At 37.1% G+C, this 223866-nt stretch overlaps 1 protein-coding gene across 6 annotated transcripts; it reads left to right on the forward strand.

Annotated features, from left to right (window-relative positions):
• The first annotated feature begins 293 nt into the window (after nucleotides 1–293).
• On the forward strand, nucleotides 294–139641 carry TTLL7 (tubulin tyrosine ligase like 7). Of its 6 annotated transcripts, none has more exons than XM_060624331.3 (21): nucleotides 294–690; nucleotides 47286–47481; nucleotides 47690–47821; nucleotides 52358–52479; nucleotides 53418–53485; nucleotides 57407–57565; nucleotides 61273–61489; nucleotides 66534–66698; nucleotides 72081–72239; nucleotides 77371–77465; nucleotides 79691–79838; nucleotides 79924–79997; nucleotides 81015–81150; nucleotides 87562–87648; nucleotides 92115–92313; nucleotides 96081–96286; nucleotides 97284–97418; nucleotides 99504–99584; nucleotides 112689–112849; nucleotides 126265–126438; nucleotides 126530–127094. In XM_060624331.3, exons 2-21 carry the CDS (start codon nucleotides 47457–47459, stop codon nucleotides 126531–126533), a joined length of 2547 nt encoding a protein of 848 aa, XP_060480314.1. In that variant the 5' UTR covers nucleotides 294–690; nucleotides 47286–47456; the 3' UTR covers nucleotides 126534–127094. The 6 variants fall into 6 exon arrangements, with proteins under 6 accessions (XP_060480314.1, XP_060480316.1, XP_060480308.1 ...); XM_060624325.3 differs by lacking the exon at nucleotides 126530–127094 and adding an exon at nucleotides 137412–139641 and having other exon boundaries at nucleotides 301–690; XM_060624330.3 differs by lacking the exon at nucleotides 126530–127094 and adding an exon at nucleotides 137412–139641 and having other exon boundaries at nucleotides 301–690; nucleotides 47698–47821.
• The last annotated feature ends 84225 nt before the right edge of the window (nucleotides 139642–223866 follow it).

The raw sequence follows: 223866 nt of genomic DNA on the forward strand, positions 1-223866 counted from the left end.
TTGTGGTAAGACGTCTGGAGTAAGATATGCACCAGGAACTGGCGCCACCGGGCCCCACCGCGGAGCAGAGGGCCGCACGAAGGCAGGGCTCAGGCCAGCGCCCTTTCGCATCCCCCCAGGAGGGGACACCGCCCAGGCGCACCCGTCGCTAGGTCCACTGTTTGCCGCGTTCGAAAGGAGCCCTGAGCGGGACCAAGGCAAACCGGGAGGGGGGGGTGGTGCCCGGAAAATCTAAAGGATTGTGTTAGTCCACAGCCGGGGAGAGCAGGGGCTCCTGGGTTGGTACCTTCTGCCCCCCACCCCCCAAGCCCTCCCGGCGCTGCTGGGCGGCGGCGGAGTCCCCCCGGCCTTGGTTTCTCCCAACCGTCGCCGGGCCTGGGCGCCCTCCGCGTCCGCCCCTCTCCGCACGTCGCGCACCCCCGGTCGCAGCCCACTAATGGTCTGGCCCGTCGGTAGCCGCCACCCCCTTCGGCAGCGACAGCTGCTCCAGCTGCTCCGGGTGGAGCGCCCCAGCCCCGAGCCGTGGCTGCCTAGGGTGGCGGGCCCGCGGAGGGGAGCAGCGGACCACCAGCTCTGGCTGCGGGGTCCGGGGGCGACCGCCCGCGGGGATCCGGGACGCGGGGGAGCCGCAGACGGGCCGCCTGCAGCGCGGAGGGAGGCGAGGACCGGGGCTGGGCTTTCCTCACCCGGGTGAGTACCTGCTGCTCCGATCCTCCCAGACCCCCTTTCACTGCCCCACCCCACCCCGAGGTGTCGGCCACCCACCGGGGACGGTCACAGCTCTAGGGACACTGGCTCCCGTGGGAGCAGCCGAGCCGGGAGCTCGTACTGTTAGGGCTAATGATTCAGCAGCATTCGTGCCCCGAGAGAGATTTGGGCAGAATGGGGGAGGGCAGGGGGACGGGGTCAGTTGCTGTGCTCTCACCTCAGTTTCTAGGCTTCAGAGGTGCCACTGGGCGGGCAGGGTCGGGTGGGGTGAACCAGAAAGCTCCCTGCTGGCTTGTTCTGTATTTTGTCCTTTTCCCACAGCATGGTACGAACCTCTGTGAGTGTGCGGTGCAGTCTTCAAAGTGTGTCAGATTAGTGTGTTTTTCGCACTTGCGAGTGAAGCAGGGGGCCCTTGTCAGTTCCTTTACTTCTTGCTCCATTAGACGCCTAATTCATGCCTTCGTCCACTCAGTTTTTCTTCGCCTAGCGTTTCCCCGCTAATGTATGAAATAGATGCTGTATGCAAGTTGTCTTGTGTTCAGAGTGGGTTTGATTGGTCTTGGTATAGGAGGAAAAGATTTAAGGGAGGCAGGAAATAATACTTGCAGAGCCTGGACACTTACTTTTAGATAATATTATTTCATTAAATCATCACAACAACCTAGAACCAAAGGTGGAAAGTGAGGAGCCTGGAAGTTAAATTACATCCTCAAGGTCACAGAACAGGAATTTGAATGCAAGTCTCCGTGACTCCAAAGCCCATGGATCTTTCACCGTAACAAGGAGTTGTGTGTCCCAGTGTAAGTGTACCTATATATGGTCTATTAGATGTTCAACATAAAATTAATTTTCATGTGAGTAATCTCAAACAATAGCAACAACCTGTAAACTAACTGTGTATGGAATTATTGTTCTTTTAGTATGAAAGAGCATTCTTTGAATTGCATGGAAAAAAACCTATTTTCTTAGAAACCATATGCCAAAAAATAATATCTGGACAACACTGCATAGAAGAGCTAGGTCATAGCAGGAGATGTTTAACACATTTTTGGCAGTGATAAATGGTGGTTGCTCAAATGTTGGAAAAACCAATTAGGAAAGTTAAAAAAAAAAACCGGGAAATATTTTTTTTCTTCTTAAACTTTAGAGAAAACATTTGCAATGAGAACAGGTATTTAGTTCATGGGATGTGTGACTGAACTATTTTTGTGGGGTGTGTCATCCCATGATAGGTTGACAGATAAACTCAGACTGATAATGTTATTTGATTCGTTACAGCTGTGATTGGGCATAGTAGGTGATAACTCCATTTTACAGACTAAGGAACTGAAATACAGAGAAGACTCAAGATCATATAGCTAGTGAGTGGTGGAATCTGGACAAGCATTGACTTAGCAAAATAAGTGCTGTAGCGAAATGTAGTTCTGTATAGTGGGAAACTGCATTGATTTATTTTTGCCCTGCCCTTCAGAGTCAACAGTTATAATTGACCTGTGTGCTCTTTCTGAAAAAAATAATGGATGCTGGGTTTTGCTTTGTCTATTGCTTGGCCATTTGGTTTGCTTTCACTTATGATTTATGTATTCTCTCTTAAGATATGAAACTCTTGTTGATGTCTCTGGGGGCAGGTTGCTATAGTGCAAATGCTCATTATTCTCTTAGTACTGGAATAATATTTGATGGCAGATAGGAACATAATCATCTTAGTCCATCATGTATAGAGTATTGAACTACTTACATTGGAGAATTATTAATGAGGATATTGATAGACTAAAGCCCACTGCCTAAATAAGGCCATAAAATGGAGACACAAATTTGTATTTGTTGTTCACCCAAGACCTTAAGAGAAGTAGGATCTTGTGATTAGTCTTAAATTTGATTCCTAGGAAGTCATTTCTTTTTGTTCTTTATATGGCTGTAGACTCTATCCTGAACCTTGGTGAGGCATCTTGCAGTCCAATCTGTTTAATTCCCAGGAGGACAGCAGACTTGGTAGGAATAAATAAGCAAAACTACGATCCCACTACTATCAAAAAAAAGCAAAAGAAAGTACGTGTCCTAGTGGTGAAGGGTCAGTGGGAACCTTTTAAAACCAAGGCAACACATTTTATTTAGATAACATCACCAAGTATGAGTATAATACCAACCTGGCTTTAGCACTTCATCTTTTCTCTCTCCTCTCTCTCTTCCTGTATGTCTGAATGTTTTGTCAAATGACTATGGTCTGCAAACCATTCAAATTCTTGACTTCAAGGACCTTAAAGTCTAACTGGGGAGATATTTACTTACACAGGAGTAATTAACAAAATAATTAGAACTGGTCTAGGACCAGAAAAAGGTGGTGCTATGAATGCTATATCAACACCTTAAGAAGGAGAAAGCATAGAGATGGGAGTTCATAAGAGGATCAGGAAACTCTTCATGGATGGAAGTGAATTCAGTCACTCTGCAAGATGGGAAGGGTTTGGATAGGTAAAGAGAAAGCCAGACAAGGAGGTTCAGCTAAGTGCTCATAGACTATTTGGCTACCCAGTGACAAACTGTGAAGAACCTTACATATCAGGCAGGGAAATCCACTCCTCATCTGGTAATCATAGGGAACTAATGTAGGTTACTAAGCTCGCTAGGTTTCTCTTTGGCTAGTCTTGCTCACATTCTCCATATTCCTTGCTCCAAGTGCTCTTCCAGAAAATACTGTATTTCCTGGGTTCTGATATTAAAAAGGTCAGTTGTCAACTCAACCCAGAACGAGTTTTCTATTCAAGTAACATTTTTCCTCTTTCAGAGAAGCTTGCCTTTCAAAAAGCTTTCCCTTTCCATTATAGATTTATGAACAATTTGGAAGCTATAAGAATATGAAAAGGCAAAAAATCACCATGCTTGTACTAACAAAGATAAGCAAAGTATTAATATTTTGATGTGATTCTGATGTTTCCTTCCCCTCTTTTTTCTGTGCATAGTTTTAATCATGATATATATATTCCTTTTTAAAATATTTTCACTTTACATTTTATAACATTAATTTTCACTTAATTACAACTAAACAGTCAGCTTCTAAAATATCTACATAACATTCCATTAGGTAGATGTACCATAATTTCTTAACCATTCCTCAATGTTGCTATATTATTGACGATAATAAGTAATGCTGTGATGAACATCTTTGTTCGTAAGTTCTTTTCTATATTTTAGAAATTGGTTTCTTAGGATAGAGTCTGAGAAATGAAATTCTAGGTTAAAAAGTATGAATTCTTAGTTTAAATTTTTTAAAAAAAATTGAGATATAATTGACATATAACATATTAGTTTCAAGTGTACACCATAATGATTTGATATCATTTGATATTTACATATATTACGATTGATCACCACACTAAGTCTAGTTAATATCTGTCACCACCCAGTCACAGCTTCTTTTCTTGTGATGTGTAGTTTGGCTACTTTATGCAAGTTTTGAAGCTCTATTGGATTCATCATGTTCTCTTTGGACATTACAAATTAAATATAAGATATTGGCATATTATTAATTAATAACAGTCACTCCTGTCTGTGGTTCCTCAGATTATACTTTTTCAGGCAACCTCTTCTTTTGATTGGAGAAACTACTTAAATTATTGGTACTGGGCAAAATAGGTGAAGAGGATAAGAGGTATAAGCTTCTAGTTATAAAATAAAGAAGTCATAGGGATGAGAAGAAACAACTGAATGTAGTCATAGAGAATATAGTCGATAATATTATAATAATATTGAATGGTGACAGATGATAACTACACTTATTTGGTGTAGTGGTGAGCATTGCCTAATGTATAGCGTTGTTGAATCACTGTGTTGTACACCTGAAGCTAATGTAATATTGTATATCAACTATACTTCAGTTAAAAAAAAAAAATCTTGGGTAGTGAGAAAGGCAGGCGTAGGGGGCCACTGTGGAGAGATGGCAATAGGTTGGAGAACATGTTTGGTGAGAGCCAGCCAGATGGAGTTGATAGTCAGAGAAGGGAATACATGACTTTCTGGTTTTAGCACTGTGTCTGTGGACCTTGACTCCCTCCCCTTTAGCCTCCCCTACGGCATCTACCCCACCCTTATCTCTTTGAAACTTCACCTTCTTCTGTCTGCCTGTATCAGGTTTCCAGGTCTCCAACTTCAGTATCCTGGTAATGTGAGGCATATGAACACACTCTTGTACTCTAATTTAGAGAATCCACATAGGTGAGGGAGGGAACTTCAGATCTCCTTCAGGTTCTCAGCAGAAGCCCTGGGTATAAGGTACAAGAGAGTGTAGTGAACATGGATGATTTCTGCCCCTTCCCCATGTACACTGCTAGAGATAGTCTTTGAGATCAGGGTCCATTTGGACACACAGAGAACATTCCCAGCATTTCCCTTTGGGATTCAGACACTTCCCTTCCCTTGTTGTAACTCTCCACCGAAGGAAATCTCCCTCAAGGAGAGAGACTAACCCCTAACCCCTAACCGCAGCAGTTGTAGGGATGGAGTGACATTACCTCCTCTGCTTTGGCCATCTCTTATTCCCCCAGTCTCTCACCTTTGCTTCCTCTGAGTCCCACCTCCACCTGCTTGGAATACCGGAAGCCATTGAGGTGGGGACGTCATTAAGTTTCTCTGAGGACCAATGGAAGGGGAGTCACTGGGATGTGAATATGCTTTGAGGGCACAAGTAGGGAACCTGCACAAGTATGTAATATGTCATCAGTTTTGGGAGATCTGAAAGGAAACAATGAAAACTGAACCATCAACTTTACAAATCCAAAATAGGCACCCTCTTCCCCTTTTTAGGACCTGACAGATGATTTCTGGTGGAAGCCGGGCATTGAGGTACACAGTATTTTGGGAAGAATTTGCCCTGTGCTTAGTTGAGAACTATTATTTAAAACAATTTCCTTAAACTTTCAGAAAGTGGTAAATTTATTTCCATTCCTCTCAGGCATTATCTGTCAAAGTTGAACTGGGCATAGCCAGCCGTTTCCCTAGGGTTAACTCAAAGTTAAAAAACTTAAATTTAAATAGGCTTGCCTATTTATTCTCCACTACCCTTATTTCTGTTAATTCCCATTTGACGTTTATTTGTTAACACACTCCTGCCCATAGTACACATAGTAGTTAACAAAGCCAAGGTGTTGAGATTGTTTAGGCTCTGAGAAGGTGAGTGATAAATCTGTTTTACTCTTTTTTCCTTCACTCTGTACTTGCAAGTGACTGGTTGGCCTATGTTCCTTTGACTCCTTTGAAAGTTTAGAGTTAGGTGGTCAGGTGATCACTGGGTCTTCTCTAAGGCTGACTGAAAGCTCTGTGAGAACTCCTTCCTTTGAAATTGATGATATTCTTGGTCGGCTGGGTGTGCTGAACTGTCCACAATGTGTGGTTTTTTAAAATTGTGTTGTGGCTCCTGAGCTTCCAAACTTCCATGTTATTTTTGTTCCTCTGCTTAGCCATGTGAAATGGAACATTATTTTTGACAAAGGATTCTTTTGAACATTTCCATCTCTTTTACTCACTACTTTGCAAAGCCTGACCTATGTCAGGTCTAATTCAGCCAGATGGAATTAGCTTATTTTTACATGAATTCTCCTTTTCCTCCATTAGTGTATTTCTGTGAAATTGACTTCTTAAAGTAAATTCAGCATTTGTAGATTTGGAAGATGGATTAGCAGTAATCCAGGCAGCAGGTTCAAGATTATTTTGAGATTTTTTTGTTGGATTAGAATTTTAGAGCTGCTTAGATATATCTCTCTTTTAAGGTAGCACTATCTTTCTTTTGTAAGAGGAGTGAACCCACTTAAAACTTATTTGTGTAAAATCTGCTTTAATTGATGTGGTCCTAGTACTAGGTTTGACTGATTTTGTGTTATGAATGGTTATATGTGTGGAGTATTGGTAGGAAAACGTGGATTTAATTTACATCATTGCATTTGATGGGAAAATTTTCATGTGTAATTTTGTCGTTATTATTTAAGCTAGTTTTTTCAAGGTACTTAATAAATAAAATCTGTAACCATGTGTGATTCTCATAGTGATTGCTAAAAAATCAGGACAATAATTTTAGCACACATCTCAGTTTATATTTAGAATCAGTCAGTCTGCAGTTACCCAACAAATATGTGCTAGCTACTCTGGAGAGGAACGATAGAAATTGGACACTTTCTATATTCATCTTAGTTTACATGAAACCAAATGGGGGCATTTTCATTTAGCTTTTAGATTTGATCACATGTAAGATGACAATATGGTATTTAGGTACTTAGCATGTCTCAATCTAGAATATTAAATATTCTTTCCTCCATTTCGACAATATAAAAAATCAAGTGAGAGAAAAAAAACGGGCATAATTTGCATGCACATTCATTAAAATTGGTCTACAGCTGCCCCTTTAGATACTGATTTTGACAATAGATGCTAGCATTTACTATTATATGTAAATAAAAGGATAATCTTTATTCATTTAATGGATAGTTTTAATGGTTTTACTTTTAGGGTATTTGAGGAAAAAAAATAGCTTGTCCAATTCATTGAATACTTTTTAAAATCTCTGACATCTACATTTACTCCATATCAGCATCCCCTTTGGTCAGCAAACACATTTCAACCCATTATTTTTGGTAAGTTGAAACAAGTTATTTCTGGAACCTGCTACAAAAGGATACTAGATGTCTTAAATATTAAGGAAAGCTTGATGTGCAGGCGAGGGGGATCAGTGCTTAAAATCAAATGAACTGTATGCATGTAGAAAAGCTTTTTCACTTGTCAAAACTCAGTGCCAAATGAGTATTTTGGGAAGAAAGAAAAGTTTACTGCTCCATATGTGAGGGGGCTGTCATTTCAGAATAGAAGGCATTTTGTCTTTTAAAAATTTATCTTGGGTATAGAATATGTGAGAGCTATTTTCTTCCTTAACTAAGGAATTAAAAGTTAAATGTTCTTCATTAGTTATAGTAGGGCATACTTACTTCAATAACATGCTTGAGAGTGTGTTTGTGAATTTTGTTTTTAGTATCCATAAGGAACCAGAATAACTATAAATATGAAGTAAGGTTCTTAAAGTTAGCTTCTACTGGGAATAAAATTAAGCAAATATACTTAGCAATATCTATGAATATATATATTTAGATGTCCAAATAAAATTACCTAATGGTCCAAGAGTTTTCCTCTCTTTAGTATGACTGTACATATTATGGTGGTATGAGAGCGATTATCATGCTTTCTAGAAGAAAAAAGTAATAACTTTTTCTTTCAGAGAAGTATGAAAATATTGGGATTTATATAATTTTTTGGGTTATTTCTAACATTTTGTAAGTATTCCACAAATGCAACTTTTCCTTCCACTTAATATTTGGTATTATTTTTATATAATTTTTTATTGTGATTAAAAATTTATGACAAAATTTACCATGTTAACCATTTTTAAGCATACAGTTGGTAGTGTTAAATATATTTACATTGTTGTGAAGCAGATCTTCAGAAATTTCTCATCTCACAAATCTGAAATTCTGAACTAATTAAATAACAATTCCCTTTCCCCATCTCCAAGCCCTTGGTAGCCACCATTTTATTTTATATTTCTATGAATTTTACTACTTTAGATACCTTAGATAAATGGAATCATATAGTATTTGTCTTTTTGTGATTTATTTCTTTCACTTAATGTCCTAAAGCTTCATTCATTTTGTAGCATATGTGAGGATCACCCTCCTTTTTAAAGCCTAATAATATTCCATTGTATATGTAAACCACATTTTGTTTATCCATTCACCTGTGAATGGACATTTGGGTTGCTTTCACTTCTTCACTACTGCAAATAACATAGCCGTGCAAATATCTCTCTGAGACCCTGCTTTCAATTATTTTAGATACGTACCCAGAAGTGGTATTGCTGGATCACATGGTAGTTCTATTTTTAATTTTGAGGGAAACTTTCATCCGTTTTCCATAGTAGTTGCACTATTTTACATTCCCAATAGTGTGTAAGGGTTCTAATTTCTCCACACCCTCACCGACACCAGTTATTGATTGATTGATTACTTGATCCATTGTAGCCATCCCAGTAGGTATGAAGTGATATCTCATTGTGGTTTTGATTTGCATTTCTCTGGTGGTTAGTGCTGTTGACGTCTTTTCATGTGCCTGTTGTCTGTCAGTACATCATCTTTGGAGAAATGTCTATTTAGGTCCTTGGCCCATTTTTTAATGGGTTATGTGATTTTTTTTGTTTTTGAGTTGTTGGAACTCTTTACATATTCTGGATATTAACCCCTTATTGGGTATATGATTTTCTCCTACTCCATAGGTTGTCTTCACCATATTAATTGTGTCCTTTGATTTACAGAAGATTTTTGTTTAATGTAGTCCCATTTGTCTATTTTTGCTTTTGTTTTTTATATAGCATTGATTACTTTGAGCAGTTTAAAAGTGCATTGACAGGGGCGCCTGGGTGGTTCAGTCAGTTAAATGACTTAATTTCGCCTCAGGTCATGATCTTACAGTTTGTGGGATCAAGCCCTGCGTAGGGCTCTATGGTTATAGTGCGGAGGCTGCTTGCGATTCTCTGCCCCCATGTGCGTGCCACACTCTCTGTCCCATTCTCTATCTCTCAAAATAAATACATGAACTTAAAATAAAGTATATTGACAGAATTATTTCAAGTTGCTGTTTATTAATTCTTTTCCACCTTATTCTTTAAAGTCCACATGATTATTTTTGAGACCTTATGTGATAATGACTAGTGTAATTATTTAACAAATTAAACCGAATTTTGATAGGAGTCCCTTTTAAAAATATCCAGTGTAGTATTTATTTGCTATAATTTACCATGTGTTAATAGGAATTGTCTTAAACTTATGTATCAATTTAGGGAGAATTAACATCTTTACCGTGTTGATTTTTCCAGTCTGTAAACATGGAATGTCTTCACAATTTAGGTTGTCATTGGTTTATTAGCAATTTATAATTTTCATTATATAGATATTACCAATGTTTTGTTAGACTTATACCTAATTACATCATTTTATTTGGAGTGTCTGTAAATGATATTCATTTAAAATGTGTTCTCATTACTTTGTTGTCAATACCTAGAAATGTAGTTGGTTTTTTGTGGGTTGATCTTGTATCCTGAAATTTTACTGAACTCACATTTTGGATCTAGGATTTTAGGTCCTTTGAGAGTTATTTATTTGTTTATTTTATCATCTGCAAACCACGACAGTTTTCTTTCTTTCTTTCCAATATGTTAAGGTTAAAATAAATCTTTAATTTTTTTTTTTTGCCTTATTTCAAGAGCTAGAACTTCTCGTATTGTGCCAAATAAGAATGTTGAGAGTAGACATTCTTGCCTTGTTCCCAATATTAAAGGAAAATTATTCAGTCTTGTACTATTAAGTATGATGCTAGCTATAGGTTTTTTGTAGATGTATTTTATTAGGTTGAGAAAGTTGCCCTTCTGTTTCCAGTGTGCTGAAACTTTTTATCCTGATATTGGATATTGAGTTACATCAAATGTTTTTTCTGCATTAATTGATATGCACATATGATTTTTTTCCTTAGCCTATTGGTATGGTAGATTACATTGATTAATTTTTAAATAGTGAATGAGCCTTGCATACATGGAAGAAATCCTGTTGGGTCATATATACACATGACACACACACATACACACACACATTGTTGCATACAATTTGCTAAAATTTTATTAAAGATTTTTGCATTTAACTTCATGAGAGATGTTGGTTTATAGTTTCCCTTTTGTTGTGCTTTCTTTATTTGGTTCTGGTTGTTAGAATACTACTAGCCTCATGTGGCACTAAGAAACTATAGTTTGTTGAGTTTGGATGTTGTATCAAATTCAAATATCCATAATTAACTGAGGAGACTATTAAAATACTTCTTTCTCGGGGCGCCTGGGTGGCTCAGTCGGTTAAGCCTCCAACTTCAGCTCAGGTCACGATCTCGCGGTCCGTGAGTTCGAGCCCCGCGTCGGGCTCTGGGCTGATGGCTCAGAGCCTGGAGCCTGCTTCCGATTCTGTGTCTCCCTCTCTCTCTGCCCCTCCCCCGTTCATGCTCTGTCTCTCTCTGTCTCAAAAATAAATAAATGTTAAAAAAAAAATTAAAAAAAAATACTTCTTTCTCCTACTACATATACTTCAACCAAAACAGACTCTCATAATGAATGCAGAAGCAGATATGAGAACTTCAGCTCTGTGAAGAGGATATTACAAAGATTTTAAAAAGTACAAAACACCACTCATTTCTTTTTTTGAAAAAATTATAGTTATTTTAAAGTAAGATCTGTTTTTGTTAACCCATAATGGTTTTAAACATCTATCAATTTTAGTTTCTTGTAGGGTCAATATTAACAGGTATAACCAAAATCAAAGTCAACAAAATTAAAAACTGTAAAGGGTTCCAACACCAAAAAAAATTGAGGATCAGTACTAAGGCAACCAAGGCAAGGAGAAAAGTGAAGTCAGAAGTGTGGGCGTGTGCGTCTCACACTCGGCTGGGGGTTAACCGACTTGTTCCATGTGCGCGTTTTCCTTTTTTCTCCACTAATACTTTCATTTCACAAAAGACGCTTTTTCCTCCACACCTTCTCATCAATATGTACTCCTCTCTCTTAGAATAAATATGGTAAAAAGGCCACGAGAAACCTACAATACAGTCTTTACAAAATGAAATCCCTTAAAATTATCCCCACTCTAACATTAATAAATCCACATATGTTTATGTAACTATATTTTAAGTTATAAGTTATAATAAAATAGAATAACAGTATTACTTCAGTGATTGCTTATGCAAGGATGAAGTAATTTAGAATGTTTTGTCAAGAACTGACTCAAAGATGTTATAAGAAACATTTCAACTGCTGTCCTTTGATTTTGATTATTATAAACGGCTTTTCTTTTGTACTTCACTACTTTTTAAAGTTTAATTTATATATAGTAAAATGTACAACTTGACAAATTTTTGCAAGATTTTGGTAAATGCCATTTGAAGGTACATAGTTTGTAATAGGCTGTAATGTAAGATGAGATGAAAAAGAACCTGAGAATATCGGTGAAGAAAAAAGTGAGATGAAATGAGCTAGGGGAAACATTAGCTCACAAAATCCTGAACTCTGGTATGTTTATTAGAACTGGGCACACATTTAATTCCAAAATTTCTAACTTCCAGGCAAAGAGGAAAACATGAAAGATTTAATGATTGAGAAGCTCATTTATGAGAGGAGCAGACCAATTGCCTAAGAGGAGCAAAGTTTTTCCTGTCTAGAATCCAGAATGAAGTTTCTGATATATATATATATATATATATATATATATATATATATATATATATTTTTTTTTTTTTTTTTTTTTTTTTTAAAGTGGATTCAGTATAGCATAATGCAAAATGTCCTCAACAGCCAGCCTTACACTGAAAGTCAGCAGGATTCTTTGGGCTATTGGGTCCTTCATCTAGGCCCATTGTGTGGCTCTGTGTCTCTGGGAGAAATAACCTTGCAAGACCTGATTATTTTCTTCTCTAATATGAGAATAACATCTACCTTGAGAGCATTGTGATGTAGGTAAAGATTGTATGTGCTCAATGAATAAGCGTTCTTCCTAAAGAAGCTCTGTTAGGGTGGCCGTGACCAGCAGTGTGGTGTGGCCAGGCACACAACTCTGACAATCTGGCTTAATCTAGGGAATGGCCATTACAGTGGCTCAAAGAATGAAGGTTCTTCATATCTTTTCAGAATTCCTTCATACATACCATTTTTCTTAGCTGAGATTTTGAGGGGTGATGCAATTGAGGTTTTATTCCCTCAAATTATTTGTTTTTGGCCAAAGAATGCCATGATTGGGGAGCCTGCTGGGCTGAGTGATGGGAGTTTACCTAATATATGGTACCTAAACAGAAGGCCATGCAGCCCTGCACTGAAGTAGATGAAAGGAATGACTCTAGACTAGTTTTAAAACTTCCTCCAAAGTTAATTTGACATTTGTTCCAACACACACAAGTGGGTGATGGAAGTCGCAAACTTGTGACACGGAATTTGGCTCCAAATGCCCGTCTAAGCACAGCCTTCTGTACACATAAAAGAGGTTCAGCTACCACTTCCACCTCTCTTACAGAGAAATGTTAATTTTTTTTTTTTCCTCAGACCAAAATATTTTGTCTAGAGTGTTTTTTAAACCACCAGTCAAATCTCTATTGAGGGAGGCTGAAACCAAATGGTTGGGGTTTGGTAAATTCTCAGTTAGTAGAAGTTGAATTAGGCCCTAGACTTTATGAACAGAGCAGTAGAATTAGTTTGTAGTAAGTGTGCAAGCATCCAGAAGGTTAGTTTGCTTCCTTAGTGGTCTTTTAAAGGCAACTCTCAGAACAAGATAATAGGTGTTTGATTTTTTAAAATCTGAATCTTTGCTAGAGTAGAATTTTCTGTCAGTAGTAATCCCCTGAGAATGCCTTAAGCCTACAATCTGTATATATTTTCCACATCATTAAAAGCCTTTTGGGGCTACCCACAGAGGACTAACTTAGATTCACTGCCATGTCTGCAGGCTGCTGAGGGTACAGCACGTTCTCCTCTCTGCTTCCTGGGGCTTACAAGATAATGAAGGGCCCAGATCTTTCTTGTCAAAACTAATTTAGTAGGAAAGTCATGGTCTTAAGTTCAGAGCCAATTAGGTACTTTTAATATGTGTTGAACTAACAAATGAATTTAGAATCAAGTTTATACCCTAGGCCCCATAACTGTTTTGAAATTATAAGCAACTAATTTGGTAATAACATAGCTAAATGTCTTTCATATTAGAAATTTCCATTTTCATCATTGCCAGATTAGAATTTCTGGGTTTAAATGAATAATCATTTATTTATAATATAAATAATATAATGTAGTCTTACTGATTATGTAATTATTAATTATTAACAACTAATTACTAATATATACTGTTATATATTATAATACAATAAATTTTAATTCTCACTTACTACTTCTGCAAATATGAAAACAGCTCTTGCTTTATTGGAATGCCTTCTGGTATACTCTTGATTTAAACTGATCCTTAAGGGGTGCCTGGGTGGCTCAGTTGATTAAACATCCGACTTCGGCTCAGGTCATGACCTCACGTTTCATGAGTTCGAGTTCCGCATCAGGCTCTGTGCTGACAGCTCAGAGCCTGGAGCCTGTTTCAGATTCTGTGTCTCCGTCTCTCTCTGCCTGTCCCATGCCCTGTCTCTCTCTGTCTCTCAAAAATAAATAAATGTTAAAAAAAAAATTTAAAGTCTTCAAAAAATGGGTTATAAAATGAATTACAAAAGTCAACTGCAAAGAAGTTTTGCAAGATTGAAAGATTAGATTTGTGCTAATTATTTATTAATCTTGCTTTCATCATCATATTTGTAGTGTCTCATAGGAAAGCTAGATGAGTGCTTGATTTTTGGCAAAGAGCATTTCTTCTTTATAATATGTAAAATCTCCAATATACCATTTTAGAGGGTGATTAAGAGGGACAACCAAGGGGGACACCTACCTTCCTTCCTTCTCTCCTTCCTTCCTTCCTTCCTTCCTTCCTTCCTTCCTTCCTTCCTCTCTCTCCCTTTCTTTCCCTCCCTCCCTCGCTCCCTCTGTCCCTTCCTTCCTTCCTCCCTCCCTTTCTTTGTGACTATAATTTATGTGTCTCATTTGAGTTTTGGATGTGGTTCTGGTTTAGGGTCCCTTTGTTAGGTTGCATCCTTTAATTTCTCTGAGGAGCCAGCTAAATGGACTGGGAAGCTGAGAAAGAAAGCTTCTTTGGTTCATATAGCACCCTCCACCCCCCCTCCCCACCAGCACATTTGTAACTCAATCTCCCTTTCTGACTAGTGTTCACATCATTTTTATCCTGATGGTCTGCTTATGCAGTTTGCCTCATATTCCATAATAGATGAAGGGTTATTATTTTAACCCTATGATATTTAAGTATATATTTGGTGGATGAGATAAATATTATATGAAATCTAATGCACTAAAATGAAGAAATAAGAAATTATTTTGTTATAGGCTTCCTAGAGGGAGTTATATTTAAAGTACAAACCTAGGGGCCCCTGGGTGGCCCAGTCGGTTAAACGTCTGACTTTGGCTGGGGTCATCATCTCTTGGTTCATGAGTTCAAGCCCCGCGTTGGGCTCTGTGCTGACAGTTCAGAGCCTGGAGCCTGCTTCAGATTCTGTGTCTCCCTCTCTCTCTTCCCCTCCCCTGCTCATGCTCTCTCTCTCTCTCTCTCTGTCTCTCTCTCTCTCAAAAATAAATAACATTAAAGAAAAATTTTTTAAAAAGTACCAACTTAAATATTTAGTGTAGAATAGGTGAAATAGTCACATAACTCTTGTTAGTGGAATTAAATGAATAAGGAAAACATCGTTGTATCCTAAAAACATACCTAAGCTGTCCAATCTTAGGGTCACAGTATGGCTTTGGAAATTATTACTCTGTAGCGCCCCCCACGCCTTTTTTTTTTTTTTTTTTTTTTTTTGGCCTCCAAAGCACCACATTTGAATTAAGATTCAAATGTAGCAAGCTGTAAGCTATGTCTACTTACAGTCCTTCTGTTTATGCTCCAAGAGGAAATTCTTGGCTTATGACCAATTCTTTACCCTCTTTGGACATCATCAGAACTGTGGATGCTGCAGCCTTTTCTTCCTGAGATGAATCAGCGATGCTGTCTGGCAGTCAGCTCCAGCCGTGGCTGGCTTTTGACTCTAATAGTTGGGCCCATAATGTTACATGAAGATGCATAATGTAGAAGATCGCTGAGCCACTTGATTTGGGCCAACAATTTGAAACAAAGAAATGGTATGTGGTTTTCTTTTTCACATTTTAAGATTGCATAAATTTATAACTACAAAAATTGAAGGCTAACTTTGCAGAAAGACTGGCAGAATTTTTTAAATGGATTCCTGAAATAGATTTTTATGGAGCATGCTCTCTGGCATTCTTCCAATTTTAATTTTCATTTCTATCTTATTATCATTTTAAATTATTTTTTTCTAATGGTAAATAAACTTTAGTTCTAGTTTATTTAAATTTATATGTTGTTTCCATACTACCTGGTACTTACTAGATCTAGCGAATGGTATCTGTTAAACGTCTTGATTATTCAGATTACTGTGATAATATTCGACTTTTGGCTGGTCAGGAATATAAAATATTAAAACCATATTTTTGTGTATTTGTATACATATATTTACATATTTTACATATTATATATATTTTCAAAATACTTTTTTGAATAATTACATGGTTCCAATATTTCAATAAAGAAATGGGAAAGACCTGAGAAAATGCCTTTATTTAGATGAACATAGGTGATAAAAAGACTACGATGGAGTTCAGAAGTTAAGATCAAGAGACAGTAAATGGTTTTTTGTTTCCTTTGGATTGGCATTTGAGTAAAAATGTTTTTTCCCTATTACCATTCATAAAATGGGAACGAACCACAACTTATTTAGGGTATTTTATTTGGTGAGTGTTCATAAATCTATTTTCATATCATTTCATTTTATTGCAAGTATAGAAACAGGAATTAGAGAAGGTGATTTAATATTAAAATAGGTAAGAGAGTAGACTGGTATAAACCATGTAAGCTAATCCATTAGAGTCAGTTTCAGAGTTTGTCCTCCTTCTTTTTTGATGTAGGCTTTGGCAGACAAGAATATCATCTAGACCAGGTGTGGATAAACCAGATATTAAAGTACCTCTGATGCTAATTTGTGATTATTCAGAAAGAAAATTAAGATTCATTCTTAGTTCTGTATCTCCAAAATTTCACAAGTAAAATAATAGATAGCTGCTGTCCCTAACTGTAAAAAGTACTAAGCTTCACTATGTATCAGGCTCTGTGTTCATATTTCTGAGAATGAGAGACACTGCCCTTTCCAACAAAGAACTTTAAATCAAATACTTTAAAAATATGATACAGTGTAGTAGATGTTGTAACAGTGGTGATGCGCCAAAGAACCATTAATTCCATTTAGGAGATAGAAGGCAAAGAGGGACAACTAAGCTGTATTTGAATGCTGGGTAGTGAAGGAAGATGTTCTAGGATTAAAGAACAACATAAGTAAATGGACGCAAATCAGAAAATGAATAACTATTTCAGGATTGTATTTTTATCCTGTAATTTTATCCCTACCTACAATAACTTTCAAACATATTTGGCTGCAACTCATGGTAAGAAATACCGTTTACTACTTGCCATAGCATACACACACGCACACACACACACACACGCACACACACACACACACACAGATAGAAATAAAAGTTTCTAGACTCAGTACTTACAGTTAATACTATTGCATGCAATGCAATCTGGCACTGTTATATTTTTATCTCTTCTGTTATTTCATTTAAAAATGTTTACTGAGGGGCACCTGTGTGGCTCAGTCGGTTTAGCATCTGACTTCAGCTCAGGTCATGATCTCACAGCTCATGAGTTCAAGTCCTGCGTTGGGCTCTGTGCTGACAGCTTGGAGTCTGGAGCCTGCTTCAGATTCTGTGTCTTCATCTCTCTCTGCCCCTCCCCTGCTCATGCTTTGTTTTCTCTCTCTCTCTCTCTCTCTCTCTCTCTCTCTCTCTCTCTCTCCCTGTAAAATAGATAAACATTAAAAAAAAATTTAAAAACTGCTTACTGAATGTCACTAAATTGATTTCATGAGCCTCTGTGGGTCTCAAGGTTCATTTTTGAAAGCAAAATAAAAACAAATACCAAAGCTCAGAATTCATGGGAGGCCCTTTCAAAACCAATATGCAGATTTGCAAAGGAACTATTTGACTTTTTTCTCAGCAGAGTTTGAAAATTGTAAGAAACATACTGATGGCTTTGGGATATTTGCAGTTCAGAAGGCAACATGGTATTGTGCAAAGAAAGGTTTTGAGAGTTGAACAGTTCTCTCCAAGTCTTTGGCAAGTTACTGACTGTATCTCTCTGAGTCTCAGTTTTCTGTTCTATAAAATGGAATTAGTAAAGTAATCCATAAGGACTAAATGAAATAACGTATCTCTTTAAACAGCAGTTGGAGTGCCTGGGTGGCTCAATCGGTTAAGTGTTTGACTTTGGCTCAGGTCATAATCTCGCGGTTTGTGAGTTCAAGCCCTGCGTTGGGCTCTGTGCTGACAGCTCGGAGCCTGGAGCCTGCTTCAGATTCTGTGTCTCCCTCTCTCTCTGCCCTTCCCCTGCTCATAGTCTGTGTCTCTCTCTCTCAAAAATAAATAAACAGTAATAACAGCAGTTGTCAAATTTGGCTGTACATTTAAATCACATGGGAGATTTAACAAATTTCTATGCCCAGGTTGCATCCTAAACCAATTAAATTGGAACGTTTGGGGCTGGGACCCAGGCATCAGTATTTGTTTTTCTCTTTTGAAACTTAATGCTCTTTGAATAGCAGCTTTCCAAATACCCTCCCTCCGGGTCTTGGCAGCTACCATTTTATTTTGTGTTTCTACTTGTCTGACTTTTTTAGATACTTCATAAAAATGGTACTGTGCAATATTTTTACTTCTGTGACTGGATTATTTCATGTAACATGATGTCCTCAAAGTTCATTCGTATTGACATATATGGCAGGATTTTTATCTTTTTTAAAGCTGAATAATATTCCATTGTATGTATGCACCACATTCTTTTTGTCTGCTCATCCACTGATGGACATATAGGTTGTTTCCACATCTTGGCTATTGTGAATCATGCTGCAATGAACATGGGAGTGCATGTATCTCTTTGTAACCTTGATTTATTTTAATTTTTAAAATTTTAATTCCAGTTAATTAACGTATAGTATAATGTTATATAACTCTGATTTAAATTATTTTAGATAAATACCCAGAAGTGGGATTGCTGGATCATGGGGTAGTTCTTTTTTTAACTTTTTGAGGAACCTGCCTACTGTTTTTCCCAGTGGCTATACCATTTTATATGCCCCTAACAGCATGCAAGAATTCCAGCTTCTCATCCTCATCAACATTGGCTATCCTTTGGTTTTTCTTTTTTTGATAGTAGCCATTCTGATGCGTGTGAGATGATATTTCTTTGTGGCTTTCATTTGCATTTCTCTGATAATTAGTGATGTTGAGCAACTTTTCATATACCTGTTGGCCATTTGCACATTCTTTGGAGAAATGCCTATTCAACTCCTTTGCTCATTTTTAAATCGTTTGTTTGTTTGTTGCTTTTGAGTTGAAGGAGTTTCTTATATATTTGGATAATAAACCCTTATTAGATACATGGTTTGCAAATATTTTCTCTCATCCAGTAGGTTGTCTTTTCACTTTTTTTTTTTTTTGATTGTTTCATTTGCTGTGCAAAAGCTTTTTACTTTGATGGAGTCCCACTTGTCTATCTTTGCTTTGGTTGCCTGTGCTGTTGGTGTCATATCCAAGAAATTATTGCCAAGACCGCTGTCATGAAGAATTTCCCCTCTGTTTTCTTTTAGGAATTTTACAGTTTCAGGTCTTACATTTAAGTCTTTAACCCATCTTGAGTTGATTTTTAATGTATTGTGTAAGATAAGCATCCAATTTCATTCTTTTACACGTGGCTAGTTTTCCCAACACTATTTGTTGAAGAGACTATCCCTTCCCATCGTTTATTCTTGGAATTCTTGTTGAAGATAAGTTTGCTGTATTTACATGGCTTTGTTTCTGGATTTTCTAATGTTCCATTGGTCTATATGTCCATCTTTATGCCAATATCATACTGTTTTAATTAGTATTAAGTTTGTAATGTCTTTTGAAGTCAGGAGGTATGGTGTCTTCAGGTTTCTTGTTCTTTCTCAAAATTGTTTTGGTTTTTTTGGGTCCTTTATAATTTCATATGCATTTTAGGATGGATTTTTCTATTTCTGAAAAAGAGGTGCCTTTGGGATTTTGATAGGGATTGCACTGAATCTGTAAATAATTTTGGGTTGTATGGACATTTTAACTGTATTAATTCTTCCAGTATATAAACATGGGATTCTTTCCATTTGTTTGTGTCTTCTTTAATTTCTTTCCTCAACGTTTTGTAGTTTTCGGTCTTTCACATCTCAGTTAAGTTTATTCCTGAGTATTTTACAGGCATTGATATTTTTTAAAACTCCTCTGGTGCAGCCTATGTTGAAATGCCTCACTGTGAAGGCTATATAATGCAATGTGTGGAACACAGAAAGCATTTGGATCATGTCTGGTTTCCTTGGTGAATAATACCAACAATTATGAATAGCTAACTTTTTTTGTGGTGCCTACTATGTTTTAGGCAATGTGCTAACAAACACATTTCGTATCATGTAGAAAACACTGCGTTTTGTTTTTGTTATTGTTCTGCCAAATAATAGATTACCATATGGCTGACACAAAAAGGGAGAGCACTGCTTATTAGACAGGAAATGGCTACTTTTATCAGGAGCTTAGTTACCCACATAATTATTTCAATGAGTTATGGAGTTAGCTTTCATTGAACAGCCTCAATAATATAGATTGAATACTTTAAAATCATTTTAGATTAAAGTTTAAACTTTACAGAGTGACTTACAGGGCAGATAGAACAAATTAATTTGTTACAGATAAATAATACCTCAAATATGTAACAATCCTAATTTTAGCAGAAGTATATTGACGTTACATAGTGTATTGTATCTGGTATATATTTTCTAGATTGTACAAAGAAGTGAGTATTAACCTACAAATGCTTCTGCCATGTTATTATACACTTGACACCCAAATCTGTTAGGCTTAATGTCATGATGACAAGAACATTTTTTTATGTGTTTATTAGCAAGAACTATATTTTCCATTGTATGTATTCTTTTTTTCATGGGTGTATGTGTTCTTTACATTTAGTATATTTTCAGATAACAACAAACCATTTCCTCTGTCCAGTAAATAGATTTGTAAATTGCTACATCAGCTTTGCTTAGATGAAATGCAGGCTTATTTTACCTTTTCCTTTGTGTATTTTCTTTCAACCTATTAATTATTAAATCATTTGTAGGATACCTATAGTTCTACATTTAAATGAGTTAATAGATGTTATGTTATTAGAATAGTATCTGGTGCTTATTAAGTATTTAGTACATGTTACTCATTGTCTAGTGCTAGTGACTTACAAAAATGCATAATGCAAAAATGTGCTATGGTAGAATCAGATATTTGCAAAGGAAGTTAAGGACCTAAGTTTTGGAGCGTCTGGGTGGCTCAGTTGATTGAGCCTGACTTTGGCTCAGGTCATGATCTCATAGCTCCTGAGTTTGAGCCCCTTGGGGTCTGTGCTGGCAGTGCAGAGCCTTGCTTGGGATTCTCTCTCTGTTCTCTCTCTCTGACCCTTTCCAACTTGTGCTTTCTCTCTCTCTCAAAATAAATAAAAACAAACAACCAAATGAGAACTTTAAGTTTTGTGACTGAGAATAAACATTTGTATTTCTGCTTGTTAGTGCACCTAAAAATGAGATGCTTAAAAAACCAACAGGCATCATATATTCAAAGTTGAAATTAGATATTTAAAGTTGAAGTGTCTGATTGTATGTAGAAGGAGAAATTAGGTTTTTGAGGTTTTACAGATAATTTAACTTAAGAAACTTTTCTATTAAGGATATTAAGAAAATTAAAGAATTTTAAGCCCTAAAGAAATGTTTAATCCTATGCTTTTGTTAGCCTTTGTAAGACACAAGATTAAATTCACTCAAAAGCAATAGAACAGTTTGGAGGTAAAATATTAGAGAATGGAGGAACATTTTCTGAGTGTAGGTTTTGAATGAAGGATTATTTTTTTCCAGAGCATTCCAATATGATAAGAACCAAGCTAGGGATAATTCCCTTGGATTGGATTCTAGAGTTTGTGAGAAGTATCTAAACCATGGAGTTGAATTTTATGAAGACTGGCATGTGTCGTCAATGTGATTATCCGCCTTGTCGTCTTATTCTGCTGTCATCACTCTCAAATTATCTCCTCTGACATTGTGGAACTATAAGAACCTCTTGTGATTGAAAATTGAAATATAGAATGTGTCACATGGATAGGTTTTATGTCAGAGGCCATGAGATTTACTTAGGATTAATGACTAAGCATGTTTTGTAGAGGGTAATGAAATCATATTTCCTATGTGGCTGAAAAAGCTGGCTTGATTTTGCTAGGAAGAAAAATTTAACTTTCCACCCTTCCCTCCCACCTTCTTCTTTCCTCTTTCCTTCCTTACTTTTTCTCTTTCTTTTTCCTTCCTTCATTTCCCTTTCGGAAAAATTAACTGCATCCATATTCCCCCGTTCCCTTTTATTACGAGCTTGAGATGTGTTAAAATGATGCTAATAAAAAATAAACCATGGCTTTGTTGGTCATTAGCATACAACTATGTGTTGTTTAAGGTGCTCTGCTGTGTCTGTTCTCAACTTTATTCATTTCTAAAATGAAGGTAGTGCTGATTGAGAGTTTACTGTGCAAGTCCATCTTGAAAGGAGAGATTTGGTGAATCTGAATGTGGATAGCAGTAGAGGGATAAATTTGGGGCCTGGTTGCAGGGAAGTAGAGGGATCAAGGTTTTAAAAAAGCAATGAGGGGTGCCTTGGTGGCTCAGTTGGGCGTCAGACTTTGGCTCAGGTCGTGATATCCAGGTTTGTGAGTTTGAGCCCCGTGTCTGGCTCTGTGCTCACAGCTTGGAGCCTGGAGACTGCTTCACATCCTGTGTCTCCCTCTCTGTGTGCTCTTCCCCCACTTGCACTATGTCTCTCTCTCTCTCTCTCTCTCTCTCTCTCACTCAAAAATAATTAAACATTAAAAAAAATGTTAAAAAAGCAATGAACTTGGTGCTGGATCTGTGTTCTAGTTGTAACTGGTATTTTGCATGGCCTTAAGCAAGTTAACTAACTTCTTAAATATCAGTTTCTTCATTTGTCAAATGAAAAAATAAACAATCCTATTAAACCGGTCTTATGGTGTTGTGAAGGGCAAAGGGATTAAGAGTGTGAATGCCTGAGTAAAACTGTTCTCTGCACATAAATGGAAGGACAGGAGTCTTACCACTTGTGGCAATGTAACTTCATCTATTCATATGCAAAATGGGAATGATAATAGTGTTTTTGTATCATGTAATTATACAAGGGTGACCTACATAATGTATTTAGCATAGTGCTTGGCACAGAGCTTCATTCACTTATTCAACAAATATTTACTGAGAGTTTACCTTGTCCCAGGTGCTTTTTTAGGTTCTTGGAATACACCTGTGAGCAGAGTCAAACAAAACCCCTGTTCTTTGCAAGTTTATAGCCTGATTAGATTAATTAAAAATAATGCATAATTGGGGTGCCTGGGTGGCTCAGTCGGGTAAGCGTCTGACTCTTGATGTCAGCTCAGGTCATGACCTCACGGCTTGTGAGTTCGAGCCCCGTGTTAAGCCCTGCGTTGGGCTCCGCGCTGACAGTGCAGAGCCTGTTTGGGATTCTCTCTCTCTCTCTGCCCCTTCCCCGCTTTCTCTGTCTCTCTCAAATAAATAAACTTGAAAAATAATGTATAATTACTACAATAAGTGCTATGAAGGAAAGGTACCTAATGCTGTGAGAATAACATCAGGGAAGTTGGGCTGTCACGAGGCAAAGGCCAGGAACAGATGGGGGTGGAGTCCAGTCAAAAAGAATAGCATGTATAAAGTCTATGTAGTGGGAATATGCAGCGGGTGGTTGCGACACTGAGAGTGGCTGAGAATCAGGCTGGAAAGATAGGCAGGCTGGTAGGCACTTGTATCTGTTAAGGGTTCCTCCCATCAGGGAAGCAGAATCACTAAAAGGGATATGGAATAAGACATTTATGATAGAGATAGGAAGTTTACAGAGGGCTTGTATCTTGTATCTGGTGGTAGGTCAGCAGAGCTGGCAATCAGAAAGAACAACTGGACGTGAACTAGAACCCACTAGAATAAATTGGAGCCCATAAGCACAAACTAGAGCCTGTTGCTGATTCCTGCCCCCTCCAGTCTTGACGGTGGGGGTGATCTCCAGGAAGAGCTGGTGTTCTTTGATATGGAGCCTCACATGTGCCTGGCACAGGAGGCTAGGTGTGCCAGGATTCAGGAAACTGAAGAAGATCCGGCAGGAGCTGGAGGAGCTGCAGGCTCAGATGCTTTCCGCCGTCCACAAGGGGAGCAAGCACGTCGGTGTCGACACGCACAAGCTCCGGCAGTGCGTGGTGCCTTACGCTGACTTTGAGAGCATAGTGGCTGTTGCTTTACTTCTGCCTTCAAAATTGCATGCAGATTGCTTTTTTGGTGAACTAACCTGAAACTCATGTCTAGGAAATTATTTTTAACTCACTGGCTCTCAAACATATTTGAGTTTTTTTCTGCCCACTAAAACAAAAACCAAAAACCAAGAAAACCCAAAACTTACCTGTAGACCTTCTTTCTGTTAAACTACACACCATCTTTTTTTCCCCGTTACTATTTTTTGAAGGTCATCTCCTCTTCCTGTCTAGTAAACCCATGGTAATCTGACTTTTTCTGTTGCTATCCTCAAAATAGTCATGACCTCCACTTTCCTAATAAATGACTACTTCTTGACCTTTTTCTTTTTGGATCTTTCCTTCTGTAGTACTCATATGATTGCCTATACTGTATCTTTTTGCAAGTCTTGTTCTCCTTTGAATTCTGTGACCCTGGAATCTCTTCATCCTCCGATTTCTGATGATTATGTATTGCTACCTTTCTAAAACTTGAGGTCACAGACACACAAAAATGTATGTAACATATATAAACTTCGCAGATCCTAAGGGTACAGCTTGATGGAATTTTAAGTATGTATACATTTAGTAAACATCACCCAGGTCAAGATATGGAACATTTCTAGCATCCCAGAATGTTCCCTCATGACTATTCTCAATCAATGATCCCGAATCCTGCCTAGACTTGGCCTTTGTTCTGACTTCTATCACTTTAGACTTAGTTTTTACTGTTCTTTTTTTCCTTTAATTCCAGTATGTTGACATACAGTGTTATATTAGTCTCAAGTGCATAATACAGTGATTTAACAATTCTGTACATCACCCAGTACTCATCATGACAGGTGCATTCCTTAATCCCCATTACCTATTTCACCCATCCTTCCAGCCCTCTGCCTTTTGGTAACCATCAGTTTGTCCTCTATAGTTGAGTCTGTTTCTTAGCTTATCTCTTTCTCTTTTTTCCCTTTGCTCATTTATTTTGTTTCTTATGTTCCATATATAGGTGAAATCATATGATATTTGTCTCTCTTTGGCTGGCTTATTCACATATTGTTATACTGTCTGGCTCCATCTGTGTTGCTGCAAATGGTAATATTTCATTCTTTTTTATGGCTGAATAACATTCCACCCATTATACACACACACACACACACACACACACACACACACACACCCCACATCTTTTTTATCCATTCATCTATTGATGGATACTTGGGCTGCTTCTATAACTTGGTTATTGTAAATAATGCTACAATAAACATAGGGGTGCATGTATCCCTTTGAATTATGTTTTTGTGTTTTTTTGGATAAATACCCAGTAGTGCAATTACTGGATTGTAGGGTAGTTCTATTTTTAACTTTTAAAAAATGTTTGAGAGAGAGAGCGAGAGAGCGTGAACATGAGTGGGGGAGGGGCAGAGAGAGAGAATCCCAAGCAAACTCCGCACTGTCAGCGCAGAGCTCAATGTGGGGCTTGATCCCACCAACCATGAGATCATGACCTGAGCTGAAATCAAGAGCCTGATGCTTAACCAGCTGAGCTGCCCAGGTGCCCCTATTTTTAACTTTTTGAGGAAACTTCATACTGTTTTCCCCAGTGGCTGCATCAGTTTGCATTCCCACCAACAGTTCAAAACAGTTCCTTTTTCTCCACATCCTCACTGACACTTATTGTTTCTTGTTTTGTTTTGTTTTGTTTTGTTTTTTCCATTCTGACAGGTATGAGGTGATATCTCATTGTAGTTTTAATTTGCATTTCCCTGATAATAAGTGATATTGAACATCTTTTCATGTATGTGTTGACCATCTGGATGTCTTCTGTGGAGAAATGTCTGTTCATGTCTTCTGCCCATTTTTAAATTGGATTATTTGATTTTGGGGTATTGATTTGTGTAAGTTCTTCATATACTTTGGATGCTAACCCTTTATCATTTGCAAATATCTTTTCCCATTCTGTAAGTGGCCTTTTAGTTTTGTTGATTGTTTCCTTTGCTGTGCAGAAGCTTTTTATTTTGATGTAGTCTCAATAGTTTATTTTTGCTTTTATTTCCCTTGGCTCAGGAGACATATCTAGAAAAGTATTGCTATGGCCAGTGTGAGAGAAATTACTGCCTGTGTTCTCTTCTAGGATTTTTTTTTTTGAAAATTTTTAAATGTTTTTATTTATTTTTGAGACAGAGCATGAGCAGGAGAGGGACAGAGAGAGAGGGAGACACAGAATCCGAAGCAGGCTCCAGGCCCTGAGCTGTCAGCCCAGAGCCCGATGTGGGGCTCAAACTCATGGACTGTGAGATCATGACCTGAGCTGAAGTCGGACACTCAACCGACTGAGCTACCCAGGCACCCCTCTTCTAGGATTTTTATGGTTTCAGGTCTCACATTTAGGTCTTTATTCCATTTTGAATTTATTTTTGTGTATGGTATAAGAAAGTGGTCCAGTTTTAGTTTTTCCCATTTTTGAACCTCATGTAAATGAAATCATACAGAATATATGGACACACTCTTTTGTACCTGGCTTTCTTCACTCATCATTATGCTGTGTTAAATTCATGTTGTGATTAGCTATGGTTAATTCTTTTGTATTGTGCAGTTCCATCATATAAATATACCACGATTTATGTATTCCTTTTACATTGATATTTGGCTTGTTTCTGGTATTAGGCTATTATTACTAAAGCTGCTGTGAACATTCTCGTTTAGGTCTTTTGGTAGACAAATGCCCTTGTTGGGATTGTTTTCATTTTGAGATAGAAAATGACAGTAAGTATGAAATGTCTGAGGGAAGAGCTTTGACAATAGGATCTGGAGTTCTATGGAGAGTTAGGAACTAGAGGTCTAACTGGTCTAAATCCATTCATCCCACCTCTTCTTTTGTCTTTCTCTTACCTTCTAATTTTAGGATGTCTAGGACTGTTGATGGGTTTTGCAGGGGACTAGAATGGGAAGTTTCTTACTGGAGGGGCAGAGGCATCAAAACCTTAGAACTAGAAGAGCTAGAAGATAGGACTGAGTGGGCTGTAAAACTGTAGGGTCCACAAGATGCATTCAGGGATGGGGTACAGAGCCAAGAGTGTGGCACCCTTCAGGGAATGCAGTAGAGTTGACAGTCAATTAAGGTTCCAGCTGTGGGCCACTGAGAGGTATCCTGTGGGTGTGAACCGCATGTGACCATTCCACATCAACTCCATCAAACACACGCACGCGCACGCACGCGCACACACACACATACACACACACACACACACACACACCACAGACACCCAATCTAAGTAAATGTAGAATACCTGCTATGCAAATAAACAATATAAACAATTAAAGTATACTTGCTGTGCACTACCAAATCTCCTAGTACCACCCACCAAAACCAGATTGTCATTCTCAAATCCTCCACATAAAACTGGATCCCAGACCTTGCTGAGAACCAGTGCTAATATTTTAACTTGTTTTTATATGATAGGTAGGCCATAGATGATCTATTGGTTGAATTTAAAGGGCATGTGTGGATCCATCCTCAAGTAAGTGATAATTGAAGTCTTGGGCACAAATAATGTAATTTAGGGATAGTTGTTTGAGTAGAAGCTCTCAGTGCCTTGCCCATATCCCTGGCACCTTACCACTTCATTATGCTCTTCCTACTTCCAGTTGTCTGCCAATATCTACATTTCTTTTCCTAGGGCGTTTGAGGACTTTTCTAGAAGCCATGGGACTAGGGGCCCCTTGCCTGTACAGGCTGCCTTCCCCCAACTCTCACTCTCACTCCCCCGGGAGGACTGGAAGTACCAAGAAATTAATACCCACCCTACCCCTATAGCAGCCCTCAACAAATGATTGGGTTAACTTTGAAATGGTTGTATTTTACCCTGCTTCTCAGAGTTCCCTAGGGGATTACACTCCAGCCACCCACAGTGTAGCTGGCTTTGTAACACAACCTTTATTGGCTGCCTTCCTTTCCCTGTCTCATTTCTCTGCTCCATCAGTATTTCCTTCACTTCTCTAAATAAACTACTTTTATGTAATCCTCATTCCAGAGTTTGTTTCCGGGGAACTCAAAACTGAAACAGATTTTTTGGATAATACCCACAGTAAAAGGCAGGAAAGGGAAGAACTACATGTCATTATCATTATTATTACTTTGATTAGCAATTATTTTAATTTCTGACTGTGTCCTGGAGTTTCTGTGTTGTGGACATGCTGTTGATGACCTCAAACCTGACGTGGCCAAACTGAAATCAGTACTTAAAAAACACAGTGCTCCTGCTTTGATTAGGAGAAGAGTCCTAGGATTTTACCTTCTTTTGATTTGTCTCTAAAAGGAAAAAAAAAATTAATGAATTCAGTATGTACTACGTGTTCCTAATTTTCTCTGATTTGGGGTGTGAATAGCACTTCAAACAAATATAACCTGTACTGTAACTTCACTGCTAGCTATTTTTACTTGACGATCTGAGTGTTGGCTTGAATTCCTGGGATCTGGGATCAGTTAGTTTACATTTTGATTTACTCCAGAGGTGTTAACTTCAGAGGTAGTTTAGCAAATATTCCAAGTACCAAAATAAATGTAAAATATTGTAAACCACGCTCACAATGCTTGTGTACTACTTAAGAATCAGTGTCTTTTGGAATTAGTCAATTTTATAGATTTCTTTTAAGAGGTTTTTATTACTGTTTAGAAAAATTCATCTTGGCATTGGATTCCTGATTGATAATTTCCATACCTTCGCTTTAAAATATACTGAACTTTCATAAAACAAATGCGATGTGATGTGACATGGAAGGTAGATAGATGGTGAATATAATATCCCAGTTGAGGTTTATTTGTTTAGGTTTAGTAAACTAAAGTGGATCTTCTACAATTGTATCATTCATGCATGATAAAGTAAATGACATTATTTAAGTTATTGTGAATCATCCATATTCTTTCTCAAATAATGTGCCTGCCACATGAGTAAAAGTTCATCATAGTCAATTTTAGTGACCATGTAATAACCCATTGTTGGCCAAATCATAATTTACTAAATTTCTCTGTTGGATACATTTAGGTTGATTTCAGTTACAGGTATACATAATGTCTTGATATACATCCCTGTTCACTAGTATTCCTCAACATATTAATTATGGATTCCTGAACAATCCATCAATATTTTGGGTGATTTTATTAGGTAGATTCCTAGACGTGGAATTAGTAAGAGCATAAATGCATTACATATTTCAGGTTTTTGCTGCGCTTTTTAGTTGCTTTCTAGAGTACTTTGTTTAGTGACTGAAAAAAATTATAGGCTATTTAAAATAAGCAAACTTACTGTTTTGAGTTTGATTTCAGTTGTTGGGATTTTAATTTATTTTGCTAAGTTTTCTAATGTTAACAGTACTAAAGTCAATTGGTTGTTCTTAACGTGATAATTTATGTCCACAAAAGTGATATGTTTAATTTTGTATTATCTGAGATATTACTTGTAAATAACACCTCAAATTTATTGATATAAAAATCAATAACATTGATTGGAGTCAGTATTACCTAGAGAGTAAATTGTGAAATTTAACTAGTGTCTGTCATGACTAGCTTGTTCTAGTGTATTTGCATCCTTGCTAGAAACCTAAATATTTTATATACCAGATTACTTTATTACTTCATGGTCATTTTACTGACAGTAAACCTGAGTAATGTAACCAGGAAAGTACTGACATGAAGTATGATTAAATGGATGTTTTTGATAAATTTCTAAGAATATCCATGTTTACTTTTAGGTCATAATTGTAAACAATAAAATTGAATAGAAATTTTTTGCAATAATTATTTAAAGTTATGAATTTAATTCAAGACGTATTTATGTATGGAGTGTCTACAATGCTCAGAAGGTGTTTCTGTATTCAAGGGAAAAGTACTCTTTTGTGTAAGTTTTTCTTATTTTGCATTATGATATGATGGATAAGAATATTCTTAGAGAATATAGATTTTTTAATTTTTTGCTGTTTTTTTTTTGAAAGAGAGAGCACACGTGTGCGCAAGTAGGGGAAGCATAGAGGGAGAGAGAGAGAATCTTAAGCAGGGTCCATGCCCAGCAAGGACCCCAATGCGGGGTGGGGGGGTTCAACCTCACCATTGTGAGATCATGACCTTAGCCGAAATCAAGAGTGGGACACTTAACTGACTGAGCAACCCAGGTGCTCTGAGAATATAGATTTCGTATTAAAATAAACATCTGCTTATCTTTAACTCATTCTTGTCAGTAAGAAGGATAAATTATATAAAAATAAAGTATAATTATTATAATTAACTATATAACTTTAAAGTTCATTATTAATATTTCTCACTACAGCTTACTGTCTCTTTGGGTGAAGGAAACTTCCATTTGACGGTGTTACAGATTGAGATTATGGAGTCAGTGTTTTGTTTTTCTTTGACAGCATCAGCTGGGACTTCTGGGGGGGTTGGGGGGTAATCATGAGGAAGCCTGAGTTGAGAAAAATACCTCTGTTCCCTAGCCTCAGTGTCACGAGGCCAAAGAAATGATAATTTTCTAGGCCAGTATCCTAGCTGACTTCTATTAGTGTTTGTAAACCTCTTCTTGGAACTCAGCTGCTTCACAGTCTCCCCTAACTAGAACCCCGTTGTTAGTTCTACTTCTTAGTAGATAAAATTGGCTTCCTCATAGCCAAAGTGAGTAATGTCTTCATGGAAAACATGAATTCAGATATAATCTGTTTGCCTTTGGATCTCATATTAAAATTCTTATCCTCTTAGTGGGTGGGTGAGATGAGTAAGGAGGGCAGAGAAGAAAGGGCAGGCAACTTTATTTGGGGATTAGGTGCGATGGAGGGTAGGTACTCATGATTCTAGTATTTTTCTGGCCCAGTAATGTTAGGCAGGGTAGCAACCATGACAGCTGTAATATTGGTCGTCTCTGATTATTTGCCATGGAGCTTGCCCTTCTTTTTGACAATACCTGTGGGCATGGTGCTTTCCCCCACTTTGCTCCAAATCAGGTCAGTTCCCTATGCATCAGAACTGGTGCCTTTCATGCTCTTCTCAGCCCTGGTGGAACTGCTGCACCGATGGGCGTGGAGGGTGGTGGTGTATGGGGACGGCTCCAGGCGCAAATGCCACTTCCACCGCTCTTACCCAGAGCTCAGTATCAGTAGTTTTTGTTGAATAAAACTTTCTTGTATGCCGTTGGACATTTTGCAGGGTCCTGAAGAGGTTTTCTGACAGTTCTGTGCAGTTTTATCATTGTTGTGGGAGAGGAGAATTGCTGAACTCCTCACCCCACCCCAAAATAGGAAGTTTTGCATTCAGGGTCCAATTTTAATGGGAATGTTGGAAGTTCTATTGGGAGCGAGGCCTGAGTAGTAAACCTATCCAGATCACAAATGCCCTAAATTATCCTTCTTTATTCTTTTTCTTTTCTTCTTTTCTTTTCTTTCATTTTTTTGAGGCCAAAGATTTTAGAATTTTAGAGCTAAGGGCTCTTAATTTCATTTTCTCTTTGTTCAGATTAATAACTGGAAATATCAGTGCCTTATGCAGTTACCACACAGGTTGTTGGTGTCAGAATTGGATTTGGACATGGATCACTTACTCATTACTTCCCCTTGCCCTGTGCAGGAGCAGGTACTGTTGTCCTTTCTTTGCAGGCTTAACTCTTTGCCCCTGAGGCAGTCGTGCCCAGTTCAGAGAGTACATGAAGATTCTCAGCCCTGCTGGAGAGTGAGGTCTTCTATGAGTTGGGCTGCCTTGAACCAGATTGGGGCCTAGCAATCTTATTCAGACTCTCCAGGAGATTCTGGTGCATATTTAATTTTGAGAACTGCTGGCATATAGTAAAGGCCTGAAACGTTGTTGCAGTTGTCATCAGTTCTATACAGTACAAAGTCTTTTGGCCAATATACCATTATTTTTCATCACAGTTAAATCCATGTTCGTTGTAAGACACGTTGTTTTATTTCCTTGGGAAAAAAACCCTCTGCAATTTCAATTATGGAACAATGCTTACTTAGTATAACTTTATGCATGTTGGAAGAGCCTTTGAAAGGTAATTTTAAAAATAGCATTCATTACTTTATGCGTACAAAAAAGGAAAATATAAGTAAAATAAATTGATCAAGGTATTCCTTAAACTTCATTTTCAAAGACAAACACTTGAACCTCTTCTTTATTCACTGTCCATGTTTTTCTGAACAACCTCATCCTCTGTGTCATGAAGAGTTGGTGATGCAACATTTCTTTTTTTTTCTTTTCCTTTTCCTTTTTTTTTTTTTTTTTCTTTTTAAGAGAGAGAGAGAGATGGAGGGAGAAGGAGTGGGGGGAGGGTCAGGTGGGGGGAGAGAGAATCACAAGCAGAATCACATGTCAGCATGGAGCCTGACATAGGGCTCAAACTCATGAACCGTGTGGGATCATGATGTGAGCTGAAAATCAAGAGTCGGATGCTTAACTGACTGAGTCACCCAGGCACCCCACCTTTTTTTAAAGGGCAATGCAACATTTCTTAAAAGAGTGTTCCATTATTATGTTTGGGGTTTTCTCTCCACTTCTGGCATGGATTCTGCAGATTTTGATGTGTATGTGCAGGCATATGATAATTGTGTCAGGATTGCCACCTTGTAAGATCATCACAATTTTAGATGTTGTTAAGTGTTAAAAAAAACAGTATGCTCTCTGTCTCAAAAATAAAATAAACGTTAAAAAAAAAATTAAAAAAAAAACCAGTATGGTTTAGAATCAGAAATATGGTTGTAATTATGGAGTACTCTGTGTTATCTACTCACTTCCTCACTTCTATTCTAGACATAGGTCCCATAGTTTGTTCTTTATACAGTGTCCCATTCATTCTCTGTATGATAATCTGCTATCTTTAAGTTGGTCTATATTTTCTTCCAGAAACTTCTTGTCTGAAGGTGTATCTTCAAATGGATTTTTAGTCTCATGAAATGTAGCTGACCCTATGGAATAATGAATGTAGTAGTCAGGGTTCTCTGGAGAAGCAGAACCAATAATATATATATGAAGAGAGGTTGAGAGGGATGGAAGTGGGGAGAGGGAAAGAAAGAATGAATGAGTATGAATTGGGTTATGTGACTGTGGAGGCTGACAAGTTCAAACTCTGCAGGGTAGTTTGGCAAGCTGTGGACCTAGGGAAGAGTTGACGTTGCAGCTCAAGTCCAAAGACAGTCCGAGGCTGACTTTCCCTTCTTGGGGGACTTCAGTCTGCTTACTCTGAAGGCCCTCCATTGATTGGACGAGGCCCACCCACATTTTGAAGATGTGAAGTGCTGTTGAGAGTGCAGAATATATACACTACACAAGAAGCTTATATTGTAGTTGTTCAAAGAAGACCTTCAAGTGAATCAAATAACAGCAGAGGAAAATAATGTAGGTAGAGATAGTATTTAAAATTGCATGTCAAGTGTATATTGCTATTGGAAATTCATCTTTTTTTTTATATTTTTAATGAAAAGAAAACTGTTTAATAGATTGGGAAAATATAAATGAAATTAAAAAAAATAATCTGTTGGTATAAGTTCCAACAATGTAACATAGTCATCAAAGCCAGTTCAAAACAGAAATAGATGATAATTCTGCAGTACAATGATTATAAAATTGCTGTAGAGAATGCACATTTTTTTCTAGACAGGCTTATATATGGATAATTTTGAATACTAGGTAAGATTAAAAAATAGTATACCCATGTGCCTATGAGGCACAACTGAAAATCAGCTTTGTTGATTTAGTATAATCCTTAACTTATAACACTGAGATGAATGTTTTGGATATATGGTTACATGCATAATTTTACAGATAGTTAGGGTCAACTTTCATTCTTGAGTGTATTTATGTTGATATTATTGTATGTCATATAGGTTTTCGATGACTTCTTGTCTTTTGATTGGTTTGGAATTTGCTAAGTAATTTCTCTAAAAGCAAATGTATGTATTGAAGGCCAGGCACGTTTTTTCTCACTAGAGCACCTACTAAAATGATGGTATTAAAAAATGTTTATTGCCTTAATTAGAAATGTAATGAAATAATGAAGGGAAAAGTAAACTTTTAAACAGATTGGTGATACACCTTTATAGTATTCACTTACTCCATGTAAGAAGGAGAAGTCGAGGCTAAGAAAGAACAATTAGACAAGTTTGTACTATTTGAGAGTATCACATCTGTGGATATTATGTCACTGTGTTCTGGTTAATTTCAGGCACCATTTCTGCATTCCATTAGTGTTTGCTAGAATAAAAGACCAAAATAGTTCTTTTCCTTTGAATTTCCATAAAAGGACTAGTTTCTCATCAAAGATCATGGTGCCAGATAGATACAGTGTTTTTAAATGCCTGGAATGACTTTTGGTAAAGAGTCTTACTTTTTTTTTTTAAGTTTTTTTTGTTTTGTTTTGTTTTGTTTTGTTTTTAGTATTCTCTACACCCAACTTGGGGCTCGAACTCACACCCCCGAGATCAATAGTCTCATGCTTTTTTGAGCCAGCCAGGTGTCCTGAAAGATTCTTACTTTAAAATAGGCCAAGTTTATTAAAATATAGTTAAATTTAATTATTTTTCTTCATAGTGGGCCTGTCATAAAGGCTACTAGTATTTTATTTCTTTCCAAAGATTGATTTTATAAATCAATTTGCACCTAGCTTAGTGATCTAGAAACAAAATAGCCTAGTTATTCTTTTCCTCCTTGGGTCTAACGGTTATACACATCTTATTTTAGCTGATGGAGGTATGCAGCGCATTATATGAACTCAGCCTGTACATTTTCCTTTTCCTGTATTGATTTTCTAAACTTTGACTGCATGAGTCTCAGACCATGGCATAATTTTACTGGGCTTTAATTTAATTTACAGGGGTCTGAAAACTATGACAAATATACATGATACCAGAAGTTAATAAAATTGAAAATTTCTTACTTAAAGTTCAAAACCTCCCAACAAATTGTATCCCTCTGATGTGGTAACTTCAGGCTCTGTGTCTGAGATTGAAGAATATGTAAATTCAAAGACATTTTTAAAGCTGCTGCCTGGGAGCCAATTGTCTCACAGAGGAAACATACAATGTAGCCTCCTCTTATTTCACTTGAATTGTGGCATTTTATGCAAGGATATTTTGAAGTAATTCTCTTTATTTAAAAAAAAAAATGGAACCTAAGTTCATTAATATTTGTATTGGTTAGGCACCTGGTTTAAGCAAAAAAGAAATTTGTTAGTTTATGTGACTGAAAAGTTCAGGAATGTGTTATCTATCTTTCTGCCTCCTTTATATAACTTCATCCTCAGGTTCTGTGTAGGGGTGAGATGGGGACCACCAGTGCAGGTACGTATGTTCTCAGATTCAAATCCAGCTCAAGAGAGAACCTATATTCTTTAAGAATCTGAAAATGAGTTCTTGGCTTGAGTCTTGCTGGTCTTAGTTGGATCCTGTGTTCATCTCTGAACCAATCCCATGATCAAGGAGATGGGATTCCTCAGTAATTTTAGATGTAAGTCATTTGCCCAGTGTTGGGGCTGAGATCAGCATCCACCCCATTCAAAGCACATGGATCAAGGCGGAGTCGTGCTTTATCAGAGGAAATTCAGATTACTGTTCACAGAAAATGGGTAAGTGTAGGCTGTGGCAAATGATAAATGATAAATGATAAATGATCGAGGCGGAGTAGTGCTTTATCAGAGGAAATTCAGATTACTGTTCACAGAAAATGGGTAAGTGTAGGCTGTGGCAAATGATAAATGTCCAAGGGCAGTGTGCTAGTGACTTTGCATTTAGGCTGCTATATCTTGTTCAGAAACCAAAATAATAATTCTATTGGAATAGCATGTCCAATACAAGGTTCATTTAGATGGTGGTAACAGAAACGTAAAATAACAATAGCTTAACAAGATGGAGGTTTATTTTCTCTGGACATAGTCAGTCCAAGACTGATAAAGCATTTCCATGACAAAACCAATTTTCTTTGAATTGCTGCAGCTCCTGCAATTGCATTTACATTCCAGGATGGAAGAAAAAAAAAAGCAAATAAAATGAGTGTCCACCAGTTGTCTACGTTCCTGTTTAATAACTCCCACTTATATCTCATTGGCTGGAACCTGGTCATATGGCCATGTACACTTGTAAGGAAGTCTGGGAAATGTGGTTATATAGATTGGTACAGTGCCACCTTAATAACCCAGTCAATATTTTGTTAGTAAGGAAGAACGAGTGAATGGCTATCAGGCAGGCAGCTGGTAGTCTTTCAACATGTGTTAACTTATTAACCAATATGGATGACATAGGAGGCTTGTTTAAAAACCCAATGAATTTTATATATTTAAGATTTAAAACTTGTTTTAGAAATAGATAAAAATATAAACAGTAAAAATAATCATACCCTAAAATTGGCAACAAGGTATGCATTGAATCAGTATCAAATAAGGTCAGAGGAAGAGTAAAACATGATTCTAATTTATCTGTCTCTGTTTGGCTATAGTGAGGTCCTCTGTCAAGATAAGGAACATAAGAGGAGTGCCAGGTTTTCAGTGGAAGTTAAAGAGTTAAGTTTTGGACATTTAAAACTATAAATGTTGGTATCAGATGACATTCGGGTGATGTCATTTGGTCACCAGCTAAGCAGCTGCACATTTTGATATCTATTGTGCATTTTCTGGCAGAGAACAGAGAACTGGATATTTTAGAAATTCTCCATTTCCCCCAGTCCCTCTGTTTCACCTTGTGATCTAGGTTACTGAAAGTTAGGGAGAGCTAGGTCCAAAGGACCACAGTTCCAACTCCGTAGCTTAGAACAAGAGAAGTCTTTGTGTCGTCAAGCATAGGTTGGGTGTTTTGAGGATATGAGGTTCAGCTGTCTTAGATTTGGTACTGTTCTTTGCAGGGTGAGGGAATGGGAGGAGGCAAATGGATTCACAAGAGGAGTGATATATGCAAAAACTAACTGATAACATCACATGTTATTCCTAAGGAGCAAATGAGACTTTTTTTAGGCTACTGGAGAATTTTATAGAACTGCAGTATTACATTCTAAAGGAAATGTACCCAAAGAGGATTTTGACTCTACTTAAGCCTTTGATGGTTACATTATCAAGTCACCTTGTCTTTTGCCACTTTGTTGACTGAATTATGGATGTTACTTCTTTGAACTTTATTTAGTTCTACATTTACTGAGTAAGCTTTTTGCCTTTTTTCATTATTCTAAGTACTGAAAATAAAACAACTATTAATAAGGGGAAAATGCCTTCAAGGTATGCTGTGTTATCATTTCCTATTTATCAGTTTCTATTGTTTTCATGTCATACTAGGCTAAATTTAAAGACAAGACATTCCACAGAGCCTAGTGGACATTTTGTTTGGATGCTGTAATTTAACCAAAAACATTGAACCAATACTAAGCAGGGTAAGGCGATTTGGAAAACAAATAAGCAGTACATTAGTGAGAGCTACTGTTGCTCAAAGTCAATATTAATTGTTACTAGAATGAATAAATAGTTCTTCTGTTTGTTTATTCTTATATAATGTCACACTTGGCTTTCTTTCAGGTTTTTAGAAGTGGTTGATCAAATGTTTTTTTCAAGTCTAAAACACTACAGAGCTAGCTTTTGGGAATATACCCAGTCTGAGAAACGGACACAGAAGTTTCTGTGTTCAGGAAGTAAGTAGCTTCTCTGAAAACCTTTCTAATTTATACACACAATGAGGGGTGCCAATGTACTATTGTTAGGATGGTTGTTTGGGTGATGTCATTTGTTCACCAGTCAGGCAGCTGGGCGTTTTGAAAATCTATTGTAATTTCTTGGCAGAGAGCACAGAAATGGGAGCAGTCAGCTTTGGAATGGACCTTTCTATGTTTAATTAAAATCATTTTATTTATGAAAGTAGAGGTTTTCCTTATCTACAATCACTCATTCTGTTGTGTTATTTTCTATTTTTTTTCTATCTGTCCTTTTCTGAAAATATAAAACTGAAATCACCTTACCCGACACAATGACTCTTCCTTCTGCAGGCATTCTCTTGATGACTGGTGCCCGCTTCTACCCAGATCCTCTAAACCAGAAATCTCCAAGTCATCTGATATCACCTTTCCTTTCTTGATCACCAACTGTAGTAGCAGTATCCCTTTGCCCTGTGTCTGTTGCTTTTATCTGTGATCAAGCTCGTACCATCTCTCTTCTGGAGAACGATGTCTTTGTAACATCCTCTCAGGACCGGGTCTCCATTCTTGCCCCGTCCTATCCAGCTCCCGTGATTACTGCCAGTACAATCGATTAAAAAGAAATTTAGGGGACGCCTGGGTGGCTCAGTCAGTTAAGCATCTGAGTCTTGATTTCAGTGCAGGTCATGATCTCATGGTTCATGAGTTTGAGCCTCACATTGGGCTCACTGCTGTCAGCACAGAGCCTGCTTGGGATCCTCTGTCCTCCCATCTCTCATGCGGTCTCTCTTTCTCAGAAATAAACATTAAAAGAATATTTAGATTGTGTTACTCCTCTTAAAGTCCTTCAGTGACTCCACATTTCTTATGAGTTAGGATCAGACCTAAATTTCCGACTTAGAACATAATTCTATTCTAAGGAGACATGTGATGGTTCAAATGAAAGTATCTTGGCCATTTTACTTTCCCTATTGTTTCAGAAGGCTAAACCATGATAAGGGTGCATTCATTCTTTATGTTAGGAATGACATATTCGATGCTCATCCTCTGTAGAACAGGACTGGCTGTTGCCTCCTCCTCCTCCTTTCTTATCTTCCCCATGTAGTTCTTGACACTTATTTCATTATATGTTCATTTCTAAGTTCTCTCTCTCCCTCTCTCTCTCAATATATACTATATGTTATTTATGTACTTTTAAACCTTGTATAAATAGTATACTACTATATGTATTCCTCAACTTTTTTTCATGTGCGTTATTTGTGTGATTCATCATGTAATTCTAGTTTGTTTATTTTTACTGACGCATAGTACTTTCGTTGCATGCGTGCAGCAATGTACCACAATGTTGATGTTCATCTGCAACCCCTCTCCCCCATTTCTCAGCTAATCATGACTGTTTCAGATCAAGTTACCATGCTCCTGGCCCGGTGCTTGAGAGCAGAGGGTATATTATTAATCTTTGTGGTTACTGTTAATCCTCATATGTGTAATGATTTTTAGTAGACTGCTTATCTTTAAAATGAATGTCTTGGTTGGTCACCATTGGTGGCTGATTTGGGCTCAAACAGGGGTATCAGTTGCCTTTGTAGATTAATAAAACCTCACCTCACTTAGCTGTCTCCAGTAGTAAATCCTTTGTAGTAAGGAGAGATCCTTTGTAGTAAGTGTCTTCCTTTCCAGCTGTTCAGAGTCCTGCTTGGCAAATGCTTTCTTTCTAAATCATGCACATGTTTCTGCTTAAAAAGACCAGTGGGGAAGGAGTAGACTCCAGCAGTGGTGTCCTCCACTTTCCTGGAGTTTGCCCCTGCCACCAGCTGTTGGCCCGTAGTCCAGTAGTTCTCAAACTTTAGCCTACATCAGAATCACCTGGAGAGCTTGTCAGTTGTTGAGCCTCACTCACCCTTGGAATGTGATTTGAAAATTCTGGGCTTGAACCCAAGAAAATGCTTTTCTAATAAGTGCAGGTGATGCTGATACTACTGTTCCTGGAGCCACACTTCGAGAATCCCTGCTCTAGGCCAACATTTCCTAATCTTTATTTTATTTTCTTGACTCGTGGAGCCCTTTAACATTAATATGGAATTTCATATCACTTACGTGAATTTTAAAGTCACTGTATAATTTTGTAATTTTTACATGTTATAAAGAAGGGCTTTAAGCTTAAAAAAAAAAAGTGTCAGCTTAGTATTAAACATTGTGGTCCCCTAGAGTCTTGCTACTCAAAGTGTGGTCTGTGGAGCAGCATACCTGGGAACTTGTTAGAAATGCAGACTCTGAGGCCCCACCCCAGAACTAATGGATCAGAATCTGGACTTCAACATCGTAGTTATATAGTATTCTCAGATGATTGGTATGCACATGAAAGTTTAAGAAGCCACTGGTCTAGAGCTCACATTAAATCCAATCCTGATAATATCAAAACAAATAAGAAACATTTCAAATTTTAATGTTTAAAAATTGGCGCATATTTCACTTACTTTCATTTTCTTACTGTCACTTAAGAAAAGCAGTATCTCAGGGCGCCTGGGTGGCTCGGTTGGTTAAGTGTCCGACTTCGGCTGGGGTCATTGCCTCTCAGTTCATGAGTTTGAGCCCCATGTCAGGCTGTGTGCTGACAGCTCAGAGACTGGAGCCTGCTTCGGATTCTGTGTCTCCCTCTCTCTCTGCCGCTCCCGCACTCACACTCTGTCTCTCTAAAATAAAATTAAAAAAATAAAATAAAAAAAGAAAAGCAGTATCTCTTTGCAAATAAAAATAATATATCAAATTTGGTTTGGGGACCAAGTGCTAAAATTTAGTGATGTGTTACAGCACAAAAATAGATGAATGTATTCATGACCTGATGTCTGGAAATATTTCTTTTTCCACACACAAAAATCAACTGCCTCAGTGTGCCTGTGTGGCCCAGTCGGTTAAACATCTGACTCTTGATTTTAGCTCAAGTTATGATCTCAGGGTTCATGGGTTTGAGCCCGCATCAGGCTCTGAGCTGACAGTGTGGAGCCTGCTTGGAATTCACTCTTTTTTCTCTGCTTCTTCCTCTCTCGTTTTCTCTCTCCCTCTCAAATAAACATTAAAAAAAAAAAATCAGCTGTCTCATTTGATAATTTTCATGAAGTAATAGATTTCTGACTGCTACTTGTAGTAACCTCTCTGCAATAATACATTATGTGTGTGTAGAGTGTTTTTTTCCCCTAAGTAAAAGCCTGATTGGATATGATTTTTGTAACATTATTTTTCAAATTATTTTGAAGTAGTACTAGAAACATCTTTCATGAGATAGTTACAGTTTAGAAATCCAGAGAGGATTATTTTGAGGCAAATTTGCAGAATTATCATTTAAAAATGTTCTTATACCTTGTGTTTCAATATCATTGTTCATCATACCTCTTTTCTTTTTTTTTTAAATTTTTTTTTTAAACGTTTATTTACTTTTGAGACAGAGAGAGACAGAGCATGAACGGGGGAGGGTTAGAGAGAGAGGGAGACACAGAATCTGAAACAGGCTCCAGGCTCTGAGCTGTCAGCACAGAGCCCGACGCGGGGCTCGAACTCACGAACCGTGAGATCATGACCTGAGCCGAAGTTGGACGCTTAGCTGACTGAGCCACCCAGACGCCCCAGTACCTCTTTTCTTCAAACAGCTGTCTATAGGGATAATAATAACGGCACCTTTTAGGGTGTGAAGATCAGAGTTTTAGATGTAAAAACCTAGACGAGTGCCTGGCACATAGTATGTTTAACATTTATTAAATGACTGAAATCACCCGATCCCTTCCCTTTTCTTTCTTGTGTTCTTCCTCTTCCTCATCAGTGTTGTTACAGTCCAGAGCACGTGAAGGATAGAGAAATTTAATTATCCATTGTATAAAATTAAGGGGTATACTGGGCCTAGTACAGGGTCTCGCTATCTTTTTTTTTCTTCTCCAGGCAGAGGAGAATACTATAAAGTGGAGCTATGGAGAACTAGAAAATAGTGCCCAGGGGGAGGTAGCAAGGTTCAAATAGGGAGTTTGTGATGGTTGTTAGTGTTACTGGTCATATGATAAGATTGTACTTCCTAACTCTTGTTGGCTGGGGTCATGTGACTTATTCAGGCCATTGACGTGTGAGTAGAAATTTTGTGTGTCATTAGTTGCCTATATAAGAGCCTCCAAAACTCTTTCCCTCTGGTACAGTGACTGGTTTTAGGATGATGGCTGCTCTAACAGCTTGGCTTCCTGTGTGACTGTGAAATGCAGAGCAGCCCTGCCAGTCTTTGGTTGATATGTAGCATGATTAAGAGATAGACCTTAGCTGTTTTAAGCTCCTGAGATATGGGGGATATTTATTATTGCAGCAAAATGTAGCCTCTCCTAATATAGATTGTTGTTTTGAGATCTGAAAAGTCATATCATTAGTAGGATAGCAAGTATGGAAGGGGGACAGGAGTAACTTAGATGCCAAAAACTATGATGCTAGGAGACAAGAACCCAAGAGAGTCATCAGCAGTATGTGCAAATCTAATGTCTGTCCTGGGGACACAAGGTGGAGAGAGGGGTTGGGATCTCCCTGCCCCTCTTCTCTCCTTCTCCGTCAGAAAATTGATACCCTATCAAAAGTACATAAAACTGGTTATATACACTGTGAAACATGTTTGTTCTCCTTGTCAGTGTGAAAACAGTAATTTTAAAACCAATGTAGAAAATAAATACATAGGAAAACCAGGATTTAGGAAGAAGAACCATATTGGAGGGCTTAGACATTGTTCAGTACCACAGAAATGGTATGTCTTCTCCATTCCTTCCCCTTCACACATGTTCATATCCTCATATGCTTACAGGCACATATGTGCACATACACATCAGATTTTTATCAACTCCATTTGTATTCAATCCATCTGGATTCAAATTTCAAATTGCAACTCTTGGGGTACCTGAGTGGCTCAGTTGGTTAAGCATCTGACTCTAGATTTCGGCTTGGGTCATGATCTCATGGTTTGTGGGTTTGAGCTCCGCATCAAGCTCTGCGCTGGCAGTACAGAGCCTGCTTAGGATTCTCTCTCTCCCTCTCACTCTGCCCCTCCTTTGTTTGTGCTCTCTCTCTCTAAATAAATCAACTTTAAAAAATAAAAAATAAAAATAAAAGGCTCTTCATTAAATAAAAATAAAATGAAATTGTAACTCTTCTCCTTACTTTCCCCCCACGTTCCTGGTCTCCTAATCAGTTGTGTTCCCCCCCCCCCCCCCCCCCCCCGGTACTTAGCATTTTCTGACGTTTACTTATTTAATATGTTTGCTGTTATTGTTAGTCTCTTCCCAACTAGAGTGTAAGCACCACAAAGAAAAAAATTTTTTTAACCTATTTTGTTCACTAAGAACAGTGGCTGCTACATAAGAGTATTTGTTGAATTGTAGTACCTTCATGAAGGAAAAAAAACAGGAAGACAGTCTGGATATGGATAGCTGCCTTGGGGTTCTAAGAAGACAGATTAAATCTGATGCAACTTTGTGATCTCAACTACATTTTAAACCACAGCTTGATTCTCTTGCTCTCATTCTCTAGCTTTTAAAACAGCTCCAGTCAAGCAGAATTAAGCTTCTTTGTGAAATCTTTAATGTGTCATGTTTAAAGACTGAATTTTGAAGGTAGCATACAAAGTGGGAAATGTCATGGGCTTTAAAGACAAGCCACTTCATTGTCACCTATTAGGTGTGACTTTGGGCAAGTTACTTAGCCATGAAATCTAAATTTTCCTATATATAAAATGGGAATAAAACATACCAGGGCATTTATTAGGTGGACTAAATACACATGAAGTTATGTGAGAAATGCTTAGTACACAGGAGGTACTGGTTTATATTCGTTTCTTTCTTCTTCCTTCTCATCATAAAAACAGCTTTTATTAAATTTTTATTTAATATAATTTTACGTATTTTCAACTTAACCCTAATTTTGGTTCCCACTGACCTTTGGTTAAGATTACTAAAATTTAGTAGTCTATGGTAATTAGAATTCTGCCAATATGTTTGAAGAACCCATTCTATATAGCATTCACTGGGCACAGATTCCTGGGATGTTGGGAACATCTGAGTTTCTCTCATAATTTCCACAAAAGGTGTTTGGTATTCATCTTATTATCAAAAATACCAACCAATGCTATCCTCATTGGTTGGTATTTTTGACTCTAAGGCTGGAGAAAGTCAATTTCTTCCTTTTGCACAGTAAGAAATTAAGTCATGTATCTGTTAAGTGGCAGAATAAAGGATAAGAATCGAAACTGACCTCTTGTTCAGTGCTCTTTCTGTCATATTATATTTTGATCTAAATGACATGCAAAGTTTGGTGGGTTTGTTATTAACATTGTAATGATGAAACAAACTTTTATCACATGTATCTTACTTTTTCAAAAGGTAATAGCGCGGGATACTAATGGCTGTACACGAAAGAGTGTCTCCTTTAGCTGTGCACCTGCCACAACAGGCTGCCACCACTCGATGCATATTTCCCCCATGCTCTTCTGTTATTTTACCCAGATGTAAACTTCTAGGTACTTGGCCTTTTTCACTTAAAAATGTGAAAGTAGTATATTGTAAATGATATGTGTTTGTTTCTCAGAGCCCCACGACCACCTCTGGTTACTGCCAGGTGGCATCATGAACAAGTACTTACTTGGCATTGTGTGAGGCAATGTTCTAGCCTCTGGAAGTGGAGGATTGAAGAAGATAGAAGAAAACCAGAACCACTTGTCTTCACAGAGCTTACCTTCTTAGTTTGTGGTTGGTGATATGATAGGGGTACAAATAATGGTCTCTGTGATAGACCAGAAGAGGGAGTAATGAATTTCTTCAAACATAATCAGAGGAAGCTCTAAGGAAAGAGTGGAAATTTGTGTCTGGACTTTAAGTGATGGGTTGTAATTCAACAGAAAGAACTGGGAAGAAAGAGCACTCCAACACAAATGTATTGGAATTACAGCTTTTTGTGTTTTAGTCTTATGTATCTATTGTTTTGCATGGTAGCCCTTGAACTTCTACATTCAAGGTGCCCATTTGCTTGACATTTCTGAGAATTGAGTCCTTCTGGAAATGGCTTATTTGCAGAACAAAATTGCTTATTTGTCTTAGAAATCAATTTCTGCTGATCTTCTAATTCTTTTTTTCCCCAATTTGTTTACTTCAACTAGAGATGAAGATTTTAATGGATGATTTTTTCTTTCTTTCTTTCTTTCTTTCTTTTTTTTTTTTTTTTTTACCTATTTGGCCTTTTTAAATACAGGTTCCAAAGTTTTCTTCTTTGTTTTACTTTTTTCTTGTCTGTGTATGTTATAACTAACTATTATTGGCTTCAGTGTCACTATGTGCTCGCAGCAGACGTCAAATTTGGCTGCATGACACAATTATATGGAGAGCTAAAAAATGCTGATGCCTGGGCCCCACTTGGGTCTGGGGTGTGGCCTTGGCACTAGGAGTTTCAAAAGTTTCTCAGGTGATTCTACTTTGCAGCCAAGCTTAAGAAACCCTTGGCTTGAAGTATTTCGGAGGTAACTGAAACATACTGTGTGCTTCTGGAAAGTAGGTAACCATGGCTCATTTAAGTGATGTGATCAATCTTGCCGTCTCACATCCTTCACTAGGGATACAATGAAATAATTAGAATTGAGATAGTAGGATGAAGTTCTTGAGTTTGTTAAAGCACTCTTACTGTTATTCACCAAAATATAAATGCAACTAAGTAAAGCATATAAAGATAGACTAAATTTAAGGTCTTTAAATTCCTGTGTGGTGAGTGAAGAGATAACAGTTCCTGTTTTGAGCTCTATACTAAAGCTGTTTGGCTCATTATTTAAGTCAGAAATTAACAAATCTGTTTTTAGAGCTGATAACAATTACTAACTTATTGTCAACGTAGTTTGGCAGATGTTGTCTCAAACTCTTCTTGACTTTGTCACCTACTTTCGATGTAATACGTACTCTGTTACCATAAGAGAATCTTTGTTTACTCCAGTAACAAGATGTTGGACAAGGACTTGTAAACCCAAATAGTTACCTCCCTGAGGTATCAAAGAGCTACCAGAAAGAAATCACACTGAACTTTAGACCACTCCTTTCTTTTATTCTGAAAAGTAATCTAGTCTATTTCCAGCTTGGAATTGGGAGCTCAGGTCAGGCTGGGGATGTTTACTGTGACTTCACTGTTTGATTTTGAAGTATTGTGATCTCCCACAATACACCCATATCTGGCAGTTTTGCACTGCAACTGGGTTACCAAGTTTTTGTGTTTTTTTTTAACATCTATATAGCATGTTAGCACGGGGTCTGAAAATAGTGGGGCTCTGTGAACAGTATGAACAATCAGTCAGAATTGGGTTCAAAGCCTAGGTTTCTATTTATAAACTGTGTTACCTTGATATATTTAACTTATTTAGCCTTGATTTCCATATCTAGAAAACTGCAGAAATGGTATCTCAATTCCAGGTGTGTTAATTAGGTAAGGTATTTTAGATTCTTAACAGTGCCTGTCCACAATTGTTCTGTAATAAGTAATAGTTAACTAGTTTTCATATTGAATTATTCTAGGTAATTATTCTAGTAAAAATGATACCCAAAAACTAAGTTCTAAATTTTCTTTAATAATGAATCCTATTATTAATAATGACTATTGAGGGTGATGTATTAAGAGTCACATTTTATATAGCTGAATTTCTGATAAACCTGATAACCTCCTGATAAAGGTATTGATACCATACCTTTGTTTATCATGATAGGCTTTATAGTTTTTCATTGTGTTTAGAGACATTTTACAAGAACTTAAAGATTCTTACAACATGAAGGGAGAAATTAGAAAGTTGACAGTATAGACTGGGCAATATAGTATAGTCAGGGCATAAATACCTAGGTTCATACATACACAGTGAAAATGAGTGGAGTGTAATATAGGCCTTGCTGAGGTGTAGCCGAATCAAATGAGCTCATTAAAAAATGTTTATTGCATTCCTCTGTGTGCCCAAATAAGATCAGCATAATGATGACTCCTCTCATTTTCTGCCTTTCAAAATTGTGTTCATTTTTTAAGGCACAATTCAAATGTGGTCTACTTTATGAAGTCATCAACTCCCTCCCTACCAACAAGCCCCCCTCACCCCCGCCACCCCTTCATGAGGAATCGCTTTTCTCTGTATTTCGTTGTATGTGATCTCTGCCTTGGCAGTCACTTCGCTGTGTCATGTTAAAAGTGATGCTGCACCTAACTTTCAGGTGTTGGGTTGAAGGTTGTGTGGGGTCCTAGTTAAGGCACTGACTTTGACACCAGAGAGTTGTTCACTTTAATCTCCACATTGTCACTTTTGTGTAAAGATTTGCCCTTTCTGAGATCAATTTACTTAACTGTAAGCTAGGGATAAAAGCTTCCACCTTATGGTTTTGCTGCAAGATTAAATGGCTTAAGTGGCCTACGATAGTCAGCGTTCAGTAGATGATAGCGAGTGTGGTTATCGTCATTATTTGTGTATGGCATGCTATTTATTGTGTGTAAATATGATATGTAACTTAAATAAAACCTCCTCCTCTAGACTACACTTTTTAGGACAGGGAACTATCACTTGGCATTTTGTGTAAGGTTTTATAAATTAACAAACATTTGTCGATTGAGTACAGTAACTTTCACCTTCACTTGACTTTTAAAGACAATAGAAAATTTTCATCAGAGTTGTTTTCTAAAATGACTTTGTTTTAAAATCCCTACAGGTACCTTCTCATCCCATAACTTCGGTGTCCTGAAATCTGAGGATTCCACCAAGATAATATGATAGGAACTTTCAGTGATTTGGAGCTGTATCCTACTTAGACTCATGCAGGCCTTCCAGATTTCCTGAGAGCTTGGTACAGCAACACACACTGGCACAGGCACAGACAATAATGCCATCTCTGCCTCAAGAAAGAGGTAAGCAGATTGACTTAATCACACTACAAAATGTGGATATATTATAGATCATCACTGAATTTTTTTTTTAAGAATTAAAAATTAATTGAGGACTTTTAAGTAGAATTTATAATTTTACTTTTTTTTTGGCGGGGGGGGCATTTGTGTTCTCTGCTATGGAATTTTTGTTATTTCAGTGATATTTGGCTGGTTTACATTTCTTTTAAAGTTATTCAGGGACCCTCTCCCCTGGATCTGAATACAGAATTGCCTTATCAAAGCACAATGAAAAGGAAAGTCAGAAAGAAGAAAAAGAAGGGAATCATTACAGCAAATGTTGCTGGGACAAAGTTTGAAATTGGTAGGTCTCCTCAGAATCATAATTGTTGGGGAAACTGGTTTGATGTTGAAAACAATGTAGAAATTCTGGAGATAATAATCTTTTGTGTAATTGATTTTTTTTATGTTTATTTATTTATTTTGAGAGAGAGAGGGCAAGCATGAGTGGGGGAGGGGCGGTGAGAGAGGGTGAGAGAGAATCCCAAGAAAGCTCTGTGCTGGCAGTGCAGAGCCTGATGCAGGGCTCAAACCCACCAACCATGATATCATGATGTGAGCCGAAATCAAGAGTCAGCTCAGCTTAACCAACTGAGCACCCAGGTGCCCCTGTAATTGATTTTTAAATGTATTCTATAAAATTTTCTATTTTATGAGACATTTAACATGTTAATAATCAGAAAGAACATCAATGTAAACATTGCTAAAAGCTTTAGCTATTAATGGGGTAGTATTCAATAGATGTGATTTTGATTAATACTTAGTTTTTAAATCAAGTATCAAATCAACATGAAACAGATTAAAATGTTAGATGCAAAATAAAAAAACACAAAATTTGAGATTTTTATTAAACAATGAGAACCTGGCTTAAGGAGTAAAAATATATTTCTCTCTGTGTTTTAAAAAATTCTTTTGATGATGCTGTTGCTTTTTATTAATGAAATTGCAGTTCTTATGTGTAAACAGTATCTGTAGTATAGAGAATAGATAAGAAGAATAATCATTTTAGATTAAGATACATTTGTCCAGCATTGCAAACAAAACTCTTAACAAATACCGTAAGTACTCAAATAATCTTCCTCTCAACCATTTTGCACTAAAAGTTAAGGAAAATCATGTGAACCTCAAGGATGTTAATTATTCTTACCCTTATTAATCTTTGGGAATCTCATTTCATTTACAGTAATTCACCAAAGTTCTTGAGCAATCAGTGGAATACTTCAATGGAATTGAGGTCCCCTGATACTCTGTTCCAACAAGTGGTCCTCAGAGGAAGGGACTTGAAGCAAGTTAGCATGGGAGGGTGAAATATGAAAGATTCAGGGTTTATCTGCAGCATGTTTTCTAGGAACAAGAGTAAGGCGACTGTTGTTAAAGTGATTGATGGGTGGTGTTAACTTACCCTCTTGCTTTTACGGTTCTGGTGGGGTTCATAAGGAGCCTTGATCTATAGGAGAGTGTTTCAGTGCACTTCCCTGTCACTTTCCCAGGAAGTCTTCCCAGGGCTGAAGTTGCCTTAGCATTCTTTATAATGATTCCTACCTCCTTGCTGAGCCTGCTCATTTGTGTTTAACAAAATTCCTGTAGGGCCTTGAATCGGGGACTGTTGAGAGAATACAGTGCTAACTAAGTATAGGGGAGGGAAAGAGAGAATGGACCATGTGTCTAGGAGAAAATGCTACCTTGCTTTTCCCTTATTTAAGCTAGTGAATGCAACAGTGTACTTCTTACAATTTAATTACTGCTTCCTTGACAGTTGACTTATATAATGGAAATACACTTAAGCCGTTAGTCAACACACCTGTGTTTTTGCCCTGGTGTTGCCTATTTCCTCAGGCAGAAAACCTTGCTATAGTTCTAATAGTAATTTTTTATAACCATTGGCCAAACATTTCCACGTGTATTATTTCACTTAATCTTCCAAATAACCCTGCATATAGGCTGCATTACTCCCTTGCTCCCTTTCCCCCTGTCTTCCCTCACTCTAATAGTGACTTTGAAGTGGCTAATAGCCATAAGAAAATATGCATGGAAAAATAAAAACAGGAAAATAGGATGAATCTTGTGGCTGATAAGAATACAAAATACATTCCTTGAGACCCTCTATAGTTAGAGATGGATTTGACTCGCAGCCTCAACCGAAGCAAATATTAAAACACAATCCACTCTAGAATGCACAGCAGGAGATAAAATCATACTGGTTATTCAAAGGATATAGGACTTCTGTGTTCCTGTGTCTTGAGAGAAGTTTTTCTTATAGTTCCTTATGAAGACACATTGTGGAAGAGTGAAGTGCATTTCCACAGTTCTATAATTAATACATTATGACATTTCACATGATTTTCTTAATATGTCCTTTATAGCAGAGTTGAAGAAACAAGCCCAGTGAGAGTTAGCAACTTACCCAAGTTCATACAGATGGCGAAAGTGGAACTTGAACCTGAATTCATTTCATTCCAGATTCAGTTTTCTTTTTACTATATCATGCTGCCTAAGTAAAGTAAGAATTGAAATTTAAAATGAGAAACAAATGTATCTTCTGTATCTAAAATTTAGATAGTTGCATGGATTCCTATTTGTAAAACTTCTGCTTAGCCTCTGAAAGCTCTATGGGTCTAGGGAAAAAAAATCATGGGACAAATTGTGAGGAATGTATTTTTGGTAATTTTTATTAAATGGGGACAAAAAAGATCCGAGAAGCGGGTATGTGATGTGCAAAGGGAAATGTGAGAAAGTGGTTCATATGGTTAATCTCTATTGTTCCAGTAGGGTGTTTGGCTTGGTAGAAGTTCAATGTGGAGGCAACTGTTTCACCTCCTTTTTAAAAGAGAGCTCCTAACACATCAGCCTTATAGGCATGGAGTTAGGCTTTAGGTGTCAACAACTTTCTATTTTGAAACGACACATTGAAGGGGTTTCTTTTCCATGTAGTGGAGGATGATATCCTTAAAAGATTCCAACTGATTTCTAAAATTTCAATTCAAACAAAAATTTGATTAAATAAATTAAACTTAACTGGAGAAAAAAGTGACATTTTAACTCCCGACATTGTATTTTGAAGTTCGACTTTGTCAGCTCTCCAAGCTTTGAACTTCATAATGAAAGAGACTTATATATGACTGACCTTACATATTTGATTTTGTGAATCTAAAGAAAGAGTAGATCTTTTCCACTATGGCTATGTAACCTGAATGTCCTCAGCCTCACTGGTTCATGTATACATTTATGACCACGTTTGAGTAGCTCATTATACCTCCTCCTTCTAATTGCCACCTGCTCCAATCCTCTCTTTAAGGTCTTCTCAGTGATTTCTGAGCAGCCCCAGACAGTGTCTCTCCTATACTCAGGAGCAGGTCTACTCTTGGGCTGATGCTCTGGCCTCATTATTTTTTTCTGCTTATGAGCCAGTTAAAGGAGTCTCCCAGACTGTGTGGCTATTGCCCTTGCCCTTCCTGGGAGCCCTACGTGGCACGGCAGGTCCTGAGGCCTCAGCTCACTAACGCTGCATGGTGGTCTGGGGCAGACCAGAGAAGAACAGCCCTTTTCCAAACTCTTGCTTTGTACATTTTTACCTGGGCCTTCAGAACAGCCCCAAAGGTTCCCAAGCCTCTCATGGAAAACTACTGCTCCAGCTCCACATTCCTCCGCCAGCCCCAACTTCACCCACCACCAATCACTGTTCCCTCCTTTTATGTCTGGGTTCTCAGAACCAGTGCATAAAAAGCCCTTTCCTTCTCCTCAGCCAAATAAGCAATCAGAGTCTCTAGGACTTGAGACCAACAGGTGTCTGTTCATCAGTTTTATGCCTGAGCCAGGTAGATTCAGACAACTGACCCCCAATTACCATTTTACGAAGGGTACCAGTATGTTTAAAAACATTTAAAAATAAAATGTTGAAGTGCATCTATACAGTTACACCATTCTATGAAGACTCAGAATTTTCGTTTAGTTTTTAAAAATATTTATTTATTTTTGAGACAGAGACAGCGCACGAGCGGGGGAAGGGCAGAGAGAGGGAGACACAGAATCTAAAGTAGGCTCCAGGCTCTGAGCTGTCAGCACAGAGCCTGAAGCAGGGCTCAAACCCACGAACCACGAGATCATGACCTGAGCCCGAGTCAGACTCCCAACCGACTGAGCCACCCAGGCACCTGTGCTTGTCTTTATTCTAAATTTGAAATTTGTTGGATATTAATTGTGATATTCAAGTCAGAGAGGGGCATATAAATAGTTTGTACTAAAAAACAAGCTTTCCTCTGAGCATAAATTCTTTCAATAGGATTAAAGGGTTAGGAGCAGATAGGAGGGCCAGTTTCTAGATCTCTGCTGTGAATTCTGCTTCATTATTTCATATCCTGGGTCAACACAGCTGACTTGGTTTTAACTGCTAAAAATAATTTGAACTGGGGAGGTGGAAAGTAAAGGATAGGTCTAATGATCAGGGACTATTATTACCTTTTCCCTTTTGTACCTAGCCCAAGGTCACAAAAAAGCCCTGAAGTACATTTTCCTTAGTAGAGGTGTTGTCTCAGCTGTGTGTATGTTTTCACTGTGCCATGAATAATCCCTGAACTCTTTAGCAGTGTTGTGTACCCGCTAAATCTCGGAGGGCTGAAACCAGGGATTTTGAGTGCAACCTAAAAACAGTTCTCAGTTACTGTGAGTATAATTTGGCCCTAGATAAATTGTTGTAACTAAAAACAAGGTTATGCTATAACTAATGGATATTTTGCAAGTGAAATACTGTGAGATAAAATTTGCGCATATCAGAAAATGTTTCCACAACGAATATACTTCAGAAGTATTTTAATTTTCATTTAACATAACCATTTACTTGCAGTTCGTTTAGTAATAGATGAAATGGGATTTATGAAAACTCCAGATGAGGATGAAACAAGCAACCTTATATGGTGTGATTCTGCAGTTCAGCAGGAGAAGATTGCCGAGCTGCAAAATTACCAGGTGGGGAATTAATCATGACCAATTATTGGTTATCAGGAAAGTTATATGAATTCCATTATAATTTTACTTAGATAGGGTTGGTTCTTAATGTGTTGACATATTAAATTTCAGTTCTAACTTACCCAAACAATCTGTTTTGTTGCTGTCCGGTTGTACTGACTCGTCACATAAGGCCTGAATTCTTTCAAATCGAACTTTTAACGTACCATGAGATCATGACCTGAGCCAAAGCCAAGAGTCAGATGCTTAACCGACTGAGCCACCCAGGTGCCTCATAACCTCTTTCCATCTTTAAGGAAGAATGAATAGGAGAAAAGTCTTCCTACACTGCTGCTTTGTGTTATGCTTAAAGATGGGTGATGTGGAGTAGCTTGCACAGACAGATCAGGAACTAGAAGTACCTTACCATGTCTGCTATGTGCAGTCTGGCTTCATTCTTTGATTTTTAGAATGTAATGCAAGCATATTAAAAAAATAGACATCAAACTAAAAAGCCAAATACACAGAACTTTAGAAAACTGACATTTTGTATAGTTCTTTGTTAGTGTGGTGGGAAATACAAAATTGACCATAGGGAACAAACAAGGCCATTTTCACCAATATTTATACAATGCTTATCTGTAGGAATATAGAAAATTGAGGATAATAGAAATAATTTGGACATAGAATTACTAGTTATTTGACACAGAAAATTGTAACTTTGATACCTGTGTAAATACCCTTTTCTGATTTCTGAAAAAATTTGCAATTTCATTCTTTGCTTATTGTAGATTCTTGAATTCTACAGATTCCTTGTAGGTCATTTAATTTTAAATGTTTTACGTTAATAGCTTTAAAAAAATATTTAACTCAGAAGATGGATGTAACTCTATTATAGTATAAATTAATATATTCATTAAGTCAATGAGAACATTAATGTTTACCTTTTTATTTTCCAGAGGATCAACCATTTTCCAGGAATGGGGGAGATCTGTAGAAAGGATTTCTTAGCAAGAAATATGACCAAGTAATCTTCATTTACTTATAATAGAGAATTTCTTATAATTTTTGAAATTTGCATTTTCAATATTATAGTGTATCTTTCACCAGGTTACATTGATTTGAAATGATACTTTGATGGAAGAGAGAACTGTAGAGTTAGCAGGGGTTAGAAGTTCCCTGGTTCTTCCTTCACTTTACAGAGGAGGTAACTGAGTGTCACAAAAATGACTATCTTGCACAAGTCAAACAAATAGTTAATAGCAAACCTGGAGCAGAATCCTAGTCTCCAGAATCTTAGGCTTCTTTTTACTGCAGTTTGGCAACATAATACACTGTGTGTGTGTGTGTGTGTGTGTGTGTGTGTGTGTGTGTAATCATATACTGGTTGTTGAGCATCTAACATGTGCAAGACACTGTAGTAGGTGAATTTGTATGCATTCATACATATAGACACATGTGTATGTGCCTACCCAGGGATATACATAAATTTGTCTGAGACCAGTGTTTGGAGTAACAGTCTTTTATAGGAAACACTGTTCACAAGTTCTCAAGTGCTATACCAAATGAACTGCAGAATTTTTAACGTGATGTATATTTATATTGATTACATTGTTTTTAGTTTAAGGAAGTTAAGTGATAATTTGAGAACATTTTTAGAAAGAAAACTCAGAAAGGTTAGTAACCTTGGTGTGTAATTAGATATTTATATGCATCATGTGACAGTTTATACATCCATTCCCTCAACAAATATTTTTTGCATATCTACTGTAGACTAGAGACTGCTAACTTTGAGGTAAAGAAGACAAATAAAGCCTAGTCCCTGCCTAGAACTCAAATTTTAATAAGGGAGAAAGAGTGATACATATAATACAGTTTGATGGTGCCACATTAGGGGCAGAGTCAGTGTATGGTGGTGACAAAGATGATGACAGAGGTCATTTCTAGGAGAGCAGGGAAGGCTTTCTGGAGAAATGAAAATCAAAATGGATATCGAAAAGTATATAAGAGTTTATTCTTTGAAAAGAAGTCAAGGAGTCTGTAGGCAAAAACAACAGTGGTAGAAACTTTACGGAGGCTTAAACCAACATGATATGTTTGGGGAACTTTTAAGCAGTTTCTGTGGTTTTATAGGGTGTCAGGAGGCTTAGCCTGAGATGATGCTGGAGATAAATGCAAAGGCCAGGCTGCGGATGCCATGTAACTATATTTTGTTCAATTATTTAATTATTGATTCTTTAATCTATTTAACTACTCAGCAAACATTTGTGTTTATCCTGAGAGAAGTGAGACTTTTTTTAATGGATTTAAGCAGAGAAATGATATGTTTTAGATAATCTTGGTGGGACTATAGATAATGGACTCAAAGAATGTAGAAAGGAGGAGAAAGCCCTGGAGTAGGTGATTGTCAACATCTAATACACTAAAGGAGAGCTAGTGGTAATGGGGAAGAGAAAATACATCTGGAAAATACGAAAGAGATAGAATTGACAGGACTGGAAAGCTGCTGTGATGTGAGAATCCAAGGGGAGTAGAGAAATGTTCAAGATGACTGGTAGGTAGCCTTCTGGTTTAGGAGATCATGAAGGTACAACACTTTAGTAACATAGGGATTATAGGAAGAACGGACATCAGAGGAATGGAAATTACCTCTGTAACGTTTGGGACGTGTTTCACTGAAGTCATTTACTTTCATCTAACACATACTTATTAAATATAATTTTTATATGTGAGTCACTGTGCTGGCCTCTGGGCTCATGAGGTGATCAAAAGCAGACTTGAGGCTTTTACAACATTGGGTTGCAACTGTGATAAGTGCTATGAAATAAAGGTACACAGTTGTAAGTCAGTGCATAGTGAAGGACTTCTGGCTTAGGGAGGCATTGGAGACTTTCCCCAAGGAAGTGATGTGGAAGCCTAAATCTGAATCCTGAGTAAGAGTTTATTGGTAAAATGGTATATAACAGCTTTCCGGGCAGGAAGAATAGTATGGGCTAAGGTCATGTTTGTGCAAGAAAGCAGGAATAGTCAGGATACTGAAATAAGGCCAAGTGTAGCTAGAGCACAGAGACATAGATGGGGACCAGGAGAGATTAGTTGAAGTGTGATGTTTAGGATTATAGTCCTTATCCCAAATTCCACAGGAGAGGAGGGGGAGATGAAATTGGTAATATGAGGAGATTTGCATTTCAAAAAGATCATTCTATCTGTTTTGTAGAGAACAGAAGTCTGTATGGTCAGGAGAGTCAAGAAAGTTGAATGTAGACCCATTAGTAGGCTATTAAAAATAGGCAATTTCTTATTTTTATAGAATCTTTGGAATTCTCCTTAAGGAAAAAATAATCTTCTATTAGATTGAGAGTTATGACCTATTTGAGAATTAACTAAATTACATGTTTAATATCATTTAGTAAATCCATGACAGCTATGAGCAGAAATTATTCCATATTTCCAAATTCCAAATTTCCAAAAGAGACTGCATGTCTCTTTTGAAGCTATCCATTTTTACATCAAATGATTTGTGCTAGATTGCTAAATGGAATAAAGTGTTTCTCTTCAATATATGTGTGCTTGGATTTTTTCCAAATATATGTGTGAAAGAATGGTATCACTCATAAATACTATATGATTAGTTTAAAATAGATTATTTTAATGAAAACTTTAAATTGATCTAATTTCATATCATTGGGAAAAATATAATAAATACACTTAAAGGTATTGGAAACAAAAACATGGACATTAGCACTGTTACTGTGCTTCCTTTAGATATATGTGTGTGTGTGTGTTTTCCAAACCAGTCAATGTTAGCCTATATTGTACTGAAATTAATTAGCTTGTTGGCTTATTCTGGATTTGATAGATGGAGTTGGTAATTACTTCCCTTATTATAATGGAAATATAAGTTTTTTACAGAGTTCTTTTGAAAGAGCACTTGAAATATAACCATAGGAGCCTACAGTTGTGGAGGCCAAGTGGCTCATGCATTCCACACCCTCCTTTTAGAATTTAGGCCCTACCTCTGTGCATACCATATATGGTGCTTCCATTTTAGTTTTGACTAATCTCATTTGAAGACAGTGTCATCTCATCTATAAAAGACTTATGTACATTTATTAAAAAGAACTTCCTTAAAACAATCAGATTTTCTTTGATTACATTTTAAAATATCTTCATTTTCAGTGGGAATCAATATGTACAAAACGGTTAACAATTGAGATTAATCAAAAGTAAACATTTTATACCTAGTTTTATCCTTATGTTTCAAATAGGCAGCCTGGTTTTTAGCAAATATAAAAATATCAGGACATACGTTGCAGCCATAAAACCACATGTATAGGCATATGTAGTTCATATAAACAAAGAAACACAAACTTCTAGTATACTTAGGCTTCACATGGTTTTCTCAGAAAGGTAGTTAAACTTCAAAAAACACTGGAGTAAAAGATGATCAAAGCCACTCCTTGAGGACTCAAAATCATCTTTAAAGAAGCAATATGAATGGCACACCATTTCCTGGTACCCGTCCTGTCATCCCAGATGCAGAGTTAATTACTATTTCCACATATTACCTTGCCATGTATGTCTTTATTGTATCTATCACATTGTATTTAATAGCCTATATGTGAATTCTTTAGAGTTAAGACCATATTAAATTATCCTAATATCCCCAGTGCCTAGCATAAAGTATATACTTAAATAATCTACCAATATATAAATTAGTACATAGGACAGAGGTTCTTGTCTATTTTTTTTCACTGATGTATCCTTCCAGTGTCTAGAATAATGCCTAGCACATAGTAGGTGCTTTACAGACATGTGTTGAATGAATCAATAAATGAAAAGAAATGGAGGGAATTTAAATCCTTGTAATAAATGTCAGTAGCACAGAGAAAGAAAATTTAGACAAGTTTGAATGGAAATTACTTTTCATATTATCTCTAATTTACAGAATGATCAAGTCCCGGCCTCTGGATTATACCTTTGTTCCTCGAACATGGATCTTCCCTGCTGAATATACACAATTCCAGAACTATATGAAAGAATTGAAGAAAAAGAGAAAGCAGAAAACTTTTATAGTAAAACCAGCTAATGGTGCAATGGGTCATGGGTAGGTATTTATCACCCAGAACATATAAAAGTTACAAATAAGTTTTTTTCTTTAGGTACCATGGTAATTGAATTGAAATTGAATAAAGCACATTTTAAGCTAAGACATGTTTAAGAACTAGACATGTTAGCTGAGCATAGATTTTACAACTTAATATTCCTGTTTCCTTTTGCTTTCTAATGTTAGTTTATTGCAATGTTTGTTTGTTTGTTTGTTTGTTTCAAAGAAAATGTGGCTGAGGTTGCTTTTAATAAAAACACATGAGTTATTTTAATTGTTTGATTAAAAAAAATTTTTTTTAATGTTTATTTTTGAGAGAGAGAGAGACAGAGAGACAGAGAGCAAGCTGGCTAGGGGCAGAGAGACAGGGAGACACAGAATCTGAAGCATGCTCCAGGCTCTGAGCTGCCAGCATAGAGCCCAACGTGGGGCTTGAACTCACAAACTTTGAGATCATGACCTGAGCCAAAGTCAGATGCTTAACGATTGAGCCACCCAAGTGCCCCAGTTGTTTGATTTTTAAAATGCTGTGGTGAAAAAAGATGTTTGGAAATGTAACTGCCAGGTAAATTATTGTTCAACAAATTTCCTTGTAATTTTTAATCATAATTTAATCAAATTATTTTAACCGTGGCTTATGTAGTATTAGTGGGAATTGTATATTAATTGTTTAAAGTTGGTTTGCTAAATGCTTGTATCAAAGGAAAATTTTTTGGGTGGGGCTTAGTAGATGTTCACATATTTCTAAATTTTAATGTTAATCATGTTTATATTTATATGTGCTAATATTTAATGTCAAAACATAAATAAGTAACAGTTTGGTTTGATGACAGTATAAAAATAGCTGAAAAAGCATACTGTATACATTCTGTGCTGCCAGAGTTTATCTCATGTAATGTAGCTGTACATAGTAAGGGACACCTCTCTCTGTGGTGTCCTTGCTGGTCTTCTGTTTAGTTGTTCTATCCATTATTGAAAGTAGAGTATTGAAGACTGTAACTGATATTGTTGAACTGTTTCTTTTTTCAATTCTATTGGTTTTTGCTATATATGTTTTGGAGCTCTGTTGTTAGGTGCATATATGTTTATAATTACTATGTCTTATTGATACATTGTATTTTTTATTATTATATATTGTCCTTCTTTGACTCTTGTAATAATTTTTGTCTTAAAGTCTATTTTGTTTGATACTAGTTTAACTACTCCAGCTCTCTTTTGGTTACTGTTGGCATAGGATATCTTTTCCATTTGTTCATTCTCTTTGAATCTAAAGTGAATCTCTTGTAGACAATGTGTGGTTGGACTATGTTTTTTTGTTTGTTTGTTTTTGTTTTTGTTTTCGTTTTTGTTTTTTTAAATACATTCTGCCAAGTCTTGGCTTTGCTTCTATATAGCGCTGTCCTTCTTTATGTTGTTTTTGTCATGAATTATATTTGCATATATTGTGTGCCCATCAACATAGATTTATAATTATAGTTTAATGCAATTGTATTTTAAATAATATAAGGAAAAAAATAGTTTCAAACCTAAACTACATTAATAGTGACTTTTATATTTACTTATGTAGTCACCTTTACCAGGTGTTTTTTATTTCTTTGTGTGGATTTGAGTCACTATTTTGTGTCCTTTTATTTCAGCCAGAAGGATTCACTTTAGCATTTCTTATAGGCCACATATACTAGTAGCAAACTCTTACCAGTTTTTATCTGGAAATGTCTTAATTTCTCCTTCAATTTTGAATATTTCTACAAGATAAAGAATTGTTGGTTCGCAGTTCCTCCAACCCCCCCCCAACCCCCCACTCCTTTCTGTCAACACTTTGAATAATAGGTCATCTCACTGCCTCTGGTCTCCATTGTTTCTGATGAAAAATCAACTGTTTATCTATTGAGGATCACTAGGGTTTGATAAGTAGCTTCGTCTTGCTACTTTCAAGGTTCTCTTTGTCTTGGCTTTGGACAGTTTTATTATAATATGTTCTAGTGTGGATGTCTTTGAGTTTTATCCTACTTGGAGATCATTGAGGTCTTTGGATGTATAAGTTAATATTTTTCATCAAATATTTTTCTCTCCTCTCCTTTTGGGATTCCCTTTTGAAGCTCTGTTCATTTTTTTCATTCTTTTTTTTTTTTTTTTCCTGTTTCTCAGACTAGTTAGTCTCAATTGACCTAAACTTTAAATTCACTGATTTTTTTTTTACTTCTTAAATCTTCTGTTTAATCTCTCTAATGAATTTTTTGTTCCATGAATTTTTTTTAACTCCAGAACTTCAGTTTGGATCCTGAAATAACTTCTTTCTCTATGGACATTCTCTATTTCATGAGATATCATTCTCATGATCTTCAGTTCTCTGTACATTGTTTCCTTTAACTATTTGATTTAAAACAGTTGATCTAAATAGTTGATGGTCTAGTAAGCCCAATGTCTGGCTTTCTATTAATTGGTAATTTTCATGCCTATGAGCCATACTTTCTTTTTTCTTTGCATGACTTGTAAATTTTTTTATTGAAAACTGGACATTTAGAATGTTAATAATGTAGCAACTCTGGAGATCAAATTCTTCCTCCTTTACAAGGCTTTTCTTGCTGCTTATTATGGTTGTTCTTTATTTGTTTAGTGATCTTTCTGAAATAATTTTGTGAAGTCTGTATATTTTGTTGTGTGTGGCATTGAAGTTCCTGTTCTTTTAGGTCAGTACTCACCTGGTAAGTGAACAGAGCTTTCCTCAAACACTTGCAGCCAAAAAACAAAGAAACAAAAACCCAAGAAAACCTCCCCCAAACCAAACACTCCCAATCTTTGCAGATGGTGTGTGTGTGTGTGTGTGTGTGTGTGTGTGTGTGTATGTATGTATATTGGGACATGTCTTCAACACTTAACTAGACAGTCTACAACTCTGCCTTATTCTCATTTCCTGCTCCTTCATTAACAACCAGAACCTGATGGACCTCTCAAGAGAGCTTTGGGTCTCTCAAGTCTTTCCTGAGCAAGCACTTAGCCCTGGGCACACACATGGTCTTCTAAATTCTCAGAAATGTCTGAGTTTTTCAAAGCTTTTATTCCCCCAAGATTCTCATACTTTACTCTTTCTTCCCAATCTTTTTAGTTAGTATATTGGTTTCCCCAACCTTTATTGGTTGCCATAGGCAGCAGGAACTATAATGCATTTGTCTTTAAAGGTTTTCAATAATGCATTCCCTCCCCCCACCTCCATGTAGCTGCCTCAACACTGGGAGAGTTCCCGTTTAGACAAAATATAATCAAGTTTGAGTTCCTTCAGGATATGACCACACAGGTGAAAAACAAACAAACAAGCAAAACAAACAAAAAACTACCACAAGAATAAAGTCTATTCTGCAGTCTAGAACCAGTACTTGTACTAGGAACATGAATTATTCTTCAAGGCCACTGCTGAGCCGAGGTTGAGAGATGGGACCAGAGTGAGTTAAAATGCCACAAAGCTGTTTTACATAGATTCAGCTGTTTTTTTGTTTAAGTGTTCCCTGGTTGTCACAAGCTTTTGGTCAGTTTCCAGAGTTCCAAAAAAAGTTGATTCTGACAATTTTTTGGCTGTTTTTGCTTTTGTAGGGGGACAGACTTTGGAATTCCCTACTCTACCATTTTTCTCTTTAGTATTATCTGTAGCTTTTTAAACATCTTGACACCATATCAAATTATCCTTTTAATTCTTTTTTTTTTTAACTTAGGATTTCTTTGATAAGAAATGGTGACAAACTTCCATCTCAGGATCATTTGATTGTTCAAGAATACATTGAAAAGCCTTTCCTAATGGAAGGTTACAAGTTTGATTTACGAATTTATATTCTGGTAACATCATGTGATCCACTGAAAATATTTCTCTACCATGATGGACTTGTGCGAATGGGGACAGAGAAATACATCCCACCTAATGAGTCTAATTTGGTAAGTGACACCAGCTAGAATCGATGATTTTATTCGTTTGTTCAACATGTACTTTTTAAAGTACCCATTGTTTATAATGATTATATGAATCCAAGTCCCTTTTCCCCAGTTTTTATAGTCAGGAATTGTGTGCATAAACAAGACTGCTTCTAATTTATAGACAGCTTTGTGAAAATTAGAAAGAATGATGTCTCCTCCAGCAGGCTAATTAGGAGAAGGCACTCCCTCTGGGTGCTGTGAGCATAAGGATGGATTTCAAAGCACACACGTGTATGTAAAGGGCTTGTGTAGAAATGACATATACACATGTGTATACAGTGACCCTATATAAAAATGGATTTCAAAGCACATATGTGTATACTTTGGATAGAAATGACTTATTTAGAGATATATGTAGAAATAATATCTCATTGAGAAGTACAGACAAAGTGTCATGGGGTTGAGTTTCGGGATAGTTTGTGTTTAGCTCCTTATGGAGAAAGCTTTGAGAAAGCTTTACATAAAAGGTACAGTTTAACATGTAGGATGTGGGAGAAAGTGTATGAAACAGAGGAAGCAAAAGTTATCAGAAAGTAGAGTTGTTAAGTTTTGTTTGCACAAATGAAAAGATGGTAAATTTACATTCACCAAATGTGAAGTAGAGACATAAATTGGCAGTTTCTGGGTGCATTTTAAAATCTATTAAATGGAACTTTCTGTAGTTATTTTTCCATTAAGATTTCCTTTGTGCCGTCATAACATATAACTGGTTTATAATTTATGAAGGTCAAGCTGTAATTCATTATGACAATTTTTCATGCAAATAACAAACTTTGATTTATAGTAAACTGTAATTTATTATCTATACTTAAAAGTTTAGTTAACCTCTACCCTGTTTTTGGATCTGCTAATTATAGTAAAAGTTACAAGTAATTAAGTATCGTTTCCCATTTTATCAAAGGCCTGGTTATTGTTCTCTTCCAATGTTATACACAGAATTAATTGCATTAAGAGTGGTCATATTTTAAAAATTATATAATGACTGATCATAAATGTTGCTATGTTCAATTAACTGAGAAATATAAACTTGGCAAAGGAAGAATAAGGGAACTGTCAAATAAGGGAACTGTTTCCACTGGAAAGGAAGATAAAAGAAAGAACCATGTCTTTAAAGGTCATAAGGTGTGAATATATCCAGTCACCAAGTAATATTTGAACTCTACTGCGTTCCAGGCATTGTGCTGGTTTTGGAAAAACAGTGACCAAGACAGATACAGTGCTTGACCTCTCAAAAGCAACAGTCTAGTGGGGAGGCAGAAAATAAAATAAGCAGTTATAATACCTAATGGTAAGTGTAATGGTCTAAGAAACTGAGGGTGCTATGGCAGTGCATAGCAAGAGCATCTAACCCAGTTGGAGATAAAGGTTAGAAAAGGAGTTCGTAAAGTGAAATACGAACAACGAAGGGTCAGCCAGGCGGGGGTGGGGGGGGGGTGGGGGGGGGGTGGGATGGAACTCCAGAGAGAAAAATGGCCCAGAGATACGGTATATCTGGAGAAAGCAGACATGTTCAGTACTGCTCTATACAGACTATGAAGGGGTGGGTGTTCAGAAATGAGTATGAAGATCCTAGAGCACAGATCTTTCAGAGCTTTTTAGGCCATGTCTAGGATTTGGGGATTTAACCTAAGAAGAAAGGGAACATTAAAAGATTTTAAAGAAGGAAAGGAGGAATGAGATTTTTGTCTTCAAAAGTTCACCTAGTCTGTAGTGTGGGGAATGTGAGATGGGGGTGTAGATGGATGGGGGAGGTGAGGGTAAGGAAAAAGCTGTTGTTTATACTAACCACACGTGAGAGAAAAGATGGCCTTATTTGAAGTAACAGTAGTAGGGCTAGCCAAAGAATAAGAACATAGATCTAAGATACATTTATGATAACATGGATAGCATTGATATAATAATATACTGTGAGGTTGGATTTGTAGAACAAAGGAAAGGGAGAGAGAAAGTAAGGATAAAAACTCAAGATTTTTGGCATGGGCAGTTGGGTAGATGGGGTGTTATTCACCATGATAGGTAATATAGGGCTATTAAAGGTCTTGCAAGCTGGTGTGTTTGGTTCAACATGCCTGCAAGGGCCTCCAAATGGATCTATGCTATAAGCATTTGGATGTATAGTATAGGTCTGGAGTTGAGACAAGAGAACTGAGCTATAGGCCTAATTTGAGACTTGTCAGCTCTTAGATTATAATTAAAATAATTGATGTGGGGAAGAATGGGTTATAATACATGTGAGGCAGGTAGTCATGTTTTAAGAGAAAAGAGTAAGGGAAGACATAGGAAAGGGTGAGATATGGAAGCTCATTTAGGTGACAAAGTGATTTATTCTAATACTTTAAATTATATGTATATGATTTACTTAAGTACGCTGAGTTAGGAAATCATAAGGAAAGACCATGAGTCAGCAAATGTATCTCACTTTGCCAAGTGCTTTTGAATCATGTACTCTGTGGCTCTGGGTCACATGTACGAAGAATGATCTCCTAGATAAATGTCAATGTTCCTTACATATCTTTAAAATTCAAAAGTTCACTTTTTTCGACTTCACGATCAAGTTCCTAGATTAAGATATGAAAAAGTAAAAAAAAAAAAAAAAAGAAGTACAAAATTTTATCTAAAGTGAGATCACAGTTATGTAAAAGGTAAGCTTAAGAAAAAATGCTGGAAAAAATAAACCAAAATGCTCTCATTGGTGGTTTTTGGATGGCATAATGCTGCATGTTTGTTTCTTTTTCCTATTTCCAATTTTTAAAATAGTGAGCATATATTTTATAAAGAGCTGTGTGTGTTTATAAGAATTAAATATGGGTAAACTACATATAAGGAGATCATAAGACAGAATTTCAAACATTGAAATATAGTAAACATTTATTTTTTGCTACCAGTAGCAGTTGGCAGGTTCTTGAAAAGTTTTGTGCATCCCAATTCATTGTATTGGGCCTATATGCTAAAAAATAGGGTGGAGAATATTTATATCCTATTCATACCTTGCAGGTTGCTATTTGATTTATAGCTGTTTTCACTGCTTATGGCTAATGTCCAACTGGCAATAAAATGCTTAGAAGGGGATTTTTGTCAAGGTAGATGTGAAATTGGAATTTCTAATCCTACTTACAAAGCGACTGTTTTAAGAAAAATGCACAGTTCCATTTCTTACTCACTTTTTTCATTAGGATAGCTAGAGTTTTTATTACTGCTAATATTATTTATCTTAAAAAAATTCTTGCCAAATAGAGAACCCCCTCAAAAATTATTTTCCAATTTTTTTAAGTTTAGAAGTGATTTCTATTTTGGAAACTAGGAAATGCTGTAGTTTGATTAATTTCCTTTTTCTTCAAATCAAGCAGTTAAAATTAGACAAGTGTAAGATTTATGCTCTTTCTTTCAAATATCACTTAGTTTAAAGCTTTTTCCAAGTTTCATTAGGGCAGAGACTGTGTCTGTCTTGTTCATCTTTGTATCCTCAGTGCCCAGTACAAGTTCTTGGAGATAGTAAGTAGGCACTCCTTAAATATTGTTTAATGATGAAAAAATAAATTCTTAATTAGCAATGGCGCATGGGTCAGTAAACAGCATGTAGCTGAGATGATAAGTTCTGCACATTTGCATCGAAGATGTGAATACTGTAGATGGAAGTAACTGCAATGGAAATAAAATATGATGCAAATATACTTTGCTATTAACAAGCCTAAATAATAGCCATGTACATGAAGTATTTGTTCATTGTGAAGCACCCTGCTATTTAAAGTAATTTCTGAGAATAGGATCATGAGGGCAGAATTTATAGATTTGATGAATGTCTATGATAGATTGGTAGGGAACCATTAGATGTGTCTTAGTTGACAGTTACAAGAGGTTTTAAATTTTGGATTACTTTTCCGGTTTATTTGAGGATAACAGTATCAACAAATGTAAGACTATAAAGAGACCAAGGCACGGCAGCTCCAATAAAGAGCACTATAAATTTATACTGTTAATCATTTGGACTCTGTACAGCATTGTGTGGTGCCTCTGTTTGCTGGCTGTAAGTGCACTCTGTCTTGCGAATGAGTTCAAGTGGCCTCCTGGTCAGCATGGGAGGGCAGAGGTTGTGTTTGGTAGTCCTGCCTTTTGGTTTATGCTACTTACTTGAACTTTTTTTTTTTTTTTTCTTTTAAAAGATATAGAATGCTCTGTCAGAAAATGCCCTTCCCCAAACAAATTTGGGTGAAAACTGTAAGTGACTAAAGATGTTAAAAATAAATATGAAAACTAGGGCGCCTGGGTGGCTCAGTTGGTTGAGTGGCTGACTTCGGCTCAGGTCATGATCTCGCAGTCCGTGAGTTCGAGCCCCGCGTCAGGCTGTGTGCTGACAGCTCAGAGCCTGGAGCCTGTTTCAGATTCTGTGTCTCCCTCTTTCTCACCCTCCCCCATTCATGCTCTGTCTCTCTCTGTCTCAAAAATAAATAAACGTTAAAAAAATTAAAAAAAAAAAATAAATATGAAAACAAATAGCATTTTTCCTGCTTAGCAATGTAGAATTTCATGCTTTCATGTAATTACTTTGTATATTCGTATTATTTTAATACTTTAAAAAATGCTTATTTATTTATTTTGAGAGAGAGAGAGAGTGTCCAAGTGGGGAAGGGGCAGACAGAGAGGGAGAGAGAGAATCCCAAGCAGGCTCTGCGCTGAGCAGAGCCCAATATGGGCTCAATCTGATGAACCATGAGATCATGACCTGAGCCGAGATCAAGAGTCAGACACATAGCCAACTAAGCCAATACTTTTTATGGTAGATACATTTTGAATAATATATAAAGTAACTTTGTAGATGACTATATTTGTAATCCTTTTATTGGAAATTTGCCGTTTCGCTTAATTTGAAACCTAAGTCATAGTGAAATTGTCAATTTGTATGTTTTAAATTTTAAAAATGTCTTTCATCTTTGGATGCTTTATGTTCTGTGAAACCTCACAGTTCTAGAGTCTCATAGGTGATAACTTTGGTTCTTACTTGTTACAGACGCAGTTATACATGCATCTAACAAACTACTCTGTGAACAAGCACAATGAGCGTTTTGAAAGGGATGAGACTGAAAACAAAGGCAGCAAACGTTCCATCAAGTGGTTTACAGAATTCCTACAAGCAAATCAACATGATGTTGCTAAGTTTTGGAGTGATATTTCAGTAAGATTATACCATTTCACAATTATAAGTGTCTTTCCTCAGATTAATTTAAAGGATCATCAGCATTTTAAATAAAGAACAGATTACATTAGGTTGGACAAATGAAGTATTGTCATGAAGGAGGTAGGAATTATGACAGACCTTGATGAGCAGTGTTTCTTCTGCTAGGGATGGGAGAAAGGGGTACTAGGTATAAGCAGAAGCATAGATGTAGGGGAATAGGGAAAAGTGGCCCAGGTCAGCACATATGGTATTTGTGGGAATTTTGTGGGGATTTATGGCTGAAAAGATATGTGGAGGCAAAATTTTAGGTCTGAAAATCAATGGTTAACTTGGTAGGCAGTAAGGATTCAATCTTTCCAGATTTTAAGGGAGAAGAGAAATAAGGCCAAAGACCCTGAATTTAAAAGATAAATCTGAAGATGGGTGTGGGACGGGTTAGAGTAAAGACTAAGAGTAGGTAAAGGAGGGCACCGGGGTGTAGTTTAAGTGAAAAGAGTGGCCTGAGGTGAACCAGCTCAGAGTAGAAGAGGTGACAACGAAGTAAACATTGAGGTTAACTGAATGTCCAAAATCGGGGAGAAGTATTCAGAGATTCCTCTGCAGTTTTAAGGAGGAGTTATAGGGAGCATGGTTTGGCTTTATCTGAAGTAGAGTAGAGAGGAATTAATTTTGAAAAGATGTAGAGCTTAGTTTTGCAAGTGAGGGAAAAGAGTTCTATTCATTTATTCATTCCATTCATTCTTTCAGTCACTCAGTAAACATTTATTGAACCCATAACCTTGTTTCTGACTGATAATTTGAAGATTTAGAAGATACAGCTCCAGTCCTCAAGAAATGTTAGAGTTTTGTAGGAAAGACCCACATACAAATTGTTAATAAAATATACCATAGCACGTACAACAGAGGCATGTGTTGGATTTTGTGGGAATGTAGAGGAAGACCACATATAGTAACTTTCCGTGGGAAGGGATAGGAGGAGGACTCCCAAGAGGCATTGGCACCCGAACTAAGTTTGTAAAAGTTCATGAGGCTATGATAATGAGGTCTAGAGATTTATTGTACTTGAAATGTTTTCTCAGGTAGAAAGATTAAGCAGGTAGTTAAAAGTGCATGTTTGAAGCGTAATTGATAATTAAAGCCATGGCAGTGGGTGACACTGCAAATAAGGGTAAAGAGGGAAAAGAAGCAGATCTGAGAAGATAACCTGGGTGAAACTGCCCCTTTATAAATCCTAGCAGAAGTATCACAATGGTATTCAAAGTTAGAAGAGTGTGTTTCTTGAAAGTACTTAATATGATAGGATTATGCAATATGATTTAGCTTTTCTTTGGGAGCGGATACTGTATAATTTAAATAAATCTATCACGGAAAATGCACATGAAAGTTTATAGTTGAATTTAGTTCTCTTGAGATAATTAGAAAAATCAGCGTCATTAGACTTATCCTTTTCTTGTTTTGTTGGTTGAATTTCTTATACCTTATTTTCTATACCACAGAATGTAAATCCAGAGGTCCTTTGGTGTCAGATAAGTAAAAGGAGTGAAATGGTCTGGATAGAAGTAAATAGAGTATGCGGGGAACTATGGTAACTTGAAGTGTATGAGAAGTCTGAAGGGGGTGGACACTACTCAGCACCAGCCTTTTGTTGCCACATGGTATTGTGGGCCCAGTGTGGTTCATTCTTCTAATTTGACAATAGAAGCTCTAAGTCTCCTGATTTGTTAAAATGTTGACACCACATTTAAAACTTTTTGAAAATGTAGGGGCTTCACCAAAAATGTGTATCAACTGGATTTTGTTGGAGGCCCACCAACTTGTTAACTTTCTATCCTATCTTCCTGGTGGCCTAAATGCATCCAAACAAGAAATTTGATGACAATTCATTCTGTGTTTATTTATCTACTTATTTATTCTATCAAGGCCAATTTTGCAGAAATTCAAAAAATATTTTAATAATGATGGTTTATTATGTCAAGATGCATCAGAGGTGTGAAATTTGTTATTGTACGAATAACAAATGGAAGATCATACATGTTGATACCTGGATGATTTAATGAATGGATCATTTGATGAATAGCTCAGCGAGACCAAGAAGGTTTTATATGCCCTGTGATACTCCTTTTTTGTTGTTGTTGTTTTTACCAAATTTGTCACTTCCATGTGGGTTTTACTTCTTTGGAGAAGGGGGTGTGAAAAGGTGGAACTTCTTGGACTGCCTTGGTGAGGAATGTGTAGAAAGAATCTGAGAGAAAAACGAGTGTCATTAGTTTTATATCCATTGGTTTTAAGTGGTACTTCCTGTACATAATTAATTAGGAGAAGGTATAGAAGTGAGACTAATATTAACAAGAGGGTATGGAAATGGACCTTTCTGGGAGAGCCTAAAATATAACATTCATATATAACTTGAACATGGCCAGTGTGTGCCTACTAAGCTCTGACACATTTGTGGTGTCTTCTATAAAGGGGTAAATTCTGCATCATTCTTGCTTACATTAGTTATAATGTGTAATAACAATCTACAAATAAGCAATTAGTTAATATTAGTAAATTACTAACTTTTCCAAGTATGTATCTTTAAAAAAATTTTTTTTAATCTTTATTTTTGAGAGAGAGAGAGAGACAGAGTGTGAGTGGGGGGGGGGGCAGAGAGAGAGGGAGACACAGAATCTGAAGCAGGCTCCAGGCTCTGAGCTGTCAGCACAGGCCTGTGAGCCCGACGTGGGGCTTGAACTCACAAACTGCGAGATCATGACCTGAGCTGAAGTCAGACGCTTAGCCTACTGAGCCACCCAGGCAACCTTCAAGTGTATATCTTTTAATTATGTTTACCTTTATTAAGAATTGTATATAAAGATATCTGTTTAAGATGAGTTAATGAAATAATAAATATATTATTAAAAAAAAGGAGATAGAGAAGGCAGTCAATCAGTAAGTTTGTATCTTTGTGTCGTAGTTTACAAATTTCATGAATTTAACTTTGGACTTTTTTTTCAATGACCTCTTTTTTGGGCAGCAATTTCTCTAAAAAGTAACTGTCTATATATGAAAACTGACGTTCAGTACCTCCTGTGTAGCACAGAGATGTGTGCTTTTGTGCTGGTCAAGAATGAGTGAGAAATCGGGGCTCCTGGGTGGCTCAGTTGGTTGAGCTTCCGACTCCGGCTCGGGTCATGGTCTCGTGGTCTGTGAGTTCGAGCCTGCATCGGGCTCTGTGCTGACAGCTCAGAGCCTGGAGCTGCTTCGGATTCTGTGTCTCCCTCTCTCTCTGCCCCTCCCCCATTCATGCTCGTCTCTCTCTGTCTCAAAAATAAATAAACATTAAAAAAATATTTTAAAAATAAAGGATGAGTGAGAAATCAATAGAAAATCAAGCCATGGAGGTTACTCATAAACCCCGTTCTCTCAATTCTTTTTATACACTGTAGATACAGACCTACAAATCATATTTCAGAGCAATGACAGTATGTTGGAAATTCTCAAAAAAACATTAGTGGAGTTTGATTTGTGTTTCGTTATATCACTCTTGATTTTCACATACACCTGTAGTCTTACCTTTGCATTCCTAAAAATGTGGTGTTTTATGCAGAAAAAGCACAGATTTGTAATTCTTCAGGGTCAATTAATATTCAGTCTCCCCCCCATCTGAGTTGTTTCATGCAGACATTGATTAGTCAAGGCTTTAACTTTTTTTTCCCCTATTTTCCAGTATCTTCACTAATACATCCAAAGATTTATATTAAGTGATTTTTTTTTGTCTTTTATCTTTATATACTTTAGTGTTTTTGGTGTTCAATTTTTTACTTTGAGTAAAATTTTTCCGAGAATAACCTCTCATAACATCTCTGATACTTACCCCAAGTATGATCTGGGTTGGGATTCTGGATAACAGCAAGATTAATCTGTCCCCATTTTTTCTCCAGTATAATGAATATTGCTCCCACCAGGTAATGGAATGTTTGTTTCTGACCTGAAATACGAAGTGGAGTGAGGAATGGCAGAATAATTATAACAATAGTAGTAGTTAACACTTACTGAAGGTTTGCTCTGTTCTAGGCACTATGCCAAGAGTTTTACATGGAGTCTCATTTTGCACTTACTTCAGTCTTTTGCAGTAGGTATTATTCCTATTTCCCCTTTGCCTTTGGGAAAGTGAGATTCAGAAAGCTTAAGCAACATAACTGAGTTTGTACACTAGCAAGGAGCAAAGCCAGGAATAAACCCAGAAAGTCTGATGTTAGAGCCAAGTTCTTAACTGCCATGTTATATTGCCTATGCCTGTAGAGAGGGACTTAAAAAGACAATATATTCTAAGGCAAAAAAACCCAGCAAAACCACTTTTCCACAATCCATAGTTTGTTCTTAAACTTCAGTAAACCAACCTTTTGTTTTATTAGCATTAGTAACTCATTCTAGTAGTATTGTGTGTCCTCTTATCTCCAGTAAACCTTATGAACTGCAAAAGCATCACCACACAAAGAAGCCCACCTCTCCTAGATTCTGTCCCATCCTTTCACCCATTGTCTCAGTGGAGGCTCTATAATGTTGTTTGTGAAGTAGTTGACCCTCGCTGTAACTTTTCTTCCCTGCCACTCCTAAACCCTCCCGTATGGTTTCTGAGAAGTCTAGCATGTGCTCCTACCCTTATTTATTTACCAGATAGAAACCACATTTGTCAACTTGATTTTTGTTTTTGTTTTTCTTGAGAGAGAGATAGACAGCATGAGTAGGGAAGGAGCAGAGGGAGAGAGGGAGAGAATCTTAAGCAGGCTCCATGCTCGGTGCAGAGCCCAATATGGGGCTCCAACTCAAGACCATGAGATCATGACCTGAGCTGAAATCAAGAGTTGGATGCTCAACTGAGCCACCCAGGCGGCCCATATCTTTTTATATTTTATTTTTATTTTACTTTTATTTTACTTAATTGTTCACAAATATTTTTGAGCATCTACTAAATGGCAGGCACTAGTGTAGGCACAAGGACATGGCTGTAATTAAAAAAGAAAAATATCAGCTGATTCTATGCTGTGTGAGATGGTACAGTAAGGGATAGCCATGACTACTTTTGACTCCAGGGTCAGGGAAGGCCTTTCTGAATATCAAGGAGCCAGACATGGGAATATTGGGAAGAGTGTTCCAGAAAGAGGGAACAGTTACTGTCAGAGAGCCTAAGCAGGCAAGCGTGGCTGGAGTGTAATGAGTAGAACAAGAGTTGCATGAAATGGAATCAGAGTAGCGGCAGGGGCCACATGTCATAGAGCTTTGTGAACTTGGCCAGTGTGCTGCTCTGCAAGTTTAGGCCTTATTTCCACATATGTAAATAAGATACAAAAAAGTAAGGCATTTTCACATTTTTTTTTTTAAACACTCTATTTGCAGGAATTGGTTGTAAAGACTTTGATTGTAGCAGAACCTCATGTCCTGCATGCATATCGAATGTGCAGACCCGGTCAGCCTCCAGGAAGTGAAAGCGTCTGTTTTGAAGTTCTGGGATTTGATATTTTGTTGGACAGAAAACTAAAGCCATGGCTTCTGGAGGTAAGGCATTTCTATAAGAAGAAAGAGAAGTTACTACTGTTCTTGTGCATTAAAACAAATGTTTTTTAAATGAGTAGTTGGCACAGTTGTCTCATTAACCGAGCAGAAAGAGGCCTGAATGGAACATGTGGGAGGAAGAGAACAAAAATTCAGAGAATAGAACAGTTCCAAGAACGGACCAATATGTGTTTGATATTACTTTTCCCAAGTTAATTTGAGTGCATTTCTGGGCCAGGAATTTTGAATGTATGTGTGGATCTGCTTCTACTGATTTATCTCCTTTCTCCACTATTTCCTCAGTCTCACATCCTTCATTACTTCATTACTCCATGACCTCTGGATGTTGTCTTTCCTCTGTGTGGGTGCCTGGGCTTGAGGACCATGGCCTCCTTGTCTTCATTGGTTTCCTATTCAAACTCTCCAAGAAGAGAGAGACTCTGATTGGTTCATTAATCAGTATTCAGTATCTCATACCCCAGCTGGCATGGCTTCTCCCTGAAGGCTATATTATATGCCTGGGACTCCCCCCATGTCCAGTCTGTTAACTGTGCGCCTTTGGGTTTGCTGCCAGTCCCTGGTATGGTCAGAGTCATCGTTATTCTTCTCTTGTTATAAAAGATCACTTAATATTAGGAAAATATGAAATGATATAAAAGAGAAATAAAAATAGTCTCTTCTTAAGATTTGTGTACCTTTCCTTCCAGTCATACTTATACTACATCCAGAAGAAAACTTAGAAGTTTTCTATCCCATTCAGCAGTTTCCTCTCAGACCCTTGATCTGGAGTCATAGAGTGCATGGGCACAGAACACTGTGTTTAGGAAACTTTATCAGGAAAATAGCACATATCTAAACAGTGTTTGCTAGATTAGTTACATTTTGGAACATATTGCTATAGAAGGTATAATCAACAAGTACCTTTCATTTTATGCTGATTATCTCTCTTTTTTTGTTAATGATTTCGAAGGTGGAAGTTCTGTCTGTAACGTGCAAAAGCAAATTGAATGAGTGATAGATAATCAAGACATTCAAAATATATTTTTAGGAAGGAGCACTTTTCCAATTAGAGGGCTAATGGGGGTGTGTGTGTGTGTGTGTTCAATCTGCTCTGCTCCAGCGTGTTGTATTTCCAATCAAATACAGATGTCAGATGTTCAAATTTTGTTCCTGCTTGGGTCCTGGAAAATAAGATTTTGCTATCTTTTTGTGTCCTTCATCACTTGAACATGAAAGCATTTGACTCTGCGCCTTACTAGGCCTGACATTTTCTTCCCTAGGTTTCATACTTTGTCTGCAATTATTCTTCCTTGTTCTTAACTGTATTTTCCCCATGCTCCTGCTACTTGTCTTTTATCCTTGACAGGGTGGAGAAAAAGTGAAGGCACATGCATGAAGTGGCACTCAAAGTATAGTAGGGAGTAATGACTATAGATAGTTTAGTTACCTGTTTTTAAAAGCATTTGTCTAACTGGAGCTTTGTATGAGCTTGGTAAAGCAGAATTGACTGAATGGTTGAATTCTATATTTTTTCAAAGGCTCAAAACACCATTGTTGGCATTAGTGTTTCTTCATACTTTGTTCTCTCCTTTATCATGTCCAGATGAATAACCATTAAAAAACTCCACAATACTCAACAGCTAACTAGCACTGTTTGCATGAGCATATTTTCATTTTCAATTCATTTCTTCATCATTTCCAGATCAGTCAGAACCATTACAAAGACTTTATAGTAATCAATCACTATGGATAATGAACATTTATTGTATTAAAACAGTTAAAGTAATCTTATTTAGATCTTGCTTCTTTGTGTTTTCTCCCAGCTGCAATTGTAGTGGTTCTAACATATGTTGTTAAAAACCTTTTGGCACCATCAAGTGGAATAAGATAGAAGGTGCATCTGAGGATATGATAACTTTTAGTTAACTGGAATAATTGCAGGTAATGATTCATAGTGACAAAATTGCAGAAATTTTCAAGCACAGAAACATTGTTAGGGAAAAGTATGAAAACTGGGCAGGGTATGAATATACTGCTAATACTTTAATTACCCTTGAATTATTTCAACGAGTCATTGTGTCAGGGGGTGGAGATAAAAGAAGACAGAATACTTGCCCTGGTTTAGTGGGGACTCAGATATGTGTCTTATGGTAATATTTACAGGTATAAGTAGGGAACAGGATACCAGCACAAACAATAGAGTGATTAATCTCTCTATGTACAAGTGTGTATTTGACAGTTAAAAAAAATCTTTGCAGAGGAGGAACTCCTGAGCAGAGTATTTAAGGCTGTAGAAAGTACGGTGGGGACTGGAAGTTGGGAGAGATGGGGGCGGGATGAGGAGAAGTTACTGGGCAGAGGGAATAGCATTAATCTGTGAGCACAAAATCTGTTACGTATACTTTGTTATGTGCATGAAATTATTGTGCTTGTTTTGATAGTAAAACTATCATTTGGTTGGTTAATAAATAGTATTTATCAATTTAGTCTGCTTTCTAATAGTTTTCATTTTTGTGTGCATTTACAAGCTGCTGAACGTTAAGACCCTAACATCTGCAGAGTTTTGTCTGTTCTAGAATTGGGGTAGGAATGAGAGCCAAAGAAGCTGTCAACATCACAGAGTAGAATTTTGACTGAATGAAACCCTAATTTTCAGAGTTTCATCTGTCTTTAGTTTTTACTTTACCTTTCTCATAAAACTTTTGAGAAATCCAAAATGTTAATTGCAAAAAGTTTTTCTACCTTTTCATGTATTACTTGATCTTGTGTGAGTACATTTGTCCGTAGACCAATTTCTTTTTTATGGTAGTAGAGGGAAGATTCTGACATAGGTAAGAGAGGACCTGAGGTCACAACCATCCTGGAGGAGGGGTATGTCTGCCAGAGTTCCAGATGGCAGTTTTGGAATGGAACACCCAAGGAATTCTATAAAGATAGATTACATTTCAGTGAACCACTTAATCATTGTTTCCTAAATGTCTGGTTTATTTTATAATCCTGTTACAGGTAGCAGCTGAACTATCATTAATTGTATTACAAATTCCAGAGATTTGAATCAGTATGGAATGGTTAACTTGTTTTTTTCACATAAAATACATTGCCCTTTCTTTGCACTTGTAAGAGGAAATACTTAAAGAGTTTTGAAGTCGTGGATTAATAAACTTCTTTTCTTTAAAAAATTTTTTTTTTTAAATATTTTATTTATTTTTGAGAGAGAGAGACCGAGCGCAAGTGGGGGAAGGGCAGAGAGAGCGGGAGACCTAGAATCCAAAGCAAACTCCAGGCTCCGAGCTGTCAGCACAGAGCCTGACATGGGGCACAAACCCACGAACTGAAAGATCATGACCTGAGCCGAAGTCGGACGCTTGACCGACTAAGCCACCCAGGTGCCCCAGTAGACTCCCTTTCTTAAATTTGCCTGGAATAAATGGAGGTTCTTGTAGTTACTAAGCTATTCCTTTCTCCTTGGGACCACATCGCATAGGCAGAAATATGTCCGTCACCTTCTAAATCAAAAATCAGCAAAGGCATAATGTAGTTAGGCATATCTCTATAAATGGAATACCATGCATCAAAATGATGGCATGAAAGATTTTCATGATATAGTGATAAGGGAAAAACTTGGACTATAAAATAGTATTGTTAGTATAGGCATGTATATAGAAAGTAAAGTGAAAATTATAAATATGCATGCATGGCAGATACTTACACTTTATCAAATGGTGAGCAATACACTATCAAATAGATGACAGTATGCTAGGTGGTGGGATTACAGGTGATTTTTCTGTTCTTTGTTTAGCTTCTCTTTATATACTTATAGTTATACTTCCTACAATTGCCAGAGTTGTGAAATGCATACTATCAAGTTTTTTGTCTCTTATGGAATGGATTTGTAAAAGACAATCCTCTTTCAGGACTAGTAGCATATTTTTTTAGATCGTCTGTGGTGTTAGGTGGTGGTCATGAAAGCTGAGCTGTAGTTTAGAACTCAGCGCATTCTAACCAACCGAGTTAATTAAGTAATTTTCTTAAACACTTGCTATTCCAGTTACATTTTCATAACAACAGCAACAACAAACCCAATAGCAGCAAAGACAAAGACAGGAGCTCCAGCTCTTGGGGTGGTAGCATATTGTATAATGGGTTTCAGGGTACATACAGTTACTGTTACTTCTTATTTTTCATCTTTTTTTTTTTTAGATGTTTATTTATTTTTGAGAGAGAGAAAGAGCATGAGCAGAAGAGGAGCAGAGAGAGACAGGGAGACAAAGAATCAGAAGCAGGCTCCAGGTTCTGAGCCGTCTGCACAGAACCCAACACGGAGCTTGAACTCATGAGCTGTGAGATCATGACCTGAGCCAAAGTCGGACGCTTGACTGACTGAGTCACCCCGGCCTCTCTTTATTTTTTATCTTAATGAAATCCTGGAAATGATGTTGGAAAGAACACTCACAAATAACTCACTTATGCCCAGAATCCTTATATAGTTAGAGAAACTCATAGAGATTAGTCTGCAACTACCTTTAATGGTATCTTCTGAGTTATGCAGTTTTTGGAAATGAAAAATGATAAATTATTGTTTGATCCAGGTAGAAAAAAAATAGTTTATTTTTTAGACAGCAATAGACGAATTCATCCAGAAGATCTGAAGTAGTGAAAAGAGGGTACTGATAGTTTCTGTATGCTAAATAAATGCATGAGTATTGCTATATTGGTAACATGCATATCTTTTTTGTTACATCATCATTATTATTGTTAATACTGGTCTTCTAATCTCATGTCAGAATGAGTCACTTTTAACTTCCCTGAACTTAAAACCTAGCGCATGGGGTGTTGGGCTGAAAAAGGGCGGGGAGGAGGGGGAGGGCACATAGGCTGACTGAAGATCCTGAGCTAAGGCAGCAGGGGGAAGAGGGCCATGAGAGCAGTCAGTTCCTTGCAACTCCTTGACTTAGGGTGGCGAGAAGGGAGGTGTGACAGTGGTAACTGGGCCATCTAGTATGTGGAGCTTTGAGATTTATTGTAGAGTTTTTCTACTGGTTGGAGATCTTACATTAATTTAAAAAATAGGAATTGAATATTTACCAACCTACCAACATTTGGCCATTCTCATTGTTTCCTTTGTAAATTTCAGATTAATCGAGCTCCAAGCTTTGGAACGGATCAGAAAATAGACTATGATGTAAAAAGGGGAGTGCTGCTAAATGCATTGAAACTGCTAAACATCAGGTAAAGTCTTTCCTTCATTGTTTGGAAGGTTTCCAGCACATTTGGCCTGGAACAATCACTTGTACATGGGCTTGGCTTGTAACTTTTTCATATTTTGTGTTTTAAATTTCTTGATTCATTCCTCAAACCCATTTAGTGTTTTCTTTTTAAATATCATTTCCTCTCCTCTACATACTGCTTTTCCTTCTCCCTGTATCATGCTCTGAGTCTATAGTAAATATGGTTAAATTACAGTGTTGGTATAATTATTCAGTATAGAGTATAAGGTTGAATTGGAGACTACCTGAGGAAAATCTCTAGATTATCTTCCTCACCTTGCAAGAAGAAACTAAAGCAGACGTCATTCAGCATTCAAGAAGTAAACAACAACAACAACCCTCAAACACATGGATTTCCTACCTTTCTGTTCAGAAGTCTTCCCACTATATCATGCTGCCTGGGTAAACAGAAATGAGATGTTTATTAAGACAGGGTTAACCTTGCCATTGAAAATCATAGGCAGGATTTCCTATTTATTTATTTATTTATTTGTTTATTTATCTATTTATTTATTTATTTATTTATTTAGGCCGGATAACATTCCATTGTATGTGTATACTACATCATCTTCATCATTCATCTGTTGATGGACATTTAGGTTGCTTCCGTGTCTTGGTTATCGTGAATCATGCTACAGTGAATGTGCGAGTGCAGACATCTCTTTGCATCCTGATTTCAACTCCTTTGGATATATACTCAGAAGTGGGATTGCTGCACTAATATTATGATTAGTGTTATTATTAGCTGGTTGCAGTGTACATGATCATGGATCTCAAATATTGGAATTGCTATTTTGTGGGAAAGCTTTTGGCTCATTATGCAACAAATTTGTTAGAAGTTTAGTTGAAGTGCTTAATGAAGTAGTGAGTCACGTCTGCTTTTATAAGTGTTCAAACAGTGTTTAGGGTGTTGGATTAAAGGACCTCTGAGGTTATTTGAGCCCAGGGATTTTATGAATTCAGTTGATTCCCACTGTCATTTAAAGAACTCTAAATGAGTTGTGGGATGCTTCCAAGCAATTTATTTATTTTAAGTGTTTTCAAGCAGTTAGCAGATGCCTGCATGAGAAGTAGCTTTATATGGAAAGTATTATTGAAAGAAGAGACTGATACATAAATTTGTTTAGAAATTTTCATATGGCCCCTTCTTTTGCTTGATAAAAAATGATTTGCCTAAATTTAACTGATATTTCAATTACCCTAAAAGAAATGAATAGAAGAGATGTAGAAGGTGAAATTTTTGTTTATTTAGCTTACACAAGTAGTATGCCCATACATGGTTTTAACATTTACTGTTATCGTATAAGTAGGCCTAATGGTTTTTGTTTTTGTTTTTTGTATGTCATTGTCAGTGATGTTACCAATTTAGGACATAACCTATGGGTGTTTTGGTCTTTTTAAAAGTGAGATATATACAGTTCAAACAGTGAGAAATTTCTAGACTTAAAAATAAAGGAGAGTTGGAATTAATTTTCCTTATTTTTCTTTGCCTTGTTCCACGAAGAGAATTTAGTATAATTCTTAGCATTTAGAGCATGTGCTACTGAAGCTTACGTTGCACATGTGCCTTTTCTTCCATCCAGATGGAGTGCTCCATGGACATATAAATGTGTTAGACTTGTATTTCAAATCTGTGCACTTCTTAATACAATGTTTTACTTACAGTATGGCTCCACATACACCCCAAAGTTCATTTTGTGAGACTATTCTTTTAATCTCAAGAAAATCCAGAAGAATGTAGATTGTTCAGAGTATTCTATCACAAACCCTGGGAGTACAGAACCTCAACTACAGGGAGACCATTATTCAATGGATGATTAGATGAATATGATGTATATGAATATATATATATATGTGTGTGTGTATATATAAAAAAAATATATATATTTTTTTAAATTTTGGAGAGACAGAGAATGCAAGCAGGGGAGAGGGACAGAGGGGTAGAGAAAGAGAATCTTAAGCAGGCTCCATGCTCAGCGTGGAACCTGATGCAGGGCTTGATCCCATGACCCTGGGATTATGACCTGAGCCAAAATCAAGAGTTGGATGCTCAAATGACTGAGCTACCCAGGTGCCCCTGAATATAATAAACATTGATTCATATTCCAACGTTGTCTCTTCTTTTGCTAATTCTCCTCATAGGAATAAGATCAGGGCTTATTTGAATTCCTATGTTTTATATTTTAGGACCAGTGATAAAAGGAGAAACTTGGCCAAACAAAAAGCTGAGGCTCAAAGAAGGCTTTATGGCCAAAATTCAATAAAAAGGCTCTTACCAGGTTCCTCAGACTGGGAACAGCAGAGACATCAGTTAGAGAGGCGGAAAGAAGAGTTGGTATGAAAATTTTAACAACATACCCACAATTTGAATTGCATAATTCATTGGTCAGATTTTATTTGTAAAATTTCTTCATTTTTAGAAAGAGAGACTCGCTCAAGTACGAAAACAGATCTTAAAAGAAGAACATGAAAATCGACATATGGGGAATTATAGGTAACTGTGTTTCCATTTTCTTATATAAAATGGAAGAAGTAAAGTGTCAAAACAACTGTTCTACATTTTTTAGCCTTTTAGACTTATTTTGAGCACTGTTTGTTTCATTCTTGCTAGCTAGCTTCCTGGATGGTTATATGAGGTCTTTTAAACCTGATACTATCCTGTGGCCTTATTTGCTTATAATGAAGTATTTTGAGAAAGTCAGGTTTCAGGTCTCCTAGTTTTCCTTCTGTCAGTTCAGAGTGATTGCTCTACTTTGGTTAAACTTAGATGTGTCAGGAACCAGGCAAATAGTGAAAATGTTTGAAGGAGGCAGGTGTGAGATGATCCAGAGGAGTGTGGACTGTGTTGAACTGGAACCCTTCCACAATACCCTTTGACAGGATAAAAGAGGATCCCCCCCTTTTTAAATTCCTTGTGTCCCTGGAAAGACTGCCCCACCTCCCAACCATTAACAGAATGAGGAGGATTTGGGGCCACAGAGCTTCTCACACTCTTAGCAAAACATTCTTTCCTGCCTTAACATCCTCAGCAGCAACAATGACAACACATTCCTCTCATTCTACCTTTTACTCTGTTCTCTCCGGCAGAGAGGCAAATTGCAGCACCCCAAAAGAGAACCTCAGGATTAATGCCGGCATTCTTGTATGTCAGTAGCCACACTATACCTGTACAACTTCCAGATCGTCGCTCATTACCTGCTCACCCTCATGAAGATCTGCATTCCTTCAATATGCCCAGTTGTAATTTTTATGCAACCACTTCCCCACAAAAACCCTTATGCTATGCCTTCGGGAGCTTCATTGTTTAAGGACCGTTCTCTAGATAAACTTTAATTTGCGTAGGTAAACAATGACAATTTGTGAATTTCTTATACCTGCGTTCATCGTTATTTCTAGCACCTAGTAAAATGACTGGCAGAGTAAGTGGTCAAAGAGTATCTATGTAATTGCCCTTAACTCTTGTACTACGATAGCTTCTTTGAAACAAGTTGGTTTGTCTGATTTATTGTAGACGAATTTATCCTCCTGAAGATAAAACTCTGCTTGAAAAGTATGAAAATTTGTTGGCTGTTGCCTTTCAGACCTTCCTGTCAGGAAGAGCAGCTTCATTCCAGCGAGAGCTGAATAATCCTTTGAAAAGGATGAAGGTAAAGGAATGAATGTTTATAAAGAGAAAAATGAATGAAGCCAAACAATATGTTTTTAAAAACAACCCACCTTAGTCCCACATATAAAAACATTTTAGTTTTAAGAAGCATTTCCCTTCTATTTTAACCATTGGTAGCATTTCATAACCAACCAAGTGATTTAATAAATTAGACATCTAACAGGACACATTATGTAGCAGAGAATGTTGATATTATATTGTAATATCAATCTATTGTAACATGCCTTCTCACAGAGGCGTGTATATATAACTGAATAAAAAAATCCATTGAATTAATCTAGTGGTTTGTGATGCTCTTGTTATTTGGATTGTAACTAACATTATACAGTATTTTTCCCTGATATACTGCATAGATCTGGCATATGGAAAGTAATTAAAACACACACACGCATACACACAGAGTAATCTGTTTACCAAAATGTCTATCGGTTTTCTTTTGTAGCATAATAAACCATTTATTTGCTCATATTCTGTACTCTTGGCTAGTGTCAGTTGAGTGGCTCTTTGTTTTGGCTTACTTGGAGTGAATCATATAGTTGCTTTTATCTGGAAGCTTACCTGGGCTGGAAATGCAGGAGGGTTTCACTCCTATGTCTGCTGCCTCAGTTAAGATAGGTGGAACATCTGGGGGGCTGGCTGGATGTTTCTTTCTCTCTACATGGTCTCTTAGCAGGGTACCCAGATCCCATAATATGGTAGCTTGGAGTTCTAAAAGGAAACATTTCAAGAGGATAAACCCAGTGTGCAAGTGCTAATCAAGCCACTGCTTGCACTGTGCTTGCTAATGTCCCATTGGATAAGTAAGTTTATGTGGAACTATTAAAACTGTTAGTACTTTATATTACTGTCATTTCATTACAGTGATAACCTCCATTGCTTGGATACACTGTTATATTGAGTGATTCAAAAGTCATGATAAAGTTTATTATAGATAGATTTTGCCATGGGCTTTTCACTCAAATTCTGCGACAGAAGGATATAAAGCCACTTTCAATCTGGCTACACCTAAAAGACAGAAGCATAAGGAATAATGTCTACTGCAATGTTCTTTTCCTCTAAAAGTGTTTCTTTTGACATACGCAGATGTTTCCACCATTAGAATTATATTCTGTGGCCCATTTGCTTTTCTTGATCAAGACATGGGAGACTTTGTTCATTTTCCTTCACCTGTTCTGCACTGTTATTTGTCTCTCCTGTGGACACAGGGTCTGTTTCATCTTGTCATTACTCTGTTCCACAGCCCCACTTTTTCTGCTAGAAAGCCTAGGGATTTTGGAGCCAGATAGACCTACATTCAAATTCTAGTTGCCCATGCATTAATTTTGTAACCTTAGACTAAACTATTTGATCAATAGTTTCCTCATCACTAATATAGTATTGTTAAAACTATACTTGACAGGTTAGTTGTTAAAATAAAATTGAAGTTAATTAAAGTAGTCTAAGTAAAGTACTTGGCACATAATAAATAGGCTTCAAATCTTAAATTCCTGTATTCTTTGGATTCTTCAAAATCTAGTTTAAATGTCACCACTTTGCCTGTCCTATTCCATTGATTTGTGAACCTCTTCTTATACAAATATCATACTATCTGTAGTACTGTTGCTTTTGACTTTTCTAGGTCCTTTATGCTTCCATATAAATTTTAGAATCCACTTGATTCTAGATTTTGATTAATTTTTATATTACAAAGTGGTTGCTGGGATTTTAATTGGGACTATGAGGAATCTATAAAATAATTACTGGGGAATTAACATCACTGAGTCTTCTGATCCATTAATATGGTATATTTCTCCATTTACTTGCGTCTTTAATTACTCATCTGTGCTTATAACTTTTGGTGTACAATTTTTGCACATGCTGAACTAAATTTTTTTTTAAATGTTTAGTTTGAGAGAGAAAGAGTGTGTGAACAAGGGAGGGGCAGAGAGAGAGGGAGAGAGAGAATCCAAAGCAGGCTCTATGCTGTCAGTGCAGAACCTGACATGGGGCTTGATGTCACAAACCTTGAGATCAAGACCGAGCTGAAATCAAGGGTCAGACGCTTAACCAACTGAGTCATCCAGTTGCCCCTAATTAAATTTATTCTTAAGTATTTGATGTTTTTGCTACTATTGTCAATAATACAGTTTTCAATTTTTTTCATTTTTAAATTTGCTTCCAAGATGTAAACATATGATTATTTTTGTATGTTGTCCTTATATCTAGTAACTTTTTAATATTGTATTTTTATTAACAGCCACCTCAAATTAATTTCTGGTTTTAATTTGGTTATTTATTTATATATTTATTTTTTATATATTTGGAATATATATTATATATTTGGAAGTTTGTTGCTTAATTTTCATACATTAAAAATTTCTAGTTTTATTTTTGTTAAAAATTTCTAGTTGATTTCATTAGTGTAAGAAAACATTCTGATTTCAATATTATAAAATGAATTGATACTTGCTTTAACTCATAGACTACTTATTTTAGTGAATGTTCCAAGTGTACTTGAAAATAATGTGCTGCTACAGGTATTGGCTATAGAGTTTTATACATGTCATTTAAGTAAATTTGGCTATTAGCATTGTTCAGATATTCTATATCTTTCCTAATTTTTTTGGCCTACTTGTTCTAGCAGTTACTGAGAGATTGTTAAAACTTCCAACCGTGATTGTGGATTTCGTGTTGTCAATTTTTGGTTCATATACTTTGAAGTTACGAAGGTGTTTCTCTAATTCATTTTTTAAAATTTCTTTGTTATAAAGTGCTCATCTTTCTCTTGCCATATTCTGTGTCTTAAAATTTACTTTCTGTGACTAATGTAGCTGCACTAGTTTCTTTCTTATGGTTACTGTTGGAATGACATATCTTTTCCATCTATTTATCAACCTATCTGTGTTCTTATATTTAAGATGTCTCTGGTAAATAGCATGTAGTTGGGTCATATTTGCTTTAAAATTCAGTCTGACACTATCTGTGTCTTGATCATTTCACACATTTACTGGAATAGTTGGGGTTGTTTTCTCTCTTACCTTTGTTCTGTATCCCATCTGTTCATTATTCCTTTGATGTTCCCTTTATTCTTTTGGAAAAATCAATTATTTTTTGTTATGTTATTTTGTCTTCTCTTTTGGCTTTTTGTTATATTTTTAGCATAATGTTTATAAAAGAAATTACAACATACATCCTTTCATTATAATAATCAACCTTGAATTAAGGACCATAACAATTTCATTTCATTTAGTGACTCCCTCTGACTTTGTGCTGTTAACATCTATTTTACTTTTACATATGTTATAAACCTCAAAATACGTTGTTGTTAGTGTTGTCTAAGCAATTAGTGGTCTTTAATAGTTTTCTAACTAGCTTTTCCTATTTATTCACATTTATACCCTTTCTTGTATTCTTCATTTCTTCATGCAGATCCATGCCTCTAACAAGGGTTATCTGTCTTCAGTTTGAAGAAACTTACTTTAGTACTTCATATTCCTTCATATTCCTTTTATTTTATTTTATTTTTTTAATAGAAGAAAATTTGGCATACAACATTGTGTAAAGACACATTTACATATTTAATATGAGCCTAGAGCCCAATTCAGACTCTGTCTCCCTCTCTCACTGCCCCTCCCCCACTTGCGGGTGTGCACGTGCTCTTTCTCTCTCCCCTTCAAAAATACACATTAAAAAAATATTTAAAAAAATTATAAGACATTAAAAATAACAGGAAAAAGTGACCCATAATAAAAAGGAAAAAACACTTTAAAAAGCAGGTCTATAAATGATCTCCATGTTAAAATTAACATACAAGGATTTTAAAATAAATACTACACACATATTAAAGAAAATATACATATAAATAAAATTGATTAAAAATGAATAAAATGGATGGAAGATGCAGAATTTCAACAGAGAAATGAAATTTCAAAAACAATTGAAAATATTTTTTCAAAATACAATCAAATACTGAGCTGAAAAATACAATAAAAAATTAAGAAACAACCAGATAGGCTTATGGCAGACTGGGCAGAGCAAAGATATATCAGTGGAAATTATCCAAACTGAAGCACACAAAAAGATAAAAAAAGGAAAAACAGAACAGAGTTTCAAAGATAGATGGAATGCTGTCCAATGATCTAATATATGTGTAATTAGAGTCCCGTAAAGAGACAAATACAAAATAATGAAGCAGAAATATCTGAAGAAATACTGGAGGAAAATTCTCCAAAACCAATAGGATACATTAATCCAGAGCTTCAGGAAATTGAGAAAATTACAAGGAGAATTCATATAAAGAAAACTACATGGACACATGTGTAGCATAAGTGTGGTGGTGATTAATTTTCTCCTTTTTTGTTTGGTCTGAAATTGTCTTTCATTTTGCCTTCTTTCTTAAATGGTTGTTTGGGTATAGAATTCTATCTTGGCAGGCTTTTTTTTCTTTCAGCACTTTTATAGATGTCTTCTGGTTTCTATTGTTTCTATTCAGAAATCAACCATCATTATTCTTGTTTTCCTTCTGGATGTAATACGTCTTTTTTCCCCAGCTGCTTTTTTTTTTTTTTTCTCACTCAACATTTTTACTTTGGTGTGTCCAAGTGTCACTTTTTCCTGTTATTTTTAATGTCTTATAATTTTTAAAAATTTTTTTTAGTGTTTATTTTTGAAGTGGAGAGGGAGGGAGAGAGTGCGCACGTGAGTTGGGGAGGGGCAGTGAGAGGGAGACACAGAGTGAATTGGGCTCTAGGCTCATATTAAATATGTAAATGTGTCTTTACACAATGTTGTATGCCAAATTTGTTTCTATAAAATGAAGTAAAGTAAAGTAAAGTAAAGTAAAGTAAAGTAAAGTAAAGTAAAGTAAAATAAATAAAATAAAAGTTGAACTAGGTCCAGGCTGGGTTGTAGTAGTTTTATTAGCTTCTTGTTTCAAATGTGCCAAGGATAGACGTTACTTATTGATTATTATAGACCTCATTCTGTATCAGTATCTAAAATCTGTAAGGTTGCAGAGGAGTAGCACTGACTTTTACATACCTCTATCCTCCTACTCCACTACATATTCACTAAAATTGCTGTGGGGCTCCTCTAGATGTTACACTAGCCCACATGACCATTGAAAACTCTGTTGGATTCTCTTTATCCCACTAGAATCTCTCTGTCTATTATAGACATGGTCTCTGCCTTTCTGTGTGCAGACTAGACAAATGGTCCCAAAGTAGAAAGTGGCTACTCATGTCTTCTTACCTACAAGAACTTTCCCCCCTCTGGTATTCAGTTTCTTTTACATTCCTTTTAAACCACAGCTTTCTGATGTCTTTAAAAAAATGTGATTGTTTAATTTATCTGTCTTTTTCTAGCTGCTATAATGAAAGTATTATCTATTATGACCTTTTTTCTCCTAAGCAGAAACAGAACTCTTTGAGTTTCTTTTTCATTATCTTGTGTTGCTGTCCTTGGAATTCATTGTAGGATTATTATTTAATCAAAACATTATAACAAAAGTATTTTGGTATTTTAATAGCTAAACTTTATTGGATTGAGATGAAGAGTAACTTATTTTACAAATTTCCATTGTACCATGAGATTTCTATATTTTCAAAAACCTTTTTTTAAGGGACACTGAAATATGTCATAATACATAAGTGAAGATATGATATATTTATAGGTTGAATAAATAAAGAAACCATAAATTATACCTCTTTCAGTGTAGGTATTATATCATATTTCTCTGGTTTGCTCAAACATCTACTTCAGTATATGGTTTTATAACTTTTCCCTTTGACTTTAAAATGACTCTAGAAGAGCGTAAGAGAAGATACTATGCCCATAGAATGAAAACTTTTGATAAAGATACTCTTTCATAAAGATACTCTTGAGCAATAGTTAAAATAGTTAAATAGTTAAAATAGTTAAAATTTTGAAAGAATTTTCGTTAAATTGTGCCCATTAACCAAATACTAACATTAGATTGTTCTAAATGAAATTATTAGGCCAATCATCAGTTTTCTGCCTGAAGTTGTAATATTATTTTGCACTAATTAAATAGAAATAATTGAAGAAATTGTGCTTTGGAAACTAGAGTGTACTTTTAGAAATTTTAAAATGTTCAATAGGCTAATTTATTGAACTATTGTACTCTAAGATTTAGTAGTGTACTAGAACCTAAGGATACATTTATTTATGATATTAACACATTATAGATTTCAGGTATGTATTTTTTATATTGCCAGGTTTTAGTGAAGTTTTCTTCAAGAGATTTTTCCATAACCCTTTATTTCTCCTTTGATCTGAGCAATCTTCATTAAATAGTTCTAGGACTTTTTGTTGTACACTATTTTATGGAGATTAATGAACTTGGAAAAATTCTAGAGTTCATTAGTGACCACAATTTTAATTTGTTTTTAAGGAGGAAGATATTTTAGATCTTCTGGAACAATGTGAAATTGACGATGAAAAACTGATGGGCAAAACTGTCAAGCCTCGAGGACCAAAGGTACAATACCTCTACATTCTTGTTAGTTTCCCTCATTTTTTTTAATAGTTTCCCTCATTTTTTTATTCTTTCCCTAATGCTAGTGAAAACCCTATAAGTTAGGGCCAAGAGGGACTTAGAACTAGTACCTTTATTCTATATTCTGTATTACATTTTTCTCATATCCTAGACTTACAATGATCAGAGATGTGTAGCATTATAGATAAGGCAAATCATGACTCTGGAGACCCTCATGGGAAGCCCCACTTATCGTTGACCCAGCAGCATTGAAATTGTGTTCATTAAAATAGGTATGGTTTCTAGGAATAAACAGGAAGCTGTCATGCAGGCAGAAATGAGCAGGCGGTTGCTTTACCTTCATCTGCTCTTTAGTGATGATAGCTACATGCTATTTTTTTTTTTTTTTCATATGTCAAAGTCCTTGCTAGTAGAGTAGGAAAATATTGAGTTTCTAAAATCTTGGAAACATTTTTTATTGTTTTTTTAAACTATGTTTTTTGTTTGTTTTTAGTTTATATTTCTGCAATACAAAGCTATCTTTATGTCCTTACACACATCAGCATGCTCTGTCATGCTTTTTTCATGCCTCTGGAATGCCTTCCTATTTAAAAAAATCATTCATTACTTGACTGATTAGAGATCCCCTTCTAATCTAGCTGACCCCTTGCTGCCTCTGTGTAATCTTCCCTCACTCCCCTAGTTAGACTTCCTTCTTCTGCTTCTTCTGCTGTGCCACAAGTAACACTTCGTAGAGCAGCTGTGACAGTTGTGTGCATATTTGCTTTAGTATGAATTTGTAAGTTCTTTGAGGGTAGGAAGCGTGTTGTCATTTGTATACCTCTAGCACCTAGTACAGTGTCTGGCACTTAGAAGGTTCTCAAAAACCATTAGTTAAATTTGTTGAATGTGTCCACCAAAACCTTATTGGCTGGTGGAAGAAAAAATAGGTGCACCAAAACCCAGGTATATTGTGGCAAGTGGTGTAATAAAGGAAGAGGAAAGGGTGACACTAACATAGAGAAGAAAAGGATTGGTAGACTATGAATGGCCTCGTAAAGGAAATGCCATTTAAACTTGGTCTTGAAAAATGAGTAATGCTTTAATCTTTTAAAAGCAGGAGAAGGAGGGGCACCTGGGTGGCTCACTCCGTCTGTTAACCATCTGACTGGCTCTGGCCATGATTTCACGGTTCGTGAGTTCAAGCCCCACGTCAGGCTCTGTGCTATGAGCACAGAGTCTGCTTTGGATCTTCTGTCTCCCTCTCTCTCTCTGCCCCTCCCCTGCTCGTGCTATCTCTCTCGCTCTCTCTCTCAAAAATAAAATAAAAATTAAAAAAAAAAAAGAGCAGGAGAAGGATGTTCAGGGTAGAGGAAATATTTAAGGCAAGGACATGGAGGTGTGACACTGCATAGAGTATTGGAAAGAAAAGAAAGAATTTGGAATGACTCAAATGGAAGATTCCTGAGGAGTAAAACAGTGCAAGATGAATCTGGTGAAAAATATGTATCTGGTGGACAGCAGAGACCTTGGATCTTAGGCACCATTCTTCTGAAATATGTACTTTATACTGAAGAATTGTGGAAGATGTTGTTGATAATGCCTTTGGAACAGATATATTTCAGACTATCTGTAAAAGTGAATAGTTTTTAAACTTTATGTATTAATTATTGCAATTCAGCAAACCAGTTATGAGACAACTCGGGGACACAATATTTATGTTAGAACGACAAATGCAAAGGCCCTGAGACAGCCTTCTACTGTCATATTTTTCTTTGCCTCATCAAATAAGGCTTCTCATTCAAATAAAAATATAAGCTCCTGGAGGGCAGAATTCATATGATGTATTTTTTTCAACCCCTCTTATTTCTAGGCAAGTGGTGGAAACTAACTGTATTTGTTGAAATGAAATGAATTGGTTGCTTTCTGTAGTTATTAATGTCAGTAATATTTCCAAGTGGTTGAAAGCTGCATAATTGGTCTGAAGTAAAAGCATTTTTATAACTTTTAACTTTATGAACACTGAAGGTCTGGGCTGAGCCAAACTTCAAAGCAGGCTTTCCTTCATAGAGGGATGACATCACAGGGGACGCCTGGGTGGCTCAGTCGGTTAAGCCTCCAACTTGGGCTCAGGTCATGATCTCGAGGTTTGTGAGTTTGAGCCCCACGTCGGGCTCTGTGCTGACAGCTCAGAGCCTGGAGCCTGCTTCGGATTCTGTGTCTCCCTCTGCCCCTCCCCTGCTCACACTCTGACTCTCTCTGTCTTTCAATAATAAAAAAATGTTAAAAAAATTTTTTTTAAAGGGATGATATCATATGCTACACATTAATTTCCAGTGTGTTTATAGTAGAAGAATAATTGAAGATAGTGCAGGTTAAATGAAATGCGTACTAGGAGAAATAATAATTTTCCCTTATTTGAGAAACTAAGAAATATTAATGAACGATATAAATAATAAATACCACATAAAGTATTAGCTATTAGCATTGTTGTTGTTTTTTTTTTCAGCTGAGTGGTAGGGACATAAATATTTGTTTTACTAATCTTTCTGCTATTTGTATATTTTTATGTCTGACCCAATTCATAATAAAATTGGACATAAAAATAAGTAGTATGGTTTGCGTCCTAAGTCAATGCCACTTTACAGATTCCATTTTGTAATTAGGCACTGTTCAAACTTTATGCTGCTATGACTTCTTATGAATTATTGCTTGAACAGTGTGTTGGTCAAAAAGTCCCAAGTGCACATATGACACAAAGGTTCAGCTGTCTGCTTTCCCTTGTGATTCTTTATAGGATCAAATAACTCATTACGTAGTCAGCTCTTTAAGAAACCTTAAAGCTGTTTGCCTACATGAAAGAGGGCATTACTAGCAAGCCCGGTCGTGCCAGTGTTTCTTCTGGTTCTGTGAGACTTCTGAAGAAACGTGTTTCCTGTAGAATCCATATTCCCCAGGACTGTCAGAATGTTTGATGATTGTGTACTAGTCAGTGTTTGCATATATATCTCTTTGAACATTGCCAGTGCTCAGTAAATATTAGACTATCAAAAGGAAAGCATACTTTGAAATACAGGTTGGTACCTTAGCGTATGAAATTACTTTCCTGCTTTTGTTATTTTTCATCCTGTGGAAAGGCAGTAACTTTAAGAGGATCATGCTTGGGCTCACTGTGTATTCCAGGCACTTCATGAAATGCTATTTCTCTCTTTATCTTTCATCCTACACTGATACACAAGAAGATATACCTTGATATTTCAGTGAAATCCCACGGTAACCAAGGATTTCATTATGGTGTATGCTAACATCAAAGCATTTTTGTTTAACAGAGAACAAGAATCTAGTATACAACTACAGGCACCTTTCCCAGCAGGAGTAAGAGGCATATGGTTTGTATAATAAATAGTCTCCTAAAATGACTAAGTCAGAAAAATGTCTTGTTCTTGGTTGTGCACATTCTTTCTGAAGTGAAGCTGTCCCACTTTCCTTTTATTCCTTCGGCTGGCATCATTGGAGACATATTGATTGGGAGGTTGGGAGACAAGTAATTCTAATGGAGATTTTGGAACATAATACCATTTTGAATCATTACAGATTTTCCCTTCTTCTTGGCACCTGTCCTCCAAAAATTCATGCCATATTGATTTTTACATTATATTAATTTTTTTTATGTAGCATGAGCAATGAAAAGCAGTGTTACTCCATTATGGCCAGACCTATATGTCATAGTTAGAAATGAGAAAAGACAGGAATTGTTCATGACCAATATGGAAAGTAGATAATTAACTAAAAATTTTTATTTGTGAAAATATCCACAGCAAATTAGACATGTGAGGAATACCTTGCTTCTTGTTATACGTTATCTGAGTGGATAGGCTCATAGACTCTGTTTTATGATGTGACCTTACTTGACTTACAGTGATTTATGTTACTTATAGTGGTTTAACTGGCAGCTGCTTTCTTACCCTTTTTTGCCTCTCTTCCCCTTGCCTCTCTCCTTCTCTCTTTCTCTTTCTCTCAGAAGCAACATACATTCACACACACAATTATTGAGTGACTCTGAACATCAGTGGTACAATAAAAGTACATCTTCGTGTTTTGATAAGTACAAGTAATCTCTTTGTATGGAATGAAGAAAAGTGGTTATGCAGAATGATTACGTTTCTGATTTTTATATTTTCGTATCAAATATTTTATTTTGTTATTCTGTGTGAATACTCTGGTCATTTATTCAAATCATGCAGAAACAGCATTCTCCTCGTTATGACTGAACTGTATCATTTAAGAAGGAAAATTTTGCAGAAACGAACAATTAGTGAATAGCACTGTAGCAGTCATACTTGGGGGATTATCAGGCTTTTGTGAAAAGCAGCAGGCATAAACAGGAAATTAAAAATAGTAGCTAATCATGCTAATAGTTTGTTAATTTTTTGAATTCTAACAGAATAACACATTTCCCTCTATTTTAGCCTCTGTCCTCCATGCCTGAGAGCTCTGAGGTAATGAGAAGACAGAAATACTATAGCAGTGACAGCAGTTATGACAGTAGCAGCAGCTCTTCGGAATCAGATGACAATGAAAAGGAAGAATACCAAAATAAGAAAAGAGAAAAACAAGTTACGTATGACCTTAAACAGTCCAACCACTACAAGTTAATTCAACAATCCAGTAAGTTAATTTCTTCTAATTTAGTTGTTATATGAAGAATTATGGAACTGAAATTACTGAACTCAATAAAAGACCTTGGGCCAAATGAACCCTTGTTGTGTGTGAGGAGACCTGGATTCTTTCCCGCTTCCTTCCCTAACCGGACCTGGGCACAACCCACAATCCCTTTCAGGCTCTGTAGATAGAAAACAAAAGGTTTGAGTCAAGGATCTCTTACAGTCCATTGTCTTATATTTCATAGTTTTTGTTAAGTGCTAGATTTTTGCATGGATTTTATAAAACGTGCCTCATGGCTGCTAATCTGGTAATTCATTCTCTTTTAAGAGAGAATTCTCTTTTAATTGATACTCTTTTAAGACAGTATGTTCTCTCATTCCATTCCCCATTTTCCCTTCCTCCTGGTTACCCATTTTAGTTTATATTCTCACCTATAAAAATGTGTATCTCTCTAGGCATTTGACTTGATCATCAATTCTGTGAGCCACAGAATTGTGAAATAGTTGAAGTTTTGTTCCCTCATTTCCATCAGGGCTAAACACTTATGTGAGGGCTTTTGGGATGCAGCAAGTATTCAGGAGAGTAGCCGACCAGCTGCTGTGTTGTCTTCTTTCTGGTTTCCTCTTTTCTCTTTCTTCTTTTATTTCTTTTCACATTTTCTCTCTCCTCCATTCTGTCGTTCATTCCTTCCTTGATTTCAGAGGTGTCCACAATTCTTCTTTCATCCCCAAATGTCCAGTGTGGTATTGCTCTTTTCCCAGGCTCATTGGATACTCCAGTGCAGGGCTTTTCTTAACTCCCATCTCTGCTGTCTCTCCCTTGTTCTCTGTTGTCCCAGGGCTCTACTAAAGAGACCAGTTCAATCATGCAGTAAACACAACTGTGAGCCTTTGTTGATCTCCAGCAATGGTTTGTTTAATATGTTATTTCCCTGGTATTGAGTGGATTTTAAACCTGGCCTTCCATACTTTGGCACATAACATAAGGAATACAGCACAAACATGAAAATGTTTAATTATTCTTTTACCAAATTACCATGAAGATTTTTAATGGTCTTTCTTTTCTTTTTCCTTTACTTTCTTTTACTGAATTATTCCATAAATATACATGCTAATATATGTCCTGTCTTTGAGAGTTTATGTGTTTGGAGGGAACATAATGCATTATGTTCCATTTCATTTATTTAATTACTCATTTAAGATGTTTATTGAGCACTTGTTCTAGAATTTGCAAGCTATTTTATCAATTACTTCCTTTTTTTCTTAAAGACACCTTAAGTACTTTCAATATGTCTATACGTAAGGAGGGCTCTGTTTCTCTTTTGGAAGCTGACATTGTCCTGCCTAGATTTCATCAGTTTTGTTTTTTTTTTTTTAATGTTTATTTACTTTTGAGACAGAGAGAGACAGAGCATGAACGGGGGAGGGGCAGAGAGAGAGGGAGACACAGAATCAGAAGCAGGCTCCAGGCTCTGAGCCATCAGCCCAGAGCCCGACGCGGGGCTCGAACTCACGAACCGTGAGATGGTGACCTGAGCTGAAGTCAGACGCTTAACCGACTGAGCCACCCAGGCGCCCCTCATCAGTTTTTTTTTTTTTAAGCCCTCTTCAGTTGCTTAAGGTGTGCATTCCTAAGAGCATGAGCCGACAGAGGATAGCATAGAGAATATGTTGCTAGGATTTCTATAGCTCTGAGAGTGTTCTTTGTTCTCAGACCAACAGGCTAATAAATTGAGATCAGAAAAATAGTGTATTAAAAATGTTTTTAAGTGTGAATTCACATTTTAAACATAGCTTAATTCAGTTACATATCTTTTTATTTATTAGTTATATTTTATTTTTATAGTCATTAGGAATTACCTCAAAGGTTTAAATTTGTTTTATATTCTGTCTTTAATATTGCACTAGGGAATAGCCACAAACGCTCTTTGAGGCTTCTCTCGAAAGTAATGCTAATGACGGAGGACAAAATCCAGATTATGTGTAACATTTGTTAACTTAGGAAATTCAAACTTGCTATAGTTTCAGAGGTATATTGTGGGTTGATATAAGATGTTCATAAATGAAAAACGATAGGAAATATTTTCTCACATAATTTGTGTATGCAAGTTATAACCATTTTTTGTTTATCTACTTATTGGCATGTCTAGTGATTTAATTATTCTGTCTGAATTTCCAGTGTGTGCAGGGGAAAAATGGGAATCTGTGGTGATTCAAGAGAAAGGAAATTTTTCCTTCTGCACCTGTGATCAGGTTATACAGGTCCAAACTGTCACCTTAAGCCCTCAAAGAGAGCAGGACCAAGGCGTAGGTAGCACAAGAGTAGCACACACTTTTGTGTGTTTTCTTGGTAGAAGGTTGAGCAGTGGTGTGTTTTCCACACAGCCCTTTTCTAGAAGCATAGTCCTTTCCAAAAAAAGATACGACTTTCAGGTTCAGAAGAAAGTTAATAGTTAGAAAAAATGGAAGTTTTTTTTTAAACACCTTTTGTAATAAGCTTTAATGAGTATACTTTTTTGTACTTTCCAGAACCACATGGTTTTAGGCTTATCGTGTACTCAAAATATCCATTAGAAATACATCCCTAAATATAAGGTTTATGTCCATTGCCTTTATAAAGGTTTAAATTTTTTTCAACAGCTAATGAAGAGAATTATTTGGGTATTCAACCTGCCTTCATGTGAGTTTTATTAAATTATTTAATTAGTGAAGACTGATATATTCCCCAAGCAGAGAGAAAATATAGAACAGAGGGTATAAAGAATATATGAACTAAAAAGGATATAAGTGTATACTATTGAGTGATATTCTATTTCCCTGTGCAAGGAATCAAAATTTACCTGGAACAGTTGGTTCTCTTTCATAAATGGTCTCAATATGCATTGGGGAAGATATTCTATGGTTTTCCCTAGTTTGTTCTGATAATCCTCTAGATCCAGACATTTTTTTTTTCTTGACTTAAATCTTTACTATGGGAATTTAAACCTATTTTTTTTCCTGTCCTGTGAATAAGAAGACTATCTGTCTAGTCCCACTCTTGTAATAACCAATTACATACTTAAACTCCATTAGGATAATCTTTATGTTTTTCTTCTGTTTTATTTATTTATTTTTTTCATGGTTTCTGAAATATAACATCCATTTATCCTGGCCACTCTCTAGACTCCTTTGCATCCCTCCCTATGAATCTTGCTATAAAGTATTCTTTTTTTAACCTGTACACAGATTATTCTAATAAACTGTCAGTCTAATCCAAAGATAGTAGATGACATAATGCTTTAGAAAGAGGGAGGACACTGATGTTATGTAGGTCAGGACTTAAACCTGAGCTTTGCCACTTTCTCATCATGTGGCCTTGAGAAAGTTCTTCCTCTGAACCTCCAGGGGATGGAGATTCCTACTTCAGAGGGTTTCTGTGAGGATTAAGATAAAAGTGTATCACCAGGCAAGATGCCTGGCTTATAGAAGATGCTCCATACATGTTAGTTTTCCTTCCTTCTGGTTCTTTTATGTCACATTTCAAGAACAGAACTGTTTAAGAATTGTTCTCATGGTTGCCATTCTTCATACATGACAGGGGTTCTGCACCAAATTTACTGTTTATATTGAAGAATTAACTTCAAACTCATATTCTCATGATGATGTCTATGTTTTTTACATTTATGGCCATCCTGCTACCATGTGGTCTAATTGTTAGTTTAAATAAACTCAATGAAGTGGGAAACTTCTAACTGGCTACTGTACTATCATCCCTCTTCTCCATCATAATAGGCTCTATTAGGCGTTCAGTCAGTTGCCCTCGGTCCATCTCTTCTCAATCACCTTCCAGTGCAGACAACCGGCCGTTTTCTGCTCAGCAAATGATATCAGCATCCCGGCCGGCTTCAGGGTCTCGGTCGCATTCCTTAAACCGTGCTTCCTCCTACATGAGGCATCTGCCTCACACTAATGAAGCCAGCTCTACTAACTCTCAGATGGTAAGTCATCTATTTCGCTCCGAGATTACAGGAAGCACTACACTCAGGATTTAGGTGGTAAAGGGATCAGTGGGGAGGAGGACAGGTTGAACCTCAGATCCTTTATATAATTCAACTCATGGTCTTCTGGAATTTGAGTTATTCATCCAACTTAGCCTATAACTTAGTATGAGTTCTTCAAAAGCAGACTCTACTATATCATAGAACTTGAGGATGGACACTGAGAATAACGTTTTATGTCCATTTGCTGATGGTCTAGGGTAATTTTGTTGAAAATCATCTGAGTAAATGTATCACCTTGCAGTGTATTGTGCAGTATATATGTAAATTTGGGGGAATTCGTTGGATAGTAAATTTTCCTTAATGGGATGATTGATTAATAGGTTAAAAAAAACAAACCATTGATAACTTATCCTTAGGCTACTGAAGTATAACATAGTTCATAATGTTTTCTTCATGTTAACATACAGCATATTCCCTCCTTAGCACAAATCCCAGAGATTCAGTGTTAAGGAGGTCAGTGAACTTATTTTGCAACCAGGCATAGTTGTAGGTGCTCAAATAGATATCTCAAGGCACCTACACATAGGCCAGGGATTTATTTGTTTATTTAATGTGGATTATGTTCCCAAAGAGAAAAGTCTAGAAAATATAAATGGATGAATTTCATTTGGTAACTATCAATAATTATTTTTTCTAATCAAGAATTGCATAAGGTATATGGAACAAATGGAACCGACCAGGAAGTCTTTTTTAAACACTTACATTTTATTTTAGTGTTTTGTGCTAAATAAACTACAACTGTGTGGAAGTGTGAAAGACATTCTTGGAAAATCATATCCATTTAATCCTAAGAATAAATGTAAAAAAAAAAATTTTCTTTTTGTTATTTTTTTTAATTAAAAGTGCATCATTTTTACCTAGAAATATCTTTCAGATTATAGTGGCACAATGAAATAAGACCCCCTCCAAATATCTGTATTCTTTCAAATTTAAGAGTGAGTCTTTGCGGCAACCGAGAACAAAGGAACAAGAAGACCATCTAACAAGTCAGACCTTATTTGTCCTCAAGGACATGAAGATCCGGTTTCCAGGAAAATCAGATGCAGAATCATTACTTCTGATAGAAGATGTGAGTATTTAACGTATGAAATTCCAAGGTGGTTGTACCTTTTTATTGTTCTTCTTAAAATATTAAAATTTATTTCCTGATAGCATCATTCTGAATGTCATCGTAAACTTAATGTTCTTTTCAACCTCCACAAGCTTTAGAAAATACAGGGGTTATTTTAATTTTTATGATTTATGAGCAGTGAGATCACCATATCAATAAAGCAGAATATCTTTTAGCGTATAGTCCTGTTTTAATATTAAAATGATGAAATTGCCTCATAAGTGAGAATAGTTAGTGTTAAATAATTACTGTTCGTAATGATGAAAAAAATACCAAGTTAAGCCTCCTTCTGTAAAGATTTAGAAGGATCTAACATGGAAGGAATTGTAATGAAAAAAGTAGGGCCCTCAGTATAAAATATCAAGAATATTTGAATGTGGCTCCTTGAATGGTTTTGGTTTTGGTCAGATTTTAAAATGGCTTATGTTGGGGGTTTTTCTTGTTATAAACACATTTGCACCACCCAGTGGAACATTCTAAAATGACACAGTCCTAAAATTCATATTAAAGTCAAGGACTTTTACTTACTTCTATTTTAGAAAGAATGTCCAACTTTTAGATATTTCTGGTGAAAGAGCATTTCTTCAGTCACAGATTAATTTCATTTAAACATCTATTTCAAATTGACATGCTTAGATAATCCCCCAGTAACAGAAGGTTGTTTTCTGGTTTCCCTGTTCTGTTTGGTTTGGTTTTGGTTTTGGTGGGTTTTTTTTTTTTTGGTTTTTTGTTGTTGTTGTTGCTGTTGTTGTTGTTCCAGAGAAGAAGACACCATCTAGTGGCCAATTGTAGGATAAGAACCACAACAATGCACTTGGCCTTTTTCATGTTTTAGCATTACTTTAGACCTATCTAAAGGAACTGTCTAGAAACAAACAAAATAATAATAAAAATTTAACTTTCTTAGCTAAAAAATTAATAGTGGCAATTTCTATTTTGTAATCATGACATAGTTATAAGCAAAACCCCCCAAGTATTATTCCTTGTATTGTTATATATATTTTTTAAAAAGTGAAAATGATATCTTGCTTACCAAGATATTTGTTACATTGAGGAAAAAGGAGGAAAAGTGAACATTAATTATAAAGCTTTATGTACATTTGTTTTTATTTACATATTAATCTTATTCAATCAAGTTCTGGGTAAAAACAAAGTTTTTGTACATAAATTTTACTTAGAGATATTAGCTACATACCACCCTTTTGAATTAGGTAGAAGAAAAATTAGATAGAGAGTAGAACTAATATTTGTGGCTGATGTGATTATTTTATAAAGAATATATATGGGCTTATAGGGACACCTGGGTGGCTCAGTTGTTTAAACATCCAACTCTTGATTTTGGCTCAGGTCATGATCTTGCAGCTGTGCGATCGAGCCCCACATCCAGCTCCATGCTGGGAATGGAGTCTGCTTAAGATTCTGTCTTTCCCTCTCCCTCTGCCCTTCCCCCGTGCACATGCACTATCAAAACAACGAACAAAAAACCAAGGAAACAAAAAATAGAGAGTATAAATAAAATGTAACGAATAATTCTATAAGACATTAGACCGTTTACTATATGTTCACCATACGCAGCAAATATTTTAATCTGTTTGCTATAGTATATATTACTGGAATATATATTTAGAAATTTTGAAGATTTGTGCCAACAAAAACCCAATAAACAAAACAAAGGGATAATAGAATATATATGGGCTATCTTTTAATGTGTTGTTCAATATTCTGTTACTATGGGTGCTGTGTAAATAGAGCTCTTAAAATTAAAATGGAAAATCTGTGTTTTGGACTTCTTCCCAAATCTTATGTACCTCAAGACATTTGACTTTCATTTATTAGAGACTGTGTACTTTTAACAGCAAAAAAGAGAAAACTTTGGATTCAGATGGCATGTCTTTATGAAAGTAAACATTCTTTGTTGCAAGTAATATTACAGTGCTTCCGTTTCACAAATTAATAATATTAGTTTCACCCCATTTATTTCTCTTTTGTTCCTTTTAAGGAAAATTTTAGATTAAGTTTCTTAATCTTTCTCTCCCAAAACAGATCATTGATAACTGGAGGTATCATAAAACAAAAGTGGCTTCATATTGGCTCATAAAATTGGACTCTGTAAAACAACGAAAAGTGAGTAATTCCAAAAATAGTTTTGCCCTTTGGGATTATGTATTAAGATCATTCATCCATATCCATAATCAAGCTATATACATCTTCATTTGTTTACTCATTTCTTCCACAAATATTTGTTGCACACCTACTGTGTTTCGGGCACTGTTCTAGGTTCTGAGGATAAAAGAAGTGAATTTAAAACAAGCCCCGTGATCTCATAGAGCTTATATTTTAGTTCAGGTGTTTGATAATAAACAATATATAATAGAATGAAGGGCAATTCTAATGGGTAAGTACCTGAAGAAAAATAAATCAGAGTGAAAAAAAGAAAGAAGGTAACATGGGAGCAGAGACCTTAAGGAAATGCTACTATGCAGATAACTGCAGTTACAATGTATCAATCAGGCAGAGGGAAGAGCAGATACAGAGGGCCTGAGGTGGATGTTAGCTTGAGGTGTCCCTGAAGCATAGAAGGACCATTTTATTCCCTTATTTATAGGATCATTGGCTTGTGTTGGTGAAGAGTGAGTGAGGGGTGGTGAACGCTAAAGTTGGGTATATGGGCAAGGGTCAGATCACAACTTCATGGGCTGTCTAAAGACTTTGGATTTTATTCCAAGTAAGGGAAAGCCACTGAAAATTTTGAGCAGAAGAGGTATACAGTCCATGTACTTTTTGTAATCTAGAAGATGGAAAACTGTAGGTAAGTTGATAATTAAAATGAAATAGGCCAGAAGCAGATTAAAGTATTTATAAGATACCTATAAATAAATACTTATTTATAAATACTTATAAAGTGTTTATACAATATACTTACAATACATGATAAATGTGACATTTTAAAGACTTGAAGAAATGATCATTTTCCCCCCAAAATGATACTGAAGCAATTGGCTACCTCTTTGTAAGAAAATTAAGTCAGAGTCTTATCTCTCACCATATGCAAAAATAAATTGCAGATAGACTGCAGTTTATATGTAAAAAAAGGAAAATATTAAAAGTTTTAAGGAAAAGGATATGTTTATAACCTTAGAATGAGGGAACCATTTCTTAAGAAAGACTTTAGACCCAGAAATCTTAAGGAAAATACTGACAGATTTGATTACATGAAAATTTAAACCAAATTAAAGGGCAGAAGCTGTGAGGGGCATGGGAGGAGGGGTGTGGAGGAAGACAGACATTTGTAACACATAAAACACAAAGTAATACCAATAAACCAAAACTTTCTACAAATCAACCATCAAAAGACAAACTATCCTATAAATATTAATAAATAAAATGGCAAAGTACATAAAAAGACCATGAAAAGACAATTTATGGATCTTCAAATAGCCAATTAACATGTAAATAGATCCTTGGCCTCACTAATGATGAAGGAAAAGCAAGTAAAAGCCATCATATTAGCAAAAATTAATCAGACAGATAATATCCAGTGATGGAAATAGTATGGATAAAGGGCCTTTGCTATATCATTAGAGGGAGGATACATTGATACAACTCCATAGACAGGTGATTTGCAGTCTCTATTAAAATTACAAATTTTCATAACCTTGATGCAGCAAAACCACTTACAACATTCTATCCAACAAAATAATTGTCTGTGTGTATGAAAGATTTACATGTGTGAGCATTCATTGCAGTGGTATGTGTGAAAGCAAAACATTTGAAGCAGCCTAAATATCTTATCAATAAATTTATGGTTAAATATAGTGCATCCACACTATTCAGTTTCATTAAATTGAATACTATTCTGGAATCATAGATCTTAACCTGAGAGATAGCATCAGATTATGGCTAGTAACATATGAAACAAACATACATTAGCAAAATCAGCCAGTGGTAGCTAATCATGAGTGAAAGGATACAATCAATAAGGTGTCACCCGAAGGCCATGAGTCCATCCGCTATCAGGCATCCCTTTTCACACGTCCAGAGGCATTCTGGCTTCAGAGTGATAAGTGCCAACTATGTGTGGTTCACCTGCGTACGGAGGGAGCCTTCCAAATATGGGTGGCCTTCATTTTTCTTCTCCATTAGTCACCCATGTAGTCTTTGTGACTAACTTCTGTTCTCCAGTCAGCTGAAATAAAAAGATTGATTTACTATGAATGTTGTCCGATAGAACTTTCTGCAAAGATGGTAATATATGCTATATTTGTGACGTCCAAAGGAGTGGTCACAGACACGTATGTCCATTGAGTGAGCACTTAGAATGTGGCTATTGTGACTGAGGAACTGAACTTTTAATTTAAATTTAAATTTAAATAGCCAAATGTGTCTAGTGGCTACTGTAGTTGACAGGGTGGATCTAGACAGATCAGGGGCAGCCTTCTAATATGTTCTTAGATAAGAACTTTCTCAGTTATCTTCCTGCTGAGAAATTCCATTAAAGGGTTTGCAAGAGTGTCCAGTAAGGTCATGATCGCCTTGGGCATCTCAAAGAAGGAGCACCTCTGTCAACTTGTTCCTTTCTATATGCCATCCAAAAGGATATCAGGATAGTAAATCAAACAAACGTGTCATGTCGTACAATAATATGTGTTGTCCCATTTTAAGTGACTAATGTGTATATACTATTTTAAATATATATATCTAGCATAAAAAATTTTTAAAAACTAGGTACCAAATTGTTGAGAGGATATATTTCTAGAGGGTAGACTTATTGAGCCACAGGAAGGAAAGAGGTGACATTTGCTGTCATTCTTACCTTTTTTGTAGATTTCTATACTTTTTTCAAGTTAAAATAATCTTTTCAAAAGTGGCAGAATGACAGGGAGACACAGGCATTCCTGTGAAGCCTGTCTGGATTCCCCTACAATCACGTGTTATGTTTCCCTATTCTAAATCTTCATGGCACTTTGTACTCAGTTGTATTTATGATCTGCCTTGAGAGATTTTTCTATTAATTTTTCCCCACTTCTCTAAAAGCCAGGTGCTTGTCTTACTTTGTAGTTACCTGTAGGAAGCTTTCTGTAACCACTTATTAAGTTGATTCAATTCTAGGTTCTTTTATGAACTCTATCAATGGCAAGCTCACTTCTCTCTGCCTCCTCCTTTCTTCACTAGTGATGTGTGTTTATTTGAAAAATTTTTTAACATTTATTTATTTTTGAGACAGAGAGAGACAGAGCATGAATGGGGGAGGGTCAGAGAGAGAGGGGGACACAGAATCCGAAACAGGCTCCAGGCTCTGAGCTGTCAGCACAGAGCCCGACGCGGGGCTTGAATCCACGGACCGCGAGATCATGACCTGAGCCGAAGTCGGACGCTCAACCGACTGAGCCACCCAGGCTCCCCGATGTGTGTTTATTTGAACAGCAGCTACAAACGAGGACGCCATTCTGTTTTTTCACGTGTGATTTGAGAAGGTCTGATAAACATTGTAGAGGATGATCAGAGGATGTGTGTGAATAGTAATGACTTTTGTGAACTGGAAGAAAACTATTTCACGTTTTAGGATTGTTATGTTCAATTTATAAATTGAGTTTATAAATTTTGAGTAAAATTAAACAATTGCTTGTAAATTTACTTGCAAGTAGTACATCTACTTCTCCTGTACTGATGTCCTCTAAGAATATTTGGAGTGAGTTGTGTTTGTGTAGCCCTTTCCTTCATTTCCCAGATGTGTAGCCACATGTCCATGCTTGTCATACACTGTCATGTTACAGGAGTGGAAGCGCCAGTGTGAGGGGGCAGAATTTTTTAATACAACTTACATACCTAGGTATCCTTTCTTTGAACCCTTTGGTGGCTTCTTCCATTCCGGCATAAACCAAAAGTACTCTGTGTCCTCTATGCTTGTAAAAAGTAGTAAGACATCGCATCTTCAATGCACAACGTGTTACAGTCCCATAGTTTACACTACCCAAGCAGTTAAGGAAGTTCTGCAGAAGGTAATTTAATACTTGTGTTTTTGGCAGAAGAATCTGTAGCTGAATATTGACTCTCAGAGAACAGAAAGTGCTGATCTTAGCTAGAGCAAGTTTATCCTGCCACGTTGCCTGCTTTCAAGGAAGCCCTGAAAGATGGCTCAGGAATAGTAGGCCTAGGCTATGATGGAAAGGAAAAGGCCAGAATTTACACATCTACAACTTGTTTGCAACAATTTTTCGTGGTAACGTCATGATCACTGCGTTTCTTTCTCTTCCCTCAACCCTTTTTTTTAAGACACTGTTTTTCCAAAACAAACTCTAATTTCTCAGATACATCATGAAAGGTGAAGTGCTCCTGGGAAAAGAAACAGAAGGCAGCTCTCAGCAGCATTTGTCATGTGATGACACTCTCCCCCTCACTGCCAGGGCCACTGAGGAGCTGTCACCCATGAGGAATTACTGGGATAATAAGGAAACAAATTTTTGTAAATTTCTCCTTTTTGTAAAATTTACCCTGCCAAATGTATGTGTTCTTTCACCCATGCCCACAAAATAAGCATAACAAATACACATACCATGAATGCAAATCATAAGGCCAGCCAACGGTGGAGGTCTTGAGCTCTAAGAGACATAAACACAGAGTTTTTAATTGGGATTTTTTTTGTTGTTGTTTTTATGTTTTGTTCATTTAATCAATAGCATTAGAATGAATGAAGTGAAGTACTTAAAATTTAGCCCAGATAGGATAAGTATAGAGATATATTATAAAATAATCATTGGGACAAACTTAAGTATGTTTGTCTGCTCTAGTTGTATATATGTATATGTATATGTATATATTATAATATATACATACTTTTTCGCTACCTCTTCCCAATCTTGTTTTGTTTCAAATGAAATCAAGAGGTAAAGTGAGATAAGAGAATGACTGAAATATTTTTTTCTTGCAACAAGAGAGCTAGTATAATAATGAGTTGAAAAGTACATTGAAAAAAAATTAAGCTTTATATGTTGATAAGGGGCAATATTAGATAGTAGAAAGAGGTACTGGACTTGTAGTCATGTGGATTTGAGTTAAATACTGCCTCTGTCCTTTACTTGGGGCAGGTAACTTTTCAGAATTTCTGAGATTTTTAACCTTAAGATTTGGAGGGTTTTTGTAAAGAAATGAGACATCATATGAGAGGGTGTTCTGCCTTAGGAGGTATAAAATGCAGGCTGATTTTGTTTTCCTACTAAGGATCATCATACCAGGCTGTTTCTCCAATGTGTTTTATTTAACAGTGCTTCCCCCTTATTCGCGGGGGATTCCGAGTCCCCTAGTGGATGCCTGAAAATGGGGATAGTACTGCATCCTGTAGATATTCTGTTGTTTCTCATACATATATACATACCACTGGTAAAGTTGAATTTATAAACTAGGCACAGTAGGGGATTAACAGCAATAACTAATAATGAAATAGAATAATTATAACAATATGTTATAATAAAAGTTGTATAAATATGGTTTCTCTCTCTCTCAAAATATCATATTATACTGTACTCACCCTTCTTCTTGTGATGACGTGAGATGATAAAATGCCAACATGATGAGATAAAGTGAGGTGAATGCCGTAGTTATTGTGACGCAACGTTAGGCTACCATTGACCTTCTGAGACTACGTCCGAAGGAGTATCCATTTGCTTCCGGACAGTGGTTGGCCTCGGGTAACTGAAACTGTGGAAGGTGGAACTGCAGATACAGCGAGATTACTAAGAGTTCAGTTCTTCAGATGTAGAATTATTTTATGTAGAGTATGTGGAAATGAGGTATAAAAAAATTGTCTGTTGGGTTGTAATATATTAACCATTTATTTGGCCATCTGTTTGAAACCTGTGCTATTGCTTTTTAAAGCCAAAAATTGCATCCCAGAAAACAAAAAGAAACCTAGAATGTGGGTCAGCTGTTGAACGTAGACTTAGATATTATAAAACGTTACTTATTCATAAGGTCGTGCACTTAACTAATTTACATCTAGATGTGGATTAATCAGCTCTGTGCTTCTTTGGGCTGGGATGATAGTGATCATTGGAAGGCTGTGTCCTTTCAGTCTCCTGGGGAGCAGACATAAGACAGATTTAGAAGTGAAAGAGATTTATAAGAGAAAACTCACAAGAAAGATAAAAGGGTAAGAGAGTTCAAGTAGATAGAACGGGCCTTCAGACTGCAGTATAGGTCTGACAGCTGTGAATGGAAGGCAAGAGGGTTGGGAGGAAGAACCTGAGACTAGTGAAGTTCTCAGAAAGCCTTGTAGCGCTGGTGGGGAGGCAGAACAAGCATTGCCTGCTAGGCAGAAATGACGCCTCTCAGGTGTCCCAGCCATGCCCAACCATTTGGTTGGGGACAGTCAGAGGAGAGCATAAGCTCGAATGATGCAGTGGATCCTGAATGGGGAGGCTAACTCACTCTTGGAAGCAACTTGACCCAAATGGCACGTCTTCATGGCTGCCACAGAGGCTGCATGTCATGCAATTTAGTTTGACAAACATTTATTGGTTGCCATTTTGTACGATTACTGTGCTAGGCACTACTGGGGATTTTGAGGGTTGTTCATTCATTCATTTAGTTACTTGCTCATTCTAACATGCATTCAACAATATTAATTGAGGGACTATCATGTCCCAAGCACTATATTCGGTGTGGAATGCATAATTTAAAGCTCTTAATTCTATTTATAGACCGTTGTTGAAATGTGTATCTCACTTTTTCTGTTCCAGGATCAAAGCATTTGCTGGTTGCTCATTAAAATGTTATAAAACTGTAAGATTAGAATCCTCATACACAAACTCTTTCACGTGCCTTATTTCAAATTTTCCTTATTGGATGTAAGCGTTAAAGGTCAAGAATGAGGGAATTAAATACTGAACAGAATCCTCACCAGGTGAAAATGGAAACAGCTAATCTTATTTAATATCATGTTGTGGTAACTCCACACTTGCATAATACAGCTTTCTGCCAAGAATGCAGCTGCTTTCTATAATTTGTAAGGAATATATGAGAAGTATGAAAATACTGCAGTGCTGGCGGGCTGTGAAGAATGCCAGATCTGCTGAGAAGCTTATTCTCTGACGTGATACCTAGGCCTAAACCTAAGATTGGAGGATGAAGAGAAATAAGTAGTGATATTAAGGTTAGACCATATTTGCATTTATTTGGGGGTTCTGAGATCCTTGTTTATCAAGTATTCCTTCTCTACATGGCAATTTCTTTTTAATACCTACTGTAGCTGCTTCTTTGTGCATTTTGATGTTATTATTTCCCATCTCTTTTTCATTTGAGCCGACATAGATGCTGCACAGAGCTGTTCGTGTTGCATCAGCAAAAGTGCCTTTCCCCCATAGCCATGGCTGCTGCATGCATCATTAGTACAGCATGTAGTGATTTTAATGTTATTTCTAAACCTCCCTCACCTCATGCCATTATTTTAATTTAGAACCAACTGTTCAGCCATATGGAGCAGTTTGTCACTCAACATCTGTATGTTCTTGCAAAATATGAATTTGTGTGCTCTATGCCTTCAATGTGCTATATTTCATATGGAAAAGACAAATCTTTTCATTTTATTAATGTTTTCATTGACTGAATCTCCTATTTATTTTTTCCCTTGGAGAGTTTAATGTTAGATCGGGATGCTTTTAAAAGTCACAATGTCAGGAAATGCATACCTATATTCTATAACTTAGCCTCACTTGAGTCCACAGATAAACACAAAGGGCAACTTGCTGACCATTTGTTTTCGTGTTTCACAAATCATTCATCTACCATTTTGTTCTAACACCAAAGCACCCAGATATCCAAAATAGCATTGCAGATAGAACTGGCACTAATTTACTTCTTTCCAGTCTGATTTCTTGCCTGTCTGCCCTCTGCCTTCCTAAGATTATTCAGTGGATGTTTTGCTAAAGGTGCAGTCACTCTCTTGCCATCTGTGAGCCTCTTAAGCAGACTAGACCCTTCACCATGACCCTGATAGAGGGCGTGCCTGGGCAGCCTTCTTTATGTACAGTAACCCAACCCATTTTCCCAAGTATCACTTGATTAGAGGCAAATCTGAATCTAAGAAGTAACAATTTGATTCTCTTGTAGAGTTTGCTGTTCACACCTGGGCAGATCAAATTAGTTGTGAGGCAGTGTTGGGTAGTGCTTCCCCAGAAGTTCTGGCTACAGAACTGTCCATTTACTAGCTGTGTAATCTTGGCGAAGTTATTTACCTGCTCCATGCCAGAGTTTTCTCATCCATAAAATGAGATCCAGAAGTGTTCTCAGAACGAAAAAATGTCCAGGGTGCCTGGGTGGCTCAGTCAGTTAGGCTCCAACTTTTGATACTGGCTCAGGTCATGGTCTTGCAATCGTTGAGACTGAACCCCGCATCCGGCTCCACACTGAGAGGAACCCACTTGGGATTCTCTTTCTCCCTCTCTGTGCCCCTTCCCCACTGGCACCCCCTCTCAAAATAAATAAACAAAAAAATAAATGAAAAATTTTCATAACCGTTAGGCAGCAAAACCTAACCTACTTGAATTCATTTGATGACAATGACTTGACAGGAAGGTATGTGTTATTTTTGTCTCATGTCTTGGTTTGAATATTCATATTTTTCCTGTGGAAATAGAAATGTTTATGATTATGGAATCCAGCCTCGTGATTTTTTGGAAAAGGATTGTGGATCAATTTGTACCTACTTTATGTTTTTGTTCTGAGGATTAAGTGAATTGTTTTATGTAAAAGTGTTTAGAACAGTCCCTGGTTCACAGTGAGGTCTATAGGAAGCTCTCAAAAAGTGTGAGCTCTGATTTTTACCGTGTCTGCTTAGGTTTCACTTTGATGCAAGGAACAGTTTCACTAAGATAAACACCTATTGAGTGCTAGACCTATCTTCAGCCTTGAGGACATGATATGTTTTTTACCAAGATGGGCATAATGCCTCCCTTTATATGGATTAACAGTCTGTATTAATGAAACAGGAAATTAAAATAAAGCAAGGTAGTTATTAATAGAGGAGGAACCGGGGATTAAGGGATCATAGTTTAATGGCAGGTAAAGTTGTCCCTGAGTAGGTTCACCAGGTGAATAGATAAGGAAGACTGTTCCAAGCTGAGGAAAGAGTGCATATGAAGGCTCAGAGGGAAGATGAAGGGATTCAGGTACTTGTCCCCTTGGTTTACATGCCCTCGTGCCCTCCAAATTACAGGTCTCTCTAACCCCCTCCTTTCTCCAGGAGCAGAGAGCTTGCCTCCTTTAAAATTGAGGGCAGGGGCACCTGGGTGGCTCAGTCGATTCTTGATTTTAGCTCAGGTCATGATCCCACAGGTCGTGGGTTTGAGCCCCGCATCAGGCTCTGCACTGACATCGTAGAGCCTGTTTGGGATTCTCTGTTTCTCTCTCTCTCTCTGTCCCTCCCCCACTCGCCCTTTATCTCTCTCCCAAAATAAGTAAATAAACATTAAAATAAAATAAGATAAAATAAGATAAGATAAAATAAAATAAAATAAAATAAAATAAAATAAAATAAAATAAAATAAAAATAGGGCAAAGGGAAGCAAAGTAGAATGTATGTTCCCAGTGGGCTGCTCAGGAAAAGAAGGAGCAAGTTCCTGGGTTGCCTAGATCATGCTAGTCTCATGATTCTGGGAAATCATTCAGGCAGAGATACTTGATGTGGTGCAAGAGGCCTAGCAAATGTATTCATCTCTCCATTTTGGAGGAAACATTAGGAGTAGAGCACAAGCATTCACCACTCCTAATTCCCTAGCTGCTTTCTGAAGTTGCCTTCAGTCATGTGTGGGCTAGGATATTAGATGATCATGGTTTTAAAATTCCCTCTAAACTAAGACTAAAACATGTACAGAGCAGTGGCCAAGAGGGTCTCCACTAAATAATGCACCTAGTATAGTGCTTAGTATAGAGCAGGCAGGCTCTTCTCTTTGGTTCTTATGTGTTGTGTGCATTTTACCATAAAATGTATTCAAAAAGAAATAAACAAATAACTTATAATCTCAAATGCTTTAAAGTTGAATAGCTATTTATTAATAGAATATGAAATTAACGTTAGCATGGCTACTTTTTAAATTTGTCCTGTGTTATGACTTTTGGCCTGTTATTACTCACTAATACATAGAAAGTAGAAAGGAAAATTTACTGAAATTTATCATTTACTGCTAGTGTGGATTCTTCCATCACATCAGTCATGAGTACTGCTTTCTACATTAAAAAAATATAGAGTTTGGGGTGCCTGGGTGGCTCAGTTGGTTAAGTGTCCAACTTTAGCTCCGGTCGTGATCTCGTGTTCGTGAGTTTGAGCTCACAACGGTCTCTCTGCTGTCAGTGTGGAGTCCACTTCAGATTCTCTGTCTCCCTCTTTCTGCTCCTCCCCTGCTTGCTCTCTCAAAAATAAATAACATTAAAAAATATACATATGAGTTAAACTAATAGCTTAAATGAAAATTGTAAAAAATAAAAGGTATTAATCAATATACATATCAGTATTGTGAATAATTCATATTAAAAATTTTTTTAAATACTTCTTAATTATTAAGCATTTGTTATCTGTAATAACGAGCTTTTCCAGGACAATTTTTTCCCCAGGCGACTTTATTACAGATTGCATTCTCTCTCCTTATTCGCTGCCCCTTCATCTGACATACCCTTAACCTGCAGTGGGAGTTGCAAATACTGTTTCCACTTCATGGTGAACAGGAAGGGAAGGCATGAGGCTCACACAATTCATCGTGAGAAGTTGGAGTCGACCTTCTTCTCTAAATAAAGTGTTTTGAAAGCTTTTTACTAAATTGATTTTAAACAGATATTTATTCCACATTTGCCTTCTCAGAGAGAACTAGTATCACTTCTTTAAATATGGTTGTTTTAAAGACAGGCAAATTAAATTCTTCCTCTATCTGCCTCCAGTTCTCTCTACATTTGTGCCAATTGAGGGAAATCTGTCTTCCTTCAGCCTTGATGTTTGCAAGCTTCTTTCTCTTCTCACCACTCACTCACATACTTCCAGGCAGTTCCTTCAATTAGATAAATAAAATACAAAGTAAAAGTCTTGAATAACTGTTTGAATAACTGTATTTGTTGGTGCTTCCTATTTTTTTTTTTAAGGCTTTTCATTGGAAATACTTCATTGTATAATTATTAAATAGATGTGAACTGGGCAAAGTCAATTTTTGGGTTTACAAATTTTTTTAGAACCTCTAGGATTTCAGTTGTCCAGAATTAGATTAATCATAGTTCTTATTTCATGATACTCTCTCATTAATGGTCTGTATATGACCTGCTTTTATTTAGTGTTTGTAAGGTCACTGTCCCGTTTGTGACCCCCACATCTAAAACAAAACTTATGTTCCTGGCAGTGACCTGTTATTCAATCACATGACTCTACTCCATTCCCCTGGACATCCTCCCCATATCTCAGGGAGCCATTTTCTTGAATTCAGGATTTATTGGTTCTTTACTTTCTTTCTTTATAAATTCTTATTTGTCTATCTTTATTCCCCATAAGTATTTTTAATATTTAGTTGTTTTTACTTCTATTAAAGGGATTTCATACTGTATATTATAACTCAGGTTTGCATTTTTAAAAATGTACTATTATATTACTAGGATGCTTGTGTTTTGCGTGTTGTTGTATTTCATTCATTTTGATTATTGTATAATAGTTCACTGGAATGAGGGTATCAGTTTATTTGTTCAGTCTCCCATTGAAGGACAATTAGGATGTTCCCAGCTGTTTGCAATTGTGAACAGCTGTTAGAACATTCTTGTACATGCCTCTTGTTTTTAACCTCTGAGAGGATTTCTCTTAGGACCAACGTTGCTGGGTTATAGGGTATATGAATTTTTAACTTTAGGAGATAATGCCAAGCCATTTTTGAGTGACAGCACCAATTGCTACTCCCACCAAAAGTGTCTAAGACACCCTGCACGTCCCTGTCTCTCCAGCACTTGGTATTGTCAGACTTTGAATTTTTGTCAGTTAAATGGACATGAAGAGATATCTTACGGTTTTAATTTTTGTTTCTTATGTTTATTGGGCAAATTTATTCCCTCTTTTGTGAAATTCCAGTCCATGTATTTTTGTGCATTTTTTTCTAAGTTGGTGGTGTTTATGTTAACAATTTGTTAGGCATTCATTATGTATTTCTGATATTAATCTTTTGTTGGAGGTATATATTTTAAATCTATTTTCCCAGTTTGTAACTTGATCCTTTATTTTCTTGAATGTATTTTTTGATGGCCAGAAGTTCTTAATTTTAATATAATCAATCTATTATTCTTTTATGACCCACACTTTTTTGTGAGTTAAAGTAATCTTTTTTTAACCTAAGGACTAAAAGATATTCACCAATGCTTTTCACTAAGATATTTAGTGGTTTATTTTTATTTTATTTTTATTTTTTAAATTTATTTTATTTTTAATATAATTTATTGTCAAATTGGCTAACATACAGTGTGTAAAGTATGCTCTTGTTTTTTGGGATAGATTCCCTGGTTCATCGCTTACATACAACACCTAGTGCTCATCCCAAAAAGTGCCCTCCTCAATGCCCATCACCCATTTTCCCCCTCTCTCCTACCCCCTTCCACCCTCAGGTTGTTCTCTGTATTTAAGAGTTTATTATGGTTTGCCTCCCTCCCTCTCTGTTTGTAACTATATTTTCCCCTTCCCTTCCCCCATGGTCTTCTGTTAAGTTTCTCAAGATCCACAAATGAGTGAAAACATATGATATCTGTCCTTCTCTGACTGACTTATTTCACTCGGTATAATACCTTCCAGTTCCAGCCATGTTGCTACAGATGACATGATTTAATTCTTTCTTAATGGTTTATTTTTTAAACTTAAGACTCTAATCCCTCTAGAGCTGATTTTTTAAATCGAGTGAATGAGGATTCAGCTTTATTTTTTAAGTAAAGCTTACTATTTTTGAATCTCCATTTATTGATTTAATTTGCATTTAACTTAAATTTTAACCTCAAACTTAATCTCTTCTTACTCCAGTGGTCTGATTTGCCACCTGTGGCATACACCAAACTTACATAAATGCATGGGATTTTTACTCTGTGCTGTTGTTTAATGAATTAGTGTGTGTGTGTGTGTGTGTGTGTGTGTGTGTGTGTATTTATGCTTGAATTACATATATTCATCTTAGAATTTTAGACACACACTTACACACTTAGATTTTGAAATAACTTTGGTTTTTCCACTAGGTTTTGGACATAGTAAAAACAAGTATCCGTACAATTCTTCCACGCATCTGGAAGGTACCTGATGTCGAGGAAGTAAATTTATATCGGATTTTCAATAGGGTTTTTAATCGCTTACTCTGGAGTCATGGTCAAGGACTGTGGAACTGTTTCTGTGATTCAGGGTAAGTTCTAAATTATCTTTTATTATTGTTACTTTTAACATTTTATTATTTGGTTAGAGGAAGGCTAATAAAATGGTTGAATTTCCATAATGATCTCTTAAAATATGGATATTTTTTACTGCATATAATTTTTTTGTACTCAGCTGTAGTTTATAGCAGTTGAACTGATTTAGATGAGATAATGAATATGAACATAACACCTAACTAAATTGAATTCAATGGAGAGAAAGTAGTCTTAATGAAAAATCTCAACTACGAATCAATATTCTTAATGTTCTTCTGCTCTTTCCTTCATACAACAGACTTCCAAAATATGGCTACCGTCCCTCTCCAAAATTTCAGTCCTGCCAAAGCTATTGTGATTCATTGTTTCTTTAGCCTTAAGATAATTTAAAACCAAACATTCCCTACCTCTTTTTCAATTAGAAAGGGCTACCTTTCTGGCCTTCCCTTAATCCCTTTGTTATGCAGGTTTGATATTTTAGGAGCTTCTGCATCTTCAATTGTTTACTAAATCCTGTTAGTTTTTCTGTCACATTCCCATGGGGCTACTTTCTTTTTCATTGTTCTTAGCTATTGTTAAGTACTTATTACCGTGTTGAATACTTTTGGAGATATTGGAGAGTTGGAGATATTTGGAGATACTTTTGGAGAGTTGAATTCCCCACAGATCCCCGCAAGACTCTTAAAAATGATAATAGCTAAAGCTATACTACTTACTGTATGCCAGGCATTGTTCTAAACACTTTATGTATAATGAGTGATTTAATCCTCATAACAGGTTTTATGATTTATCACCATTTTATAGACAAGGAAACTGAGGCACAGATAGGTGCTAAGGACCTAGTGCAACTGGGATTTGGCTTCAAGGAACCTGGCCCAAGAATTTATGGTCTTAACCAATAAGCTTTGTTGCCTCTAGTAGACAAAAGAAGAGATATAAAAAAGTAATGATTATAAAAGAGACATAAAGTATTCTAGCCATTTATAGAAAGGCTAGGTAAGATTAGTAGATTTCTAGACATTTTTGCCTCCAGTTTTTTGTTTCCCATATCCATCCTACTGTCAGGGGTCATTTCCTAAAATCTGTAGTGAGTTCCCTCATTTATCATTAAAGTCTAGAGTTTTTATCTAGAGACACAACACTCTCTAACATGCTAATTCTTTCTTATTTCTCTAGTCCTCTTTCTCATTACTCTTCTACTTAAAGCTTGTGCCAGAAAAACAAGCTCGTTATTTTCAAATATCTTTAAAATGTTTTCTTTTCTTCATCGGAGCTTTGGTGTCCTTGAGTGTCTGACCGGGCTGCTTTCCACAACCCTATCCCTCCAAATTCCCTTTGCATTATTTAAATTCAGTGGAAAGACCCAGCCTGTACTTCCTTTTTGGTAAAATCATAACAGCCTATTGTAGTCTGAAATGATGTCTGAATGTCCTCCATTTAAATATTCTGGTCATCTAGTACTGATTCATTCATATCATTTGCAGACTTACTCTCACTAAAATCTCCTCAGTAGCCATTCACAACAGGAAGACTTTCTAAGGTGCTCTGGGTTTGGGTAAAACCTGAGAGTAATCTTGGCTGTAAATTATTTCCTCAGAGAGTTAAGTGGAATATTTGAACTATGCTCTATGGCCTGTTAGTTGTTGCCTCTTTGTAGAAGTTCTCTCAATCTAGACTCACAGTTGGAATGTTTTTTTTTTTTTTTCTCTGTTTGTTGATCCATTGGTTGGAATGCTACATATGAATCCCAGCTATTTTTCACCAGGGAAAAAGTCAGACAGTCTGCTACTGAAACTAGTGCTGGTAGCTTTGAGTTCATGAGATACTCTCCGACTCCAGACCCTAAAGATGCCCATCAAGTGGTTCTTCTTTGCCTCTAGGGCTCCTCTTCCCTGAACTAGTTTGGTAAAATATTAACTGATTCAGAATCTTTTTCTCTTGTGTTTTGCACAATACTCCCCTTAAATTTCTCTGGTGGTATCTATTATTATTGGTATTGATGATGAGAGTTAACAACATTTATTGAAGACTTACTAAAAGCCTGACGCTGTTTTACATATTAAATAGTCTTATAGTTGCCACTTTAGTGTTTTGAGTAAATTATTATTGTTATTCTCATTGTATAGATGAGGAAATTAACGCATAGAGAGAGCATGTAGTTTATCCAGGTTCTTATAGTAACTAGGTGAGCATGGATTTAAACCCAGGTTGTCTGAGACAAGAGCCCAAGCTCTTAGCTGTGTGTTTCACTGATTCCCTTCAAAGCAGCATTCCCAGTGGTTGCCAGACTTGCTTGATTGCAAGTCCCATAGCCTTAGTCAGATCCCCAGCCCCACCACATCTGGGCAAATAGAGCAGGAGTAGCTTTGAGCCCAATTTGACCTCCATACTCCATCCATTTCTTTAAAATTTTGGCGGTTTGTAGAGGTGAGTTTAACACTGGGATTTATTTTGCAGCCTTACGAATGGGTTTCTTAGGCTTCCTCAATTTCATGAAGTCACACAGCATTGTGTTTGATTCACAGGTTAGACCCAGAGTAGTGTTAGTAATCCTTTGAGTCATGTTTAGTCAATGCATACTCCTTTAACGTTTGGCCTAACAGCCCAATAGTCAAGGCAAAAATCTACTCTAAACTCAGTTCTAAGAGAATGATTTTAATAAAAGCACAACTGTCATTCACAGTTAGGTGTAAAATCTTGGAAAAATATAATTCAAATAAGTCTGGGCCACCTTGATTCTTTCCTCTGCCCATCAACACCCCAATAACAAAACAAAATAAATAAACCACTCCCTGTCCACATCCAGACACATCAAAGAATATCGTAGGAACCTTTGTGGCAGGTTTCCCTAGAGTTGGCCCAGAAGTTTTACTGATGCACCAAATAGAAAACACCCTTATCCCTCTTTCTTACTTTTCCAGGCTGCTAAAGCCCATGCTCAGTGACCCTTGTTACATGGAACCTTCTCTTGTTATCACATGATGCCCCACATTCTGAATGTGTTCTCTGTAGGGGAATAGCTCTTAGAATTTTCATGAATAAAATTATCTGCCATGTTTTGCTGGGATAGAGGAAGTCTTGGTGCTGTGGACTCAAACTCAGGTCTGAGAGCTCATGAAAGGTAACTAAAGGATGTAACATTTCAGCTGAGACTTGTAGGAAGAGGAAGAATAGTTTTCCAGGTAAAACAAAAAAAGAGGAGGCAGGGGGAGGTATGGGAGAAGAAATGTATTGTTTGGAAAAGCCTTTTCTCCACTCAAAACTATGATCTGTATACCCCAAAGAAAGAGAATCTGTTTGGACCTGTTAGCCAAAGGCATTTTCTAGTGGAAGTTTTTCATGGAAAAGCTTTTTCTCTTAGAATCTTCAGGCAAGAAGAAATGATAAGGAGTATTCTAAGCAGTCTACTTTCAGGCTGAATTATATGCCTACTTAAAAATATATGCATAACATATAGACTAAAAATGACATGAATCTTCCTGTTCTCATATCACTTTCAATTGGATGTGTTGTTGTTAGTACTTTTCAGCTCAATTGTTGCTGTTTATTCCGTTGATATAGGCCAGTTTTTGTTTTGTTTTGTTTTTATTTTCCTTTCTCCTTTCTGCTACTTAACTTTGGTCCACTCAGTCATCCATTCCGACTTCTATTAGAGAAGGAGAAAAAAGATGAATCAGTTTTACTTTTTAGATAACTACTTTATTAAATATTTTGATGAGAAAGTTGGTGAAAAATATTGGATTGCTGGATAATGAGAGGCTTTTCAAGTCTCTGGATTTCATTAATACCTCCCCTTTATTGCCAGAAGTATTCAGTATTCTGTATCTTATTGTTATATCACTAAAAATGGTTGTTTAAAGTTGTTTCCTGTTATGTATCTCTGAGCATTAGGGAATACCAAACAAATTTTTAACCAGTTAATTTTTCTTTTTGAATTTATGGATTTTGGCTCTTCTGTTTTTCGGAAGTTAGATACAGAAAAAAGGCAGATAAGACCTTGGGTTCTTTAAAAAGGAACTGGTATTATAAGTTATTTTTACATCCTTTCACCTTCTTATTTCTATATGCCTCTATATGCCAGGTGTAGTGGATAGGAGGTGGGAGACATAGTTCTAACATACTCAGTTTGAAAGATAGGTTTCCTTTGTGCAGAGAAAGTTAGCCTAGTACCAAATGAAGCAATTCCTATCCATTTTCTTTTTTTCTTTATGAACACTGGTGCGCTGACACTTAAATATGAATTAATAGAGTAGAACGTGGTCTTTGGCCTGTGGTGGTGAACATACACAACAAAAATTGGTAAAAGACTTTGATCCACATATTTATTTTAAATATTTAAGGAAGAATGAGAGATTGAGAAGCCAGAGCTGGTGATATTGTAACTTATATAATATTCAGACTGTTCCATCAAATTCGAGTGTTATAGAAAAAGCTCTTTTTACCTTGCTTCCATTTTATTTGTTCTTTTCTTACCTCTCTATACTCCAAATCAGGAAAAGAAAAATTGCCATGATGTGTGTAACTTGATAGTGGATCTAATCAAATGGCTCCAAAGGATCAAAATAAAAATATATCCAAATTAAGAGAAGAGGATGTAGCAATACTCAGAATTTCAGTGGAGAGAAAAGTCCTAAGCAGACAGTCGTAACACAGGATGTTTTCCTGAATGTATTTGTATTTATATGAAATTTTTATTTATCTGGGCCTAAACATGTAGGACTTTGAAATTAAGACATATTAATTATAAACACATTCCCTAATTAATTGGTATTCTCCAATATTTTTCTTGATCAAATTAGGTTAAGTCAATTGCACACACACACACACACACACACACAGGTATATATGGGTATATACAAACATGTATGTGTTATATCTAGTTTTTCTTATATTTAGTAATAAATTAAAACTTATTTTAAAAGTTAATTTAGCTAGCACATTACTGCTTCTTGAATGCAATAACTTTCTTAAAATAATAAACAGTATTATATTTAGTCCTGAACATCTCAGGATATGGAAGAAAATTTATTCCTTTCAGTCTATTCATTTGAATCTCATTCCTTTTAAGAAAACCTGTCATTCACTGATGACATGCTATCTTTTTAGGACCACATTTCTCCCGAAAAAATAAACAGTAGCCTTTCTACTAAAAAAATGCCTTTCTGAGTTTTTAAAGCATTTTTAAAAATTCCAAAGATATCAAATATCCACAGAAAATTGAAAATGGAGTCTTTGAATTTCCCACTGGGAAGTAAATTTCTTCAGAAAAATATTTTCCTTAATATTTTTTTCTTTCTGAAAATCTACTGTTTTCTTTCTCTGAGGGTTAAGCGAGTTGGTTTATGTAAAACGAGACCTGAACCATTACCAAGTCTCAAATAAAACTTTCCCCTTGAGACTTAAAAAGAGTTTCATTTACACTAAGGAAATAAATCTCTCTCTCTCTCTCTCTGTGTCTCTCTCTCTGTGGTGGTGGGGGTGGGTGATGAGGTGTTTCCTGATTGGAATCATCATGGTAAATTTAGAATCGTAAGTATATTTATATATATTTGTGTACCTGCGTGTGCATAGACACACACACACACACACACACACACACACACACACACACACACACATTAAGTTTACCAAGAAAGTGTGTGCTACTACCTGCTTTGGTATAAGTTGAGTGCACGAAAGGAGGAAGAACACTATGTTTGAGATTTCAGTCAGGCAGTATTCATTGAGATAACATTACTTCTAGAATAGAGAAACTGTGCTCTAGAAATATCATGGATATATAATTACATCTGAAAGGGTTTTGAAAGGAGTGGTCATAGTCAAAGGATTAATTTACATGTTCCTAGCACAGAGACCACAAATGAAATCACAGCAAATTTTAAATTCTTTTGTGAGATCATTATTTTTTTCTATTTTTTCATCTTTTATTTTTTCCCCCTTTTTAAAAAAAATAAATTTTAGTTAGCATACAGTGCAATATTGGTTTCAGGAGTAGAATTCAGTGATTCATCACTTACATACAACACCCAGTGCTCATCACAAGTGCTCTCCTTCGTACCCATCACCTTTCTGGCCCATGCCCCACCCACCTCCCCCCATCAACGCATAGTTTGTTCTCTGTCATTAAAAATCTCTTGTGGTTTGTTTCCCTCTCTTCCCTTCCCCACCTCCCCTTCTCATATGTTCATCTGTTTTGTCTCTTAAATTCCACATATGAATGAAATTTGTCTTTCTCTGATTGACTTATTTCACTTAGCATAATACATTCTAGCTCTATCCATGTCATTGCCAATAGCAAGATTTCTTTCATTTTGATATCTGAGTAATATTCCATTATATATATGTATGTATATGTAATATTCCATATACATATATGTATGTATATATATATCACATCTTCTTTATCCATTCCTCAGTTCATCAATTGACGGACATTTGGCTGTTGTTGATAATGCTGCTATCAACATTGGAGTGCATGTACCCCTTTAAATATGTATTTTTGTATCCTCTGGGAAAGTACCTAATAGTGCAATTGCTGGATCCTAGGGTAGTTCTATTTTTAGTTTCTTGAAGAATCTCCATACTACTCTCCAGAGTGGCTGCACAAGTTTGCATTCCCACCAGCACTGCAAGAGGATTTCTCTGCATCCTTTCCCACACCTGTAGTTTCTTGTGTTGTTAATTTTAGCCATTCTAACAGATGTGAGGTGGTATATCGTCGTGGTTTTGATTTGTGTTTCCCTGATGATGAGTGATCTTGAGTATCTTTTCATGTGTCTGTTAGTCATCTGGATGTCTTCTTTGAGAAAGTGTCTATTCATGTCTTCTGCCCATTTCTTAACTGGGTTATTTGTTTTTTGGGTGTTGAGTTTGATAAGTTCTTTATAGATTTTGGATACTAACCCTTTATCAGATATTTTGTTTGCAAATATCTTCCCCCAATCTTTGGGCTGTCTTTTAATTTTGTTGATTGTTTCTTTCACTGTGCAAAAGCTTTTTACCTTGATGAAGACTCAAGTAGTTCGTGTTTGCTGTTGTTTCCCTTGCCTTCAGCAACCTGTCTGGTAAGAAGTTGCTGCAGCCAAGGTCAAAGAGGTTGTTGCCTGTTTTCTCCTCTAGGACTTTGATGGTTTCCTGCCTCACATTTAGGTCTTTCTTCCATTTTGAATTTATTTTTGTGTATGGTGTGAGAAAGTGGTACAGTTTCATTCTTCTGCATGTTGTCCAGTTTTCCCGACACCATTTGTTGAAAAGACTGTCTTTTTTTCCATTGGATATTCTGTCCAACTTTGTCAAAGATTAGTTGACCATATAGTTTCTGTTCTGTTCCATTGATCTACGTGTCTGTTTTTGTACCAGTACCATATTGTCTTGATGACTGCAGCTTTGTAATATAGCTTGAAATTCGGAATTGTGATGCCTCAAGTTTTTTTGTTTTTTGTTTTTTGGTTGTTTTTAAACATTCGGTTATTTGGGGTCTTTTCTGGTTCCATACAAATTTTAGGACTGTTCCAACTCAGTGAAAAATGCTGGTGGTATTCTGATAGGGATTGCATTAAATGGATAGATTGATGGGTGCCTGGGTGGCTCAGTCGGTTAAGCATCTGACTTAGGCTCAGGTTATGATCTCGGGGTTTATGGGTTCGAGCTCCATGTCGGGCTCTGTGCTGACAGCTCAGAGCCTGGAGCCTGCTTTGGATTCTGTGTCTCCCCCTCTGTCTGCCCCTTTCATGCTCATGCTCTGTCTCTCTCTGTCTCCCAATGATAAATAAACACTAAAAAAAAAATTTTTTTTTTTTAATGGGTAGATTGCTTTGGGTAGTATAGACATTTTAACAATATTTGTTCTTCCAATCCATGACTATGGAATGCTTTTCCATTTTTTTGAAGAATGCTTCTTCAATTTCTTTTATGTGTGTTCTGTGGTTTTCAGAGTATAGATCTTTTATCTCTTTAGTTAGATATATTCCTAGGTATCTATTGTTTTTGGTGCAATTACAAATGGGATCAATTCCTTGATTTCTTTTTCTGCTGCTTTGTGATTGGTGTATAAAAATGTAACAGATTTATTCACGTTGATTTTATATCCTGCAACTTTAGTGAATTCTTGTTTTTGTTCTAGCACTTTTTTTGCAGTTGAACTTTCAGGTTTTCTGCATAGAGTATCACGTTGTCTGCAAATAGTGAAAGTTTGACTTCTTCCTTGCTTATTTGGATGCTTTTATTTCTTTTTGTTGTGTGATGCCAGTACTGTGTTAAATAGTAATGATGAGAGTGGACATACTTGTTCCTGACCATAGGAGAAAGACTCTGAGTTTTTCCCCGTTGACAATGATATTAGCGGTGGTTCTTTTGTATATGGCCTTTATGATGTTGAATTATGTTCCATCTATCCCTAATTTATTGAGGGTTTTTATCAAGAATGGATGCTGTATTTTGTCAAATGCTTTTTCTGCATCTATTGACAGGATCGTGTGGTTCTTATCATTTCTTTTATTAATGTGGTATATCACATTGATTGATTTGTGAATATTGACCAACCATACAGCCCATGAATAAATCCCCCTTGATCATGGTGAATAATTCTTTTAATGTACTATTGAATTTGATTTGCTAATATTTTGTTGGGAATTTTTGCATCCATGTTCTTCAGGGATATTGGCCGGTAATTCCCCTTTTTAGTGGGGTCTTTGTCTGATTTTGCATTCAAGATAATGCTAGCTTTGTAAAATGAGTTTGGAAGATTTCTTTCCATTTCTATTTTTTGGAAAAGTTTGAGAAGAACATGTATTTACTCTTCATTAAATGTCTGGTAGAATTCCCCTGGGAAGCCATCTGGCCCAGGACTCTCGTTGGGAGATTTAAAAAAAAATTTTTTTTTTTAATGTTTATTTATTTTTGATAGAGAGAGAGAGAGAGAGAGAGAGAGAGAGAGAGAGAGAGCATGAGTGGGGGAGGGGTAGAGAGAGAGGGAGACCCAGAATTCAAAGCAGGCTCCAGGCTCTGAGTTGTCAGCACAGAGCCCGATGCGGGGCCTGAACTCATGGAGTGCGAGGTCATGACCTGAGCCAAAGTCGCACGCTCAACTGACTTGAGCCACCCAGGCACCCCTCTTGTTGATTTACTCATTCAAATTCTTTGCCAGTTATGGACCTGTTCAAATTTTCCGTTTCAGTTTTGGTAGTGTGTTTCTAAGAGTGTGTCCATTTCTTCCAGATTGCCCAGTTTGTTTACATATAATTTTTCATAATATTCTCTTACAATTGTTTGTATTTCTGTGGCATTGGTTCCTCTTGCATTCATGATTTTATCTATTTGGTTCCTCTTTCTTTAGTTTTTGATAAGTCTGACTAGGGGTTTATCAATTTTGTTTACTCTTTAAAAAAACTAGCTTTTAGTTTCATTGATTTGTTCTACTGTTTTTGTTTGTTTCTATAGCATTTATTTCTGCTCTAATATTTATTAAATTTCCCTTCTTCTGCTGGCTTTAGGCTTTATTTGCTGTTCTTTTTCTAGCTCCTTTAGGTGTAAGGTTAGGTTGTGTATTTGGGACCTTTCTTGCTTCTTAGATAGGCCTGAATTACAGTGTACTCTTCTCTTAAGACTGTCTTTGCTGTATCCCAAAAGATTTGGACTGCCATATTTTCATTTTCATTTGTATTTTTATATTTCTTCTTTAATTTCCTGGTTAACCCATTCATTCTTTATAGAATGTTAACTTCCATGTATTTGAGGGCTTTCCAAATTTTTTCTTGTGGTTGATTTCAAGTTTCATAGCATTGTGATCTGAAAATATGCATGGTATGATCTCCATCTTTTTGTATCTGTTGAGGGCTGATTTGTGACCCACTATGTGATCTATTCTGGACAGTGTTTCATGTGCACTGGAGAAGAATGTGTATTCTGCTGCTTTAGGATGAAATGTTCTGAATGTATCTGGTAAGTCCATCTGGTCCATTGTGTCATTCAAAACCATTGTTTCCTTGTCGATTTTCTGCTTTGGTGAGGTGATATGTCCATTGTTGTAAGTGGGGTATTAAAGTCTCTTATAATTATGGTATTGTTATCAATGACTTTCCTTATTTTCATCATTAACTGATTTATATATTTGGTTCTTCCAAGTCGGGGGCATAAATATTTACAATTGTCAGATCTCCTTGATGGATAGGGCCATTATGATATAATGCCCTTCTTCATTTCTTATTATAGTCTTTGTTTTAAAATCGAGCTTGTCTGATTAAGTATGGCTATTTTGCCTTTCTTTGGACATCCAGGAGCATGATAGATGGTTCTTCATCCCCTCACTTTTAATCTGCATGTGTCTTTAGCTCTAAAATGCTCTTGTATGCAGCATATAGCTGGATCTCATTTTTTATCCATTCTGATACCTTATGTGTTTGGATTAGAGCATTTAGTTCATTTATATTCAGAGTGTTAATTGAAAGATATGAATTGAGTGCCATTGTGTTACCTGGTGATGCTCTCTGGTCCTTTCTAATCTCTGTGCTTTTGGTCTTCCCCTCACTCCCCCTCAGAGTCCCTCTTAAAATTTCTTGTAGGGCTGGTTTAATGGTCACAAACTCCTTTAGTTTTTGTCTAGAAAACTCTTTATCTCTCCTTCTGTTTTGGACAACAGCCTTGCTGGATAGTGTATTCTTGAGTGTATATTTTTTCCATTCAGCACATTGGATATATCTTGCCACTCCTTTCTGGCCTGCCAGGTTTCTATGGACAGATCTGCTATTAACCCGATCTGTTTTCAGGTTAAGGACTTATAGGTTAAGGACTTTTTTTCCCTTGCTGCTTTCAGGATTCTTTCCTTGTCTGTTTATTTTGTGAATTTGACTATATATCTTGGTGATGGCTAACTTTTTTTCAATTTAATGGGAGTTCCCTGTGCTTCTTGGATTTTGATGTCTGTGTCCTTTCCCAGATTAGGGAAGTTTTCAGCTATAATTTGCTCAAATAAACCTTCTTTCCCTTTTTCTTTCTCTTCATCTTCTGGGACTCCTATGATACAAATGTTATTATGTTTTAATAAATTGCTGAGTTTCCTAAGTCTGCCTTTGTGATCCCTGGCCTTTGTTTCCCTCTTCTTTTCAGCTTCATTATTTTCCATAATTTTTATCTTCTGTATCGCTTATTTGCTCCTCTGCCTTATCCATCCTCGTTTTTATGTCTTCCACTGGGTTGGCATCTCAGTGATAACATTTTTAATTTCAGCCTGACTAGAATTTACTTCTTTTGTCTCTGCAGAAAGAGATTCTCTGGTGTCTTCAGTGCTTTTTTCAAGCCCAGCTAGTATCCTTATAATCATTGTTTTAAATTCTAGTTCAGACATCTTACTTATATCTGCATTGATTAAATCCCTGGCCATCATTTCCTTCTGTTCTTTCTTTTGAGGTGACTTTCTCCATCTTGTCATTTTGGAGGAAGAAAACAACAACAACAATAATAATAGAATGGAATAAAAGTTTAAAAATTTTTAAAAATCAAATAAAGGAAGCTAGATCCTAGGTGTATTTTGGTCTGCTAGTTAAGAGAAGCTTTATAGGAAAAAGTGAAAAGAGGAAAGAAGGAGAAAAAAATTAAAAATTAAAAAAAAATAAATAAAGTGTCCATTCTGTATCCAAGAAACAAAAGAGAAGAAAAACACAACAAAAACAGAGGCACCAACAACAAAATGAGCAAACTAACAAACAAAAACACCAAATGAAACTAGATCAGGTTTCCCCTAGAGCTGAAAATTTGCAGTAGTCTATGGTAGGCTAAACTCAGGGAAAGGATTTGTGCTGGGCTTCTGGGAGAGGGGTCTGCTGCTCAGATTCTCAGGCCAACTTGTCCTAATGGAGATGTGCCTGGAGGGCACAAGGGGAGCTTTGTGTAATGGCTCTATTCTCCACTTGGAGGCACTGTTTAGCTCATTGGGGTGGATCAGTGTTGGTGGGCTAATAATGATAAATGGCTTCACCCCACTCTCTAGTCTCCAGGGAGGGAAGTTTGTGCCCTCACAGATGCATGATCAGCCACCCTTCCTGTGTCCACTGCTTCCATCAGCTCCCTGCCTTACCCCTGTCTGTGTCTGAGCTGTCCACCTATCAAACAGTGCCTCTCTCCAGAGTTTTATCTCAGGCACAGCTGTGTTTCAAAACCCCACACTTCAGAGACCTTTACAGTTCAGACCCTCAGTGATCTTCTGGGGGAGGATCTCACTGCCCTGTGGCCGGCTTGTCCCAGGAAATGGTCATGCCACCGTGCAGTGGCAGTACTCAGAGTTTATGGTAAATCACAACACACAGCTGACTCCAGGATTTGCTGGCCTCAACTGGCATCTTTCTTCCTATATCGGTGACAGCTTGGTGGTGCCCACCTTGTCTTTTACCCACAGAGAGGTTGTATCACCTCTACCAAATGTACTCCAAACAGAGGAACCATTTCTCCCTATGGGACCTAGGGGATCCTCAGGCCAGTTGCTTGCTCCTGGGGCCCGGACAACACCAGAGTCTGATCTCTGAAACTTCAGACTCTGTGCTCAGCTGTTTATAAAAAAAAAAAAAACTGGCAGTATTGAAACCCTCTCCTTCCCCCGCTCCGGTGGTTTTGGGAAACCATTTTCTTGTGCAGTCCCCTGTGTGTGTTTTCACTCTTTCTCTCTAGCTGCTTTCAGGGGGAGTGTTTTCTTATGCAAACCCGAGTGCTGCTCTCTCGCTGCAGCCACCTCTGTCTTTCCCCTCTCCATGAAAATAGCTCCCTCCGCTCTGCAGCACCGCAGCTTTTCTCTCCCCCAGTTCACCTGTCTGCACCAAGTACCTGCCTCTGCCTTCCTCTGTATCTCAAATTATGCAGATTGTTCTGTTAGTCCTCAGATCTACTTCCTAGGTGTTCAGAATGGTTTGAGGTTGGTCTAGGGAAGAGACAAGTTGGTCTAGGGAAGAGAACAAGTTGTTCAAGGGAAGAGACAAGTATAGGGTCCCCTTACTATTCCACCATCTTAACTCCTCAGATCTTGGGATTATTATTAATATAAAGGTAAAGATAACAAGGACTTTAGAAAGCTTAAAGTTTTAGAATACCTAACTTTTGAGAAATAAGCTCGATACTTTACATATACTTTAATATAGAGTAATGGAAATTTTTAGGAGGTGTTGGGAAGCCATGCTGATAGCTACCCACAGTTGGTATCAATAAAGTCTTTAGAGACAAATAGCATATGAATTCTATGTTGTGTTTTTTAATATAAAGATTAATTTTCAAATATATATTTATTTTATGCCTTTCAACCACCTGCGGTCACTTCACATGTTCTGAGGCCACTTCCACTTTTCCTTATTGGTTTGTTGCTAGGTAAGTGATAAAGCTGGTTGCCTTTTTTAACAGCCACATGAGGTCGTGTCTGTTTCCATGCCCACAGATCCTCTTGGGAGAGTATTTTCAGTAAAAGCCCGGAGGTGGTGACTCCTTTGCAGCTCCAATGTTGCCAGCGCCTGGTTGAGCTTTGTAAACAGTGCCTGCTAGTGGTTTACAAGTATGCAACTGACACAAGAGGATCACTGTCAGGCCCTGGTACTGATTGGAGTAACTCCAGGTACTTGCATACATTTCTACACCCTGTGAGTTTTATATAAAGTAATGCCACAATGCAGTTTGCAATTGAAAGTCTCTTTTCATTTATATAGCTAGAGAAAAAGCTAAAGACCAAAAATTCATACCCACTATTATCTACAAAAGACTTTTAATTTGCACAGTCTTTACCTTTGAAGGACCAAACAAGGACAACAGCCACAAACCTGAAGGTGACAGAAATAACCTACATGGAAATGAGATTATTTGGTTTATATACTTTTGCTTTCAAAAGCCAAGTAAAAGCATCCAAAAAATGGTAATAAACTTTTTGCTCCAATAAGGATATTTATCCATCAGCCTGATAAGTTGGGAAGATGCCTTTAGTTTAATTTTTGTTGTTCCGTATGCCTCCACTACTCCTTTCATCACCAAACAAATCTATGGGAGGTGAATTTTGTTAAGTTCCATTTAAAAACTGAATTTTAATAAATATTGTCCAGTTAAAATAGGTAGTTTTCCAAATCATAAAAAATAATATTGTTTTTAAGCTGCAAAAATACAGAGTAAAAAAGAAGTACATTTTAGCATTTTTCTGTACAATCATAGTTCCCATTAGAATTAAAGATGGATAGGGGCGCCTGGGTGGCTCAGTCGGTTAAACATCCGACTTCAGCTCAGGTCACGATCTCACAGTCCGTGAGTTCGAGCCCCACGTCAGGCTCTGGGCTGATGGCTCAGAGCCTGGAGCCTGCTTCCGATTCTGTGTCTCCCTCTCTCTCTGCCCCTCCCCCGTTCATGCTCTGTCTCTCTCTGTCCCAAAAATAAATAAACGTTAAAAAAAAATTTTTTTTTAAAAAGAATTAAAGATGGATATGCGACTTCATTTTTAGTATATATACATTGAAGTACTATTCAAGATAGAAGAGAATAAACCAGGGGTGCCTGGGTGGCTCAGTCGGTTAAGCGGCCAACTTCGGCTCAGGTCATGATCTCGCGGTCCGTGAGTTCGAGCCCCGCGTCGGGCTCTGTGCTGACAGCTCAGAGCCTGGAGCCTATTTCAGATTCTGTGTCTCCCTCTCTCTGACCCTCCCCTGTTCATGCTCTGTCTCTCCCTGTCTCAAAAATAAATAAAACGTTAAAAAGAAAGAAAGAAAGAAAGAAAGAAAGAAAGAAAGAAAAAGAAAAAAAGAAGAGAATAAACCATGACTTTGAAAAACTAAGTGATAGTCAAAAGATGATAGTATTCAACTAACAGTTGAATAGGCAATGAGGAAAATAGAACCACCATAGCTTGGATTTTCTTTTTGAAATACCTAGAAATTAATCTGTTTATTATAAAAATCACAGAGAGTATATTAAAGCTAACTTTCTATAAACTGACTTACAACAGCAGAATGGCTTGGAATATATTTAACAAAAAGTATTGAAATATGTATTTTTAATCTTTGTATTGGATTCTGACTGTTGCATTACCTTTAGAAGCTGCTTGATCAGAACAATGGTAAAGATAAAGCTAGCCATTAATATTTGAAATATATGAATATCAAAACAATATTCTACAGTTTAATGGTTTGAAGCAAATTATTGAACTACAACTTATATTACTTTCATTAGTATTTTCATATGGTTTGAAAGAATGATGGTCATCATTGAAATATTACAGTATATAAATGAAGAGGCTTCATTTTAAAGAGTGATACCCTGGAAGGATGATCAGAAAAATCTTAAGTTCCAGTCTAGGAAGCATGGTTTCAAAATCTTTAATGTCACACTTGCAATTACAGATTTTGTAACCCATTTTCTGTTGAGGGATCTTATAACTTTTGTAGACAGCCAAAAATAGGATGAGGTCATTCTGGAGGAAGAAGTTACACCTTGCAGTTGGTTCAGGCCTTTTTATTTTCTCCCCCTTTTGGTGGTCAGAAGAGATATTCTTGACTCTGGAACCTTGAGTTCTGGACTTCTGATAAATGCTCACTATAACCCAAGTATGGTGATTATAAGCATTTTGGGGGATGGATATTAGTACACACACCCTCTATTTCTGCCCAAGTTCAGAACCATTTGAGAGAGAAATGTAGGAATCAAACAGATGATCATCAGAATGTGGCTTTGTTACTGAGTAAAGCTACATTAAAGGACATGGTATAGATTTGAGCCAAGTGAGTTCTCTAAAATTGACTTTGAGAATTAAATGTACTGATCCGGTCATAAGCAGAGCTGGATCAACCCAAACCTTCCACACTAACCCATAAAGTCTAGTTCTGTTGGTGTTGGCTAAAGAACAAATAAGGATGCACCCTTTCTGCAGATAGACTAATCCAACAAGAGAAGGGGGCCAGGCCAAGCATACCTGGTTCCTTCTTTTAAACCTGAAAATCAGGGACCCCTGGGTGGCTCAGTCAATTAGGCGTCCAACTCTTGATTTCAGCTCAGGTCATGATCTCACAATTTGTGAGATTGAGCCCCACATCGAGCTTTGTGCTGACACTGCAGAGCCTGCTTGGGATTCTCTGTTTCTCCCTCTCTCAACCCCTCCCTCTCTCTCTCTCTCAAAATAAATAAACTTTAAACCTGAAAATCAGATAACTCACTTCTGGGAAAAGGCCAGAAATTTGGTGGAAATTCTTCTACTTGGAAACACAAGGAGGGAAGAGAAATGAACCTGTCTTCCTAATATCTAGCTATTAAAACCCAAGTCAGTGTCACATTAATTTAAAAACAGGTGACAACTAGCTGTATCTTCTTTCCCTTGTCAATTAAGAACCTATAGCATTTTACTTTATATGTAGAAGTCACTTAACTTACATTTATTAATGCATAGATAAATTTCATTTATTAAGTTACCTAGTAAAGTATAAATTAATATTTATAATTTAATATATACTTAATATAAATAATGTATGGGGTATACCTAAATACTTTATGAGGAGATATAAATTTAGTTCATTTATCTATAAAATTAAAAGAGAAGAAAATAGAGATAACATAATAGAGATAACATACACATATATATGTTATCTCTATTTTCTTCATATATATATCTATTTTATATATATATATATATAAATACACACACACATATATATGTATATATTTTCTATCTCTCTCTATCTCCAGGATACTAGAATTAAAATGTGTTTCTATATTTCATATACTGAGCTTTCATATAAACTCATTTCACAAGGTGTTTCATGGCTAAAAACATTTTTAGTTCAAAACATTTTGAGTTCAAACTTCTGCCTTCGGTAATGAGCACTAGGTTTTTGGACAAATCTTCCTTTTAATACGAACTAGAAAAGCTAGACAAAATACCGATACCTTGCTTGAAGACATTGGAGAGTTAATTGGGTACATAATGAGTGCTTGTTAGTATTGAGTAGTACTTTTTTTTTTTTAATGTTTATTTTTAAGAGAGAGAGAGAGTGAGGGAAGGGCAGAGAGGTGGGAGGACAGAGGATCTGAAGCAGGCTTTGAGCTGAGAGCAGAGAGCCTGATGCAGGGCTCGAACTCACAAACTGTGAGATCATGACCTGAGCCAAAGTCAGACACTTAACCAGTTGAGCCATCCAGGTGCCCCAGTACTGAGTAGTACTTTTGATAGACTCATGGCCTAAGGGAAAAAAGTAGCAGTTCAAGGTCTGCCAAAGATGGGGATATTGGTAAACACCCTAGATTCCTAGGAGTAACAGTCATCCAGATGTTTTGCAAAGCAGAAGTTAGCAGAATTACAAGGAAAAATAGATCTACAACCATAGATGCAGATCTATCTATATATATATAAATTAAAGATATAGAACATCTTAACAATATAACAGACTTAACTGTCATATATATGACTTAACTGTCATATACAGAAGTGAATCTAATAATCTCAGAATATAAAATACCAAGCACACCAGGAATTTTTACAAAAATCAATCATATAGTGGAATAAGAAAACATATTTCAACAAATTTCACAAGACTTAACTCATACAGAGTTTTTTTTCAGACCCCATGCTATTAAACTAGAAAATAATAGCAAAAATTATAATTGGAATATCCATACTTTGGAAAGATAAAAAAATTATACTTCTAAGTAACTGATGAATCAAAGAAGATCAAAGATCTTAATGGTCATAAGAAAATATTTTGAATGGATTTATAACAAAAATACTATAATAAAAATTGCAGTATATAAAAAATCATTATTATAAGCATATTTATAGACAATTTATATAAATTGTCATTAGGCAAGAGGAAGGCACAAATTTAATGATATCAGTAACCATTTTGAAAAATGACAAAATGACATTAAGATAAACCCAAAGAATACAGAGAAAGGAGAGAGCAGAAATTAACAATAATGAAACAAACAATAAAGATTAACTTGGCCAAAAATGTGTTTTTGAAAAGACTAGTAAAATTGATAAACAACTTGTGAGACTGATCAAGAATACAAGAGACAGAAATAGTTAACATCAAGAACAAAAATGGAGACATTACTACAGATCCTACAAACATTGAAAATTTTGTAAGAAAACAGAAACAATTTCATGCCAATAAATTTGGTAATTGAGATTAGGTTAACAAATTCCTGGAAAAAGACGTATGTATTACCAAAAGTGACACAACTTCTTGTTAGGAAGTCTTATATAGAAATTATTAAATAGTCTTGACTATTTAAGAAATTGAATCAGTAATTAAAAACCCTCTCAAAGGTCACTCTAGATTCATAGGTTTTCACTATCCAATTCTATTAAGCCCATCTAGAGAACAGACAAGGAGGGAACATTCTCCAACTTGTTTTATGAGGCCGCCATACATTTGATACTAAAACCTAACCAGGACATTATGGCAAAGGATAGTAACAGCTCAATCTTATTCCAATGTAGATGCAAAAGTCTTAAATGAAATATTAGCAAAATGAACCCAGAAACTTTAAATCGGATAATGTATCATGACCAACTTCTGTTTATTGCTTCAATTTAAGGGTGCAATAACAGTAAAAAGTGGTCAATGTAATTTTTATAGGATAAAAGATCATTTTAAAAGATACATATACATCACTTGATAGAATTCAGGGTACATGTTTTTTTTAAAAATGCAAACTAGAAACAAAAGGGAAATTCTTTAATTTAATGAAGAATAACTACAAAAAACCTACAACCAACATGCCTAATGATGAAATGTTGAAGGATTTCCTTATGAGATTAGGAACAAGACAAGATTGCCTGTTATTACCACTTCTATTTATTACTGTACTAGAGGTCCTAGCTGGTTCAATGAGGCAAGAAAAAGAAATAAAAGGCACTAAAGTAAAACTCAATGCTAGTGGATATGATTATGTTCATAGAAATTTAAATAAATCTACAGATAAATTATAAAGTAAATTTAATAGTTTTAATGAAATCAAGGTCAAGAAAATCAATTGTATTTTTTCTATATAAACAGCTCAAATATGAAATTTTAGATACGATATTATTTTCAGTAGCATCAAAGAATAGTTAATACTTAGGAATAAATGTAACAAAAATGTGTAAGACTTTTAGGGAGGAAAATGTAAACTCTGGAAAGATATACCTTGTTCATCATTGGAATCAATATCATCAAATGTCACATCTCACATAGATCTGAACATCTCTAAATTCAGTGTAATCATAGTATAAATTCCAACAAATTATTTTTTTGGGGGGGGCACAGTATTTGACCAAAGCTTATTCTAACATTTACATAGAAAAGCAAAGGGCCAAGAATAGTTAGGACACTCTTGGAATAGAAAAATAAAATGGTAGGGTTTATTAACTATAGTGTACTAAGACTTTTAATAAGTTAAAGTAATTTAATTTAATAGTGTAATATTGCCAAATAGATAAATAGACCGACAGAAGCATTCAGAAAGTCATAAGTAGACCCAGGCATATATAGAGACTTGATTTATGAGAAAGGGAGGTGCATTTGATTTATGACAGATGGGAAAAAAGAAATTTGTTTTAAAAAATAGTGTGGAGGCGGGGCGCCTGGGTGGCGCAGTCGGTTAAGCGTCCGACTTCAGCCAGGTCACGATCTCGCGGTCTGTGAGTTCGAGCCCCGCGTCAGGCTCTGGGCTGATGGCTCGGAGCCTGGAGCCTGTTTCCGATTCTGTGTCTCCCTCTCTCTCTGCCCCTCCCCCGTTCATGCTATGTCTCTCTCTGTCCCAAAAAAAAAAAAAAAAAAAAAAAAAAAAAAAAAAAAAAAAAATAGTGTGGAGGCAATTAGGTTTCTAAATAGTAATAAAAAAAGGAAACTTGAACTTACTGATACCATGTACAAAAATCATTTCCAGTGAATTGACTATACAGATGTGAAAGGCAAAACCAAAGATTACGCAGATAATATAGTAAAATATTTTCATGACTTTGAGGTATGCAAAGATTATAAAAAATAGGACCAAAAGTGCACATCATAAATGAAAAAATGAATTTTGCTACATTAAAATTAAGAATATGTGTTCATTAGAATATGTCCTAAGAGGGTTAAAAAACAAGCCACTGAATGGAAGAAGGTATTTGCAGCCTGCATAACCTGTGTAAGATTTTTAGAAAAATCTTACAAACTTCTAAGAAAAATCAGAACAGTCTATAAAAAAAATGGGGAAGATACTGGAAAGGAGGGCGGGTGCTATAGTATAGGGTTCTGGACTGTTAGGAATATTCAGTTATTTAACCTGGGTATCAGTTTTACAAGTAATCACTTTATAATATTCATTAAGCTAGACGTTTATGTTTTATACATTTTCAAATGTGTACTATACAATTGAGTTAAAGACATGGTACCATTATGGCCCTAGGCCAAGATAGCTTGAAACATCTATCTCAGAACAGGGGTAGTCTTGCCTAGTGAGGCTGATTTCATAACACATAAATAATATTTCACCCTTGTGCACTATTTCTTTGGCTCTATACTCTATTAAACAGGCATGGCAGAATCTATTGGACTCTTCAGAAGAGAAAACTGAAAACTGAGGCTCTTGGAGGTTAAATAGCTTATCTAAATCCACATTGCTAACAATGGCAGAAGTGGGACTAGAGCTTCCCCCACCCCGTACCCCAAATCAAAGTTAAAACAATGGGACAATCCACACTCATTAGGATGGCTGTTATCCCCAAAATGCAAAATAATAAGTGTTGGTGAGGATATTTAGAAGCTGGAACCCTCATGCATTGCTATCTCAGAATGTGAAGTGATGTGGCTGCTATGGAAAACAATTGGTAATTGACCAGAAAGTTAAATATAGAATTGCTGTATGACCCAGCAATTTCACTCCTCAGTATAAACCCAAAAGAATTGAAAACAAGTACACAAACAGATGCTTGTGCAGCAATATTTATAGCAACATTATTCACAATAGCCAAAAGGTGGAAACAACTTAGGTGTCCACCAACAGATGAATGGATAACACCATGTGATATATACATACAATGGAATATTATTCAAATAGTCTATATAAAAGAATAAAATTGTGACTCATGCTACAACATGGACAAACCTTGAAAGCATGCTAATTAAATAAGCCAGACACAAAAGGACAAGTATAGTATGATTTCACTTATATAAGGTATCTAGAAAATATCTAGACAAATTCATAGAGACAGTAGAATAGAGGTTACCAGGGAATGGGAGGAGGAGGAAATGGGGATTTCGTGTTTAAGGGCAAGGAGTTTCTGTTTGGGATGAAAACATTTGGAACTATATCGCAGTGATGGTTACACAACCATTGTGAATGTATTTAATGCACTGATTTGTACACTTAAAAATGATAAAACTAGTAAGTTCCATGTTATATATCTTTTACCACAATAGAAAAAAAAATTAAATACAGGAAAAATATTATGATGAGCTTCATTTACCTTTGTTCCCCAAACTGGGAAGCTGCGTTTATTTTGGGGTCTCAGGGGCCCTGATCTTACTCTAGGACAATCTTGGAAGGTGGGTGTAGTTTAAGTTTTCAAGGCTAATTCCCTACCAGTCTTGTAATGCTCACATTCCAGAGATCCTCCGTGGTCAGCAATAAGTTGGCATTGACAGGCCACCCAATTCTACGTCAAGTAGAAATTAGACAAATGCATGTTTTATGTCTATGTGATGGATACGTGAGGTTGTGCACACCTAGCCTCAGAGATGAGAAGTGAGGGTATAAGTGTGAGGTATTTTTCCTTGGTATCTACAAATTAGCTATTTTTGTACATCAAGAGTAAGCTAGAGTAAAGGTAGAACTAAACTTTTCACATTTTTTTGGTGCTTTAACACAAAATCTTTAGATAGATATATATAGGCTATAAATGTACTTCCCAGAGATCTTCTTCTTGCTAAAAATGATCAAATTGTATTATTTAATATCATTGCAAAGAACATTTCAAAAATAATCTTTGATGTTCAGCTAGTGTGGAATCTCCCAAGAGATATTAATGGAGATTTTAAGGCATATAATCCATGGTGTTTCCCTGTTATGCTTTAAAATATCCCACAGCACTTGCTTTAGGGAAACAAAGTGTTTCTTTCAATGTAATTTCATATGTTTTTTTTAGTTCATACTGAACTTTTTTCCTCAGAAAAAGTTTCATTTTAGCTTTTTCTGCCTCTATTAAAAAGTTTAGGTTTGTGGATGTATAATTTTTTTCTACTTTCTAGGTTATTTTACACTTCATAGTTTTGAAAAACTGAGTATAATCATTGTATCCATTGGTTTTAAAATTGAGATTCACACAGAGAAATGGCCATATAATACAGTAGCTAGGAGCACTGATTCTGGAGTTGGTGCACATGGATTTGAATCTGAGCTCTGCCATTTACTGGCTGTGCAACTGCGTGCAAGACATTTGACCCCCATATGCTTTAGTGTATTCATGTGTAAAATGAAGCATACAATAATATCTACTGTATAGAATTGTTCTGAGAAGTAAATGAGTTAATATTTGCAAAGCAATTGGAATAGTGGTGAGCACACAGAAAACACTAAATGTTACATAGGTTAAATAAAATAGTATAGCTACCCCTGGACTTCGTGTTCTTATTTTATTTTATTTTTTTCATCTGCAGAATGGAGATCTTTAACTCAAACAGATATGTGGATGTTATTGTAATGTCAGTAGTAACTATTGCTCAGAAATTCTTCAAAAGGAAGTTGGTAGAAGTTATTGTTTACTCTGAAAATTATCAATATAATCAGGATGCATTTTCAGTAGAAGAATAACTCTCAACCAATATAAAGTAGTGGGTTTTGGTCAAACACCTTATTTTCTTTTGCACCTCTGCCTTAGATAGGAAAGGAGTCTTTTCATGACAGAAGACATCAGATTAATCATCATGATTCCACTAACTCTTGACATAATAATTAATCCATATAAATTACCCAAGTGATATTAAGAAAATAATTTATATAATCTGTGATGTGAGAAATCAATTGTTTCATTATTCATCACCCATTGTGCAATTTTGATTTAATTTGGTTTGTTGTATTATTTTACTGCTCTATTAACTTAATGATTTGAGCAATTATTTATAGTTTGTGGTACTAGGTAATAGATTTAGAGGATATTATTAGATAATTCATGATAAAGTGATGTTTATGAATATTATAGAGAATTCTTCCATTTTAATTTGAATGCTGTATGCAACTTGATCATAATGAATTCATATTCTTCTATAAAATTCATATAATACAACTATAAGTGTAATTTTCTGTTGACATAGAGGTATAGTAATTATCAACATTATTTAATGTAGAATAGGTAGCTAATTGTACTCTTGGCTGTCAGTTTCTTTGTGTATCTCTGGAAGTGTGATACCGTTGCTGTTCTAAAGTCAAGTGAAAAAAATAAATGAGTTGATGCTCTACCATTGTTTATTTTTTCAAAAATTTCAAACCTCCTTCTATTGCTGACTATAGTTTTGGAAATTCCTCATAGATGTCTTTGTCCTGACTTTATACCATGTCCTTCTCATCATTACCAAGACTTATACTTTTAGTAGCTATGTTTATGTGCATTTGCTCATGTGGATTTCCTTGTGGATTTCCATTTTTCCCTAGATATATAGATTGGAGTGGCCTAATGCTAATCAAAGTTTTTCCAGAGAGAAACAAATTATACAGGTGCACATTCTTGTTTACAATTCCTTATTCTCAAATCTCTGAAAACTAAAAAGGAAGAGTAACCTTTTTATTGGCAAATCTGACCTGACCTGAATTGACATGAAGTTATTTATTGTTTTCATCCTGTTTATTGTAAGTATGCATACATTTAAATACAGAAATATTAATGATTGATTTCAGGATGCTGCCCCAAGCCCCCATGGAGATATTATATCATATATAGTATATACACTATATTGTTCTAAAATCTGGATAATTCACGTATTTTCAAATACGTTTGGCTGCAAGGATTGCATGTAACCTGTAATCATGATTGTTTTTGGTGTTCTGTTACTGTAAGAACTATGTGGTCTAGGAATATAAATTTTATAGTTATGAATTTTAATCTTTAATTTTTCTCTTAGATTACCTTAGTCCTAATATATTGATGAAATGTTTTTAAATTATAACTAGTGGTTCCGACATCCTTGAAACAAACAATTATTAGTAATGTGGCTAGCCAAATTCTCATATCACATACTTTTAAGAAATATTTGACTGGTCTCACACATTATTTATAGAGATTAACAATGAATTCCAAATTAATATGAGCCATGCAAATAGTTTCCTAGCATGTGAGTATAATGGCCCTCTATGGGATGTCTTAGGACACTGAGATCGTCATATATTGCATCTATAGGCAGCTCTTTAGGTAAGGCTTTTTGAGCACCTTCCCACCTCCCCACCTCAGTCTGGGAGAGGGCATTTTTTATGTTGAATGCATTGTTGTTATAGTATTGTTTTTCATGTAGGATATATAAAGTATTAACCAAGAACACTTTAGTGAGACATGTTCATATTAACTTGTTTGTGAAAGTATAACTTTTTACCTGTCATTTATAGGTATTTATTACCAGGAAGTACACAATTCTTCATGAGAACACCAACCTACACCTTGAAATACAGTTCACCTGGAATGACTCGCTCCAATGTTTTGTTTACGTCCCGATATGGCCATTTGTGAAACAGAAAGGAAGATCACCATGGATTATGCATAATAGCAATTCATTTTTTCCCTCCAATTTAAACATGCAAAGAAAGTGACCATTAAGTGCTGTTTTATGTATATATGACATATATGTGTGAAAATATATACACATGTGCTCTCAAATAATACATATATATTTATTATAATATATGAAAGAAGAATTAGCAGAAAACTGGATATAAGACTTAACCTTTCTGGAAATGTAATAAACCATGCTAAAATTGTTTACACAAATATGTGAATGTCTAGAATTTGCTAGGTTTATAATTAATACGTTCCTACTAGAAATGTTATTTTTGCTGCAGAATATATAAAACAGAATTGATCTTGAAGATCCCATTTCAGTGTTAAATTATTTTCTAGACAACACATCTTTTGACTTGAAAAAGCATTAATAGTATAATACCTTATTAATTCTCTTATATATAGTAGCCATTTAAAATGAAAAAGCTAGAAGCCTGGTGTTGCTTGATGATAGGATTAAATATAAAACGGGTTTATCATTACTACAGCACACTGCAAACTACTATAAAAATCCCAGCCTGAAATTCCCAACATTTTTATTTCTCCATATGAAAATTTAGCTACTTGTGATGATGTACATTTTCAGTAAGGATCTAGTAAGATCATATAATGATCTAAAATAGAAGACAATCCAGTGGGTTAAAGTAAACAAAACATAAACTAGCTTTCATTTTTTATGTTTCATTGGGAGTCACATAAAGGAACAGAAAATGACAGTAATAACAAAATCTTTCCATCTGATTTTTGTATCTCATATCACTCACTTTTATTTGGAAAGTATATCTCCAATGGGTACATATGGTTAAATACAATTTCTTCTGTTCTTCAGAAGTAGAAGAGTTGACATTTCAAACTCATTTTGGAGTTATAGGGTAATGTGTCACACAAGTCTCTCAATGTTGAGACCAACTAACATTGCAAAGTCTAATAAAGAGTTTCACAGTGTACCATAGAAAATAATCTAAATTATTGCAAATGGAAGATTTGGATTACTAAATATTATTAGTCATGGATGTACCCTTGAGAATTTTCAAAAATCAAAATAGAGTGTGAAGTTTTCTTCATGTGTAAAGTTATTCTGCATGAATTTCTTAGCAGTTTACTTCCTTTTCTTGCTTACAGTTTTAAAAACGATGGGTGAGCATTCAGTTTTCCATAAAAATATCAACACAGCAGTATCATTGACATGGAAGTCCTTAGAAATTGTGATATTCATCTTTTAGAAGTTTGTTTAAACTTCTCCCAACAGTCTTATTTTCTCACAGATGCTAATTATTGGCAAAATGTAGGAAAGTTTTACCTTTTACTATCCTAGAAACTGTTTTCAGTAAATCAAGAAATGGCCCCAAAGCAGGAGAACTTAAGAGAGGCAAACTGTCCTGTTTTAATTTACAAATTGGAGAATTAGCAACCTGAAGTTGTAAGTTAGATACATTTTGCTTTTAGAGCCATATTCTGAGGCTGTGATAGGCTAAAATAGGTTTTTCCTTAAATTATCGCTACTTGATTCTTTATGACTACCTAACATCCATATTCCAATAGATACTTTTCCTTGCTAGATGCATCCCAAAGAAGAATTTGTTATTATCTTTGTGGAAAAAGAGGATGAGGATGTCAGGATAAAGGAAGTTATATTTTAACTCTGAGTATTTGTGACTCCGCTTTGTGAATTACTAAATTCATTGCAGATTTCTTAGAATTAATAATGTAAAAATTGGGATATTACAAAATCATTTTAAGAGTGATCAGCAAGTGGGTCTTTTCATGAAGTATTTTTTTAAATCATCTTTCTTTTAAATTCATGATTTCTCCATGAATGAGACATAATTTCAAGTGTCTGGTATATGATATCAACCCAGTTTGTTGGTCACTCACTTGCATTAATTTAAATCAAAATGGTTATTTCTTATGCTAGAGTGGGTGCTTTGGAACTTCTGTCCTTAGTGAAAGAAGACTAAAATTTTTATTTAAAACAAAAAAGAAGAATGTTTAACATGGGGATGAACCCTCTCCCCCTAGAAAACACACACACACACACACACACACACACACACACACACACACACAATTTAAAAACCAAAAATAAGTTAAAATGTGTGAAACTACTCAATGAACAAATTTCACTTCTCTAGCTACTTAGAGCTGGCTTTTTTTGAACACCAGAATTTTATTGCTCACATTTGCATATTTATACTGATCTAGTTTGATGTGATAAAGTTGTGAATAAAAGCCATGTGCTCATTATTTATATATGCTACCTGGTATGCTGTGGACTTTGGTTGCTATAGTGCTTATTCCCTAATGAGAAACTAAGAAGAGAAGATACACTAGTAAACCATGAAAGTCTCTAGAGGCCACGGAAATGTTTTAGAGGTATAAAATATTCCTTAGTTTTTATTATAAATTTTTTATTCATAGGGTTAAAACATATTAATATAAGTGATAGTACGGGTCTGATTCTCTCTCTCTCTTTTCCAGGAGAGAAAATAACTTTATTTGAAAAACTCCAGAAGTTATTCAATATTCACAGGAGTTTTTAATAGGGAATTTGGGTTACTTAAGTTGAAAGTGTATTTTCATTCTGTTAGAGAAAACATATCTCTACTCATTCTGTTAATCTAAGATCAGAATGCTTTCCAGAACCGTATATGATTGCAATGATTTCCAGAATTATATAAAAAGCAATCTTTATTTTAAATCATCATCTATGAATATGGTATGAGATTACAGATTTGTTTTCACTTTAATTATCAAGCATTGTAATTAATTAGCATTTGCTTTATGTAATCCAACTATTGTGATTCATATTTTTATTTATTTTTATTAGCAACAAATTTTATTTTACTAGCATTTCATTTACCTTGTGTGTATGAAAATGAAGCTATAACAGGATCAAATATGGAAATAACCTCTGCCAGATGCAAAGACTTATACATATTTTTTCCATATGTCTAAATTAGGTCTAACTACACAAAAATTGCCTACTAATTTCTCCTCCCTAAAACTAAAATGAGCCAAACTCAGACAAAAACAAACAAAAAAACACTCAATTTTCTTTTCATGTAGTATTTACAAACAACTAGATGATAGTGGCTTTTAGACATCAAGGATTTCATTCTAATTCTCTTTTTAATTTGGAAAGCATATGATTATAGAATTTCAAGTTGGAAGTTATCTAACTTGAAATTTTACATTGTAATATAAATTAATCCAAGTGCTTTTGTCTTTAGCATGTCAAAACCATTATGTAAAATTCTTTTTAAATCTAAACATACACATTATTTGACCTTTTCAGTGTAACAAAAATTGATAGTTGCATAAACTCTATTATTTCTAGGTTTCTGTAAAGCACTGATTCATTTTTAAAAGGGTATTCTTTAAAAATAATAGCAAATACCTCGAGTAGAGTGACAGAAAATACCTTCCTTTTCTTTTCTGTAATGCTAATTTACATTTCAAATCTTAGCTTACCTAGTTTTAAGGGCTAAGCAATAAAAAGTGTAACTTCAAATAGTTGTGTTGCTGTGACTTAATTTTTGAAAATTGGCTTTGCTCTTTAAATTGAGAAATTTATGTTTTCAAGTTCTGAATTAGTTATCTAAATATTTTGGGTTAATAGTACTTACAAATAAATTAAAAATTAGAAATATATTCATGATGAAAATTTTATTTCTTACACTGCTTTTTATTTCTTCCTTTTTTCTTTGCTTCTCCTCATCTTCTTCACTTTAAGCTCCTTTTGAAGTTTTGACCTTTGCATGGAGAAGGTCAAGAAAAGATATCTGCTGCCTCTTAAATATTGATTTTCCTTGTATTTTATGGTGGTGTATTTTTGCCTCGGCAACAGTAAAACTTAGATAAAATGTGTTTAGATCAAGTTCTATTCATCTGCTATTTTTAAGAACCATGTTTCTATGCCTAGAAAGCATTGATTGTCTAGACCATTTGAACCAAGATGTATGGATACAAAGAATAACCTTGCAACCAAAAAGTAGTATATTAAAACTTATTGCACTCTTTGAGATTGTTGCCCTTTTTTGGTGATTTTTCGCCATGTCATAAATGGGTGTATGGTATATTGAAGGAAAATGATTCGGGTAACACATTTTGTATTAACTGGGCTGTATTATCTAAGAAGGGCTACATAAAACTTTTATTTTATCCATCCCTACTAACTTGAAAACTGTTGGTAAAATCATTATTCAACAGACTAATATTTTTTAAATAAGTAAGAAGGCTTACTTTACAAAAGTAATCAGATAATGCTCTTATTTCTCTTTCAAAGGCTAACAATGGCAGTTCTTGGTCCTGAACTGGTTGGTTCATCCAGTTAATACTGTACACGCTACAATATCGAATATTAATAGATTTGCTGAAGATTCTGGGTTTCAAGAATAGCTTGAAAGCAATACATTTTGCTACCATGAATCATGACTCAAGTTATCCCCCATGTGCTTTACTACCTGTGTATGAATGCAAATGTTGTTACAGAAAATATGCTTGAAATGTCAACACAATGTGCAATTACTATTGCATTGTCATGCTTTAGCATGTGATATCTGTATGGTGAAGTTATTTCAATTACTATAATAAAAAATGTTTAACATAAGAAAGCTACAACATGTCATCAAATGGTTATTTCTGTTTTACACATACACAACGTGTTTTTAGTAGTGGAGGAGACTGGTCAATTAAGCTTTCAGGTGATGAAATATATTTTCACAGTAATTTTCTTCTGCTGTGTAGACAGCAATAGCACTATGGGGATAACTTTACCTTCTATTAAAGTCAGGTCGAGTAAACAAAATTGGTGTCAGTTCTTTTCCTAGTTAGCTGAAAGGCAAACCTTTCTAAAATTTAGAAATGATATTTTCATATGTCTCTAGTATCATTCCTTATAACAAAGTATTACTAATCTGAATAGAATTATATTAGCATCTTAGTTATGAAGTTTATTTTTCTTAAGACTTTATCATTTTGTCATCGTTAAAACATCATACTAAGCCTCAGTAAGAAGCATATCCTAGTCTCATCGCCATTCATACCATTGTTCTTTAAGGTGATTATACAGAAAGAAGTTTAGAATATTTTTCCTTTAAAGAAAGGAAGCACTTCGGTTAAAAATCCTGTCACATGATAGGAACTTGAATGCATGAATGCCTTCGTTTTTGGAATTGACGATAACATGGTATAAATATTGACTTAAAAATGGTTTTAAAAATTATAAATTATTTTTATAATGTTAAAGTATTCCATGAATGCCTTAAAAGTTAATTTTTTGACTTTTTTTTTCAGTGACAGGTAAAGATGAGGCTAGTGTGGGTAGTTTGGTATCTCCTTATTTTATCAAATAATTTGTAAGATATATGTATAAATTCAATTAAATGACTAGACATCTTTTTAAATTATAAAATAAATCCTGAAATAATTTCAAGTGTAGAAAACTTCATACAGTGCCGTAAAACTAAAATAACAGCTATTTTGCAGAGAGGAAGATAATAGATCTTTAAATTAATTTGGAGAGAGTTATCCCTTCATGATTATTCATGTATGTATAGAATATGGTGACAACAATGCCTATCACCATGATCCTGTAGGTTTGTAAAACATTGGGTGTAAAATTTGGGTTGTGTTTCTCTGCTTTCAGGACCTGAGTCCTTAGTATCTTAAGATATGTTGAGAGTTTTCAGCAAGAGATGAGAACGTACATCAGTTTCTAAACTAATTTTACTATGGTACCTTTCATTGAAATTCATTTCCCAGCACTAATCTTCTGTTGATCAAACTTTGGAAAACAAAAAACTAAACCATTCATTTATTAATAAAGTAATCAAGGTATTTACTTAATCATTTATCAAATATGCACTGGTGGTATAATTATGAACACTGATAAATCTAGTGCAGGAATTTACTTGAACTTGTCAGTTGAGAAAGTTTTGGTCATTTCCGGAGGAATCTTTGAAGCAGGGTTTCAACAGGGATGGCTTGATCCAAGAATGATGGTCACAGGTAAATTACCTTAATGGTAAACCTGAGCTGTATTAGACATTTGCAACACAATTGTGATATGCAAAGTGATATAAAATGCTTAAGAATGTAGTCAGAATGAGGTCCGAGCTTTTAGAAAAAGATATTAATGATTTCTTGGGTCTAACATGATAAAAGTTTGTCTCTAATGAGATTCTCTTGTCACCCATCAGCAGATAAGAGCTTTGTACGTAACACACAGTCTATCTAGAAGCACTTGCCATTTGAAAGCATCTTCTTATGCAAACAAAAAAGGCCTCTTGGTTTACACCAAATTTCCCTCAAAGCTGGAATTGATTAAAAGTGTGTTGGATTATTTGTGAGAGGCAAGATTTATTGAACCAAATTTTCCCCATATCTAGGTTTTCTTTAAGCAGTATGTTAGACACTTTGGAAGCCTTAAGAATTTTCATCACATTCAGTTCTGTTTGGTCCTATGTGAAATATTGCCAAATTAATCTCCCTCCTAAAAATGTAGTAAATCTATGACTATTCCGTGTGTCTACAGAGTTGTATATTGAGTGGTACTAAGATTGATCTAAACTGAACTGTCTTACGTAGTTATCAAAAATGTTGAAATTTTGACCTAGAAAGTAGTGTCTTGACTGTTGTAAGGAAATGATGCCATTTTCATATCTTTACAGCAAGAGGGTCTTCAGTATTTGATATAGTAATAAAAACATACAGTAAGAAAAAGCAAATTCCAAATCTTGTCCTAAGAACAGGTGCAAGTAGACATAAACCTTTTAAGTACTAAATTGACACTGTTATGACAAAAACTTGCAAGGATGATTCAAAGCGATATAAATTTAGCCAAGCTCTGTTATATTATAGATAGACTGTTGCTAGCATTAGAATAAATAACTTTAAAAAGGTCAAGGAACATAATAAAATTCATTTTCAAGCCTGCAGTATTCTGTTAGGAGTAAAAATATATCTACATGTGTGTAATATATTTGATTTAGGGGAAAAATGTATAGCACAGCATATGTGAAAAATCTAGAATATATAAACCTTAATACAATCTAAGAAAATACCATTTCAGCATATAACTTCATTTTCATTAAAATGATGAAAATGTGAAGTCAGAAAATCATTTAGTCCTTAGGCTAAAAATAGGTAGATCATCAAAACCTAATATCATTTTAGCTCAAATTGGTATTTATTCAGTAAATGTTCTACATTTTTTTGATTCTTCCCAAACTGAAGCAATAGACTTGTCATAAAACATTTAGTACAAATAAAGGATAAGTAGATTCCTCAGAAATTAGCTTGATTTTATATTTTAGCCTCAGGTTTCTCAGCCAAAGATTACTTATAATTTGCTTTGGAATTTGTTTTTTCTGACCATGTCTACGTTTCTCCATTTCATCTCATTCAGTTCCACGTTTCCCATGTGATGCATTACCATGGTGCCCTCACTTGAAGAATGGTAATCATTGCCTACTTTGGTTGTTTTAACTAAAACATTGAATTCTTATCATACATGTATGGGAAGAGTAAAGGCAGATCCCACTTCTGCATTATTATTTGTACTTTGGATGAATATTTTTTTTTAGCAATTTGGCTTACAGTCCTAGTGTCCTATTTCTCTGGATAGCAGGTAAATGGTCACAACTTCTCTGTAAAGTTCTGTGGCTTCTTGGAACCTCTTGAGACTATATGCCCTGGAAAAACCATGAGAGGCCACTTCTAGACCTTGCTTCGCCCTGCATTTGCTAAAAATTTCCACAGCAGTTTGCAGATCTGACCTAGGTGCGTAATTATTAAATGGGGGTTACAGATTTTTGAAAGACTCCATAGCACCATAACACCTTGCCAAGTAATCCCAGGGCTTTGGGAAAATGAAATTAAGCACCTTACAAAGACTGGAGTCTTTACTGTCTTCCGTAGTTTATTATTTCTCATCTACGTTTTAAATTTACTTTTCCTACATAATAGAAAACACACTGAATAGGAAGCAGATGACATAAGTTTCAACCCTGGTTTTGCTGTGAACTTCCTGGGTGGGAGAGAGTTCATTTCCTAAAAATAATAGCAACTTTGTCTACATGAGAGTCTTGTTGTGAGGAAAATAGGAAGCACTAGTGTCGGTAGCAAACTACTGTAAATTCCTCATTGTATATAAAAAAATGTCTCACTGATGATCTGAAGATTCTATGATTCTAAATCCGGAGGGCTGTCATTGGGCTTCAGGTTCTCCAAGAATGGGACTAAGGAAACTTGTTACTGGGTGGTAATCCTCTTCATTCCTTCAATAAAAACCTTTTGCGGACCCACTAAATTCACTTTCAAAATCACAAAGTAAGGTATTTACACAGCGAAGAATTTTAGACAAAACAAAACCAAAACCCTTAGATTTTGTTATTCCCAATTAAGTAAGATGCTGAGTAAAAGAGTGACCTCAGACGCCAGACGACCTGGGTTTCAATGATTCTGGGCCTCAGTTTCTTCATGGTAGAGTAGGGCTTTCTCTGCAGTTTTATGGGGAATTATTGGAATGTTCTATGTAGAGTTCTGAGCCTGGCACGGACCTCCCAATAAATGTTTGTTGTTATTTTTTTTTTTTCAACATTTTTTATTTATTTTTGGGACAGAGAGAGACAGAGCATGAACGGGGGAGGGGCAGAGAGAGAGGGAGACACAGAATCGGAAACAGGCTCCAGGCTCCGAGCCATCAGCCCAGAGCCTGACGCGGGGCTCGAACTCACGGACCGCGAGATCGTGACCTGGCTGAAGTCGGACGCTTAACCGACTGCGCCACCCAGGCGCCCCTGTTTGTTGTTATTTTTATTGCCACATGAAACACAATTCTGTTGATATATTTTAGGACTGCGGGCTCCTAAAGCCAATCTGGCATCTGGGGCATCCTTCAGGGTCTCCCACTGCACATTTTCCAGCCTTGCTCTCTGCTTTGTTCTTTTTTTTATAGTATGCCAGTTTCAGACAAGGGGCAGTGTAGTTGTTCATTTCCCAAAAGGTTTCTCTAACCGTTGAGATCTCTGAGTAAATACTGAATTGAAGGGCGGATTGACCAATCGGTAAAGAATTAGTCATGTTTGTTCTTAGGAAATGGTAGTTATAAACATTATAGAATTACCACACACATGCCTCTTCTGAAACAAGAAGGTGTAGAGAAAAATCAATAAATGAAAGATTTTTATTGGCTATTCCTGGTTTTGTTCAACAGGGCCTGATGAGCACCACAAACAAAACTAGGCCTCCTATCTGCCAAACACCACTGAACTGTGCTCTGAGATAAAAAGAACTCATATTCTTGGTGGGGAGTTACATAATCACTATTATATAATACTAATGAAGACACGTAGTACAATGTAGATACGAGAGGATATGTGGGAGTATAGCAGAAGTAATGAGTATGCTTTGTGGGAGAACTGGTGTCAGTGTCACAAGGGAGCAATTGAGTTGGGTTGAGTTGGGTTGGCCTTGATATGTGAGCAGGATTTCAACATACAGAGCCAAAAAAAAAAAAAAAAAAAAAAAAAAGGACTCCAGACACAGGGGGATGTCAGAGGTGAGATGGCCTGAACGACTGAGGCAACAGAGAAGCTTAGTGTGATGTTGGGGTGTTGATGGAAGAAGAGAGGTAGGTTGGGGACAAATCACGAAAGCCTTAGATGCCACTCTTCAGAGTTTGGGTTTTACCCTTTATACAATGGAATCAATGGACATTTTTTATATCAAGTAATGAGGAGATGGGATCTGCATGTTATGGTGTTGCCTATGTTGGCCTTGTGGAGAGGAAGGAACACAGGCCTTGGAGGCAGGAAAGTAGGACACTGTGACTGCAGGGCACATAGGTTAGGACAAGGGCCTAAACTTAAGTGGGGTGGAGATCCAGATTTAAGAGGGGTTTCTGAGGAATAATGCCTCAGACTTTTTGATCTATTTTGTGTGAGGAATGAAGGAGAACAATCAAGGAATTGTCTAAACATGTTTTCGTTGTTGTGAAAAAAAAAAATCTTATTTGGTCTAAAAAATGATTGTGTGTTTAATATGCAGGCTAAAGGTTGTTTCCTTCAAGGCTGCTTACCTTGGCTATGGCATGTAATTTCATTTTGACAAACACGTATTGAGTATCAGCTCTGTGTCAGGGACCATGCTAAATACCAGAGAAACAAATTATTATTAATAAGATAACGCCCTCACTTTCCATGAGCTCAAATTCTAGTACAGGAAAAAGTCACCTAAACAAATAATTACAACAAAAGGTAATTATTTGTAAGGAATTGCCTAAAATGTTCTATTGCTGTTAGCACGGAACACCTCTAGGTAACGTGAGGACCTAGCTCTGGTTCCCACATGGAATGGCCCTTACAGCAGCAGGGGTAATGAGTAATGCAGAAAGCAGAATTGATGTTTAATGTTGTAGACTCTCAGGAGGCAAAAGCAGCTCAAGATAAACTTTCTCTTCAGAAAGGACTCTGGACACTCTACAATTTTATCTTTAATCCAAATGATGAGAAGTATGCACCGTGGTAGCTAAGAGGCAGGATTCAGGAAGTGAACTGCCAGCATTTGAATCTCAGCCCCGTCACTTCCTACCAGTCTGCTCTTTAGTAAGTTCCTTAATACCCTGTTTCTCATTTTCCTAATCTGTAAAATGGGGATAATAATGATAGTAGAAATAGGGTGGTTATGAAGATTGATTTGTGCATTTCTGAAGACATCAGTGAGATGAAGTCTTATGTTCATTTTTTTTATAGGGAACCTTCAGAATAACTATACCAGAAGTCAGGTTTTTATTTTATTAAATAAATACCTTAGTGATTTGGTGCAGTTTTTAAAAAGTTATCTTTATTGTATGGTTTCACAATAGATTCTGATTATATGTTGTATTTAAAACTGATCCTCATATATCTTCAAGTTAATGATTTGTAACATTGAAAATTGCACTCCCATTGATTGTTCTCTGCAGTGATAGCTCTTTCTTTCTATGTTACTGACACGATGATCTTCCTGTCCTTCTGTCAATAATATTAGAAACAATCTTACATCACTAGATATCTTTCCATTCCGAGGGTTTAATGATAAAGAGACAAGTCTTGCTGCTTTAACGATTATATTTTCTCTAACATCTTTTTTGTCTCTAAAATACACTTTTGTTATTGGTTTTCATCATGAAGAAATACATGGAAAGATTAATTTAAAAGGCACTATATCTGCCCTCGATGTCTGGTACTATTTATCAATTGCTCAGCTGTGCTGTCACTGTTAGTGACATTGTTGGAACCATTTAACTGAACCATCCCTCAATTAGTCTCTTGCCATTATTTATATGTAATCATTAATTAATTAATATTATATTCTTTTCAATAAAATAGTCACCTTGAGGTATAACATCTTCAAGTGGGTCCAAGGGGAAGGCAAAACTGGCCTAATAATCAATCAAACCTTCCCTTGAGAATCCTCCCCACACAGTGAACTGGACCTAATGCAAACACGAGCTGCTGGACCGTGCATGAAGAGTTCATTTCAGTGCCTTTGATGTACGTGAGCTGCAGAACACTGTGATACTTTAGAAGCTGCGTTTTCTTGTCTTGTACAAAGGATGCTCTGCTCTGAGGTTTAAACAGCAAAACAGTGGTTTCCTGAGTTTATTTCGTTAAATGTACGAGTAAGTCTTTTAAGGGAAAGGAAGACTGAGGAATCTTGAGTCTTGCCTCCCAAAGGTGAGTGTACCCCAAGGAGCACACAAAAAGGGCTTGGCTTATGGAACATCATTTTCAAGTCTTTGTCAAACAAACTTTGGCTTACATTGTATATGCCTTAATTTATGCCATTGAACATCCTCTTTATTCAGTCTCGTATTAAAAATAACAAAAGTGTGCAGAACACTCTCTCATATTGGTTGAGCGTGGTCTTTTGAGAAATTAAAAATTCCCAAAGTTTACCCAGCCCTATTTGACTGCTGTAGGGAACTTGATTTAGGCTGGTCAAGATCTCACAGTTCATGGGATAGAGGCCCGCCCACCTGGGGCTTGGCTTCCACAGAGTGGGATACTCTCTCTCCCTCTCTCTCTGCCCCTCCCCTGCTCTTGTGTGTTCTCTCTCTCTCTCTCTCTCTCAAAATAAACAAACTTGAAAAAACATATGATAGAAGTGTGTCTCTGCAAAGAATCTTGTTTTGGAGGAGAGAACATGAAGAAATAGTCACGGTGAATAGTTTCTATTCTGACAACAAAATGCCATAAATCATTGGATTTATAAGTGGTTTAAAGAGAGGGGGAAAGATGCCCTTTTGTTTCAGATACTACACTAAATTTGGTAATATCTTCACTTATACAATGGTTAACATGTAATGATTTCTTCTGAGAGATCCTTTTTCAGTCTTCTCATTCATTGCAACGCGGAAAAGTTGCTAATTATGTATCAATTATCATTGATCAAAGGGAAAGGTTGGTTTTTTTTTCTTTTTTTTGGCATGCTCTTTCACATTTTGGCATTTCTAGTAGTATGCTGGTAACTGTTTGATTACAAGCTCCCCCAAACACACACACACACACACACACACACACACACACACACACAGAAACAAAACCCTATTTTATAGTGTTTGCCAATTTCTGCAGTGTAAACACTCCCACCATGACAGATTTCAACTATCAAAGCTATGTCACTAAACATGCAATTCGGAAGTTGTGAACACAGTTAGCTCTTGTAAGCTGGTACCAATCGGCTCCACTAAATCACTGGTTCTGATTTGAAAATTGGTGATCACCCAAGTTTTTTTTCTTTTCTGTTTTTTAAACATTTGTACCTTCTGCTACTACTTATGTCTCTCCACTAAATTTTCTTTTCAAATGGATTATGGTTTGTTACTGCAAACATGTTAAATCGGTAGAGCACTTACAAGACTGCAATTATATTTACCTTCTTCCAGTCAATTAGGTTTCAGTGCTGAGTTTCTTTCATAGTTAGTATCCTCCTATCCATTCCCTTTGCTACTTTTGTTTATTATGAAATGAAATTTCCTGTGAGTCCATAAATGAAAACGTTTGAGTGTGTGCTCTAACTGGCTTTTAATTCATGTCAATTTAGAAACTCAGACTTATTTAAAGCGGTTCTAACCGTTCTAAGGTTAGCAATTAGCACTTTAATTTGTGCAAATGGCCCTGAAAATGCTGTATCAAAACAAGACTGTTCCCCTTAACAAGAAAACCTTTAAGAAAGTTAAAAAATCAGTGACACTCAATTTGAACAGTACTACTTTTTCACCAAGAGAGAGCAACATAAGCACACTTTACAAAAATACATTTCCACGGCCATAAGTGGTGGCATCGTGTCCATGCTTTATTTAGGAACCTATTACTTTACCTGCCTCTGAACTTGACAGACCAAGTGCAGTGATTAGTTAGGAGTATGGCAGTTGATGATGCATTCTGTAAAGGATCATATTTTTATCTCCAGGTATTTTCTATGCACAACATGTTTCTTCTTTATGATTTCACTTATCCATGTTTATGAGTTTCTGAATATCGGCATTGTTTTTCCTGTCAGAAGTGGTTTTCAACAGGATCTATTCTCTCCAACGGGTATAATGAAGTTAAGTAAAACTGGAAGAGTTTTAGATTGTGTAAGTGGTGGATTTTTAATTTTTATATTGTTTCAACATAATCAAGCTGCATCATATCTAACTTTAAGAGAACTGGTATGTCTGGAGATTTTCTTTAGGAAAATGTTAGTACTATTAAGTGTACTTGCAACTCTGAATAAAAAAAAACGAAAGTGTGAAGATTTCACCAATAAAGTGTGTACTTTCAAATCATGAATTGTGATTAACTTTAAAATTTTTGCTAGATTCTGTGGCTTAAAGTTTTACCTTAAGTATTTTAAGGACACTATTTCCTCTCAAGGTTTTCATACTTCAGTAAAACACAGTGTCTTTAGATTGCAATAACTAAATATCTAACTTATATTGCTTCCATATAACAGCAGGAGTACCTGCAAAACATATCAGTTAAAACTCGATAAGGCCAAATCTTAAAAATGCCAGTGACAAATGATGTATTATACTTATTACATTCATGTTTTATGGATCTTTAGATACTTGTCAACCTCTGGGGGGTCATTTACCAGGGTGAGGGCAGAAAAAGAAAAAAAAACAAGGTCATGGCTACAATAAATGTATTAATTCTGTGCTTTTCAGAAAGGTATTTTCATGTATGTGATTTTAAATTCAGAAAATTTTTAAAAATTAAAATACATCTGAGGCATTTATTTTTAAGAGGTTTATTTTTAGAAGTCTTTATAGGAAGAAGCTTGTGGATTTAAAAAATTCCATGTAAATATTTGCCTGGTTTCTGTAGCTTGCTCTCAGGAATATTGACAGGCATAAGTTAGGAATATTAATACCACAAGGAGGCGTTGCCTTGTCTTTGTACCCTTGAGGTCTGATGCTGCTCTTGTCCTTTCAATATTTAGTTTTGAAAAAACAGTAATTATATCTAAGACCCTGGGTCTAATTCTATACTTGACATAGTTACCTCAGAATATAATGAATTTTATGTATTCAATGAGCCACCTACTTTTTTTTAAAGCATCCCTGGATCCTTTTCAAGATCCCTAGATCCCTAGATTAAAGCATCCTGATATATCAAATATATATAGTCAGTGAATACATGTATATATCAATATACATATATATTTGATAACCAAAATAACTGTAACTGACAAAGTCGTAATTTTATAATTATAATTTAGGAATTGTTCTAGACATTAAAAAAAATTCACTTCAAAAAAAATTTCACTTCACAGTTCCTTTACACAGAATGTTCCCCTAAAGAATTTAATGATAGATTTCATCTAAAGAACAATTCATCTAATAGATTAGATGAATGAAATCTTGACTTACAGACTTGAAAAAAGGCTCAATCAATCAAGCCATCAAACAGGTATATAGTAATCACATACTATGTTCCCGGCAGTCTTGTAAGAACGAGACATCCCAGTGGTAAAATATCTCTGCCGATGAAAGAACATTCCATTGAAAGGTCCTGGAATGGTACAAGATGGTGTGTTGAAGGAACAGAGAAAGGCCAGTGGCTGGCCTGGAATGAGTCAAGGAGGGTGGTACAGATGAAGATGGAGAGGAAGGGGCTATTCACACAGGGCCATCTAGGCCATAGTGTGGACTCTGATTTTAAGTTCAGTGGGAAGCCATTGGAAGTTTTAAACAGAGGAGTGATACGCTGCTATGCCTTTTAAGAAAGGTAATTCAAGGGGCACCTGGGTGGCTCAGTCGGTTAAGCAGCCATCTTCAGCTCAGGTCACGATCTCGCGGTCTGTGAGTTCGAGCCCCGTGTCGGGCTCTGGGCTGATGGCTCAGAGCCTGGAGCCTGCTTTTGATTCTGTGCCTCCCTCTCTCTCTGCCCCTCCCCCCATTCATGCTCTGTCTCTCTCTGTCTCAAAAATAAATAAACGTTAAAAAAAAAAAGAACGATAATTCACACTCCTATATGGAAAATAGATTGTAGTGTGACAAGAGTGAATAGAAGAAGGTCAGTTGAAAGGCTACTAACGTTGATGAAGTAAGAAGTGATGGTAGTTTTGATTAGGGTGGGAAAGAGGTGAAGAAAACTGGAACATTTTGGAATATATTTGGAACATAGAGCAGAGGAAACCCGCTCATGTTGGGAGTTAGTAAAGGCAAAGAAACAGGATGTTTTAAGATTTAAAAAATTTTTTTTAAGTTTATTTTTGAGAGAGGAGAGAGAGAGAGCACAACTGGAGGACGGGCAGAGAGAGAGAGGGAGACACACAATCTGAAGCAGGATCCAGGCTCGGAGCTGTCAGCACACAGCGTGATGTGGGGCTTGAACTCACTAACTGTGAAATCATGACCTGAGCTGAAATCGGACGCTTAACCAACGGAGCCATCTAGATGCCCCTGGATGTTTTCAGATTTTTTTTTTTTTTTTTTAATTTGAACATCTGAGTGTATGATGGTGCCATTTATTGATGTGAGGAGGAACAGTTCTGTGAGGGCTAGGGAATATAGAATTCAGTCTGGGACATGTTAAATGTGATATGCAAAGTGGAAGTATGGATAAAATGGTTGAATATAAAAACAGCTACTATTATCATCTCCGTTTACAGGGAGAAGTGAGGTATAGGAAGGTTAAGCAGTTAGCTCAAGGTCGCCAGCTTAGTTTTTAGTCAGTGGAGCTGGGATCAGAACCCAGGAAGCCTGGCTGACCCAGAGTCTACACTTTTAGTCACTCCTCTGTCATTTTGGTACACAGGGTTGGAGATACTTAAAACGTTGGTGTTGGGGCGCCTGGGTGGCTCAGTCAGTTGAGCGGCCGACTTCGGCTCAGGTCATGATCTCGCCGTCTGTGAGTTCTAGGCCCGCGTCAGGCTCTATGCTGACAGCTCAGAGCCTGGAGCCTGCTTCAGATTCTGTGTCTCCCTCTCTCTGACCCTCCCCTGTTCATGCTCTGTCTCTCCCTGTCTCTCCCTGTCTCAAAAATAAATAAACGTTAAAAAAACAAAAACAAAAACAAAACAAAACAAAAAAAAAAAACAACGCTGGTGTTGGAATGGGCTCACTTGGGAAAAGAAGTTAGGAGAGTAGAAAGACAGACCACCGTGCCTATGTACTCTTCCATATGAGGTGGCCAAGGAGATAAGAAGGGAGACTGAAAAAGAGCAGCCACTGGAGTCTGAGGAAAACCAGGAATATAATGGGTCACGGGAGCCCAGAGGAGGGATTATTTCAAGGAGATGAGAAAGCTCCATCGATGTGGAGGAAGGTAAGGAGGGAAGTGGAATGGTCAACAAACATGGGGCTGTTTGTGACCATCACAAGAACAGTTTCAACTGAGCGATGGGGAAGGGAGCCTGTTGAAATTAGGTGGAACATACTCTGGGAAACACAGGCACAGGCACAGCCTTGAGAAGGCATCTCATGTTGCCATTGGTGTGTAATGTGGACAGAGAATTGCATTCCGTTCTAAGGCAATAGTATGGAGAGCATGGACTCTGGAGCCAGACAGACCTGGGTATTAATTCTCTGCCATCTTAAGCCTTTTACATAACCTCTCTGAGCCTCTTTTTTAAATCCATAACGTTTGTTTCATGCAATTCTTGGAAGAAGCTGTTGTTTACTTCCTTGCTTTTCCTTTTGTAAAATGCTTATTCCCTTTACCTGAAACCTGTTGAGATCTCTACCTGCCTCTAACACCCTCCTGAATAACTGCCTCAGTCCTTTATGTTATGGCTGTTAGGTCTTTCTAAAGTTGCATGAAAAAAATTTTTTTTTTTTTTTTTGCGATTATTCACATACTTTTCCTCCTATTAAATTGTGTGCTCGTTAATTAAAATGAGGTTCCTCTCTTTGCATTTTGTATCTCTAAACACCCATCAGATTGTGTGCACTGAGTATGTACTCCTCAGGCTGTGTGAGTTCAGCCGGAAGTCAGCGCCGCCCAGGGTGGGGAGAAGGAGAGAGCAGCGAAGGGAGCTCACAGGGCTGGAGGTAGCCGTGCAAGCGCACAAATCCACTTTCAGTTTAAACTCCAAACGCAGACAGGGGACAAAAGAGCCTTAAAACTTCTCATCACATGATCCAGAGAGAAGGCAGCTCTCAGAACAAAGGATGGAAGGTCCCCACAGAGCGAATTCAGACTTGTGTGCGGCCTCAGAGAAACGGGGAGCTGCCTCAATCCACAGCCGGAGTTCACGAGCAGATTGGAGGTAAAATTTCCAGGAGAAACGAGTTATGGTATATCCACTCAGTGGTTTGAGCTAAAGCTAAGACTTAATAATAAAGAGTACCCAGGGGCGCCTGGGTGACTCAGTCATTTGAACTTTGGACTTCGGTTCAGGTCAAAGGTCAAGGTCAAGATCTCAGCATTTGTGCGATCAAGCCTCCCCCCCTCCCCGCCTCAAGGCTTTGTGTTCAAAGAGCAGAACCTGCTTTGGATTCTCTGTCTCCCTCTCTCTGCCCCTCCCCCTCTCAGGCGCAAGCGCTAGCCCGCCCGCCCTCGCTCGCGAGCGCTCTCTCTCTCTCTCTCCAAAATAAATACAAACATTTAAAAAAATAGAAGAAAAAAGAGTCCCAAAATAAGAATGAATGAAGTGAATAACCCGATTTTAGAATGTTGGGGTTTCATAAACTAGGGTGTGACAAATATACTTGTAAAACTTGATTTCATTTTGTACCGGAGAGTTAATTATACAGGGGCATGAAGTAGATAAAACGGTGATTGAGCCAGGTTTGTTCATATGCTATTTTCCAGGTATTACAGAATTTTTCTTTTTGTTCGTAATCCATCCATTTCCTGATTTCTTTTTAAGGGTATTTCTTATTGCTCTCAAATTGAATCGCTTTATCCTGGCTCACATATTATGAAGATAAAAGAAATCGGGTCAAGCCTAATGAAACTCATAGACTAGGACTTTTGCTATCAGACAATAAGTAGAAATGAGAAATGAATGTAATCGTCCCTCTATTATTTATGGGTTTTTATTATTATCATTGTATTTCATACGGGCCAGTTGGGGATAAAATTTAAGCATATGCATATATACATACACACACACATATACACACATACACACACAAAAACCTCAAATCTATAAGTTCAGAAGATAGGGAGTGTATTTTTCTGTCAAGTTCTACTGACATGTAGAGGGTGAAAATCCTATAAAGGCTACATAAATAATAAAGAAAAATTAAGTATAAAAATTGAAATTTAAGATCACAAAAATGTAACAAGTCTAAAAAATAAGATCCACCTTCACTTAACTCATTCAGGAAGAGAGAATAAATACGAAGAAGTCTGAGGTGGAGAGGGAGAGAATCAGAAAAAGAAATAGGCCTCAGACATCATATGGAAGAGACAAAGAGAGGGAGAATAAGATTTCTCCTCAAACAAAACGATGTAAGTACGAATGCAAAGTTTCACATGCATGCTCTCTTTATTTGGATAAATTGCATAGAAAAAAGAAGAGAACGCCATATAAATACACCAAATAAAAGAGATTATGAACTTCCTAAAGGCAAGGCTTGTTTCCCATTTATCTTTGTGTTCTCAGCTTCTAGCACACCAAAATAGGGTTTTGTAAATGTTTGTTAAATTGTTGAAAAAACAGAAAGCAATGTAATTGAGTACCATCTTACCTTATAGCCTACAAAGCACCTTGAAACTACAGGCATGAATAGATTGTATAAACTGTAGTGACTTCTCCAGGGACTATAAGAAATTAACTGAATGTTGAAGGTTTTCCACCTATGCTTCAGCCTGTTAATATGGAAAGCATTGGAAGATAGGGGTTCTGACTTGGAATTGTTGAGGTCAGCATTGATAGGTTCTGAAATGGTCAGTACAAATTCATTTCAAAAGACCTTATGGAAAATTTCTCTGAGACTGAATGTCATACATGCTTGCGAATATCCAGAGAAATGTGGAATGCGCTATCAGTGTTTTCTAGGACCTGGTAAATTTTAGGTATTTAATTTTGAACATGGAGTATTACCAAATTCAGTATATAGTGTGTCTAAATACCTGTGTGGGCTTGACTTCAGAATTCCTCGTAGCCATACCACTTCTACATATTTTCCTTCTTCTTGGTTTTCTTTTGATAAGGCAAGAAACATATTTGACATAGCTTCTAGAAAAGAATTGAAGTATTCTTGTTACACTGTTCTTAATATATGAAACCAAGGGAGAAATTGGCTTGAAGCCTGGCTCCCCAGGAAAGCCCATTTGCCCACTTGTTCAGCTGGTGAAAGGGGTTGTGATAGCTGATGTGAATAACTTGTAGTACGTGAGTATCTTGCCTTATTCTCCTTTTTCCAAATTGGCAGGTTTTATTTTTGTTGTTGTTATGCTTTTCTACTAGGTAAACTGTGATTTATTGTTTTAAGGTGTGTTTAGACCTAATCCTAAGAGAAACAATGTACAGCTTTGGAGTTTTGGCATGGGATGCTGCTAGGGGCATTGGGTGAAAGTAATCGCTCAACATAATCCATATGAAGAAGTTGAGGGCTGGTGGCATCTCCTTTTACTGGGATACTATCACTTGAAGACTCTGGGACACTGTGTTGGGACTTTCAAGCGTCCTGAGCTGCTGAAGGGTCAGGGGGAGGGGGTGGATTAGGCACAAAGGATGATTCAGTGTGGGGCTGAACATATAGGCAAGATCACCAGGTGATAAATAGACTGCAGTGCATAGTAAGTTCCCAGATGGTAATGGAAAGACCTGCTGATGGAATTTCGCAGCATAAGTGATGTGCAGTGGTCCATTGGATGCTCTTAGAATAGACATAGGCAATAACATGCTTCTCTATGCCTCTCTGATGCTGGTAAAATATGGCTTTAGATCTGGAAAAGGCTGGGCAGTTTCTGGGTACACTATGTTTTTCCTCCAGGCTCAGGCCCCCATCCTGGGCCTCATTGGTGTCTCCTGCTGGTCAGATTCTCCTCTTCCGGCCCTCTGAATCCTTATCTCCTCTGGAGTGCCATAACCAGGCTCTCTTTTGGTCTTTCTAATTAGTGTTTATGGCATAATTTTATGTCCTGAGCTTCTTCAGTGCTTTGCCTTTTTATTCCTTGCCCAATTCCCCAAACCATGCTTTCTGAGTTAAAAAAAAAGTATATAGTTCTTTTTTTGCAAAATAGCCTGGTTTTTGCAAGGAGAAACTTTAGCCTTCACACTTTTGTCTCTGCTGTCGGTTTCACAAATGTACTTTAAAATTTAAAAACTGAGCATCAACTGCTTCTTTTCTCTTTTCATTCCTGTTACAACGAGACTGATCTCCCAGAGACAAAGAAGGCTATTCATTATTGAGTGATGGGTTCACCAGGATTTTGTGGGGCTTATGCAGCCACCTGTGCAGGGAGAGGGGACAGCATTCAGGGAAGCCTCTGCTCCCATTCATCTGGTGTCATACAAATATGTATTTTCTGTAGTGCAAGGCACAGAGTACCCGGCTCTGGCTGCCTTGAGGGGACTTGTGTATGTGTGTGGGTGGTAAAAAGTTAGGGGAAGAGGGCCCACATTAGTGCGGTAGGGGCTTGTAGTAGCCACAAATGGACTCTGAAAGAAAGATAATGTGAACATCCAGATGGTATATAAATAGTCAGGAATAGTCAACACAGAGCTATAATCAGCACCACCTAGGTGAAAATGTTTTGTCCCTTTCTCTAGACATTCCTTGTTTTGCTCCAACTCTAGCAAAGCCACAAATAGGTAGGTGACGGAGACGAAAAGAGACCATGCCCAGCTTCTTTACAGGAGCCTGGCGTCAGGTTGGGCCTGAGTCTGTTGGCGGAGGGGAGAAAGTTTGAATGAGATGTGAGATTAAAGTCTTAAATTTAACAGAGCCTTCTACTACCTTGAAGTGAGTCATAATTACCGTCACGAGGCCAATTTTTGTTGTTGCTGAAAATGACCAAAAAGCTCTGGAACTGCCTGCGATGTCATTAAGGAATGGGAAAGGGGAATCTGACATATTGAAAGGCAGTGGTAGGAGGAAAATACAGCTGCTTCCTGTTTGTACTCATTACGTTCAGCCCTTTTCAATAAACTGGTTACACATCTATTGATTCTTATGTAGTTCTACAGTGACTAATAGCAACCCACACTGCATCTCAATAGCATGAGAGCTAAAAGACAGAGAATCATAGGCAGAGCATGGAAAGGTTCTAATTTCCCAGCCTATGGAGATGGATGGATGAGCTGGTCCGTGTGTCTGTGCGTCTGTGCCTGGAACCCAGAACTCTCTTTCTCCTCCTCCTCAAGTCCCAGGCCGCATTTGTCAACATTTTCCTTTTAACCTCTTTCTCATCCCATGTTTTCTGATTTGCTTTGACAAGATCATCTTCACCATCACCTAAGCTTGACTTCGCCTTTGACGCTCCTCTTTGCTTTACCACTGATGTTTAACAGGCACCCAACCTACCTGGTAGCCCTCCCTTACCTGTGGTTTTGCGTTTTCTGGTTTCAGTTACCCAAGGTTTTGAAGCAGATGATCCTCTTTCTGAAGAATCACCTGAAGGTCAATAGTACCCGACCACTACGTCACTATAATGCTTATGTCATTCACCGCACTTCTCATCACATAAGCATTTTATCTTCTCACATCATCACAAGAAGGGTGAGTACTTGTAATACGATGTTTTGAGAGACAGAGACCACATTCACATAACTTTTATTATGGTATATTGTTATAATTATTCTATTTTATTATTTGTTTTTGCTGTTAATCTCTTACTGTGCATAATTTGTCAGTTTAACTTTATCATAGATATGTATATGTAGGAGAAAACACAGTATATATATTGGTACTATCTGTCGTTTCATGTATCCTCCATGGATACGGGAGGACTAACTACAAATCTATCTCGGCAACAGCCCTCCAAACACATCTCCCTGCAAAAATGATTCTCACTGAGCCATTTATTAATTTATTTACAAATGTTGGTGGGCTCAGTGCAAGTGATAAAGCTCACAGCTACACAACGCTTGCTTCTTGTTTTCTGGGCGCTCGTGGTTTAGATGGGTTTAGATGGATTTAGACGGGTTTAGATGGGTTGGATGCCATTCTAATGCAGTGTAATTGAGTGTGCTTGTGGAGATATGGTCAAAGTGCTATGAAGTCTGGTGAAGTGAATAGCTAGCTGCTTAGGATGGAGACGGTTTGTCAAGGGGGACGTTTGAATCGGTCCTTTAAGACTAAAATACAGGACCACCTGGGTGGCTCAGTCAGTTAAGAGGTTGACTCTTGATTTCAGCTCAGGTCATGATTTCACGGTCTGTGAGACTGAGCGTTGCATCGGGCTCTACGCTGACAGTGCAGAGCCTGCTTGGGATTCTCTCTCTCTGTCTTTCTCTGACCCTCCCCTGTTTGTTCTCTCTCTCTCTCAAAATAAATAAACAACAACAAAAAAAGAATAAGATACGAAGAAGTGAAAGCAAGGGTGGGGGTAAGTCAGCAAGCAAGAAGGTACCAAGTAGAGGGAGGCCATTAACAAAGGCAGAGAGTCGATGAGGACTGCAAGTAGTTCCCTGCACCGGGAGGTGGGGGCAAGGTGGGAAATGACAAGAGATGAGGCTAAAAAGAGACATTTTAATATTTTAGATGATTTCTTTAGAATCAATTCCAGAATCAAAATGCTAAATGTTGTTGGGATTTTTTCTGGAAAGGAAGGGGAGCACAGAGCATGCCAACAGAGGCTGAATGAGCTTTAGTGACATTGGGAGTGTGTGTGTTATGCACACACATTTGCGCTGGAAGCAGATAAAGCAGGAAAGGTAGGCTGGACCAGCTTTTGACTAACCTAGTGTGCCATGTCCTCTTTAAAAGGCAGTGTGGAGGGGTGCCTGGGTGGCTCAGTCGGTTGAGGGTTGAGCGTCTGACTTCGGCTCAGGTTGAGATCTTGCGGTTGACAGACTTCGAGCCCCGCGTCAGGCTCTGCGCTGACAGCTCAGAGCCTGGAGCTTGCTTCGGATTCTGTGTCTCCCTCTTTCTCTGCCCCTCCCCCACTTGTGCTCTGTCTCTCTCTGTCTCAAAAATAAATAAACATTAAAAAATGTTTTAAAAGGCAGTGTGGAGCCCTACATAGTTTTGAAGTAGGCTGGTGAGGAGCATACATACGTTTTAAAAACATGATTCTAGCAATAATGAGGAGACAGCATGCTGTTATACTCCAGGTGACAGGTAACCAGGGTCTGAAGTAGGACTGTGGGAGTGGGTAGGAATTAAGGAGACAATTGAATGATGCAATCGAAAGCAGCCAAGGCTTCACCTAGCTATTGGCTGAGTTTCCAAATGGCCTGTGGGTGATTAAACCAAACTTTGGAACCATAGCACTAATTGGTCTGGCTTTGCCTCCTCTTCTGTTTTCTTTTACATGTAGCTATGATCCAGCGTAATCATTTAGGCTGTAGTAGTAACTATGAATTACAGCCAACTACCATTAGTACTCTCCTACAAGTATCTTTTTTGCCCCGATACATGTGCCACTACCTTCTCCTGGAATGATCTGTCTCCTCCTTTTCCACTTGTCCAATTCCTTACACATCCTTGGAGTACCAACCACCTCAACTGAAATCTGTCATGTAAAGCTTTCCCGTGTCTCTCCTCCTTCCTCACATGACCCTGCCCTGCCTCCCCCAGTGGATGAGATGGTAATCCTGTCCAGCGCTGGACTTTTCCTCAAACTCCAGAATAATTTACCTATAATTTACTTATGGGACCATTGCCTTCTACCTTGTAATAAAGTTATAATGGATATATCTTATCTCTTCTATCAGGCTGTAGACTCCTTAGGAAAGGAATTATGTCTGGCATATAGTAGGTCCTCAGCAGGTAATAAATAAGCAAATATCAGTATTCTTTATCAACTCATGATTAAAGAATGGTATGAGTTTTTTTCCTTGTTACTGGGGGAGGTACAACAACTTTAAAAGATGTAAAATGTAGTCTTTTAATGAAGTCTTCAAGTTTGATCAGTACATTTGTATAATTGTGCACAATTGAGGAATATATCTTCTGACTTTAAGGTCTAAATATATCAATGCTATTCATGCCTTTATTTTAAGTGGGGATTAATTCTCTTTCAGGGGAAAACTATAATCCTTTCATGTTACAATTCACAAAAATGAGTCCCATAATTCTGTTCTAAATAGGAGGGAAAATCTCAGAAAAATAAATGTTATCAGGTAACTGCATCCGTGTTATTGTGATGTGTTAGAGCTCTCCAGGGAGCGCATATTGGATAGCTTTGCTATTTTCCAGCAAGCATCTTTATTTTTTCCCCTGTATACTAAGTTGCTTGCTTAGGGTTTACTAGAATGCTAAATTATTTCTAGCAAATTATAAGCAACATGGATGAATGGACATGTAGTATTTCATTTTTGCCTCATTATACTTTAGATTTGGGATCTCCAGTTTTGTAAATGATAACTACGATATATCACTCCATCTTTACACGTGCTTATGCTTGAATGCATCCTGCTTCTCCTCCCATATGGAACGGTGTCAATCATGAGGTACAACTGTTAAGATACGTCTTGTGTCTACAGAAAATAACCCATAAGTATTTGTTATGGAATAATGTATAACATTGCAGGAAAACACGAGAGAATTAATATTGGCCTTAAAAAAAGCAAACAAAACCCCAAAAACCTCTGGCGTATTTTTAGGTGGAAGGATGTAGTAGGTTATTCCCTTTTCTCAAGGATCCAGGCTCCCCTCATTGCTCCTCCTATTCCCTGGGTGACTGAGATGTTTGCCATCATCATCTGGTACCTCAGTTTCTTCTTTGTAAATAAGACTTAGAGTTGACAGCATTTTGGAAGAAACAACAAATAAAAATGCCTTGAAAGAGCTTTGCGAGTCTACAGTACTCTAAATGCTTAATGATAATAATATACAGTAGGGCATCTTCCCTTGAAAACAGCAGGAGTGTTTCCTTACATAATGACCTGACAGATGGGTTATGGTGTCTAATCCCCTTAAACCCCCAAAGCTCTTTGATAGTGGATGTTGTAAAAGGCCAGATTAGAGCACATGCTGCTCTTTTATTGAGCCCTTTCTTTCAGTATCTATGCTATATTCAATTGCTTCTTTCTCTAAGTACGTTATGTGTTAACCTACTACCTGCAGGAACAATTAGGAGCAAAAATAGAGACTAAAGGACAGTGCACTCCAGTAGGAAAAATTAGTTAATGCTTGTTGTCCCCAATATTAAAAATCCACTTTGGCCTTTACATGTGGCTTTTATTGAAGGTTCCTGCCCTCCTAATTCCTGACTATTAATCTCAAGCTGTGGGTATTTGTTGATGTTGAGCACAGGCTGTGTGGTGTGTGTGTGTGTGTGTGTGTGTGTGTGTGTGAGAGAGAGAGAGAGAGAGAGAGACAGAGAGAGAGAGAGAGAGAGAGAGAGAGAGTTTTGTGTGTGGTGAGAATGGAGTATTGATATTAATTCTAAACCAGTGAGGCTTGCAGAAATCACAGGCAGTTAAGAATATGTTCAGCATTTATGGAAGAGTTGGAGCTTTTAATCTGTTCAAAATGAGCAAAGGATGATTAGCACTTGTTCTCCTGTAACCTTAATTCTGCTCTTGAACCTGATTTGGACTGAGAAGTTCTTTTACATTTCCCCTTATTGCTGTGCTTGTCTTTTGAGAAAAGCTATTGGAGTTACCAGTTTCTAAAACCTTTGTCACAATTCCTTGACCCAAATCCATCATCTTTCATTAGTTAACAAACTTTGCTTTCTTTGCATGCTGGGAGAAGGATATGTTGTTATAAAATCACCCATGGTGTGTAATCTGTGTAATCAAAAAAAAAAAAAAAAAAAAAAGAAAGAAAGAAAAAGGAACAGCAATGATGTTTGTTTGACAACTGAATATAACTGCAGTAAACATTTTAAGTGCACTACAGTGAGCATTTTAGGTGAACTATCTTCACTTGGGATGTTTAAAGAAACCAGGATGTTTGCTCAAAGGCCTCTGCTCATACGCTGGATCCTCCCATCTCTCACCTTCTCAAACATATCACTTCTGCATTTGTGTCCACTTCCCCTACATCTTCATATGCTTCCTCTTTTCCAAAACATGGCACAAATATTCCAGAATATCACCCAACTTTATAAAAACAGCCTTATCTTGATTCCACCTTTCCTTCATGCTCCATCTTTCTGAATCTCTTTAGAGCAGAACCTCCCCAAAGAGTTCTCCCTATTTGTCATCTCTACTGTCTCTTTTCCTATTCTCTTTCTACTTCTCTTTCCTTTTCTAACTCTCTCTGTCTCTTATTGAGATGAATCTGAATGATCCCCAACTGCTTAGGCAGTCAGTCAGTGTTCTGATTTTTCATGGCCAGGTTTGTTCTCCCTGCTTCTGGATTTTGTATAAATGGAATAATAAAGTGTGTGTTTAGCTATTTTTTGCCCAACATAATGCTTTTGAGATTCATCCAATTGCTGCTTATACCAATAATCCATTCTTTTAGTTATTGTTCAATAGTAACCCATTGTATGGATATACCATCGTTGTATCATTTTGTTTGTTTCTACTGTGTCCTTTTGTTGATGGATATTTGTGTGGTTTCTGTTTTTTTGCCTATTATGAATAAGGCAACTATGAACATTCTTGTGCAAATATTTTTGTTGACATATGTTTTTATATCTGTTGGGTAAACATCTAGGAGAGAAACTGCTAGGTAATTGGGTAGATGTTTGTTTAGCTGTGTAAGAAACTGCTAATTTTGAAAGTGGTTGTAGTATTTTTATATGTGGTATTTTTATGCCAGAAGTGTATGAGAGTTCCAGTTGCTGCACATTCTCACCAACATACGATGATGTCAGTATATTAATTTTAGCCATTCTAGTGTGTGTGAAGTGGTAGGACATTTTGGTTTAAATTTGTGCTTCCCTGATGAGCACCTTTCATGTGTTCATGTGGCCATTTGCATATCTTTTTGTAAATTGTTCAAATCTTGAGCCCATTTTTAAAAATGGGGTTGTTTTTCTTTTTATTATTGATGATAGTAGTTCCTTTGATATTGTTTCCCAATCTTTTGTTAGATGTTTGTATTGCAATAACTTCTTGTAGTCCATTGCCTGCCTTTTTATCTGATTAAATTGTATATATTTTTAAGAACGACTCTTTAATATTGAAGCTCTCTATTTTATCAACATTTTTTTTTTATGGTCAGTGTTGCTTTTTGTGTTCAATTTAAGAAACCTTTGCATACTGCAAGGTGATGAAGATGTTCTTTAATGTTTTCTTCTCCAAGGATTTAGCTTTTACATTTAGGTCTATAATCTATCAGAAATTAATTTTTGTGTACTGAGCGAAATAGAGGCTGAAGTTTATTTTTCCATAAAGATGTCTTATTGTTTCAGTACCATTTGTTGAAAAGATTTTTTTTCTCCCCATTGAATCATCTGTGTACTTTGGTCAAAAATCTCTAGGGGCACCTGGGTTGCTCAGTTGGTTGAACATCAGACTCTTGATTTCAGCTCAGGTCATGATCTTACAGTTTGTGAGATGGACAACCATATCAGGCTGGCAGCATGGAGGCTGCTTGGGATTCTCTCTCTGTCTCTCCCTCTCTCTCTCTCAGCCCTGTGCCCCCTCCTTGTGCGCTCTCTCTCTCTCTCTCAAAATAAATAAACATGAAAAACAATTTTTTAAATCTCTTGATCATAAATATACATACCTTCAACATATCTTTTTCATAGATTTTTTTGGGGTCTATCTTTACACTGATACCACATGCATATCACTTTATAGTAACTTTATAGTAAAGTCTTGAAATCCAACTTTATTTTGCTTTCTTTCTTTTTTGATGTTGTTTGGCTGTTTTAAGTCCTTTATGTTAAAATATAAGTGTGAAGATTTATAGATAATTTTAATAAAGTGCTTCTGGGGCTTTGATTGGGATTACATTGATTTTACACATCAATTTAAGCAATTAACAACTTGACATTAATAAGTCTTCTACTCTATAAACATGGTTTATTCATCCATTTGTTAAGGATCTCTTTAATATTTCTCAGAATTATTTGAATTTTCAATGTCTCACTTGTTGTTTGTTAAATGTACTGCTAAGCATTATAAATTTTTGGTGCTTTTTAAATGGTAAACTCTTACCTTCCAATCTTCTGCTAAAAACTCTTTCTTTCCAATTTTTTACTACCAAGATATAGACATATAATTGCATTTATTATCATGTATCCTAATTTCATAGGGTAGAGTCTTTATCCTTCATATTTCTGCCTGGGATGAGAGCTTCTGAGTGTATTTCCTTTTCTATATAACATGGCTTCTCAATTTCTGGATTTTAATTCATTTGTGGTTGTTTCTGTTTTTAGTATTTTAATTTTTTTTTTTTTTAATTTTTTTTTAACGTTTATTTATTTTTGAGACAGAGAGAACATGAATGGGGGAGGGGCAGAGAGAGAGGGAGACACAGAATCGGAAGCAGGCTCCAGGCTCTGAGCCATCAGCCCAGAGCCCGACGCGGGGCTCGAACTCACGGACCGCGAGATCGTGACCCGGGCTGAAGTCGGACGCTCAACCGACTGAGCCACCCAGGCGCCCCTTTAATTGGTTTTTTAATACTGTGATTTTGTAGTTCATCTGATCTGCCTTGTCTTGATTGGTAAAGTTAGAGTGATGGTCTTTTGCAACTTTCTACATATAAACTAGGAGTGGAGTGGCCCTAATATGGTTTTCATGTCTGTAGGGTCTGGAGTGGTCGCCCCTCTTACTGATTTGCTTTTCTGTCTTGATTTCTTGTTCAGTTCACTAGAAGTTTATGAATTATTTTAATTTTTCAAACAACCATATTTTGATTTTGTTACTGTTCTCTATTATTTGTTTTCTATTTTATTGATTTCTGCTTTGATGTTTATTATTTCCTTCCCTCTGTTTGCTTTGGTTTTCATTTGCACTTTCTTTTCTAGCTTCTTAAGGTAGAAGCTTAGGTCACTATTGTTATACTCTTTTTCTTTCTAATATATGTATTTGAACTTATAAATTTCCCTATAAGCACTACTTTAGTTGCATCATACACATTTTGATGTATTGTATTTTTGTTGCCATTCAATGAAATATTTGATTAAAATCTATTTCAATTGAACGAAAACAGTGATTTATTTTTGGCTCATGAGTTACTTAGAAATATTTTGGCATTTTGTAGATCTTTTTCTGTTATTGATTTCTGATTTACTTCCATTGTGCTCAGATAACATATTCTATAAAATTTTAGTCTGCAGTTATTAGCTTTTAATTAATTAATTAATTAATTATTTATTTATTTATTTAATTTTATTTTTTTGTAAATGTCAATTAGGTCAATTTTGTTATTCAAATCTTTATTATCCTGATTATACTGACAGATATTTTTGTTTAATTATTCCATCAATTCCTAAGAGAAGGATGTTAATAAAAAACAACTTTGATCATGGATTTGTCTATCCCTTTCATTTGGTTAGTTTACATTTCATGTATTTCGTTTCATTTCATGTATTTTGAAGTTCAGTAAGATTGTTGTATGTGTATTGAAGGGCAAGATCAATAGACTGAAATGGAATGGGAGAAAATATTTCCAATTCATATATCTGATAAGGGATTAACATACAGAATATATAAAGAACACCTACAAATCAATAACAAAAACCAAACAACCCAACCAAAAAAACGGGCAGAGGAACTGAATAAAACCTTTCTCCAAAGAAGACACAGACAGTCAATAAGCATATGAAAAGGTGATCAACACCACACCACACCACTAACCTTTAGAGAAATGTGAATCAAAACCACAATGAGATACTACTTCATTAGGACAGTTGTTACAAGAGAGAGAGAGAAAGAGAGAATGAGAGAGGAAGGAAGGAAGGAAGATAAGAAGGAAGGAAGGAAGGAAAGGAAAAAGAGACCTGGGTGCCACAGTTGGTTAAGCAGCTGACTCTTGATTTCGGCTCAGGTCATGATTTCATGGTTCCTGAGATGGAGCCCCAAGTTGGGTACTGTGCTGACAGTGCAGAACCTGTTTGAGTTTCTCTCCCTCTCCCTCTGCCCCTCCCCTCTTGTGCTCATGCCCTCTCTCTGAAAAATAAATAACATTAAAATAAATAACATTAAAAAATAAATAAAGAGTGTTATTGAGGATGAGGAGAAATTGGAACCCTTGTGCATAGCTTGTGGAAATGTGAAGTGGTGTAGCCACTGCAGAAAATAGTGTGGCTATTTCTCAAAGAATTAAACATAGAATTACTACATGATCCAGCATTTCCACCCCTGGGTATAAACCCAAAAGATTTGACAGCAGGTAATTGAACAGATATTTGTATGCGTATGGTCATAGTAGTGTTATTTATAATAGCCAAAAAGTGGAAACAACCCAAATGTCTATTGACAGATGAATAGGTAAACAAGATGTAGTATATACATACAATTGAATGGTATTCAACTTGAAAGAGGAATGAGATTTTGACACATGCTACCAAATGATTGAAATTTGAAGTTATTTTCCCAAGTGAAATAAGTGAGACACAAAAGGAAAAATATTGTATGATTCCAGTTATATGAGGTGTCTAGAGTAGTTAACATCATAGGGACAGGAAATAGAATGGTGGTTGCCAGGAGATAGTGGCAGGGGGGAAATTGGAAGTTATTGTTTAATGAATGTAAAGTTTTAGTTTGGGAAGATGAAAAAGTTCTGGAGATGAATGATGGTCATGGTTGCATAACACTGTGAATGTACTTAATGCCACTGAATTGTATACCTTAAAGTGGTTAAATAGTACATTTTATGTTATATACATTTTATCACAATAAAAAATGATTGTGGTGTCTTTCTGATGAATTTACCCTTTTAATATTATGAAATGTCCTTCTCTATACTGATAATGCTTCTTGTCCTGAAGTCTCTTTTTGATATTAATATAGCCATACTAGGTTTCTTATGGCTAGTGATTATGTGATACATTTTTTTTTGGCCATCCTGTTACTTTCAATCTTACTGAATCATTATATTTAAAGATTCTTATACACAGCTGTTTCTTACAGATAGCATATAGTTGGGTCTTGCTTTTTAAACCAGACTGACAATTCTGATTTTTAATTGGTTTAGACCATATGTAGTTAATGTAACTATTGATATGGTTGGATTACATCTTCCATCTTGCTATTTGTTTTCTATTTGTCCCATCTGTTTACTTTTCAATTTTTCCTGTATTGCTTTTCTGTTTTTCAGTATTCCATTTTATTTTACTCACCACCCTACTTTGCTCACTCTACTTTATCCACTGTAGTGAACAAGCCAAACACAGTCCCACCTCAAGGCTTTGCTTTTATTTTCTCTGCCTATTAAGTTCTACCCCCATAAATCCTTACGGTTCATTCGCTCACTTCTACTCTGCTCAAATGTGACCTGGAGAGGCCTTCCTTCATCACCCTTATTCATTATCCCTCTTGCACGGCCTTATTTTTCATTATAGCACTTGTCACCACCTGATGTTATATTTATACTTGTTTGCTGATTTTTTTTTTCTCCTCAGACTAGAATGGAGGCTCCAAAGAGTGGACCTTTGTCCTTGTTTTGTTCATAAATGTATTCAGCTTAGAAGAGGATCTGGCAAATATAAGGCTCCCAGGAATATTTTTTGGAATAAGTGAATTAAAAGGACATGTATAAATGATTGAAAGAAAGATATTTAATCACAGCAATTAAAAGAAAATGGAGTCGACCTGTACTATTAGTGTCAATCAGATTAAAACACAAATTTTTTCTTTCTTTCTTTCTTTCTTTCTTTCTTTCTTTCTTTCTTTCTTTTTGACACAAAATTTATTTAATTGTTAAGGACTGATGGTATAATATTGAAAGAAAAGAAAAAAAATACTCCAGAACCTCTTAATTGTTTTTGCTTCTGTGTTATTTGTGAAGGAAACTAAACTTGAAACTAAATGTGGTAGAGCTGAAATTATATAGAGAAAATAGAGCCATGGAGACAAAGAAATTTTAAGAACACCAAGATATTCTACATGATGTTGATTCTCCTAGCACGGAAGGTTATACTCTAAATGTCATTGTTCCCATGACATTGGAACATGTTAGGAACCCAGAGATTTGGTGAATGGGAGCTAAAGAAACTAAGAAGAATACATTAGAACTTATAGAAGAGCTACTCTTTTTTAAATTATTGTTTTTATGTTAATTCCAGTATAGTTAACATACAGTGTTATATTAGTTTCACGTGTACAATATAGTGATTCAACAATTCTATACATTACTCAGTGTTCATCACCATAAGTGTATTCTTAATCCCCATCAGCTATTTCATCTGTTCCTCCCACCCACCTCCCCTCTGGTGACCATCTGCTTCTCTATAGATAAGAGTCTATTTCTTTCTTTCTTTTTTTTTTAATATATGAAATTTATTGTCAAATTGGTTTCCATACAACACCCACTGCTCATCCCAAAAGATGCCCTCTTCAATACCCATCACCCACCCCCCATCAGCCCTCAGTTTGTTCTCAGTTTTTAAGAGTCTCTTATGCTTTGGAAGAGTCTATTTCTTGATTTCTCCTTCCCTCCTTCCCTCCCTCTTTCTCTCTCTCTCTTTACTTTGCTCATTTGTTTTGTTTCTTAAATTCCATATATGAGTGAAATCATATGGTGTGTGTCTTTTTTGACTGACGTATTTCACTTGGCCTTATAATCTCTAGCTCCATCCATGTTGTTGCAAATGGCAAGATTTCATTCTTTTTTTTTTTTTTTATGGCTGAATAATATCCCATTGTGTATACATACCATATCTTTATCCATTCATCTATGGATGGATGCTTAGGCTGCTTCCATGTCTTGGCTATTATAAATAATACCACAATAAACATAAGGGTGCGTGTTTCCCTTTGGATTAGTGTCTTTGTATTTTTTTTTTTGTAAATACCAAGTAGTACAATTATTGGATCATAGGGTAGTTCTATTTTTAACTTTTTGAAGAGCCTCCATACTGTCTTCCACAGTAGCTACGCCAGTTTGTATTCCCATGAACAGTACATGAGGGTTTCTTTTACTTCACATCCTTGCCAACACTTGTTTCAGAAGAGCTATTCTTATCCATGATGAAGCCAGAACGTCATCAAAGGCCTTTAAATATAAGAAAAGTTAGCAAATTCTAATTCTAGCCAGGACTCTGGTGATGCTAAGAGACCTTTTAAGGTGATAGGGTGTGGCAACAATATGTAATTGGTAAGTCATATTGCTGTATAAAGTCAGTAAAAGGAATATCAGAAGCAGAACCCAGTCTCTGGCTGGCAATAAAGAGAAAAGTCTAGTACCCTAAGCCTCTGAATTAGTGATAGAACTCAGTTCCAGTTAAAAATTGGATTCAAGAGTAGTCAGGTATATACTACCACATAGTCCAATACATGAGGTCAGTGTTAAATAAGGGGCTGGAGGTCAGACCTCTATCAGGGCACAAAATTTATTATAGGATCACACAAACACAATTTTGTACACACACAATTAATTGGTTGGGAGGGATAGGACTTTGCTATTATCACCTCAGGGTTCATTCAAGGCTGATCCTGTCTATAACTGGAGGTTATTTCTGGCTCATCTGGAATGGAGAACTTCTTGGACATTTGTGTAGGAATCAGAAAATTAGAAACAGATAAATGCCATTTTGATTTTTCAAAACTGGAAAAAGAGTAAATTCACCAAAACATAGACTCATTCATTTAGCCAACCAACCCACTCACCAACCAGCCAACCAATCAACCAACCAACCAGCCAACCAACCAACTTTTATTGAGTGCCTACTGGATGCTAGGCACTGTGCATGGCTCTCAGGATACAAGGCAGTTATGGGCCCCGTTCTCATGAGCTTTCAATATATTAAATTTAAAGATAAACTCTAGAAATTAATGTCAATTCCAGGCAAAATTCTAGAATAGCCATTGCATGGATGGATGGATTTACTAAAAACAAAACATGTTAATCCAATTCTTTCTTTTTAAAAACAGTTTTGATGGAAGATGTGGAAATGTATGATTTTATTTTGACTTTTTCCAGTTGTATCCTGATAATTTAAATTGAGGAGACAAAAAGACTGTATGGACATAAAATTAGTGTCATAATGAGTTGAGCAATTACTTACAAGTATTTCTGATGAGTGAATCAATATTAATCTGATAACAGGTTTGTAAAATTCTGTCTTCGAACCAGTTCTATATAACATTCTGTTAATAGTTTGCTTAATAATAGGAAAGGCATGATTTTCAAATTTTCTGGTAAGGTGAATATCAAATATTTGATGGATGGAGACACCAAGAGATGAATTGGAAGACCTGTCCTCCACATTTTATTGGCCTCCATCAGAAGTTTTCTTGGTCTTGTGAAATATGTTCAGCAAGTACGTCTTTAAGCACTCACCTCCAAGTAGATTCCTGTCCTCAAGGACTCTCCTGTGTAAGAATTCTGCAGCCCCTTTGACTTGGAGGACAAAATTACTAGTGTGGATGAAGATGTTGACAAGCTGAAGGGATAAGCAGAATCTAAAAAGACAAGTTTTTATCAGTTAACTGTAAGGTTATCCATGTGAGTCTAAATAAAAATTAAACAAACTGCAGTGATACAGAGTTAGGGAAAGAGGTAGGGAACTAGCTTGGCAACAACTTCTGTTAAAAAAAATGATTTGGGGGCACCTTGGTGGCTCAGTCTGTTGAGCATCTGACTAGGTTTTGGCTCAGGTCGTGATTTCACGGTTCGTGGGTTTGAGCCCGCATTAAGTTTTGTGCTGACAGTTCTGAGTCTGTTTGAAATTCTCTGTCTCCCTCTCTCTCTGCTCCTCCCCTGCTCACTCTCTTTCTCTCTCTCAAAATAAATGGATAAACTTATTAAAAATTTTTAAAAAATGATTTGGGGTTCTTCATCAATGGACCCTGTGTGATATATCCACCTATAAGCTACTGTGATCTTTGTTTGCACAATTGAAAGTACATAATCTGAATGGATCAAAGATCTAAAACTAATAGAATCAACTTGAAGAGCATCAGAGAAAGGCAACCTGGAAGAAAAAGGGACTTAAATCTTTGCATCAGGGGAAAGATTAGCAAAACTGGAAATGACTGGCTTGGAGATGGTTTGAAAGTGGAGATGGAGATTGCGTTGCCTGAGTGGCTCAGTCGGTTGAGCATCTGACTCTTGGTTTCAGCTCAGGTCATGATCCCAGGGTTGATCTCAGGGATCAAGCCCAGCATTGGGCTCTGCTGAGCGTGAAGTGTGCTTAAGATTCTCTCTCTCCCTGTGCCCCTCCCCCACTCATGCACACACTCTGTCCTCTCAGAAGGACATAGAAGGACAAAGTAGTTGCCTTTATGTATCTGAAAGCTGTTGGGGAGAAGAGGGAAGAATCATTATTCATTTTACTCTCAAGAGTTAAAATTTATATCAACGGGTATAAATCTACAGTTTTAGGACATTTTGAGTCAATAGAAGGAAGATCTTTCTAATATTCAGAATAGTCTGAAGGTGGAGTGGGATGTATCAGAGTGACCTAGAGAGGTTGTGTAAGTATATAGATACCTAAGCCCACCTCAGAATTCCTTCTGGCACTGGGAGTCTAGGAGTTGTATTGTTTTTAAGCTTCTTTGATTATTTTGATATAAAACCAAGTTTGGGGGGTACCTGGGTGGCTCAGTCAGTCAACAGCATATGAGTTTTGATTTCAAAAGTCACAGTTGGTGAGGTTGAGCCCCACATTGGGTTCTGCGCTGGCAGCATGAAGCCTGCTTGGGATTCTCTCTCTCTCTCTCTCTCTCTCTCTCTCTGTCTCTCTCTCTCTTCCCCTCCCACTTTAAGATAAATAGATAAACTTAAAACAAAAACAAAAACAAAAAACCAAGTTTGGAAACAACCACCAGGTCAAACAATATTTTTCAGATATGATATGTAATAAGATACCAATAATTGATGGGGGGAGGTGGGTAGAGATGGAGTTGGACAAGGCTATCTGTAAAGCCTCTTAATTCTCAAACTCATAAGGTGGCATTTGTCTTTGTGAATTTACTTTGGCTCAGGCCCTGACCCTCACCCTCGCAGGCTTAAGAACTTAAGTTGGTCTTTGTCTCATAGGTAACCAGATTTGGGCCTCCTGAGTCATGTTAGAAAAACTCAGGACAAAACTAAAAGTTTGTCAAAAAAATGAGCAGAAATTCCACAGACTTGAAGAAAATATTTGCAGAAGACCCATCTGATAAAGGACTGTTATCCAAAATATAAAAAGGTCTCTTGAAATTCAACAATTAGAAAGCAAGCAACTGGATTAAAAAATGAGCCAAAGACCATAACAGAAACCTCACCAAAGAAGATATTCAAATTTTCAATAAGTATATGAAAAGATACTCCACATCCTAGGTCATCAGGGAAATGCAAATTCAAACTAGATACCATTACACACTTATTAAAATAGCACAAATCTGGAGCACTGACAATACCAAATGCTGACGAGGATGTAGAGCAACAAGAATTATCATTCCTTGCTGATGAAAATACAAAATGGGACAGTCATTCTAGAACAGTTTGGAGTTAATTACAAAACCAAACATACCATATGATCCAACAATTGCTTTCCTTGGTATTCACCCAGAGGACTTGAAAACTTATGTCCACACAAAAACCTGTACATAGATATTTATAGCACCTTTATGAATAACTGCCCCAACTTGGTAGCCACCAAGATGTCCTCCAATAGGTGAATGGATAAGTAAACTTTGGTGCGTGCGGATAATGGAATACTATTCAGGGCTAAAAAGAAATGAGATATGAAGCCATGAAAAAACATGGAGGAAACTTAATTGCATATTACCAAGTGAGCACTGGGTGTTGTATGTAAGTGATGAATCATTAAATTCTACCCCTGCAACTAATATTACACTGTATGTTAACTAACTGGAATTTAAATAAAAACTTGAGAAAAGGAAGTCAATCTGAAAGGCTATATACTGTATTATTCCAACTGTGTGACATTCTGGAAAAGACAAAACCATGGAGACAATAAAAAGATCAGTGGTTTGCCAGTGTTGGGGAGAGAGATGAATATGTGGAGCACAGAGGATTTGTAGGGCACTGAAACTACTCTGTGTGATACTATAATGATGGATGCCATTATACATTTGTCCAAACCCACAGGATGTAGAACACCAAGAGTGAACCCTAATGTAAACTATGAAGTTTGGGTGATTATGATGCGTAGGTTTGTCAGTTGTAATAAATGTACCACTTTGATGTGTGATGTTGATAATGCAGGAGGCTATGTATATGGGGGTAGGAGGTATATGGGAAATTTCTGTACCTTCCTTTCAATTTTTTTGTGAACATAAAACTTCTCTTAAAAAAAAAACCAAACCTATGTCTTTAAAAATCTGAAAAAAAGAGAAACGTTTGCTACCCTATACAAAGTTTATCAAATCTGTGTCATTATTTAGGGATATTTCTAGACATAATGTTTAAATTCACCAGTATTTAGAATGATATGCTGTATTGGACATGATGCAATGAATTTAAATATAACTGCAATCTCTTTAGGGTCAAGCTGGGTCAGATTAATTTTTTTGGCCTTTCCCCATTACCTAATTGTCCTGTAATTGACCTACTGTTTATTAGAAGATGTACAGTATGAGACAGTCTCAAGTTGAGAATATTTACATATTTATTGTAACTATCATACTTATTGAATCTGGGCCCTCCTCACATGACTAGAGAATAAATTCTTCATTTTATCTAAACAATTAGAGCTAGAACATGAAGAATCAACTTACAAATGATTGGTCCCTTAGATAGAGAGGATCTAGCTACATGTTTAGGCTAATGTCCAAATAATATCTACTTGAGATGCTATGTTTCTAGTAACAAATAATTCAGCATGTCAGCCTGTGGATACCAATTTAATCAGATAAGAGATTCACTATAAAGAGGACAAAGTATGTGATACTAGTGACAGTATGTCAAATAAGAAGTCGAATAGTAAAGTTCAGTTCAAAACAGAACTGAGAGTCTTGTCTTCACCCCTGACTTATTAGTTGTGTGAAAATGGGCAAGCTTCTTAACCTTTGAATTCCACTTTCATTGCCCATAGAATGGGGTTAAAAAATAAGCATGCTGTTATATTTTGTACCAATAGAATGACAGTGACATTATCTTAAGAAAGACTTTGAGACTGCTCCTTTGAGTAGCAGCGTTTCTGCTGCTCCATATGACATCTCTCTACTGAGGTATCTACTGGACATAACAGGATGTCAAATTGAACTGTTTCTGTGCCTTGGATGTGCAGCTAACTCCCCGAAAATGAGAGCAGTAGGCCTTCCATTCTAGAAACAGGCTCCCCCGAATCCTTGCAGAACCTACTTAAAAAATGGCCAAACTACCTGTGCTATCATCATCTTCACTTTATAAATTAGGAGTCAAGTAGAATAATTAGAGAATTTGTCAGCTTAGTGGGTGGTACATTCTTGGAGCACCTACCTCTGCCACACACCAGATTGAGTGAGGGGAGATCTAAGAGAACCTCTTAAATTTGTAAGGGGTACTTTAAAAAAGGGGAGACTGGCTTCTTTTCTACAGGTGGACATCTGCGTGTAAAGTGGATTTGCTGATTGGAATAAAGGGAAAAGTAGCTGGTGAGAAATGGGAGTGAAATATTATCAGGAAGAAAGGGAATAAGAGATACTGCTTACAGTCACACTACTGTTTGTTCTAGTAGGGGTCTGTGGGTTTCTTTTGGACCTTTAGGCCTTTGTAGGAGCTAGCTAGCCTTGTACCATCTGGCCAGGATGCTGACCAAGTGCCAGATGAAGGGACACCAGCAGCAAGGAGGCGCAGGTAGAGAGGAGGTTGGAAGAAATCATGTCAGGAAGTATCTCCCTGGGGCACCTGGGTGGCTTAATTGGTTGAGGACTGACTCTTGATTTCAGCTCAGGTCATGATCTCATGGTTCAGGATAAAGCCCCATGTCTGTCTCTGTGCTGACAGCGTGGAGCCTGCTTGGAATTCTCTCTCTCCCTCTCCCTCTGCCCCTCCCCTGTACGTGAATGTGCGTGCATGCACGCGCACTCTCTCTTCCAAAAATAAATAAGTAAACTAAAAAAAAAAAAGACAGAAAGTGTCTCCCTTACAAGAAAGTATGCAGCAGGACTGAACCCTTTAGTGTTCAGATTTTTCAGTATATCACTTACACTTGCTTTCCATGGGATTCTTATCTGCAACCCCAACAGGATCACAATAATGGTAGAAAACGATAATCTCTGGCTTAGCACCCACCCTATGAAATCATTGGAACCCTAGTTCCCCCAAATCCTTCCTGTCAATGAAAGAAATATCCTGTGGTCTCTTATCAAGTCTTTTGATACAACTCACATCTACCTGTCTCACCTAGTTATTTCTGCTCTGATGTTGAGCAATGGCCGTGATGCTCCCAGGTATCTGTGGTAATCTCTTTTGCTATTTTCAAGTGACTTAGTTCCAGTTGTTATTTGGTCTTGCTCCAGCTGTCTCCATGTGGAAGCAGGTGAACACCCTCTTCTGTCTCTTGTTTTGTTTCTTTCTCATCTCTGATGGCTTGACTCTTCCATGTGACTCAATATTTATTATAGACATTTTTCTTTGAAGATAATGAGTGTCAGCAAACTGAGAGATGTTCAAAGTCATTTATTTCCTGTGACCACCCACCGCCCTGCCTCAATCATGTCCTTTGGCTAAGTGTTGGACTTCTGCTTTCTCTTTTTAGGATGGCTTCTTTCCCCCATCAGACCATCAGCATCATCTTTATCCCTTCACAGTGTCTATCCAGATGCGCTGCTTGTGGCCTGTGGGACACCTCATTCCTAGAGAGTGCAGGGATCTTAGCCCTGGCCGTCATGTGTCAGTCTCAGTATTTCTAAGGCTTTCCAGACTCTTTGAGTCTTCTTGCAAAAGGACCTGGCTGACCTTCCTTACCAGCCTCTGGGACAAACAAAGCCCATTGGATTTTGCGATAGTATGTATTCAGTTTAAAACCTGATTTTGGCAACTCCTCAGAGAGCAAACAATTCTTGCAGGTGATGCTAATGGGGGAAAAGTTCTGAAGAAGAGTGGATGTGTTCATAGTATTTGAAAAAAATTCTCTTCATTTATCTTCTCTAGCAAATCATTATCTTTATAATCCAGCATTACCATGTTGGCAAATCTAAAGGCTTTGCTTTCAGAAACGCCAATAGCTGCAGGTGATTGCTAACAACCATATATGTTATGTTGTAATATAATGAATAGTTACAGAATTTAATAAAAGGGAAAGGGCCAAGCAAAAATTTTAACAGATATAGGGAAATGGAGCATTTAACAGGATTTGTTTTCAAGCTGTTATTTGGGAGATTTAAATAAATCCTCTTAAGTGCTCCAGTTTTTGAGCCCTTAAGTGTGCCTTAGTTCATTTTAAGATTTTTTTTTTTTTTTTTAATTTGGTATATGGCAGTCTTAGGAAAGACCATCCCGGTTGCTGGGTGAGATGAAGACATCTCTCAGGTCCATGGATGGTTTTGCTTCTACACTAATTATACTACTTAAAAAGCTGTATGCAATTCTTGGGGCTTTTAAAGACAATGACAGTATCTTCAGGATTCATCCATTTTGAGATCAAAGTCCACATTCCGGGTCAGGCTAATTTGGGCAGAAATTTCAGCGCTTAACAATCATAGATGCACTCCTTAACTATAAATTTCAGTTTCCTGTCATAGAAACCCCAAGAGTATATCTGTCAAAAATGTAATATTTAGATTAATTGGGGCTTTGCAATGGCATCTGGCCCAGGAGGACCTAGTCACCCAGGGTAGGTTGTGGATTGTCCTTTGGAAGACCTCCAAGCGTGGAGGTTCCAAAACCTTCTTCAGTTTTTCTCATCATTGAAATGTCCTGTGCATTTGAGGACTTCCTTTCCTAATTTAATTTTCCCCTTTTTGGGGAAGATAAAGGACAGCTGGTCCATATCTGTATAAAATTCCTTTATTCATGATAAAAAATGATTAAAAAATGAAATCCTGGTTTCTTTATTTGAGATATTCCTTAATTAATTAAAAAATGAAACCCCAGTTTCTTGTAAGTTTAGTAAAAATTCCTACTTATTGAAACCATAGGGAACACACTGTTTCGAAAATGTCATTTGCCACTAAACAAAGTTTCAAGTCTCATTGTAATAAATATTTATTGAGCTGAGCAGTTTTCTTACAAGAAGACTGTCTTTTTGGAAACTTAGGTAATTGGATGTAAACCATGTGGTACTTTTCAGAAGGCTTATTTTCCAGAAGGTCCTCAGAGACCTTAAATGACACTGTTTCCTACAGGGTCCCAAATTTACCTAATAACATACAAGGTGTGACCCTGGTCATTTTATTAATGCTTTTAACTGGCTAATCCTGATGTGTGAGGATTAATTTAAATAACAGTGAAGTATTGAAATAGCAATTAAGAGAACAATAAAGGGGTGCCTGGGTGGCTCAATCAGTTAAGTGTCCAACTTCAGCTCAGGTCATGATCTCATGGTTCGTGGGTTTGAGCCCTGTGACAGGCTCTGTGCTGACAGCTCAGACCCTGGAGCCTGCTTCAGGTACTGTTTCCCTCTCTCTCTGCCCCTCCCCTGCTCGCTCTTTCTCTCTCTCTCTCTCTCTCTCTCTCTCAAAAATGAATAAACGTTAAAAAAAAAGAGAGAACAACAAAATCATGTCTAACATTCCTAAACTATCACAAATCTTAATAATTTTGTAGTTTCGTGTGTGGATAAAGTGTTTAAAAGTCAACTTTTGGTTTACAATACGTAGATGTTCACAGCTGTGCAAACTGGCTTTCCTCATATTTCCCAATTTATGACCATTCAAAGAGAATAATGTTATTTCATATCTAGAGACATTTTAATAAAAGCCTTCAGCATTTTATGTCCTTTCTTCAAATGTTTAACAGATGACAGTGTATCACTCTTGATTCTTAAAGAGACAACCTGCTTTAAGCAGTATGAAAAGCACGAACTTAATGTAAAACATTAATGTATATTTTTTGGCCAGAGGCTGAAGACAGAAAAAAATTGCAACCATGTAAATGGGGGATTCGTGTCCTTTTACAGAAATTTCCTACATTTAACAATGCAAGTGAAAGCAGCAGTATAAATTATTGAGTGGTTCTTATGTGTTGATCATGGTGCTAAGCTCTTTACAATATTTTATGACCCTAAGAGATAGTTATTACCTTCTCTACTTATGGCTGTATTAAATAACTGAACTTCCACAGGATTAGTGATTTGTCCAAGGTCATTCATTTAATAAGTGGCTGAGCTAAGATTTGAACCCAAGGTATCTAACTCCAAAGTCATACTTTTAAGCCATCTGATGTCACTTCATTTTCCACTAGAGAGATATATCAGTTATTCACTCCTTCAGGTCTTTAAAGGTTTTCCATTTTAAAGCTACAAAGTCATATGTAAGCAGTTTAAAAGGATGTTGAGCTCAGCCATCCTGAATGTCAAGACCTTGTCTTTTCCTGGGAGATTTAGTCTGGTCACCAGTGTTTCAGAGACACGTATTAGTTGCAGCAATTATATTTCTCCATTAGCAGAATTTGGAGAACAACACCTTATTCTAAAGGTGTTTTTTTTTTTCTTTTTTTAATGCCTTGGAAGAAGACCTTAAAAAAAGTTAAGCCTTTCCCTAATTTATGTGGAAGTGCCTACACCCAGTCTGTCTCGTGTTGACCTTTGCTCATTAATTTCATTTCTCTTATCCCAGAAGGACTAGTCTGTGATTAAACAATTTGAATGGACATGATGACTAAGAACACCTCACATTAAGTCCAGTCTGTTAGAGAATGAGTTGTGGATGGGGGTGCTTCAAATATATCGCCTATCTAAAGATTGTGACCATTTCTCTTTCATTTTTTGTTTGATTTTTCTGTGACCAAAAAGCACGCAAGTCCTATGATTCATACCAAATGTAACTTAGGGCTACAACCATCTTCAGCTTATCATATCTACAGTTTGCTGGCCAGAAGGTTCTGGTTCCCTCTAAATACTGCAATCCAAAAAAATAAATAGACCAGTGAGAAGCTGTTTTATAATATCCATTAGTCTTATTATTAGAGATTCTATATACTGGAAACCACCCTCATTATTTATACAATTGGAGAATTTCAAAATCCAGTATATTGTATAATCAGGGTTACTTACAGTTTAAATTAGTACAGAATTCTTAAAATTAAGACCCTATAGTTTCTCCTAAATTTTCAAGTTCAATTTATAAACACTGTTATTGCTAAAAGGGTACATTTTTTTAAATAATTAAGAACCATAACTTTAAGCAATTGATATATATGTTTGGTCAAGTTAATAAACTAATTTCTCTTGTAAATAATCAGTATCATTTGCAAATGTGGGCATTTTAAACTACAGCTATAAATGTAATATATTCCGTTTTCTTTTTAAGCACTTTAGGTGCTTGACCAAACAAGTTTATGTCTTTAATGAGCAGAACTGTCTTGAGAATTTAAATGAGTCATTTCAGTCTAATAAACTACTAAACTTATAAATATTATAAATCTAGTTCTCTTAAATACTCTTATTCTGTTTACAAACTTCGTCAAAAATCTTACATCTTCAACTTGAACCACAAGTCAATTACATCTTTTAAATTGGAATCACAAGGCTAATCTGTCAGAATCCCTATTATGCCAGTTTCTAAATCATTACAAACACTTTAAATACTGAATATAGACAGATTGTCCCAATGATTAAAAACCTATTCCTGAACTTGACACAAAAGTATTAATACTTCATCATCTGTATAATTAATACTAACCCATCCTGGATTTGGAAAGACACTCATGAAGGGAAGAGTTTATTCAGCTCAGATGTGGAATCTGAGGCTTTGCATGTTCAGGGTTATTCTTTTTATCTTAAATATGGACACCTGGAGCCCTTTTTAGCAGTTGCTAGGAACAAAGACTTCAAGTTACACCCTTTACATGAGGTTTGTCTAGCAGCTCCTATCTTTTGGGTTCAGGATCTGTTTTTATCAAATTGCCTCAGATAATTTGGTTCGGTGCCAGTCCCCGCCCCCAGCCAGGACATAACGAACTGCTCTTTATTTTCTAAATTTCCTGATTAAATTCTGGATCATTTCACTGTCTCCTTGCCTTTTTGGGCCATAGCACTTACAGATATTTTAATCACATCTAACTGTATTCTGCATGTTTCTCATACCTGTCTGATTCTACATTTAACTACAAAGACATACTAATGACACATACATATTTTGGGGACATACATTACAAATTGAAAACTAATTTTAGTACATTTTTGATCAAAGATAAGCGATGAGGATCACAGAAGACTGCTTTACTCTTTCTAGGTTTGATTAATAAATTCGTTTTTCTTTCCAATTAGTTTGTAAGTCAAACTTTAAAAAAAAATAGGTATCTTTCAAGAAGCTTTTTCAGACAGACCAAAAGCACATGCAAAAAGAAAAAGTAGATAAATTGGATTTTAGCAAAATTAAAATTTTTGTTCATCAAAGGACACTATCAAAAAGTGAAAATACAACCTGCAGAATGGAAGAAAATATTTGCAAATCATATATAATAAGGGCTTAGTATCCAGAATACATAAAGACCTCTTACAACCCCACAACAAAAAGACATAAACCCAATTAAAAATGGGCATAGGACTTGAATAGATATTTCTCCAAAGACGATATACAAATGTCCAACAAGCACATGAAAAGACACCCAACATCATTAACACTAGAGAAATGTAAATCAAAACCATAATGAGTTACTTCTTCATACCCACTAGGATGGCTACAATTAAAAAAAATACAGAAAATAATGTGTTGATGAAGATATGGAGAAATTGAACAGTGGCATATTCCTATTGGGATTATAAAATGGGGCAGTCATTGTGGAAAACAGTTTGGCAGTTAAATATAGAATTACCGTAAGACCTAGAAATTCCACTCCTAGATATATACCTTAGTGAATTGAAAAAAGATATAAAAAAAACCTTATACATAAATGTGCATGACAGCATCATTCACAATAGCCATAAGATGGAAACAATTCAAAAGTCCATTTACTATAGACTCAACGATGGAGGACAAACTGGGGATTGATGGAGGGAGGTGGGTGGGAGATGGGCTAGATGGGTGATGGGTATTAAGGAGGGCACTTGTGATGAACTCTGGGTGTTGTATGTAAGTGATGAATCATTGGTTTCTACTTCTGAAACTGATATTGCACAGTATGTTGACTAACTAAAATTTAAATAACAAAAAAGTCAATTTACTAATAAATGGATATACAAAATGTGGTAAATCCATACAATGGAGTATTATTTACTCTTTAAAGGATCCATAGATGAACCTTGAAAACATTATATCAAGCAAAAGAAGCCAGGCACCGAGGTCACATATGACATGATTTTTTTTATATGAAATATCTAGAATGTATTAATCCAGAGGGACAGAAGATAGGGGGTTGATTTTCAAGGGCTCAGGAGTAGTAGGGGATGGGGAGTGACTGCTTAATAGTTATGAAATTTCCTTTAGGGCTGTGAAAATGTTTTGGAAGTAGGTTGCACAACATTTTGAATATATCAAACACAACTGAATTGTACATTTAAAAATGATTAATTCTTAAACTTTTGTTGAAAGAGAGAAAGCACGAATGGAGAAGGGGCAAAGGGAAAGAGAGAGAGATAAAGAGAGAGAGAATCCCAACTAAGTCCCACGTTCAGTATGGAGCCTGAGGCAGGATTTGATTCCATGACCCTGGGATCATGACCTGAGCCAAAATCAAGAGACAGATTCTCAATGGACTGAACCACTCAGACACCCCTTAAAATGATCAATTCTATGTACGTTATGTGAATTTTACATCAATTTAAAAATTGACAAAAATAAAAAAGGCTTTTTCAATGAAGTCCCATTTTTTTTCTCTACTAAGGATGGTATGAAAAATCAGATTAGGGGGTGCCTGGGTGGCTCAGTCGGTTACGTGTCCGACTTTGGCTCAGGTCATGATCTCATGGCTTGTGTGAGTTTGAACCCCGCATCGGGCTCTGTGCTGGCAGCTCAGCAACTGGAGCCTGCTTTGGATTCTGTCTCCTTCTCTCTGCCCCTCCCCCACTCACACGCTGTCTCTCTCTCTCTCTCTCTCTCTCTCTCTCTCTCTCTCTCAAAAATAAATAAACATTAAAAAAAATAAAAATTCAGATTAGGACTTGCATTCTTTCTCATAAGTTTTCTGGTGGAATTTTGCCACAAATTTGGAGGCTCTCTCATCTGTGTAAGGGGTGAATAGTGTTCTATAGAAATAATTGCTCCCAGCTTTATAGGAGCAAAGTGACCTAACTCACACCTGTAAGTGAAATGATTGATAGTAATGACATCAATTATGACTTTTCTTTCTCATTTGGGTCACCAAGGAGCCAGTTTCTTCTGTTCTTTAATAGAATTTTTACTAAGCACCAAGGCACATAATTACTCAGGATTGAGATCGATAAAATTTTCAAAATGTTTCATATGTGACTCTCTACACCCCCCTTTTTTGTTTATAGATCTGTAAATTATCTTTTGCAAGTGAAATGGTTCAATTCTCGTGGTATCATGTGCTAGAAACACTGATATTAAAAATTCATAGCACATTTAGTTCTCAGAACAATGTTATTAGATATGAAGTGTTTTATCCCCATTTTATAGGGAGGAGATTGAGGGACGAAGTGTTGAAGTAAATTGGGCAATACACTTGGTGGTGGATCCCTACTAAGTAGCTGTCACTCAAACCCAGTCTCACTTCAAAGCCCAGATTTTAAACTGGTGCTTTTCTATTCTACCCCCTAGAATTGCTTATCAAAGCTCTCATGTTCTAAGTGAAGGAAGATAGAGCAAGGGTAATTTGTGCTCCCCAAACACCCATATGCTTCTCTATATTTTCCAGCTGGATTTGCAGTTGAGTTGTAGTCATGTGACTAAATCTAGTCTATTCACTTGGATTAGAAGTGATACATATCACTTCTACATATTAGAAGGGAATCTAAAGCAGTTGAGAATGAGGGTGAGTTCTCCATGCTCTTTCTTGCCCATTTGCAGAGCTGGAAAGGAAGAAGTTTGAGATGTTGGAGATGCAAGGTAAAAGCAGTCTGGAGGATCCCTGAGTCACTGTTAAAGGACAATTGTCTCTGTCTATCCCTAAAATAGCTACCAGACCCACATCAGACTTTGACATGAGTGAGGAATGAACCGTCAGTATGTTAACCCATGAGTTAATTTGTTACCAGAGCATATCCTAGTCTCTTCTGATTGGCTCAGGATTGTCACTGATAAATGACATAAAGTCTTGACCCATGGGATGGGATTTTTCCAAGGGCCTCCTGGTGTCTCCTTTGTGATTGTTATGGGTTGAATTGTGTCTCCCTCCCTCCTTCCCATATGTTGGGAAGTCCTAACCCAGAGTACCTCAGAATGCGGCCTTACTTGGAAATAGCTCCATTACAGATGTAATTAGTTAAGATGAGGCCATTAGTGTGGGCTTTAATCCAATATAACTGGCATCACTATTAAAGGGAGAGATTTGGACACAGAGGCACTCACACAGGAAGAATGCCATGTGAAGATGAAGACAGAGAGGAGAGGCCTGGGACAGATCTCTGCATCCTTACCACTGTCAGAGGGCACTCTGCTGACACATTGGTCTCAGTTGTCCAGCCTCCAGAACTGTGAGACGATAAGTTTCTTTGTTTTAAGTCACCCAGTCTGTGGCTTTTTTATGTGGCACTCCTAGCGAATGAATGTAGTGATCCACATATGCCCTGTCCACGAGGGACGGCAGTCACACTACACTCACAGCTCCGCTGACTGACCAGCATGTGGGCACTGCCCACGTGCAGCTATCCTTCCCCCACTAAGTCCATTAACAACTACCGCAAGCCTGTCGAGAATACTTTGGGACACTGGATAAAACCGCTCAAATCAAGCAATAATTCCTCTGTTTTAAAACAAAATCCCATTATAAACAAACACGGCAAGGATTATAGGGTGAAAAAAGATGTTCAAACAGTGATAGGAAGTGTATTATAAATACATGGTATGGACAGAACTTGAGGCCAAGCAAGACAATTTTAAGGTCTGAAATTGAAATTTTTCATTAATAAATTCTTTACCCTGTGACAAAGGGGAGTCTCAAATGGGAGAGCTCACTAACCCCTGGGAGCTTGTTCAGACACTGATAGCAAACTCAATCTTCTTGGACCAGGCAGAGGTCGAGCCCAAAATGGAATCCTTTTTTTCTTTCTGCCTGTGGATTCTAGCTACTCCCCTGACTGTCTGAGCTACTCTCTCTGCATCCTAAGTGAGCCTCGTAGGAAAGAAGGATGCCTTCCTCACCTTGGCAGCCTGAGCTTGCAAAAGGAACAAGCTTCAAATTCCAACCTTAGAAAGGAAACATTCTGGTGCAAACAGCATCCTTGTAACAAGTCCATACAATCCAGGAAAGGCCCTGACATAAGGATCTAGACCTAAAAATGGTGTGAAGAACAGTTTTTCTTTGAGCAAAAACTAAGAAGATGGTTAACCAATCACCCCCAGATAACCCCAAGTGCTCTGTCTTGAATCTGAGCCGAGCAATCCAGATCCATGTGCAATTTATAATCTTTATTGTTTTCACCTCACATACTAAGAGTTGAAGTAGATTAACCACTATGAAACATGGTTGTTCTTTGCTATTTATTTATATAAAAGGTTTTTATTCCCTAAACAGAGGTTTTGGAAAAGTGGTTTTGCTTTGCCTGTGTACTCCTCAGGTTCCCTGGCTATGCCTTTCTGCAAATACCTTCCAGCAAGATTTGTTTAGTGAAGGTTGTAAGTAGGTAAGATATTGATTGCCAGGGGGATACTACAAACCAATAATCCATCCTAGACAGGGACATGGAGGAGCATAATGAGTTATAGTTGTTGGCTGGGACCATGAAAGGAAGGGAAATCCTTTACACAGGACTTGTATTTTCTCTCCAGATAGTACGAGACTGCCATGGCTGTTTTCCCACTGTGTGCTTCCTTGTGCTAAAGGAGGAAAATCTGAAAACTGGAAATAGTTGCCTCTGTGGTCTCTGAACTCAGGAAATACATGCCAAAATAGCAATCCTCACCCTGTAGTCAATCAGCAACCATTTAATGAGTTCATCTGTTCAGTTCAGTTCAGTTATTAGTTGGGCTGTCATTAGGTGCAAAGCAGTGATAGGGGCTGTAGACATGTAAACTTGAAGCAAATAGAGTCCTGACCTGTGGAAATTCATGAAGAAGAAACACTTGATATGCAGGTAACTAACACAAGGCATATTGCGAAGAGTATCCTAATCTAACCCAATTTCATTGAGCAAATATTTATTCATTTCTTACAAGGAGCATGGAAGGACACTAAAAGTAAAACTCTGGTTGTAAAAGCAAAATTTGGGATGACCTCATGGAAGAGGTGGGGTTTTAGCAGGGCTTGAAGGATGGGGTCTTTGACTGATCTAGTAGGGCATTCCCAGGTGGTAAGGGTGAGCATAGACTTCCAGGCTGGAAAGTTCAGGACCCTGGAGGGGAGATGAGTTGCTGGGGAGGAAGGAACCCAGGATGCATCCTCAGGAAGGTTGTGAGCATGGTGACGGGGAAGGGGACATATCTTAGAAGAGATTTCAAGAGTGATCCACATAGATCTCTGCTTTGGAATAGTAGCCCACTGTTTATATAATTTGAGGGGCTTTCTTTAAAAAAAAAAGAATAGAAAATTGTGGATGTAAACTTACATATATAAATTAGAAATTATTCAGAATGAGAAAAATAAACTCACCAAATTATTGGAGCCTTGAAGATTCAGATCTCCATTCTCTAAGATTTTTTTTAGGTGAGTTACCAGCAATGCATACATAGAAATGCTCATGAATGCAACCTTTACTCCCTCTCCACCAGGACACTCTATAACTCCCAGCATGTCCAAGACTCTCAGGAACTGTCTAGTAATGGGCCCTAAGGATTCGACCTCTTGAGGTTCACAGTAAATATACCTGTGCAGAAGTCTCAACTTTTGCTGATAATTAACCAGTAAAAATTTTGAGCATGTAACTTGGCTGTGGCAAAGGGAATGGAGTGCCATAATTAGCCCTTTCCAAGTGAAGTGCTTACCCCTGTGTTTAGGAGGGGATATTTATGATTAGCAGTACCTTTCCCTCAGCCTGAAACACATGGTTTAATCGGGAACCAACAGTTCCCTAAAAGAATGGAAGCAGAGGGATGTTTGCACCAACCAAATAGTATTTAGAGAGAAAACCAAGGTAAGGTTGTAATGAAGAAACTGGAGAAGTCTTTAGGTAGGAGTCTTGTTAAACAGGTCTGAAATGATAATGCCTTAGATGAAGTTCTTGACTGTGGGAAAAGAAATGAAGGAGCAAAAGGGATTAAGAAAACTTGGACCTTGGGGAGCCTAGGTGGCTCAGTTGGTTGAGTGCCCAACTCTTGATTTTGGCTCAGGTTATGATCTCACAGTTTGTGAGTTCGAACCATGTGTTGGGCTCTGCATGGACAGTGTGGAGCCTGCTTGGGATTCTCTCTCTTCCTGTCTCTCTGTCCTTCCCCTGCGCTCGCTCTCTCTCTCTCTCTCTCAAAAATAAGTAAATAAGCTTTAAAAAAAAATGAAAAGAAAACTTGGACCTCACAGCATTTGCCACCATTAGTATATCCATAACAGCTTAGCAAATAGCTAAATGCTAGCCACTGTTTAAGTATAGATCCAGCTTTTGATCTGTTTTGAGTTTTATTTCATATCTACTTAAAGTGAGCCCTGTATGCTAGCTGTGACTTGTTTCAAACTCTATAAACATATGCCCACTCACCAATTCTCAGGGTAGAAGTTCTTTCCTTTTTCTCTTTCTTCCAGTGGGTCAAAGCATATATTGTCCCTGTACATCAAGGGGGCAGAAAACTAGTGCCTTGATTACTCAAAACGATCTCCTAGGACAATGTTCGTCTCTCTTTGCAATAGGAACATTATTATTTTTTGAATATCAGTCTGTGGCCCCCTTGTAAGTAACAGTCAGGTCAGCTTCCATATGTAATGGCTCCCACTCAGGCTATAAAGCTTTGATATACTTAAACTAGTCTTTCACCAAAAGTTAGCAGTAAACAACTGGCCTATAAAGCTTTCTAAGAGGCAAGAGAACATCCGCTCTGTTGCTATAATTATTACTTCTCTCTTCGTGATGACCCTTGAGGAACATAGTTAAAAGGCAGAGATACTACCTTTCTATTTTTCTCCATCTGTTTATTTTGCACAGTAAATTGCCAGCTCTGTGTTTGACATAGGAGTAAAACACTGCTGTGCTTCTTATCTGTAACTCTTGAGAGTGCAGCAAAGCATATACCCTTTAATTCCAACATAATCAAGAATTTACTTCCCACAAACTACATTTCATCTTTTTCCCCTCTCACGTGGCTGTTGGTATTTGGAGTAGTTTCAAGTTGTTTGCGAATGTGCTTGCATCAACGAAATCGGCAATTTATTTCTGCACACCGTGTAAAGACAGAGAAATGGGGATTCCAGCAAGGGTAACGGGTAACCTACCTGTGGCAGAATTGTTCTCCTGGCCTGTGACACTATTACTCAAAGTATGCTTAATTAGGCGTCACCTCATAACAATAGAAGCTGTGATCATAGAAGTGGCAGGCCAAGTGACTAGGATGCTAGCATCATTTTGTGTATCTCAGAGCCTTCACAGCTGAGGAAAATGGAACTTTCCTCATTACTTGAGGCCCAGTTTGGCAATATCAGTTAAGCAATTGTGCCTCTGAATGGCATTGAGTGGGGCAAGCTCCTTCCTCAGGAGAGTTTAGAAAGTGGAATAATTGATTGTGCGCTAAGTAGTTATGCACTCAGAGATTGTTGAGATGCTAATTAATACACACATCTGCAACCATCAGTTCAATTTTATTCAACAAATACTTATTGAGGTTTTTATCCTCTGTACCAGATACCAACATTATGGGCTGAATACCCAGCGCTGAATAAAATCCGGTCTTATTCCTCTCTCAGTGTGGATTCTGTTGGAGCAAGAATAGCTCACAGACTATTTTAATGCAGTGTGGCAAACTCAGTGACAGCACGGTGTATGATACGGGGTAACTAGGGATCAGGGGTGCCTGCCCCGGTCTCCAGGGGGCTGGAGGGGGAGGTCAGGAAGGCCTTACTGGAGGAAGGGCTGCTGGAACCAAATCTTTGAAAAGGTGTAGGGTTTAGGGAAATGATGAAGACAAAGGCTGGGAGGCATGAAACAGCATGGAGCCACAAGCAGCTTGAATTGCTAGTGATTAGAGAGTGAGATGAACAGTGGAGGAAATGAGGGTAGAAAAGGAAGCAGAGAAACATCCTTGCCGTGTTAGAGAGGTGAAGCAAGCCATCATCGGTGGTAGTAGGAGGGAGTGGGGTATTCAAAGTAATGACGTGAGTGACTGGTATGGTTTCGTTTGCGTTTAGCAGCTTGGGTGGGATGGATTTGAGATGGCAAGACTGGAGGGGACAAGTGACACTTTAATAGTCCACAAGAGAGCTGATGAGAACGTGGGGAAGGACAGTGGAGGAGGACAGAGGGAACGGCACACACAGGAAGCTCACGGGAGAGTCCAGGCTGGAGAGGGAGACCTGGGAATCATTACCATGTAGGCCACGGTTCAGGCCACATTAAGCACACACATGGAGTGTGTGCAGTAGGGAGAACACGAAGGCAAGCTCAGTCCTCTGGGGGATACAGCCTCTTTGAGCAGACAGAGAAAAAGAATGCCGATGAAGGAGACCAGGTGAGAAGAAAAATGAGAATCAGCAAAGCGTGGGGTGACAGAAGCCAGGTGAGCAGAGCTGATGATGTTTTAACAATGGTGTTGAATCATCACATCTGTCACCGTCCTGCTAAAGCGAGGAGAAATTAAGTCATTCAACAAATAGTCACCGAGTACCAATTACGCATCATGCACGTGGTAGTTTGCGGTATTTTTGGCTTCTAACTTTCCTAAGATCGACTTGCAAATGACTAGCAAAATACAAGCTGCCAAATCAGTTTGTTGGATTCCGCTGTGTCAAGTATTTCTCTGCTATTTTGTTTTGGCCCCATCGTTGTTTGTCACTTATTTCCACTTGTATCTTAAAACATTTTTTTTACACAGTACAAAAATGGCAGAGACTTCCATGTGAGCATGGCATTCAGAAAGGCAATGGCAGAGATGTTGACTGCTGGTGAAATAAATACAATAGAATGAGAAAAGCAGTTGTTTTTTTCTGTTCCTCAAAGTAAACAGGCTGGGCTGTGTGGAAAGAGACTTGGGTGTTTCTCAATGTTTAACGCAAAGATGGCTCTTCATTAGAGAGTTTTCCTCTCTTTGTGTGTGCTTCTTGCCTCCATAATGGTCCGCGCAAATGTGTCGTATTCTTTCCACATCGTCATGTGCAAACCTACACTTAATACCTGCTAACTACCTGACGCTAGACGCTGAAACCCTACTCAGGCCAATCTTCATGTCAGACTAGTGAATTTTGCTTCTTATACAGTCTCTTAATGTAGCAGGAAGGAACTGAGCTATATATAGAGACAGTTAGGGATGTTTTATTATGTAAATAGTTGGTTTTTATCCCTTGGCATGTCCAAGCTGCACCCTCAAGTAAAAGAATCATCACAGATCTGCTGATCAATGAGACCAGTCGTTCCTTAGTCAACAGACTTTTGCTGAGCAACTTGTTAGGCCCACACTGGGAGCTGGGGTAACAAAGATGGATTAGTTTTACTTATGGCCTTTGAATTATTCATGGGGTAGTGAGATAATGCATATATGTCAGAGTTCTTTGTAAACTCTTAAGTTCTTTCCCTTTACCACCTGGCCCTTTAGATCTCATACATCCCAATGTGCAGATAAAAACAAGATGGCTCACATGAAAGGCACAGCATCTGTTGTAGGCAGTTGCTGGTCTCTGCCATGGCATCCTTGTTTTGGGGGACTGATTTCAGCTCCCTTCAGACTTCTTTTTCTTGCACAGCTCCTGGCTCTATTCTCTGAGTTGGCGGGCCCTGAACTGTCACGGATGAGACATTCTCAGCTTCTGTCATGGCCTCACAGGACCCTCCGCTGGGAGAAGTGAGTGGGAAGATTCATATTTCTGTACAAACATTAACATCATAATTGTACATCAAATGCCAATATCACCACATTTGAGCACTTGTAATTTCATGATGACCAGTATCTTATTAATTAGTAAAGGACTTGTTTAATGTAATATTCTCAGCAATATGCCCTGTTCTCCTTCTAGCTAAGTGTTTATGTATATGGATTTGTTTTTATGGTAAAAAATCTTATAATTACATTCTTTTCATACTCTCAAAATACCATTTGGCTTAAAGAACTGATGTTTTCTATGGTAACTTCCACATGGCATCTGCTCAAACTACCCTTCAAATTACTGCATTAATTTGCTAAATGTTTATCTCTTTGCACTTGCCTTGTGGAAACCGATCTTTTACTGGTTCCCTTTCCCCTAAATCAGCAAAACTTCAGTCTGTTCCATCTGGCAATAAAATCATTTTCCACTTGGCAATATAGTGTAGTGGGTTATGAGCATAGGCATTAGAGTCCATGAGGCCTGTGTTTGAGTCCTAGTTCTAGAACCTTCTAGACATGCGATCATGAACAATTTACTTCCAACTCTCTGTGCTAGGCTTTCCATAAGTAAAATGGTAAACTAATGATAACCATTTTATAGGGTTATTGTAATGCGAGTAGCACAGTGTCTGGTCCAGAATAAATGTTTAATAAAATCTTTTTCTTTTTTCCTAGTTATTGTTAGAATTTTCTTGGCATGGTGATAAGCACACACACATTGAAACCAGATGGACTTGTTTGAACTATGTCACTGGGCAAGCCACTTGCCTGTTTGAGTCTCAGTTTCCTCATCTGTTAAATAGAAATAACAGTTCCTTAGTGTGATAACATACTATTACAAAGCCTGAGATAAAATATGTAAAAAAATAAATCTGATACCTGGCATGCCAAAGTGATAAATATGGCTTATCAAATCTTGTCATGGATTTCTGCCATGACTCAATCCCCACACCTAAAACTTCCCTCCTTATAATCAATTGCCATAATCTACAAGAATATTAGTACCAAAGAAGGTTTTAGTCCATGTAAAAAATGTGGTCTCCTTGAGATCACAACCAGCACAGCAGAAATAAAAACAATAATAAGAGAATACTATGAACAATTAAATGCCAATAAAATGGGCAATCTGGAAGAAATGGAAAAATTCCTAGAAACATATACACTACCAAAACTGAAACAGGAAGAAATAGAAAATTTGAACAGTCCCCCAGAACCAGTAAAGAAATTGAATTAGCAATCAAAAATCTCCCAAAAAACAAGAGTCCAGGGCCTGACGGCTTTCCAGGGGAATTCTACCAAACATTTAAGGAAGAGTTAACAGGTATTCTCTTGAAACTGTTCCAAAAAATAGAAATGGAAGGAAAACTTCCAAACTCTTTCTATGAGGCCAGCATTATCTTGATTCCAAAACCAGATAGAGACCCCACTAAAAAGGAGAACTATAGACCAATTTCCCTGATGAACATGGATGCAAAAATCCTCAACAAGATACTAGCCAACTGGATCCAACAGTACATTAAAAAAATTATCCACCATGACCAAGTGGGATTTATACCTGGGATGCAGGGCTGGTTCAATATCTACAAAACAATAACGTGATTCATTACATCAATAAAAGAAAGGACAAGAGCCATATGATCCTCTCAATAGATGCAGAGAAAGCATTTGAAAAAACACAGCATCCTTTTATCCTTGATAAAAACCCTCAAGAAAATAGGGATAGAAGGATCATACCTCGAGATCACGAAAGCCATATATGAAAGACCCAATGTAGTATCATCCTCAATGGAGAAAAACTGAGAGCTTTCCCCCTAAGGTCAGGAACAAGACAGGGATGTCCACTCTTGCCACTGTTATTCAACATAGTATTGGAAGTCTTAGCCTCTGCAATCAGACAACACAAAGAGATAAAAGGCAGGAGGAGGTCAAACTTTCATTCTTCGCAGATGACATGATACTCTATATGGAAAACCCAAAAGATTCCACAAAAAAACCTGCTAGAACTGATTCATGAATTCAGCAAAGTTGCAGGATATAAAATCAATGCACAGAAATTGGTTGCATTCCTATTCACCAACAATGAAGCAACAGAAAGAGAAATCAAGGAATCGATCCCATTTACAATTGCACCAAAAAACCATAAAAAAGCTAGGAATAAATCTAACCAAAGAGGTGAAAAATCTATACACTGAAAACTATAGAAAGCTTATGAAAGAAATTGAAGAAGACACCAAAAAATGGAAAAAGATTCCATGCTTCTGGATAGGAAGAACAAATATTGTTAAAATGTCCATACTACCCAAAGCAATCTACATATTCAGTGCAATCCCTATCAAAATAACACCAGCATTATTCACAGAGCTAGAACAAACAATCCTAAAATTTGTGTGGAACCAGAAAAGACCCAGAATAGCCAAAGCAATCTTGAAAAAGAAAACCAAAGCAGGAGGCATCACAATCCCAGACTTCAAGCTATACTGCAAAGCTGTAATCATCAAGACAGTATGGTACTGGCACAAGAACAGACACTCAGATCAATGGAACACAATAGAGAACCCAGAAATGGGCCCACAAATGTATGGCCAACTAATCTTTGACAAAGCAGGAAAGAATATCCAATGGAATAAAGACAGTCTCTTCAGCAAGTGGTGCTGGGAAAAATGACATGCAGAAGAATGAACCTGGACCACTTTCTTACAACATACACAAAAATAAACTCAAAATGAATGAAAGACAAGACAGGAAGCCATCAAAATCCTCGAGGAGAAAGCAGGCAAAAACCTCTTTGATCTTGGCCGCAGCGACTTCTTATTCAACATGTCTCTGGAGGCAAGGGAAACAAAAGCAAAAATGAACTACCGGGACCTCATCAAAATAAAAAACTTCTGCCCAGCAAAGGAAACAATCAGCAAAACTAAAAGGCAACCGACAGAATGGGAGAAGATATTTGCAAACGACATATCAGGTAAAGCGTTAGTATCCAAAATCTAGAAAGAACTTATCAAACTCAACACCCAAAAAACAAATAATCCAGTGAAGAAATGGGCAAAAGACATGAATAGACACTTCTCCAAGAAGACATCCAGGTGGCCAACGGACACATGAAAAAATGCTCAGCATCACTCATCATCAGGGAAATACAAATCAAAACCACACTGACATATCACCTTACACCTGTCAGAATGGCTAACATGAACAACTCAGGCAACACCAGATGTTGGTGAGGGTGCAGAGAAAGAGGATCTCTTTTGCATTGTTGGTGGGAATACAAGCTGGTGCAGCCACTCTGGAAAACAGTGTGGAGGTTCCTCAAAAAATTAAAAATAGAACTGCCTTATGACCCAGCAATTGCACTAGTAGGTATTTATCTAAGGGATACAGGTGTGCCATTTCGAAAGGACGTATGCAGCCCAATGTTTATAGCAGCACTGTCAACAATAGCCAAAGTATGGAAAGAGCCCAAATTTCCATGATGGATGAATGGATAAAGAAAATGTAGTATATATATACAATGGAGTATTACTCGGCCATCAAAAAGAATGAAATCTTGCTATTTGCAACTACGTGGATGGAACTGGAGGGTATTATGCTAAGCAAAATTAGTAGGAGAAAGACAAATATCATACGACTTCACTCATATGATGACTTTAAGAGACAAAACAGATGAACATAAGGGAAGGGAAATAAAATAATATGAAAACAGGGAGGGGGACAAAACATAAGAGACTCTTAAAATATGGAGAACAAACAGGGTTACTGGAGGGCTTGTGGGAGGGGGGATGGGCTAAATGGATAAGGGGAATTAAGGAATCTACTCCTGAAATCATTGTTGCACTATATGCTAACTAATTTGGTGTAAATTTTTAAAAATAAAATTAAAAAATAAATAAATAAAAAGAAAAAATAACAAGACAGAAAAAAAAATGTGGCCTCCTTGACTGGTACTATATGCTGTTTACTAACCTTGGATCTGTTTTCAAGTTACTTCTCCTTAGGTACATGTATAAATGTTTTAATAGAGAATATTTTATCTCTTAGCAGTCTGAAATTGTCTGTAGGTTATGCTATCTCAGTTGCTTACCTTAAAGCACTGCTGGGTGTGAGCCAATTCACACATATATTCATTCACTCATTCAGCAATATTTGTTGTATATCTACTACGTCTTAGGCTGTGCTCTAGGTGTTTGGAATAATTAATAAACCAACCAAACATGTTGTTCCTTTTTTTTTAAATGTTTATTTATTTTGAGAGAGCGAGAGAGAGAGAGAGAGAGAATTCCAAGCAGACTCTGTGCTGTCAGTGCAGAGCCTGATGTGGGGCTCAAATTCACAAACCATGAGATCATGACCAGAGCCTAAATCAATAGTCAGACACTTACCCCATTGAGCCACCCAGGCACCCCTAAACATCTTTTTCTTTACACAACTTATATTTCAATGAAGGAAGACAGATTAAAAAAATAAACAATCAAAAATGTAAATCATATAGAATGTTTGCAGTTATACTGATATGTTTTATGAAAAAAAGAAAGCGTAAGGCAGATTAAGGGATCAGGAGTCTGAGGTGAAGTTGCAGTTTTAAATAGTGTGTGTTCAATGTGCAATGGACATTAATAAGGGCACTTTTTGGGATGAGCACTGGGTGTCATATATGTAAGAGATTAATCACTGGGTTCTACTCCTGAAGCCATGACAACACTGAGTGTTAACTAATGTGAATTTAAATTTTAAAAAAAGTCCAAAAAAAATAGGGTGAGTTAGAAGTGACCTCATGGAGAAAATGACATTTAGGCAAACATTTGAGATAAAAGTTACTCAGAAGCAATTTGAAGAGTGTACTATACTTTTTCTAGCTGAGCAAAACCTCCGTACTTCTGACTTTGTTGCTTTACCCTTCCATGGACCCTGATCTGCCTTGTCTTACTTGGGTGTTATTGTGGTACCCTTGCCTCCTTCTGGTCTCCTCAACCCCAGCCTTGAGTCTTTACAATTGGCAGTTCCACACTGCCACAGCGATATTCCAAATGATATTTGATATTTGCCACAAATAATATTCCACAACTATAGATTGAATTGTGTAACCTTTCTCTCCTCAAAGGATCCAGTGGCTATCTCCCTTGGGGCCCACACTTCATCCACTCTGAGCCTCCTGCTCTTTATACCTCTTTATCTATGCCATTATTCCCATCAGAAATGCTTCTCCCCACATTTCATGCTTATTAGAAATTGTATTCATCTTTCAAGTCCCAGCTGTAATGGTGTCTTGTTTATGGAGACTTTTTTTTTAATTTTAAAAAATGTTTATTTATTCTTAGAGAGAGACAGAGCATGAGCAGGGGAGGTGCAGAGAGAGGAGACAGAGCATGAGCAGAGGAGGAGCAGAGTGAGAGAGGGACACAGAACTGGAAGCAGGCTCCAGGCTCCGACCTGTCAGCACAGAGCCCAATGTGGGGCTCGAACTCCTGAGCCATGAGATCATAACCTGAGCCGAAGTCAGATGCTTAACCGACTGAGCCACCCAGGCGCCCCATGGAGCCTACTTATGCCTTCCAAGTGAAGTCAGTTGTTCCATGCATTTCTCCATTTCCTATGCCCTGAATGCTATATAGTTAGTGGGTTAGATGGCTACTTTCTCTTGAAATTGCCAGTTCTACAGAAGATGGTTCTTACTTACTGTGGGATCTTAGTTTAGCACACTGCTTGGTCCACTGGAGACAACCCTGTTTTCTTGAAATAATCAAATCGAGCAAGCCACCTACCAACTTTGATCCCCAGTTTCCTCACCTTAAAATGGGTTAATACCACATTTTCATGAGCTCTAGTTAAGGATTAAATGAGATTACATGAGATAATGGCTCATCATTTGAATGCTTCTTGTGGTGGTTGGCATGTAGCATGCCTTCAGTAAATATTCTAAGAATCTAGTTTTGTTTTCTAGATTGTCTTTGAATAACAGGGTTTTGTCACCTAACTTTGTACTCTCTTCATTGCATGATGGTGTCCTAATTGTCACCATTCTTTCTTTCTTGACTTCTAGAGGAAAACGCTCCTTTAGTTTTTTGTTTCTAGATGACTTTCATATGTTCCCTCTCTTTTTTAAATTAATAGCTTTTATTTCTTAGAGAGGTTTTAGGGTCACAGAAAAATTTCATGGAAAGTACAGAGAGTTCCCATATACTCCTGACATGCACAACCTCTCCACTATCAACATCCCACACCAGAGTGGTATATTTGTTATAGCCGATGAATCTACACTGACACACCATTATCACCCAAAGTCCACAGTTTACATTAGGGTTCACTCTTGATGTTATTTATTCTGTGTAATTTGGACAAATGTATAAGGACATATAACCACCATTAAAACATCATACAAAATAGTTTCTGTGTCCTAAAACTCCTCTGCACTCTGCCTGGTCATGCCTCCCTCCTCCTTAACCCCTGGCAACCACTGATCCATTCTTTTACTGTCTCCATTGTTTTACCTTTTCCAGAATAAAATTATACAGTATGTAGACTTTTTAGATTGGCTTCTTTCATTTAGCAATATGCATTTAAGATTCCTCCATATCTTTTCATGGCTTGATAGCACATTTCTTTTTAGGACGATAAGTTTTAACATAATACATTTCTAAAATACACTGTCTTGACCCAGTTTTGAGGCTGTGGCCAGAGACCATTCTGTTCCCCTTATTGAGCAGCTGATTAAATCCACATCCCCAGTCATCTCACTTATTAGGCTCTCACACTCTGGGCCAAGTACCAGACAACCAGGGACAGCCCCTGTGTCCTAGGGCCAGCTGAAATTATTCAAAGCAGTAGTATGTATTAAAGCAATAGGTGAAAGCATATTGACTACTAAAACCACTGTTGCCACTTACCAGATGTCAATCAATCAACCAACCAATCAATCAAATATTATTTGGCATTTAATATTTTTTAGACACTATAGGAAATAACAAGGAAGTAAAAGGAGGGCCCCTGCTTCCAAGGGATTTATAGCCTATTTTGAGAGAGAATTTAATAAAAATGTAATGCTGGCTTTGTGGTACTACTATAAGTACAATAGAAATGCAGACAACACTTCATATGGATTACAGTCATTGAGAAAAGATTCATGGATGGGTGCCATGAGGAGCGACCTAGGCCTGGAAGGTCAAGTAACTGGGGACAGGTGAAAAGAACAAATGTAAAGCACCAAGTAGAGCACCTTTTTGCTAACTGCCTCAAGCACTATAAACACAATAGTTATATTAGATGGCTAGCTCCTCAAGACAGCAAAGCAGAGAGAGAGCCCCTGCTAAATAGTTGATTTGAAAGAGCCAAAATACCTCAATCCTGTATAAAAATATTCCTACTGCTGTAGACAGTATTCTGTCTATATTCATCCATATTCATCTGTGTTCACCCCATGTTCATATGTGGACATCCTAACTCCCATTGTGATGGTTAGGAAGTTGGGCCTTTGCGATGTGATTACATCATGAGGATAGAGCCTTCATGAGTGAAATTAGTGTCCTTATAAAAGAGACCCCAGAGAGCAACTTTGCCCATTCTGCCACGTGCAGACACAGCAAGATGATAGTCATCTGTGAACCGGGAAGAGAATTCTCAGCAGACACTCACTCTGCTAGCACCTTGGTCTTGAATATCCAAGCCTCCAGAATTGTGAGACATAAGTTTCTGTTGTTTAGGAGTCACGTAGCTTATGGTATTTTTGTTATAGCAGCCCAAATGGACTAATGGACTCAGATGCTTACTACTTATCTACTCCTACTAAACTACACTATTTTATTCATTTGGCTCTAGAAAACATTTAATCTTTAAGAGACATTAGTTAAAAGGAAAATGCTTCTAAAGAGTAAAGGGATAGTTATAACTTAAGTGTCATCATTCTTTTATGTAATATTTATTTATTCAACAAGTATATGTTGTGACTCTACTCTATGTCAAGGATTATGCCGGATCATGGATATAAAAAATGCGTAGGCTATAATCCCCACGTCAAGTAGGTCAGAGTCAGTGAGAAAGGCAGATATGTGTACCAATGGTTATCATACAACGGGATTCATGCCATTTTATGCATAAGAGAGGAGTGATGGGGGATTCTGGAGGCCAAGGAGTAGTGTGAGGCTGGAGCTGAGTATGGAAGTTGATCATGTGGGGAAAAAAGGGGGCAGAGAGTTTCTTCTTTTTCTTCATTTCCCCCCTTTGCATTCCCTCCTGAACAATTCTCCACAAAGCCTTTAGGGAGGACCGAGCCTACCAGTTGTGTTCAGGAGGTAAGAGGAAGCCTCTGTGGTCCTTCCAACCGGGAGGAGGAAGGTATCCATGCAGCTGGTCACAGCCCAGTTTGGGATGTTGGAGCCAAAGTGAGGCAAACAGGGCTGCCCACAGGAAGTGTCTCCATGTGGAGTCAGGGCTCAAGCACGGGAGGGAGGTGTCTGCATGAGGAGCTTGTGGTGGCTGCTGTAGAGATGGATCAGATAAGTAAATATATTCAGTATAACGTGAGGCAGATTTTTCCACTGCTGAGACAGGAATTCTACATATGAAAATGAGAAAATGAGGTTGAACACTGTAGTGTTGTATTAGAATTGGGGGTTTCAGTGTGAACTCATGATTTTCAATATGTGGAGAGATACAGGAACAAATATAAGAGTGTGTATTGTTGGGTTTTTTGTTTGTTTTTGGTATGTGTATATACATATTTCCCAGTCTTGTACACCAAGGGTCACACGCCAATGGCAATGAATACACCAAACACCCAGATCTTTGGCTGATTCAGTAGCAGGGGCAGTGGAAGAACAAGATGAGTCCCAAAATCTTGTTGCTCTGGAAGCAATGAGTTCAAAGAATGATGAGAACATTCTTTGGGCATAGGATCCAGCCTGGTAGGGCTCCTGCTGGCCAATCCTGGGACAATATAAGCATCAAAATGAATAACACTGGTCACAGATTCTATACAACCTTTTGAATAAACTAGGAATCTATGTACTCATGCTGGTATACATAACTGAATAAATACATTAAAAGCTTGATGAACTTGATGAGGAACATAGGCTGGATAATGCCTCACAAAATGCTACTTAATTACAAAAAGAAAGAAAAAAGCACTTTTCGGTGGAGAAGCCTGGCAGAAACTACTTTAATTAAATAATTAATGCCAATACCATCAGGAGTAGGAAGACCCAAAGTCGTATGCAGCCTGATGATACACAACGAGACACACACAGCATCATTTTTCTGATATTTTGGCCAAAGGTATACAAACGTGACTTTTACCAGACAAAGATAAAGTGAGATCCATTCTGTAAAACTGCCCTGGAATCGTTGAAAGTATTGAGGTCACAGAAATCAAGAAAATAGTGAGGAATCATTCCATGTTGAATTAGACAATGACAACTAAGTGTATTTCGTTGATTCTGACCGGACTCTTGTCCTGGAGAGGATGTTTTTGGGAAACTGAGGGGGATCTGTGGATTAGATGGTGGTCATGTATTAGTGTTGGTTCCCTGATGTTGATGTTTGTATTTGACAATGTAAGAGAAACACATTGTCATTTTTAAAATAATGTAAGAGACTTTACCTGTGTTTATAGGACACATAAACTAAAGGACATAAGGATCCAGGCTGTCATGTTAGTAATTTATCCTCAAATGCTTTAGGGAAAATGGCTCTTTGTACTCTATGCACAACTTTTCTACAAGTTTGAGTTTATTTTTATAAAAAGTTGGGGAAGGGAAGTGCCTAAACATGTTATTAGCTAACCTGTTAGTGGGAGCTTCTTGAATAGTCCACTGAGAACAGAACTCAGGGATTTGCTCGTGATGGCTCTGAGCACACAGCTGGGGTGGGGGTTCTATGGCGATGGAGGCCAGTCCTGGCTTTGCAATTTAAAGTGGAATGTTTTTAGAGAAAGCACCTACTTTCTCTGGATGGCTCTTCCCTCATCTGTAAAATGAGAGGTTGCTGTAGCTCTCTTTCAGCTCTCAAATTCAACCCTCTGATTCCATTTTTTCATGTATTATAGCTCATCACCAGCTCTGTGGTGGTCTTTGTTTCAAAGTTCTCAGTTCTCTGTATCTAGCCATCCCAGGGAGGTCCCTGACTGACGTGGTGCTGCCTAATTTGGCAGTTTGGTCACCTTGGCCTGATTCAGTTCTCCTCAGGCAGGAGGATTAGTGTCTCTGACACACAGAACTCCAGGAAGGGAGCACACCCAGGTCTAATAGCGCAGTGATGGCCTTCGAGATAAATCCATACTCTCTTCTGGCATGAATAATTCCAGCAGCGTGACTCGAGGTTCAATTGGGTACTGGCCACAGAGAACATTTCCTTGGAGGGGCTCCAAATATTAATTCTGGAGATATTGGTGGAGCCAGAAGGTGACGAGCCAGATGGGCAACACTGGTCCACGAAGCGATTCTCATCTCCCCACACTCAGGCCTGTCTGAGTTTCAGAACTCATGAGGAAACGTGAGCAACCTCCATACGCACACATGCCAACCACACATAAAAATCAGTCATTCCAGTTGACATTTTGCCAAAGGAAATTAATATGCCGTGGTGTGCTGAGAATCCTCTTGACTTAATAATAACCAGACTTAAGAGAATGAGAACAAGATGCAAGACTACTGAAAAATAAAGGGCAATAAACTGTGTGTTGTATTTTCTCATATAGTGTAAATTTCCAAATTCCAAAGGCAGTGGATTTTATATACAATTTAACTGGAGATCTTTTTTGTTTGGTAGTTGTTAAGAATCAGTGATGTGTCAGGAGGACCTGGTTGCTTCAGAATGAACACCAGCAGGATTTAGACGTTCCTTTGCCAAATTGCCCCAGTGCCTGGCACAAAATTGTTGCTCAATATCCATTCGTTGAATGAAGGCATAAAAGAATGTGTTAACCAGTGGTGATGATATTCATGGAGGTGGACTCAGGCTGCTGACTATGTTTTAAAAACATTTTTGCAATTTAGGTTCTTCTTAGAATTGCAAAGCAAATAGAGATTTAATAAGAACTGGTTGAAACTAACAATAAATGTTTCCTGAATGAAAGGGAGAGCTCGATACGAGAGATCTTCTTACTTTAGCTGGAATTTTGTTTCCCTTTTTGTTTTTTCAGCTCCAGGTAAAAGAGTTTTGGGGATGTTTCCTCCTCCAGACCCCACCCCTCCCATCCAGCAGGTGAGGGCCCCGTAAACTAAACGATGCTTCTTTATGTGTGCTCTGAGATTTCTCTATGCGGCACAGTCCTGCCACAGGGCTGATGGCTTGTTTATAAATCTTGGGTAGTGAATAGCCCAAGATTTATTTTTACATTTATTTGGGACAGTCTTCTCACTGTCACTGTGACAATGCCATCAGTGTAACTAGATGTTGCATAAAAGAGTACAAACTTTGAGGAAAAAGAAAAAAATGCCTGAGCTTAAATCTCTGCTCTGTCACTCACCAATTGCATGGGGCTGGTTGTTGAACATATCCGAGCCTCATTTTCCTCACAGGGTTGTAGTTTCATTTAAACCAAGGTCACATCTGTACAGTGCCTGGCCCTAGTAGGCCTGTAGCGTTAATTCTCTCCTAATTTCCTGTAGGCCTACTTTGCTTCCCATCGCCTTGGCTTTCTTGTTTCATGCCTATCCTTCCCTGTTCTTCTCTCCTGTCCCTAACCTGAGGCAAATGATCACTAACGTACTCCACAGTTGGACTATTCCTGTGGTCAGGACCATTTCTCCATCAGTATCCCCTTGTCCATCTCATGGGGGTGGGATGAGAGTTTGGGATTCTTGGAGGTGCCCTAGGTCGCCTTCTGCCAGGACAGAAGTCTGTTACTTTATACCATAATGGTTTCAATAGAAACATGTGTACTTTTTAAGTTTACATTTATATTTTAAGTTCACATTCCTGCTCAATTCATACAGCCCCACTGTAAGATTTTCCCTTAGGGGCAGGTTTGAATTGTGTTGGCTCAGTTTCTGTGTGTGCTGAGGGTGGAGATACTAGCAATCAGTGCAGTTGACATTTAGTACCCATTACCTCCAATCCACTGAGTGGCTGTCACCAATCATTAATAGGAAGAGATATGATGGTCTATCTATCTATCTATCTATCTATTATTTTTTATTGAAGTTTACTTGGCCCAAAGTGTTACATTAGTTTCGGGTGTACAACGTAGTGATTGGACAAGTCTATACATTATGCTATGCTCCTGATAAGTTATTGTGGTCTATTTTTGAAACAGCAGCCAGAGTGGAGTGCTTCCTTTAAATTTGTCAGATAATAAATACTGGCCTGCTCAGTGCCATCCAGGGGCTTCCCATCTTACTAGAATCAAAGTCAGGGCCTTACATCTCACAGCCTAGGTGCACCTTAGGTACCAGGCTCTGTTTACTCTGCAATCTCATCTCCTCCTTTTCTCCCTTCATCACTGTGTCCCAACCCCATGGGACTCTTTGCTATTTCCCCGCCTCATAGGAGTCAAGGTCCCACATCAGGACTTTCCCATTTGTTGCTCCCTATGCCTGGATACCCATCCTCCTATATAGCCACGGTATTCCAGTCTCTGCCCAAATATCACTTCTTCAGGGAGGGCTTCCCTGACTATTCTGTCTATATTAGGGCCAGCTAATTAGCACTACTACTTTCTGTCCCTTACTTGGCTTAACTCTTCTGTACATAAAAACACGTTTGTTGTTTGTTTAAAACATGTCTTTCCCTCTAGAATGTAGGATCTCTAGAATGTAGAGGGATTTTATTACCTTCACTATAGTAGTATCTCCAGAGCCTCGAAGACTGTTTGGTGATTGAATGAAGAGATAGATTAATTTAGGATTAGCCCTGGTGTGTTCTGTGGTTTGGTGAGAGAAGAGCTGTGGAAATGCTTTTGCTCTAAAGACATGGAGATACTAGTTTCCATAATAAGAACAAATACAATAGCAATGTAATAGTTTCAATTTCTTGAGCATTAGGACGCCTTGCTCAGTAGAAATCTACAAGTTGTTGGTGATCATTCATGAGCTTATAATTTTATCACTTTTGTCCTGGAAAAATTTGCAACAGATTATTGTAAGATTATTACAAAGAAAATGTGCAGTCTTTAAACGACTGTACTAAGATAGTGCATCATGAAAATTATACTCTCATTTATTGATGTACAAAGAATGTCGTGTCACATAAAGTCCTTCTACAATCTTAGTCCTTTCCCTAACACATGCCTGGACACTCTGCCCTCATACTTCCTCCTATCTCCTGCTAAACAAATCTAGACAAAGCATCTGGGAGCCTAAGTTTGGGTTCTGAAACTTGAGTGCTAGAGTGCGACAAGTCTGTCTCAAATGTATATGACCTTGAATAGGTTAGTTTCTATACCTCAACTTCCTTATCCCTTAAATGGGGAGAAAAATAATACCAACATCATAGCTACATACTATGTCATGAGTAAATGAAATAATATATACTGTGATTAGCATAAAGTCATCACTCAATAACTGTTGACATTAAAAACGAAAGGGGACTAAGTATTTGAGGATTAAGAAAGTCAGTTCTTGTCCCTCCCCATAAAATGTTCTTCTCTAACATGAGACAAAGAAATACTTCTCTTTAGGATATATTTAAAATCTTTACAATCTGTAGAGATTCATACAGATTTGCCAATAGGCAAATTTAAAATGGTGGCAGATTTCTGCTCTATAAAATGCCGTTTGACTCTAACGTATGCTTGTACTTACAGCTTTGACTATGGTCACCTACATGACCATAGCACCTTCAGGTCTCAACCTTTGGGTGATATGAGCGACTCTTCAGAATTTGAGAATTTAATCAATTCTCACTGATTTTTTCCCCCTTATTTGTTTTGTTTTTGATTTTGTTTTTATTTTTAGCACAGTTTGTACCAATTGCTCACAGAAAACCTTTTTCTCCCTCCTGAATAGTGTAAGAGAAGTAGTTCCAGGAGCAGGCCTAAGGGATGGCTGGTTTGCCTGTGCACGGGGTCAGATGAGAGGGCTCACTGGGAATGGATTCAGCCCAGGGCCTTTTGTGTCGCTCAGAGAGTGATGCTAAGAGTTCACGTCCTTCTCTTAAACCACATGTAAAAGCACGCATTACTGACCTCGTCTAGGTACTAGGGCAATTTCATTAGTATTCCTTTTATTTACTATAAGCTTTTATTTGGAGGAAGAAATATATATTATTTCAAATGGTTAAACACATACACACACACCTGAGGCTGAAGAAGATCCAGAGAGACTAAAAAATATAAGATAATCCAAGGACATATCCCTGAAATGATCTTGAATCAACTTTTAAAGGCAAAAATTGCTCAATAAGAAAACTTGGCTCTCCAGGGGAAATTTTGCAGTCATAAAGGAAATGTTAGTGCAAAGGTCTACAGGAGCCCAGGTGTATATGTGTGCATGGCTGCAGGGACCAGGATAAAGGGAGGACAGGGAACAGATATTACTCCAACAGAAATAATTTCCTAGTTCTTGCATATCCTCCCATTCACAATAAAATACACTTTTCCAAATTACACGTCAGCTGTTTGCAGTGTCTGAGACCAAATGCCTAGGCTGTGATTTTTTTTTCCCAGCAGGAAACTAGGAAATGAGTCATAAAACATTAATACTGCCTTAAAATAACTTAGGGTAGGGTGATCCCAAGATGAACTCGAGTTGAGAACCAGAGGGAAAGAAGCTGTACCTCCAGAGGAGACATTTCATTAAAGAGGACTTGCCCTTTCTGTGGAGAGTTCTGGGTCTGGCTTCTTGAAGCTGGGCACGCTGTGTCATGCTGAGTGGGAATCCTGGCTGCTTCACACATCTGTGGAGTGTTCCTCGTCTCAGAAACAGAAATAAGTGAAGAAGTGAGGCAACCTCTTTTTCTAAACGAAGGGATTCTAACACATCAGCTGTGCCCATTATAAATGTTTTTTAAGTTTCCATGAGCTCGACCAAATTTAGGACTTCACTTGTTCAGGCATGTGATGACTTGGGCGGAGCAAGGCTGAAATATGGGGTAGTGGTTAAGAGCACAGGTTTGGGAGCCAGACAGATCTAGGTTAGAACCCCGGCTTTGCCTTTTATTAGCTGTGTTCTTGAACAATTTGTTTGCTCTAGGTTTGTTTTCTCTTCTGTAAAACTGGGACAGTGGCAATTATAAAGTAATTTTGAGGATTAAATGAGGTGATGAATGCACAGTAGTTCATGATTAAAAAGTAAAGTCACATTCCCTTTCATAAATTAACCCTAAGCCCTTATCTTAGTGGTTATAGGAGGTCCAGTTTTCCACTGGATCCCCTTTCTCCAAGTCATTTCTGGGAATACCAGAGAAAATACTTACAAGTCCTGCAAATCAATCCTGATTTCCAGAGAAATCAAATTATTTCTCTGAAGGATTTCTGCTTCATGTATCTCCTGTAACCCCATGCCGTTGTGTAACTCATATCTCTGTGCCTGAATCACTTAGAATGTAGCCACAGCTAGCCCATATAGGGCTTTTGTATGCATCGGCAAAAGATGTCCCCTTGAGATAGGGCCATGGACTCCATGAGAAGACTAGGCCTTTGGATGAATGAGAAAAATGGTGTCCTCCCTATCCAAATGGACTCAGCTCCATCTCAGGATTCATGGTTTGTTGAGCGGGTCCAGGTTGGATTTCAGGCCCCATCCCTCTTATTCAGCCAGATACTTTTGGGCAATGAAAAAACAATACAACCATGACAAACAGGGTAATCCCTTGCTACATGTAACAGGAAATCCCAAAGCAATACTGGCTTAAATAAAATAATAGTCCTGCTCATGCACATGAAATAGGCCTCCTAGGACTGATTTGACCACTTCATAGTGTCATGAGAGCACTAGGTTCCTGTTTTTCTGTTCCACCATCCTCAGTATGAAGCTTCCATTGTCAAGGTCATCTAATGGTCCAAGATAGCTGTGGAACTCACACTATTTTATTCAAGTTCTAAGTAGCAGGAAGGAGGAGGGAATGGAGTGGGCATGACCCTGTACACATAAGGATATTTTGCATAAATTTTATTGACCAAAAATTAATCGTATGACACACATGTCTGAAAAGGAAACTGAGAAATGTTGTCTTTTTAGTTGGGCACATGGTTTATATGGTGATTCTATTACTAAGGAGGAGGGGAAAATGAATGTTGGAGGTAGGCAACCGTAATTTCTCAAAAGGCTTTTCTTGTTCCCGGTTCTACTTTGCTCTAAACATGGACCCAGTCACTCCATTACCATTATTCCATCTCCCAGCTCAGAACCACTGTCTTATTTGATGAAGTCTAATAGAATACAGAGAAGAATAAGAAAATAATGCTACAGAGAGCTGAAGGCAGTTAAGATGATCCAGTTAAATGGGTTCTAGAATCAGATTGCTTGTGTCCAAACACTGGCTGTATAATAATTCTTAGCTGGAAACATTTGGCAGCTTTTTCCAAAACTTTCTGGGCTTCTGGTTTCCCAATCTGCAAAATAATAACCTTGTTAAGAAATTAACATTCTAAGGGATATAGGAGTGGGCAGGCTGACAGGCCTCTGGCCATTAATTTCATGTAGATACCATTTATAAGAATGTTGGCATATCCTTCCATTCTGCAGGGATATTTATGAGGGCCTTCTTACTGTCAAAAGACCTACCAGTACCCTTGGTTTGCTTACTGTATCCTTGACGGACAGAAAACTTGCATTTGAACAGTTGAGTATTGTTCTCATTCTTTGTGGCAAATTAAAACCCTTATTTGCTTACCTTTGTCCACTATTATTTGTCAAAACTATTTGCCAAAAATTCATGGCAGGAAGAGAAGCAACAGAGGAGTGAAGAGGACAGATCGCGCTCCACTCTGAGAGTGTCTGCAGCATCCAACCCCCTCGTTCCTCGGCACCCCCAGCTCTCATGTATTATCCACATGGAAGTACGTGGACTATCTTGGATGGCCAATTAAATGCTTATGTTCTAATTTTTTTTATTTTGAGGGAATTATTTTAGAGACCGACAAATACGAGTCACTATTGTGGCCAGTAACATTAAGGGATTAGAAGCATATATAAAAATCACACTATTTAATTAAGAGAAAGTCCTCAATAAATGTTCAATGAAGACATAAAAATGAGAATATATACCACTGTCAATTGTAATTACTTTAAGGGTTCATAGGCTCTGACTCCCATTGGAAGGTCTTTGCTTTTCTTTCCACTGGCTTCCATGAAGGAGAGGCCCCTCTTACCATGAGAATGTCCAGAGCACTCATGGAGCTTCTCACTTCAGATCCCCCACCCCCACCCCCGTCTCCATCCTCAGCATGAGATTAGTGGGGAGCCTCCCCTCCCTCTGTCTAAAGCCATGTTGTTTCCTATTTGACAGTGGAAACTTTCATTTCCTTCAGGGAATCTCCTAACCCCACCCAGAGGTGTGGTCTGAACTCCATTGTCCTGACAAGACAATCACAAAAGTTGAGAGTATGTTGCTCAAAAAGTAGGCTTTTTCCAACTTGAGCAATGTTATGTGTGAGCTCTAAAATCCTGTCTAAATCTATATTTTGGAAACACATATTTTGACATTTGCCAAGATATAGCATAGCTAAAGCTCAATCTAGTTTATATTGTAGAAATAAACAAGACACTCACTATCTTAGTTTCATCATCATTAAAATTATGGCAACATCCAGTTTTTTTCTCCCAAAAAACCTGTTGATAGGAACTTGCTTTGCATTAGTAATAGTACATTTTCCTGGTAATAATTTCAACCTCCTACCCCCAAAAGGATGTTCCAAAGGTCTCTGTCTGGAGAAAGTGCAAACTTTAAACCATTCCCAAATTGTACTTCTGTTGCTTAAAAGAAAATAAAAATTCCTCCTTTACTGGAGACCTCACTACATATAAAAAAAGCTTGCTAGTAATTAACATATAAGCGTTAAAACAGTAGCTGTTGTTCCTACCTGATTTTTTTTCTAAAAAAAAATACTTTTCATGGCTTCGAATAAAGGGTTGATTTAAAATAGGGTTACATTATTGTAAGATCAACATCATGTAAAAGAAAAGACCTATTTTAATTGTAAAAGACAGTACAGTACTGTGAGTTTCCTTGTAGCCAGAACAAAGAAAGAAAATGTCAAGCTTTATAACTCAGAGATGACGAAGCATACTTATTCTTCAAGGAAGCAATTTTTTTCACAGCAGTACATTCTAAAAGATATCTCTTATATGAAATCTTCTATAAACAGCACTGAGAGGCGTAATATTTAGTGTCTTTGAAAACAGATTTACAAAGTTTATACTAACAGATTTCATATGGGTATTTCTTGTAAGAACCAAGAAAAGCTAAAGGCACGGGCTTTTTTGCAACTTAAGACAATTCTGAGGGCAGCTAGATTGCTGTGGAGGTCTACCTGGACTGATGGAGAGACACAAGAATGCCTCAGGAAGTAGATGTGAGGCTTGTGTGTTAGGCTTGCTCCCCCAAATCTTCCTTCCTCTCTGAGTATGGTGGTCATTTGAGGATGAACTGTTTGTCCTGTAGCTATTATTTTCAGAGTGTGTGATAAAGACCAGGAAGTAATTGACAGAGTTGAATTTGACCTTTAGACATACCTTTAAAAAAAAATTTGCTGGAAAAACAAAAACAAAAACAAAAATATAAAAAAAATAAAAGATTTGCTGAGTGCATTGAAATATAGAGATAATGTTTATAATTAAATGCAAATTTATCTTTTCAAGTTTTTTTATTGAAAAATATAATAAATACAATACAGAAAATTAGTTAATAAAGAAAAAATTACCAACACTCTTATAATCATAATATGATTACTATGGTGATTTAAAAATATATCCATAAATTCTTTGATACTCCTCCTTTCAAAAAATACAAGCTAATTCCTCCCCTTAAGTGAGGGCTGGACTTAGTGCCTTGATTCTAACAAACAGAACGTAGTAGCAGTGATAACATGGGGCTTCCAAGCCTCAGTCATAGGAAGTATGTGGCTTCCTTCTTGCTCTTGAACCATACTTTCCTCTAGAGGAAGATAGCTGCCATTTTGAAAGGGCACCCAGGGAGCCCTATGGAGAGGCCCACTTGGTGAGGGATTGACGTTTCTGACAATAGACAACCAGGAAGTGAGGCCTCCCACCATCAGCCATGTGATTGAACCTTCTTGGAAGCAGATCCTTGAGTCCAGGCAAGCTTTCAGATGACTGCAGTGTTAGGTGACAGCTTGACTATGACCTCATGCACCCCTGTGTGATTTGTAGTTTTACTTTTTATTAGCGTCTTTTTATGCATAAAAGTTTTTAATTTTCATAAAGTCCAATTTGTTCATTTTTTTCTTTTGTTGCTTGTGCCTTTGATCATATCCAAAAAATCATTTACCAAGTCCAATTTCGTGAAGCCTTTGCCCTGTATTTTCTCCTAAGAATTTTGTAAGTTTCAGGTTTTACATTTAGGTCATAGCCAATTTTGAGTTGATTTTTGTATATGGTGTAATGTAAGGTTCCAACTTCATTCTTTTGCATGTGGATAGCCAGTTTTACCAGCTCCATTTGTTGAAAAGATTATCTTTTCACCATTGAATGCTTATGGCACCCTTGTTGAACATCATTTGACCATATGTGTGAAGGTGCATTTCTGGACTGTTCTATTCCTTTAGTCTACTTGTGTGTCTTTGTGCCAGTACCATCCTATTTTGACTACTGTAGCTTTACAGTAAGTTTTGCAATCAGGAAGTGTGAGTTCTCCGGCTTTTTTCCCCCTAGGATTATGAAATATATTAATTTTAGGATGAATTTTTCTATTTCTATAAAAAAATCATTGGGATTTTTGATAAGGATTACATTATTTCTGGAGGTTGCTTTGGGTAGCATTGACATCTTAATGTTAAGTCTCTTAATCCATGAACATGGGATATCTTTCCATTTAATTGTCTTCTTTAATTTCTTTCAGAAATGTTTTATTGTTGTCATTGTACAGTATTTTACCTTACTCGTTAATTCCTAAGTATTATTATTTTTGATGCTATTGTAAATAAAATTGTTTCCTTAATTTCATTCTCCAGATTAATTGTTAGTGTATAAAAATGCAACTGATTGTTGTGTCAACTATGTATCCTGCTCCTTTGCTGAATTTAATTAGTTCTAAAAGGGTATTTTTTGTGGAATCTTTAATTATATATAAGATTAATCATCTGTGAAGAGAATCATTTTACTTGTTCTTTTCTAATTTAGATGCCTTTTATTTCTTTTTCTTGCCTAATTGCTCTGTCTAGGACTTCCAGTACTATGTTGAATGGAAGTGGTGAAAGCAGACATCTTGCTTTGTTCCTGATCTTAGAGGAAGAGCTTCTAGTCTTATACCATTAGGTATATTTGCTAGTTTTTTTTTTTCTAATATACAACTTATTATCAAGAGGTAGTTTCCTTCTATTACTGGTTTTTTGAATGCTTCTATAATGAAAGGGTGTTAAATTTCTGTATCAATTGAGATGACCATGTGTGGTTGTTTTTTTTTGCCTCCATTCTGTTAGTGTGATGTATTATATTGATTGATTTTCCTATGCTGAACAATCCTTGTATTACAGGAATAAATTCCACTTGCTTTTGGTGTATAATCTTTTTAATATTCTGCTGAATTTGGTTTGCTGACATTTTGTTGAGCATTTGTACCAGTGTTTATAAGGGATATTGATCTATATAGTTCTTTGGTTTTTGTTTTTCTTGTAGTATCTTTGTCTGGTTTTGGTATTAGGGTAATGCTGGCCTCATAAAATGAATTACAGAGTGGCCCTTCCTCTTCAAATTTTTGAAAAAAATTTGAGAAGACCTGGTGTTCTTTGCTTTTTTAAAAGTTTTATTTATTTATTTTGAGAGAGAGAGAGAGAAAGCATGAGCAGGAGCCGAGAGAGGGAGAGAGAGAATCCCAAGCATGCTCTGTGCTGACAGTGGGGCGTCTGATGCAGGGCTTGACACAGGCTTGGTGCAGGCTGGATGCAGAGCTTTTTCATGGGGCTCAAACCCACGAACTGCGAGATTATGACCTGAGCTGAAATCAAAAGCCAGACACTTAACCCACCAAGCCACCCAGGTGCCCTTTTTGAAACTGTTGGTATAATTCACCAGTGAAGTCATCAGCTCCAGGGAGTTTTGTTGTTATTGTTGGGAGATTTTTGAGTACTGATTAAACCTCTCCAGCTATAAGTCTATTAAGTTTTGTTTTTGTTTGTTTGTTTGTTTTTGTGGTTTACTCTCGGTAGGTTTTGTGTTTCCAGGAACTTTTCCATTTCATCTAGGTTATTCAGTTTGTTGGTATTTAATTGCTTATAGTACTCTCTTATAATCCTTTTTATTTCTGTAAAATCAGAAATGTCTGCACTTTCATTTTTGATTTTAATAATTTGAATAGTCTCTGTTTTCTCTTAGTTCATCTAGCTAAAGTTTTGTCAATTTTGTTGATGTTTTTGAGGAACCCACTTTTGGTTTTATTGATTTTCTCTATTAGTTTTCTATTCTCTATTTAATTTATCTCTGTGCTAATCTTTATAATTTCCTTCCTTCCACTAGCTTTGGGTTTAATTTGTTCCTCTTCTAATTCCTTAAGTTGTAAAGTTAGGTTGTTGATTTGAGATCTTTCTTGTCTTTTTTTGTGTCTCTCTTGAATCTTTGTAGTAGTAGTGTGGCATCTAGTCTGAGTGTGGACAGCTTCTAGTGGGATCCTGGAGATTTCAGGTATTAATTTCAGTTGAGTTATGCTACATCAAAGCTCACAAATGTGCCAAAGTCCAGACAGCAGGGATGGTGGCCCCAGATACCTAGGAATCAAGACACCTGAGTTCAAGTGTTGGTGCTGCTGCTTACTAGCTGAGGTGTGTGACCTTGAATAAAGTCAAGGCTCATTTTTCTCAATTATAAATTTATGGGATAATAACCCTTACTTTATAAGGGGTATAGCGAAGATACAGTAGAAGATAAAGTAGCTTTGTCACAGTACAAAGTAAAAATATAAAGATAGTTATTTCTAGACCTATGAGCTACCTAGAGGCAGGGAACTGTGCTTTTTTCCTCCTTTTAGTGAATGAGTTCTGTAGTGGCTATGATTGTGCTTCAATTACAGATAGGGGCCATGTATCTCTACCACCTAGCACAGAATGGGCACTCAGAAAATGGCAATTGCATGAGTGAATTAATTAATTACTCTTACCTAGAATGGTGACTTGTGCGACCTTTGCCAAGTCATTCGCCATCTGGATTTCTTAGCTCTGCCCCAACTAGTGCTCCAATAACAGGAATCCCTTCAGGGGCCAGTTCTCTTCACAGCCAGATCTGGCTATGGCACTAACGTTTGCCATTCTCCAGGGAGAGGCCCCAGAACTTCACTGGATGCTGTCCACTGGATGACTGAGAAGAAGCAGGAGAAAAACAAATCAAAGGAGGAGTGTCAGCTTGTCTCAGCATTTCTTCATCTGCTTTTCATCTTTCTTGCTTCCCTAACACATACACACACACACACACACACACACACGCACACGTGAACACCCATCTGCTTTCTTCCATGCAGAAACACACATGCACCTTCCAAGTATGACTTTAAGTTCTGGAATCCAAAGTCTTCTCTTATCTGAAATTCACGGTGCACTTGCCCCTTTGGCAGAGCCTGCAAAGAGCTCAAGTGGGTGTTTTTATAGTCAGCACACACACAAACTTGCCACACCACCAATAAAGTTTTCCTTATTGTTGTAACTGTTGGCAAAGGCAAAAGTCTGGGGAGATTGACTGCCTGCACAGCTTCATTATACTGCAAGAATATTTTTGATAAAATTTCAACAGCTCCTGACTGACTGTCAACTTCACTGTGGCTTTTTAAAGTGATCCCCCCACCCCTCCCTAATTGGTCCTCAAACTCACAAAAACATTCAGGTCAGTTGTTGAATATCTGAATCTTTCCAAGTAATTAGCAGGTAGAATTACCAGGTAGCAGGCGTGTTTGCTTTTATCTGTCAATAGGGTCTGCAGTAAGGGGTAGTTGTCATCTTGAGAGGCCTTGCAACCATGTCTAATTTAAAGTGTCAATAGAGAGTTTATTTCTGTCTTTTGTTCTCACTTCCAGGTTCTGAGTTCTCCCTTTAGAATTCAGGCTCAAAGTAAGACAGATATTTGGAACATGTGAATTTCAAGGAAAAATTTTCCCCAGAAACCGAAAATATGTAAAAGCATTTAGGCTCATCCCTCTATCTGCATGACTTGGCTAGGTTATATCAACTTACAGAGTCAAGCCAGATACACAGTATCTGATAAATGCAGAAAAGGACATTCAGTCTTTACCAAGCAGAAAAGTTACATTTTGACAACTGTGATGGGGGCAGGGCGCCGGGGCAGGGCGCCGTTTGGATGGGGGTCTTTTAATGCTCGCTGACACTTGCCTACTAGTTATCAGTGGCTGCTACCACTGTTAGGCTTTTTGTTTTTAACTCCAATCCGTTCTCTCTTCCTCACTGTTTAAACAGCTTTCCAGTTCAAGATCTGCCAAAGCAACAGAGCCTGTGTTGCATACAGAACTGCTTAGATTTACAGAGCACCGGTTCAGGAACACGTTTTTCCATTAGCAGAGTCTGGTCTTGGCTCACGCAAAGTTTTGTGACTGCTCTTGGGATCAGTCTTGGGGCAAGCTGCTGTGAGGTCCAGCTGACTGTTTCATTGTCATAAATACCTTCCCTCTTTGAAGCCCCCTTGATTGGAGAAAATCATTCCATGTTTCATATTTAAAGACAGGATCCCATTTTCTTCCTTTCATTCTTTCCTTTCTTCTTCTTTTTTTTTTTTTTCCTTCTGACTCACATATAGAACCAAGATGTTGGGTTCCAGAAGCCCATATGCTAATTCACAGATGGCTTTTAAGAATGATTTTTTTTTTCCATTTGAATCATTTAGGTAATGTGCTTTATTTTCCAATACAGGATTAAAAAAAAAAAAACATTCTAAATAGACATTAGTGTCATATGATGCCTAACGATTTCTTCAGGTATGGCGATCAATGTGGTGTAGTAATGGTAGTGACTGAGACACATATTTTACTGTGAGGTTTTTCTTGGACTTGCTTTCTTCAAGATTTCATTTAAAGTTGAATTTCAAAATGTGGCTGATACAACAGCTGGTATTCAGCATTCGATTTGAATTTATATCTTACCAAGATAAATAGATTCTCTTCCTAGGTACAAGAAAAACTAGTATGGGGGAAAGAAAAAAGAGTGATGTGCTTGAAGCCAACACATACATTCCATTAAAAATTTTAAACTTTAAGTCAGTATAATCACTTTCTTACCAGGAAGGAAACATAAGAGCATGCAGAGACGAGTGTTTTCCTGAGGCTTGTCATAGGCATACAATTTCTATTTGGCTTTTGTAGGTCATCATACAAAGGACGGAACTTGAGGGGGAAAAAAAAAAACCACACTGGCAACTTCTGTAACATTCAGATGATTAAAAATCCTATCTCCCCACCCCACCCGTTTTATTAAGCAGCCATCAGTGAACACAAGGTTATCCCTGTAACTTTTGGTATCAAGAACAGAAAAGTATTAGAAGCCTAGCCATGATATAAGTAAGCTTCATTGCCTAAATCCCACTCTGATGGGGATTTCTGATAAATTCTGAGACAACCTGACAGATGTGTCATAATATCTAATCCCTTTAAACACCCAGAGCCCTTGGAAAAGTGGATGTTTTAAAAGAGCAAATTGGAAAACATGCTGTTTTTTGTACTGAGCTTTTTCCTTCAGTGTCCATCCTGCCCCTAAATCCCTCCTTCGGCAAAGTGGTAGGAGATAGGCAAGATGTAAACCTAGGCATTTAAATAGGAATAGGAAAACGGGAGCTAGATGGAATTCCCCTGCAGCTGAAACAATAACAATATAAAGAGGTGACCCTACCTGAGCTTGCCTTTCCCCAACTAAGACCCCACAGCTCTACCATTTTAATCAGAAGGCCTCCTTCAGCTGAACCACTCCGTGGCAGCGTGCCTGTGTACCTGAGTTAAGGAAATGCATTCTGGATTGGAGTCAGGGAGGGCCAGAGAATAAAAATGGGGTTACTCTCATAATGAAAGAAATAAGAACTGCCCCCTAAAGGCCCCCCCAAACCTACACGATGTTTCTGAGCTCTGGTCCACATTTCTGGATCGTATAAATCTATTCTCAGAGCCCGGCACAGTGCCAGATTCCGTGGAGGCCAGGAGGTGCTTTCCCGGAGCGCGGCGACACCCTTGGAATTGCACACAGTTGTGAGGTCTGCTTCTCAGACATTTGGACAACTGCCACGAGGAAGCAGGAAGGGAGGGAGGAAATTGGGCCGGTTTGCGTTCTGTTACAGACCAGTCTTTTGGATGACAGAATTCTTTCCAATCAAAATGCCATGGATTACTCCCTGCTGTGAGCTAATAGGGTGCTAATTAGCATATTTCATTTATTTACTTAACTGGGATAGAAACCATTGGGCACGTGGCCCACTTAGAATGGTTTCCTGGGGAAGCCATGAACTGCTGCTTTAAGTGCTACCTCCTTGCATTAAGGAAACCAGTTCACAGAAGCACAATACTACCCTTCCCGCCCCACTTCTCCTCTCTCCTTCGTGCCCCCCTCCTTCCAAACATGCGCATAGAGCACAGACTAGGGCTTGAATCTAATCTGGCCTCGCCTCACTAAGAATCTGAAAGGAGAGCTAAAATTGCATGGCCATTTCCAATGGTTCATCTCCATGGATGCTTTTTGGCAACCACATGGACCACTCTAGACTTTCTGCTGCACCTCTAATGACTCCTGACCATGCTGCACTAGGGTGCTTTTAGGCTCCGTGTCTGCTGATCTCCCTAATGGTATATTTTCAGTTTTTACAGGGGCAAACCATTAACAATGTGCAATGAAAACAAAGCAGCCCAAACCCGCGAAGTAAAGACAGATGGATCCCAATCTGAAACTACTCAAAAAGCAATCTCACACAGTAGGGGTATTTCTCAGTAACTTGGTAAAAATAAATATTTATAAGACATATGCACAAAGGTCTTGCGGTGTTTCTGCATAAACCTTTATTTACCAAAGGCTCAGTTAATGGCACTATGATCCACCCTATTGTCCAGGCCTGAAAATCTCGGAGTCATCATGAATGTTTCCTCTTTCCCTAATCAGTCACTGAGTCTTGTCATTTTTACTTCCTGACCACTTCTCAGCCATGTCTTTTCTTCTGCTTTTCCACTGTCACCGCCTAGTTCAGGCGTCGGTCACCTTGCCACCGAAAACATGCTCCATGGACAGGAGCATCAGCCTCACCTGGGCATTTGTCAGAAACTGAGAATGCACGGGCGCCTGGGTGGCTCAGTCGGTTAAGTGTCCGACTTCGGCTCAGGTCATGATCTTGCAGTTTGTGAGTTCAAGCCCCATGTCAAGCTCTGTGCTGACAGCTCAGAGCCTTGAGCCTGCTTCGGATTCTGTGTCTCCCTCTCTCTCTGCCCTTCCCTGGCTCACACTCTATCTCTCTCTCTCTCAAAAATAAATAAACATTAAAAAAAAAATTTAAAAAGAAACTGAGAATGCAGTGACTCCCTCAGCACCGGGAAAAATCCAAATTTGCATTTTAACATTCCCCCTAGGTGATTTGTGTGCACGTTAAAATTTAAGGATCACTGAGCTAGACTACCAGGGGCGGCTGTATAGTTTGCTTCCGCCATTCGGTTCCTTTCTGTCAGCATTCTCCCACACCTTTCTTTATGATAGATTAATCTGATTATGTCACTCTTCTGCTTAAAATGTTTCTATACCTTAAAATGTTTCATTATCTGCAGAATAAAATCCTATAGCAGATATGATGTTTTCAGTCTCCAATATGGAGTGGTCCCCAAAGATACAACCTTGTTTTTGTATACAGACCATAACTTCCACGTCAGGTTTTCTATACTCCTGGTGGTGGAAAATGCTTCTAGTTAGTTCTAGATGACCCCAGTCACTTTGTGTTTTTCTTAGTCATTTCACATCAAAACTCAGTTGGGCATGATTTGCCCTTCTTTACTTTTCACCTCACTTCTCCTGGCATCAAAATTTCTACAGAATTACATAGTTGTATGGCATTGTCTGAAAGTTCATGGGCCATTCAGCAGTGTCTGTCTGTGCCGGGGCAGGTCTTGGGGCATGATCACCGCCCCTTGCTGGTGTTCATCAAGCAGCCAGATTCCCGTGTTTCTATACTGTCCCCGACGTTATGGTCTTTGCTGCTTTCTCTTGTGGTACTTCTCTGTGACAACCAGGGAGTCATGTTTGGGCCAGCTGGCTTTCTCTCTTTTTCAGTTAATTTATGAGCCCATCTTGGGGGATTGGAAAGACTTCAGTGCTTTTTTTGTAGCTGAGAGAGATGTAGCGGGGCTGCCCGGATCCTCTGTAATCTAGACACTTCCACAGCTGTCTCTATTATCCTCTAGCATTTGTGCCTGGGCACCTGAGGCTGTTTTTTTTAATCTACTTTTCAGCTCTTCTTCTCACTTCTTCTGCCACCCAAAGTGTAACACTGTGCCTATTGGAACGTTTAGCAACCGGAATAGCAGATTTCTCCTCCATACCATCAGTTTTTTGAGAACACGCCTTTCACAGACATTGCACATAGGCTCACAATCAATCGATCAATCATAAAGATATCCTACAATATACTTATAAAATGTTTTGTGCATTGCACAGCTCTTTAAAATTCTCACCTCCCCCCCACCCCCAAACTCATTCCATTCACATAGAAGCCCTGTGAGATAGGCAAGGTAGATATCCCAGGATATCACCCCCAGATGGAGAAACCTTATTTCAGAGAAGTGAAATAACTTTCCTGGAATCACCTGATGCCTCAAAAGTACAGGGAAAAATAACCTTGAGGACTTCTGACTCTGGACCTACCAGTATTCCTTGCAATGTACTATATAGAAAACTAATTTCTAGTTCTCCCACTCAGCTCACAAGGTTTTTATGCAGATCGCTTAGATTCTCTGCATCCCTTGCCAATCACATTGCGAAATGCTTATGAGAATGATACTTTCTGCCAGGTAATTATGATGTGCTGTGAGCCCCCTGGGAGAGAGAAAAACTGTAGGTAGCATTTGCATTTCTCAATTCCTCATATTTTGTCCAGAAATTTCTTTCCACTTTATTTTTACACATTTTATTTCACCTCTTAGATATTAGGCAACCTGTTGGGAAAGGACTATTTCCGTGCTTTCTTTTACATCTTCCTGGTAATTAGTGCAATATGGGGTAGACAGTTGGTACCTAATGAATGCATATCAAATTAATAAATAAAGAGAATCCTGTTCCTGTATTTGCTGAACCATATGAAAGGCTCTATATCTCTGTGAAGTTTGTGATATGTCTTGTTGCTTTCTTCAAAAGTGTCTTAATTTTAATATCACAAGCTGTTTCTTAATTTAAACCACTGACACTCAACTTCAGAGTTCCAGCTGTATCTTGCCAGAGGGTAACATCAAGTGTTCTTGTGGAGGGCAACAGCCTTCCAGAATGAAACAGCCGAAAAGTTTCACTTTTACTTGTGTAAAAAAATTACTTATTACTTGTGCATATACTATTTATTTATTTATTTATTTATTTATTTATTTATTATATGCAACAATCTATTGTTCTCTCATTTTGGAACCTCTAAGTTCAGCTGTTGACACATAATTAATCACAGAATTTACTTATTTCACCCTGATTTACTTAAATCCTTTCCAGAGAGCAACTTCTAGAAATCTTACCTAATTTCTCAAGACCTGATTTGAAGTTTCCATCTCCATGAAGCTTAAAATCCTTTTTGTTGGTCTCAAAAGAATGTGATCCTGTATTTTAAAAAATTTACTGTATTTTAGCATATGTATACTTTTACTGTTTTTCTGACCAGATTTGTGTTCTTTTAAGATCAGAAACAGTATGTTGCTTCTTTTTATGACCTACAAAATGCCATATTTAACTGTCCAGAAACTATTTGAATTTGGTTAACTGAAATAATAAGCTTTTCTAGTTTTATTTTTGAACATGAGAAAGAGATTATTTCTTGGAAGGAATATTACGGTAACTATCAATTAATATTTTAATCGTATAGCCTACTTGTCCTTCTAAGATTCCATCTTAGTAACTGAGCTCTCCAGAAATGCTGGAATACGTTTCAGTGAATATGCTATTTGCAAGAAAATTACGGGAAGAAGGGAAAGAGGAATCTCTGATTTTTTCCCCCTAGTGCCAGACTATTCTGGGCTTCAGGATAGAAAGAATTTACGATTCACTCAAAGTTGTTTTTCACATATTAATACAATGATTTATATACCTCTCATTGCCAGCGCCTTAAATCATTAATGTGTCAATATCTGATATTCATTCTGCTCCTCTAAGAGTCTACTTAAACTTTCTGGAAAAATAGTCATGGATCTTATGAACTGATAATGGGTAGGTAGCCCGATTGAAGACCCAAATCAAGAAAATGTCCTCTATAGAGAGAAAGCTACCTTTTAAACTAGATACTCTCAGTTATGAAATACATAATCCTAGTTAATATACTTAAAAATGACATTGAGACTACAATTTCAGTGTTAGGGAACACATTGAAAACAGGTGAAACTATCTTCTCTATGTTACAGAAATAAGATAAGACAAGTTTAGGGCAAATAGGGGGTAAAATATTATAGTTGTTGAGAGTACTGAACTAGCTTGAAGGTATAAATGGGCTGGGGTTTTCCTGATACATGCAGAGTTAAGACCTGATGAGGAATGATGTGATGGTAGAGTTAAACTCCTATGTCTAGCAGTCTGGGCTGTGCACTTTTCAAATGATCAAGTATTCAAGCTGGCCAACACATCTCAGTGTATGGTGAATCTTGGTGTTATAGACTAAATATTTGTGTCCCCCCAAATTTATATGTTGAGCACCCCCCCCCACACACACACACACACTATGTGATGGTGTTTGGAGGTGGGGCCTTTGGTTGGTAATTGGGATTAGATGAAATCATGAGGGTGGAGCCTCCCCGATTGGAATTAGTGCCCTTATAACAATTACTGAATCTTGCTTCCTTCTGCTGTCTGCTGTGTGAAGAAGATACCATCTGAGACCCAGAAGAGGGCTCTCACTAGAACTGGACCATGCTGGCACCCCGATCTCAGACTTCCAGCCTCCAGAACCGTGAGACAGAAATTTCTATCGTTTATAAGTCACCCAGTCTATAGAGCTTTGTGTCGGCAGCTCGAATGGACTGAGACACTGGTGCTTCCTTCCTGAGTACTTCCTTTGTTAAGTAGAGTATGGTAAGCAGAATACGAGGAGGATGTTCAGGGAAAAAAGAAATTGTACTTGGAAGACCAAAAGCATTAGTGAAAAACCACATATATCCCTCCCCAGCTTCTTTCTGGGGCTTAGTGGTATGTATGGGTTTAGAGAAAAGCCAGACTGCCTCCCATGAAACAGCGTATCCAGGAACTTCTGTTAAATGATGATCCCACTCCTCGGCTTACCCATGGATTTCCTGAGGGTCATTCTAAGGACACGTTGTTTCCTACTGAATGTAATATGAGGAAAGGGAGGGTTCATATGGCTGGAAGCTCTAGTTGCTGTTAAAAGGAGTGCTGTGGGTTGAAGAGTGTGGTGAGTTACATAAGCCAAGGATGTGGCTGGGTTTGCTATGTGTGGGAACTGGGTAGTGGGAACTGGGCAGTTATCTTCAAGGATCCAATTTATAATAATTGATTGTTAGCCTTAGGATGGGTAAATCAAAACTTGGACAATATTAAACAGTTCTCTTATGAGTTTCGAGACCTTCCAGGAGCTGCAGTTGAATTTTCTGTAGCACAACAGTCCACAGAAGCAGGAAATCTCTTCAGTAAGCAGGGGTGGCAGTAACAGGTTGGTGGAGATGAAATCTCTCATATTCTTGTTTCTAATGTAGGGCTTTTTTATCTACTATTTTGACGTACCTGATACTTGTGAAATGGAAAAGGAAAAGTGCTTGAAAAATGATGACATCCCCCCCTACCCCAGGATTCCAGAACAATGTCACCTGCTATAGTCTAATAGCCTGTAATGGGATAAGCTAAGAGGCAATATGAGATTTTCAGGAGTCAGACATCCAGAAGAATACCAACTCAAGTGGAAATAGAGGCTCCTGGTACTAAACCTCTCTAGACCTACTCGCCATATTGGAGAGTGCATGATGTTTGGAGTAAAGAAAAATAAGGTCTTCCTTTCCTGGGATGCAGCAGTGGCCTTTGGGCCACACCAGAAAACAAAATTACTAGAGAAAAATATACAAAAACAGTAGAGAATAAGTGGCCAAAGACAGAGACCCGTGTAACCTGGAGTGGCTCGGTGTCGGGTTGCCCTAATGACATCTGGGGCAGAACTCCCTTCTGGGAACCTTCTGGTGGACAGATTTTATTCCAGAACACCACCTCAGTGTTTTCAAATACACATATCTTAGAATTGACCTGGAGGTGGTAGCATTGGGTAGTTGATAAAGTCTCTGGATCAT

The sequence above is a fragment of the Panthera onca genome, chromosome C1 (genome assembly GCF_046562875.1).
Source record: "Panthera onca isolate mPanOnc1 chromosome C1, mPanOnc1 haplotype 2, whole genome shotgun sequence".
In the NCBI taxonomy this organism is placed as follows: Eukaryota; Metazoa; Chordata; class Mammalia; order Carnivora; family Felidae; genus Panthera; species Panthera onca.

Bases quoted from the DNA above. Each gene is read 5' to 3' on its own strand.
- TTLL7 (XM_060624325.3), top strand. From the start codon at position 47,457: ATGCCATCTCTGCCTCAAGAAAGAG. The intron at 87,649-92,114 runs GTACAATACCTC...CCTCTATTTTAG, and splicing joins TCAAGCCTCGAGGACCAAAG to CCTCTGTCCTCCATGCCTGA. The intron at 99,585-112,688 runs GTGAGTAATTCC...TTTTTCCACTAG, and splicing joins ACTCTGTAAAACAACGAAAA to GTTTTGGACATAGTAAAAAC.